This window comes from Anser cygnoides, chromosome 6, assembly GCF_040182565.1.
Source record: "Anser cygnoides isolate HZ-2024a breed goose chromosome 6, Taihu_goose_T2T_genome, whole genome shotgun sequence".
Lineage (NCBI taxonomy): Eukaryota > Metazoa > Chordata > Aves > Anseriformes > Anatidae > Anser > Anser cygnoides.
In genome coordinates, this window is record NC_089878.1 from 39,138,409 (window position 1) to 39,426,766 (window position 288,358).

Below are 288,358 nucleotides of genomic sequence, written 5' to 3' on the forward strand. Positions count from 1 at the left end.
GGATCCAGGTTATAGTGCTACAGTTTCTATAAATATTTGCAGCAGCATTACCAGTCCAAGAATTAATTATTTGTGTTCTTGTGTTAATTTTCATGTTTACTTTTTAGAGCACTGGATTTTCTTGCCCTCTGGTAAAGAGAACTAATTCAGAGGAATGCTTAATGCATACATCATTCTGCAGAAATTTTGTTCGTCACAAAGCAGGAGAAAAATACATTTGTTGTACATATTCAAAATGGTTTTAGATGTTAGGTGAATGAGTACAAGTGAAATCAGATACACAATATAACATTTAAAATGTCACATGGACCACTTCAGAAACTCTCACTAGTAAATCTGAAGTTTCTCACACTTAAATAAGAGAGAGAATGGATGAAGAAACAGACTTCCAATATACCTAAAGATCAGGTTTCATACAATATCTTCACAAATGTCAAAAATGAAAACGAGATCTATCATCTATCTATTTATCTGATAGATGTAAACTCTTTAATTTTCTATATCATTTTTGTATGTTTAAATTATAAATTCCAGATATTTAAGAAATTTGCAGCAGTCATCATTTTTACCATTGTACATGCCCTGGCTGTTCTTCTTCAGCCCCTACCATAATAGCATCTTAACTAGTGGATCTAAGACCATAATATTTTTGTCCACAAATTATAATTAAGTCATTTGTTATGCATCATATGTTCAAAGAGTTGATAATTTCTAAGCTATTGCAGCTGAAAGAAAACACACCTCTAATGGAGCATTTTGCGGTGTTTTCCACACCGTTTTTTTGATGAACTCTTTTTTTTTTTTTACTCAATACTTATATCAGCAAACTTCTATTAACATGAAAATATGTATCATGATTTTAACTTCAGAAGTTATCTAATGGATAGTGAGAAACAAAACCAAATCCCAGCAGACATATTGATTAATTCATCCAATTATTGTAAAACTTGAGTCAAGAATATAACAAAGGTGTTAATTACAAAATAGCCAAGATGTCAAGTCTACACTTTATTTCAACAGTCATGGGTATAGCTTCTGTTCCCATACTACAGCTATAGTGTGATAAGAAAGTAATGCTCCAGAGAGGACATTACTGAAAGTTATGGATGGGCCAGTTTGGCAACTAATAGATCCTTAATGGCTTCCTGAAGTAGCCTACAATCTCTGGTAATACCATCTCTAGAGGGTCTTCATGATGTATTATGTAATAATTGTAGTGCTTCTAAATATAGTTTGTATTACATTGATTACTGCACCATTAAATTTTTGTGTGTGTGTGAAATTATAATGGAATTTTTTGAGTTTCTTCTATCAATAGAGAACTTTTACAGTTATTTTTTCCCTTATTCTGTCATTAACTTTATTTCAAAATACTTTGAGTGTTGATTATTTTGTATAAAGGGTAATATCTTGGAAGGAAACCTTGTCCTTTTTATTCTTACTGCTTTTCAAAAGCTGGTTTGTGCACTTATGGTCTGATAGTGACAAACATTTGACGGAGAATGAAAGCCCCTGTGGGACCTTTCGTTGCTGTGCTACTGGCCCTGTGATGTTAAATACCCTCACCTTTTTTCTTATCCACGCAAACATATCAGACGACTTGCCTGGCTCCTAGGTGATTTTTATGAAAGTTTTGTTCTCAACATATAGGCAACATTGAACCTAGTAGAGAGTTTCCCTTTGATTCATACAGCAACTCAGTTAATAAAGTTTCACTCTTCTCTCCAAGCTGATCTGCTCTGGCAGGGTCTGACACTTTTTTTTTTTTTTCTGTGAGGCTGCGGGAGGGGCTCAGCACAGATCAGGCAGTTGGTAGAGGCATCCAGCCTCTAACAAAATACTCCTAGGGCAGAACAATCCTCCCAGCCTGTTTGCCTCACTCCTCTCAGCCCAACACTCATCAAAGCCCCCCAGACACACACTTCTCAGTCAAGCACCAAATATGCAAATAAATGTAAGTGTGGATCAGGCCATGATCTGGCTGTACCACATCACTATCCTGATTTGCAATGGTGAGGGTGCAGAAGACCTTCTACACTCCCTTATTATTGTGGTTTATTTCACCGTAAATTAATATATTAAATTGTAATTACGCAATTCAGTAAAGCTATTTTGTATATTATAATGATATTGCAGTTTATGTCTGAACAATATTTCCAAAAGACATGAAACATGCTCTGTCCATAGCCACCCTCCCCTCACCAGCCAATTCAAAAAACTAAAGTGTATGTGAAATATTAATTATACTTTCCTTTTGAAGAATCATTCCTTTTCATGTGAAGAAACAGTCTGGCAGCGTGGGTGGACAGGCATCAGTTCGCAGCGATATTCATTTCAGTTACAAACCTATTAAATAAAGGACAGACGATATATACTTAATATAGAGAATATCTCATTTTGTTGAAAAAGCACAATAGGCCTTTCTGTTCCCTGTTTTTTCCCCAAGAACTCCTCTTTTGGCACTTTCTGAACTTCCATGCAATTACATGTTGCCTGCTAATGAATACTGAAATCACTAAAACTGTATCTGAGTGTGCAAAGACATCAAAAAGCAGTAAATACACATGGGCTCTGCCACTGCAGTAACCCCACAAAAAGAGGTTCAGATGCCAGAACATTTTGGTGTGACTTTTCTTGCAGTGTTTGTGAAGGCCCCTGAGATTAGCCCCATCATACTAAGAGCTACACCACAATAATACACTTGAAATATCAGAGTACCACAGCCTCCTACACACTCTAACTCTCCTCTTAAACCAAAGATATGTTCATCCTGAGCAGTGGTGAAGTCAAAATATAGCATAAGGTTTTATGCTTAAATCTAAAGTTTTATTTTTATTTTTTTCCCCTAAGAATGGGAAATATGAAGCAAACATTACTGTAGGAAAAGAATCACACGTTGCTATTACAGTGGGGGGAGTTTAGGATGAGTGCAATTGCATCAATATTATCGTAATTAATGATTACATCATGCTTTAGAAGAGGAGTACAGAAAGGTTGGTATTAACATGCAAGACACAGCAGAGTGATATCAATACTCATTTTACTGTTCAGATTTTTTTTAAAAAGCTAATAGCTGTCAAAAATACCCATTATAGGCTAGTCTATAATTTGTAGAAGTCAAGTAATACATTTTTTCTGAAGGTATAATGGATGCTCCATGGAGCAATTATTTTAGAAAGACAACTTCATCTCAGCTGTCTCATGCCAGCAGAACTATTTAAGAGCCAGAAATGCATAATTCAACATGGAAGAGCTGTCAGATTTGAGAATACCTTTAAATTATAAAAACTTAGCACCACTAGTCAGTTATAATTATAATGGAAATGTAGTTTTCTGTCGTTTTATCATAGCAAACATCTCTTAAGAAGCAATTTCATGTGTTAAAATATTTTGGCAAAGTGACTTTTGATTCTAAAGGGATACAGATTATCTGGTTTTATACCTGAATATTTTTCTTACAAATTGAATATAACAGCTTACATCGTACAAGATGGTAAGAGCAAGAGTATTATTAAAATCCCATTGGAAATTGTTACTATGAAACAATGAGCAGCATAACTCACTAGGACAGGTCAAGTTATGCACAAAAATATTATTTTATTACAAAATATGACAAGACAGTTTTTCATCAGACAGTCAATTATTTTATACAGCACACAGCCAAAATACAGAAGATGGTTCTTCTTTTGACTTTGCCTTCTTTTAGTAACCAGAAAAACAAATTAAGAATAGTCTTAGAGTCACTCAGATGGTTTTAGATCAACGAAGCATACTAAAAGCGTACTCAGAAGATTAAGGTGATATTTTAATTTATTTCATTTTCTTTTCTTTTTTTCCTTTTTTTTTCCCCCTTTTTTTTTTTTCCTATGGTATTGCAATGCTAGTTCTCTTATTTTTGGACAGGACCTCATCAAAAAAAGCTTATGACAACTTAGAAACAAGCCTATTGACTTATAGTAAAGTTATATGGGATGTTCAACACATGCTTTTTGTCAGTCCCCTCCCAGGGCTTGACCTCACGCACACAGAAAGGTCACTGGTCATACTCCAGGTACCAGCACTCAAGTCCACTTTCCTTTCTCACCTTGATTCCTCAGACTAACAGTAGTCCCCAGTACCCTCCACTTCACAGAAGATCACATAGTCTGGAATTGTTCTTTTATTTTATTTGTAATGAATTCTCAAGAATAAATTAAGTTACATTGAAATAATAACAATAATAATAATAAAAAGTGATTTTTTTTTCTGTTCATAAATAGTACATTCTTCTACTAGTTCCACTGTTAAATTCATGAAATTGTGCTTTTGAAACTGTTAATAAAGACCTCCGTGTGGCTGTTTTTCAGACTAATTAGCTTTTTGATGTTGTTGTTGCTGATGACGGTTACACTAGTGAGATTTCTATTGGCTTTTCTGCTCAGCGCACGCATGCAGTGAGCAGAAGAGCATTTCTCCCTCACGGGTGATTAGTTGTGGTCAGTTGGTTTTATTTATGTATTTGCCAACTAAATTCCCTGATACTGTACATGTTCACGTACATGTTTAATTTTAAATAACTTTATCATCTAAGGTGCCCGTGGTTCATTTTAAGCAGGTTTGGGACAAAAAAAAAAAATATGTTGAATTTTGTCATCAAATGTAACAATCTCGAAAATGAGATTTCTATGCATTAAGCTGTTATAACTATTGTAGCCATATAGCCTCATCATCACAATGCAAGCAGGCAGGAATGACAGCCCTCCTTTTTTGTTATTTACTCCTTTTCTCCTCCCACAGCATCCGATGACATTACATTCAAGAGATGGAAAGTTATCTTATCATCATCTCCCTAAAGATACCAGCATATTAACAAATTGCTGAGAAACAGAACATTTGATTCAGGAAATATCAATTTCTTGTTTCTATGGGTGCAACATGATGTAGTATTGCATAACATAATACAAATTAAGGAATTAAATTGGTTTCATTTCATCTGATTTTCTGGCAGACTTTAATGTGTTAAGTATTTACTAAAAAGGCAATTGGAATGCATACAGCATACAGAATTATAATTTATTAACACATCTTCAGTAGTGGCACACATTATCTTGCACAGTCTCACCTGTAAATTTCTGGGTTAAATCAGGTTCTATCCCAATAGCATATTAAGTCTCAAGATAGACAGTAGTTTGCTCAACTAGAACATTTCCAGCATTCTGCAAGATTTACCTTTATTCTGCATCCTTTTCATGTAATACACAGATGTAACTGCGTAAACGAAGCCTTAAAATTAATGCTATAAATACAAATTTGAGGGTTGCAGGACATCACACTGTAGACTCATAACGAGTCAACAAAATTGTAAGTTTGCTACTCTATAGTACTCCACATGCAGGCAATTTACTAATAATGAATAATAAATATATTTTAATAGCTCCTCTGTTTGCTGTGCCACATATTTGATTTAAGTGTAACATGGGACTCCCTCCATCCTCCGAAGACATGGTCGCTAAAGGTTATCAAAGGGGCTGCTGATGATGATCCATTGTTTCAGAGAAACTGCACAGACTTTCTTACAACCAATGTTTTCATCTAATTTTTAAGTCCACACAGAAAGAGCAGTAATAATACAAAGCTGCAGTACCTAATAAATTTTCCACTGCATATCTACTGCTAGCCATGCTGGGACTCCACACGTATGTGTCATAACACTCAGGAAAGGTTAATATTGCAGGATTTAGCACAGGGAAAGAAAAACACCTTTTTACTTCATAGCAACAGAAGCTTTCTAAAACCTAGATTGTGTGGAGATGGAATAGTTTTCCAAAGACAGTTTTGGAAACTGTCTTACTTAGGTAAGACAGTTTAAGTAAGATACTTAGGTCCTGTTGACTTCAATGGCATTTGAAGAGCCCTACAAAAACACTATGGGACCGAAGCTGGGTTTTCTGCATCAAGGCATGTAGGAACCAAATAGCCCATGCAGAGCTTGCCTACAGCCTTGCTGTACTGCAGTCCACTGGGAGATGAAGCTGTGAATCAGTGTACAAAATGAGATATTTTAGAATGTTTTCATTGTAAGAGATACTCTAAATATTTTTTTCTTCATTTCACTTGAGTGTAAACATAAACATGGAGCAACTCAAGGACATACTACCTCCTGGTTTCCTTTGACACAAAGTATATTTACAATAGGGCCTGAAAGTTTTTAGTCCAGTTTCTCAGCCCAACACTCTTGAATTCGATTAATGGAGACATTCTAGCACTTACGTCAAGTTATGCTGCATATAAATGGGGATAAAAGGATTACCAGGTTATAAATCAATTGAGAGATTCAGGGATATAAATCTCAGGGACACTGGGCTTCAGCATTAATGGAAATGCAGAATTCCATTGGCTAATCACAATTTAGATTGCTACCAGATACATCACTGGATTTCACAGGGTGTTTTAATAAAAAATTCCCTAGCACTGGTGGGAGGGGGAGAAAGAAATAAAAAAGCCTTTGAATATGGCCCACAACAAACTGCTTGCATGCTAACCCTGAGCTTATATAGTAAACCATGCAGACAGGGCTGTTTTCTTAGACGGGAAAGAAAATGGTGGTGGTGGGAATCACTGTTCTGTTTTTATATCGTTAATACAAAAAAATAAAAAAATAAAAAAATGAAGCCATTGTGCTTAATTTAGTCTCTTAGAAAATTAGGCTTATTTCAGGCACAAAGCTGAGTATTAAAACTATATATGTAGAAAAAGGAAGATCTTGTGGGACAAACTCATGACATGGCTAAGTTAAAAAGCATTTTTAATCCAATAAGGAATTGCAGAAATATAGGTCTTTATTATTAAATAGAAGGAAAAAGAGGGGAAAAAATATTCCTTTTGACAAAAAGTGCAAGATGGACACGAGATTCCAGTACGCAAAATGTATTATGGAATAGTTGAGGTGCCCTACTTGTTTCTTGTTGAAAAGGAAAGAAGATTGGTACAGACAAGCCAGTTTGAAAGGCAGAAATAAATGGTGAACTTGGTGCTGAAGAAAGTAGAAAGAGAGAGTAACAGCTGGGAAGATATCTCCACTTCAGCACGACTGGGGAGAGGGGAAGAATTTCGTGGGAACATCAATACTCAACTTTCCTCAAGGGTATGATATCTTCTGGCTTTGTTTTACACAGTACATTTCTGATGAATACTACACAAAATAAAAGCCAAGGAGACACTATGGGAAAGGGAATATTCAGCTGGATATGTAAAAATGTGAAGCACAGTTTATACCCAAAGGGTCCTCTGTGACTTTACAAATACAATATGTAATATTTAGAGCAAATCAAATACAAACAAGTTAAAAACAACAGAACTCATTAGTAAAGGGCTTTTGCAGAATATGATATATTTTAAACTTATCTAGCGCCTAATATTATCATGAAAATGACCTAATGTTTGTCTAAGCATTGTCCTATCTTCTAGATAAAAAGGAAAAAAAAAGAAGTATTTTAAAGCTTTTCCTTTGCAAGAAAGATGTCATATTAGAAATCTCTTGACTGTTGTATTATGTACAAAATATACCCAATAGAGCGACTCTTGTATGTTCCTATAAATACTTGCTGAACATCAGGATATTCTATTGGAAGTAATGAGAATGCACTGAGAAGGCATGACCCTGAGCAACTTTAGTGGGGAGGGTGGCATGGAAGATATTAAATCATGCTTTCTTTTGTCATTGCCAATTATATATCCAGGTTCCATGTCAATGATTAATATATCATCATAGCAATGTATTATAGTTACGATGTGTACTGCATAATCACAGTAACATCACTCTGATGTCATATTAGACACTGGCAAAGAGCCATGTTACGAGTGAAAATTGGGGCTTACCAAGAAATGTCTACAATATTTATTAAAAAAAAAAAAAAAAAGATTAATTTTAAGCCAAACCAAAGAAACAACAAATTTGAAGGAGAGGAGGTCATTTCCAACTGTTACTTCATAGTATATTTTGGCTTAAAGCCAAAGAGACAGAAAGGGAGACCCTGTAATAAAATATCATTTACTAAATTATTAATTTTTTTTATAGTCAGGCTGAAGATTTAAAAACACTTTGGCACTTTCTGATGAGGTTGGGAGCTTTCTGAAATTACCACTGTTTTCCTTTTGCTAGGCAGCCAAATTTATACACCACAGTGTGATGCATTTTAAGTTAAATATTCAATCATTATCTAACATATCTGCAATATAACACACATTTCAAAATTAATTGTTCAGGGTGTTTTTATGATTCACAATGCTTTTGTTCTTAATTGGAAGGTTCTCAGAAAACCAAGAATGACAAGATGAGGAGACAGAGTTGTGCACTATACAGATTTGTTCTACTGTAAGGAGACCAACAAATGTGTAAGTGATCAAATTTGGATTTCTGAGATCTGTTCCTTAATTAGTTAATAGCACAATCTTCAAATTTATCTAAGTCACTTAATTACAGTATGCTCTCTCACTTTTCCCATCAATGCATTCCCAGGTTTGCAGAGTTGATGTCTGCCTTCATTCATTACTATTCATAAGACAATTTGATGTCCTCAGATGGAAAGCATTATAGCAGGGCAAAGTATTATTATTTTGCAACGTGTTCTATATAGAAATGGCAAATTCAGGGTACTAGAAGTGTATTGAATTTTTTGTAGCCAGAAGGGATAGAGAAGGGGTGTGTTTTTTTAAAGTAGGGTTTTTTTATAGAGAAGGGTGTTTTTTTATTATTATTTTGCTTTCTTTTAGAGAAAAAATGTATTTTATATGTTTCTTCCATTCACCTAAAATTGGAGCCAATTGGATGCAAAACTAAATAAACACATTACCTTTATTAAGATGAATTTGCTACAAGAAGCAAATTTTTAATCAGAAATGTCTGTCCACCAAAACCCATAATAATGACACAGACAGCACATAAGGTATGTGCAACTTCCACCAAAACCCGTAATAATGACACAGACAGCACATAAGGTATGTGCAACTTCCACCAAAACCTGTAATAATGACACAGACAGCACATAAGGTATGTGCAACTGGGCTATAAGTGCTGTGTCCCGTGAGGTTCAGCCACTGAGGCTTGTCTTCCCGTGGCTTATGATAAATGTGGCAAGAAAAAGTATTCAGAGGGGTTAAGTTGATGTGGGTAAACCTCTTTTTCCCAAACACAAAGAAATCATTAGGAAATTTCAGCTCTATACTTAGCAAAAGCAGGTTTCAAAAATCAATCCACAAAGCAGGCCCCTAGCCAAGACCCCTGGAATGTACAGCTTGAGTTTTTTCTCATTCATGCCTCAGTAAATTCAGCTATTGAGCCCATGAACAACACTAACCCTGGCTATTCAGAGCTTCTTTTTGGGTAGGAAACTATTTTGGTTGAAAGCACGGGCAATATTTTCCAATATTCCTGTAACTTGGTCACTGTGGATATAATTTGCTTTTCAGGCAACTAACCAGGAAACATTTTTTCTCTGATAAAACGTCAATGTTTCTATCAATATGACTACAACAGGAAAGGCTTACCTTGAGTGCACACTTTTACTTTACCCTATTTTCCTGTATTAATGCTATTCTGTTCTTGATATAACCACTTACTATAGGCAAGACTCAAAGACCACTGAAGACATTAGGCACTGTCTATAGCTTTCCTTATCTATGCCAAGCTGTATTTGAACATTTAAATAGCCTACAACAGAACATTAAAAAGTGACTGGTACAACAGTATTAACAACAGAATATAAACAAAAAAGTTGAAGATTTTTGCATCTTGTTGACTAAAACCCCAAATGCTTCCTCTGAAGGAAAAAAGGACAAAAAGAAAAAAAAAAAGGCATTTTTCATGATAGCTTGGTATTATTATTTCAGAGATGCTGTAAAGGATAGCAGTTTGTTTTTTTTTTTTTGGTCATAAATAAGGTTAAAATGAAAGTATCTCTAATTCTAAAATCTGTGAAATATTCAATTTTTAAGTACCTAATTTAGCCCTTTTTTTCTCTTTTATTTATTTATCTATGTTGTTGAATCTATCTGCATGTTTTCAAGAGACATGCACAAAAAATGGCATGCTCAAAAATCCTCCCACTTTCTTTCAAAATACCATTTACAGGTTTGTAGGCAGCTAGGTGGAAGTTTCAAGTAGCATGACCTGTTATCCCAGCACATCCCATGGACACACTGACATTCAAAGGACTATAAAGGTGGTTCAAAGATCATTTCTATCTAAGAATGTTCTTCTACTCATCACTGTTTATTTGCTTGGAGCCACTTTGTGACCTTACAGAAGTGTATGTGTTACGTAAGGTGTGACCTTACATTATGTAAGGTGTGTAGAGCTGGAGAAAGGGTTTATGGGTGTTAATGTAGGAATAACATGCTGCTTATAATTACAGAATTTAATAGTAATTTGTTTTATCATGTGGCCCAAACATGATTACTTGTAGATAGGAGGAGAATAAAAAGTGAAAGCAGATACTCATTAAAAAAATTACAACATAAAAAATATAAACTACTTTAAATATTTCATTGAATTAAAAAATAGAAGACAAAGTTGTTCAAATTCTACTCCTATAATTATGGAGGCATTATTAAGACACATTTTTTGAAAACATGAAGATGAGGGGAAATAGCCTGTGATTTGCTTGACAAATATTTGCAAGGATGCAGCCTTTCACAAAAGTGTTCATTAATGTCCATGTACTTTTGCTCTTCAGGAATACTGCTTTTCATGCTTTCATACTTTTTTGAAGTAATTATTAAAAAGGAAAGTTGAAGAATTTTAGTTATTCTTCTATGTTGTTATAAAATAAAATTGGTAAAATTTGCAAGAAAATGAAAAAAGTCCACTCAGAACTAAAGTCTTATTAGAAGGAAAAAAAAAGTTCTCATTATTTAGACACTTATAAATGCATACATTTCTAATAAAATACAAAGAGTTACCAGCCTTCTAAAAAAATTACAACTGAGCCACACCTGATGAGGAACTGTTAGGATAAGGATTTAATCCTGGGTCCGAACTCTGTGCTTCCTCACCAAGACACTCCATTGTATTTCAGGTTATGAGAAGAAGGAAAGAATCTTCTTGAATTTGCAGACTGAATTTTAAAATGTCAAGACTGGATACAAGGAAAAAAGCAAAGCAGTAAATAAGAAAATAAAGTGGTGACCACAAGCCGTACCCCCCAAAAATAAAAATAATTAAAAAAAAACATTTGAAAATCACGTACATTTGATGTGGGAGGTATTGATATACAATGGACATGAAATCATTAATGCACAGGATTTAAAAGAAAAATTGCAATTAAAGCTGAAGCTGATTCCTAAATGCATACCTGTTAAATGAATACTCCTTTCCCCTTAATCTTTTTCATACAGCTTTAATTGATCCTTGATAGAAATTTGTCAGTAATTTTGCTTGATTTCAGCTCTTTGCCTACTGTGTAGCATGACAAATGCAATGAAATCCAGTGCAGCCAAATACAATTGCAAACATTGAAATAAATGGTTTCTATTAATCTTCCTTTTGTCTTATTGCAGTATCTTATCTTTTTTATGGGAATAAGAGCTGTCTATATTTGTGCACATCTTTGTAGATGTGTGTGTATACCATTAGAAATATCTAGATGAAAAAAAGCAAATTTGTTACATGTTTTATATAAGTATATACAAACATATGGACATATACATACATGTGAAATGAACGTATATTTACATATATATATAAATATATGTTTCTACATCTGTGTGTTCATGTGTCTGTACATACACACACACATAGACATCCCCCTGAGCTCCTTGCCTCCCCATGAACTGCAGTGCTTCTCTCTGAGAAAGTTTCAAAGTGCCTGCACATTTATTTCTGGATAAAAGAACCAGTTTGAGCTCCTGACCACTATTCTCTAACAAATAATTCTTTGTGGCTGTAATTAAGATGGCTCTGAAAGACTGCTGGGATGTCTTAGTGGTCTGGAGAGCACTCCCCCTCCCCTGAAACAAAATCCTTTATCACATTTTTGAATTAATTATAAAAGTTAAAAATTAAATCTTTCTTGTGTCCCCCATAATAATCCTCCCAGATCAGTTTTTGTCCATATTAATGGAGAACACATCCCTAGTAAGATTTAATTTCAAACTTTTATAATTATGGTTAAAATTAAATCTTACTGTGGCTGTATTACACATTAACATGAATGAAAGCCGGCCTAGGAGGATTATCAATGGTACTCCTGCACGATTTATTTTTAACTTTTGCAATTAATTAAAATCTTTGGATAAAGATCTTGTTTTGGGGTGGGGGAGTCCTTATTAAGACGAAGCCCACAAAGCGTTTCCATTCTTGTGCAGGGTATCGGAGCTGTGAAGGAAAAGGCAGTGAACTCAGAGAGATCATCCCACAAATCAATCATCCCTGGTGGAGGGATCCGCAATTCTGAGCTCCCTCTGCTCTGGAGCAAGCAGTGATAATACCCCGGAGCAGCACTTTGCTTCTAAAAATGCTCAGCAATACTCTGCACGAGCGTGGGTATAACCTTGCACAATACTGAAATACATTGAGATGCACGCAGTGGTTTTGTATTAACAATTCCTAGAATTTAATACCCTTTGGGAGCCTTTGGATTATTTAGGCTGACCTCCCAGATAAGCCAGCTCACAGACTTTTCCGTGTGAATCCTTATTGCAGAAAGAATTATTCATCTTTGCTGTGGGACTGGTAGCTGTTGAGGGCAGTCACTTACCAAGCACACCTCTCCAGAGGGTGCCAAGACAAGGACCCCAAACGGTAACAAAGGTATTGTTTCCTATGGGACCAAACTCTCAACATCTGCATTTCACTGAAATCACACTGAAAGTTTCCGAATGCCCTGCTCTGTGGCAGATAAACTGCAGCAACTGTGGGATTCCCTGTCACAGAGCAATTGGGAGCTCGGGGCTTTCCTCTGACCTTAACTGATGACCCATAGCATTTAAAATAAAACTCACAAAAATGTTGCCTTATTCAGAGAAGTTTCTTCAGCCAATGGATTTATTCTTCCTGATAAAACACATCCTACACTACCGAGAGGATATATTAAGCCATAACACGCTTAACATCCCATTAAATTCCCTCTGACGAGCCAGCATGTCAAGTCTGCAATGTGTTCTGCAGCACCTGACTTTTATAAAATAGCCTTTGTTTACAATCAGTTATGCTTTAGCCCCATTGTTTCCACTACTGCATGCATTCTTTTTCAAAATCGATAAGCCTCCTTGAGAGTACTTTTTCAAAAACCGGCCTTCGGATCAGATAGTTTTACGAAGACTTTTATGTACTCAGGTAGCTGAAGCCGTGGCAGCCTCCGCTCCACACACTACCCAGGTCAGTGCCTACGGCCAGGATACACCCAAAGCACAGACAGAAAAAGGGTTTTCTGAAGATTTGTGTGTCTTAGAGGCAAATAAACGAACAGACCAGGGAAAGGAAGAAAAGACCATGCAAACCAAGCAAAAGTCCCGTAGTCTGGCCTTGAATTAAATCTCTGAAAGAGAGATCACTCGGCTGGCTGGAAGCACTGGGCTGGGAACAAAGATGCTGCTCTCCCATACGATTCCTTCGGCAATCAGGAAATGGGAACATGCCCATTCTTTGTAAATATGAAAGAATTTATACTGCATCAAAATTATCTGATTTCAGTATTATGTTTTTCTTCTAAGACAAATCACAGAGCTCAAAACTTTGGCTAACCTTATTTTTTCCCCGTAATTTGCTTTAAGTTATGTGAGGAGAAAATCTCAGTCATTGTGGATATCTGGGGCCCATGACTTTGTGTTTCCCAGACAGTATCTTCTGAAAAACATGAATTTTGTGACAAACCTGTAAGGTGTGGTCTCATTTGAACATGGACGTGGGAGCTGAGAAAACATAATCTGGCACCATATCCAGCTTGGAAATTCCAACAGTGCAAACAAACTATATTAATGGCTTTTGCACAGTGAGAGGGTGAAGCTTCTTCACCATTATCTGTGTTCTGAAGGAAGTTTTACTTCCTTTCCATGATGTAGTTAATTATCTGTAGGCATCCACTCATTAATCAACTAAAGTCCCTTAAAAAGAAAAGGTGGAAACATCTCAACATCTCAATTTCAATTATTGTTAAGCAAGACATTATTGAATGTTTAAGTGAGGGGAAACTTATTCACACTACCAATTAATCCTTAATTATAAGGATGTTGGGGGAGGAGGTGAGAGAATATAATTTGTATTCTTCAAATGTAGAAACTCAGGCACAGTATCCACATTTGATGTTTGCAGGTAAGAATAAAGCACTTAGTCCTTACTCCTTACTTTGCAGTTCTGGTCAGCATGAGTCAACAAGGAAGAAGCAGTTCTATAAAGAAGGAATAAAAAAAATCACCTCAAGAAAGTTTAGACTACTGAATTACATGTATTAAATGAGTGGGTTTTGAGCAGCCTTCTCCTGATTTGCTAATACCTCTGAATTATCAGATGAGTGTTGAGACCCTGTTACTTTCCGTCCTCTCCTAGTCCACAAACAAAGGCCACCCCAAATAGTACCCATAGACCTGGTTACCACTATGCTATATTGGAAATTGTTACCTACATCTAAGTAAAGTAAGTGTGATTTCAAACACAAAAATAAAACAGCTATCAATTCACTTGTAGCTTTTTCTTCCCTACCTTGCATATTGCCCTGTGTACTACTGCATATCTAAGAGCCATCGTTATTTACTTTGGGGAGTCCTGTAAACCATGTCATCATGAATGCCGATGAATTTTCTGGGAATGATTTGAAATGTTTCCCATTAAACTCTAGACTTAACATCTCAAGAAGAAAAAATAATGTTTCTACCACATATTTTATTAAGCCCTTTAGGTCCTTTTACAAGAGAGGAAATACCAATTAACGTATAATTTAGCAGAACAAAATATTATCCCATTTCAACCAGTACCCACTTCCTTGAAGTTTATTCAAGCATTAATAACCATTTAATGCAATTTAACTACACTGAGGTATCCGTTACATTAATATCATATATCCATCAGGAAATTAGAGTTTTGTCTCTATGAATTTTGTATTACAAGAAAGTCTTTATAATTTTATTCTGCACTTTATGGTGGCTAATTTAAGTTTTAAAATGGTTCAGATAGCTTCCCAGTCTCTCTCTTCTACAGAGTAATATGACTAACAAATTGTTACTGATGTTAAAAGATCATGAACATATCATTTATTAAACAGGACTGGAGAGTTAAGTTTGAAGGAACAGTGCATTTCCCATACAATCACTGTGTTTTTAGGATACTACATCCAGCCATGGGAACAACCTCCAGGCATCAGGATGCTCAGGGGCACAGGGCCCTGTGCTCCCCATGAATAGAAACTCGTTCAGAAAAGATGCTCAGCACCATGAAGGAAAGAATCCCTCAACTTAAAATCTCTGCTCTCCAATAACCTTTAACATGGACATTGGGTTGCAAGTGTAGTGAGAAAAGGATTTCCCCCATTCTACCTGGTTTGGAGATCATGAATCAGTAATGCCCATGAGAAAAGCTGAGGTTCTAAAGGGAACTCAAAGCAAAATAGCAAATCTTCCTAAAGTCCTCAAATGTGGGATGAGCACACATAGGTATTGTTCCTCTGAAGTTTGCTCCAAGAGATAGTTTCGGTTATTTCAGCATCAGTTTGTTAATCTTTTTAATTACAAGGTTCTTTCAGGCAAAGCCTTGACATTTTGTCAAAATAACCGAACATACAGCAACTGAAAATGACCACACAAATTCTGAGGTGATGCAATTTATGCATTGATTGAAAAAACTGTCACTCTTAAAGATTGGACTGTTATGTAGTGTTCAATTCACCATGGATTTTCTCTGAAATTTTGCCTTAATAACTTAAATCTTTCCTATCCCAGTTAAAGAGGAATGAGAACAGTGTTTTTGCCTCTCTCAGAATTAAGAATGTAAAGATTTGTGCTGCCAAATAATTTTCTTAATATTCACTACACAATTATATATATGTATAATGAAATATATATATGTATAATGAAATATATGAATTATATATTGAAAAAAAATGTATATGATATATGTACTTGTGCATAGCAAGATGGGCAATAAATCATTCTGGATGATATTGTTATTTATTGAATACAGAATACTTTCTCTCCTACTTTTACAAACTGGTCCCCTCTGAAAGTCGTATAACTATTGCACCCACAATTCTTGCTCACCATACAAATGCTTTTGCATGGAAATTATCTGAAAAGCGATGCATTAGATACAGCACCAGATATTCACCAACACTGCCTACATCTGTCTTTGCACTGCTACACTTGCATCCTGCGAATAAGATTATTGCAATTTACTCCTTTGGTAATTGCACTTTTTACCAGAAAATAACCATGCACTTAATGCACTTGCCAAGCACTGAGGACCAAATTATACAAAGAAGAATGGAGTTATAGTATGCTAGAACCGCACCCAAGAAGTTGGGTTTTCACATGTTGGTTGAAGGGTCAGTTTCTCCAGACTGTCTACACAACAGGTAGTTGAGGTCCAAGCATTAAGGAAGTGGCTGTGATTTGTGGGAATAGTCACAGAAGCGGGGGCTTATAGAGGGACCAGCATGGAGGGAAGGGAGCAACCCACTGAGCAGAAGAATCCAGACATGCAGATATGAAGCTGGAGACTCTCCCCAGTGACAGCAAAGTGGTGCCACCACGAAGGTTTCTAGATAAGTGCAAATTCCCCCAGTGCTGATTATGAACTAGGTGGTTCAAGGGAAGAATCTTCTCTGTAGAGCCTTTAAATAAATGGATGATGCTGGAAAATATCCTGCCTTTTATGTCTCATCCAACAAGATAACTATAAATAAGCTTACAAACCTCCCAGTAGTCACCAAACATGTAACAGCATAACACTGCTACTCCTGTAATTTTCCTGCAGTATTTAGAAATAATATACGCCTGAAAAATACTTTACTGCTCAAGTACTGCTTCTCCTCATCCCTTTTCCCAGCACAATATGTTTTTCTGTGTCAGAAAATTACAGATTCTGAGAAGATGAATTTTCCTGGGGTGCATTACTCAGTCACCTGCACACTTAAATGAGATGGTAGAGAGTGATAAGAGAGTCTATATTAAATTTCTTTTACTGACAGGATCACTATAGAATAAAAAAATCTGTCACATAGTTGATATGAATCTCCTCCTTGTTGTGCCTTTTGGCATCCGTGGATAATTAAAGAAGCCTGAAACTGCTTTTTCTGCAAGTTCTTTCAATTCTTTAGTTCTTTTTATTTGTCCAGCAGGCTTTGGTCTTGTTAAACTTTGCCTATTGGAGGGAAGAAAAAATAGACCCAATATATTTTATAATTCCAGAAGTGTTATTTTGCCAAAGGGAACTGGCAAAATTCTTTGGTGGGAATATTCAGCAGTAGCAGACAGAGCAGCTTCACAGTACAGCTCAGTTTAAGACTTGGAGGAATCACACCATTTAGATTTATAAATGTGTTGTTAATTTTTTGGTGCACTTGAAATTTCTTTCTGTGGTACTAATGACGAAGATGGGCAGAACACTATAAACATTTGGTTGAAAACAGAACAATGATAACATTTGACACAGGAAAGAAGCACAGGGCACTCACAGCAAGCTTGAAGTTGGCATTCCCTTTACCTATATTATGAAATTTTATTACAATGGAAAAATATTCTACTGTGATATGCACAGATGGGGGAAATTTCAAAAACAAAGAGGAAAAAAAAGGACTACCCATTTCTTGTGTGTTGCAATGATTTATGCTAGTATAAATTAAAGAAAAAAAAGTCAAATTAAATACATTCTAGAATAAAACTTTCGTTATACTGGAAGTTCCCACCTAGGTTCTAGTTAACAATCTTCTCAGTACAATTAGCTTGAACCATCTCTACCTATCCACCCTAAAACAGAACGTATACTGTTTACCCAGCCTCAGATTGTAACACAAAACAGACATTAGAAATGTTATTGATGTGAGAGGAAATAAGAATAAGTCTGCAATTGCTGGGATACCTCAGTCTATCTAAAAATCTAAAATCCCCATTTTTCTTTCAAAAATCTCAGCAGAACTTTGATCAATTTATTAGTCTTGTGGAGTACATACATCTGGGGTTTGTACTCTTCATCACATAAGAATCTTTTTTACATATGCTTAACACGGGTAAAGGAGGAAAAAAAATTCCTCATGAAAGGATTCACAATATTTACATACATTAGTAATCCCTTATCATACCACTACTTTAAATTACTGTAACAATAAGAAACTCTTTTTAACATAATCATTAGTTACTGTTTCAAACTGCAGATCACGTCTCTTGGATATGTGGACATTTAATGCAATCTTATAGCTAAAATATAATTCACTATGTCTTTGGGGGAAACAAGATACTTTTAACACCTTATGCAGTATAGCAAAGTATATGGTCAAAGTAATGTAATTCTATGGGGACTTAAAGAAAAAGTCTGGCCTGGAAAAAAACAATACTCAAAAATATTACCGTGCAGATTTATGTCATTTGGGATATGTAATATATTGCGTCGAAGTGCAATATCATTAGTTCATTTAAATATGTTTAAAAATAAAATCAAGACATGCTTTTATTTCCTAGATGTTCTATTGAGAAAAGTAGTTGAGAGAAACATTAGTGTTTTATGACAAAAAGTTTTAGTTTAAGCATAATTTAATATCACAAACTTTGCAGATTTCAATTCTAATAAAACACGCTCATGAACCTCTTCTAATGAAAGCTCTATATGCAAGAAAAAGCAGTCAGTTTACACAGTTTATACTGTTAAAATGGTACACCAATAAAATGCAAGGGAAAAAATCAGGGAAATTTGAAAGATAGAAATCTTGAAGCAATATAAAGAAAAAAAAGAATAATATTGCTCATGCGGCTATTTAAAATGATTTCTTTAAAATATGCCATTTTTCCTCATCAGATCTATCGAACAACAAATGACATGAGGATGAGCTTATGAAATTTCAGTCTAAAGCAATTTTTATTGCTAGCACAAATTATAAGTAATATGTGCTTTTTGTCAACTTCATTCTTCAATAATCTAATTGTATCACACTAATGAGACCTGGGTTGGTAAATGCACCGAGGTTCCCATGCCCCAGGTCAGAGGAGACTGAAAGCATCGTGCAGCAGATGTGCTTCATCTCAAGTGCAGGGCAGCTGCATCACTTGGTCAACCCAAAGAGCTACAGTCATGCACTTGAGGTCTTGATAGAGGTAATGCAACGAGATGGTGGCAATTGAGCAAGGGGGTTAAAGCACTGGGCATATTCATCCACCCCACCCAAGAGTCTTGCTCAGCGTTTTCATGTGATCATAGCACAGTATTACTGTACATATTTCAATACACACCACAGCCATATTACTTCAGCAGGTGGAGAGCGAGGATATAAGTTAACTCGAGATTACCCTTTCTACGGCTGTTGGGACACCAGAGAGTATTAAACACAATGAAAATTCACCTTTAATGTAAACTCCACCTGCACAAACGGAAATATTTTCCTTCTCTGGGAACCAATTGAATTTTCCATTAGATTTCCTCTTTCTGAAGAGGAACCAGGGATAACTTCCAAACCCACCTTTGGAAGGGACGCACACTTTTATCTAGAAGACACATACCTACAACACAGCACACAGCCAAATCTGGAAAGCTTGTATAGCAATCTTCCAGCACCAAATGCAACCACTGGAAGTGAGGGAGGAAACACACAGTTTTCTATTTTTATAATACGTATATTTAACCCAATGTTTGCTTTTTCTGAGCAAACATGACTCTTTCACCTTTTCATTCCCCATTTACTTATACCTTGGCATAAGAGCAGTTTTGCGTGAGTTTGCGTGACTGCTGTCCTACAGCAGTCATTTGAGTAATGTGATCTAATTTTTTAATAAATTAATTTATGTAAAATATAGTTGAAATTTCTCCGTAGAAACCTCTGTATAATCTTTAGCGACACTAAGAGCATTTGCAGCATACAATTGAGAGGACAGAGAAGTGAAAATTCCCATCTATTACAACAGATGAAAAGCCAGAGAGATTAAAAGATAGCTTTCATTAGATGTTTGTTCTTTAGTTTATCCCAGTCATTAGTTACATTTATTAAAATCATAGAGTACAGTAAATACACCTGATATAACCACGAAAGCATATTTTTTCTTGAACCATTTCAAAAAAAATCTGTTCTATTAATGCAGAGTTTTGTGAACCAAGTGAACAAAAGTATGCAACATGGAAACATATGGTTTTGTCACAAATTTCATGAATCCACCATTTGCCGAAAACAATTTGATATAAAGCAATTAATCTCATTGGACCCACAGGTAAAAAACAAAGTAAGTAAATACTGGAAAGAAATGACAGGGAAAAAAATCACAACTGAGAGTTCTTGTTATTGTTTTGGAATCTTTGGTTTCTTTGTTTGTTTAGGTATGCTCAGTGTGAAGGTTGAGATTGCACTTGGGGAGCAGATCATTAAAAAATTCCAACATTTCAAGATAAGAACGACCTTAGAATGATCCATTCTGACCTATGCATAAGCCAGGCCCACAGAAACGCATGCAGTAATTTATTTAAAAACTCTTAACTTTTGTAAGTCGTAGCAGTGAGTGTTGATTAGGAGTAGGAAGAAATCCAAACCTGAGTAGGAGAATTCCCCTAATCAGCCTGCTCCGGGCAACTCAATCCCAGTGGCCAGTTGTGAAGGTTTTTCTAAGGAACCAGATGAAGCTATGAATCCCAAAGCGTTTCTCTTATTTAACTGACTTACACTTCCAGACATATGAGATTCAAAAAATCTTATTTGGAATTTAAGAAAGATTAATCAAATAAGGAGTTTCCTAAATACTTTGTTCAAGGAGAAAATGTTTTGTTCATGAAGTCTGGGGGTCTGCATTTGTTTCTTCCACCTTCACTATTTGATGAATCAGCAAAACACTGATAACACTGATAAGAAATCAAATATTTAGGGTTTTTTTCACACTGCAGAGCACTGTGGGAGAACAGAATGACATGCTCACATCCATAGTTCTGCTGTAGCTCTAACAGGAGTTGCAAGTTATGATTTCCCAAACTTTTCTACAATTGCTTTTATAATCTCTTTCTTTTAATATTTACTTTTTAGGCTATAACTTTAAAATTCTCTCTAAACCTATTGAGAAGCTGGAAAATAAAAAGCAAGAAATCCAGGGATTTTACAGTAAAAGCTATAACTCCACAAGTTCTTTGAGCAGTTCTATTTCTAAAAGGCAGAAGGGAGAGAAAGCTGAAATTTGAAAATGTTGAAGGGAAATAGTCCTTTTATTAATCACACTTAAGAAAAAGCATTGATATGGAACTTCTTAGTGTGTTTTCTAAATTCTTTATACCACAGGGCATGATTCAATGCTTCTGTTTTCTTTCCATGGCTTTGAGAAGTTTCCGCTGGAGACATTGCCTGCAGTTTATTCAGGCACGTGAATATGAATCCCTTTGCTAGGTAGTTCTAGACATTCTCCTCTTAGCAATAACCCTCTATTAAACATCCTCAGGTTCTGAGTAGTTTAAAAAGTTGAGATCTGGGGTATTTGATGCTATTTTAGATGCAGGGGAAGAATTAATCCCTTAGTCACTAGCACTTCATATATGTTTGTTCAGGAATATGGGGGGTGTTTTTGTATACTTTCCAAAGAAAAACAGTTTCTTGGAAATCCAAGAGATTTGTTTCCCGGGTGTTTTATTTAAAACCCTTGCCATATTCTTCCTTATTTGCTACAAGTTCACTTGGCTTCTTTACAAGATTTTTAGCAGCGATGCATGGTCATAATCATCTGGTGTCCAGTAGCTGAATATATTTGATGATATTGGCTGGATATTGTGTTTTTGTTTTGGTTTTGTCACCTCATTGAATTTTTGTTCTTTGTGCTATCTCCACAGGACTGTTTCACACTTAATTTTACCTTTCTGGCTTTTGATCTCTATTTCACCATTAGACTAGATGCTCACCTTTGTGAAGGCTGCCATTGACACACAAAATATTATACTCAAAGAAGTTTAAAAAAGTTTCTTATGGGCCCATTTCCATTTCAAAGCTCTATATGCACAGACATGAATATAGTGGCTAACACTTAGGACTGTAAGAATTCTTTTGAAGCTGCAACCCAGTGTAGGTAATGCCCAAATGAAAAGTGTAGGAAGAACAGGCAAAAGTTTCATAGACAAAACCAAATCAGGCAGATGACAGACACATGTTTTAGTTTATTGAGCAGATGCAGTTTAAATACTCTCTCCCTATCTGCAGCTACTCATTCCCATCAACATCTCAAAACCACAAATGGGATTTTTTTTTTTTTTTTTACATATACTTAGAGTGGAGTAACCAGTTGTTGCCACACACTTCATCTGCTGTTTTCCTTGACAAAGAGCCCGTGTGCATGCACTATGTTGTATGTGGCCAGTAAGCCTAACACTTCCAGGAAGAGTTCGATTTACCGTGCATGCCCCAGCCATGCAGGCGCTACTTGAGCAGCAGGTTGGACACTTCCTGGAAACACAAGACTCAGCGCACTTGTTCTCTGAGGACGACATTTCTAGGATTTCCAGATGTCCAGCAGACCATTTGGACCTACTGCTTTTCCCAGGCTGTCAGATGTCCAGAAATCCTGAACAAATGTTTTTAAGTCACTGAATTTCACGCAGACAAAATTTCTAAGTGAGGAAAAAAAAAATGTTGTATCTGGGGAATCTTAAACATATGCTAACCCTACACTCTTTGGGTTTCTGAAAAAGGAAAGAGCAGTAACTTGTAAATGTTTTTGCAAGACAGTGATTGTCATCCCTGTTAAAACCATGAAAATCTATCATAAACACAGCATTCATCAAGGAGAAACTGAAGTTGAAGGAAGAGAAATGAGATGGAAAGCAGCAAAAAAGAATGAGAAACAGTGTGGAGTACAAACCTCAATGTTATGCTCTTGATTTGGAGGGAAGGTATTGAGGAAGTTCCTTAAATAAGAGTTTAAAACAAGTTATTACTTTTCATTTACAACTTTGCTGTAGAAGGCAGGAGCATGGTGAATTCTATAGGGGATAACAGATAACGGATGCCATCCATACAGAGAAGGGCGGTAATATTTCCTAAAAACTATCATGTGCCTTTGGGGACTAGATTAATATAAATAGAATTAAATATAACACAATTTCAACGTGGCATATTAATCCTAGGTAAAGCAGATGAGGAACGTGACTGTTTAGGATAGCAGATAGGTAAATGAAGAAAAGATGTTAAAAGAGGAAGGTAATTTTAGCACAGACATAAATGGGAATAAAACTGCTGTCAGTGGATTTAGACTGGAAACCAGGAAGAAGTTGTTAAGCATGAGAGAAACATCATTCCTGCACAGCTGCTCAGTGGTCTACACCATAAGCAGGGCAGTGGAAGGAAGCTACTCAACTGATATCAGGATGGAGGCCAATACATTTATGGACAGAATTTTAGGATGTGACTTTAAAACAGCAGCCGAAGATAGAGCTTAAGCTCCAACTTAAATAGAAAAGATCGTATTCTGATAATCTCAACAATTTGTGTTAAAATATTAGGAAAAAAAAATAATAAAGTTTGCGATACTTTCCTAGGAGGTCAAAAAGAAGTTGCTAGGAAGGCTAGGAAACCTCATCAAGGATAAATAGCAAGTCTTCTGTGCATAAAGAGGTTGGGGAAGAATTTTGAAAACAACTCAAACGCTGCTGACTAGACATCTTTGCATGATAAGGACCAGATGGAAAGCTCAGAAGTGCCTAGATGAATTCACTTTCAAATTGTCATTTAGCATTAATTATGCCCAGAAAGCTGCCTCACATTGACGTTTGTATTACAAAATACTACAACATGAATATGTCTACGTAAAAGTTTATAATCAAGTCCATGCAAACTATTTAAATATTGCAATGCTGTAAACAGATTAAAGATATGATTTTACTTAAGTATTTGGGTTTGCAGTGAAACATTTCACCATTATGCCATGTGTGGTTTTTCTGCTTAACTGCAATCTACGAAAACGCTGTAATAACACAGCTTTCTGATTAACCAAACAACTAATAACTGAGAAGACATAGTGACTAGCTATCATCCTTATGTAAATAAGGAAAGCTTATTTTTGCTCACTAATAGCCGCACATAACAATGAAATGCTTTTAATAAGTTTTAAGAGGATAAGACCAAGGAATCAATTTGGTGAATGCCCTTTTCAATGACCGCACACCATGTCTACGGCTGTATCATGACATGTTTGCATTGTTATTTGGCTGTAAACAAAATGAAAAGATCTGTCATTGAAATTTAAACAGAGAGACTGGTTACATAAACTGAAACATTCTCAGCCCCAGTACAGTACAATCAACAGTCTGAAGAGACTGTACAGCTAAACAAAGTTCAGGGATGTTTTTGGATAGGGGAAAAAGATTAATAACCAGAAAATAACTCTTGGCTCCCGTTATAAACTCTTAGGAATATAATTTAAAATTTGTGCAAATCCAAAGATCGATGTTCAAGCTTATGAAATAACCATTTTTCTGCAGTGTTGAAATACACACCCACATGGAAACAAATCTTTTTGCTAGCCAATTTTAACAAAATATACTGCTTTTACCAAAAAAAGCAAATTAAATAAATCTGACCTATCTGTTCTCCCAGATAATTGTAACTGCGGTCAGTGAACAACAAATCTTCTATAAATGGTCATCTTTCCAAATTACGCTGGCTTCAGAACATGCTTGATTAATTGCACAAGCACTGCGTGCCTACAAATGCAATTTGTCTGCGGGGACCAGCACAGGATGCCCAAAATGTTCCCAGCAGTCACGAGGGAGAAGATTTCTCACTCTGTTTGTGTTTGTTGCAGGTAAACAATGTCATGCTTCATCACAAGACCTTGCATCTCCTGCTACTCCCAAACAGAGTGGTTGCCTTGCCCTAAATGGAAATAATTAGGGCAATTAGGATGAGGAGACAACAGCTTGGAGCAGCCTCCCTCTAGGAGAAATGTGATGGCATCCCTCTGATGGCATCTCCTGCTGTTGGCAGGCTGGTGGGAGGTGAGAACCCCCCGGCCTCCAGCCAGCTTTAGGCACTTACTCAAATCCCCGTGCCTGGTGTGGTCAGAGGGCTGGAGCAGGGAGGTTGGGCTTTTCTCACCAGGAGCCAGCATGGTGCTCTTGAATTTGAGTCTGGTCTCCACATCAGATGGACACACAAACCAGGCCACTGCTCACCAACTCCCCACATTAAAATCAACGTCGTTGTCACCACATACAAAACATTCACAATAAAGACCATCCTACTCACTAGCATAACTGAAGTATATCACAGTAAATAACTGCGCTCTGGAAATGGCAATCGTGAATCATGGGCTAAGCAAACTCTTTTGCGGTATCTATCTTCTTTAACTGGAGTAGAACTGCATAAGTTCAGGTTAAATTTTTAGAAGTGGCACATTGTTTATAACTGGTCTTTGTTATGGGTGATTAAAACATCATGCCCACAACTCCATCAAATGTGCGTCAGACATTAGTGACATGTAGCAACTCAGAAACGAGCATTTTTGACTGAGCCCAGCAGAATGGTTAAATGGGTATTTCCACTACAAAGCTACAGTGAAGCACAAACAGTAACCACAGAGGCAGTGGGAGCCCATTTTTCCTTCACCTTCAGGGGGAACAACTGTCCTGTTATAAACACAGAGAGAAAAATATCTGAGAGACAGAGCTGATAAGTAAGGAGCTGCACACAGATAAACAGGCTAAACAACTTTCTGTACAACAACCAACACCTCCACTCCATAAATCCTCTAATCCAGAATGGGCACATGATGAACAACATCGAGCATGGTCGTAAATCTGGAAAGAATCAAAATGCTAGTGCTTCGGGGTATAAGGGCCAGTATTTGAACCACATGGACTGGAGCTGCTTGTTGCTGCCCCATGTGCTCCCAAGCTCACGTGGGGAAACATCGACAGCTCCCACCTCTGTCTGCCCCCCAGTTGCACCCTGGTCCTTAGGCAACAACAAAACAGGACCCGCATTCCCTTCTGTTTTGGCAAAGCCTTAGCAGTTTGTGTGTTCAGCAAACTCACTGGAAATTTAGAACCAGGTCCTGTTTCGTTCCAGTTGTGAACACCCAAAGGAAAGCAGTGTTTTTGATGAATGGTCCAGTTTGTGGCACATCTCTGATTTCCCCTGTTTTCTCTGTAATACTACATCACAGTTCAATTTGATTAATACTGAAAAACATTTCAGGGTAAATATATCTATCCACTCAGTCAACCATATCAGAGGAAATAAAAAGAAAACACATGTTAATAACACAAGATATGTAGCTTAGAAACAGCAATAAGTGTAAGACATCAAAAGAGGTTTCAGGGTTTGTCCTTTTTTTTTTTCCCTCCCTCCAAAAGGGGTTAAAGCTTTCTTCACAATAAGCAGAAGGAGCAAGAAAGCATAACTCTTATATTTTAGAATAAAACACGTATTTACATTTTAATTAAAACAACTTTAAGATATTAGAATCACTGTATTAGTCACCCATGGTATGTGGGAAAAGGGAAACTATCCTAAAACCTAATCCAGGCAGTCATAGCAGAAAGTTAACAAAAAGTTGCTGTTTTGCAGAATTTAACTTTAAAACATTACACATGCACACTGCCCAGATTGACAGCATGAGCTGGAACAGTGCCAAAAGAGCAGCTATGATTTATTATTTCTGCAGCACTTAATCCAAGAAATAAAAAGGACTTACGTGACAGATGATCATAAATGAACTGTTGGGTCAGACATCCATTTCTTAATAAATAAATAAATAAAACAGGACTAAAACAAGGTACTGTAAAGCCTTAGGATACACTAATGTATTATAACTTTCCTGCTATACTTTTAAATTTCTGAGTTTTAACCAACTATGAGGTTATTTTCATTTTAAAACCAGACTAGTTTAAGTAAATATTTACCAAATCCCATCATGTCATACTGACTTTCCTGATAATATCATCACGGATCAGAAAGCACTGACAAAGAATTGGGATGGAGGCTAAAGCCCTGACCCTGTTGAAATGAATGACCAAAACCTCATCAGAGACATGGGGTTTCATGCTAAACTCTCTCCTCTTCCACAGCGTGAAGGGGTGAGGAAAGAGGACTACGTACTTCATCCTGGCAGAGACTAGAATCTGCCCATAGGGCCAGCTGGTCTTTAAAGCTAAGTGTGGTCTGACACCAGGAATAAAAAAAAATATTGGCTTCCTACATGCAATATTCTCTACCACAGTTTTCTTCTGAAACAATAATAATAGAGCTGCAATGCACTTATTTCTGTAAGTCTGGGGAGATTTCAGTGGGAACACCCTTTATTCGCTTTGTGACTCCTTATGGTAAACGCATAAACTACTGTGCTTTGACGTTTAGTCACCTGAAACCAAATCTTTTTTTTTCTCCCCTTAATGTATTGATAAATCATTTTCGGCAGATAAATTTCCTCTTATCACAAAAACCTGATCAGAAAGCAAGAAAAGGTACAATAAATAGCCAACTACATGTTAACCGGTGTGCTTTCATACAGCTGAACAAGCTGCGAAAAGGAATATTGTTCCTTTAATGGAACGACTGAAATGGTGCTTAAAACAGATTGGGCTGACAATTTTTGCAACCTTGGTGTCTCCTCCAAGATTTACAATGGCACAGCTCCCCTTTTTAGCAAATTAAACCTTGTGTCAAGGCTTAAAATTAAATCCAAACTTCTTTTCTTCTCTGTACAGAAGGAACAAATTGGCACCACATGCCGGTAGTCAAGGAGTGCTGATGGGAAACAGAGTGAAGTGAGCGCCCTCCAACCTGGAAGGCGTCACTAGTCAAAATCAACTGGGATAAACAGTCAATTCCACTTAAAGTTTGACATATAAAGGCTTGTAAGATAGAAACATTCAAATATAAGAATTCTTCTGTACCACACAAACCTGTCTTGGTGCCAACACTTAAACTTTCTGTGCTGTGCAAGCACTTTGTGGAAATCTGCCTTTAGTACAGTTTGATGTTATAAGATCCTGTTTTGCCAAAGCCTGTTTAGTTTGTTCCAGAGGAGAAAAAAAAAGAACGCAATAGAGACCAGAGCGTATGAACAGCAGTGACTTAATATCATATTGCCTACTGTTACCAATAGCATTTTTTTTAATTATTCAGGATTCTCTTTAACATTTTACAGCTTACTTGAACAGATCTACCAAATAGTACATAACGGTATTTCTAAGGATGGACATAGAAACTGCTTCTCATGGGGAGAAATAAAATAATGAATAGCTTTTACAAAACTACACAAAGGTCAGACCTCCCTCCAGGTGAGGAAGGTACTTCATATAATTATTTTGATGATTACTGAAGCAGGTCCTATGTCTCATCCATGTTGAAATCCACTCTGTCCACTGTTTGCATGCAAGAGTAACCCACCATTTCCACTCAATCCACTCACTTCAGCACAACTCTCAAATGTTTAGGCAAGGTTTTGCTTTCAGTTCTCTTCTGATTTAGCAACCAGCACAGAAGCTGCTGCAGAAAAGGGTCTCTTTTTGCAATGTTATGTTGAATAAACCTGCATTTAAAAGCCTCTTTATCTTTTTTGATTAACTGTATAGATGAGAGGTAGTTTGAGATGGGACCTGATTCCCTCCTTCAAGTTTCCCATCCCTTGCTACTTATAGCTAAAGTCATTCAGAAACTATCAGCAGGCCCTCCAAACAGCCAAACTAATAGCCCCAAAATTAAAGAATAAAACAGATGAAGCTGGACTGCTAGAGATAGTGAAAGAGCACTGGAACAGTGAGCACAGATTCACTGATTTTTCCCTGCATATGTACATGTACATTAAAAAATAAAATCCAAGATTTTATTGATTTACTTTTTTAAACAAGTCCAACCGCACATTTATTTTTTAAGCTGTCAGATGTGTTTTTCACAGTGACGTCAATAAATGCAAGTAGTGTTTCCCAGTACTGAAATGAGTGCCTACCTGCAAGATTTCTTCATCCTTCCCTAGGACACATTCGCTAAAATATAGGAACCTTACAACATAAGCATCATTTCTAACAAACCTGTAGCAGTTTAAAAAAAAAACTCTTATCAATATAGCAAGCATTGCAGACTATCAGCAGTTCTAATGCTAAACCTGCCTGCACTGGAAGTGAAGACAGATAGCTGTGAAGCTGTGTTATTTCCAAATTACCTATTTCAAGACAGGGAGCATATTTACAAAGATTTTTGTTATGCTGCTACAGGTGGGCTATTCTTGAGTGTTAAAACAAGAAAAAAAAAGAAAAAAGACTCAAAAAGAAATTTTGCTAAAAGGTGAACTTTTCCATACCAGGCAAGCACAAACCCCCAAATACAGTTGCATCGTGATGTTGCACATTAACTGGAAGAAACGATCTGCCAACTAGAAGGAGGAAGGCAAGCCTGACACCCCCAGCACTGGGCCTGGCTCTCAAGAGGTCTCAGGTAAGGACCAGGCTGTCAGGGTCTCTGCCGAGAGAGTAAATCTCTGCTTACCATGCAATCTGATTAAATGCCCAAATTCCACAGCAACCCCCTTACAAACTTATTTTTCACTGGCACATAAATATTTCATTGGGATCTTCTCATTACACCAGGCTAATTTCAGATGGCAGATGAAATATCAAACAAGGTTACATTAAAATGTGCGGCCATGCTGAAGATTTGCACGACTTAGCAGGAACTTTTATTTCATACAGCATTTCTCAGCTAAAGTTTCGTTTCTGTTTTGCAGTTCACCTCTATGTTTAAATAATAATTATGGTTGTGACATACAGTGACAAAAGCCAGAAAATTCAAAATTAGCAGAGACATACTCTGTCCATTGTTTGAATGTGCTCAGCTGGTTTTGCTTTACTAATACCACCAAGACAGAAATTTTCATTTCCCAAAAACACAAACTTCTGGCAAGGGGTTACAGAGTGAAATAAATCTTATTCTTGGAAGAGATTTTTGTTTGACACCTGAATCATTTCTGCTGGTTTCTCTCCTTTTTTCCTTCTTCAAATGGAGTCTTAGAACTCTAAGCCAAAATACAGAGTCTTAGAGCTATCACAACAAAAGCTCAGCATCCAATTTTTCCTTCCAAATACACTCTTTCTAAATGTATCAACAAAACCATAGCCTTATTAGCCTTTACAGAACTGAGGAGAAGGCTTGCCACAGCAAGGAAGACATCTCAAACATTTTGATATGCAATGGCTTTCTGAGTGGGTTTGGAAGCAAAAAATGTATCAAAACACATACCTTTAGAGCTTACCATTTCTGATTAAGAAGGGTACACTTCATTTTCATTTATAATCGACTGTCAAATGCTAAATATATCTGACATCAGCAACAATACTACACATTAAAATTGGGAATAAAGTTTTTCTAGTTTTCTATTTTTACTGACTCAGTTTTTTGTTTAATCTCACAAATATATACCTTTTATTTCCCCTTCTAGGTATAAATGAGAAATACCCTCTCTGCAAATTTAGATATACACATTATACATCCCTGTTTTCTTTTTATGTTGAGCAAACATGAAAATGGGTTACCATCAATATTGTGGTTTCACATTGTTATTTCAATACACTATACGTTCCTTAAGCAAACATTTTTTCTCCTTCTGGAATAAAAGAGCCCTAGGTCTTGTTATTTGCAATCCTAGAGCATTCACAGGATTTTCCAATCTCTTCATTAAGTCCCAATCTCCATGTTTACTGGAATTGACTGGAAATTTGCCATGGACTTCAGTGTGCACAGGTTTACAGTTTTGGTTTAGAGGATTAATTCCAGCATAATACTATTGTATCTGTTGGGTTATATCCCACAGGAATTTGGCCCACAGCTTCACTAATTAGTATATGCTACGATAGGACACTGAATCTGCCAAAGCTTTGAAGTGGATCTGCTGAAACCATCACCTACAGTGTGATCCCTAAAGACCAAAAAGCTTTAAAACGCAAGAAAGCCAGGCTTTGTTTGAATAAAATTAGAAATTTAACTTTCAAATACCAAAAGCTCAAAGTGACTAGGGAAGGCAGGGCTGAAGTAGGAAGCTTTCTGCACAACTTTCTGCCCATGTCCTTGCACATGGATCCTTGCTTGCGGGCTTTAATTTATCTGCTTCGGTCACTTGCTGAAGATTTTGCCTACAAGAAAAGCATCTTCACAGCCTGTTTTGGAACCTGACTGGTGCTTTCTGCTCCTTGCTGCTATATGGGAGCCTTACTGTGTCAATGGCAGGGTTCAACATTTGCACACGTGTCCCACCACCCTTGGCAGACCTGCCCACCTGCGCCTCCAGGCGGGCAGCCCCCAGGAGAGGAGCAATCCCACCTGCACCCAGGGCCGTAGTCACCTCCACCACACTGCTTCACTGACAGCTCCGCAGCATTCGCAGGTCAAACAGCTGTCAAAAAGTGTCTCCACACTGTTTTCCCCTCCAGCCTCCACTGTTTCATTCTACAGGTGTAGGTTTTCACTGGAAAAATAAGTAACACTCAATAGGCTTTTCTGTTTCCTTTCTTATTTCCTTTCCTCTCAGAATTGTCCCCTTCATCCCACTACAATGGCACAGGGAGACAGGGAGCTCTGCAGGTCTCTAGCACCCTGTGCTGGTGGGAGATTAGTATTTGTCTCTAAAAGCTATGGAAACCACTTCATCTCTACAGTCCACCAGAACCAGCCTTCCCCAAAATCTCAAAGCATTTGTTCTTGGTTATCAGCCAGAAGCAAGACCTTCAGAAGCAGGTCATCTTCGGGTTTTATCTTTTCCTTTTGGGAGTGTATGCCCACGTCTCCTTCTGAAAGCCTTAGGACCCCCTTCTCACACCTCTTCTTTGTTGTTGTTACCATTCTTTTTTAATACGGACAATTTAAGCTCACACAATACAGGTATTGAGCTTCATCCCTTATTTCTAACCAGGCTATTCTTAAATCTTGCAAAGTATTCCTATAAATCTCATCTAAGTTACAGTTTTGTGGAACAGGTACAACTCTCCAGGCTGTCAACATTTCATAACTCTGTACCAGGAATATTATTTCCTCTGCACTTGAAAATCTCTCTTTACATTTCAGGTTGCTGCTGCAAAGTTCCATCAGAAGTGACTGCTTTGAGTGCACCAGCCCCTCTTCCTTCCTCCCCTCTTCTCCTTCTGTCACCACAGGCATTCACATGGACTTTAACAACCTCATGTTTCCAAATCACTATTAAAACGCCAGATTCTGCCTCTAGTCTATGACTAAGCCCAACTTCCATCACCTATTTGCTATATTTTCAAAGTCTTATTTTGTTGTGTTTTTTTTTTTTCCTCCCTTACTGCCCCACACTCCTTAGATGTTCTTGCAAACATCTTATTAATAACCAGAGCATCTAGGGGGAAAACAACAAGAAAGCTGACTAGTCTTTGATTGTAGAGTTGTTTGGGTTTTTTTAATACTTCTTCTAGCCTACAGGGATGTCTTTTTACCTTTGTTACATTATTAGCTTTAACAACTGTATTATTTATTTTTGTTGCTTTTCATTCTGTAATTGTTAAAAATCCATTAAACTATAGTAACTGAATAATTTCAGATGATTTCTCTCCCTCTCTTTACACCCAAGAATCAAGAATTAACTAACAGTTTAATTAAAACAAATAAACTGAGAAAGATGTTAGTTCCCCTGAGACGTTTGCATACGTATCTGATATTTTCAGAAGAATAACTGGGGAAAAAAATGATATTTTAATTATATACAATGCCATAATTTTCATTTTTCCTCTTCAGTAGACAAAGTGTTGTCTTTCCACCCAGATCACAGACCTAACCCCCACCCAAGGAGGTCAGCAAGGTTCTGCAGTGGAAAAAGGATCAAGTACTTTCAGAGATGGTTTCAGCTATACTTGGATTCATTTAAGGGAGAGGTTCCCACACTTATAAACTGAGGGCATTACACATTAGGGTCAGACTCCCAGCGTTACATCTCAGAAGCTTTGGGACCACTAACCAAGTAAGGTACCGGTCACCTTGCCACAAGCAATTACTTCTAGATGTGGTCTAGCAGTAATGGCAAGTTCATATTTTCCAGAGCAGGGGTGCTTGCAAAGCCTGCATTTCACGCCAGGAAGCCTGCTGTCAGTAGACATAGAACTCAAACTGTTTGCTCAGTGTTTCCAGAAACTATTAGTGTGCCCACTGTGGGCATAGTATGTTATAGCATGTAATGGCTGTTATTGATATCGATTATAGCCAATATTATCAGAAGCTCTATTTAATGTACGTACTGTGAACAACTGTTCTCGCAACATATGCACAGCAACCTAAGCAATGAAACAGTAAATAAACAGTGCACCAAGGAGGAATACAAAAGCCATCTTTGCTGGCACTGTTTTGCGCAGAGCAGAAGCTGGTGGCTTTGGCTCCTTGATGCAGGGCAGGTTTCCCAGGTGGATGGGGGACACAGCCTGTGCAGGGCGGATCCCCACGCACTTAGGAAAGCGGTGTTTGAGCAGTGGGGCACCACAGTGTGGCAGGCACAGAGAAAAAGAACAATTCCAGACCTAGCAATCACAAGTGGATTGCTTTTTGCATCAACCCACAAGCTGAAAATCTTCATGCCTTCCTCCTCCTAGAGATATCTCAGGTTGGGGAAAAGCAGCTCCACACTGTCTCCAGTTACTTTCCCCCATAGCCATCAGCTGTATCAGCCATGGGATTAAGCTAATTAGCCACATTACATCCTCTATACTTGTCAAACTTGGGAAACTTGTTCCTTTTTTAGCTGAGGTTACTGTGAAAATCTTGAATCCAGGAGATGCTGGACCCACGGCAGCCCCTTCAGGTAGGAAAGCTGCTTTCAGAGACTCATTTCTACAGACACCAACAGCAGTAGACAATGCACTTGCCTTTCAAGTCCATCGGACTTCAAAGTTCCAGTGACACATCCATCCCACTCTGCTCCCACTGCAACAGACAGCTTTTAACTAGAAATTGAAGCTTGGCGCCGGAGAACATTTCAGATCCCCAACAGCTCGCCCTCATAATCCTAGTGTAACGCGGAGGCTGAGAGCACACTCCTGCTATGTACAGCCATAGGTGTAAAGCTCTGTGCTAAATAATATTTAGTATACTTATTTTATTCATTATTTTAATAAAAATGAATATAACAGAATGCACATTTGAAAATTAGAACAATATTTCCTTTAGTCCATTTTTAAGAGATTGGGTAATCATTTGTCATTGTCCAATACGACAGAAATCATAGATTGACAGACATCAATCTATTACTAGATTGATGTGAAGGAGAAATAGCTGAAATCAACAATGAAGGAAAGTTCTTTCACAAAATCTCAAACTGAAGAAGATGTAACTGCTAAAAATAACCTCAGAAATTTTCATGCATTCTTAACAATTTATTAAATTAAAATGGATTAGAAGGGACATATTCTTTGCTATGAATTGCAATGGTATAATGTAGACTGTAGCTGAGAAATTATGGGATCAAGATAATCAAGACAGAAATGCACATGTTAAATGACAAATTGAACTTTCAGGTAAGGATTAGAAGTGGTGACAAACATTTTTATATTTACTTTCTGTACAGCAATTTTCAAAAAGCTACTGGCTCATAATTAGTGTCCTAATCTCTATATCCCAATGCATATTTTCTCTAGAATTCAGGATATATTCTAAGTGAAGTTCCTGTCTATTCAACTACCAAAAATAGACATTAAGTGCTTACAATTTTCAGGCTGGTTTCTGTTTCAGCACCTAAAATAACTGCCACCCCTGTCAGAATTTTGCTCATGTTTTTTCTTTTTTTTTTTTTTAAATGCTGCTACTGAACTGCTCATTCTGAAGTTGCAGAGGCACAAAATAAAGATCCAAAATTGTAGCCCAGTGAAGAAACCCCACTCTTTAAACTACATTCTTTAAAGTATTAGTAAGAAGCACAAGAAGATAGAAACTTCATTCTTATTAGTCGATTTGGTAACCAGGCAGGAGATGATGTTAACTTTAACTTGTTGAAAATGAGAGTATCCTAAGGAAACAAAAAATAATATCTAACAAATATTGTCAGATTGCTTGTCCATTAAAAAATTAATTGGAATCAAATTTTGATACAATTAAGTGCTGAATAAGAAGTTCCGCAAATTTGGCAGGCAGCCCATTTCTGTATGCAATGCATAAAAACTGTAAGAATGGATTCTATACTAACTACGGGGTGCTTACTTTCCTTCAACGATAATTGTCTTAATGCCTGTTTTAATCAGTATTAACTACTAGCAATAACATGCTTTTAATTATGTTTTAAACGAGTCCTTTATTGGGCTGTTTTGGGAAGCAAATTAGTCAAAAGGAGCTGTTAATCAAAAACGTGTTACTGGCACAAAATAAATGTTCATTTAAGGAGCCATTTGAAATAAACCTGGCTCATTGACTCTGACAACCTACAAGGACACTGGGGCCTCCTGAGGATAACTCCTTCAGTACTCTCCTAGATACGCCTTGCTGCTCAGAAGTTATAAGTAGAAACATTAAGCAGTTTAGGTCATTCATCAGCTAACTTTTACTACTGTACTCAAGAAAATGAGCCTCCTAGGAACTTCACAGCAGATCTATTCCTTCATTAGCTAAGTAATATTGAGAGAGATGTTCCTGTCATTATGAATGGAGAAATCTATTGCAGTGAATTTTACTAGTGTCCCCTTTGTCTATGAACTGTCTTTGTAGATTCCAAGGTATTTAGGCTGAAAAACTAGCATAATTATCTTTGAACATTATTCGTATGTGTTCATTTCCTTCTGCTGAGTGATATCCATGCCCGAAAATTCAACCACGCAAGATTATATATTCCGCCTAATACACAGGCACACAACTTGGCACTCAGTACAAGCACATAATATCGCCCTCACAGCACAACTTTAAATAGAATTTTCATTAAATCTGTTCCATCACCAGGTCTGAAAACTTAATTTTGCTGTAGCTGTTTAATTCAAAGCACTTCAGCTTTAAACAAACTGAGGATTGCTAGAGTTACAACAGTAGCTAAGAGTCTGGGTATAAAGTCCACAGATCATGGCTTATTGGTTGATCCCTTGACTTTTAAATCTTAAACTAATTTTGCTTCATGACAAAGCAAAAAAATAAAATAAGAATTAAAAGATACTTTAAAAGTGAGGTGATTCAATTTTACTCACATGGCTTTTCTCAGTTAATTCCTTCAAAGACCTTAATTTTCATCTCCAACACATATGTCTTAAGAAAATGGGTACACAAAACATGTTACTGAGATACCATTCCCCACTTCCTGCCTGCTATGACATGAAACGCACTAAAGCAATATAAAATGAGTGACTGTAATAACAAATCTGGGTTTTCTTACATCAAGAGCCCCTTCAGGATCATATCAGAGTGAGCTCTTATTGGGGAGGCAGGTGGTTAATTAAGCATCAGTTCACAGTATGTCCTTAAGAGACTGAGCCTAGGGGTAGGAATGAACTTGCAGGAGAAGTTATCGCTGGATTAACAACAACAAAAAGAAAAGTGGGGGAAGGGCGCAGAAAATTCATACACACTAAAAACACACAGGGCATGCTATTTATCCATGGTTTGTTTTCCAAAGGCTGCTATCACTTAGCAATATCCACCAGTGATGGTCATTTCTAGCATGATCACAGGAACAATGGCAATATTAGTATTCAGATTCCCATCTTCAAAAGGAGACTGGAGATAGCAGCAAGCCAGATCTCTTGGGTATCCTTGACACACATTTCAAATGGCCTTCTAATAAGAGTTTACAAACATAAAACAAGACCCTTCCTTCCAGCCCAAATCTTTAACCTGACTAATTCTCTTTTTTTTTTTTTTCCATTCTCCTTTCAAACCAATTGTACTCATGACTACGTCAGCCTGCAGAGCCTACACCAGCACTTCAACAGCACATCAGCCTGGGCAAGCAGTGGGAGGTCACAAAGAGAAGGAGGTGCAAAGATGTCCTGGGCAGCAAATTTCCCAGGGATGGAGCTGCCTTCTCCTCACATCCATTTTCTTTAGAGAACAGCGTACCACAAACCTCTTGTGCTATAGCAAGCCCCACCTGGCAAGTATATGACATAAAAAGAAAATATTGCATAAGGTCTGCACCTAGATCCAACCTGCAAACAGACCTACGTGGTCTCCCAAGCACTAGGGAAAAACAAAAAAAAACAAAACAAAAATCTATGCAAGGCCCTCCCCATGACTGTGCTTCAAGACTCAACAACCTGGGGTGGGAGGATTGGGAAAGGTGAGTTTCTTGCATCCCACCGAGCTCGATTTCTTCTTCATTAGCAGCATACCATGTCATGTTTGAAATAGCTTTATGGTCTAATAAACGCATCTTGGTTTTATTGACTTGTCTTTAATTTTTTCAGCATGTATCTAACTGAACAAGATGTCCTTTAAACACTTTAAATTACAGCTTTAACCCAATTAAAGAAAAAAAGATTAAATAATTTTTTTTTACTAAGGGACAATCCAGTAAAACACCTTCTCTAAGACAATTACTCTCAATGAAATATGAACATTACCAATAGCTACTGACTACTTCCATTACAAAAGCCATTACAAATTCTGTCTCAGAAAGAGTTCCTCCTCCCCCACCTTTTTGGAGATTTTAACCAGACCATAATTGCAAACCTGATTTTTATTTTATTGCATTCAAAGCTGATTGCGCTTTCTGATGGACTTCATAATGTTCCAAAAATAGCATAAATGCTTTCTAAGATGTGGGTTTAGGAATGTTATTGGGACTGGCAACTTATTTTTCAAATTATCATTCATGGATCTATTTTCAACACCCTCTTTCTCAGTCCATTAAGTGTATTTCTGCAGCCTTCATCCGCAACCCACAGTAAAAGGTTGTGTCTGACCCTGCTCCAGAGTGGCAATGCTTTCCTGCTTCCAGTTAGCAGTATGACCACAAATGTGGTTTTTATTTCTTCTTTAAATTTCTGGAAATGCAGAAATGTGGTCTTTTCAGTATACTGTAACTGCTGCTCTTTTCTTCATCACACACATTTATTCCAGTCAATACTGCATGTATTTCAGTGGATTTTGGCTTTTGAATTTCTTGATTCACACTGTCCTTTGGGGATCCATTCCCCACTTTTCCACTTTGACATTAAAAACAACAGGGAATAAGAAGATAACTCTCTTGGACCTGCTAAGAACCTCCAAAGATTCATACGTTAAGCAATCACTTCATTTAAATTTAGTAGGGGCAGATAGAGACAAAGATATTACCTGAAGCTAACAAAAATCGAAGGGTAAGAGTTATTAATTGACTGACTTGGCAGCCACAACAGAAAACCTACTATTGCAAGTGGGTTTTGCTACAAACTTGACAGAAGCTGAGAACCAGAGACAGAGGCTGATGGTCTTAAAGAAAAGATATCTGCTCGAGTCCATGGAAGATTCGAGTATTTTACCAATCAGCTTAACTCTTGAAAACACCATCATGAAACACAGCAGACACTGTGCAGTGACATGAGACCCAGCCCTGTCCTTCTCTCACCTTCTTTTAGCAATAAATTCACTAAGAAAAACTCTAAAGCACAAAAGAAAGATAATGCTCAAATACAGGCAGCTAGGACAGGTGGTACAGAAAAATTATGCAAAAAAACATTAGAATATATAAGATTTTAATCTCTTATTTATGATTCTTCCATAAACTTTATTATAAGTCATTATATACATCTTGAAGTATCTCGTCACAAAATGACATTTACAATGTAACCATAGCAAAATAATTCTGCACAGAACAATTTGCAAAATATCACATCAAAGGTAATGTAGGAGTACAACATAATTGTAGCAATTTCACCATATTAATACTATACTGCTCATACTTTGGGCCCCCAAGCAAAATAACTTTACACCCAAAATAGGTAGGCAAAAATACTTATCTCGGTTTATATCATTTTATCTCAGCTGGAACTGCATGGAACAGAGTATGAAATATATAAAGTACATTTGACATGACTGATAGGCCCCACTATTACTCCCAGTGAAATCTAGAGATTTTGCTTATAGAATTACCTAAGTGGTCCTAATCCTTCTTTACACCTAAAAATCACCTAATTTACAGAAAAATAAACATCTAAAAAGAAATACCTCTAAAAACACAACAGGGAAAAATTATTACTAAAATATCTATCATCCTTATTCCCTACTAACAAATCTTTCAACTCCGTAAGAGATTGAAGGCAGTCCTGAAAATAATTCGTTTAATGATGGAACAAAAAGGAGAGTGAGAAGATAAAAATAGCTCAGGACCAAATTTGCACTAAACATAACATGAAAGTTTTCTTCTAGACTTGCAGAGCTTTCTAAGTTGGTCTGTTGCAGGGACATTCATCTAACCAAATATGAGGCCCTATGGGAACTCTGAGGAGATTAAAAAGAAATAATGAAGGCATAATTGTGGGTTAGCTGGGAATAGTTCTTTCTCCTCCTCAGCATATGGAGAAGTGTGTCAGTCAGATGGTGCACACTGGAAGGTATAATACCTAGGGGGTTTGAGCGGCTGATGCTTCTTTATCTCTTCGTTTTGCTTTCAAATTTCTTTTTTCATCTGTTATTTTAAGAGATACCAGGGCTTGAGGTATTCTCTGTGGGTTTGTCTCGCTATTTTTTTCTCAGGGTGGGAAACCGAAGATCTACATTCATTTATACTTTGAAAATTATTTCATATCCAATCCTTACAGGTAAATTATACCTGCTTAGACAAATGGATCAGAAATCATGAATTTACATATGTATTAATAGTTACCATAACCTAATGTATAGTCTTTAGAAAGGAATATAACAAAGCAAAAATAAAACTGCAGACAAGCACTTTTGATAGAATCGTTTCATCTTTCTCCATCTAGTAGCTCTTCTTTATGGCCTTTGCTGGGCATAAATTGTTTCAACTCTGTTTAAACTTCAACTTTCAGATCTATTATTTTCCATCTGACAAACAAAACAGCTACATCAGAGAATGTGGACAGAGAGATTAAAACTAGCAACGTTTTTAATGCCATCTTAATTGAACCTCAGTATTCACACACTTCTATCCACCAGATTTGCATGCAGAAACATTTTTGAGCATATGTAAAGTAACTGAAATCCCAAATCACCTTCAAGAAACAGTATTATATCTGCAGATTCTCCCAAGAAACAGCAGTCCTTTGCAAGAGCAGGTGGCATTGGTAGCAGTTTGCCCCCAGACAAGATGGATTTACAGACCAAACACATGAATTTCTCCAGCCTGGCTATAGGTGGGTTATCAGGTGAAACAGTGAATGATAACAACTAATACAGGTAAAAGTTCTGCCTCCACACAGCAGGGTAAACTCAGACCAATTAGAAATACCACTCTGAAAACTTACAAGGGCCCACATATTTTCTACTCTAATAATAGCAGAGTGAAACACCTTTGTCTCTATAACCATCACTTCATATAACAGTCTAAAATCTGTTGTGAATGCAGAGACTTAAAACAGGGTGACACACCTTAAGGCAAATTGGTCTGGGACAAGTTTGTGTCCCCCTCTGGTTTTCTCTTTAGTCTGCAGAGATCACAGACAGCTGCACATCATCATGTCAGCCAATGTTTCATCCTGCCCTTGCCTCTGTACTCCAGCAACTCCTCAACTCCTCCTGATTATCCTCCAGGAATAATAATCTAGATTTTGGGACCAAATTTTTTTGCTATCTCACTGTACAATGGCATACTTAGTCAAAATTACTCACTCAATTTACCTACCTAATACACTGAAGATGCGTTAGCAGCAAAAAGGCAGACAGCAAAATTACTCTGTCTTCTAGATCTTACAGAAGACATCAGCCACCAAGCTGCAGCCCACCTCCTGCTCAGCGAGTGCCTCATTAGGTAAAGCAGAACAGTTTTGGCAGTAAAAGACAAGAGAAAACCTCACCCCAGAGCACGCAATAGGTACACGTTTCCTTAAGATTTGAGAAGGAGAGGGTAAGATCTGCCTCAAATCATGCAAAACAGAAATGTCAGAAATGGTCACTACCTCCAGGTTAACTTCTCCAAATGCCAGGCTTGGAGAAAAACAGCCATTCAGTAGCACATTAGTACTTGGTTGCCACTTAGATAACTATCAATAAAGGAAAATTACTTGAAAAAAATCAGGTGAATCAAATATAAATGAGTACTAGGTTGAGAATGTCAATGAGACCTCTGACCTAACGCCCTGGTATGAGCACGCCAGCCCCTTGGCAGTGTCTATAGGAGGAAACTCAGGTAACTCCGTGGATTAAGGTGGTAGATAGGAAAGTATATAGAGGCATTCTACATCCACTGACAGATAGGTACCTGACTCATTTTGTGGACACAATCATCAAATAAGGTTACAGACCATATTTCATTCTACCCAGTTTGGAAGAAATAGGTTTTAATCTTGCCCAGGGCTGGTAGGCTTGCGTTTGACCCGACTTTCATGTTGAACGGGCATTTAACCTGAATCATAGCCCAGTCCTTCGTCTGTAGAGCTTCCAAAAATATATTTGAGCCCACTTATGAAAATTAAGCAGGGCAACAAAATTATTAATAATTGCTAGAAAAAAAATAGGATCTATTGGAGATTAAAAGATGATGATGTATTAGACTGGAAAGAGCTAGTCTCCAGAAATTATTCTCTTTTTTTTTTTAAAGTTGAAATGGGTGAAAGTATTTTACAAAAGTTGTTTTTAATGAGACATTTTTTCTACATCATATCAGGACAGAACTGTGAACTTTTTTCTTTTTTTTTTTAATGGAATTACTTGACAAACTGATCAGTGCCATATCACTGCCTCCAGACACAGTTCTTTTAATGATGTCCAAACTACTTAACTATTAAAATGAAATTGTGAGCCAGCACAGTAGGAAGTAGATTGAGCAAGCTGAAGATCAAAGAAGATACCATCACAGTGGCCTTTGTGTGCTCACTGTAGGTTTGCTCTAACTGAAGGGTAAAGTAGTAGTGAATTGAATTATATTGGGTTGGTTCTATACCGGGGCATAGAAAGCAACATAAAAGAAGGGTCAAATAAAACAGTACAAACCTACCTACCCTGCATAAGATTAAAACCTATTCTATAACGCCATGAGCCATTTTATCAATTCATGTAAATACTGCTGGTATGCCTGAGAATACAAACCTCAGCAATTTACTTACAATACCATTTGGCACTTGTACTCTATAGATTACACCCAGGCTGGGTGGGACACCGGGTACATGCTGTACAGCAGACTTGTTACCTGTAGCCCTTATCAGTCTGCTTTCTCTGTACATCGATAAGACTGCCTGAGAATTACGCTAGATCTGAGTGATATTTTGTTTGTTTAAATGAGTCTACAGAAGACAATTACAGCAAACAGCAATATTTTCTCTGCCTTCATATCTTGAATCACTAAAAAATTGGTACAACCTGTTTTCTGGGGGCCCTGGCCCATTTGGTGAGCTGCTGAGAGAGCAGCATGCCTTCACAGACTTCATGACTAACCCCACCCAAAGATCAGCATATCTGCTGGACAGTCCGCATTACTGTATCCATACACAATGGAGTGCAAACTTCCTTTCCTAAAGAACAATTCTGCATTTTACAGCCCCAGACAAATCGTCTCACTGCTGGAGCTGACACACAGGGAGCAGCAGCACTGATCAAGCCCACTGCACTTGGAGAGCACTGCGGTTCTGCCCCTGCCCTGGCTCAGGAATGGATGAAAAAAGGATTATTTTTTTTCTGGATTTTCCTTTTAGGCCACAGTACCATCAGGGTCTGAGTACCCACACTTGAAGAGTTTTAACTTAACTGGTAGCGGATATAAGATTAAATTGTACAAAATACACAGCATAACTACACAGCCTTAGTTTTGAAAAAAAATAAATGCAATATGCAACCTAATGGATAACAACAAAATATTTTCAACTGCTGTCAGACCCTCCTTAAGAGTCCCAAGCAAAGCAGTGGCCAGACTGCAGGAGAGGCTCTCCAAGTTGCAAGATGTGACCATTTATTATTTACCTTTGCATTTTATTCCACAAATCCCCCCTTCTACAAAAGTGGTTCATAGGACACAAACACAGCGCAGATATGCAAACACGCAGAGCTTGTGCTGCAATTTTAAAATTTATTTAAATGAAATGTAAATAAATTTTAAATATTAGGAAGAAGTTACAGGTGCTCAGGGAGAAGTTATTTGTATTTTATGGGATTCATTTTCCGCACAGTATGTGTAGGGAATTAGCTACAAAACTTTCCATTATTACCCAGGGAAGTTGCCTGTTTAATTCTCCATGTGTTGTTAAGAAGATTTACCTCTCTGTGTTGTTTTAATATTTAAAAGATCAGAGTTTGGGTTTTGGTAGGGGAAGAGGGATGGCAGGGGGGTCCTGGACTGTTCCGGCAGAGGGGCACCAAGATGCTTGTAGGCTGAACCCAGGGTTGGTCAGCCATGGCCAAGCTGGCACCCCACGGGGAGTGAACCTAGACAGATCCAACAGGAAACAGGATGAAGTTGTACTCTTGTCATCACATCACACAAGAAAGAGTGCCCAGAAGCCCGATCAGTATTAATAGGAGTGAAGCATCTTTCCTGCACCTCCAGCTCAGGCATACAACAGCCCATATCCCCACGAACAAGAAGCCATCGTTATCTCAATGCATTTCTAGCCCTGCGTTCCAAAAAAGAGAAAATGTAGCCCTCTCTCTTCCTTAAAAGCATCTGTAGTGAAAATCAGAACCAATCAAACCAAAAGTGACTCACCATGAAGAGCCTCCTAACCCATCATTCTGTGGGAGCAAGGTCTGTGGGCCTTATGCGTTTGTAGTGAAATAAAAAAGAAATTTCCAAATGTGTGCAGAGAGCATAATAGCTAAGTTATCAATTGTGCCATAGACAGTTCAGCCAAAAACACAGAGGTTAGGAGCTCCAATCAGGTTTCTAATTGACTCTGCATCCGTATTGCAGGTACACAGTGACAGCTTTAATGGAGTGTGGTATAGCCCCAGTAATACCCCACCTGCTTATAAATCCTTGAAGCAAGCACTATCAGAAGAAGCATGAGTTGGGCCTAACACAGCAGAGGCTCATTATGAGGGCCTGGATAATTTAGTGACCAGGTCCTGGAAGCACTGCATCCCTGATTATGGCCTTCTCTTTGCTTCCTAGTTACAGCACCTAAATTCACCTATGGAGAAATCACAGGTTCATACATCCCAGAAGCATCCCCTGGTGCTAGCAATGAAATGCAACTAACAACTACTGCACAAGTTCAAGAATTTTTTTTGTTTAAAGTTTCTTCACACATTTCATTTGAGCCTAGATACATTTCTGTTATGAGTATTTTTGCTAAATTCCACGCAAAATTCTCATTTTGAATACATTCTTGCTTATGAGACTAACAATCCTTTGTTAGACATTGTTCACCTGCCACAATTTAAGCCACTGCTATAGGAAGAACTCACCACAAGCAGAGATTTAAAAAAGTGTAAGGCGCCAGAGGTAAAGAACAACTAGTAATATGATAGCAAGCATTTTCCCTAAAAGGAAACATCAAAACAGCCCCAGAAACAGAACAGTCAGAGAACAAAACCTGCCCATGAACTCTTTCCTGCGTGCCCTTCTCAATATTTTTTGCATGGGTCATTTTTTCCATACACATTTAATACGAACTTTCTCTGCCTCATTTCATTTTTGCACAGTCTCTGACAAACTGTGGAAATAAACTCATTTGATACCCCTGATGAGTTTGTAGTGAATCACTTGGTTAGATCTCAAGCAACAGCTCTGATCTAAGTTAACACAAACGTGTGTCAAGAAGCTTTTGGATCTTTGGTGATGGAACAGAGCCCTGAGGCACACACACAATTTCTAAAGCTTCTGCATTTTCATCCACATTCTAATTACTAATGAAGATTTTTTAATATACATTTTTGTTGAAGAAAAAAAGGGGAAAAAAAGAACATTTCTTTCCACAAATTTTGCAGACCACGTCAAGTCATGAATTAAATTTGTTTCATTAACGAAGACTAATTGAATAGCAGGTTGCATGACCAAGTGGGCCATTTTCTGAGCATCAGTATCAGAAGAGGAAGTCAGGGAGCATACAGAAATACAATTCACTAAAGGAGAAAAGAAGCCAACAACTTTGAGCAAGGAGAAGAATGATTGAATAGATATATGTTAAACTCCATAAAAACATATAAGGAACATCGATGAAAATTGATTAGCTTATATCTAGTTCTCAACTTCCATGTTATTATACAATTTCCACTTTGACAGAAGTTGTGGAACACAACAACTGGTACTTTGATGCAGAGGTAATCCAGTCCACCCAAAGTTTCACCAGAAAGACTTATCAAAATATTTAATACTTATAAATCTAATAAGGATTCCATGTTTATCTCAAAGTAAAAATGATCATCAGCGATTAACATAAATGAAAAAGTAGAACCCATATAAAGTTGGTAAGGGTAACAAAAGATGGAGAAGAGAACTGCTGGAACTTTAAGTGTTTTTTGTTTATTTGTTTTGTTTTTAAAGCCTCAAGTTATAACGCCAGAAAAGAAGAAGTGCTCAATATTATTCCTAACTTATTTATGGAAAAAGGAAAATGAGAAAGCAACACTAAGTAGACGGTAGAACTGGAGCATAAATGTAACTAGAAGAAAGCTAATTTATTCATTTATTTATTTTTAAAAGGAAAGGTTTTTAATATATCTGCCAGCCTGACCTATATCTGGGACAAAGCAAAGCAACATCTAATACAGGATACAATTTAATAAAGAAATAGGTGTAGTGCAATTAATAACTTTTTTTTGGAAGACTAATTGTGCCACAGAAACCTGATTTTTTAATGAGTTTATGAATTTGGGCAATAAAGGTAAAGCAGTGTTTATGCAATACACTTCAGTGAGACATCTGACTTCCTCACACATGATGTCTTGATTAAGAAGCCACAGTAAAGAACAACCAACCCAGCACATATTATATGGATTAAGGATTGGCTATGATTCAAGACACAGTTTTGAATGGGGCATCCTTACAGAGCAGTTTTAGAGACAGAGTGAGGTCTTGACTCTAAAACATCAACTGAAAATAAGAAAAGGTATAATTGCTATTTCATCAAATTTGAAAGCAATGAGATTGGAGAAAGGGAAACAATGATTTGGAAAGTTGACTAATGCAGAGGTATTTTTCTGGGAAATCAAACGTAAATCTTCTCAGAACAGACAGTGTTAGTGGTAAAAAAAATCCTCAGATGTGAAAATCTGAGTGGAGCGCAAGATACCCACTAAGGTTGTAGTAAGTATGCAGACAGCAACTACTCAAACATTGCATCTAAGCTCTGGTGTCAACTCTTCAGAAGCAGTCATGGGAAAATGGAGAGTCTTAGAAAAGACCCATGGGAATGGTCAACTCATTAAGTTAAAAAAAAAAAAAAACTTTTACTTAGAGGCTGAACTGACCACAGTGAATACACACCTTCCATGGGGGAAAAGCAGATAGAAACTGTTGGCACTTCTTATCAGCCCACCATGATATAATATCCAGCTACTGTTACCCCAGACTAGATCAAGGCTAGAAGTATAAAATACTTAACTAATTTAACTTTTACTGCAGTGTATCGGACTTCCCACCAGTACAACAAAAAACAGCAACAATACAGTTTCATATCTTTCCAAAAATGTGTGCTACGAGTAAACCTTGTTCTTAGATTTGATGCAGAAATTAATTCAGGAAATAGTCTGTGGCCTATAATACGTGAAAAGACAGATACCATCTTAAGAGGTGTGTCTAAGACAGAGGTGAAACATTTATCTCCACTGATTTTAAAGGTAGCCTGTGTAGATAGCTAGGCTAAATGCTTTTTCCAGGTGGCTGAAGTTACATGAAATAAATCCCATCCAAAATTCTTATTTATTTCCCCAAAGGTCTGAGGCAAACCAAAGAAAACAGATGACATGCAACTCCTAAATCTGAAGTTAAATAAAAAGTCTCCACCTTTTTATTGAGTGAGATATTTTTACATCATGGCATATGGTGGCTCCTTTCCTCTATTAATGCAGAAACTGGTGAACGGTCCACCTATAACAAGTTCTTATTGAACCACCTTCAAGCCAACAGACACTTCTGGGCACAGTATCTCCTGACCCACCAACACAGCTCCAAAATGTTTGCCAGGAATTTGCGTACTCTCTAAACCAATAATTTCCATAATGTACAACAGTGCCATTACAATCTTAGCAAAAACACTGGGCAGCACCAACATCACCTCTCTCTCGTTCTCTCCAGGTCTTGTATTTTGATAATATGGGGAAAGTACAATGAAAAGTTTTCATTGCTTTGGATCTGCCAGAGAATTGCTAATAATCTTTTCCTACACAATTTAATGTTTCCTTATTTGTTTGTTTAGTTTAAACTCCATCACCTCACTTAGTCCTTTTAATATTAATTATCAGTCTTGACTGCACATTAAATGAAGGTCTTTTGTGCTGTAGCATGTGTTTCTTCCAGAGCAGGCGCTTTCCCAAATGATAAACCTTCTAATATCCGTTTCCTTAAGCTCAAAACGATACTATTGGACAACAATGCACAGACAGAGCGCTTTCCTTTTCCTCATCTCTTATGGCTTTCAGGGGGATATCTGCCCTGAAGTAGATTCCAGTCTGCTTAACTGTGGAATTCGTATTTTCGGCACCACAATAGTATTTTAATAAGGTTAAAAAACTGTACTGACCTCTGTCTTTGCCCTGTTCCCTGTTTCCACAGCTATTTCACTCACCTGATTGCCTGCTTATAATATATCTTGGCTGAACCACTAACAGGAAAGAGGGATTAAACAAACCCCAACCTCAGGGACAAGAAGGAGGATTTAAAATCCTGCAACTAGCTCAGGAATTCAAAATACAGAGATCGGACTCCCAGTTTCAAATATATTCACTCACAGTAATTTGCTTTATTAACACTGCACCTTATTGTTGCCATACCCTGTTGCAACTAAATCACTATAAACGCTATTACAGCAAAGATAGCAGCACGGACAGACATGTGCAGATGTGTGCTCAAGGCCAGATTCCCTTCTCAACTACCATTGGCTTTCACCCACTATAAACCCAGCAATTCCAGTTTCAGTAACGTTTCCACACTCCTGTGAAGATATACTATCTTTTTTCCCTTAGCTCTGTAAGGACATATGCACACCAAGACCTGTTTTTGAAGAGCTATAGTCTTACTTTTCCCATCATTTTTGATCCAGCATTTTTTATTGTTATGGCAATATAAGGAGAAGAAAGAAAAATAATACCATGGTTGAATTCGACTGGTTTTACATTTGTCTTTTTGGTATTTGTATATATAAATGAACAGTGGCACTTGTCTGGTTCAAATTAATTGTGGTGGCCCAGTCATGTAACACAGATCTGTTCTGTAGTGCAAGATGGAGAAATGAGAAGCAAATAAGTGCTGAGATTAAAGTAGAGAAAAAGGCTTTTTTCCAATCCCTAACCTACTCCCTAGGACTTCTACTTTTCTGCTGTATTTATCCATCATACAAATGATGAACTTTTTGGTGAAATAGTCAGTTTTGTAACTTGCAGAATATTAAAAACATTACCACAGCTCAAGAGAGCTTAATAGGCATCATGGCATTTCCCCAAATGCTTAAGGTCATAAAAGTAGAACTATGGTTTTACTCCAGACTACAGCAACATAAGAGGTATCTTAGTTTTCTCATTTTTTCATATTAACTTCAGAAAATAGATTCCTCTACAGGACTACACATCTTGAATTTGTCTTTACTGCAATATTTTTTTACTCTACAGATGTCTTCTAAGAGTGAAAGCAGACTTCTGAATTATTCAAATAACTTTAAAAAAGTCTTCTATGTAAAGATGCATTGAAAATCACTATGTAAAGATCAAGTGAGAAATGTTTTCCTTTTAGGCATTTTCAAAAGATCCTTAATTCATATGAAAAAAATAATAATAATAATAAAGCAACCACCTTTTCAAATAAAACAAAGTTCCTAAGGAATGAAATACATAACAGAAATAATGAGAGCAATCCTCTTTCTCTCGCAGAGAAAGTCCTGTTTTCTTTTAGATTGAGCAAGCCCAGATTTGCTGTGTTCATCCAAAGCCACCCGTATCACAGCACTCCCAGAGGACACCAGAGTGTCTACCTTCCTGTTTTCCCTACAGAGAAGAGCCACTCACATGTCATGGTAGCCAGGTCTGGAAACCAGCAAGGACACCACATACCTAGAGAAGTGAGCTTTGCAGAAGGGCTGCCTGTGCCTGAGGTTTCAATTACAGACAACACCTGGAGGAATGATGTTAACGAGCCACGTTAAATAAAGCAAGGAGTAGTTAAAGGCTCCCTTGACTTGTGAAACATTTCCATACATCTTTTAGGTAGAAACACACAGAAAAACCGTTTCCTACCTATACATCAGCTGCAATTTAAGTCCCTACAATTCCCTACGTGGCTGAAATACCTCAATGAGCATCACCTAACAGTATTTGACTCTATGCTCCCCAGCTGAGCAATGAATAAAATGCCATGGAGCATTCCTAAACTACAGGGTAGGAGTTTAGTGTCCTCACTCCCTGGCAAACGCTGCATGGGATAGTTATTGCTCAGCATCCTCTGAGGTCTTACAGTCCTGCTCCCTAAAAGCAAAGCTGTAGTCCCATAGCCTTTTTACACAGTTATACCCAACGTGGTCACATTTTATTGTTTCAAGGATAAAGATTGTTCAAGGCAGCTGACACTACACTTAAATTATTCATTCACTGGTATTATTTATTCATTAGCTCTTGAAGTTATCTTGCTTCACTGAAGTACCTGGTTTCTATTACTCATAGAAAAAACATGCCATTTTCTTTGTTTTAATTGAGATTCTGTGACTTGCTAGCAACTGATTGCATAGCACTAATACCCCACTGTGCATATTGCCAAGCATTTGAATATAAATGTCACTTCTGTACTTGGGTATCCCTTTGGAAAGCACCTGCTGCCAGGTCCTGCACTGGACTCTCAGGTCTGGGAAACTCTGGACTGCTGGGGGATTATGGGGGGCTCTGGGGCCCCTTGCCTGGGCCACAGTCCTTATTCAGTGCCATGCAGGGAGGATATTCTCTCTGATGGTTATTTGGATATATGAGAGAGATACTTCTCATGTAAACTGCTCTCTATATATAGAGTAACTATATATACATATATATATATTTTTTTTTTTCCCATTTGAAACAGCTCTTTGATCTGGAATTGTAACATCCAGCAGCCTGAGTTCCTTGCATGTTACAGTATAAGGAATGCTGGATATCCTTTAGAGCTTAGAGCTACAATTTCTTCCTCCAACCACAGCCAACCAGCAGAAGTTGCACTGAAGAAGCAGGGAAGTCGTGTTTGTCAGTGCACAAAGCTGGGAATGGCAAAACTTTACAGGTTTTGTGAGCACCACCCTCCAGAAGAAAAGTATATTTTTGGAGTATACCATGTTATTGCATTTTTTATATTCCATGATTAAATTCTACTTCTGATATTCAACATCTTAGAGAAACAAAATAAAATTCTGGCTCCCCAGCTGTGAATGGAAATATTTCTGATCACAACCGCCATCTTCCACATCTCTGTTTCTCCCTATGAATAAACAATGTAAAACTGGCAATCACATGCTTGTTCATGTTAGAAGGAGAAGCACAAAGGCCAATCACTGTTTCTCCAAAGCTCTTAAATTTTGAGTTTTTCATTACAAACATATCTAGAACTGCAGTGTCATAACTGAGACTTTCTTATTTATGGAAGTAAAAGGTATGACACCTTCCTGCAAAGAAGACCCCAGTATCCCCAGGATACTTTTAAGAGGAAAGTTAAACTACAGTATAGGGGCAATCCTGCTTTCGAGGTTTGCAAAGATGCCACACTGAATAGTCCCTACTTACTACAGTGGTTTTTGCACCATATGACTTAGCCTTAACATTTCCAGCATGAAAAAAGGTCTGCAAATCTTAACTCACCAGTTCAGACATTTCTCTCACAGTTAAAAGTTGGCTTGTGATGAAGGGTTCAGTCTGGGAATAATCTTTACCCACTTGAAGGGGGAAAAAAACAAACATCTTACTACTAGGCACTGTCATTATGGTGATATAAATTGCATTTTATCAGTTTCAGCTGTTTTTTTCCTGGCCTGTACATAAAAATCTCTTTTTAAACAGAAGTCCTTCAAGGTTTACTAGCCAAATTTTGCTATCAGTTACACATGCAGCCCTATTAATGCTAATGAGATGGCTGAATTTAAGCAAGGGTAGAATTTGATCTTTACCCTATTATGTTGTAGGCTGTCTAGATATTTGTCTGTTTTAACTTAAAATCTATTTAGCAATTTTTTCTTTTATAATGAGGAAGTCTTACAAACCCATATCACTAAATGCCGAAGGTATAACAGCAGCAGGTCAGAATCGTATCTTCTCTCTGAAAACGGCCGCTGCTGGGTGTTTCCTAGAAAGAACACAAAGCCTTGAAGTAAGCTATTATAAAATAGTTTGCCTGGAGAAAAATATTCCTGACCTGACTCTCTTCTGGTTTATGCTCTGAAGCATGAGTTTTTTCATTTGTTCCAGACTTTTTTTTTAAAGGCCCTTATAATCAAATCTCTGAATGACAGTCAAATTTTGCAGCCATGAAGAGACATGTGCAGTGTGTGCACAACACTTTCCATTAATACACAATTACTGGATATATTTACAAGCCATTTAGTTTGTTAAGATTGCAATTCATTCTACAGTGGTTCAAAAGCAAACCTTCCTTTTCGGATCATCTCCCATTACAACCCCAGCCACAGTTTTTTAATCATTTCTAATTTAAGAAAAATTAACACTCAATTACAATGAGTTTGAACTCAATGAGAACTGCAGCAATAAGAACCTTTCTCTTTTCTCTTTCTGCCCGTCTCTGCCTTTTTCTCACCCACATGTTGCTGAAAGAATATCCATGCTGAAAAATCAAGTGTTCAGACCTTGGGAACTGTGGATGGTCTTAACTCAGTACCCCACTACTTGCTTTGATACAACATTTATTTGCCTGATTATTTTTTAACAGGCTTTTCCTTATTTAATTCACAGCAGGCTCTGAGGAAGAATCAAGATTAGATTAAAAAAAAAAAATCATCTGTGATAATTCTAGAGCGTAGAGAAGAGGAGGCTCAGGGAGGAACTCATCGGTGTATATAAATTCTTGAGGGGAAGGAGCAATGAGGAGGGAATCAGGCTCTTTTTGGTGGCACTCAGTGCCCAGACAAGAGACAGTGGGCACAAACTGAAAGAGCAGAGGTTTTGTATGAACACCAGGAAGCACTTCTGTGTTGTGTGGGTAATGGAGCCGGCACAGGCTGCCCAAAGAGGTTGTGGGGTCTCCTCCTTGGAGACTGCCTGGATGTGGGCCTGGGTACTCTGCTTCTGGTGGCCCTGCTGGAGCAGGGGTTGGACCTGATGGCCTCCAGAGAGCCCTTCCAACTTCAACTATTCTGGGATTCTGTGGAAATATACAATCTGTATAAGTGTATAATAATAACAGTATATAAATATATATAATATCTGTGGTATCTACCAATCTCAGTTGTTCCCATGCTATGGCTCCTAATCTATTAGCAGAGATATCACTGTCCCCACAAGGGGGTTGTGGCAATTAACTAACATTTCTAAAGCACTCAGATATTTTAGAGATATACACTGCTGAATAACAAATGAAACAAATTAATAATGACGTCTTCAGGGTCAGCTCTGAAAAGCATGCAATGAGTGAGACACTCAGATATACGCTGAGCAATGTGGATAAAATATTGGGGGAAGAGCTCGTATTCTGTGCACTAATCAGAGGAAAAATATTACAGGATTGTGGGATTTCAACCTTTGTCATGTCACACATACAGAAGCAGGAAAAGCAAAGGCTACTTTAGTTATATTATCCCCCAGGTTGGAAGTATCTGATTTTGCAGCTGTAATGTTTTCAATATAATTTTTGGTTTAATAAACTGGATCAGTGGTACACAAGGGGTCCCATGAGCAGAAATATTTATGAAGTATAGCTTCCTCCCTTCTCCAGCATGGATTTCTCACTTTGTTGCAGATGATGCAGTTTTTTTTCCTTACTAATTTAGGCATACCTTATCTATACAACTGCCTGCTTTTATGAAACACATAAGAAATTAATAACATTATGACCCCAACACTCACTAGCTAAAATTGACCAGCAATTTTGAAAGCTATCAGGGAAGGACAGAGGCCTGTACAGACGAAGCAGTTCTGTGTGTCTGGTTTCCTTAGGAATGGATTTACGAATCCCAGTCGTGTGGCATCAGAACTGCTTGGCATATTCTCATCTCTCCCACCATTGCATCAGGTCTTTCCCCCTCTTGCCACAGCCCTTTATACATGTAGTTGCCACTTCTCTCCCCAGTCACTTCACCGAGGCCTTCCCAGGCCTAAATCTTTGTCCTTCCTTCCACACTAACTCCCGTCCTCAGCCCCAGTGCTCACTCCGTCTCCAAAGTCTCTCTAGTCCCCCAGACAACGCTAGCCCAGCTTGTGCCACTTCCTAACTCTTTTGTTCCCAACTAAGATCTGTTCTTTACCTGCGTTTGGCCTCACTATTTTTGCCTGATCGTTACTTTCTGCCCCCAGTCAGGGCCTCCAGGACCTGAGCCTGTGAAGCTGAAACTCAGAGCACAATGCCTAGCAGGCCGCATGTCAGAAATGGACTGCACTGCCTTCTCCTACAAGAATTTGGAAAGCTTGCTCACCTTGGATAGAGAGGATAAGACAGCATATCTCTTTTAAAAGAGTGCTTCACAGACCTGTTCCAAAAAGCCTGATAACAAATGGGGAGGAAGTGCAAAGGGAAGCTAAATTGGGTCAGAGTGAGCTGCCTGCTCCTGCTTAGCATCCTGGAGAAATGGAAAGCAAATTTTAACACCTTGAGCTTTTCAGAAATTGTATTAGAGACTGCGTTTTGAGATACTACAACAGGAAAACTTAAGTTTTATGACAGGAATAACAGGAATATGACAGGAAGGAAGATATGACCAGGTGTAGCACTGGGACAACTCACACAGGGTATGCTGTTGTAACTCTGTGGTCAAAACTGCAGACCCATAACTCTCGCATCTTGAAAATACTAAACCTGAGTTTCTATATGGAGAAAAAAAAAAAAAAAAAAAAGAAGAAAGAAAGAAAAAGAAACTTGGCTTCGGTCTATGGACATAAACAATGTCATGTCTTCATTTCTTGGAAGTAAACATTATAAGCCGTGATACTGCCACTAACAAAAGACGTTTGTCAAACAAGCTCCACAGTAACATTATTTTTTTAGTTTACAAATATGTGAGAGGTGAACCCAACATAAATCTGGGAGAAGGTTGATGATTGCAAGCATACTCTCTAGAGCCTTTGGGACGAGCAAATGAAGTAAAATTCAGAGTAGGATTTTATAATTATCTGTGTATATATATATATATGTCATATTTATAAACACAGACAAAAAGAATTTATTCAATGATTGGTAAAAGAAGCTTAAATTTTACTATATTTTGCCATACAAGTTGCAAAAACTTCCTGGTACTATTTCCCCAGAGCAAATGCCTTCTGTCTATCAATCAGGTGGTGTCAGATCAAACGTTGACAATTATTTCCTGATTTTGCTCACAGCCTAAGAACCTGGAAAAGTTATTAAGGTTTTAGCATGTTGCAGAGGCAAAGCGTGGCCTCCATCCTGCAGCAGAGAGAGGACTTGTGAGCACTCAGGACCGGGTATAACACTGGGACAACTCACACTGGGGCCTGAGCATGAAAACCTGCATGACAGGGCTGGCTTGGCCGTGCTGCAGCCAAAGAAACAGTCTGTGGCTGAATACGAGCATTATATGAGGCGTAAGAAGATCTCCATGACCTCCAGACCAATGCATTGGTAGAAAATAAACATAGCATAAAGCCCTCAAAAGTGAATGTGGTGTTTGGTTCTGATTGATATTTAACCCAAAGCACACGCGTCTCTGTGCTGCTGTGAATTTTCTGTACATGGAAATTCACAACTTGAAAAGGGCAGAAGTTATCATGCCATCAGATGCTCATCACATTTATATTCATTTTAGCAAATCCAGGACTGGGCCACAGACTCCTTACATATTTTATGATTTACCAGAATCTGCTTTAGTCTAAGAGACCTAATTCCTCCATTACACATATCACCCATCTTTCTGGCAGTGTAATTTACATCTCAAACTGGAATAATTTTGCATACTTTTCATTTTAGCATTCTGACATCTTAAAAAAAAAAAAAAAAGAAAAAAAAATGCCTTAATTCTGGGAAGTAAATTATCATCAACCTTGGAAAAAAGTCCTGGAAGTTATTAATGCTCTTTTTATGCATAGTTGTCTGTACAGTTTTGGTGCCTTTCTCCTCTCAGCTTTTTTTAGTGATATATTAGCAAGAGTGTTGTAGAGAATATGAAATTCAAAACAGGACCAACATCACGAGGTTTATACGAACATATAACACATGACATGTAACTTAAGCGCATTCCCAAGGGAATCATGCAACCTTTATTTACTCTTGGAATTTCTTCCAAAGACAAGTTTCCAATCTTTCTCTGTTCAAAGAATGTGTCCTTTATTGTTCAGTTCGTTTGCTGGACTGGCACACATTAGTGCTAAACAACCTCAAAAGCTCAAGGAAAAAAAAAAAAAAAAACACAACATACTGTTAAACAGGGACTTTGGGCCATATCTGTGCTTCTGATTTTCTAACATATTTTCTATATTTCTAATTTCACATAAATAAGGTCTTTATTAAAAATTTATCCTGAACAGTTATCATCATGTAAATACTGGTGGTGTTACTGAGATGTTACTCTAAAACCTCAGCGATGTCTTGTTTATTCCTTGTTAATGCTGTTGGAGATGAATGCACTGGAAGCACTTAATCAACAACAGCAACAAAGTTCTGGTGTGCTCAAGCTGAAATAAAACACAGAGGATGTCAATATACACAAGACAGCAAATTTTCAACATTTTTGAAGGTGTTTGTGTTTTGAAACGTTTAAAAATAAATCCCCTTTTGCTCTTCTACAGGAAAATAGTCCAATAATTTTAAGTCCAAACTTTATGAGAACTTCATATTTGCGTGTTTTCTCAGTATTTCTGAATGAATTAAAAAATATCTATATATTATGTAGAAATTAAATATTTTTTAAAAATCCAGATTATCTATTTTTTTCAGAAAGATATAGTTGCTGTACATACACAGAGGAGGAAAAGTTAAATTAAAATAGAACTGCATTTAGTAGTAGAAATCAAATTCATGCTGTTCTGATCCTTGTTCATATCCTCATATGCCTGAGAGTCCAGTGAAGGAGTTGGCATCAGGAAATTCCTGGAAATGTAACAGAGGAGATCTGACATCTGGCTGGGTCTTGCCACAAATGAGTCTCCCCCATCCCATCAGCAGTGTTCCTTTCCCAGAAGAAAGAACATGTAATGATGGGCTGTGATTTCAGTACTGGCATCCCTATATACTGGGATGCCCTATGTACCCTTGTGCTGGTACAGGGGAAAGGGGATTGAAAAAGTTAGGTAGGCCATCCTTGGCAGGACAATTCCTATATCACCCACATCCCTGCAGTGTGTCGCTTGCAACGAGCTGGAGCCCAGTGATGCCACTGGTGAAATGGGGCCAGAAAGTCACCATCATTTCCCACAGCCTGTTTTCCTCCGCCCTTGCTCTCACAAAGATTGTGTGCATTAAAGAAAAATAAATACAAATAAATAAATAAATAAATAAATAAAAGTCTTTCTCAATGCTAGGATTTCCTTCTTACGTAAATTTTCCCAACTGTGCTAATATTTGGTGCCAGTCACTGTACGACCTTCATGCATGCAGTGATAGGCACTGAAATCTCCGAAAGCCCTGCGAGAGGCTTCAGCGAAGGCTCCCAGACCTTGCAGGGTGTAGGGTAAACACCACATCACTGATGGTTGCATTCCTGGTACAGGCAGATCTGAAATGTCCCCAGTGGCAGCAAACTTTTTAGGGGTAGATTTTATCACGGTAATCAGTGATTTTATGGGAAATAAATTTACCCTGTAGCTCGGTATAAAGCATCCCAAGAAATAAGTCAGGGAGACCGTCAGCACTGAAGAGTGCTACATTTCATGTACTGCCACAGAAATGCTTTCTGGCTGAGGTCTAATATTAATCTATTTTGTCCCTGACATCCAGTAAAACTACAGTGCAGCAAATGCTTTTAAAACATACATATTCAATAGCAGATGCAATAAAGTATTCTGAACTGTTGGGATGAAGAAGGTTCGCACACACACAAATATCTTTGAAACTCCAGTTAATCAAGGTGTCAAAGTAACTAAAGCAGTTTTACAGATTTTATTGAAAATAAATCACTTTATTATATACTGAAATATATATTATTGTTTCCCCATAGAGTTTTACTATCCAGTTGCCTACGTTTATTTTTTAAATAGAGTATCTCCTGCCCTCTTTAGTCCAGTTTTTATAACTACATTTACAAAGGAAATTTAGCATTAAAACAGCTCTTTAGTTTGCCTTCTCCTATTGCCCTATGCAAATAGCCCATTATTAGCCATTTTCTGGCAGAAATAGTTGAGAGGAAACAGAAGAGGAAATGATATAATGGCTCCAGAGCCGTGGATTTCCTCTCTGCCCAGCTGTTTGCGGGATGACCTTACAGTTAACCGGGGAGCTGCGAGGTGGCATTGAACCTCCAAAGATTTACTCATTTGTCTTCTCATTTTTCAGGCTGAAGCCCCCATGCAGGAATACATAAAACTTTGCAGAACTCAGTCTAGGGAAAGTTACAATGACTGAAAGGAAATATTTGATTTGATCTCATGGACATTCTAATAAATATTTATAGACTTCGTGCAGAAACTTTTCCCTGACCATTTTTAACTCCTGCTACTGAGGAGCTGCTTTGTTTTAAGCATGAGATCTGGTTCAGATCTAAAATAGTCAGTTTGTTGTTAGGCAATGCATTTCTTCAAAATTCAAGATTACAGGAAGACTCCTATTAGTTCATTCATTGGATGATTCTTTTTTTCTTTCTTTTTTTTTCCACAGTGCTGAGATTCTAACAGCTTAAGACTATAAATACACAAATAATCACTGTTCTGTAAAGACATTGCATCTACATGAAAATCTTCTTTTTTTATTTTTATTTTTTTCCTAACATTTCTCCTGAAAGTTAAAAGGATATCTAATACAGCCAACGTATATATAAAAGAAATGGTTTCAGCATTTTGGTCTGCTTTCCGTACTGATATATTTCATGCTGATAAATGCAAATTCAACAGCAGTTCTGTTTAGGTTTTCTTTTATTTATTTATTTTTTATTTATTTATTTAATCTTAAAACTAGTTTAAAATTGATGCACAGTATCTAAACTGGACTTTAAATATGAAAAAAATAATAATGCATTTAGTCTCAGCACTTTTATACATTTGGCTAATGGGCAAGCATTAAGAATGCAATATAGTGGTGTAAGTAGTTGTTTTACACATACGCTACTTCTTAGCTACTAAAAATCGCTGTACCTAACTAAGCGTAAAGGTGTTTTTTATTCTCCAGCCATGAAATTGAATGCCATTTTGTGGCCAGCAGAGTGGAGAAGACTCGTTCAGGCTCTCTATCCTGGCTCGTAGCCTGTAGGGTAGTCTGCAATGGAGACCCAGACAATCAGACAGGTTCACCTGCAGCATCTTCCTTTAAGTACTGAATTCAGAGCCTCTGAAACTGGCATTCAGGTCCACACCTGGGCATTTCTAGGTTGTATGTCACATTTCATCACTTACCTTTATAGATCTTTACCTACATAAACCCCACGGATTTTAAATACCAACCCAGTCTGGTACCTATAAGCAAAGAATTTTATCTTCAGCTCTTAACTTTTAAGCCATCTCAAAATTCCTGAGTCTGAAGAATTATTTGATTGGACTCATTATTCGTCACCCAGAAACTTCCAGGTAGCGTCTACCACAGGGAAAAATATACCACGTTTGTAAGTAATGTATACATACTCTCTTTCCAGCTGATCAGCTCTGAAAGCAGGCAGCACATCAGATTTAAAAGATTGTGTCCGGCTTTTACATTGTGTTGTAGTAGCAAAATTTGAGTGCGCCTTCCACACTTTAAAAACTGACTGTAATCAAAATCTAATTAGTATTCTATTTTACTAGTGGGAAAACTGAGAGAAATGCACACAGACATACATGGTGTTAGATATCAAGCCAAAAGATGTCTCCAGAAACCAGCCATTCATCTTTTGCTTTCTTTTTTTATCATCAGCATCTTGTCTCTTGAAATATAGACATCACTAAATCAAAAACACTTACCTTTTCACATCATTATAGAATTGCTCAGATTAAGTAAGAGCTCTGTACAGATTTTCAAATCTCAGCTATGTTTTCAAACCACCAGGGAGGGCTAGTTCTTCCTGCTCAGACAATTATCAAATTGTTGCCAATGTGAGGGTTCCTAGTATCAATCTCATTATTATTAAGTAGTCTAAATCACCTATGGATCTCATTAACATTATTTTGAAAAGAGGTCTTAGAAGTTGGCACCTGCAATTTACTTAAAAATTATAATTATGTGCAACCTTTATTTAAAGATTAAGGCTGTATTAGTTTATTTCTGATATAAAAGAAACAGAACTCTAAAGCCTTAGAAATCTTCTGTATTTGGGGTTTTGTTTTGTTTTGTGTTTTTTTTGTGGGTTTTTTTTTGTTTGTTTGTTTGTTTTTTTGGAGTGGGGAAGGAAGGAGCAGGGGAATGTTTTTTGCTTTTTTGTTTTAGTTTTGTTTTGTTTGTTATTATTTGTTTACTTACTTACTTTGGAAGCAACAGGGACATTGCTGTCAGTCTGTAGTTTTCTGTGTGGAACTCCAGCGGTTATTAGGTGTTTCATATTGTGAAAGACAGCTAGGTCAAATCACTAAAGATGATGTCCTTATTGAAAAGTTAATTACTCACTGAAAATGCATGAACATTTAGGGGGAGAAAAAAAAAAAAAAGCAATTTTAACAAGAGTTTCTTTTTGCAGCCTCCCAATTTTCATTCTCTTCATTCTGTGAATATATCAATTCATTAAATTTTTGGCCATAGCAATTGCCTTAAATAGGTAAGAAACATATTATTTTTTTTCTGGATAAAAAGTATAAAAGAGTGACTGGCAGGCCTTGTTTTCAACTTGCAATAAATACATAAGAAAACAATCTTCAATGTCCATCTCTCACTCATTTTAACTAGATCACTGCAAAATATCTTATAGTTGGTTTGATATTTTTAAATTAAAACATTTTTACTAGTAATACAGAAATAAAATAACTGCTATCACTTCCTTCCTCTGAGAAAATGACACACAAACATTTATGTTTAAATTCCATTTGAGAAAAAAGTGGTATTTTTCACCCAAAGCCTTGTAACTGCATTCTATATTTTTCTGATCTCTACAGCTTTACACTGGATATGAACTTAATAGGAGATGTTGCAAGAAAGTAGAACTTCAAGTAGTGACAGAGAATTAGCAGAGAATATGTCAGAACAGAACATACAAGACGAAAGGAACAACACTTCACAGGCTTGGAACATGATTGCTCCAGATAACTATATACTCTTAGATATTTTCATTCCTGTCTCTCATTAATTCCTCTTCCCACTGAAATGGTATCAAGTGTGATTTCTTTCTAAAATAGGAGATAAAATCATCCAGCTTTTTAGGCACAAATCTGCTGTATTTCAGTTGTGCAAATCAGGAAGTCATAAAAACACAAAAATGATCCCTATCAACATTTTCAATTGTTGCCATTTATCATCATATTTAAACACCACTTTACATTTCTTCACTTGTAGAAAGGAAAGGCACATTTTCTACACATCTCACAGCAAATGATGCAATGCAGCTTTGCATCAGGCTCTTCTACCTGAAGGATTGCAAAGTATCAGTTCAGTTTGTGCATCCTTGTTATGACCCAGGACGTTCTCACCACCAATGAGCAAGTGCCTGAAACGGTTCTGAAGGAAATGCAAAATCTACAACTGCTTCATGAAACAAGGCATTTGTCTGTTTCAGAAATGCAGTCACCTAAAATGTGAAATGCCATTGTATAGACACAAACATTTCATTAACAAACCATTTATATATCTTTTTATTTAGACATAACCGTACAACTCTACATAACAGCTCATAAATGTAGGTCTTGTAATACAAACATCTATAAATATAGAATGCACACGCTGCATGTATGTATATTAATATTTGTAATAGAAATCATATCTTTATATCTTCCAAAAGCACCCTTTGTAGCTTTCCTGCCTTTTAAATTCAGCTATTCTTGAATCCAGTTTGTCTTTGAAATATGTCAGGATAATGCATTATTGAAGTACTGTACTGCTTCCTTTTCGAGCCTGTACATAAAATCAGTCACGTTCAACAAATTTCCATTTTCCTTAGTTCTTTTTCATAATTATTCCTCACTTCTATCCCAGCGCTGTCCTCAAGAGCTCCCTGGTTTCACTGCTAAAATTAACTGCACACTACAGGTTATGCCTCTGAGGGACTTGCCATCAAAAGATACCCAAGGTAAAGAATGAAAGCAAAATAAAATTCTCCACTTTTTCTGAAATAGATATGACTAATACATGAACCAAGTTGCAAAATTAACAACCGGACAGAGGAACTAGATTTGAAAAAAAAAAAAAAAAGTTTCTAATTTCACAAATGTGTCAGAAACATTTAGTTTATTTCTTAACTTACGCATTCTGAAAGCTATTTATGAGAGCATATCAGGGATTTAAAACCTGTCTTAAACTTCAGGTTGAAATCGGTGTCATTTTGTTCAAGAAAGAGTTAAGTCTAACAAGCAGAAAAAAAGAAATTAACTAAAGTAAGGCCCTTGTGATACAATGACACTTGCTCTATGCTCTTACAGAGAAAAACACGATGATAAAACACCACAAAGAGGAGTGTTATGAATTTTATTAATGACTAGAAGACAGTGTGCAAAACATCAAAGGTCTGTGGAAAAGATTAATGACCCCGTGTGAGACTGTTTAATTACCTCCAGCTAATTAGATTCTTGACCAAATTTTTAATATCTGCATTCCTTCTAAAGCCTAATTGAGATTCCACATTATTTATCAATCTTTCAAAAAGCCCTTAGTGTGCTGCTTTTTTTAGTTTTTTTTTTCCCTTTGCACTTTGACTCCATTTATGGTCAATTATTAAATAAATAGCAAAGTAACTGTTCTCTGCAAACTGTATATGTGGAACACTTTATGCCTGTTTATTTTGACTAGGAGACTATCATTGGCATCTTTTATACATAATGAAGCACTCCAACTAATAAACTGACTTACTTCACTGTAAACAGTGTTGATAATATTTTTGTTATCTGGGCAGTGCTCAGGAACTCCTCATGTGGTTTCTGTAAATTAGCCTTTGCTATTGTCAGTTAATCCTTATTTCAGTTTACCTTGGTCCTGTCCCAGGGCCTGAGTGGAGCGTTATCATGCAAACTGGAGAAGACAGCCCTCGCCATGTGATTATCTTCCCCCGTTCATTTAGAAGTACTTTAGTACTATAAACCCCTGTTATTAAATGACTTGCCTTTCTATAAGGAGATTGATGTCAGAAGGCAAGGGACGCATGCAATAACTACTCCTTTTTTACACATCAGATCTCCAACTAGCCCCTTTTATGACACTGACACAAAAAGAGAAACTGATGTATGCAGCACATCTAAGTCCTGAACTTGTGTTTTCCACAGCTGTTTTACTCTTTCAGTTTGCAGTATAGGAAATGGAGAGAGATCAGGCATTGCAAGGTACGTGATGGTGAACCCAATTTTGTGTGAAGTTTGACAAACAAGATACTTCCCAGTTCAGAGGAGGTAGGGGACCCATAATCGCTTTCTTTGTTTTAGCTTAAAAAGTGTGTATGTTTCAAAATCTTGTTGTCATTTTTAATATAAACAAGAAAAATCAAATGTGCACATGTAGTTATATATTTATAATGCATGTATATAAAACAAAACACTTTGAAAAATATTCTTTGTAATTTCATATAGATTTTTTTTTAAAATTATCCACTAGAGCTTAGCCCATAAAATCACACCATATATACAGAAATATATGGGAGAGCAAAAAGATATTCTCTATTAAATTTTAATAGGAACTGTGTCCTTTGTATCAAACACTATTAGCTGCACCTTTACTAAAAATATACAGGATTTTTCTCTGTGAGGTAAACATGAGTGTCTGTATGTACAGATAGAAATTGAAAAAATCTGCTATATGGTAATATATGTAACTGTGAGAAATGTGGAGGGGACAGGGCTTTGAGGGAGGGGTCGCTTTTTTTCATGATTACATTTGCAGCGAGCCTTGTCCAATGGGATAAGAACTTGCATGCAGTATCAGAAAACACATCCTTTAATAATGCAAAAATTGTACAGCAAAATAGCAAACAACGTAAATCAATACAAAAGTATAATGAACCTGGCATTAAGGAGACACACAATACTTTATGCTTAATTTCTTGAGAGTGATGAGTAATTTTGGTGACTTACTAAATAACTCAGAGAAATACCACAGCAATGAATTTATCTGAGATGCTGCAGTCAGAGCTATTTGACATTTCTGATGCAATAAAAAGTATAAGATGCCTAAAATCTATGTATCCAGATACTTATTCTGTCTTTCAGTTGGTGTGGAGTGTTTGAAAACCATTAAAGATTTTATCCTTATGGCTATGGATAATAAGAGTACACTTTGTATTGTATCCAAGCACTGTAATTGTGGGTCACGTTTTTAGGATTTTAGGTGCTACATAAACAAAGAATTAGAAAATACAGGCCCTGTTTAACAGAGCACATATATTTTACAAACCGGAGGTTACTTTCAGTGGTCTCCCCTGGGAATGGAGCTGACATTTCCTCTCACCCGCCAAACTCCCCATGTTTCCACTGCCTACCCCTCAGGTTCAGCTGGGTCACTGGTTTCTCTCTCACTGCACCACCTGTCCGAGGCTTGCTGTGTGCCTTTTACATCTGATCGACGACGCCAGCCCCAGCTGCCTGACGGGTGACTGATGCTCCTTGGTTTCTAGAGGGCCATAGTGGATATTGTTACTTCGGTAACTGATCCGGACAGACAAGTCGGTAAGGGGATGAATTCAGATGGCAATTCAGGCCTGCATGCAGCATGGATGTGATACAGATCGAGCATTTAAGTCTGGGGTTAGAAACCTCCAACAACTGAAGAAAAATGCTCCTTTACCCCCACGGGCATCCCCTGCCCCAGAGACTTCCCTACACAAGCACGGGGTCCCCCAGGGAATGTCACACGCCAGGCTCTGACAAGCTGAGCAATTTTACATTTACTAATACTCCGTTTCTTTCCATTTGTACAGAAGCTGATGGTGATACAAAAAAAATACATATATAAACTAAGAAAAACAAAACAAAACGAAAAGAAAAGCAAAACTTTGGCAGTCATGGCCCAGCAAGAAAAACTCCTGTCTTTGGACAGTGGCATAGCACCCAGAAAATATTGTGCTAGGCTGATGGGAGGGCACAAGGCAGCACAAGCATTTACTTACTTTAGAAGATAATTTATTAGCTCAGTCTCGCCCTGTGCCCTTCGAGAAACTCAATAACGAGCATGTCTCCTTCTGCATCACCCTGCTCCTTCACCTAGGAAAGCCGGGCCGGGGCTGGCAGATACCTCGGCTGCACTGATCAATAGCCTGCTTCCCCTGCGGGAGGGACTGACAGCCCACGGGGGACACACAGACAAGAGCAAAATTTCTGCATATTTAGTGATATTTTTTTCCTGAAGATTCTTCTCTGAGAACCTAAATTCCTTCTCATATTGGATTTTTAAAATAAGGGAATAACGGAAGCCAAATAAATATACTGAAAGCCAAATAAATATCCTGAAAGAATATAATGACAAATTTTGCTCTTTGAATTTTTGTTTTGTTACATTTTTAAATAATTTGTTTTGTCCCAATCAGCTATAGTAGTGTTTGCTTTCACACTGCTGTGTTCTGATATACCTGGAGCTCTTTCATAATTTTACATCTTTCTGCACTGAGTCTGCCCAAAACCAAGATCACTTCTAACTTAAAGTGCTCCTAAAAATTTGAAGTGCTCTAATAATTTTAAATTGCTCTACATCATGTCTGCTTAGAATCCCAACTGCTTTTTCACACAAAAAAATATTAAACTATAAAACACACATCTGCAACATAACAGCTATCCAGCTTTTTTTTTTTTCAAACATCAAATTTGTCTCCTTTTTCTTTATCTTTTAAAGAAAAAAAAAAGTGCTCTCAGAGAAAAATAATGGAACAACTCATCACACATTTTACTGCAAGCCTCTCTCTATTGAAAACCTTTTAGGTATGTCACAGGACCAAATATATTTTATGTGTACCAATTGGTAGCACGTAGCCCAACCCATTAACCTACTGACCTCAATAAATTATCATTTCCTAGCCAGAGCAGCATAGCTGGAAGATTGACATGTCACCAAACATGCGCTGCAGGTTAACAATACTCCCCAGGAGTTTTACAAGAAAACTTCTGATCTGAGACTTCTGTCTTGCCGGCAGCTCCTTTAAAAAAAATAAATTGTTTTTAAGGGCTTGGGTGTTTTTAGAAAACTGACGTGATCCACAGCGACAAGAAAAATGGCATCGCTTCCAGCTGAGCCCCCGTCACATTATCTGCAGAACAAAACCACTGCGCAGGGCCAGCACAGGCTCCCACCCCACGGGGAACCTTTGCCAAGGCGAACCCTCACCGCAGCCCTGCACGCTCATCTCCAACTGGGAGGTCACCCAGGGCCTTCTCCCTGCTTCCCTTTGCTCGCATCCCTATTTCCACAGAGCAATAATCTCACCTGACCCTTTGAGGTCCGTGCAATCTGCTCCTGCCTCGCAATTGCTGGCTATGTGCTACCACCTCCGTCTCCTCTCTGATGTTTTTAAATGGATGTTGTTTAAAGGAACTTGTTGAGTGAAAGACAAAAAACTCTATTTACTGGAAAGATAGGACCAACTCAATATAGCAGTGTACTTTGGCAGCCAGGCTGATTTTGGGGAAAGATTTTTGAACCGAAGGCCTGTCATTTCCTCCACTTGCATAGTAACTCAAGCACTAACAAGTGGACTTGCTGTCAAAGTCATTTTACTTGTGTTACTGTATCTGAAGTACATTAGATTAATCTATCAAAGGGTCAATGCTCCTTTAGTTGGTGACTATAAATATACACAAATAAAGAAAAGCATGCTCTGAATACCCCATGTATCAAGCACTTCCAGATCCATATATATTTGCTACTTTGCCATGCAGATATAAAACCATCTGAGTGATGAGCTGGAGCAATAACCCTTCCTGGCTACCATGCTTTATCATGGGAATAGCTTGGAAGGTGCTGGTTATTTACACTCAGTCTATCACAATAAGCTGCTTTTGGGATATTTTCCAAGTAACAAATTCAAGCAAAGTTTTTTGGCTTTAAATTAGAGCTTGATCTCAACATACACTCTGCCCTGCAGAGCATCTCTCTGTTACCAGCTCCTGCTGAGTCCAGAGGGGCAGGTCACCTGTCATCAAACATTACATGGCACATTCCCAACTAACAAGGGAGTCACTCCTCTGCCTTGACCAAACTCCAGTTTCTTTTCTGATCTGGTTGGATCTCATATTCTTCCCTTTCCCATTTTACACGGATTGGAGCTAAAACCATCCTGATCTCATTTGCATGCTTCTCTGCAGATAGCAGCATCAGTTTGTCACTGATGCAAACAAGGCTTGTACCTTGAAAAAGGACGTGAAATATTTTGTACTTCCTGGAATACTTTCTACCCATTTGAATAATTTACTTGTAACATCACAATGTAAAGTGTAGTATTGAGTTGTGAATACTACACTACTTTGGTCCATATAAATTCACAGTGGTGTTTCTGCTCTTGAAGATGTTTTCAACACACGTTTGCTGTGTGCAAGCACTGTCAAGTAAAACTTTTTTCAGACCCTAGCCAGACGTACTAATCTAACGGTAGTTACATGTTTGTTTGCTCTACTTAAAAGGCAATTTCTATGGCAAAGGCATTTGTTTTTTGTCTCAAATGAGATTAGAGATTCATTATCTATTGGATCAAAACTTCCTACCAAGGTAGAGGCGGCAGCTTTATTTACACAAGAAAACATCTCACAAATAGTAAACATTAGGCCAGCAAAACTGCAACAAGTCAACAGCAACAAAACAAGAGGGTGATAGTGGCTTTCACCCTGGGAATTGCATTCGCCCCAGCTGAGGAGCCACAGCCACCCATGGTGGAGCTGCCTCCAGGGGCGATTATCACCCTTCTGCAACACACACAAATGCTCCTACCTGTAAGGGTGATGTGAAACATTCAGCTATAGTTTATATGTACAATATTGCATATTTCTTCTACCTTACCTCTTATGCAAATTATGAGAAGATTACATTTTTGGAAATCTATGGGAAAGCAGGCCTTGGGATTGCTTCCTCAGTTAGCAGAATCAACGTGATGTTGCCATGAAGTCACCTTTGCATCGCTGTTGCAATTTTGCTGCTGTGCAGCTCTTTATCAGGAAGGCTTGAACCTAAATTTCTCTTTTCCCAACCACAAGGTATTTCAAAAAAAAACTGGCTATGGCTGCCACATCAATCCACCCATCTCTACTCCTCCTGCTAACTTAGCTGTTCTCAGTCAGAGCCTGCATGGTGAAAGTTTCCTGTAACTGCCATCAATTCAGCAAACTATTTGCTGAATGCAAAATATGTGGTTGCATTGGGTTTTGTTAAGTTTCCTAATAAAGGGCAATGCATGCTCAGCCTTCATAGTAACTCAGATGTGACACAAATAATACAGCAAATAATTACAATGACCTTTTGCTCACCTCAAATTTAAACAAAGGTTAAGCTGCCCTTTAGAAAAGTAAATATTTTCTGTAGTCAAATAAGTGTAGACACCTTTAGAAACAAGGACGCATTGCCAAACTAAACTAGACTGAAAATTGTTACAATAGAATAATTTTGAAACAGAAAGGATGTGAATCTCTGCACCCAGCCAGACATCCTGGCATCGCAGCCAGTCCCTTACCTTGCAAAACTCCCAGGCTGATCTCCATATGGTTTCCAAGAACTGTTGCTTGAAATTTCTGTCCAGCCACAGCAGATAGGAGAGAGAAATATTAAAAATAAGAAAGTGCATAATCTCCTTGCCCCCTTAAATCTAGTAAACAATTTATATTTGATTTCATACAACAGAATGAATCCACGGACCTTTAAGTAATTAAGAAACAGACACTGAGGCTTAAAAAATAAACTTAAGGGAAAATCTCACATAGTGTCCAGGAAATGGCTCATAGGTTTTATTTAGTTCTCATAGTCCAAGGTTTAGCTGTTAGCTAGATAAGAGCCAGGTGTGTTTTACACATCTAATTTGTTTAGTCTGAAGCTAATTCAAACAGCGCCTTTTAACTACAAGTCTGCAAGTGAGTTTTCAAATCTAAATCCAGGATCAATTCATGTCACATATATTGAGGGTCTCTGACTGAGAAGGAGCACTTCTGGAGAAGGAAATTCTCACTTTTTTTCTGGTGTGCTTGTTGTGGTTTTGTTGTTGTTTTGGTGTTTTGCGGTTTGGTTGGTTTGTTTTGTTTTTTTGTTTGCTTGTTTTTTTCTGGATTTTTATATAAGTTATACTAACACTACTTACAATAAAATTGTAAAAAGTTCACCATTGCCTAGCACAGTCGATGGGGCTTTAACAACCTACAGAACTACAGGAAGGGGCTCTCTGCTTTTCTCTTTTGGCCCAGACAGCCTAGGAGTTCCTGCCGGAGAGGCAGCTCTGGTGCTGGGCACTGGAGCTCTGCACCAGAAGAGGTGAGAAGGGTTTGGGCACCTCCACACCTGCACGGGGCTGAGGCTCCACGGCTGCCAGCCTGCAGGCAGATGTCACACTGGCAGGGGTAGGTTGTATCTGTGGTAGGTAGAGGCTATATAAAGCATGCAGACACGTTAAAATCTTTGATTTTTAACATTTTGATCTTCAGCCACCACTGACAATAAGGGAATTGCAAAATATTTGGTGGGCAACCACTTTATGCATGGAAAAAAATGAGGTACATTGTAAAAATAATATTCATAATGCTCTCTCTGTCTCAAACAGGACAGATCATAACACAACAGATGTAATATCCATCATTATAGCGTTGACTAACCTGACTTTCAGATTCTGATCAAGCTTTTGAAACCCTATATCTAAGTATAAATAGCATTCAACTTTAACTGTACTTTCATTTTGGCATGTATTAATCATGTGCTTCTCTGTTTGATCTAGTAAAAAAGATAGTCAATGAATTTACACCCTGTTACTTATTCATGAACAAGTTGTGCCCCTGAATTTTAACATGCTATGCCTTAAACTATTAGCTGTATATCTGCTTTATGTGATATTCCTACATAAGCTGGCAGTCCATCAATTTAGTGTCCATACATTTCTTTGAAAGCTATATTATAATTAGAGCTTAGGTTAATACTATTCACTAACCATAAAACAGACATAAAATAATTATAACTCATTTAGTGAAATTAGAAAAAGAGCAATTATTAGACTCCCATTGTGAGGCTTTGCTGTGAGGGACAGATAATCTATCTGCAAGATGTACTTTAAGAACACCATTTTGAAAGAAATAAACGAGATAAATTACTGTTTTGTTTTGGTTTAAGAAAACTTAGACTAATAAATACAAGTTCAACAAACATAAAGGATGTGTGCAAGGGAAGTGAAAGTTCTACCGCAAGAGGAGAGATTAAAATATTTATGTGATGTTTTCCTGACATTACCTCTCAGGATGTTGTGAAGCTAGATTTGTTAATATTTGCAGGGCATAAAATACTACAGCAATGCAGACGCAGGCCTATAAACTTGCAATGAAACTTGCGGATGTGCACGCTTTGGTCAGGAGAGAGTGGAATCGCTGATGATCAGCACACTTGAGTACAGGATTTCTGATAGCTTTAATGAAGTTTTTATATATCAGGAAACCTGCCTTTGAAATCGCCTGTTCGTCATTCTCCGAGATCCTGGTATGCCGAGATATAGAGTTATATGGGAAGAGATGACTTTTTGCTAGGAACACAGCTTCCTGGCAGAAATACAGCTTAGGACTGTATCAAGCTGCCCATTTTTTCCTCCGTTAGCAGGAAACTCCCTGAAGAGTCACCTTTGAAAGTGATGTCTCTTCCTGATGGACTCTTGTCCGGGTACTGTCCAGCTGCTGTTCACGTGGATGCAAGCCCAGCAGCATCATTATTACCAAACCTCAAAAGGATAGAAACCTTCCTGAGCTGAGAGAGATTTTTTTCCTAAAATACAGGATTTTCACCCTTCTGAACTGTTAATTTGCTGGGGGGGTTGTTTGCTTTAGTGATTTTTATTTATTTATTTATTTATTGGGGGTTGTCTTTGGCCTTACTGATCTTTCTATTTTTGGACACTTTCATTAATAGAAATTCACATATTGGCCCATCTATGCCACTCATAAGGAAGTTTGACTCTGCTTGCCTCAGAAGAGCTCTGTGAAAGCCAAATTTGTCTGCAGGAGTTCCCATGAGAGGAGAGGGAGGACCTCAGAGGAAAGGCTCCTCATGGTGCCCAGAGCCCCAGCCCAAGCACCAGTCAAATGGGTGAAAATGGGTGCAAAAGACGACCCCTAAAACACATTGCTATAGCACAGCCACACAAAGCACAACTCAGAAAGGCCGCTATTGCTGACTGCTAATATAAAAATCATAGTGAATTAAACACTATAAATAGCTCTAAAATGGCGATAATTTATTCAAAGCAGTACTGCATTGATATTTTTCATTGCTTTTAGGGTCAGCACATTTAAGATGCATACTTTCAGTTTTATCTCTACAATCAAGAGAGACAAAAAGAAGTCTGCTACCAGACTGATTTCAAAAGCTAAAGGTAAAAACATCAAAAGTCACACAATATGGCAAAAATTTATCAATCTCTATTAAATTCTTTATTTCTTCAGAATGATTTCTCTGGAATGCTTTTGAACTTTCAAAGAATCCTATGAATTTCTCGCTGCTTAATTTATAGTAGTGCTAGAAGTGAACCACTATTCAAATCAAGCCACTTTTCGTTACCAAAAAAAATTAAAAATAAATAAAGTACATATAAAGAACTTTTTTTTTTTTTTTAATATATATCTGATTCTGTTAAGACTTTTCTGTGTTCATGTAAAACCTTATTTATTAGTTTACATTAAGACATAATTTCTCATTAAATAACCCTTGGAAGCAGAAGTCTGGTGAGGGAAATTAATCTCTACCAGCACTGGTAACAGTGGAACAGGTTATGTTATGCTTCCTGTTTAAACAGTGTAAATGTACTGTTGTGACTGTTGAAATGGGGGAATGACCTGACTTCATCACTAATTTTACTTTCCAAGTGACTAGTAAATTCTCCTATGCTTCCTGTTGAACAAAAACAAAAGACAAGCTCAGAGAGCTGGTACGTCTGACAGTTGTGAAAGACAGGAAAAAGATGAATGACATTCTCCGGAGAGTATTTTTCTGTCACTTAAGCAGTTTACATATTTCTCTATTTTTACTGTATTTTCCTTCTCTTGATCACCAGGGATCGCATGTGAGTTTAGGGTCATTAGGGCTATGTCTAGTGCCAGACAGATTCTGCTGCAGTCAGATTTTTATGATGACAGCATGAAATTTTTGGAATGCACTGGTGAGTTGTGTGACTATTGTTAGACTGTCATTAAAGAAATAAAAATAAAAATTATCTTTTCTTTACTGCTGGCAAGGCCCATTATTTTAAATTTTGTGAAATATTGCAGTGTTTCTTAGAAGACTTGACAAAATTAGCTAGAAACTTAATAATTAGTATTCCAAAATAGATTTTTTTTTTCCATTTCCATCAGGAGAGAGTGAGAGAAGATTATTTCAGAATTAAGAGACAAGGAACAATACTTGGGAAAAAGAAAAATAGAAAAGGAAATGAAGAATTTGACCTCCTTTTTATTCTTTATTTCTTTCTGCCTTCCTCTCCTCTCTTTTCAGTCTTCCAATCTGTTCTCCCCATCCTTGGGGAACACTGCTTGAACCTGCATTTGTGAATTATAAGCTCTCTGTACTGTACATAGCAGTTGTTAAGGATCAACTGATTAACCATTTTATAGAAGATTTAGGGGACTCATTCCAATTTTTACAACTCCATGTGGTTTTTAAATATTGTAATGTTTTCAACCAATATGTTTTCTGCCTCCCAGCTGTAAAACAATACCTATTGGCTTGGGGGGAGGGAATTTATTTTTATATAATTTTGTTATAATACAACTTTTTCATGGTACTAACAGCATCTTCTGGGAAAGAATTAAAAAAACAGCAAGATGAAATATTATGTTCTTCATTTTTTGCTCACTCACTTAGGTCAGCGTATTACAATATTGAAAACATAACAACCCAGAATGGGACAGATTATGGGATTTATGAATTTGCCTGGTTTTGTTGGCTTGGTGAGACCCTTACCATTTTGTTACATTCTTTCTTGTATTCAGTGTTCCGTGTATTTTTTAATGGAAGAAAAAAGGGTTCACATAAAATATCTCAAACACAAAGGACTTGTCTATTTGGGCACTTATAACTGAATTATTTTACACCTGGTATTGTATCAAAACACTAGGAACAACTAACATGGGCCAAAGTCATTCCCTTTGTAACTTTTAGCAACAGTATTTTGTTTTCAAATGACTTTGAATGCTTTTACCAAGTTATAGACCAAAAGCTGGTGACTGACATAAACAAAACAATAAGTAATTTTTGTACTAGTGCACTGATTTGAGGAGATGTTGTGAGCACTTTATAATGGTCCTTATTAGAAATCCTTTCCTTCATGAAATTTGGAGATCTTTTCTCCTGCATTTTATGATTCTAAAATTGTAATGTGTGATTTTTTGTAGCTTTTCTACTGGTTGGAGAATACCCTGAATTTATGGAAATAATCTCTATTTTTTTTTTTCTTCTGTCTAGTCACCACAGAAGTGTACTTAAAATGACCAGAGATTTGGCTTAACCTTATCAAAAGGTGAGAACCCAAGCTTGGAGCCAGCTCTGAGAGGACACAAGTGTGCCATGTAACAAGGAGATCTTTACTCCTTCTGCTGAACTCACAGTTGCTAAATTATTTCATCCCATGGTGTTCTTATCATTGCTTCAATTGCACAAAAAATTTACCTATTTACAGAAATGGATGTATATCACTGCCACCATCACTGATAATATTAGAATATGATTATATCATAACAATAGAATATTTAATAAAATATGAATTAAAATGATTTTAATTTTAGTTAATATTATTTAATGCAATATAATGTTATAAAAAGTATACAACGAAACAATAAAATGAAATAAAATAAAATACTAAGGACAGAGAAGGAGCAAGCATGCTGCTGTGGCTAATGTAAAAAGCACACTTATTTATTGATTTCGTAATAAAACCTAAGTAGTGTCAAAGAGTACCAATTTACCTCACAAGAGCTAACCAGGCAGGACAAATTTAAATTAGTTTATCCTTCTTTCTTCATGTGCTAAACAAAATTACTTCACATTTGCCACAGAGCATATACGTGGGCATTCACTGCAGAGCCATTGATGCTCAGGTAACCCGTGTCTAAGCTCTAAATCAGGAAAGCATTTCTATGTGGCTTAGTAGGCTTTTCTTAATTAGCACTGGAGCATCTTAATTTCATATAACACACTCTGTGAAATAAACGATAATCACTATAAACAGCAGAATGGCTAATTAAGGCATGAACAAATAGATGATCATATCTGGGATACTGGTTTCTGCATGACGCCACCCTTCTTACTGAATAACACTTGGAGTTACGAGCCACCAACTGAATTTGCCTCTTGCTCTGATCTAGTGAAGAGAATGTCCCAAGAAACAGCTTGAAAACAAAGGCATTCGGTTAGAATGCAGAAGACCCCCATTCAGATTCAAACCTCCACCACAGCAGGTCTCCTTCAGTCTGCTTTTAGATGAGGAAGACCCTCCAGCCTCTTTGCACCACATACTTCATCTGGTAACCTGACAGCTTGTGCAGTTGAAAATTTTTGAAACTGGTAAGTGCTAATAATCTTCCAGACAAAGACTAGTTTTTCCACAAGTAATGCCCAATAAGCTTTACAGATAAGTCCTCAGGAAGACAATGGAAGTTGTACAAGCATTGTGCATGTATGGGAAGAACTTGGATCCAAAGTACACAGACTTCCATGCTGATAACTTACAGATTTTTTTTTTCTCTTTCTATAATAAACAATGACATTTTCTTCCTAATGTAGTTCTCTAAGTGGGATTTGGAGGTTTCTTCAGGTACCAATCCAGGCAGAACCACAAAAGAGGGGAAGAAGAATAGATCATACACAGCTATAAACAGAACCAACAAGAGAATCTACAAATATTGTTCCAATAATGCCTGTGTCTTGATAAAACATGTTGCAGGCCAAGATTTCTTCATTCATTTAGAGATACATCTTTACATCTAGAACATTACTTCTAGCACCACTTATTAACTTCAATTTCCCATTACAAAAAAAAAAAAGATTGCACAGTCAATACCGTCTTAATTTTTCGTTGATGCCATTGCAAGCACCTGCTGTATCTTTCAGACAAATCATCAAAAGCTGTTTTCTCATAAAACAAATCTTATACTATTTTTTGTGCAATATATTTAGTATGTGTGCAACATTACAAAAATTTTTGTCACACTTTTTATTTTTCCAAATATTTATACGATTAGTAGGAATTCAGTGAGATTTAAACTTTCTGAGTCTTGCATTTGCATTGGTTAAATTACAAAAAAAAAATAAAAAAAAATAACTGAAAGAAAAACACTTGAAAACTTCAAGATACAGTTTCCTGAACTTTTGATTCAAATCATCACCCACTCTGCTACAAAGATTTTCACAATAGTTTTGGTGGGTCTGAGCCTTCAGCTCCCTTTAGGTGCATAAAAGAAAACATCGTCTAAGGTTTTCATCAATTTCACACAAGCCCATTACTTCCAGGAAAAGCTCTGTGCTGAGAGCTGCTTTGAGTTTGGATTCAGTGTACTCACAATCCAAGTCATCTGCTTGATTGCTCTATTACTGCTTATTTATAAAGTATTTGCAGAATATTTACAAAGGAGTTACATGATTATAGGGATCTTGAAATAGGAAGCATTGCCAAATTATATAGCTATAAAAGTGAAATGAGAATCCAAATGAAGGTCGGTATGTCTGCATCTAAATACAACAAATACTGCACAAGATTGGATGATACTAGTGATGTTTTCACAAAGGTATTGCCTGTCCTGTTTGTATCAGATAAATCACTCCTGCATTTCACCTCTTCAAAACTAATCTATTGTGGCTTACGTACAACTGAGCTCAATGTTGTGTCTTGCAGTTGCTACATATCCAATGTCAAACATATATTAATCAGCTTGTTAGCTGTGGCTTAGGTTGTACTTCAACTTCAAATTTATTCACGATTTTCCTTGACTATATCTCAAAGTCTTGGTCCAATCCATATTATGCCTTACCTTTTGGCTGTTAACATTGATAGCATCTCTTTTTATTGGACTCTTGATGCCCACTGATGTTTTATGCATAATGATGCTCAAATTTAATTGAGCTGTAAGCTTCAGTTTAATTATGAGCCTTCACGATACCTTCAGCACTTTTTCTTCTCTGATTACAGTAACTGTTTCCCTATAACCCCTTTAAAATCCTTCATCTATTAAACCACTAGTAGACAAGTCATTTTTAGGAGAAAGTCTAATTAGACTATTGCAATTATCTTAATGCATCCTCAGTATTTAGAAGAAAAAAAAAAAAAAAGAAAAAAGAAAACATTACTGAAACGCACCTTGTGAAATATTCCAAACATTCACATTTAGTAATCTGATTCACACTACGTAACTGCATATATCTTGTGCTTGAAATGACTTTATGTGAAGAAAGAGAAGTGACACTCCAATAAGTCATCTCTTTTGGTGCATTTCTCTTCATTAATTTCCCTTTACGTTTTATAGTTGTAAGTTTCAGAGCTATTGCATAATTCTGTTCCTTTCAGTGCATGAACTAGTTTTAGAGTCAATTGAAGAAGTAATAAATAAATAAATAAACATAACAGAAAAAATTGTAAGCATACATAAATTGCATTTCTTTCGCATAATTCATTTGCATGTGTCTTTAATGTAAATTCTTAAAAATATAATATTAGGTATTCAATAAGACCAGCTTAGCCAAAAGTCTGGTGTTTTTCACATAGATGGGATGATCAAAACTCCTATGATACATATTTCAATACAGATAATGAAGGAAATTAATTCTGGACTCATATTTGCTGCTTTTGTAAAAACAGATGTGTCTCCAAAAACAGCACTTTTGATCCAGTCCGTTTTCAAGTATAAATTATCTTAGTACTTTTTATGCTTATAAAGTTGCATATTATATGGATAGCCCATTCCTACTCAATATGAGTAATTAGTATACACATACAGTATTTTTCCTCACAGTTTTGAGCACAATCCTGGGTGTCATTTGACAATTATCCACTTTGAACTACTAAACGTTGCTTGCATTGGGGATCCAACAAATGTTTTCTGAGATCAAGTGGCTGCATACACAATAAACGCCATCCAAAAAGGAATGTGAAGAACTGGAGACATACTTTTCCTGAGATGTCTCCAGACCAACTGAAGGCTGCAACTTATTTATCTCAGAGTACATTGCTCAGTGAAAAAAATTCTTTAACTCTTGCTAAGTATACAGGCAATATTTTATTAACATTGAATTGGCTATAACAATTAACAGTTTACAATAAATTTCTTAAAAATAATAAAATAAAAATAAAAAATAATTAAGCAGAAAGACTTATCTCCTAAATCATTTTGGATCCAAAATCATATAAGTGTCAATAAAACTGAGTTTTCTAGTTAGTTAACGTGCCTTATTTTTTTTTCCTGAAAATTTGAATGTAAGTATCAAAATGAGCCAATTACATTTTATTCAAAACCCAAAGAATAGATATCTGACCTTGAAATTCTTTTGATGATTCTTTTTCATTTTTCTTGTAGAAATACCTAAGGGATTCCGTAAATTTTCTAACTATGAGGCCAGTATTTAAATACTAAATAAAGAGAATTTCACCCTAAAAAAAAATACAACCTACCAAATATATGTGACTGTATTTGGGCAGGGAGCTGTATATTGTCTTGTTTTCTTCAGTCAGACTTGAAAATCAAATAAAGACTAAGCTATTTTTCTACATCTAATAATTTTGCATTAGTAGAGCACAGTGGCATATGCATTGTGAACGTAGAAAATAAAAATAAAAACATTTCAAAAATTAGAAGGGCAAGGGTCAGCATTAATGCCAAATTTTCTCTCTTTAGTTCCAATTTCCTTATTTCTCATTGTATAATCATAACCTTGATGTTACATGTGTTACATGCCTGGAATAGTATTTTATTTAGTATATTGCTTTCCTCTTCAGGATTAGTCACTTGTTCCCTAACTTATATATTTGTTTTCTGCAACAGGGATCTTGATGTGTTTTTGTTTTTGTTTTCATTTCTTCACTTGATGGCCATGTAATTATCTTACTGTTTGGTTAAATTCCTGAATTTGGGATCAAATAAATTTGTTGCATATAAATTAACATACCAAGTACAAGGAACATATCAATTCCAATTCGGTGATTTGTCTTCTTGCATTATAGGCTACTTTCTCTAAAGGCATCACTTTACATTATGTATTTCACCAATGCAAGACTGAACTTGCAATTCCTGAGATTGCTAAAATATTCTGCTATGCCTATTCAAACAGCATGATTTGCTAAAGTAAGTAAATAAATAAATAAATAGATAAATTCCTTAGGGAGGGCAACTGTACGTGCCTAAGGAAATGCAGTAGACAAAAGTTTAAAGTTTTTAAACAAAAGTTTCTGCAACTAACTTACATGACTTTTATTTTCTTTTTGTTTATTACAGAAAAGAGCTGATACATTTTCTTATCTTTCTGCTCTTGCTTCCTTTTTTCATTTAAACTTTCTACAATATCTGTACTGTAAATCAAAGTACTGGCCAAATATGTCCAGATTATATTAACATTTTCATAAGGAATATATCTAAAATAATTAAAATTATGTGAAATTTCTAAACCATCAACATAATTTTATATAAATATATAATTAAAGCAGTATATAAGACTTTTCATAATATATTTATATTTTTGTATCATAACACAATTTTTTAGGTAGGATGTTCTTTTTCACTTTTTCCAGGTCCGCGACACAGAACACTAAGTCTTATAACAGAGCTACTCAGAGTGAGTTTCAGCAACACTCAAACCGAGCTCAGCCGAAGAGAACAAACAATGGCCGGTTGATAGTTCTCAAATGCAGAACCACTTTTCTGCCAAAAACATTCACAGCTGCCTTCCAATTTCCTGGGAAAGTCAAGGTGTTCCCCTGGACCTACTTTACAGATTTGTGATTATGCAAGTATTCTGGTCTTCCTTTGTAATATATGCAGATCAATTCAGTCTTGTTAGTATTACCCCAACCTCATTCCTGCGGTCTTGTGCCAGCCTCATCTGTGAGGGTCGGCAGCTCTTAGCAGCTAAATATGCCAACATTCACAGCTGCTCTCACTTTGCACGTCTCTCTCTGCAGCGGGGTAGTCCTTGTTTAGTGCTGTCTGCTGCTCGCTGGATGCCTGCGCCCTTGCATACCAAATGCGGGCAAAGAGGGACACCAGTGGTTGCCTTTCCTATGTGTTCACCGCTCTCTAGGAATTCACCTTACACACTTTGGAAGAAAACGGCATCACTGCTAATCCTGACAAAACCTAGCTAACAAGCTTCCTCCACTGTGCTGATAATGCCGTTGCAATCTCCATAACTGCTGGTCACCAAAGTTCACACCTTTACCGCTTTGGCATTGACCGCAGTCCTACATCCAGCCCTGAAGTAGCCAATGTGATTGCCATTCTGCAGCCATTCTGGGTTTTAGTACCTATAGCAGCAGCTCAGACAGTGCATAAAGAAGAGCTCCGTGTCTGAATATTGCAACTTCCAGCATACGAAAAAACACTAATCACGCATTGCAATGTTATCACTGCTCAAATTAACACCTTGCAGGCTGCCAAATGATTTCCATGCCTCTTTATCCAGCCCAGGTCTTACCTTGCTGAACAGACAGTTCCCTTCCATCTTTGGAGGACATGGGCAGGAGTGCTCCTCTCTATTTACTGCTTTGATGTCACAAATCTGGGAGGGGGTTCAAAAAGTCTTTCTGAAATTACTTGAAAAAATATCCTCTTGGGAAGAGATTTACTAAGCTAAATCCTTCTTAGTTATCCTTATTTAGGCTTAAACTGTGGCTTTAGCAGAAGGAAAATAGAAAACTAAGTCACTTTTAGAGAAAATAGCATAAAAAAATCCAAAGTTTGGAAAATGCAGAAACACATACTGAAATTCACAGTATAAACACAACACTCTTCTCTAATAATTAGTCACAGGAATAATTCATAAGGATCTCCTTCACTCAAAGTCTTTAGATCAATTCACAGTATATTTCTAAGAGGTTATGCTCTAGTTCAGCAGAAGTTACTTATGTATACAGACGTATAAGTGGCTGAGACCTACAACATGTACGCTACAGAAAATAAGCCTAGATATTGCAAAAGTTTATTTTATTATTAGAGGTATGATATTTGATGCATAATGAAGTACCTTACTCTCCTAAACTATACTGAGTAAAAATGAAAGCTATGTATAGTGCACAGTGGAGAAAAGATTAAAAAAAAAAAAAAAAAAAACACTATGTCTGCAGTTGAATGTAGTTTTTCAAAGAAATGTGTTGGAAGGGATCTGTCCACAACACCAATGCAAGTAATATTTGCTACCTGGAAAGGGTGCATTTTCCTAGTCATTCTTATATCTCCATCAATATTTTACCAAAAAGTGTGATTTCATCTAGGAACATGAATCTGTATGAATGAAAAACTACAAGTAATTCATAATTTTAATGGAATATGAGTTATTATTTCTAAAGCCAGGAGTAAAACAAGATCAGTAACAGGTTCACTATGTGTTTAGCTGGCTTACTAATGGAGCCAAGATTTATCAGAAATTATTTTTGTCTGGACCATGACTGGACCTAATGTGTTTACTCTTCACACTTCACACTTCCAACATATTAGGAACTGGAACACAGTCCTCATTTGGCCAACATCAGAAAATGTGATTCAGCTACAAAAACCAGGCTTCTTCTCCTTGCTTGATTCAATGTATTTGAAAACTACTCTTCTACACTTCAGTCAACAGTCCTGTTTGATGACGTGTTTGAGCTGCTGCATTTTACATCAGAAAGGCAATGCCAACAGTACCAAAGACTAAGAGGACAAATGATTTAAACCCTAACAGCTGAAGCAGTAAATATTTATTGGTCATACACAATAGCAGCGAGTCAATAGGAGAGACAGAAGAGTCTTCCTACAGCAGCTCTGCATGATGCTCTGTATCTCTTCATCTGCATCTATACAGATGGTAGAGACACTGCTCACACCAGCAGAGAACAGAACTAAATTCAACCATCCTATATTTTGGCTGACAGCTTGACCACTACCTTTTCTTCTCAGCTGGAAGATTTTTGCGTACTCACACCATTTGGGGGATGATTGTAACCACCTTTCTCTACCTCCAGCTCTGGTGTACCCTCCTGGAATCTTCTTCATACTTGCTGGGCCCTGAAGCAGCACTTCCTGTGTGAATTTTTCATGTGGTATGTATGAAGCATGGACTTCTAAGTTTAATAGATGCAAGTGTTGTATCCAATCAAAGTAAAATTGAATAATATGTATGTGCTTCAATATCAAAACGAAAATAGGTAAGCTGGCAAAAACCAATGGGTCTATATATTTTAGGGTCAATAGGGACTATTACTCTGCCCCTTCTAACATGTTAATGGTGCACCTAAATGCATTTTATTCAAGACTAGACTTTCCTAAGCAATATGCACTTCATAATTTCCCAAGAAAATATTTACTTAAAAACTCATAGGGAAAATATATTTCATGGGGAAAAGGCTGTTGAATTTAAGTAGCATGGCAAAATACCATGTTTTGACTGGCATTCTACAGTTATTAAGACACTATTTTTCATAACTTTTAATAATGTGTTTCACTTATGGTTTATACAATAAACCCTTCAATCACTTGATACTGTAGTCACTCTCAAAATTTATTTCCTTCCATCAAGCATATGAACCAGTCTTTTATTTATAGGATAAATGTTATTATTGTAGATTTTCTCATGGGTGCTGACTGCCCACTACTGGTTTATTGACTGACTTTCAGAAAACAAGACAACTATAACTTATTTTAAGAACAAATATGAAGAAATTCATAGTCTTTATAAAGAAAAGTAAGCAAGCAAATCTGAATATGTAGGATTTCACTTTAGACCCCATTGTATTCAATTTGGTCTTGTTTCTCTTTTTAAAGGGGTCAGCAGTATTAAAAAAAAAAAAAAAAAAGGCCAAGTTTGCTATTTCTTTCTGCATATGTATTTGAACAACCTCTGACAGACGTTGTCTAGAGATCTTCAATTTCTAATCCTGCATCCCATGATCTTGTTGCATGCCCAAGTCCTTCTTGATCCACCAGTCAGTGGAAAACACTTTCACTTCTCTTACTGCCTTACTGTCCTCAGTTCATTTTCAGAATCCTGCATGGAAAAATTCACTCACCTGTTAAAGTGAGCTTTAAAAAGCTCACATAATATTACAGCTCCAAAACCTCATTTCAGCTGCATTAATCAAGTAGAAAAGAAGCAGAAGTTTTTCCCAGGGAACATCGGGATGTGCTTCTGACACAATGTAAGATCTTGGGATATATGTCTGACCTCCTAGAGGAGCCTAGAAAGTATGTCATGATCTCACTCAGAGTAACTGCTCTGGCTTTGCATAACTCCTCTTATACTGGGGGGTGAGATGCTATTTCAGACACATACTTTTATTTTTGGGACATGTTAAATTATATAGGTCATGTATCCATAATGACCATAACTATGTATATACTCACAATAAATTCTTGCCAAAGAATGGATGCAATAAGGAAAACTGTGATCCCTCAGAGCCAGAGGAAAGAGGAAAAATATATATATATATATTTAAACATTACTGTTAGAGGGGAAAAAATAGGAAAAGTACAAGAGCAATGTAGAATTATATATTTTTTCTTTTTCTTCTGGAAATACATCTCTTGTTAGGGGTAAGGCTGCATTTACTTTTTTATAAAAGCTTTGTAGTAGTACAACCATTTTATAATACCTTCATGAAATCAACTCCTTTTTTTCCTCTGTTGTTCTTTGTTGGGAACTTCCTGTTCATAGAAAAATGCTTTGACAAGTAGCTAAATTTCAATAATGTTAGATTTCATCTCATATAAACTTCTTCATTATTCAATGTGGTCTAGTTCTTCTCATGTATCTCAGATAAGTTTTGAACAGATGTTCCCAGAATTTTTACTAGAAGAATATTCCTTTTTTATTATTATTACAAAGATTGTTAATGAAAATATTAAACAAAATAAGTTTCAAAATTTATCTTAGATAATTTCTACTCTACTTTCCTTCCAGTATGTCTATTCACATTCACTGCTCCCTAACATGTAATTTCTATAGTTTGTCCTATAGCTGTATTTTATGAACTGCTATCCAAGTGGTACCACCTGAAATTGTCCACTGAAATGGTTCAAGTTAGACATGTTAGGTTTGGCCTTACAGGTCCTAATATTTTATATTTGACTGTGTACCTCATACACAATACGTTAGATATTAGACCTTCCACCTCCTTCTGGCCATTTAGTATTTTGGCTATTGAAAAGATGGTCTTAAACAGGTCATTAAAGCTGAACCTGTATTTCTCTTTTACTTTCTCAGACTGAAGTCCCTAAGTTGAGGGACTCAAAGTACCACAGCTGGAAAAGTTTAGGGAATGAGTCCTAAGAAACATATCCATTACACTACAAAGTTTAGACCAGGTTATACACGTTATAACTAAACTGAATGTCTTTTGGTCTCAGGCCCTTATCTAATGGAAATTTCCACATGTACACCAACAGGTAGAGCGGAAGTCAGCTGGTGCCATGAGAGCAAATGCACATTTGATTCCATCAATGGGATGGGATGGAATTAATAATTATCGGATGAATGTCATTAATAATTCTTAAGATCACTCAGGTTCTTCTTCAAACTGTTCACCACCTGTTTACTCTTCAAAATAATTCTATAATGTTAAAAATGTATATAAATAGATCATATATCGGGGCTTTTTGTTGTGGTTGTTGCAATTCCATTCTGCAGATCACTATTGCAGAAACAGACTGCCGACTAATGAAGTTGTTGCCTCAGCAGCAGACTTCCAGATAAATAAGGATTCTCTATTTGGAAACTGAAAGCTTTAGTCTCTAAAGTTATATAGACTCCCCAACACTTGCCAAATTCTTTTCTAAATCGATTTACAGCAGCATAAAGCAGATGGCTAATAATATTGAGTAGTAAGTCATTACTATCATTCATTTCACCTTACAAAAGCTATTACTTTTCTTCATGGTAAAAGAATATCTGAAAATAGCAGAATTTCATAAAATGTGCCATAAAGCTATAAAGTTTACAAATTTCCCACTTATTCACTGCTTTCCCTACTTCTTTACTTTACTTTAGCTGCCCCATTTTAAACAGACAAAGTCTATTTCTACTTTATCTTTCACTTTTCAGTAAGAAAATGATGAAGCCTCTTTCCATTTGGACCATTACAGTAGCTGGTGCTTAGTACCTATTGACTTTACAAGATGAGCTTTCTAAACTAGAAAACTGATTTATTTATTTTTTCCAACATGAAAAAAAAAAATTAAATGATTCTCTGTTTTGGAAAATAAAAATAAAAATAACTTCTGCCACCATGGTTAGTGGCAGAAATCTAAACAGCAAAGGCATCCTGAAAAAAAAAAAAAAAAGAAAAGAAAAGAAAAAAAAAGAAAAAAAAGAAAAAAAAAGAAAAAAAAGAAAAAAAAAGAAAAAAAAGAAAAAAAAAGAAAAAAAAAAAGAGGGAAAGAAAAAGACACATTTGGGCAAGTTTGCCTTGTTAGCTCCCATGGCACAGAGAAGCATGATGCCTAATCTTTGGCTATGCATGAGCTTCATAAACTGCCTAAGGGACTGGCAGAAAGGGACAGAAAAAAACAACAACTACTACCATTTTCACACAAGAACACAGCTGGAGGGAGAGATAATAATGATGCTCTTCTTATGCATAGCATTCCTTGTGCTTGGAGCACTTAGGAAAGAATTTACTGTTTCTCTGGAGGCTACCCTCAAAGTCAAGCTAGAGATTAAGTTGGGAAGGGGTTTTCTACTCATTTAGATGAACTCTGGACCTCTTTCTTTTGCAGATGAACAAACATGGAGAATGAAAAGGGAGACTCACAGGACAAGATACTCAAGAGGAAGTCAAGCTCTGTGTCCTGGTAATGAGGGCACTCAACCCTCATGGGGGTTGGAGAACAGGCAAATTTGTACTCCAAGGCAGATCCTTGGTGCTCTGGCACAATATGCATCCAGCACTGCAAACAGATTGAAAATGTTTCTCTTGAAGAAATCTTTATCAATAGCAATGCTCTACTCCCTTCTTTATTTCCAGAAATTAAAAGTGCAGCCAGGCTGTCAGGTTCATCTGAGTTCTCTTTTACACACGAGTCCACTTTAAAGTGCTATTTTTTAAAAAATTGTAACAGAAGAAAAAATTCAAGATAATTATGGAGATAGAAAAATTCAGAGATCATTCTCTTGTTCTAGTCATCACCTAGGCAGTTCTTGTAGGCCACAGCAAACACTGCTAAATCCACACCCTGAATGATCCATTTCAGGAAGCTCTGGATCCTGGAACCAGAAAGGCAACAGAAATCACATTCATTCTGGACACGTCCACACCAGTGGGACAATGTGGCACAGTGTAGTACTTAGCAGCTGGTTTGTCCCCCAGAAGTTCCAATCCCACCTCATTGTGCCACTTGTTTATACCCCAATGAATAGACCAAGATGAGAGAGCTGGGGGCTACCGTGCCCCCAGCATCATTGTGGCATTAGTTTGCTGAAAATACTTTTTTTTTTTTTCCAAAAGTTCTTGCAGGTGAAGAGATATGGTTAAAAAGCACTCACAAGAAATACAGAGGTCCCCATAAAATTGCACTTTAAAGATCGGATGGGAGCTATCTCTCAGTCACTAATTACACAACTTGGATAGCTGGTTCTATTTCAAATCTCCCAGTGGATATTCCTGTGGTACCTCAGGCTACAATTTTACTTTTATTTTTTTCCTGTGAGTCTAACATTCTCCATTAATCATTTGGATGCATTTGGCATCAATGCAATAGAAAGACTATGTTGACCAAAATGTAAGCCATTTATGCCTATGAATAGTTCTTCCTGGTTTTTCTTTGCTCATTCTTTGATTGTTGGTTGTTTGTGTCTTCTCATGTAACTATTATTGGTTTTCAGAGCAAAGCTGGCCACTGCATTTTGCGTTGAGTAAACACAAGACTATCTGCTGTTTCAAAATGTTAAAGATTTCTTTAAAAAAAAAAAAGTATAACTTATTTTTTATTAAAAAACAGTTTCTTCTGATCTTCTTATGATAATAAACTTTCCTAATATTTTCCATTGAAGATTAATACACTTCTCTAGAAAGTTATATCTAATTTATGTGACTTTAAGGGTCATGCTTTAATAACAATGATGAAACACGATTATTACTTCCTAATGCTGAAATTACAGTTTTTACATTGTAAATTTTTCCTGCTATGCGCCCTGTGGCACTAACATTTTTATCACTCCATGTGTTTCTAGTTTTAAAACCTTTACCCCTGCTGTTTGAAAAATATTTCTCATTTTCGTCCCCTATGGAGTACAGAAATCCCTAAAGGCAAACCATTAGTGATCTTTCTGCCTTTTCCCAAACACTTATTATGATCACCAGTGTTGCTTCCACTGCCTCATTGGCTTTTGGTAAAGTATGCAAATGAGATGTTCAAAATACACACTTTTTGCAACTGTGCAAGTTCATACTGATTTATAAAATGGGAAGGCTATTAAAGTGACTGAAAATGTCAGCAAGATTTATGCATGGGTGACAAATTGTATTGGAAATGCTCATTTTTAACATGCTGGCCTGGATTCTTTCTCTTTTTTAAAAAAAAGTATTGTGTGTGATGCATTTGCTTTAAGGCCATTTGCCCCTCCCATCTCCCCATTTGCTTTAAATATACTCTGACAGTGACTTTTTGACCAGGAAAATAAACAAAACTATTCACACTGATTGTTTTTGCCATGCAAAGCAGAAATTATTTTTCTTCTGACTTGTGTTTTTCCGTGAAGTATAAAGCTATTTAAAAACAAAGACTTTTGCCTTTACTTTGTGGTAAAGCACTTGTGGACCAGAAAGCTACCTTCCTGGAAAAAATCCAGATGCTGTCTGACAAAGCAAGAGTTTTCAAATACTGACACAGCTAGGTCCTGTCTGTGGATACACACACACAAGTAGCACTCCACTTGACAGCACAAGGCTTACATTTCAAGATAGGATCTTCACTGTAACACATATGACCCGGTCTCTGATGGCAACGTTCATTCTCAAGCAACAATTTCATATTCAAACCTCATAAAGACCATTAAAAAAATCAATGTGTGCCACATAAAAATATTATAGCTGTTAGATTTGCCAAACATAGATAAAGCAGATATGGTATCATGTGATAGCTTGTCAAGAAAACTTATTTTGTAATTGTATGATAAAGAAACATTATGAATCAATGATGAAAACCATATAGTACATTTCATAATAGCAAGAAAATGATGGGGAAATTTATGAGGGTTCATTTCAATTTAGGCACCAAAGTCAAAAGGAGTCTTGTCATTGATGTTGAAGAGAAAAGGTTTAGGCCCATAATCACACATCATGTTATCAACATATGTAAAGGCAGAAATGTTGTAAAGAAAGAAAATCAACAAACTATTGAATGTCTTGAAATGCTCATACATAATATCTGAAACATAATGAGAATGCTGGTCTGATAGCAATATATTCACAATTTCTGTCAGCATGTACAGTATTACTAGAGTTTTTTAAAGCATTTTAAAATATAGCTTGTTCTATGATACTAATATTAAGGAAGAGAAGCTGTGCTTTTGTGGTTTCTACTCCTGCGTGTTCAGCTTGGTGCAAACCCCATTCCTACAAAAGCTTAAACCAGTGTTTGGTTTTATGCAGCAATCCCACTGTGCAAGGTTACACATCATCAGACTTTGCAGCCACCTAAGCCATATCCTCAAGGCCTTTAAACACCTACTGACCACAAATGTCAGGATTTCAACAGCATTTAGGGGCACAGAAATGCAAATGAAACTTTTAAGGATCTAGCCAGGTTGGATGGGGCTTTGGGCAACCTGATCTAGTGGGAGGTGTCCTTGCCCATGGCAGGGGGTTGGAATCAGGTGGGCTTTAGAGTCCCTTCCACTTCAAACCATTCTATGATTCTGTGATTCCATGATTCTGTGGTCCTTAGTTGTTTAGTTGTTTGTTTGTTTGTTTGTTTAAATCAGTACACATGATCATACTGATAGTTTAGTACAAGAGACAGCAGATCATTCTGATACCCACAGCAACTAGAGATGTAATCCCCCTTCTTCTCCCCAAGTTCAAAATGCTTTTAAAAGTTATTATATCATTCTTTGTATTGAAAAATTCAATACTAAGAACTTAATTCTACTTTTTATATTCAGATCAGTCAGTACCAGTACCATTATTGCTCTGATTTTCCTAATTAGTTCATTAAGTTGCATAATAATTGGTTTACTGCCACCCACTTTTTATGATGCTAGAACTGTGAAAATAAAATTGATTTAGGGTCTTATTCTGATCTATTATGCTTACTCACTCACATATCCTGGTGTTTGCTGCAGGATTTTTTTTTCTCTTCTTCTCTCAAAGTCTGCATATTTTTCCCTGGTTTCACTTAAAATGCAGCCTGTATTCCAGTTTTATATAGGTGGGTTTCAGATGTGCATTTTACAAAAATAAATAAATAACCAAAGCATAGACAATGGAAAACATCTGTCTCTCACCTTAGGAGGTCAGGATAAATCTCAGTCTGTGAAATACAACGTGTGAGATTGAATTTATTTGCATTGTGTTAATGACATATATCAATGTCTTGACACCGGTATCTGGCATATTATAATAATGGGCTACTGTGCCAGAAGAGGTGTCTTATCAATGAAACAAGCAAGCAGAAACGTTAGGCTCTATGTGGAAAAGAGTGGGGCCATTATTCTGTTTGAATGGCACGGTGTATGGTAGCAGTAAAATAGAGAAGGCAGCATGTGAAATCCTGCCTTTCTCACTGGAGGACAAAACTAGCTATGCAGTTATACAGAGTGCCCATTCCATGCAGGTGCCTGGTGCAATAAGAAATATAGAAAAAATCAGGACAGGAAGCTCGTTTGGATTAGGAACCAATTTAACATGAACACAGAGTTAATCAACACTGAGTTTATATGGACAACTGGAAGAGCACTTTTTCCTTTCCAGAGCGCAACAAAGCCGTAGCCTCCTTGTTCTGGGTAGTCACAGCCAGGACAAGGCGTCAGCAAGACACCAAGGGATGCTGGAAATGTGCTCTGATACAACATCCAGTCAGCTGTGGGCATCAATATTTCAGATCTGAAGCTAAGCAATTCCCTTCAGAATCTATATAGAATTGCAGGATAACATAAGGACTTTGCACACAGACGTGGGAAAGGAGCACAACATGCTTTTGTCCGACGCAGAATCCCTAATGCGGCTCAGGAATCTGCCTGAGTGCTCTCCCACATAAGGGCATAAACATTTTTGCCACATGTAGTCATGCTCATATGAGCAAAGAGCGGGGCGTTAAGACAAATAGAAGTGCAGTTCAAAACAGAGCCAAGTCTGTACCAGACATGTAAGCAGAAGCATATATGAACATGAAATAACACAGAGCAGAGATAGAGGCTTAGATTCAACTACAAAAAAAAAAAAAAAAAAAAAAAAAAAAACAAAAAAAAACATAAAAAAAAAAAAAAAAAAAAAAACTCTGCAGCTTCCTGAGCAGGTGAACTGAATTGCTCTTCTGCCATTTCTGCTTTCCCACTAACTACCCTGCCAAAAGAGAGCAGGAAATGCTTCATCTCTTTATCAGCCACCGTGCTAAGAATGCGTAGTAAGAGGGGAAAAAGAGAGAGAGGGAGAGAGAGGAAAAAAAAATATGAAAAGTTATAGATTTGTTTATGAAGTGAGGCAGTTATTAGCTGGGGACACTTCTGCATATGCCTAATACCAAAGTTTCAGAAAGAACTCCTGCCATCTCCTCTTATATTAAAAAAACAAGTGGGGTCCACACCTTGCAGCTCCCAGTGGCCCAATCCAGAAGCCCAGCCCCAAGCTGTAGTGATAAAATGAATAAAATGGAATTGAAAAGCAGTGAACAGAGGTTTCCAGGAGTTTTGTTGCTGCTCTTGGCCTGCTTTTATTTTTGGCTGTGGACTTTGCAGCTTTTGGAAATGTCAGTATCCGGACACTATGTAAATCTGATATTCCCTCCAACAGAAGCAAGGAACTGTCCTCTGTGCACGTTTCAAAAGTGTTAAAAGTTTATTGAGATTGCAAACAGCTTAAACTGTTATTGGAAATGCAATATGGTGCACTATATTCTCATGGTTACCAGATGGCTGCCTGAGACAAACGCTGTCGGTTGTGCCGCTAACGCTTCCAAATGCAGAAGGGTTCAGAGGTAGCTAGGACCTTTCCGTCCTCCCTGCCAGAAACACCTTTTTCCTCCCAGGTTCCAAAAAGACAATCATTGCATTAATTGCTTTGGACTAGCAAGCCCCAAAGTTTTCTGCCAACTGACTGCTGTCCACCCTCAAAATTTCTCTCAGACAACACAGCACTCGCCTCATCAGAAACTGAGTTAAAAACACTTCTGAAGACACAGCTGACTGATTCTGACCATAACCATTTGTTAAAGCATGTAGATAGCAGTGTCTTCAGACTACAGTTTGAGAGCCACCATCAATGCCATTTGACACCATCACAACAATCCTGAAGTACAACTTTAAAAAGAGCCTCGTTTACTGATACTGTGCAGCAGAACAAGCTCTGGAACTTTTCCCTGTGCAAAGATACATTCATCTTACTGTATTAATGCTACCATTTTCCAGAAAAGGGCTATCAAGTCAAGGGCCAGTTCTCCCCCATGTAATGTTTCACTTACATTACTCCATTTTCCCTGTTCTCCCAGAATATGGCCTCATTTGATGAACATTTTTTTCTTGCTGATGTAAATATTTTCAAACGCTGCAATAAAAATTTCATTACAGAAGTGATTGAGATGTTTTGGGTAGTTTTGCTAAAAAGAGATGATTTGCGCATTTTTTTTTCAAATGTACACTTGAAGGGAACTGATGTGAAGTTAGTGCTATAATAAAAATGTAAATAAAATTCATTATAGTTCATAGATTTCCTGATATCATCTTTATTGACTCAATATTATTGAAATAAGTAAAAATAAATATAAAATTATTTTGAGAATACATCAGTACACCTTATTTTATCATCATAAAATATTAATGGAAAATTCCTTCAGGAAAAAAAAAAGAAAGGATGACATTTACAATACATGAATTTTTTTATGTTTTCCGCAAGTGTGATGTTACATAAAATTAAATGTATATAATTAATGTTCCTCTGTTTATGAGCAGCATTGCTTTATTCTTACTGCGTACAATGTCTCAATGCCAAGACATAATATAGACCCATCGGAGCCTATTTCCCTGCAGTATCACAACATTTTTACGGTTTCTTGTAACCATCTAAATCGTACTACTTGAATGATGTTTGTCAATGAATCTTTTAGTTTAATTGCAAGATGTCATATGTGCTTCATGACCTGTTTTCAGGGTCAAGTAACATTTATATCTCACTGGAGCAAATATAAGTGTTAACATTGAAATGCTGTATTCGGAGGGTTATACATTGTAGCTGACAGACGTCAGAGAAGATTTTAGATTCTCATTACATATTGTAATTTACTCTTAGCATATAACTCAGAGCTGACAAAGTGTGGCTCAGATTTACAGATTTGGAATTTTTGAATATGTCCTCACATCCACAGGATCACAGAGCAATTTGGGAGGTAAGGGAGGTCTCCACCCTGACTTCCTGCCCCAGCAGGATCAGCCCTGAGGTCCATTTGTGTCCTTCAGGCCCTCATGGATGGAGATGGCAAACCACTTGTTCCCCTGTTTGATGACCCTCATGGGGACAAGTTCCTCCTTTTGTGCTGCCTGGATCTCTCCCCTTTCAATTTATATCTGTTGTCCCCTTCCTCCTGCACCTAATGATGAGTAAAGGAGGGTAATTCCTTAGCTTCCTGGCCACATCATTGCTTCTACAGCCCAGGATGCTGCTGGATCCTTCATGGCTTGCTGCCCGTCAGCACCTTGGTCATTTTCCTAGACCTGTTCACAAAGAAGATGGTCTCCAACAGAACTGTTTCCAGGAATTATTCCTTCCCAAGGCACGATTTTGCATATCTCCTTGTTGATTTTCCTGCAGTTCTCCTTGCCCATTCCCTCATGTTGTCTAGGTCACTCTGAAAGGCAGCTCTGCTCTTGAGAGTATGGCCTGGATGACCAGTCTGGTGTCATCTGCAAATGTGGTGTGAGTGCAGCTCATCACCTCCTTCAGGTCATTGACGAAGATGCTAGCACAAAATAGGTCCCAGAAAGACCCTTGTAGGGTCACAGGCTGCCAGGGATTGTGTGTGACCCATTAACCCCTGCCCTCTCTGAGCCTGCTCATCCAAACAGATTTTTTTGTTTGCTTTTGTTTGTTTCCACCTTCAAATAAAAACCCCATCTGTCCTTCTTAGTCCATATACCTCAAATATTGCCCCACAATAGCTCTCTTGAGAGTTACCAAATTTATGAAATTTCAATTAAACGTAAAGCTGAATGTTGAAGATCTCTACATATTGAATAGGAAGCCTCTACTGCCTGGATACATTTTAGAGATTGACTAGGAGGACTGTAAAGTCCTACAGTGTCTTAAGCCTGTGGTTTAAGTCATATGGGAGAGGTGTGGTCTTGTGAGCACAAACTGAGAATAAGTTTAGAAGCTAGGGAGTAGAATTCCAGTACTATTTTAATCAGTAATTAGTCATATGCAAGATCAAGCAAGAAACTAATCTCTGACCAGGGTTCAACATATATACATAGGCTTTAGGAGTTGTAGTGCCAGATGAAAAATGCCATGACAGTACAGCACAAAGCCCTGACCTAGTAAAACCATGCTGTGCTGCCTGAAAACTGTTCATTACATGGCCATGCGACAACATCACTTACTGAGCTTTGAGCTGGAGCAGGTACAACAGCTCCCCTCTAACCTGTATTAAACCAGCATTAATCTCTCTGAACAATCTACTTCACCAGAAGTCAATAAAGTGTACATGTTCGTTGAGCACAAATTAACATTTCTGAGCAACCTGGCCATAACCAGAGCAGTATTCATGGTCCCACCAGTGCACCACAGCCTCTGCTTCCCCAGCCATAGCAAAATGAGTCACCAAAAAAAAAAGCCACCACTTCGAGATTGACAGTGAAGTATCAGAATGCTTCTCTTCTCAAGAATTATTGTAAATAAGTTCTGAATACCAAGAATGACACTCTTTCCATTGCTAAACACTCTTTACAGCTGTAACATTTAACCCAGCTCTTGTGATCAGCTCTGGGTAGAACTGAAGAAGTATGACACACAATCCAGGGATAAACATTTTGTTTTCTATAGTGGATAAACAGGCATCCTTCTCTGTGCATTCCTCATTGGGTTTTCAAGACTTTGCCAACTTGATTACACAATTCTTAACTAAATATTTGCCAACTGCAGCTGCAGTACTAAGTGGTGATGCTTGAAAATTTCTTTAGTAAAAAGAAGGAAAACATTATTGCAGCACATTTATTTTTAGCATCTTTTTTGTTTTATGAAAATAAAAAAAGCTGTTTAAGAGTATTAGATGGCATGTGGATATTAACAAGAACTTAAAAGATAAATATATATCTACTAATAATTTTATATTTATTGCACTTAATTTAACAAATTATTGCAAGAACTACATAGACAGCATTTTCCCTGTGAAATTATTATACTTAAATGAACTTTTGACAATGTATTAATTACAAGGACATGACCACATTTATTCTGCTGATCCGGTAATTACATGCATTAAAGAAATATTTATTCAGAAACCATGTAGTGCACTTCAAAACAGGCTTTCATTGCCAAGTTACATTTCCCGTATGCAACTGCCTTTTTGCCATTTATGAGTCTTTTTCAAACTTTTACTGAGGGCAAAAAAGAGAGCAGAAATGCTTCATAAACTTTGGGCTGACAACTTTCTCTCTCGGTCAGATGTAGAGCTTGGGATGGAAAGTGGCATAGGCTGGGTGGAGAGATTGGGGTGGCCCTGTACAGACAGGTCCTACCTGGAAGAAATTGGTTCAATAGTTTGCCTTCTAGATGGCACAATATTCATTTTAGTTCTCTAGGTATGAAATCTATGTGATCCAGCATACCCGTTATTTTGATACTAAATATAAATGATAGCACATTTATCCTACTAGATATACAGATTGCCCTGATAGCAAAATCTTCTGCCATCATAACACACCTGACCTCTCAGTAGGCACAGGTGGTTAAAGACTTCAGTCTGTGCCCCATCCTAGAGAAAGATATGGACTGATGCTGTATTGATCAGCAGATTTATTTTGTAGAGTTTATGGAGCAGTCTTTGAGTTTCACTCAAAGTGAAGCTTTGTGAGTGACTAAAATAAGAAAGCCAAAGACTGAAATCTGTAACTTTCATCGCCAAAACTGAATCTAATTTTTAGTTTTAGTCAGTGTGCATAAGCACTCGTATTTCCAGTTACGTGCTTATTTCCCATCAGAAAGTCATCTAGTTCTGCAGTGATAGCCAATGTGAAAGCTAAAATATTCTCAGTTGCATAACAATCTTTCCATTAAGCATTTCACAAAAGCAGAATGTTTTGCTACATAAAAAATAACGCATTTCTAGCATTTTCTGTTAATAATAATAATAAAAATAAATTTAAAAAAAAAAAAAAAAGGTTTCATAATGCCAGTTTCATAATGCCAGGAAATACATTTATGGAGTCCTCTAGTAATGAGCTTCTCTTGACTACAAGAAACAGCCAGAAGTTAGAGCCACCTGAGAAAACCACTGCATGTTGAAACAACCTAATTCTGCTATATGATTTTTCTTAAGTGTTACAATATAGACCTGGCTTTGGATTTTTTTAGCATATCATTTTTTTCATTTTAGGGAAAACTTATAATACAAGTGAGGAAAGAGTAAAACTTGGAATTCTGAAGGAACAGCCTTAACTATCATAACCATAGCAGCCAAAAGAAACAATTTGTTATAAAAGGAGGGACGTCACCTACTAGAAGTGGTCTCCCACTAAGAAAATACAAAGGAAAGCACTAAGGGAAACAGGCATGGTGGTCCAAATATTCTGAATGGAAAAGAGTGAATTTATGTTCATTCATGGTTTAACTCTTTAAATTAATACACGGGGACTTTTCTTTCCCATGTGAAAAGATTTACTCACGCAACTTTGTGTGCAGAATGCTATTTTAAGGTAATTAGGACTGTTCCATTGTGTTTCTTCCTTAACTATTTCAATGAATATATTTTGCTTTGACTGACTGAGAAATCCTTGGAATTGAAGTGTAATGGATCAAACAGATAGGTGGAGTTACTGTACTAAAAGCAAATGAATATTGACATAAATATTCTTCACTTATTTTCAAATACTACATTTTGATAAACTGCCACCTTAGCCCGGTTACTTCATAATCTCTATAAACCAGTTTAGAGGAAAAATACAGGCACTTTTGTTTTAAAATGTAGGCTTATTTAATCATTTATTTTACTCAGTACTAGCTTATAAATACATATGTATGTTCCACAAAAATAAAATCACTAAAATATTGGGTTATTTGCTAGAGCTGACATCGAAAGAACTCTCTGGTGGAAAATACATCAAGCTGATCTTAACATTACAAGTTCTTTTTCAAGCCAAATTTTAATTTTTATGTTTTTTATGATTTCTGGCAATTGATTTTCATAGCTAGCTAAATCTTATTGCTGTTATTTTTAAATAATCTTAATTTTCTGGATAGCATTTAAAATGGTGACATAAATGCCAAACTACTACTTCTCCATGCCTATTCAACAGGTTCTGAAATATATATATATAATTATGCAAAACAGGACCAGAAGAAAACTAAGGAAACCTCTGACCAAGGACTTGACTGGCTGATTCACATCTCCTTTGTGATATGTAGTGAACCTCCAATCCTCTCCAGCAAAAGCACTACCTAGACCACGTGTGCTATGTCATTACCAAGGAAGGAACCATTTTCTACCCATTGCCATTGCCAAACACAAGCGTTTTATTTGGAAATAATTACCTCTTCTAGACATCTGTCCTGAAGACTTTCCTTTTAGAGGCATTGACAATGAAGTAGAGTAAGCAGAAGACAACAAAAGGCAGTAGGAGAGACAGTAGAATATTCTTTATCATTGAGCTTTTGCTTTCATCAACTTTTACTTTCATTAGATTTTTTTTTTTCCCAACTCCAAAGCACTAGCACTATTCCCTATTTTCTCCTTGATTTCATAGCCACACTGCAGATAGCATTCTTAAGCCATTTCACCAGGTGTCCAGGGACTACTCTGGCCAAATAAAAACCAGGAAATATTCAAAGAGTGCTCTCAGAAATAGGTATGTTGATGGCAACCGTCCAGGGTATGGTGCTCATAACAAAGAGCTCTACCTCTCACAAACACCTGCTTTAGGTTCCCTCTAGCCTTGAAGCAATATCATCCTGACACTCTGCTTAAACTAATCGCCTTTTCTGCACACAAGTTGAGACTATCTGCCCAAGACCACACACTGCCAGGAAGGCATAGCTGAGACAGTGAAGGGATGGTACAAAAGGTCGTTCAGATGAGAGTGGAAGGAGGCTACCAAGAAGAGAAAAGGAATAAGGTGCAGTTGTTGGGGAGGTCTTGGTAGGAAGGTTTACAGGCAAACATGTTTCTAAAGAACTGTGGAGCAACAGAAAAAGCTCAGTGAGCAAAAAGTGGATGGATATGAGACAAGAAATATAAACAAATAAATAAATAAATAAGAGAAAAAATAGAAAAAAAATATCTAAGAGAGAGAGTTTAAAAGTAAATTACTGTAATGTAGTCAAAGCAAGGATTTGGGGCAGTCATGTGTTGACTCCTAGGTTATAATGGGAATTGAGGGTGAGAATACAAGGGAGGAAAGAGGAGCAATGTGCCAGTAGGGATGGATAATGAGGTATTTCAGTAGCTGAACTTTGGAAAGACTAAAGAAGGGGAATGAAAAGCTTAAAGGGAAAAGATTACAGTAATCAAGGGAGGTAACACATGATGGACATAGTGGAGGAAGAGGAGATATAGCAGGGGAGCTGTGAGAAGACTAAGCTGGGAAATGAATATGTAGGAAAGAGAAAAGGATTAAAATTTACTTGGAAGCTGTGATCCTGGCATGGGGAACAGAAGAGCAGAGCAGCCTGCCATGATAGCTACAGGATGGGAAAGGAAAGCATTTGAGCATTTGGGAAAAAAAAATATCTGAAATCTGTTTATTTGAGTTTATCCTCATTCAAAGCATGGTCCTTGGCATCCTGCTGGCTGTCAGCACATCAGTCACCTTGTGACTTTCCTCCTTTGCTGTATCAATTAAAAGTGGGCTGGCTGAGATCCATGAGACTACCTGCACCCAGCACCACCCTATCCTACGTTGCCTCCAGCATGGGAGGCACCATGGGAACCACCTCGACTTCAGAATGTGAGATAAATATATGTTATTTAAATGAAAAGTGAATCAGATTTTCTTTTCTTCTGGTTACTGCTAACAATATGAAAAGGCTAATAGAAACTAAAAAGAGCATTATTTCTCCAAATATTTGCTACAATAGGTGACAGGAATGCTAGACTTTCAGTCAAAGGATTTTTACCATAACAGCTGAAATAGGCAAAGTAGTGATCACTCTTATCATTCTTAATCTTTCAAATTGCCACAGGGAGGCACCAATCATGACACATTGTAGTACCTACATAAGTTAGCTTTGAGTTTCACATGCAGGATTAAAGGAGAAATTCTGATTTAGTTAAAAGAACTGCTGGCACTTACTGCACAGTGGCCACAATTTGGGTCTCACAAATTTACCTCGAGTTGCACTGAAAGACAGACAGAGAAACTCACTCCAAGTGTCTAAATTCATGGTCTTCTGATCAAAAAAATAGGCAAAACTCCACAAGTGAATAAAGTTGGACTGGTCTTTTTCCCCATGGGCATTATCTACTGCTGGTCCCTGGTGTTAGCAATGGCCCTTGTCCTGGCACACAGGAAGATGCCAGGAGAGCTGGAGTCACCAACGTGCAGCAGCAACCACTTCACAAACCTCTTGGAATGAAAAAAAACATGTTTTTCATCTTTGGAGAAGTCCCCACTGTTCACATTTATTTGCCAACTGTGTTATACCTACTCTGATTGCAATCTTCAATTTGTCATAGGCTTTTCTCAAGAATCTACATACTGAATACTTAGACACTAAAATAAATTAATGGATTTGAATATGTTAAATGACTTGTTCATCCTTGCACTAACCCTAACTCCTTTTGTGACCTAGAGGAAGGGAGTATTGGAAAAGATGGCCCTCTCTAGTTCACACACAGTTTCTTTGGGCTTGACAGAGAGATTACTGATTTATGAATGATGGTCTGCATTATACAGCTGGCCAGAGCATGAGACCAGAATGGTCCCTTTGGGTCTCAGATGTCATACAATGTTGCTTTTGCTTATTTTTTATTTCTTTCTGGAGTAAAATGGCTGCAATGTATCTGACGATCACAGGAACGGTACCTATGGATGAGGTTAGTCTTTGCTTTCCATCTCTTTGCAAGAACAATAAACATCAGTGTCAGACTGGGCAGATTTTGTTTCTCCTTTTTAAGAACCAACAAAGTCCAACAGACATATATTTGGCTTAAGGAAAACAACAGGTTCATTGACAGAAAAACAATGTCATTCTGTGATTTTAGACCCTTTTACTACTATAACAAACATCAGTTTTGAATACAGAATAACTACTGCAAGGTGGTTCTAAAGTGGATGCTGCTAAAGGTTATGCAAATGTAGGAAATTATAATTCTATCTCAATGTCATTACATGTGTCTACTTAGATGCACATTTTCTGCTATGTTTAAGTTAAACAAAACACTAAATGACTGTGTAGTATGACATCTCATTAATATGTTTCCATTCACATCTGTGCCTTTAGTATAAAAAAATAGGCTGTTCTACTGATAAGAGATTAAGTCCTTTAATTAGAAACAAATGACAAATCACTGTTAACCCCATGTGATGCTTTCTAAAACTTCCATCAAATATTCCCTTTAAAACATTATTAAGCACAAGTTCAGCAGATCTACTTCCTAGAAAGTGCCATTTAACAAAACCCAGGCAGGATGTTAATACTGAGGCCGAATTACAGGTTGCCAATGCATTTCCTGCAAGGGGATTGACAGGGGATCATTTTGTTATGGGGCCACCTCCAGCGTGTTGTGACAACCAGTCATTACACCTCTGAGCACAGCACTCAGCTGTAGGTTTCTACAGGATGCAAATAGCTCCAAATGGGTTCAATTTAGAGATAGCAGATAATGTATCATTCACTTCTTTAAGGTAGAAGCTTTTAATTTTCAAGGAAAAGAAAGAGGAGTACATTTCAGTTTCTGGAAATAAAGATCTAGTTAACAACGCGCAGCAGAAAAAAAATGAGAGTAGAAATAACTATTATAAAAATAAAAACCTTAACTTGTGTTTTTTTTTCACTTGTCTCAGAGACATACAGTCTGTGTTATCCAGCGTCCTTGTTTATTGAGGATGCAATGCAATTGTTCATTTAAAATTTGTGCATTGCAACAAATACTAGAGGATAAGATTTCATATTTGCACAGCCACCCTTTCATCTTGAGTAATCCCAACAGATTTTGCAAAGATCAAGACGGAGAACAGTAAGCACTAAGGACAATTATGTCATGGCATAGGTACAGTAATGGTTACAAAAATAGTTTTATCAAGAAAAATAAAATAGTTAAAATAAAATATAAAATAAATAAAATAAAATAAAATAAAATAAAATAAAATAAAATAAAATAAAATAAAATAAAATAAAATAAAATAAAAATCAGGGACAAAAAATGTTTGACATGTTTAAAAACAACCATGTTCATGAATGGAAGAAATTGCTGGTTCAAAACACAAGAACAATTCCCAGGTATTGCATACTTACATATCTTTAATGGTGCTGAATATGTAGAAAACAAACACAAAACTCCAGGTGTGCAACTGGCAACAGGTTCGTGAAGTTTGGTTTTAACTTTTGTAATTCTGTCACCTTGTTCCTGCCAGTAAACTCCAAACACATACTTTAAACAGTGCTATAATTTATCAAAGTCCACTACTTTCAGGAAATATTCCACAGCTGGTAAATCAAGAGGCCTAAAGTGCCTGTGATTAACAGGTCTCCTACCGTCTCTTTCTTTTCCACTTCCCTTTTCTCTTTTATGTATATACTTGCACACATACATACTTACATATATCTACATAACTATGTCTATGTGCATATGATAAACTTTTAATTATCTCATATATAATAACAGGCTGTTTGTGGGTTTTTTGTTTGTTTGTTTGTTTGTTTTTTGTGTGTGTGTTCTTCGTTCTTTTTTAAAATGAACTCTGGGTGCCCACAGAAACACACTTCAGGAGCTAATGAAAACTGTTTTCCACAGCTACCTGCCCATCAGAATTTTTAACAGGCACTATATGCAACTTTAACAGGTTGGTTGGTTGTTCATTTGGTTTTGGTTTGGTTTGAGTTTTTTTGGTTTGGTTTGGTTTGGTTGTTTTCTAATCACCCACTACACTGTGATTTAACAACAAAAAAAAAGTTAGCATCTGACAAAAACAGACGAAAACGTTCGTCTACTGAAAAACACTGTCCAAAGATGTAAATGTGGGTGCCATTTTTCAATCTAACTGTAAATATTGTCCAAATGGAAGGTACTTGTCTTTTAAGTGACATATGAAATAGTCTGAGAATTGATATTGAGTGTATTTCTCTTTGTCTTCAAAGCGAAGGAAGAGAAATGCAAAATCCAAAGCAAATTAAAGGTACTTTGTAAGTGACATTTTAATTATCTTGTTTGGATATTATTCATTTTATTTATTCTTCTAAATGCAAACAATACTGGACCACTGTATAAATATTATCTCCATTGGAAGCCTACAGTACCTCTAATAAAAAAGTACAATTGCTTGGCTACCAAATCCAATGAAACTTATTCTAAACATACTGTATTCATTATAACAGCGTATTTCTGCATAACACACAAAAGACTTTGGAAAGAGGGGACAGTTTAAAAGAGGCCAGTGAAAAGATGTAATTAGAACTGTGTGGGCTTGGCAAAACCCTCTCGACAAACAAGCTTGAGGTTACGTTTGCCAAAGCACTCCAGGCTTACTGAGGTTTCATTACAGTGAGGAGAGCTTAATTCTCATAAGTATCAGACACAATGGGATGTAATCAAATATTAAAAATAAAATAAAATATCCAAATGAGAAAGAAGAAACTGAGCCCCACTTGATGAGGGAGTTAGGACAAGGGTAACTGGCTGTGGTACAAGGGATTGCAGTTGGAGGTTTCTTTGCAAAGAGGAAAACCTGCAGATGAATTAGTAGGATCACTGTGAGCAATTTGTATTCTGAAATTTATATTCTGAAAACATTGTCAGAGCCCTCGTTTGTACTTGCACTTTACTCACAAATATGCAGCGTCTTCTGTTCACCACGTGGATGTGTTTGACCAACAAGGTGCACTCACAAACACCTGTGGCTGGTTCAAGGCACAGCCATTCGTTACACAGGGTTGGTTCACCTGCACGGTGAATGACCCTTTCTGAGGAGAAGGAGCACAAAAACCACTCATCCAGCTTTGATAGTCCTTGGATGAGGGAAGGAACAGAGTGACACTGTGCCCGGGCACACCCATAAACACACCTGATGGTGACCTGACTGTGGATAAATTCGCTGCTTAATGAGTCTGAATTTCATTTTTCAGCGAAACCTCAAGAACACCTATCAGCAAGAAATGGCCAAAATGTTCCAACTCTGTCTGCTAAACTCAGACTTAAAGCCCTGGGAAAGAGAAGAGAAGAAGGGAAAAGGGAGAAGGAAAGGAAAGGGAAAGGGAAAGGGAAAGGGAAAGGGAAAGGGAAAGGGAAAGGGGAAGGGGAAGGGGAAGGGGAAGGGGAAGGGGAAACAGGAAGGGAAAGGGGAAGACCAGTGATTTCCATCCTCCCAAACACCTCCAGGGAAAGCAGGGCCCCTGCACCACAGATCAACTTACCCAAAACTGTGTCCTATACACATTTTCCTGTGGGGCAGAGGAATTGCTTTCAGCCCTTCACAGGCCAGGAGATATTTTGTCATTAGGGACATGTCAGGAAGGTGCTGTCTAATCACAGTAATCACTGTGAACAGCAATAATAATAATAGCAATAAGAATATTTAGATATTTTCATCTTCAAAGCACTTTAAAAACATCTGCTAACAGATCTCCCCAGCCACTCTTTAAAAAAAGACAATAATTATAACCCTGCCAACATTCAGGGATGGCAGGGACTTCTGTGGGGATTAACGATGCTGTTCTCATCACAGCAAGACTATGTTGCTGCCATTTTGCAGATATGAAAACTGAGGCTCAGAGGAAACAGGTGGATCTTCCCATCACACCATGAAACTATATTTTGGTGCTCTCGGACCTCCCCCATCCTCCAGCCTGCTATGAAATATTACACTTGGTAGAGAGTCAGAATAATTTGGGGAAATAATAAATTTCAGGAATATGTGTTTTGGGATATATATATAATCTGAATGGGGATTTGCAATAACCCAGGATTTTATTTCCTGTCCGCTCTCACCTAGGAGCTGTATGAGAAAGACAGTGGAGGCAAAAAGAAAGAAAAGACAAAACACTACTGCTACTCATGACTTCTTTACTTATGGTCCAGGTTTGCTGTTTCCAGTGGGAAACTTGGAAATTGGACCCAAAAGTAGAGTTGTGACCTGCTTTTGAATGTTCTTTCAAGTTTATCACAACAGCTTCAAACAACTCTACACTTCCCTTTAAAACTAATTAATAGTGTAGATTCTGCAAGCTTCTATATTTGCCTGCCCAAAAGAACAGCCATTTATTTTTAGGAAAACTTTTGTAAGTATTAAGTTTTGGACAATCCAGTTATGTGCAAGGATGTCTCCAAAGTGCTCTGTGCTAATGTTAGGTCAACAAAATGGCTGTGGGTGTGTGCAGCTACATACCAAGTTCTGTTGTGCTTATATTGGTTGACTTTAGTTCTATTCATTCATTGTCTGGACCTGACTCTTAAACCACTTAAATCCAGATTAATGCCTCCCTGGAAGCAGGATCTCAGACAGGTGTCTTGCTATCAGCTCTCACCTTCCCTAGGTGACATGTCTCCACCACCTCTCCAATAGATAATGTCCCACTCAGACAGGGGAAATAACCTGAATTTAAATATGTATATATATACATATATATATCTATGTTTACTAAATGTTAATAAATAACTTTGTTCAATTAGCTCAGGTTCTGGACAGGTTTACTTTTGTTGTAGAAGGTTGTAGTCCAAAGCCACAGCCCAATAAGAACCTGAAATCCCAGGGGAAAAACACTATTTAACCCCTAGTTCAACTCCTAATGAAAGGAAACATAGAAATGTAGCTATAATTCAAGATATTGTATGGAAGTCTGTTCAAAGTTTTTTCAAAAATATAAATTACAAGAGATTATTGATTTTTAAAAAGCTTACTTCAACAATCAGCTTTCTATCTCATTCTATTTCACTCTCTCTCGTTTATTCATTTCCTTATGTAAAAGAATTTAACCAAAGGAAACTAGCATTTTAATTCAATTTCTCCTATAAAATATATAATTTTATTTTGTCATAATGGCTGCTTTTATTTCCAGAGTCAGATTTTATTTAAATTTCAGTCCATTAGGAACAAAACTTGCCATTTTCTGATAAACAAAATCAGCAGGGAAGCCTCTTCAAACTAGGAATGTATTTTCTATCAACCTTTGTTCTAGCTGGTCTAAATGACAGGTATATTCCACTTTTCCTGTGTTTAGTTTTAAAGATTCTATGGGGAGGAGGGCGAATAAAGAGAGTGACATTTTTAACAACAAAACCAGCAATCAGAAAAGCAGCCCCATGACAGGAATATGGAAGAAATGGGGGAAAAAAAATAAAAAAATATATAATCCATCGCTTTGGACCACCAAAGAGGACTAATATGAGTCATTAACAGAAAACCGTTAATTTTCCTCCCTGCGACTGTTGTTTGTAGAAGTACTGAAACCTTTGAGATTGAGTCATTTAACTGTTTCTTGGTAGGCTGGAAATCAGACACCAAGGAATCCATTTAAAATAAAATTAAATTTAAAAAAATGAATAGATATTAATGCATAGTTTGTTAAAAATATGAAGTTGATTGTTTAAAGCAGCATTTAGCTCAGTCAAAAACTGAATGGTAAGCTGACAGCTCTCCCAAGCGACAATGACATCTGCGGTGTCACGTCCTTGTTTTGGTTGTACCAGCACCACCAAAGTCAGCACTTGACCTCTTGGGCTGTATCAACAGAAGTGTGGCCAGCTTTGTGAAGAGTTAGGCTGAGGATTGGGGATATTGAGCCTAAAGAAAAAAAAAGATTTCAAGGAGGCCTTATAGCAAGCAGTCTTTAAAGGGGGCTTATAAAAGAGGTGGGGAGAAACTCTTTATCAGGGCGTGAAGTGACAGAACAAGGGGTATTGGCTTTAAATTGAGAGATGGTAGGTTTGGTTTAGATATAAGGAACAAATTTTTCGCTACAGGAGTGGTGAGGCACTGGAGCAGGTTGCCCAGAGAAGCTGTGGATGCCCCATCCCTGGCATTATTCAAGGCCAGGTTGGATGGGGCTTTGGGCAACTCATTGTCATGGGAAGTGTCTCTGCCCATGGCGGGGGTGGAACTAGATAGTCTTTAAGATCCCTTCCAACCTAAGTCATTCTAGGATTCCCCCTGTCACTTGGTGACTGCAGTTTCAAAAATCCTTAATTCACATGACAGGGAACTGAATAAATTAGAAGTGCTTTGAGCAAATCTAAGAAACTGGATTTCTCCAAATCTCACCAAACCTGAGCAGTTTACAGCAGCAGCTACCAGGTGCTTCTGATGATGTGGAAATAGGAAACTGCCACAGGAGCTAAGGAGAGCAGCAGGAGTGGGGTTTTAAGTGCATCTGCCTCTAAAATGTTTCCTGACCTCTGAGCAGCACTCCTCCAGGGCAATAGTAATGATCAAAATTATAGATTGAGCCTGTAGGCCATAAACCAGTTTCTTTCTTTTGTTTTGTTTTGTTTTGTATTGTTGTTTTTGTTTTTGCAACCAACAGCTCCTCAGCAGGTCATTACACCATGTTTTCAATATAATAAGGAAAAAGGCATTTGGCTATACCTAGACTGTACTCATCATTCTGAGTATGATCCACCAAAATCCCCAGCAGTTCAGTGTCTGACAACACAGGCTTTGTTTCAGTCAATACCTTTTCTAGCACAGATTTTCTCATTTAAATCGTCCAGATTCTTCTGATCTTTGTTTTGTTTTTTACTCACTGTGACATAAGAATTCATGGGGTATTCCAAGAGGAAGGGGGAAAGGCGAAAAACCAAGGAGCTATTTCAGTCCTAAGAGACTTAAAGGATTATTTCCTTGTAAAATACAAATGACAGTTTTCCTGTAATGTTTCTCCTACATAATGCACGTGTTAATCCTTAATTTCCTCCACCAGATGCAGTGTAATCCTCCTCCTGCAGACACCCCAGCAAAACTGCTGCTGAGAAAACAGGAGCAAGAGATGTTCCTCCATCCAGACATGGCAAAAGGCAACTTCCCCGTCCAACTTTCTGGGTTATCCTTGAAGGCAATCATGCAGCCCTATCAGAGAGTTGCAACTCTGCATTCTGAGTTCCTTCCTCTTTAGAAAACACCTAGGTTGCTTTTGGTACCTAGTTTCAAATAGTTTCCTACTTTAAAGTGTGAGACGAGTTAGCCAGAGCTGTTATTACTTGAACCTTTGCAACAAGCTGCAAGGAAATATATGTTAACATATAGAAGAGATTTCGATGAGTGTGTCACAATCCACTTGTTTAACAGTTGCTTTTTATCACTTTTTAATGATTTGTCATGCAAAGAGACTGTGCTATTAATCTTATGCAGGTAAATTAGCTTGTAAATAACATCTTTAATATCTTTAAATAGAAAAGAAAATCCAAGGCATTTAGAAACAAATCTTTCACAGTGCATTACAAAAAAATAATAATAATATGCACAAAATGAAAAAAACACCACGCAGTAGAACCTAGGTTGAATGAAAAAATTGAAAGCAATGCTTGGTCTTCAAAATCCAAGAATGTGAGTGCCATGACTGAAAAAGAAGAGGAAGAAAGCCAGGTGGGGAGACATAAAGGCTGTGAATGGACTTGCAGAAAGGACAGAGAATCTCCTGGTAAACCACACAAAAGTCCATTTTCAAATTATTGTTGTCCGTTATCATTAAGCCTCTGTATATCGCTGGGTATTAGTTCCTCAAAATAATTATTCCTCAGCCACTCCTGTGCATCAAGTTATTCTCCCAGCTATAACGGAAAGAATAATTACCTTCCTAATTAGTTCTACCTACGGTATGAGTGCCCATTAAACTGGTAACGATATTAAAAGTGGAACAGGTTTGGGGAATTTGGGCTATTTGGGGAATTTGGGCTATAACAGCAAGTGAAAATCCCAAGCTTCTCAGTGCGCCTCGGCCCTGTTTTTGTGGCACTGTAGGGACAGCAAGACCAGAACCAGCTCCTTGGCCAGGCGGTGGGACACACTTAGAGGGGAAGCCTGGCTCCAGCGTGGTCCAGCCACATCTGTCTCAGCGAGAAAAGCTCCTGAGCATCTTAGCAAACCCTGCTAAAACTTCCTCAGGCTGGGGCCCAAGTGCTGCTCCCCTATCCCAAGCCTGTGAGTGATCTCTAAGCAAGGAGTTAAATCCTCTCTCAATTCACCCAACACCAGCCTGTTGGCAAAGATTTTTGGAGGAGAAACACCTGCTTCACAGTTACACGTGGGAAAAAGAAACATGTTCACCTACATATTTCCCACAAAGATCAAAATATCCTGTACGCACAAGGAAGTACCTTGTATATTTCATACATATAAATGTATCCTTTGTTTTTCTAAATATACCTGACAGAAAAAAAAAAAAAAATCTCAACCCATCTGCATTCTTCCTTTGTGCATACAGTGGATATTTTTCTAATCTATTTTATATTTCTTAGGGAATTTCCTACGTGTCCTTGTTTTTTTTTTTTTTTTTCTATTTGATCACTGTAGAGAGAAAAACCTACAGATCCTTATAATATTCAGCCCACCCAGCTACTTCATTTATCATCTGCTGAAGTGACAGTAACGAGATGTGGAGCAATTTGCTTGTTGCTTCTTTGGTCTGTCCTTGGGACAGATCCAGCACCTGCAGAGAGCTGCAGCCCCTGCCCCACCGTCAGGGCACGATCCCAGAGGCTGGCACAGCTCTCTCCTCCTGTGGTGGTTGTTGTGCCCATAGCAATTGGCCTGGGTTTCACTCTGTTCTCACTGAATAAGTCTTTTAGTGGTAATTCATCCTTTCCAGGCATGGTGTGAAGAACTTGAATCCCATCTACGTTTCCTAAACATTTTCAAGGAGGCTCAAGAGTGAAGCTTCAAAGACCTGCTTTCTCCTGCTCCATTTTCTCCAGCTTCATATTCATATGTACTCAGGAAGCCTGCAGAAAAGAAGCCCCAGAAGTTTGGTTTCATCCAGGTCTTTGCATATGGTTCTTGATGGAGCCTTTAAAGGCCTCACCATCTCCCTCTCCCCACAACAAGATCCTGGCCCTCCCGTGTGCTCCCCACACACACCCCAAGACCAAGGGCTTGGCTGGGTTGTAACAGCAAAGCAAGGAAGATCTATACGGACACTTGTTAGACCTTGTGCATTCCACAGCTGAAGGTTGCAGGCAGCAAATAATTTAGTTTTGTACGTAGAGGCATTTTACACGGTTATCCAAGAGATCCTGGTGGTAGCTGTATTCCCTCTTCATCTTTATAAAATATACTCAAGCAATACATATTGCAAACTACTTGTCTCGAGTAATTAAAGTGTAAACAGTAATGCTAAGACACTGCATTGTCTAAAGCATGGAATTCAACATTTCTCTAAGATTAATGTCCTGTTCCTGTAACTTGGTTGTTCTTGGTTTAAGTATTCAACATAATGCTACTCATTACAGAGAGCAGTGACATCTATATCCAAGGGGGAAATATGGTTCAAGTCAGCTTTCGTGTTTAAATATTAGTAGTAAATTCAAATTCAATTTCACATGATCAGTGTATGTGACACTAACTACATCAAGGTAGACTTGGGGATTTCTCAACTCTATATTGAAGAGAATTACATGACTGAAAACTAATTAGGGAAGCGCATAAAGTGAATTTATTTAGTATTCTCTTGTATGTAGTTAACTTAAAGTAATGTATCAAATTTCCTACAGAAAAAATGTGGCTACATAAAACTGAACAAAATGCATCAGAAATCAGATCAAGCAAATTATCTTTTTCTTTTAAAACTGAAAATGTTTAAGCTGTAATGAAAAAATTATAATAGGAGGAATTTTTCCTCTGGAGAAGAGAGTTCTGGTACCACGTCTCACACAGGGATAAAGAAACTGCTGCAATGCTGAAAAAAGCCGTCAGATATTTGTCTCCTTTGACCAAACAGCACCTGAATTTTGCTTCCTGGAGCACCCAGGTGCATTCCTGCAGTGGTAGTGCCCTGCGCTGCTGGAGCAAACCCAGTGGCTGCAGTGCAAGCTGAAGCGCAGCACCGTCATCCTGCACGGAGCAGGATTGTTTCACAGCAGAGTAGAGTGTCCACAATGAACAAGAACATCGTGTTAAAAAACAGTCCTCAACCTCTGATCTCACTCCCCACATAGACCTTTTCTCCTGTCTACATCATGTTGTATTTTAGCCAGAACCAGCTCCCCTTTCGTCTCCTTCTCGCCTCTACAACACGTGCCCCATGATGCAGCTGGGCTTTCTGCTGTCTCATTCTTCCCAGTTAGCTTTTTTTGCCAATTTTACCTTTTTTTTTTTTTTTTACCTGCCAGGGAGTCGAAGACCAATACTGTATTCTGAACGCATGGCATGAGCAACAAAATGCTACCTACAAATGCATAATAAATGTTTTATAATGCTTTTGCTGCGTGTTATAAATGATAAATAGATGACAATAGATGTATTATAAAGTATTCATATGCCATTGTAGTTATTGTTGTGCTACAGCTTTGAACAAAGCATTAAAGCAAACGTGAGTCTAAGTGCTGGTGATGATACATGTTAACGAAGTCATTTATGATAAATGGACAAACCTGTGAGGGTCACGGACACATTGACAAGCATTACATAGGTATTTTTGCCTGAAATGCTTTTACTCTATTTTTAACATTGAAGTGATCACTCTTTAAGAGCAACAACAACAAAAATGTTATGAACTGGAAATAAACAAAGAAACCTGCTTGTCCTGAAGGAAATGAACCCAAAATAGGAAGGTGATTTGCCTGACTGTCCTGAGGAGCAGAACAAAAGACCAAATCACATCCAAAAAAGTTTTGGCACTGCAAGAGGGTAATTAACTTAGCTTCAGCCTGGGTTTCCAATGGTCTTCCTAAGGTGAAGCACTTTTTTCCAGTCTATCAGAAATTGTATCTACAATAGGTATTTTGTTAAGCTTCTGTTATTGAAGCATTCCAGTTGCATCTGTGGTTAAAAGCTACTTGTTACATACAAATACATGGATATGGGAGTATTGAACTCATTTTTTTGTGGGAAAACCCCAACATGCAACAGCTGGCCCCTGGAACAAGATAATGTTGCTCCAAATACTGCCTATACATCCAATAAAACCACTCAGGTTCAGACATTGATCAAGTCAGAGGAATCAGACCAGTTCAGAACCTGTCTGCAAACTTTCTTTCAAACAAATAAGCAAAAACCCAAATTTATCTCTGCGTATTGCAGACTTGTCCTTGGGAGGACAAGAGGAAACCTCAGCAGAAGCTGCTGGGAAGCACCACGCTCTGGGAGTACTCATTTCTTGCCCTGACATGAAGGGCCACAGGGTGATTAGCTCCACTGTAGAAGTCTGTTGTAGACACCAAAAGTTAAATAAGGCAAATCCTACCCTGGGGGATAAACTATTTTTTTTACTTATGCATGCTCAAGGAGGACTAAAGTGATGAGTAAACAGATTTTGAGGACACAGTTTTAAGCTGTGTTGACTGTGGAGCATGGAGAACATCCTCTTGCATCAGGACGTGAAGTTGCCCATGGGTGGGTAGTCAAATTCTGTTCTCTGCCTGCCTAGGAGCATGCTGCAGGGCCTTCGTGTCCCAGAAGCTGGGTTTCCTTACTCATGTATCATGTTACTTGAGAGACAGAAGACTACAAGACTTGCAGTGATACAACTATTAGATTCATTAAGAATAGTAAAAAATAAATTTAAATAGAAAATCAGTGGCCTAAAATAGGTAGTGAATGGAACAGGGAACTTTGAAAAGAACACAAACAAACAAAACAAATAGCTGTTTTTAGTGCAACCACTTAGCAGATGTCTCATAGGTCATCTCAACATCTAAGTACTTCTCTGGTAACTTCAGTGTGTGTTATACAAACATAAGAACGAATGGGCTTTATCTTCTCTCTAGCACTGGAAATGTACACACAAGGTATTTTTTCTCTCCCTCACAAATTAATTTTCCTGGGATTTTTTATTTCAGATCATACTGCACCACTGAGATTAATATCTGTAAAATAACATTCAACCTTTATTTTTTGTGAAGTATGGGAAACTATGGCAGCTTTTTTTTTTTTTTTTAGTTCATACTCCATGTTATTTATATGTCATTTATATGCCATAAATTTTCACCATGATTTTCCCTAATTTTTATTTATTTATTTATTTTTAATAAAAGTGTCAGATGCCAAAAATTATGGGTCTTCATAGCCTTTAGCACATGGGTCTCAGCCACTACTGATAGTTTCCATAAAAAGTGGTAGGAAAGGGGAAAGCAAGTATCCTGCACCCTGCTCTACCAGCTGTGCTGTGAAGTCCCTTCTGTCTACTGAAAAACTTAAGTTTCCATTAAAAAGAATTGTTTCAAAATGGTTTCAGGGAGATGCTTTGAATACAACCTGATTCAACATTGAATTTGTGGATAGAATCAACAGGTATAAGGATAAAAGACTGTCCTTAATTTCAAAATACCCCATCCTAATCCCACATAACCACAAAGCAATGCCAAAGGATGGAATGGGGTATAATTTTGGACCCTATCTAGCTGGGGAAAGTGGTGATAAATAAATAAATGTAAAACACATCCACAGAAATAAGCCCCAAATATCAGCATTCATTCCTATGTATCTCATTGCACGTGGTTTAAACATTTACCTAGCTCAAGCACTGAACATTTTTATCTAATTTTTCATCCAGTAGTTTTTCACTGGATGATGTAGCTCTTGGGATAAGAAACAAGAGGCTGGTCAACCCAGAAAATGTGATCTATATAAAAATGATAATTCCAATAATTGAGATGGTTTAACCTAAAGGAAAGAATAAGCAGTAATAAGTCTGTATGGAGGTGGTTGGTAGCAGCAAAGAAATTGCTGTGTGTGTCCACTTCAAAAAGAATAACTAGTAACAGGCTTGAACTGCTGAGAAGGGGATTTTGATTAGACATTAGGAAAAAAAAGCCTATAGAGATTGCAGAAACTCCATCAACGGAGATTTAAGGAACAAGTTAGACAAGTATATGTCATAAACAATTTAGGTACAGTTGATCCTGCCCCCCAGCTCTATTTTCTATAATATGCTCTTTGCTCTCTACTTGTACTGTTAATTCATACTTTATTTTTACCATGCCTACAGTGAGAATATATTTGTTTTGTGAATATTTTGTATTATGAAATATATTCAATATTCTTATTTTTCATACTGCTTTATTTTCTAAAACTTCAGTCAACTAAGAATTCACTCAGTATTTCACAACAAATACAGTCTTCAGGAAAGCAAAATGGTGTATTTATTTTATGAACATATTTCATTTAATTAATAATAAATGCATTTTTTAAAAAATCTTTCAATGTGAAAAAAAAAACCTGAACACAATATGAATGGAATGGGTTAATGACATACTAAAAGCACTAAGATAAAAAATCAAACTGGTATCAGATATCTCAATGCCTGAAGAGTAGACTTTCCCTCCTCTGATTTTTTAAATGATGCTGAAAATAAATAAATAAATAAATAAAATAAAAAAAAAATCCTGCTAAGGAGCAGTCCCCCTGTCCTAATTTAAACCAAAGAGGTAAATGAAGACGCAAAGATGCAGATGAAATAGTTTTGATCAAAGGACAAACAATTATTAATTTCCATAGATTACACATAAATTTATCTACATGATCTATTACTTTTCCTCAGTGATGGCTGAACAAATCTTGGAAGTAAGAGACAAGTGAAATTGCAATGCAAAGTGAAAACTACCCAGAATTTTTTTCTGAGTTTTGAAATAATTTGGATGACCTTCTTGGGGCATTTCCAGAAATAGAAATGTCCAAAACTCAAGCACAGTGAAGAAAGCAAATATTCATGCGGCAGCAAAATCAAAAATAGACATGGAGCTTTCAAAATCTCCTGTCATCATTTCTTTAACCTTGTCCCTCTTGCCTGTGCAAATTCTTATTCTGCGATCCTCCAATCCACCCCAAATGTTGGCATCAAGCAAAATTAATGGCACTTTAATGATGCGCTCCTAGCCATACAGACCTCCTTCAGCTGGAACTACTTCAAATCAAGCTCTCCACCCTTCCTTTCTAGGCTTTTCAAAGTCTGTCTCACTTTCCGATTTTTTCTGCTTGCCTAACACATTCCATTTTGGAGTCAGTACTGAACATTGTTTCCTCCTCAGTTTTTTCTTGCTGTCTGTTTAAAAACAATGATTATAAAATCATCTTTTGTCTATAGAGGCCATTATACTTAGATTTCCTCTGTTATTTCTGTATACCACACAACTTGTCTCCTTCCTACCTACCCCATCCTCAAAGCTAGCTTACTGTTGCAAACTCTCCAACCTACTGGAACATAAGTAATGAATTTAAGCAACGTATTTCTCTTATTCTTTGTACTGTGGTCTACAACAGAAGTTACACATAAGAAATGCCTATATAAAAAAAAAAAAAAGGATAAATTAGAATGTCTTTTTTTTTAATCCTCTCTTTTGATACTCTCAATTCCAGCATTTGCTTTACAAACTACTTCTTGCATCCTACTATTTAAAATTATATTGATTTAGCTGAAGTTTAGAAAAAGTTAAACTGATAATTTGATCTCTAATGTTCTAATATAATAATCCCAGTGTTTTTTAATGACGTCACACATAACCATAAGGCAAAATGGAGTGTCACGTGTCTGTTTTGCACCATTTCCCTTTGTCCTATTAATCAGAACATATTTCTGTATCTCATTTTTTCTGCTCTGCATAGATAATTCAATACATACAGCCCCTTTCACATTTCATGATTTATCTCAACTCTAGACTTTCACCATTCTGTCAGCTCATCAATAAAATCAGCATAAAATCGGTCTTCCTTATTTATTATACTATTTTAGATGTGTGATTGGATCATAATTAATTCCAAGAACCCACAAGAAACTTCAGTTACAGTGCAATGATACTTCAACCAAAACGAGTATTTTTTTATCATCTCATTTTGCTCAAAATTTTTACGGATCACAATGTTTCTTGTGAGCAAAGTTACTTCATATGTATGAACAAAACTGCTATTACCTTGCTAGCTGTCAGCATTGCTCTACTTCAACCTCACGTGTAATGGCTTCTTCAGCCAGATCAAACGGGCATATTATTTGTCCTGAACATTTCCGGGAAATAAAACACCCTGCTTTCAGTCCAGCCTAGACAATGTTTAGGAGATCTGAGTTGGCCATCCAGACTTTTTCTTACAGCTCCCGTCCTGTTTATGCCCAGATCTCTCACAGCATCTGCGGAGACTCACATCCTTTCTAGTAGATGGGGGCTGACTGTTAGCATGTAAGAATATCCAGTATGAGGTTTCTAAACCAATCTGCTGTTCCATTCTGAAAAATAAACTTCTTTTTCATAAGTACATTTTTGTTGACTGTATACCCACCTCACCCCCAACCACAAACAGGAATATAGCTCCCAGCATAAACGCTTTGGGGTACAAACTGTGCTTGCATCTATATTTGAAATTACCTAGCACATTGCAGCATTCCCCAAAACAAAATAATAATATGCAGGCTACAGAATGTGCTTCTCCAGCATAAAGCATCTGGTTTCACAGTTCATTAGAAGTTTCTTTTTCTCTTATGGCTTTGTGGATAACTTTACACACACTATTTAGAGCCAACAGTAAATTGGCATTTCCAGAGTCACAATCTGAACACATTTCAAAGCTAGGGCAGACACACTTGGTGCTGGATATATCATCTTATGCCCCACTCTCTTGTTCTCCTGACAACGTTTCCTACACACAAGAAACTGATGCTCTCCGTACTCTTTAATGGCAGCTTTTCAGTCTACCTTTTTAACCATTTCCTCTCCCTTTTATATCCTCCATTGCAGGCTATTCAGCTCTCTGTGCTGGGCAGCACTGTTCACGCAGATGGAATTGAGCTACGCATTTCTGGAGCTTCATGAGTTCAGGTCTCCCTTCCCTCTTGTATTTGGGTATAAATGATGTAGGGAGCCCCCAAACTTGGGGTAGACCTGATTTATCTGTTAGCTCTTAGGTATACTTTATTTCCTCCAATCTTGATGCTTTCAATGGAAGATCTCTCTTCCTGCTGGTCAGCTTTTACAAATCTCCTATTAGCAGCTCTCCTTCTGCACTCTGCGAACAAAGAATCACCAGAGAATCCTAGAAAGATTTGGGCTGGAAGGGACCTTAAAGCCCACCTGGTTCCAACCCCCTGCCTTGGGCAGGGACCTCCGCCAGCCCAGGCTGCCCAAAGCCCATCCAGCCTGGCCTTGGGCACCGCCAGGGATGGGGCAGCCTCAGCTCCTCAGGACAGCCGGAGCAGGGCCTCACCGCCCTCATAGTACAGAATTGCTTCCTTATATCTAATCTAAGTCTACCCTCTTTTAGTTTAAAGACGTTACCACTTGCCCTGTCACTACACTCCCTGATAAAGGATCCCTCGCCATGACGTGAACACCACCTTGAATGCTGCAGGCCACAGGGCTCGATGGTGTTTCCATGCTGTGCTCTGTCTGATAACAAGACTCTGTCTTGCAAAATAACCTGGATTATTACACAGATTATCATTCCCTTTCTTTATTTATCACTCCTCTAATTCTTGTGTGATCTTAAAAGAAAGATTTTTTTTTTCGGATCATTATTCAAGTTGTGGCAATGCATTAGGCCATGACTAGATCTCTATGAGGCATTGCTAAAAACATCCCAATTTCTTTTTGCAATCAGTTTACCGGTTTTAAATCTGTTTAATATAGGCTACACTAATTTTATGTCCTAATTTTTCGCATTGAAATGTCATGCAGTACTAAGTCAAGTATAGGATTTTAAGTATGTTATGACAGCTCAGCAAGCTTTATCAGTCCCTTTAGCTCAGATCTTTGCTCCCAAAGCCTGAAATCTTGGAGCTAGCTGGCTGTCAAACTTTTCCTTATAGCTGTAATTTTTATCACAACCAGTGCCAAGACTTGCCCTTACTTGAAAGCAGCTGAACCTGTGTCTTATATACAAATCAAATAAGGGATGCTTAAATAAAATTCAATTACAATTCAAGGCTATTTGTTTGTTGGTTGGTTTTAGTACACTATATCCTGGCAGAAACTGTTCCCTTATGGGAAAAGACCATTTCTCCCAGAAGATAATTTAAACTCTTTTTACAGGAAAATTACTTTCAGTTTCAAAGTAGTCCACCTTTGAAAATGGGTGGCATCAAGCGAGAACCTCCTTCTAACTCAGTCAAAGAGTATGAAGGGCTCTTCTAGACAGATTTCTAAATGCAATCAAGCATCTAAAGATCAGATTTTCTGTGTATTTAAGTGGTTTTGTTTGAATTAATGACTTCCAGTTTCAGTGTTTGAGGGACACACATTAGTTGTGGTAGTGGTATGATTGTAGGGCTGCCAATGCACAGGAATTTTACAGGAACACCCAGATCCTTTAATTCTATTTATTCATATATTTATAGATATTAAAAAGATTTTACATGTGCATGAAAATGAGTTTCTATACCTGTTCCCATTATTGCTCTCCATTTCCCTGTTTTTCTATGAGTGTAGCTTTCTACGAGTGTAGCTTGCTCAATGAAAATAAATAAATAAATAAATTCATGTGATTTAACAGCGAAAGTTAGATATTTGGGGCAACCTTATTCTCCTCTCCTCCTTCCTTTTGACAAACAGACTTCACATACGGTCTGCACATCTGGGGGTTCTGCAAGAACTCAAATATTTCCAGCAGGCAGTAAGTGTCCCTGTTCGTTCCAGGTTCAGTTCTTCCGTGGTTTTGTCCATTGTGAATAATACCTGTGCATGGATGTGCTATGGTGTCAGTTCTGGCGTCACTACATGTTCAGCCAAGAATATATTGTTATACTTGTAGCCATTAGATTTGACCTTTAATCAGCAAAAAGGAGATTTTTCCCAATCCCATTTAGAATATTCTTGCAGAAAATAGATGTGTCTTCCAATCACAGCCTCCCTTACGCTCCATTATTATCCAAAATGGGCACCAAAAGCTACACATAACTAGAAGATGATTATGATTTATCTGGGTATTTTGTTCCTTTTATATATTATGCCAATTGTCCTAATTTAACTAAGTAATTTTGTTAATTTAACTTTGGGGTTAATCTTGCTTTAAAAACAGTTTTTGCTGAACTGTAAGTTCAACTGCTACACTAAGTTGATACTTTTCCTTTTCTTAGACCTGAATGTAACTTTTTTTAAGAAAAAAAAAAAAAAGCCAACAACAACAGTTTCTAGTATATCATGTGATCAATAGATACAAGTACCTTCATTTTTTAAATTAGTCTAAGGCTATTTTCCTTTTACTGTTGTATAAACAGGGAATTGAAGGGTAAAATAGTTAAAACTTAATGCTATAGTGCTAATGTGGCTTTTAAATCACGTCAGCAGCAATCACTGCATTATAATTAACAATTTATTGAACCAGCAATAAAATGAACATCACATTACTTCTTAAAGCAGCAGAATAAAATGGCTAATAAATAGCATAAGCCAGACAAATTGCAGAGTAATAGAAATTTTCTTAAGATTTATAGTGTGCAGAAAGATGGATGTGCTATTAGTAGGAGCTCCAATACTTGACAAAATTCTTTTGCAAAGACATAGTTACCATGCATGTCAGAGTTCACAAGTCTAAGTGGTTTATCCAAATTTCAACTCACTGCTATTACAGTGGAAAATACTCATTACAAGGTTTTGTAACTGCAAGCAATGTGTACATTTGCCAACATTCAAACTGCTACTGCCAAAAAGATACTAAAATATTTTATAAACTGTCAAATAACAAGTCTGCTAGCTTAATCTGAGTCTATTTTATACTTCACAGACGGTAAAAACTCCTGGGCCTGATCCTGAGGTCTTCACTCAGGCAAAACTTCCCTTGGCTTCCATGTTTAAAAGTTACCGGGAGTTTCTGTGCTCGAGAATGGAAGGATTGGGCCTCGGTTTAGAAGGAAAATTCATTAGGGAAAAAAATCACAGATTCTGTGAAGCTGGAAGCTCAGCTAAATACCTCGTCTCTATCAGGGCTGAGGTTACTGACAACGAAACCATGTTGTGTTTTAAATGTTCCTGCTGCTGAGTTGTGTTGTGATTCGTCATGTCAAAGTGTCTCTCTTATGTTCTTATTTCAACGTAACAGATGCAGTTTTACATGACATGTCACAACATGGAGCATCAACTGGAAAGAGTCTAAAAGAGCTCTTTTCTTTTTTTCCAAAGGGGGAAAAAAGAAAAAGAAAAAAAAAAAAAAACACCACTCTGTGTTTCACTGAAATGTGCTGCAAGGGAACCTGATATGCAAATGTAGTAAGCAGATAGCACGTTTGGTCACTGGAAGGAAGGAAGGAATAGGGCTTAAATCTTCAATTTTAAATTGAAATATATCCATCATTAAAGTTTAATTTTACATACAAATTTTAACATGAAATCCAGAAATAATTTCTGCTAAATTAAACTACTAAAACAATAGCAACTGGTAAGAACATATACATCTTTAACACAGCATTTCTCTCCGAACCCCAAAGACGAACTAAAATTAACTTACAGGTTAATCATGTTGTCAATTGCTTGACAAGATTACTAGTCTACTGTTTTCTAAAAAAAGTATGTCTGCTACTTATGGTGTATTTCCAAGAGTGTTGTACTGAGGAGCATCACAAGTGCATGGTAAGCATGGTGCCTGTGTATACTGGGTACCCTAAAACAATAATATAAAAGCTGGACCAACACAGCTGTCTGACTAATGGGTAAGCACCAGTCTAGCTGTACTGAAGTCATTATTTACACTAACAGACTTGGGAGTTTGGTCTCTGGAGACCAAGGAATTTTACTAAGCCTCCATTCTACAAAGCTGTGCATAGAAAGAGGTAGTTCTGCCTTTATTAATTAATTCCTCTAACAAGGAGCCCCCTAAGAAACGGCAGCAATTGCCTCCTTGAGACCCGTAAATTTTTCTCTGCCCTCCATCCCTGCTGAGTATGCTCATTTCCAGCTCACCCCACACCCAGACCTTTGGGGCACCAGCTTTGTTGGTACGTTGGTTGAAGCACATCATTTGAACAGCAGCAACCGTGGCTCTCACACAAAGACCCAGAGAAACCCAAATTAATCTGAAAATGCCAAAGAAGTAGATGGAGCCTCAGGTAGTAACAGTACTAATGTTCATTAAACCGGTATCAAACATGCCATGGTTTGGTTCATTTGATAAAACACTCCAATACATAATTCAGTATGTCATGTCAATATTTGCAATTTCTACAGGGTACTGGAGTACAGTTCTTTCTTAAAGAGGGCAGTGTGTGCTGTCAGACCCAAAGGAAAGTTCACATACTGCAGAGTGCTTCATTCACCCTGAAAATCAGGCAAGGTACAGCAAGGCATAGCCCCCTCTGGCACTAGACAGGAATAAATCAAAGCCGTGGGGTTGTTTTTTTCCCTAACATTAGTTCAGCTGTAATTCATTACTGGCAGCAGCAATTTTCATTTGCACAACAATGCAAACTTCTTCTGTATCAGCTACAATTTCTACAAAAGCATTTGATAATCTATTGAACATTAACGAATATAAGTGTAATTCAAAAGGTATTTAAGTTGTATGCCCTTCCCTTGTTTTCCCTTGTTTGTGTTAACAGAACAAGGTACGTTTCATGAAACAATGCCAACAAATTGCAGTTATTACTAACTTCCTCACCCAAGCAGGGAGCAGGCCTGTGTGTCTATTTTGCACTGTTGAAAAAAAGAAAACAGATACTTCATTTAACATGAAGGACAGGGGAGTTACGCAAAGGATATTAAGTGGAACCTGTTGAACTAATAATGAGATTTTTTCAAGGAGATTGTCAGTTGAATTAAGATTTTTATTTTTCCTAAGGAAGAGAGATTAATTAAGGCTGACTTGCAGCAATTTGGCACCAGTGTTCCTGTCTGAACGCTGCCATAAAGGGCATCGCTGTTAAAGTCCATTCAAAAGGGACAGCCCCTTGCACCTTCAACGCAGACCTGCACAAGTCAAGCAAGATAAAAGGGAATAGGTGCAGGTTTGCTGAAGTTGGTGTGAGGGCCCTTAGGTCAGTCAAGTTACTGCAAAGTCCTGCACATGTAAAAAGATCTCTGAAATTCAGGTGCTGCCTATCTTCAGCTGCTCAAAACAGCTAAACACGGAGGTATCTCAACTGATCCTGAAGCAGGAAAATGTAGGTCAGCACCAAAATGAATTAATTCTTTACATTAGCTGAACTACACCACATTCGACACCATAACCAGTCTGGACTAGGCTCAAACACCTGATTGCAGTGACTTGGTCTGTTATATTAGCTAGGTGGGTGTAAATCTTCCACATGAACTATGCATGCACCTAGGTCATCATATTGCAATGTTTGTCTGTAGATCGTAATGTATGCATACTGTTCAAATTAAACCATTCTTTTAATCAAAGACTGTTTTAAATCAGTGTGTTCATCTGCGCCTACGTGCGCTGGTTCCTCAGAAGGAATGTGGATGTCTGACTGCAGCCAGAGCTTAGCAGGCTGTGTCCGCACACAGGGTTGAAGTTGTAGGGAGTTCCTCAGTGAGGTTTGCTTTAGGTTTCTAGGTTCCCTTCCCCACTCCTCATGCCCCCCGAAAAGAAAGAAAGAAAAAAAAAAATATAGAGGCAGTAGACTGGGCTCAAGGGTAAGAAAGTTTGGTATCCATAAATTAGACCCTCTTTCTTCATTCTGAGCCTTAAAAATGCATTTAAGTCACATTTCTAGATTTTGCCTGGAAGCTTGCTCTTTTACATTAGTGAGAATGAACATATATGTGCATTGGATAGCTGTAAAACTAAGAGGCACCAAACATGAGAAAACTTGTAGTATAATCAGGAGAGATCAGGACAATAATAATGTTTTCCCAAACCTATTTCCTAACCAGAAAAAGCAGAATGCTTTGAGTTAAAGAAACGCAAGAAACAAAACCCCAGTTTAGCATCAAAACACTAACACAATCCTCCTATGCCTATGTGGACAATTGCAAATATGTGAAATTACCTAGAATTTCATAGCAAAGTATGTATATAACTGGCTCTGACTTCCCTCCAAGCACTCCGCTACCATATGAAGAATTTCTTTAATATAATCTTGTTGGTAATCCAGAAGACAACAAGTAATGTATGCCCAAAAATATACCAACACAGTTTTATCAATGGGACAGATTCCATCATCAGAAGATGGTATTAGAACTACTTAGTTACTTGTATAAAAAAATGCAAACTTCAATCACTTATTATTATTATTATTGTTATCATTATTATCACTACAATATATTTATGTGGAACAAATTACAGCCTCCAAAGCTGGCAGCCAGATATTAGAGCTATAACAAAGTACTATACCTTATATCGTAGCTGGGAATCCAAGAGAAATGAAGCAGAACAGGAACTTTCAGCGAGCTTATACTGAAGAGTTTTGTTATCCTGCAACAGGTTCTGTAAAACTCTAACAAACTCTATAAACTCATAGCGACACTCACAAGTCACAAGCGGCTTATGATAATATTTAAGTCTTTACAGCTGTAGCCCTTAGCAGTTGATATGCTTGCACTGAGCTTTGACCATCACTGTACTTTATTTTTTGAGCCATTGTAGATGGTCATGGGCTGAGTGTGTAGTAAAGCCAAAAGAAGCAAAGAACTTTTATGTCAGGCTCTTAGCCTGACATAGCTCATTGTTGCCGCAACCATGTGGAGAGCATCCCGAACCTGAGAAACAGCAGATTTTCCAAAGACCCCAGACCCCCTTATGATCAGTGGGACTTTTGGTTAGCTCTAGAAGGCAGATCTGATGCAAAGTCATTTCCATAAGCACAGAACACCTTGTAATTTCATTTGCAGATAGCACCTCCCTTACCATGTCAGCATACCCCAAAGGACATCTTTGAATACTCTCAAGCTAAATGACTGTACAGAGCAACATTTCTCCAAAGCAAAAAATAACAGAACACCAAAGGTATCATGAAATAATCTTACGTAGTATGCAAATCATAAAGACATGCCAAAGGAGTACATGGGGGAGATGAAGTTACAAACCACAGCTGAAGGTTTTCTACTATCCACTGTGGTAGCCCAAGCAGCTTGTAAAAGCCACGCTGAACCTTCCTTATTTTTGGTTCTAAAGGGCTACAACCACTTGCAAAATATAGTCCAAGGCTCTGTTGAAGGTACAATTTCTAGTGAAACAAAGTCAGAGACTAGGACCTCCAAATTAAGCATACAAGTACTTAATTTGCTCTAACTTAGTTTTCTCTTTGAAACTTCTCGCTGTGCCCTGACAAGTACCTGCTAAAGGGGTGTGCGACTCAGAGGACATTTTATGACAAAAACAAGGCATTGAGTACGTGCCTTATAGTCTAAGTCTCCTGATTCTTCATCTTACTCCAGATGAAAATTAAGCAAGTGGAGGGGGGGTGGGAGAGATTTGGGAAGGGAGGGCGGGAGACACCAAAATATTTATTAAAAATAGGTTTTGGTTAAGAAAGAAAAATTTTAATAAGATGTTATAAGACTTCAAAGCTGAGGTTTTGAACGGGGGAGGGGATTTTTTAAGATGATCGAGTGATAGATTGTCTTAATAAGAAGTTTTATTTAATCTTATTAAATCGACTAAAATCATCTTAAAAACTTAACCAGGACTCTCACATTTTTGCAGTTTACACAAGTCAGCTACTTCTAATGTTAGCAAGTTTTCCTTATGCTGCCATCTTGTGCCCCAGAATCTAAGCTTACTTAAAAACAAACAAGCAAACAAAACAACAACAACAACAACACGCCCACTATATCGATCTCTGGCTCTCACAGCTCTAAACATACCCTTCAAATATATAGGGTAGGAAAAATAACATTTGCCAGTGCCTAACAATAGCTTGAAATAAAAGCTGAGATACTTGTGAATCAAGCCAATGTTATGGGGAAGGGGAGTTTAATCTAAAATAGCATCCCACTTTCATTGTCATCTTGCAATATTTTCATTTTTAAATGCTTTTATTGCTGGTAATATTTGGTCTGACAGATCCATAGAAAAGAGCAGTGACCACAGGGAGTCAGCAGGAGAGCTGTGCCCACTCGATGCCCCATCTCAAGCCAGCAAAGTTCAGTTCACAAATAAAGTTCAGCAAAGCTCTGCTGCTGTTATTTAACTGCTTTACTTTCCATTTCAGTGTTTACCTATGGCCAACGAGATTCAAAAGCTGTTTCAGTGTGTGTTTCCCTTGACACTTACCTTGGCTCCTAACCTGTTAATTACACTGACGTTCCTATTGTATCATAAAATGATTCCCCCATCACCATATTCTCAGAAGTAGTATCAGCTATTTTACTACTGCCTTATCCTTCTCTCAGAAAGAAAACTGCTCAGCCTCAGCTATTGAAAACAGAACTGTATCACCGAATCCACCTAATGCATTTATATGGCAGCTATAGTCATATGTAATAGAACTATTTGGTTACTTCTGAATACCTTTAATATTTCTTGGATAATAACTTGTCTGATCAAGGTCCCCGTGCTTTGCACAAGGACTGCTGCTCCATTACACCAGGTGCCATAGAAATACAACATACTAGATGAGAGCCAGTAAACAATACTGAGCCATCAGCAGTACGTATGTGACTGACTTAACCATTAGTAAAGGTTTTTAACCATTTAAACCACTATTAACCATTTTTAACCATCGAAACCATTATTAAGCATTTTTAACCATTTTAACCATTATTAAATTTGTTGTGGGCTCTCCTTCCTTGGAGATCTTCAAAAGCCCCCGGACATGGTCCTGGGCAACCTGCTCAGGGTATCCCTGCCTGCGCAGGGGCTTGGACCAAATGACATCCAGAGGTCCCTGCCAACCTCAACCATTCTGTGATTCTGTGATTAAATTTCCCTAAAAAGTTTAGGAAAGTAGGAAGAGGACTGTTTTAAGGAAAGATTTGAATTTTAAGACAACTTTATAAAAGTTAGGGGACGCTCCTCCCAGGCATGAGAGGACATGCACAGTGCTCAGTCTGACTCTGTAGTAGTGCAAGTAGTAGGGCAGATGGCTCCACAGCATTACGGTGTCCTCTTCCAGCCTGTCTCCTATGATATTACTCATTTTTTTCCCTGTTCTGGCCGAAAGGTTGCAAAATCCTTATGAGAGAAAGCTTTCTCCAGCTAAACTACAGGAATTTAATATTTTCCTCTACATTGCATCAGTGTGCCAAAAATGCAAGAGGATTCCCAGATATCTTCCTTTTTCCTGCTTAAGTTGCCCCATATATATTAAAAAAAAAAAAAAAAAAAAGCACATGCACACTCCTTCTTGCTGTCCATTTTGCATAACTCCCCTGCTCCAAAAAATTTAAAATCCTGAAAAGCCTCATGCTCAGGCCCTAGACCAGATGATGTCTTAAAGCCCACTAGGGCCCTCTGAGAAGAGCCTTTGTGCACCTCATGCCACCAGCCAGGTGGTGACAAGTGCTCCAGCAGCACTGGAGGAGCACCACTACGTCCTTGGGTGATGGTTACAACCTGAACACGTGGCTGCTGGAATTTTTGCTCAGCAGTTCAGCCAGCTTCTCACCTACCTGGCAGAGCATCCACCAAGGGAAATAAAGACATTTTTTCTAGCAAGGCATATATTCAGATATCATGGTTAATGTATATTAGTAGACTCTCTTTAATAAAACAATAATAATAATAATAATAATAATAATAATAATTAATAATAATAATAAGTAAAGCAAAAGAAGCTTCCAGATTCTCCCATGTCCAAATGATATTTGGAAAAAAAATGCACAAAGTGGACACAGAGCTACAAAGTACTCCCAGACCCGTTGATACTGCAAAGAACCTGAAAGGGATGACATTCTTCCCCCTACCCTTTCTGCCTATAATCTCTGACCTTCATTGTACAGAAGTATGGTACAGAATAAAGTTAAACCAAAGGAGTTAAGAAATAACCTATTTTGTAGATGGGAAAGATGCCTTGAGCAGTACCTTTTCTGAAACAGATTTTACTCCACTGTAAAACCACATCTTCTGTGTTTGCTTGACAACCCAGAAAGCTGACAGAAATAGCTTGATATTTACTAACATAAAGCAGTTTATTAGGAATATAAAGAATTCGTATTGGTTCTGGGCCCCAGTTATTGTACAATAATATCAGACTGCTAAATCTAATCCATAGTTCACATCCGAGAAGTGTAAAGCAAGATGTCTTGTTCTAGCCAAGCATGAATAAAGTCACCGGGGAAACATACCCAAACCAACAGAACTTCAAATCATTTTCCCGATTGCCTATACACACATATGACATGAAAAGAAAAAATTGCCTTGTATTGGTGATATTATTACTTATATTAATTTAAACTATTGAACAACACACAGTGTCAAAGTCATGAAATGTGTTGTTTACTCCCCGTAGGATTTCACAGGAGGTTATACTGGAAAAGTGACTTGCAAAGTATGGTAAGTATTCATTTAGGCAACTTCAGTTCAGATAACTACATCAAGAAAGTATTATGTGCAGTGAAATGGACTACAAGCCATATGAATAAAAAAATGGGCAAACATTCACAGCATGTAAGCATAACTCAGGTTTCATAAGTGGCAAAAAGAATAGCAAACACCCCTTCAGTGCTGCAGGTGCAAAACAGCCTTGAATTTCCAGAGGTAAAATAAACACATGCAATGCTTTCCTCATTTATAGCCCTGATTATACCTATCTCTGTGGGTGTATGAAAGAGGACCTGTCATTAAATCTGACCCAATCAGCTTAGTAATCCCATACCTTAACGCAGACAAAACTCTATGGGTTAAGTGTCTATCTTAAAAGCAATAGCTTAAATATGTCCTTGGCATGGACAATTTAGCTCAGCAGGTAAAACCAGTACAGCTTCCATGTGGTAGTGGTGGTAGTTCCTTCTCAGTGTCCAAATAAAGGACTGCAGGAAAAAGAAACTGTCATAAAGAGATGAAGGATCAGAGAGCCATTGTGTTTCAGAAATTGTCTTTAATGATATTTCAGAAGAAGGCCAGATGTTGCTCGTATTTATCAGAGGCCAGACCAGTTGCTACATCCTGGATTCAGAATTTTTATTTATGTGTTTATATTAGTATTTGCTTATTTATATTATATCTTTGGTCAAGCATGGGAACAGGCCACCCAAGGAAGTGGTGAAGTCCCCATCCCTGGGGGTATTTAAGAGATGTGTGGCCGTGGCACTACAGGGGCATCATTTAGTGACGGGACTCACTAGATCAGGTTGATGGTTGGACTTGATGATCTTGAAGGCCTTTTCCACTAAATGATTCTGTGATTCTATTATTTTAACTAACTGCCTGCATTACTTTCTGGTTACTGTGTACAACACATTGAGAGGTGACTTTTTAACGAGAGGATGCATCAACTCCTGGAGAGGGAGAACTCCTGCAATGACTTGCTGGAGTTGTTTTAACGTATTTCTAGGCAATATAAAGGTCAGTAGTATGGCAACCAGTATGTAAACCATGTGCGTTCCCATGTTAGGGACAGATTTATGGAAGCAGATGTGTTATGTGTGTTCCTCAAAGGCAGAAATGGGTAATTCCTTTCCTATGAGACCATACTGAAGGTAGAGTTTTATCTTGTTCTTAGAGAAAAAAAGCAAGGAAGAAGTCATTCAGAAATGACCCAGAGAGTGTAGGGGGCTTCTGGCCGAACTGCCTAAAGCCACCAGAAGGTTTACACCACACTAAAAAGTCACTGTTAACACACAGAGCTGTGGAACAGGAGCAGCAGGGCAATTTGAGATTAATTATGGGACCTTCTGGACCCCAACTGAGCCCCCACACCTCGGAGGTTGGCAGGTATGCTCACATGCACTGGGAAGGAGGGCAGGAAGCTGTGCAAGGACGGGCCTTGAGCTATGAGGATAAATATCCTGAGACTGAATAGAGGTGGGACTCCACTGATTTCAGTGGGGGCTGGACAATATGACACTTTGCACCCCGACGTGGCTTTGGGACAGTCCAGAAGGACTGCAGGGTCTGTACTACGGGTACCTCCTCCAGCTCCGCTTGCAGAGCTGCGGCATTCAATGAGACCATCCATCCTGCAATGCATTCGGGAGCAAACATATTTTGGGAAAGTATCTGCGAGCTTTTTAATTCTGTTAAGACCAAAATAATGATAAACAAGGATAATAGTTACAAAAAATTCCCCCTCCCAAAAGAGTCCTAGAAATCCTAATTTACTCACTGGTAGCTGGTTTCACTAAATAGAAATACAGTAATTTAATAATCTTAGCGTAGCAGTTTTCAGTAAGGAAAATTAACTAATTCATTATTGCTTATAATTTGCTGAGGCATAGCTGCCATATTTGTAAAATCAGCATGTTCAGAAAAAAGCAACTTTTTAAATGAATGTTCTTTTTTTTCTTCCTAGATACATAAATGATACAATTACTTAGCTCCCTCTAGTGCCAATTTCTGAAATAAATTTCCCACTAATGACTGTATTCACCAATGTAATCATAGGAGCAAATTAAAAATTCACTTGGCAATAATTAACTAGTGAACTCTCAAAGGATTTAGTAAATTGCCACGAACTAAGGCAGAATGCAACTAGTGTCACAGTTACAAAGAAAGGTCAAATGTAGGCTTTTGCAATAACAAAAATATGACATCAATGTTCAGACATTGTGTAGTTTGAACAATCGAGGCACACATGCCAATAAAGAATAGCAGTCAGGGAGCAGTGATAGTAAATGCAGTAGCTCTATCATTCCTACAGCATTTGCAATACCATTATTAAAGTTGTATTCATTCTTTTCCATTTGCAGACTTCATTTCTAAGGCTTGATAATGCAGCTTTCGAAAGATACTCCAGGCTGAAATAGGACACAAACCTAAATATATTTTCTTGTATTTGTTTGGATCATTGTTTTTAATATTAGCTAGTTTGAAAAAAAAAAATCCTTCTTTTTTTTTGTTTTCTCTTTTAAAATAGACAGTTTATACTTTGCCTTAGGAAATGTCCAAGGCACAAATGGGTACAAAACAATGTCACATATGGTCACTCTGTTCTAAGGTTCTTCCCTTAGCATCTTCTTTTGGCCCTAGAGGACACTGAGGTAGATCAAACTATGGTATAACCTTGCATGAGTATTCTAAAATAATAATGATAATAATAATTAATAACAGTGGTAATGAAAACCATGCAGATATGCAGTATATCCTGAGGAATGACTGCACTCATTCAGATGTTGGAGGAAAGAAGCACCACCAGGGCAGGAAGGGTCCTCAATCTGTACTAATGGTATGGCTCCTAGGAGTTACCTTTTAACTAAAAATCACCATAAGAAACAGTTCTTTTGTAAGAACATTGGGATTTTACTCACAATTTTGTCTTGGTTTTTTTTTTCTAGGCTTGATTCCTAGATTTCTCTCTTTTTGTAACTTCATACCACACACTTCAAGATGAAGTAAATATTCTCTGTATAGAACATATGCTGCAATCATTTTTTATTTGGAGTTTTAATATAGTAGCCATTCTGTAAATACAGGTCTGTGCTTAATCCTGAAGAAATGTCACAGCCTACCAGAAAACACGTGTGCGTGCTACAGTAAAAATTCGGATTCAAAATTCAATGAGATAAAACTGAGGACTGAGTTGGGTTGAGCTCCTGTCAGCATAAGAGTTTACCCAGCCTCATCTCTTAGAGTTCCCAGATTATTTAAACATTGGACTGGGTCATGCAATTGCCCGATGGTATGGAATTATCTCTAAAGCAATCACTTCCAAGAAAATTCATCTGTTTTGAGCTACACAGAATATAAATCCATCAGCTTTTTACAAGGTCTCCTGGACCTTGCAGTGCACTGAAAATAATAATAATAATAATAATAATAATAATAATAATAATAATAATAATAATAATAATAATAATAATAAAGCTTTTCCTATACAATACCAACAACAACAAAAAATATTCCGTCTTCTTATTTTCTCCTTGGATTTGCATATTAAACACCTGTCCCACATATCAAAGCAACGACAGTAGCCAACCAACAGAGCTGTAGTAGCCCACAAAAATGAGCCAGAGCATTGAGCTTCCTTGGGAGAAGTGTGTTCAGGGCACACAAGAGGGCAGCTGGACATCCCCAGGAAGGGCAGCCTCATCTCTGCAACACACAGCCCATCAAAATGGTCATCCTCAGGGAAAACCATCTTACTTAGACCTTTCCCATCTATGCAGTCTCTGTACCTTTTTCCCAGCTGTTCCAGGTGCATTTCTCTGCTGCCGGGGGGCAGAGCAGCCCAAGTGCAAGTAGCTGCGGCTGCTTACAAAAGGCCAACTACTTTTCTGCAAGTGTCAGCCTCAGGGTGTTCTGTAAAAACTGAACTAAACATATATATTTCAAAAAATAACTAAGACGTGAAGTAAGGCTGGTTCACAACCTCCCAGTGAATTGATCCAGACTTCAGTCACCTTTCCTGCAGGAAAGCCAAGTCTCAATTCCAGGCTGAGGAGGCCTAACTTCAACTTCCAAATATTACTGTCTGCTGAGTTAAAATAAGTAAATAAATAAATAAATAGATAGATAAATAAATAAATAAATAAATAAATAAAACCTCAAAAAAGCAGCCAGTATCTTTCCATTCCAAAGCAACTCAGAAGGCTCTCGGGTCACCTCTGAACCACCAACGACATGAAGGCTGACCTCCTTAAACCTCACATCGCTAGGCTCATTTTCAAAAAAAAAGCTGTTCATATTTGTAGTCATCCTGTGAACTCTTGTCAGCAAGTTCATGTTCTTCCTTGAAGTGCAGACACTGGAAATAAAAGAGCAGCCCGGAAGCCCCCTTACCAGCGCTCGGTGTCTCTGGTTGATAGTCCCCTTTTGTAATGTGGGGATTGCATTAAGCTCCTCGGGAGGGCTCATGTGAAACTGGGCTGGTCCCCAGGAGGCCAGCAGGTCTCTGGGTCGCTCAGCCAGGGCAATGCCCAAGCCTGCTTTCATTGCTCTCAGATTTATTGCTTTCTCATACCTGGCTTTTCTGAAAAATATTTAAAACATAATTTCCAAGATATCTTAAAAATAACCATTGCATCTCGTAGGGTTCCTCACCTGCTTCCTTTTATGCTCTTGAGCAGAAGTCAACTGGTAATATTCCAGTGTTGTTTAATAGAAAATAAGCTTTCATCTTTTATCCCTCCCTGTCTTTTTATTTTATTTTCCTAATCTCTTTAATGAAACAGGTAATAGTAATTGATTTTAATATTCCAGTCATATAACCACCTCCATAAAATGTCCATGCTCCTATCGATACTATGCAAGTGTCTCCGCCTCCTATGTATTCACCTCTTTGTTTAGAAGAGGCCTAAATAAGAAAAGATCTAAATTGACATTAATTATAGTCTACAGTTTTTCCAGCTCAGCCACAAGCATCCTGTATTTTTAACTCCAACTCCCCCCCCCAATAAATAAATAAATAAATAAATATTACTGCAGTTGAAGAATAAGACATTACAAAGTGGTCACTATCTACGGTCATTAAAAAATATATTCAATACTTGGAAAATGTTCTTATCAATAGTGAAGTCCATAATTTATAACTCATGGGACTCTTCTGTCTCTCTCATTTTTATTTTTATTTTTATTTTTATTTTTATTTTTATTTTTATTTTTATTTTTATTTTTATTTTTATTTGGCACTGCCAAATAAAGTTTTATAATAAAAATAAAGTTTTATAGTATATACTTTATATAAAGTTATTCCCTACACTTCTGTTCATAGCAGAAAAAACATATCTGAAAACCAAAATTATGACTTCTCCCTCACTTTAAAGAATGTGTCTTTCTCTCATTTAGAGACAGACATTAAAAGCCACACGTAACAAGTGGTGGGATAAGCTCCCTCCCTCCAAACAAACAAACAAACAAACAAAATACACTGCTTGCTCCTGGGGGAAAACCAAAATAAATAGATAGATAGATAGATAGATAGATAGATAGATAGATAGATAGATAGATAGATAGATAGATTAAATATATATATATATATTACTCCTTAACTTAAACTTATTTGAAACTTAAACTTATTAAAATTACTCAGACTTATTAGTTTCCTGCAAAGACGCACAACAAAGGTATTTTAAAAGCAATATGGTCCTCTGGAAAGTTTGTTAAACTTGTTAAATTAGAAAAAGGTAAAATCCATAATGTATGGCAAAACAAGAAATTTCAAAGCATGATAAAATTTTAGATAGTCTCCATACAAATGTTTCACACAAAACTGATTTCAGTTGAACTACAGAATGTATTTTCAGTTTCAGAGTCAAACCTCTTATGTATATTTTTGAGGTCCAAATTATTCAGTTGGTGATTTTTCAGAAGTGCCAAGAACCCTACCTGGAACTGATATCAACTAACAGCATCTCAAAAATCAAGTTATATCTATATGTACCCAACTACCAACACTGGTCACAATTTTCTATTACATTTTTTTTCCATGGAAAACTATATTTTATTAAAGTTTAAGGTTGGTCACACAATATATCTTTACTGTACTGTTTTACTTTCATTCAAAAAAAAAATCCACTTAAAAAAAATATATTTATCTACTTTTGTTTTACAGTTTTTCAATGCTGTAAACAGCATTTTAAGTAAAATTGAGTTTTTATATTCAGAATGATTAAAACCAAACAATTTTCCCTGAGATTTTCTACTCTTTTCAGTTTATTTGACAACATCTTCTTCATATAACTGCATTTGTCCAACTTACAGCATTTTAAGTGGAACTGTTTAACTCCAGGTACTCAGTTTTGAAGGCTGCATGTTTTCTTGTATAAGGGTGCAAGATGACTAAATAATTGTTTTAATGAGAGTTACTAAAATATTTAGCTGATAACTTCTTTAAATCAACTTCAAACATGTAGTACATGTATTAGTTTTGCATTCTTTCTTTTTAAAAACTTTATTGATCTTTCCTTCTTTTTACTGTGCCTTTTCTTATTGTGCATTCTCCTTCCTTCTTCATGTCTTGCTAATATCCTGTTATCCATTAGTCAAAATCTTTGTGCATTTTATTTTCACTATTACTTCGATTTTGCTTTATATTTCCATTTTCTAGTTTCCTTAAGGTTTTTGTCTAGAGCTTTGAATTAGCTCACCAAACTTTCTTTTATTCTTTCATATTTTTGTTTTGTCATATATGCTAAGGTTAAGTTTAATTTGTCTTTTACTTTTTTCTTGGGGAGAAACTGAGGATGAATTGAAGGCAACATGTGTGTTAGGAGGGAAGGCATTAGTCACAGTTTAAGCAACAACAGAAGTTCCAGTTGTTTGATACTGGTTCAAGATTTTTTTTCCCAATATGGTTATTGCAAACAACAATAAGAATATGTTAAAAAATATCACATATAACCTCTGTGGCTTCATAAAAGCTCTCCACTGGCTTTTGGAGAGATGGCCTACAATCCCTCTCATCTTTTCTTTTCTAAATTCCTCCCAGCAACAGCAGTTGAACAATCAGGATCCTTTCCCTATAAGCCCATATTCACCTCCTCTTTTTTTTCTAAGCAAACCATTTTGACTTTAAATGAGAAACTTATGTCCCACGTATACACTCAGAGTGGTCTGAAAACATTTAATTTATATTTTCTTTCTATTTTCTTTAAAATGCAGAACAGCCTTTAAGTGCTAACTGACTGTGTTCACATATTTCAATGGCTCCTTTCTGTGGTCCATGATTCTATTTAAAAAAAAAAAAAAAGAAGAAGAAGAATGAAAAAAATCAGTGGCATTTGGTAATAAAATAGTGATAAAGCCTATACACCAATATCACAGGAGTGTTCTCCATGGGCTGAATTGATGAACTGTTGAACATAATTTTATTAAAAAGAAAGGTGCATTATAGATAAATTATACAGCAATAATTTCTAAAATGCATGATACTTTTTCCAGTGCTGCCACAGCACCTGCTGCTAAGTATAAAGATGATTAGCCACAAACTAACCCACTACAGAATTATTATCAGTATATATTTGTGCGATGAAGAACTAATGGGAATTATGCAGATTGCATTTCCCTTCCTGCTGAAGGCAACCAACCTTCACCATCAACAGCAAAATGAAAACAGAACTCAGCTGTGGAAGAACAACACAGGAATAGATTTTATTTTATTTCCAAATATGTATTGTTGATTATTTTGAGACTTTAAGACACATGTTTCTTTTTCACATAATTATATGACAAGCCGTCCAGTATAATTTTTAAAGGCGTACAAAATTTCCCGTGCATTTTAATGGCTTTAAAGACATAATAACTCTACTGCTGCATGTATCAACCAGTAAACACACATCAAAGCAGCTTTTAAGAATTATAACGTAATCAGAAGGTGGTGCAAATCAGTAGCGATTGGCTTCCTTAATCTGATTAGAAGTGCTGCTTTAAATGCTCTGCCTGCAGTCAGAGGGGGAAAGCCGGCTGCTGGTTGACTCCTCTGGGTGATGCCCTGCCTTGGGATGGGTGTCCTGGGGTGGTGCTGGCTCCCTGCAGAGGGGGGGGGAGGATTTGGAGGCCAGGCAGGGCCTCCCGATGGCTTCGTGGCACAAAGGGGCTGCTGAGGCTGCCCCATCTCGGGGGCCTCTGCCCTTCACCGAAATAAGGGCCGTTCATTTATCAGAGCTCCGTCTGTACTTTGTTCAACTTCATCCCCTTCAAAATGAATTGTTGCGAGCGTTATAAAATTAGTAGGAAGTAATGTATGGGCAGAAACAAAAGCAGGACTACCTAGAGTCATGTTTGTATTTTCTTAGGCAGCTTCTTCAGGCACAGGGGAAGTGGCTGCAGGATGTAATTTGCTCTGCTTTGATTTCTTGTTTCTTTAAACTTTTGCCAAAGGTGATAGGAATGCCAGATGCACATTTTTTGGTACGCTTTAAAATCCAAATAAATACAAATAACATATAGTTGGGTTTGGTGTTTCCTTTTTTATTTTTTTTTCCCCCTCTGGAAAAAGCACACAGAAGAAAGAAGGTATTGCCAGTCTGTCATGAGAGCAGCCACAATGAGGATTCAGTAAATCTTTCTTAAAGAATCACTTACAGAGGGATTGCAAGATGAAGAAACATTTTTATGCACATGAAGAGATGCGTAATCAGTGGTTTTCTTTTGTACTGTAATTGATGCTTCACAAAATACATTTACTTGAGTACCGGTATTTAATGTTTCAGACTGGAAAAACAAATAGGAATGAGCAAAAACAAACAGAGTGAAATTCTCAGATGATCGGCTTCATTGCATAGGTCCTCTATGGTTCACTTGAATCAACTAAATACTCTGAATAACTTCGTTCAACCTAAAACACTTCATGCCAGTAGTCTGAACTTTTACAGTCCTTGTACAGAGCGAGTAAGATTATTTATGTAGTGTTTTAATGAAAGCTGACCAGGATATCTTCAAATGCCTTTTTATAAAGCAGAATATTTAAAAATACCAGAGGATAATTTACTGTATTATAGTCAGTGCGTCGGTTCATTATATCTACATGTGCAATTTAAATTCCTTATATCCATGGAATATTCTTCAGTAATAGCCTGAAGTATTCAAGGCTTGAAATGACTAGAAATTTTTTTGCACATGCTGAAAATATGGACTGCTTACTGGAAAGGAAATCAAATGTGTATTTGATTAATTGATGTAGTCACATATTAAAAACTTTTGCTTCTTATCCCATTAAAAGTAACACTAATGAGCAATGGCTGTGACCTTCAAGTGGAAAGCCACATGTGCTTCAACCCCTCAATATTTACCACCCAAATTTAATCTTTATAATGGACACCTTAAAAGGAATCTGATAGAAAATACTAAGAGCTGCTCCAAAAGTAAAACACTTAAGGAAGATTTTGATTAATGCCTCGTGATTAATCAATTGATTAATATAGTTTTCAATACAGATGTTAGGACACTGTCTACTTTAATCAACCATCCTGAAAACAGTGAAGACAAATGATCTATTTTTCTGTCGATTGAAAAAAGAAAGCCTATTTTAGCAGTTATGTAAATTATAAGAGAAACCTTCCTTACAATGCCCAGATTTTCCTTTTTACAAAAGCCTTAAACACTAGAACTGTTAATTAGGGAAGTGTCATCCTTTTGGGCAGGAACTTGGTATAAACCTAAAAGAAGTCACACATTCAGCCAAATGAGTGCACTTTTTTAAAGAAATTGTTTTAGAATTGCACTATAATCCATATTTAAAGTCCCTCTCCATGATATTTTTTTATTCGGAGACTGTTTCTAATTTGTGATTATGCTTTCTACCATACTAAAACTGAAATCTTTATTCCAGTCAAAAATAATCACCCTGTAATTACTGTGACAAACTGCCCAAGCTGTATCATTGTGGCCATTTCGACTAATGATATTGTATTAGAATGCCTAGCAATAGACTTCAAATGGAAAATATAATTATGTGCATTAGTTTGTCTAAGCATTTATAAGATCACATATCCATCAGTTATCAGGTCTCATAAAAAAAGCCATATATCACTGTCACTGCTAGTTTTGTTATTGGAAATGTGGGCCGTTATGAACTCAGCTTAAGATGTGTGTCTTAAATTTCACTTATTCTGTTGTCCAGTAAATTCATGTAAGCTGAACTCCTATAAAATGAGCTGAATTTTCAGCTGATGGCACAGCAACAAATTATTTGACAGTCTCACCAAACACGAACTAAATGTTTATGGTACTATTTAAAGCTAACAGCCTTAATCTCGAAGATGCGGAGGCTCATGTTTAACTTCACACACTGGACTGCTCACTGGGCATACAGTTAAGTGGTTGCATACATCTTCGCTGAGCTGAGTCTTTTCTCTTGTTTTGCAAACCAAAGCAACGTCTGAGCAACCTCTTTGCTTCCTGTAAAAACCAACCGCCTGACCCAGCTCCAGCTGGTCAAATTGCAGCTCTGCAATAGCAACTGCCTCAACTTCTGTCATGCTCTTTCTACACATGCTTTTCTTTGAAAATAAATAAATAAATAAATAAACAGACAATATTTTGCATTTTGAAAGTAAATGGGATATGTCACTTCAGTTTACAATCCCCAACATCCAAAAGCCAAAATGGAAGGAGGCCAACATTTTCAGCTACCAAAACCCCAAATAGAAATAAGGAAAGCCAAAACAGAAGAAAAAAGGTATGGCTATCTATTGAAATTCTGGCACTTGTTTTATCCTTTAAACAAGATGCAAAGCAACCCTTTTGCTGTTAAGAGGCATCACAATGGCTCTCGTGGATGCCTGGCTGGAGCGTATGTCAAGGCAGTATACATCCCCCATCATCTGATGTCATATTGTTGCACAACTAGGATAAGTTATTACATCATCTGTTATTACATAATAACAATGACTTACCCTCAGAAAATATAACTAACATTTTTCTTCCACTTTTTGGGTCATCTGAGATGCATATCTGTGGTTTCAACACCACGCTTAAATAATATTGCTTGCTGTATTTTGGTGCCAGCATAAATTTAAGCCATCCAAACAAGATTGTATATTTGAACTGACAAAGAATAAATTATTTGCATCTGGCATAACTGATGGTTGTGTCAAAGCCCTGGCATATAATTCTTAATCTTATAGATGCCTGTTTACTTGTGCACAAGATAGCTGTGCTGAGCCTCTTCCCAGAACAATTACCAAGTTATTGCTATGGGTTAGCCTGGAACTTCCAGGGGAAGCAGTGTATAAATGCAGCAATCCTGGAGCAGTCTGGAAGGCATGTTGTGAATTAGAGATCACCACTCTGCTTTGTCCTCTGTGCTCCAAGTAAAATGGGAATGGGAACAAGTCAGGCGGGTGCAGAGCTACAGGTACGTCTTTTGCTTCCACATGCTTCCCAGCACAAGTACCCCCCCAAAACTATGTAATTGGAGGAGAAATGTTACTTCCTCCATGGCTGAAAAGGTGCAGTGATAATCTACCCTGTGTAATACAATATATTTTTTTAATGAAAACTGTCTTTCAGTGGGCTAGGGTATTTTATGGTTGGTTTTAATTAATATTGATTTTACATGTTTAGAAAGAAAATCCAACAATTCAGACCCGGGAAATGCTTAAGATATGTTGTTTTTCTAGGAGAATTTTCATTGATTTTCATTAATCCTGTAGTTTGCGATGGCTGGGTTTTATCTGCTGTTGTGTATTTTATATTAGGATGCTAAAATAATCTATTGTATTTGATATTCAAATATGTAATAGAAGATATGTGAACTACAAATCCTCAGAGGGACCTTTCTAGGATCTACCTGTTTTGCCCCAATAAAGGGCTGGGGCCTTATTTTGAAAGATCAATAGGCTACGAAATTTTAGCCTCCTTATTAGCAGAATTAATTTTAAAGTGGCAATATACATCCTAGAAATTTGTTTCATATTAAGAAGTCCAGATGTTTTTGGTCTCTCTGTCTGACATTCCCACCATCAGAATAAATTGTATTTCCAGACTAATGTAATAGATAAGAGATATGAATAAATCTCATACAGTTCAGATGATAAAATTAACATGCTGATGATATTTTAATGTTTCCATATAATCAAGGGGGCATGGATCATGCCTCCACCAGTTCCAATGTAATTCTGTTCTTTAATCTTTTCTCAAGGAAAAAAAAATAAAGAAAAAAAAAAAAGAGCATTAGAGAGGATTATACAGTAAACAGTATGTGCTCCAGTCTTAAAGCAAGTTGTTTGTGATACGGTTGAACGGCTTTGCCCAAAGGTATTGCGGCAAAGCAACAAATACACTAGAGACTTGGGGTCAGAAGCAGCATTCCTGCAGTGCAAGTGTGTCACTTACACATTGTAGCTTCTGGTGGAGAAGATCCACTGATCTGGAGAATAGTATTAACATATCAGAATCACTCATCATCCATATGACCTTATGCAAAGGACACAGAATCATGCTCGTCTTACACACAGGAAATTTAACTGACTTTAAACCTAAGGCAGTCAGAACCTGGCCCAAAATGCATCTTTGGGCTTGCTGGAGCAGGGCATAAGGGAACTTGAAATAAAATGGCATTTGGTGACCAAAGACAAACTAGAAACAAAGACATCAAAGACAATGGGTTAAAATAAAAAAGAGTGAGGGGGAGAACCAAGCATGTCGACTAACTCTTGAACATAAGACGTATTTGTATTTTGCCAAAATTATTGCCATGTTTTGGCATTCATCAGGCAGAAATCTCAAAAGGAGCTGAAGGGATTTGAAGACACAATTCCCACTACATTTTGATGCTGCTTGGGTATCTAACTGACTCACATGGCTTTAGACTCCAAGTTTTATTCTTTAATGTAAGAAGCATCAGGATGTGTCTGTCCCCTTTATATATTTCAATGGAAACATTAATCAGTTCCAGGACTAAATGGCACACTTTGAAATTGATAGTGCATTACTTATCTCGCTCTCTCTATGTTTTTTTAAGGTAGAGACAAAAATATTTTTTTTCTGAGCTTAAAAAAATGGATGTAATTAAGTGTGAATATTTTTACATTACATTGACAGAAAAGAAGCAGATGATCATATACTACAGTGAAGATCAACACCATGAATGTAACATTCAGAAGTGAACAACCTTAAATTTGTATGTTGAATCCTCGTCTTGTCTCCTAAAGGCATTTAAACTCCAAGTCCTAATACATGTTTGAATTTTCACATGAAAAGAATTTGCCACCCTGTTTACCATCATTTTTATGAAGAATCCTAATATTCCTTTAAAACTGACAATTATCTGGTGACATTCTGAGGCCTAAAATTTCACATACAAATAATCTAAAGAACTGTAATGAAGGTGAAGCTAATGGAGATCAGCTGCCAGCTATGTGTACAAGCCCTCTCTCAGGCAATGCTGAAGGGAGAAAGAAGCAGGCACAAATAGCCAGAGGTTCCTCTGGAAACTAATCTCCAAGTCTTATCCAGAATCAATACATTCCCCAGGGAACCTTCAGAGTATTAATATGCAATATGCAAAAGCATACATGCAATGAGAAAGTACATAAACACTGTGTTAGGAGAAAAGGAGCCCATCAGACGCATATCTCAGTAAACGAAACCAAAGCTTTCTCTGTGGTAATTTAGCCCTTTTCCCAACGTACCCTCACAGTCCCTTATAGGAATTCCTCCTTACCGTGCCGGTTTCTCCACAGCAGGGTATTGAATATCAGTGAAGGGTAGCTTTGGGCCCCTGACATGCTGTCCCTAGTCTCTCAAGACCTGTAACTGCATTTCTGGTTCCTGCCTTGGTCATGAGGATTTTACCTTTATTTTGAGATAAGGGGCAGCTAACACAACTCATCTGCTGTCTGCTCAGACTCACCAGACAGGTCTTTCTATCCCCTACTGCATTAGGAAAACAGCTCTGTAGCAGCTACCCTCAAGTACCTCCCAGCATTTCTCATCCAAAATCCTCAGTGCATGGCCCTCTACCATAACACATACAAAACGGGAACTTTCTGCAGCAGCATGTCTCCTTGAGCCAAAATATTGCTGCAGGATGGTCTCACCTAACTCGATCGCAGGCAAGCAGCCAACATTGACATGGGATTGAGTTATAAACTGGCAACTGCACTGACCTGGGGTTATCACGGGCAGAAAGCTCACAGGGGTCGGTTCTTGCAGCTGTTGCGAGCTCCTTCCCCACCAGACGGCACCGCCGAAGGACACTGCAGAACACTGGCCTTCCCTGGGCAAGGAACACGAAAGTCACAGACTTTATTTGATGAAAAACGGATGTCTTTTCCTTATTAAATCAAATAGTCTTTGAAGAATAGGCAATATTGCCTTCACCTAAAACACATATACAAGCAAACATATACAAAAAATAATAAGTATCACGTGCTGGGAATGAAAGTACCTGGAGATCTTTCACCATCACTGGGAAAGCAATTGGCATCACAGTTTAAAACCTCCCATGGAAAAAGTATATATCAGCATGTAATGTTAAATAAAACATATATATATAATATATATAAAATAATGAATTTTTCATAGCACTGTGCACTAACAAGAATCATTAGTAGATTCCTCTTGGAGGGGAACTTAAAATAAATTCAGTGCTTTGCTGTATGAAAGGGGATAAGCTCTGAGTGAACTACCTTTTCCTATTACCCTGAAAAGACCAACAGCATATGCTAGAAACACAAAGGAATAGGAGACATACAAGCTTTTATGGAACATGTCCTGCTACTTTTTTAATTCACCAGCACATGAAGATGTGAAATCATAACATATTAATGCCATCTCACTACTTTCAGCACCCGTACATTTCCTTTGTTGTAAGTAAAATAAGTGATATTATACAAGAAAGTTATTGTAATTAAAAGCACAGATAGAAACTATTTTAGCAAAACAACAGCAGCAAATAATAATAATAACAATAACAACAATAATAATAATAATAAATTAATTAATAATAATTAATAATCCAACTGAAAAATTGGGAACCTTTTCATGCTAAAGAAATCCCTGTAGCTCTACAGGTGCTCTGTAAGTTTAGCAAAAACCAGCACAGGAGGGAAATAAAGGCCAATACGAGACTCAGAGACAATCCACACAACAATTGTTTTACACCATTTAAAATTGTTGTTTCCACATCAGAAAAAAGAGAATGCTGGAGTTGTTCTTGGGGGTGTACAGAGATCAGAAAGAGGATGCACAGGTTTGAAACTAGCTTTACATTCAACAAATGCTTTAGAATTATTTCAGTTTTTCTACTGGTGACCAGCATACTTGCACTTTCATTTTCCCATTTAGCTTTGCCTGACCTTTGAGAGCTTAACCAGAATCGTGCAATTTCCACTGGAGCCCAGGTCTCTGGTGCACGGCACGTCGGAGTATAAGCAGTGCTACCGAGTGCACATGTAAGGTGCTGCAGAAACAGAAAGCTCAACCTTTTGCCTCATAAGTCATCTCTTTCAAAGTGATCTAAGAACACTAAACTCTTCGAGCAGCACAGCACATTTTAGACACTACAGAACCACTCTGAGCTGTCAGCATATTTCCAACAGATTGATGACTTTGAAGACCTCCAGTGTAGAGGGTAATGTTAAGGATCTGCAGTTACTCAGCTAAAGTTGAGATGAGGGATGCCTTCCTTCCAATCTTGGTTATTGAATTTGAAAACCCTCATAGGTTTTGCTGTCAGAGTTGTTGCTTAAAACTCATTATAGGAATGAGTTAAAAAGGAATGATTGGAAAAAGTTTAAAGGAAAGCAAAGATATATCTTTATCTTTTCCAGGTTAACACAGTGAGAAGAAATAGAGTTTAACAGAAAAGTAAAAAATAATTGTTGTGTTAAATTCTTATCCTTAGAATAGTATTCTTTACAGCCAAATACTCCTTAATGTAGAAGTAAACGGGAGGCAACACATTTTATTATACAAAATTTTAACATAAGAGGCTCAGCGTAACCTCAAATGCAACTTACACATTGTATTTCACTGATTTTCCTGTATTTCACAATGAATAGCCTTCAACACCAGCCAAAAATAGGCAACATAAACTGTACATAAATGCCAAGTCAAAGCAGCATTAGAAAGCGTAGCAATAAAAACATTTAAAGATTTCATAACTTGTTACATTTGAAAGAAAAAAAAACAACACTATAACTCTATCACTATAATTCCTTCTCATTTTCTGCATAAACCCATCTATGGTACAGAAGTAAGATGTTATACTAACCATCTGCTTCCCCATTTCCTCATCTTCCTTCCTTTACTCACCTATAACTCCTCAAACTAATTGCCCTTTCAATTTGGCCTTCGTCATTCAAGGGATCACCACATAATCAGCACTGTGTGCAAGGACTGCTTGCATTTAATGAGTAAAAAATAGCAAAAACGTGAATTGGAACATATGAGAAATGTTGGAATAGCTGACAAATGTAAAGCATACACCGTGAACCTGGCTGTATGTCTGGAATTTGGGGAGAAATGTAGTTCCAAGAAATAATACAATAGTGAATAAATACATCTCTCTAGAGAGTTGTTTTATTGTACTAGAAAACTGCATATTTGTAAAAGACGAATAACAAGTATGTTTTTTATTAAGTGTAAGGAAGGTAGACTGAATAGTCTAGCATATCTGGAGTGGAAAGCTTCACACTAAAAGGGATAGTTTGAATGCTGCTTCTTCTATTGAACTTTCATCTGTGACCTAAAACTGAGGGTTGTCATATCATTCTGACACTGCCAACTGTGAGGTCCATGGGAAAAGCAGGACTTCACAAATCTTCTTGAGAATGAACTGCTTAAATATCTCCTCCAGTGGCATTTACTTTTGCTAATGAAGGCTGCCCTTCTTTTCTTCCAACTTCCTAGAGATACTTATTTCCTCACCCCCTAATCAAGCTTCCAGTACCTTTTATGAAATCTCCAGCAAGATTTTGGATAGTTCCAGCAGGACCATTAATTATCTGCAAAATGGGCTCATAAATTCAAGCAGTGATGTATTGCTCTCACACCTTTTTCTCCCTGCAGTCTTGCCTGGAGGACGGCCCATCTCTGCCTACAGCCAGCGGTCCCGGCAGAGGGCTGACCTGGGGAGATCCCACCGCTTACCCCCAACACCCTCTAGAGCTTTTACTTCTTTGGTGAAACACGGATGTAAAATATCATGTACAAAACAAAAAGCAAAGCTGCTCACGAGGTCTTTTTCACTAATCTTCGTATGACAATGCAATCTTTAATGAATCAATCAATGTAAAGTCTCTAGGCAGGAAGGTTCTAAACTTGCTGTCATAAGTAGGCATTTAATTTTGATTTACTGAGGTAGTTATTGCTTATTAATCGGCTAACATTATGAAAGCTGTGTGCGTGTATGTCAGTTATACGTTAATTAGTTAGTATAGTAAGAGATACTAAATAGCACTAGAAGCTGCCTACACGTCCCTTGAATAAATTTAATTACAAGGCAAGAAGTTCAGGAGTACATTCTTCTATAACGAAGTTAACATTTGTATGGGAAACAAATTGTCCTGGTAAGGTCTTCAGACAAAACATGGTTACTGGAACTCAGGTAAATAGTAGTTATATGATGAAACTGCATGTAGGGAAAAACAAAAAAAATCAAGCAAATATTTTACGTCAGTAAGCTCATCAGGAATGTGCAGGAGAATCAGAAGTTAGCTCATTTCAGAATTATCCATACGTTATGACTGTGATTTAATTAATTTTAATTATAAAGCTGGACATGCCATATAAAGACAGGATCACATCATGAATTTCTAATTCCCAATAACTTTTACTGGCCTGCTGTATCTCTCTATGTATTAATTTTCTCTTTAAATGTTTCTCTAGAATATTCATCAGATGCAGTTCAGGGATGAAAAACCAAACATTTCCAGTGCTTAACCTACCTTTTACTCTAGCAAACCATCCTGTCTATTATTTTTATCACACTGACCATAATTTATCACACTGACCATACTGCTTCTGCAGCAGGAAAATAGCCCAAGACTCACAAAATTATTCCCACCGGTAAGAACTGCACTTGGTCCAAGTAGCCACCTTTGCTTGCCTTACTTTGCCCACCACTCTGTGTTTACATTCCCTCTCCAGCATGGACTAAAAATCAACTTTCTTACTTTTGATAATTGTTTTACAAAGACACTTTTGGGTATTTATGTAAGAATATGATTTCTTTGAAGGTAATCAGATATTTTCACTTAAGCAGCATGCTTAAACCATTTGTTGCAGCTAAATGCAGACCCCAAGGACTAATTTCACTGATTTTCCTGGTGCTCCCTTAATGCAACCAGGTGACAACCCTGTGAAAGGGTGGCCCTCCTGCCTGGTGAGCTCTTGTTCTTTTTCGACTTCTCCTCGCCAGCTAGCCCGTTACTTGGTGAGCCAGTCAGCGCCTCTCAATGCACACACATCCTGGAGAGTGTAAAAACAAGTAATAGTCTGTGTCATATGGTGACAAATACAGTTCAAAGTACCATTATCACTTGTTCTCATGGTGATAATTAATCCCATCATCATTATCATAATGAGAAACCATGCTCAGAAAATGCTGATTGAAAAACTCCCATATAAAAAATACAAGTCATTCATTGCCCCATCACCCTAACTGATTCTCACATTTGCTGTTGATTAGCACACAGTCTTCCAAATAATTTTTATACCCCAATCCAAACTTTTCTAGTGTTCTTATGTTTCACTTCATGATTTTTTAAAATGTTCCACTCTAGCATGAAGTGCTAGGATTGCACTTTTGTTCATTAATTTATGATGGATCTTTAATCAGAATCTTTTCCTGATTTTGCTCCACTCCCAGTGATGTGGTGACAGAGAAAGAGAGAGAAATAAATGGGGAGGAAGAGAATGAGAGAGAGAAAGGAGATAGTGAGACAGAAAGAAAGGAGAAGAAGGAGGGAAAAGGTGGAGAGAAGGAAGGAAGGAAGGAAGGAAGGAAGGAAGGAAGGAAGGAAGGAAGGAAGGAAGGAAGGAAGGAAGGAAGGAAGGAAGGAAGGAAGGAAGGAAGGAAGGAAGGAAGGAAGGAAGGAAGGAAGGAAGGAAGGAAGGAAGGAAGGAAGGAAGGAAGGAAGGAAGGAAGGAAGGAAGGAAGGAAGGAAGGAAGGAAGGAAGGAAGGAAGGAAGGAAGGAAGGAAGGAAGGAAGGAAGGAAGGAAGGAAGGAAGGAAGGAAGGAAGGAAGGAAGGAAGGAAGGAAGGAAGGAAGGAAGGAAGGAAGGAAGGAAGGAAGGAAGGAAGGAAGGAAGGAAGGAAGGAAGGAAGGAAGGAAGGAAGGAAGGAAGGAAGGAAGGATACAAAAAAGGGAAAAGAGGAAAAATGTAAAAAAGTAAAAAAAGGAAATAAGAAGAAAAGAAAGGGGAAGGGAAGGGAAGAAGGGAAGTGGAAGGGAAGTGGAAGGGAAGTGGAAGGGAAGTGGAAGGGAAGTGGAAGGGAAGGGAAGGGAAGGGAAGGGAAGGGAAGGGAAGGGAAGGGAAGGGAAGGGAAGGGAAGGGAAGGGAAGGGAAGGGAAGGGAAGGGAAGGGAAGGGAAGGGAAGGGAAGGGAAGGGAACTGATCACTTCTTGCACAGGAGCAGCCAGGCCCCTGACAGCCTCTCCATGCCCACGTGGAGTTGGACATGACTTGAGGACACACCTGGGTGGGACTTGGGCTGGAGGCATCAAGACAGAGCTGCCAAGCACGTCAGTGCTCAGAGGCCTCCATAATCTCCATGGGTGCTCTGGGCTCAGGCATACAGAGGGCTGCAAAGCCAAGTAAACTCTTCAGATCTTGATTGCACTTTTGAAATGCAACACAGACTCTCAGTTCAACTTTTTATACTTCTTTCCGTATTAACGGTCTGAACATAATAAATAATCCATGCCTATCATGGATAGACTACTCTTCAGCAAGGCTGATGAGGTAAATCCAGACTATATTAGGTAAGCTTTACGTGTTTATAGGCCTCAAATTCTTCTCTAGTGTAAGCTCACAATTAGACATTGGTAAACATAAAATGAGGTTGTTAGGATGTCATATGCCACTGGGAATAGGGCCTTATTTGTATTAGGCCATACGCATACACAAAAACCAGTGCAATGCTATACGATGCTACTCTTCAAAATCCTTTAAATCAAGAACATTTCTGAAATATTTGCTGCATATAGAATACATCTACATTCTCTACCATATATTGACATGGAATGACCTGGTACTAGTTGAAATTATAGGATTGCACTGCAAAAGAAAAAAAAAAAGATCAGCTGATCAGAGTGGCTTCTTCGAGCATTGTATCTGTTCTGAATATATTAATTCACTCTCAGCATAGTTATATACATACACACAATCATTATGTGATAAATTAAAGAGGGGCACATAATAAGCTTAAGTCATCATAAATCATATAATAAACATCTGAATGAGAAAATTTAATAAATGATATGTTTCCACAACAACTTCATCCCCTTCCATTAAATCCATATCCCCCTAGGACTTGTTCTAATATTCTCAATCCCTAAGTACACATCATTTATTAGAGGATGAAAAAAAAAAAAATAAAAAAAAGGAAAAGGAAAAAGCACAATTTACCCTGCCAGGACATGTTTCTTCCCCTGACTTTTCACTCTGGCATTTTCTCTCATGTGTCCAGAATTCAGCTTCTAGCCTATGGCTTTTCTGGATGGAAAATAGTTTCCTGCTCTGTGAAAACTTTCTTAGTTTTAAAAATATCTCGAATCTGCATCCCCAATACAAAGTGAATGGGTGAACAGGATAGTCACAGGGAAAGACCATCTTGTGGCTTGTTACTTCTTGAGGCCAGCAACTTTGACTTCTGTTGCCTACATCCTGAATTTCCAGCCAGCAAGAATTGGCTCAGAGCTTTCTTTAGCATGGGCAGAAACTCCAGGTTTTCATATAGCATCTGACACATATATTACAAGAATAATTTTTTTCTGCTAATAGGTTTGTTGCAATAAGATCTATCTTTGCTAGAAATAAACCTTTTTCTAGCTTACAGCTTTCTAGTTCATGTTTAGCTTCAGAAAGAAAATGAATGTTTCTGTAATATAGAGAGCACAATGGGATTTAGACCATCTTCTTCATGGCACTCCAATGTGACTTTGGACAAATCACTTTTAATCCCGTGTTGCCTAGGTGTCAGAACTGATCTTATTTAACAATTTTGATAATTATTTTGACAGAGAATGCTAGTATTCCAATTACATTGTTTTCATGACCTGAATTTGGAAGGCATTGCCAACCCAAAGGAATACTGGACCCCAGGTAAATTAAATGAGACTGGAGACTGCAATGACAGAAGTAGGATAAAATTTAGTAATACAAAATTGCAAGTTCATGAATTTAAAGGCAAATAATCAATATTTCTACTGACAGCCTGAATTTATTGCTTGGAAGAAAGCAAAAAAAAATCAAAATATTCTGACTATAAGCCACTGATGTAATGCATCCATGAACACAACAGAAAATTGTACATCTTATGACAGGGAAGGAAGAATGTTCTCATTAGCAATAGGAAAATTTTCATACTGTTGTACAAACCCGTGTTAACACTATGTCAGGATTACCTGGTGCTTCAGATTTTTCACACACAGGAAAAAAATGGATCAAATTATCAAGGGATTCTTGGGTAAAAGTCCAGCCTTCCTTAAGTGATGAGAATGAAACAAAGGGCTCTATTTAGCCCAGTAAAATGAATGAAGGCTGGGGCTAAAACTATTTTAAATCTCTAGACAATGTTGGTGCAAATATGAACAGGCATTCACTGGCTACAGATAAATTCAGCCTATTAGAAGAATATGTCTAGATGACATCTTCAGGAAGGAGAGAAGTTCTCCTATAGCAGTAGCAGAGGCAAACAAATGATCTGACTTTAAATTAGTTTGGTCACTTCATGAACCCAATTCCATCGAATGATGGTCTGGAAAAGCTGGGGACAGAATTTGATAGCCCATGCTGTCACTTCAAAAATGTTGAGCATTTTAGCATTTCGGCTGTACAAGTTGAGTGTATTGTTTGAGTGTTGAGTATTAGCTTTTTTGGCACTTGTTTGAATTTGGGGTGTCACATAGGAAAGACATCTACATTCCATATGTATTCTCATAAAACTAGTATAGTACCTAATGCATGTATAAATATAGATACTTTACAGATACTACCCACATGCACCCCTATACATTATACATTTGGAAGAAATTCTTTACTCAGAGGCTGGTGAGGCACTGGAACAGGTTGCCCAGAGAAGCTGTGGATGCCCCATCCCTGGAGGTGTTCAAGGCCAGGCTGGATGGGGCTTTGGGTTCGGTGGGTGGTTCGGTGAGAGGTGTCCCTGCCCACGGCAGGGGGTTGGAACTAAACGGTATTTAAGGTCCCTTCCAACCTAAACCATTCAATGATTCTATCATTACACCTAGGCACATGCTTACTAAGAATGGACTTCCAAATGGAATGTAAATACAAGTTTGAATTTCCTAATGTAACTATCACATCATCTGATAAACACGTGTAAAAGAGCATTTCGCTATTTCCACTAGTTCTAAATACAACTAACAGTGTTCATCCATTTTGCTATCCAGCCAAACTGCATAGAAAAAAATGGGATGTTATACTGATTTTTTCTTACACTAAAACCTTCCATCTTTTGTAACTAACTCATCTGATTTCCACGATCATAAAGAACTGTATAATATTAAATTATAACAACAGCAATCAAAGGCATGGGGAGCAAGAGGATTCTCAATTGCAGCCCATGCATCACTCAATATCGCCACAGAAGAAGAGATTGAAAAGCACATCAATTCACATAACTTCCTCCCAGTGCCCATTGTCTTTTTCAGTTTCTAATGATGCTGAAGTGTCTCCATGATTAAAATTTAAAGGCTTCCCAGTAACCAAGTAATTTGCCCAAAACTCCTTATCTAGCACTCACCATGAAGACTCTGATTTTAATATACCATTAATCAAGCTCCAGCCAAGTTTACTACTGATACTTTCAATTACAGAGGAACTAACTTCATTCTTCTCTGTGTGTCAGTGAGACCACTTCCTTGATTAGCCATAGACCCTAACGACAGACGGGTAACGGAGTCGGGTTTGATGCACTTACCGAAGGAACTATTTGTTGTGAATTACCAAACAGTAAACAGAATTGGATCTCTCTGCTGCAGGATATACTTCAGCCAAATTTTGAGCTGTACTTATCCTATTATAATAAAAAACACTAACTGATTTCAAGTTTTAGAGTGTAATAATAATATGTGATTTGATTAAATGTAAGTTAATGCAATGGTGAGTTTAACAGGCAAGTTCTAAATATCAGCATATTTTACAACACAAACATTTACACAAATGTGCATGATGCGTGCTTAATTTAAGCATATGAATAGATCCACACTCTTCAATAGGACATCTCATGCTCTAAGTGATGCACGTGCACAAGTGATTGCAGGATCAGTTATCAGAAAATGATCCCCGGTACAATTTATAAGAATTCCAACAGATTGCAAATAGCTATGATTTGTCACACAACATCTGGTCTCTTCTCTCCGCAATCAAATGGACAAATGGAAATAACAATACAGACTGTGAAATCGCAGCTTGTAAAAAACAATTAGAGGGAAAGGGACCCGTACCTTACCCTGCCAGTGATGGAATTTGCACAGGACTGGCTGGCTCAGCTAACAAAGAGTCAGCATTTGTTTGAGCTGGAATGCGATTTCCACAAAACAAGGATTTCATTCCAAAGTTATACACACAGCTACAGCAAACACTTCAGGAAAACCTCAGGCTAAACAGGATCACAAGTCCCCTTAGCGCCCCATGAAGCACCAAAAGCTTCTGCAAGACAGAGCTGCTGTAGACTGCCTGATGGACCGTCAGAGCACCACGCACCTCCATCAAAAAACTAAAGTCATCTGAGAGGTTACATTTACAAATATCCAGCACAGAGCTCAGTTTATGCAAAAAAATAAAATTAATAAAAATTATATATATAAGTTTTGAGAAAAGAGGTTAAGAGAGTATATAGTCTATGTTAACAGCAAAGGAGATAGATTCTCATTCCTAACTTATTCCAAGTCTCTGGATGGCACCGATTGCCAGTGATCTTGATTATTTGGCTTATCTGACTAAAAATAAGTTTGATATTTAAGAAAAGAGCAATGATTCTATTCCTTGAAACATCTGAGTTTATTTTCCCAAATCTAGCTTTCACATACGAGCAATCATTCTCAACAAAATCTACCTAAGTTTTCACTCATAAGCATGCTTTGTGGTACGTGAAGGCAAAACCCAGCATCTCTTGAGGTGGAGGCTGCAGGTACATGTGGGAGCCTGTTTTATGAAGAGGAGAGAGATTTTGGTAGGGTAGCAGACTTCCTCGAGAATTGTGACTACAGAAACTAAAGATATGAGTCTTTTTCAGACCATGAGCAAATCTGCTCCTTTGGAAGGCCCAACCTTGCCACCGAACCCCTGCGAAAGAAACCCAGCACGGCTTCGCAAGCAATGAGGACAAGACAATGTTTAGGCAAGAAACTCAACTTTTTTGGTATTAATCCAAAACAAAGTCCCCAAATTTCTACTGCTTACTATTCTTTCAGATTTTTTTTTCTCCAGCAGTAATTAGAAGTATAAAGTGGAATAGATGAGGCACAAAAAAAGCACTATGATTTTTCCTGAAATTTTACTTCATCCCAAATGTAGTAATACCTTTTTGTGAGATTTACAATGTTAACCAATTCTTTTCTGTCAACCAGCAATTTTTTGGCAGATCCCTTTTGCATGATTCATGAAGGACCAGTAAAAGGCTAATTGTTCAAATTAATTTGCGTAAATGACTAAGCAAGAGATAACAAAATTACATCTGCACTTGTTTGGCAAAGATTCAATAGCAGCGGCCCTGTACTGCCAGCTGCTTCCAGACAACACTCTCGCAGAAATTAAAAGCTACAAATATTAATTAATACACTTTTTTGGTACGTTAATTTGCACTGAAAGGTTCCGGAGTACAAAACTGCTGAGAAGATGAACCATGATAATTAGAATTAATGGGATGGATGCATGTTTTTTGCAGCTGAAGTTTTAAAAACCCATGAATGGAACTGGGAACTTGGAACTGACATTCTCATAAATCTCTATGATAATGCCGCTATTAGTATTAGAAGGATTAAGTACTGTGGCTCCGGCGTTATCCATCACATGACACGTTGTATCCCATCTGTCACTGCAGCAGCTAAGACATGATAGCTGTCCTTGAGGAAGCTGTATGAAAAGCTTTGGGAATTCAAGGAATTGTGGTGCTGAGTGTCGGGCGACAAAATGAATCGCTCAAACCTCTGACTCTCAAACAGAAATAATGGCCGGTGCTCTGTACTTGTCAGCTTAGTGCTGTAACAAATACTCCGGCTGTGGTATCTGTATTTAAGTTAAGTTAAGCAGTCTGAATTATAGATAAATCAGGCAGAAAAAAAGAACAGTCATAGATTTTTATCTCATTCTTTTATTCTCATTTTTATCTCATTTCTGTCTTTGCAGGTTGGGATGTCTCTGGAACCGTCTCTACTAATATGCACCTTATTAATTTTGCATATTTTAGGGCAGCGAACACAACTGGAGCACTGTTCAGTACGTTGGACTAAAGCTGAAGTTTTACATGAAGTCACTAATGAGACCATTTACCTGCTTCACAATGTTATCTGCACACTACCATGATGCAAATCCCCTTCTACATGGAAACGCTGTCATAAAAAAATTAAATTTTAGATACGTTCTATCTTGAAATTTTGTCCGTCAAACTAACTTTTAATTTTTGTAATAGAGCTTTCCAGATGTTTGAAAAACTGTTGCATTTCTACATTATTATACAAATACTTTACAGGCACACATATGCAATGAGACTGTGCTACCCATCTTACAAACCTTTCAAAGCTAAACACAAGTCATAGAAAAGGAACTCTTGAGCTTTCAAAGTAAGAAATTCTTAAATAGTACATTTACTTCTATTTTTAATGATACCTATGTACATATGCAATATACTTGGTGTGAAGGGATGAACTTGAAGGCATGTCTAAGAAAGCCAAGAGTGCAGAGGGGCAGTGGGACTGTCTCAGGACAGGGCAGCTTCCTCACCTTGTTTGTGTTGAGGTGACCAAAGCAGGCAGAGCCTCTCTAAAAACAACCCTGTGTGGATACATACTAGAGAGTGGGCTGCTTCCCTCCACCCAGCATATATTGCCCCTGGGCAGTTTGGCAGAATAAGATCATGCTTTCACAATTCCTTGGACCCATGGAGGCTTACCATGACATCCTCTGTCTTCTTACAGGACAGTCACACCTGAATTCAATCCCTTCGGCTAAAGACTTTGCAGAAAAACAATCTTTTTTCCTTTTTTTTTTTTTTTCCCTAGTAAAGTTTGTAAAGTAATGCCCGCAAAGGCAGGTGACCAGCAACATAATTTTATCCCCTATTTTCTAGTATGCCATTTTAGCAAGCTCCCATTGTTATTATTCCTTTACTCTCAACCGTTGGATCATTCTCCTACATTGAGGTAAGCGTGTTTCTACTCGTCTTTGATCTGCATAAGGTAAAAAATAAAAATAAAAAAAAAAATCTGTATCTGGACACCAGCTCAAACTGGGAACACAGCGGAGGTTGGTGGTGCTGTGAGCTCCACTCTCACTCCCCAAACAGCAGAAAAAAATGAGAATCTTTAGTTATATTCAGTTATATTGGTTAGTTATATTTATATTCATTAGTTCCTTCACCTCAGGAAGTTAAGTATAATAGAAAATGCAGAAAAATAATGTAAAATCAAGAATGTTTTGTATTTCTGTAGCAACTTCCACCCAGAAATTCCAAAGCACTTCCTAGACACTTCACAGGTGTCTGTAGGTTACAACCTCCAAAACCCCAGTGAGTTTACCATTGCCACTGCAGTTTTGCAGATTGGGAAAAGAAGCATGAAGGGGACAGAAGGCCTTGTCTAGAGCACACGACACCCCACCACAGGCAGGCAGTGCCTCGGTGCTACCCAGGAACCTGGCCCAGAAGGCTCCCGGGTGGCACCCCCAGGGCAGGAAGGACCTGGGCATGGGTTTTCTCCTTGCATTGAAGCAGACGCAACTGGGGAGGCTGCCAAAGATCATCCTGAGCAATAAGTAGTTTGTTTTTGTCTGAAATATATTTATCCACTAAATGCTGTCTCATTAAAGTTGAGGATAGTTGTGGTGGCTATTTGATACCAGTCCTTCCAAAGTGGATTTTTCTCTCTTTTTCTCTGGTTTTAATTAGCATCCTGCACCTGAAGAAGCTTTACAAAATATACATGTGTTTCTGGCAAGTTTTAGTGGTTTTGATGATTCTGACTTTTCTGACAGGCAGCTACTTCATAATATAAATTCCTGGCCATTTCTAACTGTAAAATTCATACAAGGAGCAACTTGAAGATGAGGACCTTAATTATTAATTAAATGAATTTCCTTTAGGCTCTGATAATAGACCAGTATTACTAAAAAGTACTTAGATTTGCATTTATGGGCCTTTACTGAAACTACTTTCTTCCCTTGAGAGAGTCCTTTCTTTTTCCATCTCATCAGTCTTATATCACAATAGCGGGCATCCAACTTGCCACAGTTAAGTCTTAGTTGATGCAGAAACTGGAAGTTTGCTAAAACATCACAGAATGGTACTTAGGTGTACATTTGCTACAGCAAGAAGAAAAGCAATGTAGATTTTAATTACAAGGGATGGTGCTAATTTTATATTTCTAGAGCTTCTCCACAGCAGGCACCTCTGCAGAGTGTTCTCCCCTGTTACATTTGAGGGCTTTCCTAATGCTGTTGGGTTCAGATATGGAGAATGTGAAGCATCTCCCAGTAGCCCATTTACTTTTCCAATGGAAAGCCTTAGTTGCTCTTTCCCCTTGGCTGAACTGGTTAGCACACGAGTGCTAATGGAGCACATGAATGTTCACCGGAGGACAATTTCCCCATGGACATTGCAAGAAACCCTCCCAGGGTTGGTTTTCTTTACTCAATTTATATTTTTACCTTAGCAGCCAACTGAATTGCAATATAACCTGCAAACATATAACGTAGTCACGTTTCCCTCCTATTCCTGTTACACAGTAGTGCCCATTTTCTGCTGTTTTACCAGGATTTTATGGAGACCCACAGTTACTTGTTAATAATATGCCCTGTTCATTATTGCCACCCCTGAGCCACAGGCTGTAAACAGGAGCAGGTGGTACCTGCAGTGTATAGCAAACTACCATGCAAAGCATTTGCAAACTCACACAAGGTCTGGACTTCGCATCCAAACAAAGATTTAAAGATAAGATTTTCAAAGTGGTAAGAGAGAGCCAAGCATTCATCACATTTTAGTAAAAACATCTCTCTAATACACTACTCGTACTCTCCTCACCAGTTACTCAAAGGCCAGCCCTACAACATCACCTAGCAATAAATGAATGCCTTAATCAGCACTGTGCCCATCAGTACTTGCATCCCTTTCAGAGTCATCATTTGCACACGCATTTCTTTATTTTCTTTTCCACCTTTCCCTCTACATGTCCCTGCCACACTTTGTATATTTTGGTTGCACCTATAATGGAAAGACGAGCAAAAGAGAACCAGACCAGCAGCTGTAGAAAATGAAGTTTTCTGCTTCTATGCAGAACAGATGCAATGTGTGCATCAGCAGGGCTGCATTTATCCAAGCAGCTTACACCACATCAGCCTTGTTCTGCAGGACCATGCCAGAGGGTGGCGAGAAAGAAATGATTTATATTTGTGCATTAGACATCCTAATTCCCTCATGCACAGTTTCAATAGAAAGAGACACCAAGAGCTTTAGAAATGTGTTCCTAATTATACATCTCATCAAATGCTCAACACTTATACTCACGATGAGCACAAAGCACTTGTCTACTCCACCACCTATCCCCTTCCTGAGTTGTCCTTTTTAATGGTCTCTTATGTAAAGAGAGTTGGCCGCTTAAATATTTGAAGTCTGCCAGTTTAAAAGATTTAAAGTATTTTAAAAATGCAGAATAGATTTTTTTTGTGTGTTCTTATCATTCAAAAAACCTTCACCAACACTTTTTTTTAATTAAAAAAAAAAATCCCTTTGGGCTATGAATGCCAAGTTTTAGCCCAGAGGGAATTTTTATTGCAGATATAAACCCCTGGAAATCAGAGTATGTATACATATATACAGAGCCTGATAAACCCTTGACTGTGACACTGCTACTGAGGGCTGCTATAATATCTGATGACAAAACTGACAGATTACTTCTGATGAGAATGTGGAACCCTTTTTGTTTTTAACTTGACCCTGAAGACATGTCATAACATTTGTAATATCTGCAATAAAGTGTCAACTATACTGCTGTAAGACTGCTGGAGCTTGGAGTTAAGCATTCTGTTTAGTGCTCCTACAGCTTTCAATTTAAAATAAAAAAAGACTCCTAATTTCCTTTTGGACAGTCCAGACCTAGTATAACTGCACTAATTTGTCTTGGCAAACATGAAGCAGTTGTGGAGAACATGACTACTGGAAAAGAAATCCAGAGCAATAGACAAAACAGAATAGAATAAACTTATCAATCATTTCTACATAAATTCGAGATTTACAGTTCAGTAGAAACAGTCTTTGGAAGGGACTGCAATAAAGCGAGCGTCAACGACCACCTCAGTAGTAGGGCTAACTTGATTTCGGACTGCATTGAATTAAAATTTTACTCTAACCTCCAAGCTACGCAAGGTTCATGAAGCATTTTAAGACCAGTTCAAGAGGGATAAAAATGGCAATAGTGTCTCATTCCCTGTAGTCAGACGTCATGTTTTGGAGTCCAGTCATTCAGTTAGGGAAATCGACCCTAATGGGCTGGTCTCACCAACCCCGTATCTCCCAAGCACAGTGTTTTCTTTTATTGATCCACATTAGTCATGATGACCATAAGAAAACTCATCTTGCCATTGGCATAACATCTACTCTTTGGCTCAGAGATGGTATTTTTAAAGAAGCTCATTGTAGACTAGAGCAGAAGAGACCCTCTTCTCTGATAAGTTGTCCCAAAATTAATAGCTTGATCTAAAAGTGAGCACCAGGCACAGTTCCATGAAAGACAATATTTTGCTGCCACTAACAAGGTCTGATTTCTTTGTCTAAGTGTACAATATAGTAAAACTAAGCTTTATTTCCCAAGAGATGAAATACTTCATTTATTTGTGTAACTTCCTCAGACTTTATATTCTTGTGTGTTTCAGGACTTCGGTAGTTGCCTTCTTGTAATATTTCAGCTTTTAAGCTGTTTTCTTGCCTCACTGAACTCACATAAGATACATCTGAAAGCTTTAGTACAAATTTACTTCGAATAAAGTCTTCAATTCATTTTCATGGCACCAAAAAGACAGCTTTAATAACTGCAATGACAAATAAACTGGAAATCATTCCAGGCCTTTTCACTTAACTGACAAGTAGAACGCTCTCATAATGAGCCGCAGGTTTTACGTTTTCTCTTTGACCATAATAGCTTCATTTAAGAGCGTCAGACCCTGACACTTCATCATTTATCTACATTATTTCTCATCTTCTTTCAAATAAATTATGGAATACTAGACTGAGCACATAAAAACAAAGTGACTTGTTATCTGTAAACAGCAAGATAAATTGTCCAGAAGTTCCTCATTTAGTTCCTTTTAAATGTAAGGGCAAGTTATTGGTTATACCTTCTTTTTTTTTCTTCTTTTTTTTTTTTTTTTGCTATCCCAATTTTTTGCATTTTTTTACAGCCATCTTATTCTGTTGCCAGTGGCCTTTGTGCAGCCATCCAAAGCCTGATGATAGTGCAGTAGGCATAAAATAATTCCATTATCTCAAGGTTGTCCAGGGTAGTACAGAGAGGAAAAAATATTGAAAAAATCAAATAAACAACATACATGGGTATTTCTCTCCATCTCTAAAATTCCTCGTCTAAAATACATCTTGTCATACTAGCAAATGTGACACATCCAAAGTAATGAACAGTGGGCTCTGTAACCGTTCTTGCCTTTAGAAAGATAGGTCTGATGCTTACCATCAGCGTAAGTTCCCCTACCCTGGTGAAATACGTTAATTCTTGTCTTAGAGCTGTGTCAAACACTTGGAGTTTGCATTTATTTTATTTTAAAATTATATCATCTGAAACACAATTAGCAACACTGCATTCATATTTTAATTATTAGTGATGGATGAAATTAAGAGAGGTTTGGTCTAATAATACTGCACATTTCCAGTGCACCTCCTCCTGTGAAAAACCACCGAGCATGTCTACCGGATGGCCCGGGGTTTAGAGACACCCCACTCCCCCGAGCCAAGTCCTGTACTGAAGGCTGTAAGGCCACATCCACAGCCATCAGCGTGTTTAACCCTGCCAAGTTAAAGGACATATTAGCATTGGAGCCATCTCACAATGTGCCCTGCAGGATCGGTTTCAAGGCACTTCCCACACATTACAGTCCTTCTCTTCTTCGGGAGACTGCTCAGATTATTCCGGTTTTAGAGATGGGAAATTCAAGACATGGGTATGTCTGTAGTAGGATTTCAATAACTAAACCCAACACCACTACAGATTTTAAGCCATAACTTTCAAGACAAAGTAAAACCCATAAAAGTAAAAAGTAGGTTGGAAACCTTTTCAGAATTGTCCTTCATTTTATTTTGAAGGATTTCTTTAAAAAATGCAGCAAAACTAGAAAGGGACTCATTCAAGAGTCCCTCATCCCAAGAGAGACTCTGTCTCTTACCAGCCTCCTTGAGAAGACGAGGAGCTGTAAAGAGCCTGAAAAACTCAAATCACTGGGCAGGACACTTTGCCCAAGTAAATTGGCTTGGCTCGAAGTTTGAATTTTGGTGGCAATCTTAGACAGTCTGCATTGACCAGTGCACAGCACCACCACCACTCAGGCTAAGGCTTTACAGAAGAAAATGGCATGGTTGGAGAAGGACTTCTTACAGGATTCCTTAGCAGATATAAAGCCAGACCTTGACCTGTTTGATTTTCCAGGTAATTTTCCTTTCAAGCTCTTTCTTTCCCTCTCAGCTCTGAGCTCCTGGTGCTGGCACCATGGGCACACAGCCATCTAGCAATTCAATCATGTTATCTGAGCAATGCAGGCAACAATCAAATAAAGACAAAAATAAGAGTTTAAGCTGAGGTTCCCATCAGTTGCAATTCCACATACATAACATTTTAATTATATCTCATCTCCAGTGTAATAGTTAGAGATGCCATTTGATACAGTTTTTTTTTTTTATTTGAAAAATTAAATCTAACTAAATTAGCAAAAATAAAGTAGTAAAAGTTAATTGGGAATTATCTACTACAAAATAACTCTTACTGGTAAATGCTTTGTGTGGTTATAAAAGGCTGATAAATATAATTGTATTTATGTAATGAGTATCATGTTTAATTTACTGTACTTGGTTGTTTTATACACCATTTTATGCAGGCCTCATAAGTGAGCTTCTTATTATTGCTTGTATTGCTTTTTAAAAAAATTAAAATAAAAAAATTACCCTTGGATGCAGCACATAGGAAACATCCAATAGATTTTGAACAAGGTAGCGATTAGCAGTTTGTCCAGAGAAATATTCAGGACGATCTGCATCTGTGTGACCTAAAAATAAGAGCGTTTAGTAACACTCTGCACACTGACGGTTCATGCCTAAGTGGCTTGACACAACACGCAGCGGTCTGGCATATGTAGTCCATGGCTCAAGAACTGTGATGTTAATCTCCGAGCTCGCCGTCATATGGGCAATTACAGCCGAGTGCATGCCGATGGAGTAATGCTCGCTCCTGGCAGGGCTGCTCTCTGCAAAAGGGTGAAATTTCATTTTTGCACTTCATCTTCAGTTAATACAATTTTGGTCAGATGTTTTCACATTCCAGAAAGCACAAGTCAACCAAGCTTCTGACTTTGTGGCTTTCCTGGTTAGCTCTGTTTTAGGAATGGACTTGAGACTATGCCACTTTTCTGTTACTGTTATTAAAATTTCTACAGAAAAACCTTTGGCGTGTCTCCCCTGGTAAAGATCTTCAAAACTGAAATATGTCCAACACTGGAGATCTGTACATACTCCATAGATGTTGATATCATTTACAATGCCAAAAATGCCCAAGAGGAAGGTAAGGTTTCTCTTGCCTGCATTTTTTTCAGGGATATTTTTGAATTTACATTCATCAGATCCAGTACAAACTATTTGCATGATCCCAAGCAATCAGTAGAAAAATAACACTCTAAACTGAGAAAAAAATACACATAGTACTGTGGCATGTGAAATTGCTGTTCAGACACAGAGCAGAACAAATTCTACCTTACATGTCTATGTTCAGCTGCCTCTGAAGTTCTTGGTAGGAATGTCTTTGATTTACAGCTTTGTGCAAAGGCATTACCCTTCAGTCACTGTCAGGGGACTGAATCAGATACGTGTATTTATCTGCCCAATCATAGAGATTGCCACATAATTTAAAATTTCAATATATATAAATATTTATTAATCTAAGCCATGAGGTCCCCCCCCCCCTTTTTTTTTTTGGAGCAGTAACTACATTCATCGGTCCTATAAATTTTCTACTTTTACATCACTTTGGTGTTGGCCTTTAATTTTTAATTCTATTTAACACACAAAGTTTTGGAAACCCTGTGTGTGAACAGGATATTTGTTCTTCACTTAACACACAAAAGACTTTAAAGGGATACGCAGTTTGCTTAAAGTTCTTCCCTAAAATGAAGAGTTTTGCTCAAATTTGGGCTATTGTGTTAGGTTCTTGATGGAGCTGTCATCATTTTGAACTCACCCACCTTGTAGGAAAAAAAGGTTTTTTTTTTCTGAAGGAAAAAGAAATAACTAGATCTCCATCAGACCTATATTTTCCCGTCCAAATCCTTCTAGGATGACAATGGCCAGTAAAGAAAGACAAAATGTGCTACAGATTTAGCAGTGGTCCTCATTGCTGTTGTTGGTAAACCAAGAAGGTAATTCTTTCTTACATTACCAAGATTTAAAAAACAAGGTTATCAAAGATGTTAGTATATCTGAAAAAAAAAAAAAAGTAAATCTGAAAATCTATTGAGAAAATCAAGTCTCAACCTCAAGACTCTTAGGAGTATACTTAAGGTAGACAAATAAAGAGGACAATGCATGCTTATTTTCGTCAAAAATTTAAGATAGTTCTATGATATCTTTTTCATATTTAGCTAAAGATCTTTGACTATAGGGTGTTGGCAGTACTATGAAGCTATCGAAATCCCTAGCTCCTGTTCATGGTTTGCGATGTATATAGTAGATGGAGTTTCTTCACCCACTAGCACATGGTTAAGGACCTGTTCGCATCTTGTCCTGCAACCAACAGGTGGCAAAGAAGACCGCCACTCACACTCTCCTCTCTGTCACCATTTGCATTGCAGAAACTCACAACATCCTCTATCTGGACAAATTTTTGACAATAGCCTTGCTTCTGTTCAAAAACCAGCTTAAAAAAATCATTAAATTATAAAAACAATTTGATATTGTACCTTCAGATTTCCTTTTAACCTGCTGCAGTTCACAAGGCAGCTGGAAATCTGAGCTCCACACGTAGTTACAGCACTGGGGTCTGACGACTAGCCCTCCAAACGAACACTGAAAATTCCAAACACTCAGATTTTGAAACTCTAGCAACGCTGCATCACTTTTAGGCAGAGTCCAACCAACAGCCCTATTTCAGAATGAGCTGATTGGCAGCGAGTTGGCAGCAATGGCTTGTTGGTTTTGGAATACCAGAAAATCACCAGACACTTTCAATTAAAGAAAGGGCATGTTTCTCTCCGACTCCCCCGTACCTACTCCAGCTTGGCCTGCTTTCTGTTATTTCTGTTGTGGATACAGAGCTGCAAGATTTATTGTATCAGATTAAAAGCAAAGGCTATTAATGTCAGATTCCATAGGGATTTTTTGTTAAGGCTTCTTAGTTTTAGTTTATTTATAAATGATCATCCTGAGGCTTGTAAAAAGGGTTTTTCCCCCCTCTTTTATTCTAGTGACATTGTAATTTATATTGTTGGTATTTCCATAGGAGAAATCAATTCAGAATTACAATTTCTTTCATTATAACAGCAGCTATAGTGGGTCCGTGCCTCTATATGCAAGTTATTAACAGATTTTACACTATTAGAGTGCCACGAATTAATATACCTGCCTCAAAACATAATAATAATAATAAAGTAAGTCATGTAGCGTCCATTGACCGCAAACCCCCAGAGAAGAGCGGTGTCTCATACAGCCACTGATGGCTGGGAGGCAAATGGAGAAGGAACCTGCTGGAGACAGCAGTGAAATTGGGAAGGTGAGCAAACAAGTCTCAAATGTCCCCCAGCTGGCATTGTGCTCTCTCTCACAGTTGGGTCTGTTCCATAAAGACTGAAAAGAAAAAAGAAAAAAAAAAAAAAAAAAAAAAAACATAGAAGAGGAAAGCGTTGAGGAAACCATATAAAACCATATAATGGACCAACAACCAACTACATAGAGATATGCTCAGAACAGTCTTTTTCTAATACCATAGTTTGTATTAGGATAGGTGCCATCTTTAAGAAGCTCAGGACGGTGTTTCAGCAGTAGGACCAGATGTGGGTCTGTGTGGTTACACCCACAAAGGAACAGCAATTGCTGCAGAGCCAAAGTGCTTAGTTCAAGACAAGCGTGGGGCTGGAGTGGCCAGCAGACCTGGAGCCACTGGGAGCACCTTGTAGCACACAGCATCTGCAGTTTGAAGGATGTTTTCCTGCCCACCCTAGGCTAAGGGGAAAAAGTCCGGGCTTTGACAAGCACGTGCTTCCAAAGGGTGGCTATTGCAGAGAGCAAGACACCTGGCTTTACTTCGGTCCCACCAAGAAATGGAAGAGGTTTCAAATGATTCTTATGGAAACGAGGGAAAGAGGGACTTGGTCGTTGGGTATCACCTTCTTTAGCCACCCGGTTAATGTTTCAAAATAACACTTTTTTCATAAATCCAAATTGTGAGTGAGGTACTGCGTTTCACTAAGCATCCACATGGCTTAATTTTCTTCTGCCAAGTTTCTGCTTGACATTTGGACTGATATTGAGCAGGGACTAGAAGCCTGGCTCTTGTCACTGCCAACCATGGGCCAACAGAGGGGTTATGCTGAGATTTCTAACAGCACAAGATGAAAGATATGTAAAGCACTCTTGAGCTAAACTTCCTCTGCTTTCATTTGAGGTGACTGACTCAGATCTCTTAAGTCTTCCATACATTTTTACCTTCAAGAACAAGATTCTTTAAATACAAAGGTACAAAGTCATGTACTCCTTCAGAGATCACAGCATATACAACCATACTAAACCCTGCACGATGTTCCTTATAATCTCATTTGCACCAAATACTACTTTTCCTTTCTGAACATGGGTTCATCAAATAGTGTGCTTGTTAATGTTTGCTTGACTTTCTGCATCAGCAGACTTGAGATATTTCATGGCATAAAGTAACTATTTGATACAAACAGGGAAGATAATAATTAACCAAGAGGAGAAATTCAATGGACAGAAAGTACTGAGGAAAACAGAGAGGACAGGTCTTGCCCCAAAAAGAATCTCCTCTCTTCCAGTTCAGTGCACCAGCACAAGCTCGTAATATTACCCAGCTTCGAGGGGTACCAACGAAGGCCGTTGAACACAGCATAATCATCGAGTGTGTCATAATTACAGAAACATCTGCTCCAGATGTTTTTGATACATTGTACATCACCATTTTTCACAATAGCCCGCAAAACTTTACATTTCCTATCTACAGCAGATTGATTATTATTATTATTTCAATTAAAATTAATTCCCATTAAAGGTATTATATGACAGCTGTAAAAACTCAGAGCCTTCATTTATTATCAACTAAATAATATTATAATGGTATCAGCAGTGCGAGCTTTTCTCTGTGTGGCACCAATGTACAGACTTGCAACATTTTTGAAGCCTCCCTGTGGGAAATATTATATGCCCAGTATTGGACCACCCAGAAGAGCCCAAAATGGGCACATCAATACGCAGTTTCCCTCAAAATAAGTAAAATCATGGTGTGGGTTCTTTCATATGCTAACTAACGTGGGAGACACAGAAGTGAACGTACTGATTGCCCAAGTTCTGAAGCAAAACCGATGGTCTAACAGAAAATGATGTCCTTATAAGGTCTTTAGAGTCATTTGGAAACACATTATTTGAAATAAAATACAGTAAATCTATTCTCACACACACAAAAAATACTGATCTTTTTCTTTTTGACACAGCATTAGGTGCCTTAGACGTCGGAATAAGGCAGTGAAAAATAAACCAATTAAGTCATGATGAGCTTGAGAAGGTATGCATGCATTAGTTTCTTTTTCCCTTTTAAAGCTGTCACATTTCTCTTGCTTCTTGTGTTTTTAAACTGTAAAGGATTCCTGTGTTTTACCGAGACAAAGGATGGGCTCGAAAACTCTGTCTTCTGAAGTGATGAGGTAAAGAACACTGCGGGAGTACTTGCCAAATCATACCACCATTATTAATTCAGGCATGATGAAAGTGTTCATTTTAGCTATAATCATGTAATTCATCAAAATACTAGTAGAGCATATCATTCTGAACTATTACACTGATATAGCACCTTATTGCACCTTCACCGAAAGCAGGAAATGTATTTTTTGATGCTTATCTACTGAAAAGCAATTCAGTTTGGGATTTTGGAAGCGCTATCTTATGTTACAATAAAAAGGAAATTTCAGACATATTTTCCCGTGCTTGTATGATGTTGTTGTTATGTATTTGGGTGATTATCTCCAACGATGAAGTTTAAAAATTGTAGAGCACTGAAACAGTGTATTTATCCAGCGCTGGAGGAAGGAAAAATTGGGTTATGCATATACAATATCGTATGAAGAAGTTTAAATGTAGATTTTGGTCTCTCTCTCTACCCACCTTGAAAATAGCTCGAGGCCAAAATCTGTTTGCAGTGCAAACCTTTCAAAAAAAAAAAAAAAAAAGGATTCTCTGGAGTTCTTTCAATGACAAACAATACTTGTAAAAAAACGAATCCTTTGATAAATGTCAGGATGTTAAAAGGAATAAGAGCAGCCCAGGCTCCGGCAGAGCCACAGATCCCCATCTCACTGTCTCGAGCCATGATTGCCCTCTCACTCTGCCTATCTGTCTCTTGCTCGGCACACACTTTTGTGAGCAAGTTGAAATTGCAAGGGGAAAGAAAAAAAATAAGACGGAGAAGAAGAAAGAAATGTGAAATTAAATAAAGCCACGCTAAGTACAGGCCTAGCTGATTCTTTTCACGAATTAGCCAGCGCGCCGTTGGCACGGAGCTGGCTGGCGCTGCAGCTGTGCAGACTGCTGAGTGACGCACCTAGATAATTTCCAAAGAACAAAAAGTCGCTAATTGTCCACATCAGGAACGCTTCGTTATTACAAATAGAAAAGCAAAAAGTTAGCCATTCTCACTCCCAGGCAAAATCAAAGAAAACGAGATGAATGCATGCTGAACGCATGCAGGGCTACATTTAGAAGAGCTGGCAATAAGCTCCGGTGCCCCGTTTTCTCTCTTCCCTTTTCCATCCTCCTCAGCCCCAGGGTGGGCATCCTCCTACATGAATAAAAAGTGAAATCTGGGGACTGGCGGTGGGTAACTGAGCAGGCAGCGTGTATGTGCACCTGAGCTTGCCAGACAAAGACCTGGCGCGCCCCTTTTCCCCTCTGCAATGAGGTGCCAACCTCACAAAGTTCGCTGCTCAAAGGGCAATGAGGATTTCTAAAAGCACCTTCTAATCCGGAGCAAGATATCCCCAGCGAAGGAATAAAATGTAAACCCAGTACTAACAGGAAGGCCATAAGCCAAGGCGTATACTTCCACTACAAGAGGTGAAGGACCAGGGCTTGGGTGACAGCTGAGGAGGAGAAAGAAATCATATCAGCATTGCCCCTGCCTATTCTGCTAATCCAATAAAGCTACAGCTCTCCATCCTCCTTCATCGCTTCCACGCCACGTTGGTACAAAGGATACATCAAAATAGACCCAATGCTTTTAGTTCAAAGGGACAACAGAAAATACAGAGAAAAGGCTGTTGCTGTAAAGACTGAGAAATATAACCAAGCTATACGCACAGAGATTTCAGCAATGTATTAGACATTCAGCTTCTAGAGGCAGATGGTAGACTGAGAACGGCACTAGGTTTGGAAATGTCATGTCAGTGGAAATCTCAATATTTGAAGAGAAATTTAAAGCCCAGAAATGAGCAGAACTGAAGTGTACAGAAGTAGAAATTTAAGAATTTAATCAACAAAACAGAGATAATTAAAAAGCTTGTAAAGGTGAGAACCATAAGAAGAGATGCAGCAAATATTTACCATTATTTGGTGTTCCTTTATTTGATGGCTATGGCACCCGAGGATCAGCTATTCAGTGGTTCTGACGCAAAAATAAAGAAAAAGAATATTGCAACTGGACATTTGATGGAAAATATATATTTGTTGCAAATAGAGTCCTCCTTCACTCAATCTGGGGACTTTGAAGGTTTCCAAATTTTTCAGGATATTACATGATGCTCTGAAGTTATATAAGGCTTTTATTCTTGGTACATCAAAACCCAGACCCATTTCCTTTAGGAAAAAAATGAGGTCTCAAGTCAGTTGCAGGGGGCAGAGACTTACACAAACTCTCCAAAGAAGATGATGCAATATAAATTAAGCAACTAAGCCAGGACAAAGTAATCTGCTCCTTCTGATAATATATATTATTGCCTGCCACTAAGGCAGAGTCACCAACAGAGATGCTTGCATGTGAAATCACAGCTCTGCAGACAACGGGTACAGCACACGAGAGATAATGGTGCTCCCAAATTTTGGAAATCTGAACCTTACTTGCACATCTAACTTCTGTTCTCCACTTGTCGTTTTGTTTGTTTGCTTGTTTCCTTTTTTTTTTTTTTTCCCCCTTTTTCAGTATTTATATTTGCTTTTAGAAGAAATGGACCAGTAGTTTCACGGAAATGCAAGCACAGTATGGGCACACACTGCCACACTGCATAGGTCTCCTCTACAAAATCCTGACAAAAATTGGATTTATTAAGGATGTTTATGAAGTAGTTCAGTTTTACATGTGTATAGATTATAGCTGAAGAAACAGTAAATTATCATTGGAGGCAATTTTTTTTTGCTGAATATTAAAGTAAGCTAATAACACTTACTATTCTATTCAGTAATTATTTAAGAGTAATTAGAACCTAATAGCTACCAGTTTATAGCTATTAAGTCTCTTTAGCGCTACCACTTGGCTTTTATACGACCTTTTTGTTCAGTTTGACTATAATCATCACTGCAGCCTGTGTTCTTGCAAGCACACACCCCTTCTTTTTTTGACTTCTCAAAGTGCCCAAAAAGTAGGGAAATGAGTAAACCAGCTTGCTTTCCCCTTCAGGGAAGCTCTTTCCATTCTCCAGCTAGAAAAGCGACTAAAGTTAAGCAAGTGAGTAATTATATTAACAGATTTCCTGGGTTTCTTCAAGTGATCCCCTTTGAACAAGTTTCTGAATGCTTCCCTGGATCCTGGACTTTCCATACTTCAAGCAGTTGCCCTGGCAGTCCATCTAGAGGTGTCAGCACTGCTGGCACACCACACCTGAGCCGGGTACAGAGCAGCTTGGCAGCCCACGCTGAGCTGCAGCATGCTGCATGTACACAGGTATTTCTGTATTTTTACCCAACTTACCAGCTAAAAGTTACTTTCGTAATATATAAACTTTATGTGTACAGTGTAAAAGTTCCTACACGGGAAGATACGAAACCACGCCTAAGTTTACATATTTCATCAAGTTGATCAGGCTGACAAAGAGGAATGTCACATACTGCCCCTTTCCTATTAGCAAGCCCTTAAATGCGAAAATCCGGTGCTGGCTATCTTGCAGACATTTTTAGGTAAGCAAGTTTCATGCCATTCAAGGACACTGAAAAAAAAAAATAATAATAACAATTTGTACAGTAGGAAAAGCTGTAACACCTAGATTTTTTGAAAACAAAGGCTGGTATGCCAATATTCATCTACTACCATCTGTTTTATTGAACTAAGCCTGCTGACGGGATGCAGCAAAGCCCTGCTGCCTTCTCCCAGCTTCTCGATATGCAAACCTCCAGCAGGAGCTCGGGGAAGCAAGGCTGCACCTTCCACTGTCAGAAAGTGCTCTGGAAGAAAGCACAATGAGCCAGAAATGGCCAAGGAAGGTGTGCCAACAGGAATCCCAGGGCATCTCTTCAACAGGGCAGGCAGAGCAGGCTGCAGAGCACTCCTCGTCGTGCCAAAGCAAGAAGTCATCAACAAGGTGACAGGCACTGCCGAGATATTTAGCTGCTCCTGAACTTTTTCACTGAACTACATTTTGCTATAATATCAGCTCAATTCTTATTTTAAATTGTCTTAGCTCATAAGTAATATTTCTGAAAGGAGAGAATGTTAGATATAACAGAATAATGATGAAAATCTCATTTACTTAATAAAATTCCTTTGATTTTAAATCAAAACTGATCTCCATCCATTTGAACTTTAACTACCTAATTTTGTCTCGCATTTCAGATAACACATGGTAAATGTAATTTGTCATCATAAATGTATTATTATTTAATCATATGAAAGTTTTGGTTTATCTGGAGAAAATATTTATAGTAGTTTTAATACACGGGATCCATTCTTGACAGAAATGATGAAACAGATTTATCACTCCTGACAAATTATATTGCAAAACGTCCTCTCCTGCCTGCTTACAATAGAAATATTAAAAACATACACAACTGGAACACCACCTGTGATTCCCTTTTCTTTAGACTTATATCATGGTACCCTCAAATCCCTTTCCACGGTGACTATCCAGCACTTCACGTGCGAGTTACTTGTAAGAGTAATTCTATGAATGACTGAAACCTGTAGCCCTTTAAATCAAACCAAGTAGTGTTTTATTAAAGTGCCCAGCAAATCAATCTAAATCCAAGGATAATAAAGCCCTAATCAGGTGGTAGAAAAAATAATAGGTTGTCATGCATGAGGAAAAATAGGCAATCATGGAATGTTTTCTTTAATTAGGTTGTGTAAAGTGGAAGGACTGAGCAGGAACTGGCAAGACATTCATCATGAGCAAGGTGGGAAATTATTGAGATTACTGAGGAAGGAAAATTGAGTGTGATATACTAAGATTTGACTGGACAGAAAATTAAAACTCTTTCACTGTTCGTGTCACTTAATTTTGGCAACTTACTGGCAGGTATGAATGTTTGCAGTAGCATGAATCCAGATATTTCTGTAGCTTAAAGACCCCACATAACTTACTCAAACTTAGGGGCACTAGCATATGCAGATTCTGACTATGCATCCCAGAGGGGCAGAGTGGGCACTCTTCCCCATAGAGTTTTGGCTGGAAAAAGCACGTGGATTCAATCGTTATTTTAAAATAAAGCAGTTACTCCTATTATCCCAGGTCATTAGTACATTGGCAGGTATTGAAGCTCCTTTACAAATTGCAAACACCACCAGACAGATTATTTAGACAGTCAATGAATTTTCCAAAGTTAGGGAAACCAGCTCAGTACATTAGTTTGTTAGTAGTATCGGTAGTTTAGAATTATTTCTGAGCCACCTATTGCTAAATTCAGCTCTGTTATATCTAAAAATATTGACAGTACTAAGACAAAGCTATAAATGGGATCAAAAATCAATCAATAAAAATCCTAGAGCCAATTAGAGACATTCTTATTACGGAAATTATAATGCTCTTTAATTTGGTCAGCATTTTTATACCTGTGCTAAAGCCTTAGGTAGCACACCATATGCACACAGAGGACTTGGGTTCTGCCAAGCAATGATATTTCAGTATTGGACCAAGAAAGCTTTTTTGTCTTCTTTCTCATTTCATTGAGAGGTTACAATGGTTTATTAATGACTGTTTTGGAATTATGTCACTATAAATATTATCAAAACAGCTGTTGCTTTTCATTATTGGCCAATGAGAAAGAGAGATCTTAACTTTTAGCGGCCCTTCTCTCCCCGTTATGCTCAACAGCGGCTTTTGTGCTATGAACGCTGAGAAAGTTCTTAAACATCTTTAACACTAATCCCAACCACAATGCCTCCTCATAAAATCGGTATAATAGCATAAATCGTTTGAAACTTAATCTGACTTCTAAAATATCTTCAGTTTCACAAAAATCACATCAAAATCCAAGAAATTTACAAGGCTTCCTTGTCTGAAACCTCACTATCTCCTTGTAAAAACCGCAGTTGAGGGGCAATTGGGATGGATGAAGCTACGGATGCTGGAAGCCCTCAGGTCTGCGGACAGAGGCAACCAATGTGTCTGCCCACACTGGAGCCAGTGACTCTGGGGAGGCAGACGGGGTAGCAGTGCTACCTGCAAAGCAGTGCTTTGTGCACGAAGTTTCGGTGGAGAGAGTCTTCAGAGAAAAACTAAGTTTGAGTCCAAGAGCTGGTGGTATCAGCCCGTGCCAAAGTCCCGTGCTCTGTGCTTTCTGACAGAAGTCCTACCCCCACCTTTGAAAAATGGTACTGTTTTCCCTCCTGTGTTGTTTTAAGAGTAAATAAAAATGCATCACGAAAGAATTTTCACATCAAAAAAAGTTTTGCCGTAATTTTCTCCTTATTAACCGCCCTGACCCTCAGGAATGGCACTCGACGTTTTCTCCTGAGGCTGCTTGGTCAAGCAAGGATGCGGGGAGCCGCCCGATGTAGCGGTTCAGAGCGCCGAGCAGAAGCGTTGCCACCTCCAGCCCACCTCTCCCGCAGAACAAACCTACAAATCACTTGTCACCAACTTTGATCTACCTTGTTTCAGGTGGTTTCCTCTCTGTCTATTATTTCTGCCAAGAGACCCGTGAAAATTAAATACAGACCCCATCAATGCTTGAGTGACCTAGTGCTCTATCGTACCAGCAGTGTAATAGCAATAAATCATTTCAACTTTAATCTATTGTTATTGATGAATGTACAATTATTTGTCATCTAATATGCTGAAAATGATGACCAAAGAAATAGATCAACTTTTTTTCTTCTCCCAAGTACGGCATTGATGGATTGTATCCCTAAGCTGTTATTACACTTATAATGTACTCTTCTGCTATGACAGCACAGCTAGTTTTTTAATCATTCCATAGTAATCAACTTAAGACAACACAGCAAGACTCATAACTCATGTTCTTTTCATTTTTGGCAGTGATGGGAAATGAAAATGTTTTTATTCTTTTGAAATAATTCTTACCTGACTAGGCTGAAGATTGCTTTAAAATTGTAAATAAATGGTTGTTTATTGAGCTGGAACTGAAAAGTGACATATTAAAATGCCCATTTCTGAAGAAAAAAAAAATAATAATAGTTTAGGCCTGAGTGAAGCTAGAATTGGTTAAAAAAAAAACAACTTGGTTTTCCCTTTAACTGGTTCGCTGCTAACTAAAATCTGTACTTGCTGGTTAAGTTATACCAGCAATGCTCCTACCACCGTGTTTAAGAGCACAGCAAGTCTGTAAAGACAGACTGCCTTAGTAAAGTAATCTCAGGGTACATTTCCAGAAACCCCTTTTTGGCAGTCTGTGAACTCAGGAGCCCTGTTTACACTTTCCGTAGCTACTCAGAAGTGAGACATGTTCCGCAAATTGTGATTAACTTGAATTTGGTAGATTAACAGGAATGATTTTTGGTAGATTTCTGTTAACTGGAACAGAAAAGTCTGTTGGAAGGGGAAAAGAAAAATTTAATTCATTTCTCGTGGCATTTTAGGGATCAGAAGAACAGACATTGCTTTCTAGGAGTTACCATGCTTCTGAAATGCATATGCAATATAAGAAAAATTTCTTGCACAGAGATACTTCAAGAAACTGTTTCTTGATCATACGTCTAGAAAAATGTAGCATTTCAACACTACCAAAGCCACACTAATAAAAACAAATTTTGCAAATGCTGACTCTGATCTGATGGTTTTCATTAAAAATAAATAAAAATACAGCATTTGCCCCATTAAATGTGATTTCATTTTTAATGCAGCCTCTTTGTATTTCACTTTTAAACGCTTATGCTAAAAAATAAAAAATAAAAATAAAAAACAAATCCACAGAGAACTTTTTGTCTACAGCACCTACAGGACCAACAATAGTTCTTTAGCATTTCTTTATTATCCAGCAACCTCAGACAGCCTTTGCACCACTTGACAGTCTGTGCACAGCCATTTTCTCTCCCCTCTGTCATCTCACCTTTATCTTCATATATTTCTAGCTATTTTCTGCTCACTTTTTTTTTTAACACTTTTGCGGTGTCGTACCCTTTGCTGGGTGAAAAAATGACCTTCTGCCTTGCTGCTGCTGCAGCCGCAGCTCTGCTCTCATCCCACTGACTCCCGCGGGTGGCTGCCACGCCGGGATCCGCCACTCCTCTTCTGCCCCCTGACTCCATCCTCCTGCTCCAGCTTGTGATGAAAGCCCCTGTCCTCGTCTTCGGGGTTTATTTTGCCTCTGAGAATTCTTAATTGTGACCCTTCCGTCTTATTTCTCTCTTGTTTGTAAATAATAAACTCAGACACTTGCTCTCCTGTCTTTCATCTGTTTTCCCATCATTCCGACAGTTTTGGCTTCTGGGAAGTGATTTTCATTTCTGAACAATGTTGCAGACCGAAGTCCAATATCAGGCTGCAGAAAACATCTTTCAGAGTTGTGGGTACCATACCCAAACTGGAGGTTTCCCTGGACTTTTGTGCTACTTTAATGCAGGTAATAAGTCTCGCTTTTCCTGCAAGCCATTAAACTGCTCCTCCCTGGTCTTGGGGGGGGACCCACGTGTCTGCAGCGCGGAAGAGCCGAATCCTCCAAAGAAAGAACTTGACAATGAAACTTGATGTTACTTTTGTTCCGAAATCCCTTTACTGTTATGGCTTGTTCCCTGTTGCCATTTAGCAGCAAACGAAACAATATCAGAATTTTCCTGACAATCATTATGGCCAACCATTTCCTCATTTACCAAGTTGTTGTTTTTTTTTTTTTTTTTTTTTCCCATTGCCATTAACACAACTTCACTAAATGAAACAGAAACAACAGATAAGCCTAAACTTTCCAAAAGGACACTATTTTTATGGAGAAGCAGCATATTTTCAAACATTCCTAAGGAACCAGAGAAGCCAAAGTTTAGGTTCCTCGCCAGGGACCCAATGCGGTGCAGATGGGACGGTTTGGGGGAACCTCCCACCCCTTCGCAGGTGCCTCCAGCTCCCACGGCTGCTGATCACAGCTCAGGCAGACAGATCCAAGAGCAAAAGTAATTTCTAAAGAAACCAAGTGCACACTGGCCACCTCGGATCTAGGAAAACCACCTGCTGGAGACCCTCATCTCTAACCCAACTCCAAAACTGCAGCTACGCATGCTTTTCCTGAAGCCCATGTTCCTAGAGATGAATATAACTTTTTGCTGATCCTATAATGATCCTATGCCCCTTAATGGCCTCCTCTGCACCGAGGTATCTGCCAGCCTGCTCCCACCTGCAAGTGAAGGAACTCGTGGCTTGAGCCAGGTGAGAACCCACCTCTCAGCTCAGACTCATGCAGCCCACCAGCAACTGGACATTTTTCTCAAATCTAGAAAAATCCTCTTCCAAGACTTCAGTTTGAGCCCAGCAGACATTTGACTAAAAATAATTAAAAAAAATAAAAATAAAAAAAAACTTCAGTTGGCAACAAAATTTCCCATGAGGAATTTGTAGGGAAGCTCAAAGCAGTCAGCCTGCCCCTGCGAGAGGCGATGCTGAGATGCAGCCACATCTGCATCCACAAGGAGCAATCCTCCAAAGAGACCAGGATACCGTTGCTGCTTTCAAACAAGATTGCTCCTTCACAACCTTTTAAAAATGTTAATTTTCCTAACTGCTCAGCTTGGATACTGGAACTGGTCAGCACGCAACCTTCCCCAGGAGAAAAAAAAAAAAAAATAGAAAGAAAGAAAGAAAAAAAAAGTGAAAATGCTGCTGTAAGCAATGAGAAATGTAGATTACCAAATTTAACCAGCCTCCACAAATCACCAACTTCTTAGGTTGCAAAGGTCAGCCCTGGTATGGTTACTGATATATCCCGCTTCGTGATGTCTGTGCTCTTGTAAGGCTGAAATGGGCCCTATATGTCACACAGATTGGGTTTGGACTGCTGCGGATGGAGCACCGAGGAAGCAAAGCCATCACTCTACAGACGCACAACTCCCGGGTATCTCGTTACATAGGAAACTTGGGAGTCGAGTGTTTGTCTTCCACCCTGCAAGAGCAATAAATACCAAAAGTCGTCATCTCCCCCCCCCCCCCAAATCCATTTGATGTTTGTAGTTTAAAAAGTGAAAATCAAATTTTTTTGTTCCTCTCATAGGTATATAATAGATGATAGATCTGTAATACGCAACGTAATTTTAAAAAATGGGGAAAGTGATTTAAAACAACCAGGGGACTGCTCCCCTTAATGCACCGCCTCCATTAGAAAGCCCGTGCACGCGGGTCTGAAAGCGCCCATTAATCACTCCCCGAGCTGGCCGAGCGATGGAGGAAGCACCGGGCTGGCAGGGCTTTGCTGGTTCTGCAAAAGGTCAGGACCTTTTACAATTATTTTACGGGGAAAGTACAGCCACACGCCACATGCATACACAGAGATGCAAGCAGTACTGCGCTGAGGCACGCGGTAACAGTTCTCCTCCCATAGTGCCACAGGATCTGACGTGAGATAAATCCATACCTGCTAAACATCTGTTCAAAACTCCTTTATACAGTCGAATTTCAAGATAGTCCCACAGCATAAAATACATGTTTCTAGAATAAAGAATGTGGGATTTTGTTGTCTGTTTTTTTTTCCCCCTAAAGGGTCTTTAGTTCCCTACTCGTTTTGTGTGCATTTCTCATCCTCACTTGTTGCAAATACCTGTAGCAACCCTTACTGCATCACCTCTGCTGATCATATTAAAGCATTTTTTATCAATATATAGTACCTGAGCATCAGAGAGACAGCCCTATTAACTCGTTACCAGCAAGAATAATTGATTCAGCAAGATAACATCTTCACCAAGAGCACAAAATATTCAGCTCCAAAAATCTGCCTGTTATTAAATGCTTGAACATCATCAGTGTTTGGCCATCATCAATCATGCCCTTTTGCATGAGAAATGACTAACAAAAAATTAACATGGAACGCTTTTCTTCAAACAACAACAAAAAGACCCAACAAACAATACCTAAAGTGCAGCCTGTTCAACCAGCAGACAGACTAAGCTGTATTTGCTTTTCCACAGTATTTGTTTAGGGAATTATGAATGTTGCTAAGTTGCTCGGTGCTCCTAGCCTTTAGCCATCATTATCAGTTATCTTTACGGGTAATAATTTTTCTTAAAATCATGACCCATTTGATATCTTAAAAACAGCAACATTAATTTTCATTTGTCACATAGTAGAGTATAAATTGACTAAATGTTAATAGCATTCTTCTTGAGTAATCAGTTCTACATGATTAACCTAAAAATTGCCAAAATGTTGTTTACTATTCGTTTGTTTCTGAAGAAAAAGAGATCCACGATCCATGAGTAAGAACAGGATTAATTTAGTTTCTGATCTGTATTAAAACTTGCCACAATGATTCATAATCATTTTACCCAATATTTATCCTAACAGAACAATTTAATTCAGAGAGCTCCTTATAGTATAATAACGCTGCCCAAAAGCACCACTGCTTTCTCATGTTTGTGATTAGTTTAAAAATATAAAATACAGAGGTACATATGTTTATTTAGTTGAATTTTTTAATGCAGTATTGTAGTCTTAACTTTTCCTCTCTTTTTTTTTTTTGATACAGGAAGATATAGGCAATGGTCTTTACCACCATCTAGTGGATCTTATTCCTTACAGCAAGCCACAGTTCAAAAATATTTAAGAAAAATAAATATTTAACTCATTATATATATGGAATTTATCTGCCTTATGGAAAATACATCGTTAGATAACATATTATGGCTATAGCTGCATATTGGAGGCCATCATCCAACACCACCACTACATTACAAAGGGAGAAAACAGACTCCAAGGAGAAAAGGGCTTAAATTTTATAAAAAGAAATTTAATAATAATAATAGTGAGATGGCATATAGGACATTCTTGAGCTCACAGTTACCTTTATCACATTTAAAGAGCTCTGGGATCAGAATACTATCACAGATTTTGAACCACGGTAGCGATTAACCAGCGATTCTCACAGATAGAAGAGCCTGCAAGATAAATCATTCCTCCCCTGAAGCTCTGGTGGGGTTTTCAGAAGCCCATGGCCACCTTACCAGCTATTTAAGCAGCGCAGGAGCTGTTACCCCCCAACAGGGGCTTTTCAAACCCAGCTGCAGGTGGCCCAGGTTTGTGCCTGCTCCCACCCGTCCTCATCGCATCTTTCTGCAGCCCACCCCCAGATCCCTCAGTGCCACCACGCCAGCAGGGCACGATGCGCCTACAGAGCCTCTCTCTGGTCTGGGGAGCATTTGGGGTTTCCTCCTGACAAAGGTATTCCTTCAAGGTGTCTGCAGAAAGAGAGGGAGCATTAAATCCCCATGCTGTCAAAGCAGAGGATGTAAAATGCGCAATGATAATATTCTCCCTTTAAAAATGACTGCGGTGTTTCGTCCTTGAAGCACCAAAGCGATGTGCAACTAGAACGTGTCTTCAGGGATTTATTATTTTCTGATGAAGGGGGAATAAGAACACTGATGAATGACATTTTTCCCCCCCATCACATCCAAACCACACCTAACCTCACCCACCTGGAGGTAAGCATGTACTCATCTCTGTATGGACCAGGTGGTCTGCATCCACAGCTGCTGCATGGACATATGGCTAGGCAAGGTCACTCTATGGGAATATATAGCTCCGAAAGGATGTTTAGCATTGCTCCATGTCTATAAAATTTGATTTTCCTCTCCCATATTGCAAACCGGGCATTTTTAGGTGGTGAGCAAGAGTGTCACCATGCCCATAGCCCTCCAGAAACTCTGACCTCCCGGTGTACAGAGCACATGCAAAAATTAGCTCTTTTAGGATCAAGAGATACTTGTTGAGCTCCCCGCACCCATCCAGCCCCAACCTCCCCAGCACATGATGCTGAATTACCAGCGCTCTCCTTCCCAGCTGGTTTTTATTTTAAACTCCGGCCTTTAAAAAAAATAAAAGGAAAAAAAAAGGCAGAAGAAGAGCCCTGAGCAGGTTCTCTCAGTGATAGCCAGTAGCAGGGCCATGTCCTTCCTGCAGGGACTTCTGATTTTGCACCTGATTAACCAGCAGCTCAGGGTCAGAGCCGTGCTCCTGGTGACTCAGTGATCTGGTTGACTGGCTGACAAGCTCCACAGGCGAGAGTGCAATTTACTTGTGTGCCCCAATTAGCAGTGCTAATTAGGGCACAAAATCTGTGTAAATTTCTTTTTTTTTTTTTTTTTTTTTTTTTTGGTAAGTCAACCTCCACTCTGGGAATGGCAAGTGGGCACTGCAGGAGAGGAGGGGGCTGATCTGCCCTACTCTTCAAATGCATGAACAGAGACAAAAAAAATACCCTTAGAAGGTATCTCCACGAAGGCAGAGGTTTGGTTGTGTTTTCTTAGCTGCTTCACGTGCCTGGATTCCAAATTTTACAGCACTCAGGAGCAGCAGTCACCAGTGATGGGCCAAGTGCTCGAGGTGGGTGCTCAGGGCTTGGTGCCCCAGGACAGGCTTCGCTCTCCAGATCTGCTCTGCAAACTTAGCTCTGCACCGAGCCCGGTGGTTTAGCTCCTGTTTCATTGAAAAATGCTAAAGTCTATGAAAGAAAGAACAGCAACACAGGGTCGTAGAATAATCTGGAATATTTCTGATAACATCAACTTCTGTAAGTTTTTCTTAAAACCACGCAGCAGATTAACTGCCATTAGCATGCATTAATATTTGTTTGGCATCCAGAGTTGTAAGTTAACTGTTTGCGTAAATATAGGCACAAAATGATTTGCGCACTTTTGCACATGCAAAAGTTATTTCTTTTAGGATCACGAGATACTTGTTGGGTCATTTTGGAGGCCGCTGCTCCAAAGGGGATCCCAGATTTGAATAGAAATACTTATCATTTCAAAGAGGATGTGTAAAATAAACAGCCTAGAAAATGAGGCGCTTTTTGCTTTTTTATCATGCCATTTGATAACACTGTAAAAGAAATACTGTACACTTCTCCAACTCAAAAAAAAATAATAAAATCCATTTCAGAAGTGCAAGCTGATTTCATTTTGATCTATTATAATAATAAAAGAACAATTATCTCCTTCCTAGAAGCCTCGAGCCTAAATCGCCTCAAGTCCTCACCTCAACTCCAGGCAGGGTTTTGTGGTGCACCAGTGCACGGGGCTGTGCAGGGCTGGCCTGCAGGCGCTGATGTGCCACCTAACGAACCCTGTGCCCCCTGTTCCCCAGTGCAGTACCCAGGGTTGATACAAGCACACGGCATGCTGATGCTAAAGAAGCCAGACAATTTGAAAACCTCCATTATTTCGCTATGCGTGGCATTTTTTTACTTTGTAAGAAAGAGAAAAGATAATCTACCTTCAGGGCCGTATCATAAATCACAACCAAAAAGTTTGCTCCTGGTTTATTGAGATTTTACTTGATGTGTACACTTAAACAGGTCCTTACTTTGCAGACCAGTCAAGCTCACACATGTGCTAAGTCATGTCTTTACGACGGATTTAGAAATAAGAGACATGTTATACATATTCTCTCTGAGCCAAAACAACGGTCTGTATATATCAGGAGCTAAGCAGGAACATGGATCAGGCCCTTTTTAATCACTCATACAGGTACAGCCACATTTTGAAGCTGCTAAACAACAACTTTTAGAACAAATACAGACACAAGCAAAAATAAATGGAAACATTTCCGTTTGTGTAACTGCTTTGGTCCCAGCAGATATTTATAGCCTACTCTGAATCACTTACACCCTAAGATATGGAGACTCGTTACACCGACCCCAGCACCCCTCCTCACCCCCACATTTAACATTCACACTTGCGTAGGAGTTGATATTCAGCCCAGGTGAAGTATTCCCATATTCTTGCCCATAAAATATTTTGTTGTTGTTGTTCAGCCAATGTTTACTTGATAAAACTACACAAAAGCTTAAATTTCAGCACAGACCCTGCTAGACCGAGACCTAACATGCTGTCCTTAAGGGCAATTCATGGAGCGAAAGCCCATATAGTCCCAACATGTCCTAAAACAGGGTGGTGGAGATTATTTTATATATGCAGGTATATTTTGAAATAGATATATGTTAAGAACAATAATTTCAGTAAAACAAATTCTGAACTGTTCTCTTTTTTTCCAAGGTAAGAGGAATAAGCTCAAAGGGAAGGAGTCTGATAAAAAGGAAAGCCCAGCGAGGAAGGAACAGACGGGAACTGCACATAGCTGGGAAAGAAAAATACTTGGCAACAGTAATTAATATGGAAATAATCTTCACCCACTCTGAAGAAAGCATGACATATGTTGAGGTCATTCCAACTCCGAAAATCTTTTCTAAGCCGAGTCCTTAAAGGAGAACGATTTCAATCAATAAGTACAAATACGCCCGGCTCCGCGGGCTATGCCAAGTGACCGCAGTTACCAGCACGGCCGAAGGAGAAGGGCTCAGATTTCCCAAAGAATGACCCAAAGGCATCCTACCCCAGCTGCCTTGCCCAAGTCAGTCTGTCCTCCTGGTGCTTCAGCCCCAGGCACAGTTTTCCTGCTGGCAATGACAAGCTCTGTCTGCCTGCATCGCCGGGGTGACACCGGGATTTCCCATGCAAGTCACACCTGCAAAAATATACTCGACATGACAGAGCTAATCAATGACAACACGGCGGGGACAGATGAACATCCCATCCACAGAGATCAGCCCGCTTCGTGTGAAACTCTGGGCCACAAATAATTCATCGCCCCTTTATTAAATAATTAGATATTAACAGAGAACCGCTGATTAGACTGCGCTGATATCATAGTGTGTATTTCCTCTCTTGACTTTGTCACCGAGGTCACCACACAACCCAAAGCTGAGGAGGAGAGAGGGAGACAGTGTATGGGCACGGCTGGATGAGGAAGCCTTTCATTAGCCCTGCTGACCCCCCATAATTTCATATGTCAGCAGCTAATCAAGGACTCACTGACATCATCAAGGGATAGGGAGAAAAGATCTCCCAAGGGACCGATCACTTCTCACAGGAGAAAGTCTCTACCCACACCAGGAGGTTACGTGTGTTTTGCAAATAAATAAAGTGTTCTTGCATTGTTTTTAATTAGCGTTGAAATATGTTTTTCTACCGTTGGCGACAATGATTTATTTTCAGCACAATGGAGGTTGCAGTTAAAGAAGTCAGCCCTTGGTAGTCCACTTGCTTCAGACTTTGTCCTCCCGTTGTACTTCACTTAAGAAACATAATCAAAATTATCTCCTTATGGCTTCTAGTCTACAGTGTGTCTAACCTCATTGGGTTCCCGGCCAGAAGAGGAAATAAAGGGACACAGCACTTTTGGTACAGAGTTGGATTTTAATCATTTTGTATTTACTTAATACTTTTATCCCAAAAGATTTTGCAAATCTAATCAGCAGAGCAGTTAATTCATCTGTGGCCGACACGAAGCCACCCCCCCAAGCAGGACGCAGATGCTCTTTTAGCTCCAAAAGGTCAGCGTGACGGGGGGGCTTCACCCACATCAGCGTGGGGGCTGCCAGCAGAGCTAAGGACACTGACATGGGGCTGCCGGATTAGAAACCTCAATTTCAGCAGGATATTATGGGATCTGCAGGGATGAGAGATGGCCAAACCTAGCCCCCGTAATCCAAAGCACTTGATAAAGCAATGTGTTTTCCCACGCCCTGCCCGAGGGAGAAGCAATGCCCTGCATCAGTGCTGCTGGCCTCGCCTGGGTTTGGAAGGGGCTGGCTGTCCGTCTGTCCATCCGTCCTGCCCGGCTCCTGCTGTCTGTGAGCTACTGACACCACAGCCCAGGTACCTAGGGCTGCAGGGGTATTTCTAGCATATGGCATGGAGGGGTAGCATCAGTTTCAGGGGACATGTATTTTGTATTTGAGACTAGGCGGCTGATCTGTGTAGTCTTTCTAAGATACGGGTAGAAATGTAACAAAAAACCTACCCATTCCGAAAGATAAATGACATTCAGCCTCCCACTGTGCTGACAACAAACCTCAATCACCCCTTGTGACAAAATAGACCTCCCGCAGTCACCTGTTACAGCACCCTCAAGACTGGCTCCATATCACATCACATGGCCATCAGGCAAGAACCCCAACCAAAAATAATTATAAAAATGCATTCCCTGCTCACCATTACTCTATGGACCGAGGGACTCTTTGCAGCTGGACCTGATTTTGCAGGGTGCTGATTCCCTAAATTCCTAATGACTATGTGAGCTACATGCACAGTGTATTTCTATCTGTATCTGCCTACATAGCCACCTGACATCATGATGGACATGCCATATCTGCATTGTTATCCATATGGAAAAACTTGCCCTACCCCAATAAGACATTAGATATGTATAAATAATACATCACCATCAACAATCTAAATAAAGGCTTTCTGAATAAACAGGTTAGCTTGAGTGTATAAGGATTCCTTGTATCCAGAAAGGGTATGCAGATAATATGTATTCCCAAAACTCTATTTCTGAATGGCATCTTTTCTCATCTTTTAACCGACAGATTCTGCACCTGTAAACCTCAGTGGATCTCAGCGTTCAGTACTAATCTGTAACTGAAAATGTTGGAATTCCAGAATTAGTTAGTTCATCTTATCTTCATTCTGCTTCTTCTGTTTTGTTGAGTACAAATATTTCAATCACAAGGGAGTTGGGTGTAATAAGCTACGTTTTAGTTCAAATCATGACCATCTGTATTATAACACAAAGCAATTAATAGCAGCATAACCTGGAAAATGCCACTTATGATCAGTCACCTGTCGATACATTATAAACACATCAAAATCAAAGGTGAAATCATATTCACCTCGTAACGAGAATATTTCCTGTTTAAGTTGGTATGGAGGTTATTCCTTCCACAGTTCTTATGTAGAGGAAAATCACTTATTTTTGCCTCTCTCCCAGGTAGGACTTTTGCTAATGTGTCCACTTAAAACATTTCGCTTGGTCTATGGAGTATAAGAGCTCGATCCAAATGCCGAAGCACAGGCATCGCGTGCCATTTTTGCAGGGTATCCAAGAGATGCCCCCAGGACTAGCAGATACAGCACTGGATCTGCTTGCTCCTGGCACGGCAGCCGGAGACCAGGCAGACCATCCATGCGCGACTGGAATGGCAATGGAATCGAGCTCTAAGTGCAATGAGTCTTGATGGATACTTTTCTACTCAAAAACTAGAATAATTGCTGAAACAAACAAACAAAACCACTATCTAGGGCCAATCGTGAAAAAATAAAAAATAAATAAAAAATAAAAAAAAATCAGTGTTATACAGGTGGGATAATATTTTAAGAATAATGGCTTACTAACTTTCTTCAAGGATGATTTGGCTGCTTAGACAAGTAAGAGTTGCAGAAAGTTATGGTACTTCAGGTGTCTTCACTTCTAGTTCCCCCTACATTTCAAAATCAGAATTCAGAATAAAAAATAAAATAAAATACAAAAATAAAAAATGTTGTATTGTTTTAAAATTGAATTCTGATTTCTTTTTGCAGCATATTACTTATCACTATAGTGAGACCTAATTCCTGACTTTTTTCTTGTACTCACACCAAGTTCTACAAGCTCCATTTATAAATATAAATATGAATTTAGACCAGTTTTTACTTTCCTTAAATAGATACATAATTAAGAATAAGAATTTTTAAACCATGACCAAATAACCCCATTTGCTCCCTGTGACCTGGGTATAATCTTTACGCATACTGCCTAAATAACCTTAAATGATCAAATCCTTAAAACAAAACCTACCCAAAAAGGGGTATAGGCAGTAAAGAGAAGATCCAAACTCAAGGCAAAAATACTATTTACTGAGAGTCATCATTTTAACGGGTTCATGAGACTTATAAAACAGGATAATTTGCCATATGCAAACCAGCTTTCCAGTTTCTTGGGGTTACCATGGTGTAGGAAATTCAGTAAATCTATATATAATCAAGCAATTTTTAGCATATGTAGAAGACACATCCGATAACCCCATCGTGGTCCACAGCCTTGTTATACAGTTTGTTCTACTTGGGATATAACATAATTTCACACCTAAAAATAGGTACTTTAAGGTACTGGGGGTTAAATATCTGTTCTCCATTCCTACTAACCCAGTAGTTGCAAAAAGAATCCTTTTTTTTTTTGCTGTTATTGCTATCTTAGTGCCGTGAAGAGGATTCAGTCAACCTTCTAATTTTAATTTTCTTCAAGGATCCCTGGAAAGAAATGTAAATTGTTTCTTTCAAGATACCGTGTGCTTTGTTTTCCTTTAAAATACATCACTAGAAGCAAAGTCTCAGCTTCAATAACTTCTGAATGTCAGCACATCTCCGATTTCTACAATGTGTGTTTTAGGCAGGGATATTGCGAGCGAGGAGCCTGTTCCAACTCCACAATAATGCCAGCATTAATTTTCACTTATAATTGTTTCCTCCTTAAACAGCCCCATAGAGAGAGACTTGCATCCCTTCATTACACATAACTTATCGTGGCATTAAATTTGCCTAAATTGTACTCTAGTGCTGCCATACTGCTGACCCTTAAGTCTGTAAACAAATACATTTGTTCTCTATATATTTATGTTTTGTCTTCTAAATTGTGAGAAAATGAGCCTGGAATCTTCATATTGTAATTGTATCATCAAAGCCTGTTGAGAATACGATAAAGTAATCAGAAGTTAAATTATCAATAAGAGTCATTTATTTTGCATTTTTATTTTAAAGAATACTTATGAGAATTGTGATAAATTAGCAGTGACAAACTACTTCTTGCAGGCTGATTTTGTGTGGAGAGTTTAATTAAACATTGCAGCTGTTTATCTCTATGGTGATTAAATTTTCATATGTAAATTACATGTATTAAGATCAAGATACTTATGTAAATGTCACTTGCCTTAATGTTTTGTGTTACTGTTATTAACATCTAACCATCAGCTTGTAATCTTCTTGTATTGCATTACGCTGGCATGCACTACATGACTAAAATAAGTAGATTTATATCTTAATAACAAACAAGTTTTTAAAAAGAACATCTTACTATGTAATTGAGATGTAGATAAAATAAAAATAATAAAAAATAAACTGCCAAGTGTGAACTGCTGCAAATTTCAGAAGCTCAAGGGTTCGAGCCACGATCCTTCAGCGCCTCCCATCCCCAGCACAGACCATGTCGGTAGGAGTTGGCTGGGTAGTGGTGACTGTAGGCACAAGGGCCAAACACAGGGCTCCAAGGCAATCATGAAGCTTGGGCTGCTCGAGAGAAAATCGTCATTTCAGTGTGAGCATCCTGAGACCCAACCAAACCTGGCCTTCAGACATCCGTATGTCCGCTTAGAATAATGCTCCCCTCTGCCATACGGCAATTGAGGGGATAATGTTCTTTGGTGCTGTTGTCACTGGCAAGTTAAAAACGAGAGCACTATTATCGTTCTGCTATAAACACTTCCTAAACAAAGAACAAATAATCATGTTCCCATTTCAAGCAGATAAAAAAAAAAAAAAAAGCTCAGGAACTACCTACATCTATTTTCAACAACCAAAAGAAAACCCTTATAGATTACAAATGTTTCTTCAGCAACAGCACTTTGAAGGTCTGGATCTTACACAGTCTATCAGAAAAAAAAAAAAATGGGATTTGCCGCTAGATTTTGCATATATTTTTTCTATTTTTGCTGTACCCTTATAAGAATTATTCTTATTCATTTTGATGACGAAGATTAGCAACAACTTGGAGTGAAGAAATAGGAAGATCTGCCACCTAATCTTAATTATCAGAGAGAGGGAAGTTCTTAATACAAAACTATGCGAGCCCAATAAAAGAAAGACTTTTCATTATGCCAGTCATGCTTGGAGCCAACTGAAAGGCAGACGCTCATTGATAGCAAGAAATCAAATACATCACTTGCAAAAACAAATTAAGAAACCAACGTGCAGTAGGCAATACACAGAAAATGAGATAAAAGCAGTTAGGATTCATTTCTTTTGGGGAATCTATAGGTTATACAGGATCTCAGAGTTTGTATTTGTTTGTGTGACGGTTAGGAGAAAAGGAAAAGATCACTGGGAGGTGGAGACTTCATTTTCTTACATTGTCATCCAGGAGGCATGCCACTATCAAAAGCAAGAACATTATCTCAATGATCTACTCAAAAGCAATGGAACACTTTGAAGATGCCCCAAATAATTGTATGGATGGTCTGATGGGCAAATTAAAGACGAGCATTATCTAGGGGCTTAGGATAAGTTCAATAACTCTCTCAGCAACACGATGAGCTTTGAAGAAAGAGCAGTCAGATAGCCTGACAGCGTAAGAAATTAGCCATTATTTTAATGGATACCATCCCTCAGTGCTAATAACTCCATCAGCTGACAGCCTTACTTTGTACTCAGAGGGTGCCATACATACATTCACTCCAAGTTTCCTTTTTATTTTAGGGTCTTAAATTACTTCCCAACGACTCTTTGGGGATTAATTCAATTTACTTACTAAACTCTCTATTTCCAAATTAAAAATATACAACGAAGATCCTTTCCATGTAGTCACACATTTAACTGCTGGAAAAGTGCTTATTCCCTTTCCCAGCACCATATTTCAGGTCTTAACAGAGGATGTTTGCAAACATCCATTGCAAATTTACCCTTACATTTTTTTATTTTTTTTTTTTCAAAATGCAATAACTCAAGTAGCAGTAGTTACTTTTCTTCAATGAAATAGAGTCAGACTACAGAAACATCTGGGTTTGCAACTGCTTTTTCCCATGGAAAAGCTGTTCTGGAAGAAAAGTAAACTTTCCAACTTTTATAGATAGCCCCGTCTCCAATCAATTGGAAAGAGACCCAGCTATCTATTATTATTATTATTATTATCTATTATTATTATTATTATTCAATTTGCTGTTTTGAAAACAGCTTCTGAGCAATGCAATCCTATTGACAGCTACCCTGTACTGAGCACACATCGTTGATGAGACACTTCTACCCGTGACACTTCATCAGCTGAAATGCAATGACATTTTTGGAGCTGTTGGAAAGACCTCACCGAGACAGGCAAACCTGCTAACCCAATCCCAAGTGCCACCTCCAGTGTGGGAGCAGAAATATTGCCAGTTATCGGGGAGGTGAAGACGACATGTCCATTTCTCAGAGCCGTCTTCACCTGCAGCTTCAGGAGATTTCTTGGGCAATGAAGTGACATTCAGCTACGTGAAGAATTTGGCCTTGCGTGCATAAATGGATTAGTTTTATATTGCCAAGATGTTTGTAGCATCTCTTTCTGGAACGTGTGGATTTATCACTGCTACAAACCACCATGGCTTACAAAATGAAGTGGGGCACAGTAAAAAGACAGAGGACAGGGAGAAATCTTGTACTGCATGCAAATCTCACAAATGAATAATCAAGGAGAAAGAGTGAAACACTAAATGTTTGTAGGGTTTTTGTAAATTACTACATTATCATGAAGACTGTTTGAATCTCTCAGCAGCTCTTAAACATGGACAGATCATGAGGAAGGTCACCAAGAGGATTTTTTCTTCAACTAGAAAACCTTCCTGTGCTGTTGAAGTTTAACTTGTCATGAAACTTCCTTTATTCACTGGCTGGGTGTCTACTGAAAATAAAAACCCTAAATAACGATTCTAGCTGGGATGGTTGGCAGCAGATCCACTACAATTACCAGAAGTTAATTAGAATTATTAAAATAACAAACACAATGCCACCAATATCATGCATCTACATGTAATAATGGAATCCAACAGTGCATCTGATTCATGAACTACATTATATTATTTTGAAGCCTTTTCTTGCTTACCAAATTAAATGTTGATGGATTATCATCTCTGAATAAATTGGTGGATTGAATTCTATTTATATAGGACCTAAAAATTAAGCTGTAGAGCAGAACTATAAGCAGCTCGTTGTCTCCCCGAACAGCAAAATAACTCGCAGCTCATTTCTGCCTGTTGTTTCTCTGTTCACAGAACTACATTTGGAAAGTGCAAATTCCGAACTTCAAAGCAATTGGTCAGGCAATTTCGCCAAACATGGTTTCATCTCCTATCTCTGATTTAATATAAATTTATTTAAGGCCCTCCTTAAATAAATTTCAAGTTGTCATCATCTTTGCACCTGCACTAAGATTATTTTAATCAGAGAGCTCGGACCAGATTTAACCCACGTTTGCCTCACTTCTGCACATCCACAGTATGGTAAAGAACCTCGCTTCCTTTTCTGATGCTAAACTGCATTACGCAGCACGCGGTATTGGAAACTAATCTTTTAGCTTTTATATTGGCAGATTTAAAGAGTAGTTAGCTGACACATGCAGGGAAATATATTTTTTACACAGACAAGTGTTGTGCAGGCCACATGTAGTCATGTTTTTTTCAGTTTTTTAACCACTTCAGGTGACCATTTCCAGTCACTGGCAAAATGCAACCACCACTTTAACTGCCTTAACTTTAAAGATACAGAGCAACTTGAGCTACTCAAAGGGTGTCCCCTCGAGTCACAAGGAAAAGTGTAGTTCTCTTTCTATCCCATACCAGATATCACAGCCATCAGCCCATTCTTCCACCCTGTACATGAAACAAACAAACAAACAACATCTCAAAAAATATTATAAATACTATAAATAGTCCTCTTCGTATTTTAAAGCAAAATACTCCTAAGGGCAATAACCTGTTGGGATGAAACATAAGCAAGAAACCAAAAATTGCCTATTAGGATAAAAATAATTAGAAGCTGGGTAATGGATTTGCACCTGTTCTTCCCTCTGCTAAGAAAGATTCAACAGAACCATTAGAAAAAAATGTACAAGGGTCTTCAGGCTGTAAGTTGCTTTTCTGAACTCCACATACATGGCAGGACCGAGTGTGGAAGAGGTACAAGACACAGCTCCTCTACAACCACTTAAAAATAAAGATTTCCACTTCCTTTGTGGGTGCCTTCTTTCCAAATTACTTTCAGATCTTTAATTCTAAACAGTTGCAAAGCTCTCTGCCCAAATGTCCCCTGTGATGCTGAGTACTGTATTGAACATTAAAAAAAATGGTAAAGATGAGTGTTTTGAAAAATCCTTTTAACAATACCCGGAAAGTTAAGTTACAGATAAACTGTCCTGCAGCAACTGTAGTTTAGGAAGAAGCACTGAAATATAACCCAGTCATGGCCAGGTTTTCACTGTAAAGTGTAACAAACCTGTTAAGTGCCTTTACAATATGAGCAGATCTTATAATATATTAGATGGAACATAATCGAATGTCTCTACCACTGTATTTAATATAGGTACAAAAAATAAGCTGTGTATTTTAAGTGACTTAATGTAGATTAATTAAATGCTAACCCATAAGCACAGAATACAATTTTAATGTATTGTGACTACATCTCCTTTTTCATTTGCTACTGCAACCCAGATAATAAGGGAAATAAAAGTGGTTACCTGGCAAAAAAAAAAAGACAATTTAAATATCTGATTTATCAAGTACTAAGTCATATAATTGACTAACTCAAGTTGTCTAATCACTTTTTCTTCTTCACAGTGCAGCCCATGAAACACTGAAATAATAATGTAATGTCACCTAGTTAAAGTCACAAAATATAGACAAGAAGAGTAAGAGGGAACAACTTTCCCTGGTGCTGGAACTTGACCCGAATTTTAATGCCCAGTGTTGCCTAACCCATCCAGGTGGCTGGTAGAGCAAACCACAATGATCAGCTGAGCACCCAAAAAGCTTACACATATATTCTGAGAGCAAATACATACAAACCCAAGCATCAGGTTGCTCTGCATGTCAGAAACTCTTAACTTTAAAAATAATAATAATAATAACAGAGAGTTCCACTACAACTCACCATGACTTTATCTGTAAACACATTCATAAAGGCCAGCCTCTACACAACAGTTCTCCAAAACAAGTAACACCTCAGTTACGATAAAATTGCAAATAACACCCCTAATGCACAGAAATACTGTAGAAATAGCATGAGGTGATGGGGAAAGGCATGTGTCAGGACGGGCTGATGTCCTTATCCAGCACCGCAGATGTGGCCACCGCGTGCACGGACACCCAGCTACGTAGCCAAGCTCTTACACGTGCGTGCCAATTCCTCACTGAGCACGTACAGCACAGCTAACATGGCTACAACTCAACAAAGAACTAAATTTGACCTTTGTCTCACTCCTCTAGAAACAATATGAAGCCATGAAGACTCCGTCACTCATCTCCTTGACCATTCTCTCGATACCGCTTCTCTTCCAATCTGCTCCTTTTCGTTTCCCAGAATATCTAGGGATTTTTACTAATTAAATAATTTCACACCATATTATCTATGGTTAACATGAAACCAGGCTTTACTAATTTGATCTCCATATGTCTAGCACCATTTATTCATGCTGTATCACCATCTCTGAACACAGATTATATTTGACCTCTTGGTCTCTGTTCTAAAGCTTTCACAACGCTCACAGCTATTGAAAGTCAAAAGAGTTGAGCACAACCCAGCACAGACAATATCTGGAGTTAGCTAAATATCTAACTGAATTGCAGATTGACTAGCTAGAAGTATTTTCTTGTTTAATAATTTTGCATAAATTTTCAAGGAAGTTTTACTTAAATTTTCAAGGAAGTGGAGCACTAGAAAAGTAGAGATTTGGCAACCTTTCTGCTGCCGTTTGCCCTCCCTCTCACTTCCATCCTCTTGATTCCTCTCTCGATGTCTCCAAAACTCATCCATTCATGGGTGCTCATTTCCCTTGGTTTTTATTATTGAGAAAATACCCTTTTGATTTCCAGGCCATCATGAATTTTCCACTTTCCCCCACTGCATGTGTAATGCCCCATCCCCTGTAAGGCATGAAGGTGTGCACACCCAGCGCGGGCTCCCCTGCGCACAGGAAACAACCCCATTTGTTTAGCGTTTGCCATGAGTGGATGTGGATTCTCTTGCTTTTAAAATCTTCCTCTGTAAATTTTCAAGCCATGGTGATAGTTTTGGTGTCTTCATTCCCCGCGGGTGATAAACTTAATTAGAGATGAGTGAAAACAATATAATTAAGATAGCCGCTCTGCATTTCCAAGAGAGCTGTTCTCTCTTGGAAAACAATTAAATCGAACACTCAAACACTTGAAACTTGTCCAAACTGTGTGTGGGGCATCACAGTTAACTAAACAGTTGAGAAGTTTTAAATATTGGATCCCTCATTAATTCCCGCACAATGAGTTTTCTGAAGACCTACAATAACAAGGTGCAGTTTGAAAAACACAAACTTCCTAGATATCATCCTCAAAGGCCTCAAAGCTGCAGAGGACACACAGCCTCTGTCCCTGCAGGTTTTCAGGCCCTCAGCAGTAGGCCTGAAACTGCCTGGGGCAGAAGGTTGGGGGAAATGGACCTGGAGGTCCCTTCCCACCCAAATTCTCCCCACCAGCACATTGCCTCACTGTGCACATTATAACTCATACTGAGAGACAACAAGAGTTCATATTTTTTGATCACCAGGCAGGCAACCAGAGCAGCCTGTCGTGCTGACACCTGAGGGGGAATGTCATTTTTAACATTGATTTCCATCGCTACGACTGAGTCAAAAGAAGTTTTATCACTGACTCAGAAGCTTTCATGAAACCAGGCCTTCGTGTACCAGTTACCAAATCAAAATTCCACCCAGCAGAAGTGCGAAAATATTTTCAGCATATTTATCAGCACCTCCTCTTGCTCAGAACGAAAACAAAATGGCTAGATTATATGGGAGTGAACGGTAGAGCATGAGTCCTGTGTGGTGCCAGTGCCCCCAGACTTCTGCCAATTCATGTCACTCCCAGCCCGAGTGACCTCGTGCGATTTTATTTAATCAGCCCACTTCCAAATCCTTTAAAAAACAAGTGAAGTTAAATAACAAATAGCATAAATATTTTAATAGGCCTTCACATTACCAACTGCCAGACCAGCTGTCTAGACTGCAAGAGTATTTGTGGTTGCTTTTTTTTTAATTTTTAATATATTTCTTCTTATAAATCAGAAACAAATCTACACCACGGAAAGCATCTGTCTCGGCCGTGATCCCTGGGCATGGCACAGACGTGTCCGTGTGGACGCTGGTCCCCTGAGCAGTGCAGGGTCCTGGCTCCACAGCCGTACCCACAGTGCTTCCCCATCCTCCCCCTGCTCTCCTGCCAAAGAGGGAAGAGGACAAAGAGAGTCCTGGCCTCAGCATATCAGGCTCAGCTTCCTTCACAAATAATTTTTGACACTACACAGAAAAGAAAATGGGAAAAAAAAAATCATTATAATACTATGTATTTACCAGCAAACCACAAGGCAACAACTCCCAAAGAGTGGGCTGCGCTTCATCCGGCAAGCATTATGAGAATGCAATGGCTTTTATGACAGATACCCCTTTATTCTGAGTGTTTTATACCACAGGCTGTTTGAAAACACACGGAAGATAATGCTCGGAATACCATACCCCAAAGAGACCAGACTAGAACAAGGTGATATAAGTATCTACAGCTGCATATTTAACTGTGTGTTCACAGAGAGAAGGAAAGATGCTTTGAATCTGTAAAATACCTCTGAAATTGTACACCACCACCCCCTCCCCCCCCCCCAAAAAAAAATAATAATAATAAAATGCTCCTATTCCAAACTTTTTTATAAGGTAAATGTACTTTGAAATATTTATGAAACTATGAGACAGTAATTTCCTGAAAGCAGAAAGACTTTTCATGAAAGAAAGATAATACAAGCGTTGACCATGAAACATGAAAAACAAAACAAAACATTATGACATGAAAACAGTGAGCTGATGATGACAGTTCTCCCATCTCTTCATGTCCAGTGCACTCTAGCCTCCAAGTTCAGTTTTTAAAGACAGTCATAATACCCAATGGAAGCAAAGGAGAGCTGAGCTCACTAGCTGAATTTTAAGGAAAACAGCAGAAATATTTTTTCCTCTACAGAAGATGGAAATCCCACAGAGGCAATGCAAGAGCAGCAATGTACGACGACTAGATCCAGCCTTCATAGCATGAAGGTGTACATGCATGCCCACAGCCACAGTTTTCATTCTGAACATTTACCAGATTAAACAATAAATAGACCAAAGGTATATACTTATTTCATTTAATTAACATTCAGTGAGCTATAGTAGTTAATTTTAAAATTTTGTACGGTGCTGAGGACGCTGTTTTTTATGAGGAATACTTATGTTCCTGTAACATTGTACTAATAACGTGCTCTCTGTTTTCGCCAACTTGAAGTTAAAAAGTTATGTGGAGCTTCGGCAATAGGTTGCATTCAACTAAAAAGATTTTGTTCAAACACTTGCTATTGCTCACCCTTGGTGGTCCCTAGACTTCTGTAGGATACCACCAATATTTTATTGACATTTCTCCTGCCCAGCTAAATTCCTGCCCTGCCTTCAGTAGAGCCAGCCCTGTTCATTACTGACCACTGGGTTCCCAGGAGCGAGCTCTGCCAGCAGCTCAGTGCAGTGCAATCGCTCTCTGTGCTTTGACACAGACTTTATGGCCAGGTTTGTGCCTTTCTGAAACAAAAAGTACAGATGCCACCATGGCTCTGAGCCCAACAGAGGAATAAACTTTAGCGATATTTCTCTCCTTTTTTTCAGCCTCTTGAGCAGTGGAGAAGGTCATTGTACGGTTGTGTTAAAACTATTATTAAGATTAATTATTTTTTTTTAAGGTAATTTCCGTGTTTTCTCGTGGCTGGGGGAGCAGGAGGCGAGGTTTGCGCGCTGCCCCCACACGAGGGCGCCGTCCCCTCAGAAATGCGCGGGAACCGGGGTCCGGCTCCAGGCCCGGATGGCCCCGTGCAGACCTTCGGGGACACCAAAGTCATTTTCCGACCTATTCCTTTATAATTCGAGTGGGAGGCGAAGGATAAGACAAATCTGTTCCTCAGCTGTGACATGAGGGGGATAAAACTTTTATATTTTGCCCCATAAATCGTGCCTTTGCCGGCCTTCCCCTCACCTTCGCCTCCCACTACTGCCTGGGCCCTGGCAGCTCTGTCAGCCAGGCTCAAGCAGCTTCATTGCTGCCATCTCTGCAATTTTTACCCTATTTTTGAAGTATTTACACGTAAAAGCTTTACTTATATAACCTGAATCTCCCCAGACACCCTATTACTGACATAATTCATCATCAGGTACATGCTAGAGTGGTTGAAGTGATTTTTCAACTCTGAATCACACAAAACATGTATGCAGAGATAAAACAGTTAAAATATTTAAATCACAAATGTTAATTATGCAAATTGAGCTCACTTTGGTATCTTAATCCTCCCTCGCTGCTGCTCTGTCGTGCACTCAGTGTGACTGGGTTCCTGCGGAGAGGGTGTAGTCACAGCCATGTCCTAATACACACCCAGGAGGGAATGGGATGAAGCTTGCACAGTCCTAAATCTGCTCCTTCCTAATGTCGAATGCTTGACTCGAAAACTAAATAACGGAGCTTTCCTCGGCAAGCCCTGATCGCCTCAACATGGCATAAAGAGGCGGCAACTCCCCAGTTTGGGGGCATCCCCCCTAGATGTTCCAAGCCTGAACCCAGATGAGGCGAGGCCCAGAAGTCAGCCTGAGCCCCTGTGATGGAAGTCACTGTCATGGTCCGTCCTGGTTCCCCTTGCAAGAATTACAGCAGGTTATAAGGACTTTGGAAAGGAAGATTACCTTCAAGTGAATGTGTAATTTGTCAAGAGTCGTCTTGGGATATTAAGATATAAGGACATTTCTCCCACCTTACATTACAGGAGCTTCATGTAACTTTCCATGTTTTGCAAACTTAAACAATTACCTTGAAGTAGGTGTCTTCCCGTGGTAAGCCAAAATATTAGGGAACATGATTATATATCTGTCCTCAGCTTCTCACTGCTTATAACCCCACATGATCCAAAAGCTTGAAGACAAAATTTCTGAGACACAACTTACACCTACACCAGAGCCAGCTGCTCACATATTTAAAGCCATGTATACAAACATGTATCGAGTAACAAGAGGGTGGCAGAACGGGGAAGCACCACACGTTTCTACCTACTAATTACCATCAAATGGGAAAAGATTTGATAATATGCTGTACACTTCTCAGAAGAGGTCTCATCTTCTTTCTTTACGTTTATTAACTAACTTGGTCTATAATTAAAATAACAGCTTGAATCCTGGTGATAAAGCGACACGAATACTTTACTCTTCACTTTTTCGCTGATGTGCAGCATGTTTTGTACCATGAATGATCATTTTGTCACATTGCCTAATTAATAAAGAATAAAAGAGCATTTCAGTTGGGTTCAGCCTTATCTAAAACCCTTGTTCCATGGTCTTCTCCCACTACTCACAAACAAGCAGGCATGGCAGCGGGACTTTTGTCCTCCGGGCAGAGCTCAGGCAAGCCAAGGATGCCTCCCCAGGGGCAGTGCTACAGGTCTCCAGACATTTAGGTGTTTATGTGAATTAAACATCTGGTGAAGTCAGCACTACATAGACATGAAACAATGGAAAGTAAAGCTTTTTTGAGATCAGCTAGGCTTCTTTCCTACACACACACGCATTTAATTACAGCAGTTGGATCAAGCTGCCAGTGCCTTATGCTCTTTTTCTCCCCATATATAATATGGAAAAGTAAAGACTTGACAAAGAATTATCCTCTTGGTTTCTTAAAAGATATATATTTCACATTTCCAAGTTAGCCATTAAATACATTGTACTCTGCTCATCAATCTTTACCTCTCATCTTAGACCCTCAGGATGCAACATGAGCTTTACAGGAAGCTTTCATAATGCTGCCCATCCTTGACCACATTGTTTGGGAGAGGCTGCTGCTCACACCATCACATTAAATTCCTGTGGTTTTATCCTGAGTAAGTGTTATTTGGAAACTTTTCTTTGAATGCAAACAGGCAACCGAGCAGATTTATGTATGCCTGTAGGTATGCATATGCACACAAATCACATGCTGTATTTTATCTTCCTTTAATCTTCTTCTCCTTCTATTAATTCAACATGTGCTCTCAGGATGGGACTACCAGAGGGATGATGGGCACGCTCAAATCCTGGCCACGCAACTGGCCTCACCACACTCCCATTAAAGGCAACAAATCATGAAGCAAAATTTCATGTACCAGCAACGAACTGCCATTGCTACCTGGAACTGCCTTCCAAAAGCAAGAATGTAATGAATGAGCAAAGGAGCCTTCTCTAATTCATGCATTTATATAATGTCAAAAATTATGTCGCTGATGCTTCCATTCATCTAAATTTGCCTGGCAATAAGTCAGGCTGCCCACAGAATTTTCTGTTAACAATTACAGATGCACGGCTGCAATTATGGCTTTGCCCACACTGTTCACCTAGTGCTGGATAGTGCCAAAATGACTCTGTCTGTATACATACAAACACGCGTTTTCAAGCATAGCTTTAAATTTCATCACTTTATCCTGAAATCACTACTAAAAATAGTTTTTAGGGTCTTCTAATCTGCTTTTCTATTTCATGTCTTTTGGTAGTTCTTTTTGCTTCAGGAAAAAATGAAAATATATCTAACAGATTTCATGGACAGGAATCCTCCCTTAATTTCATCCTATGACACTTGCAGTCTCTCTACCCTCCTACACAGACTACCCAAATCAGTATTTTTCTAAATGTTTGTTTAGCATAAGGCCTATTATTTCATATATAAAGCCAGGAATAGAAAGGCAAGGTTAGAGAGCTGTCAGATAATTGATAAATATCAGTGAAATCAATATTCACTGTCTTTTAGGGCAAGGCCAGTGATGTAGATACTTGACTACCGATGAAAAGTTTCCTGAAATTTAATTTACACATTTGTCCAGGAGCTAAAAATAAATGGATTTGTTGATCTTCACAGATAATGACTACTTGGGTAAACAGAGCTTCCGATCTGAAACACCCTAATTTTACAGAGATGGTCCCACTCTGCCTTCATTCCCAGTACCATGACCACACACCATCTATATAGACTTACCATGTAACTGCCAGGAATAAAAAAAAAAAAAATCCTTTTAGAAAAATAAGTAAAAAGGGAAACAAAACTACAGTCCAGCCTAAAGGAAAAGTAATTACAGAAGCATTTCATTGTTCAATTATTTATTAAAAAAAAAAAAAAAGATTGAGATTGCAGCAGATTTTGCACAGTATCCTAAGTATCATTTACCTTTAGGTCCTGTCATTTTGATTTTTTTTTTACATCTCTGATTTTTTTTTTTTTTTGCATCTTTACACCATACCAAGACAAAAATATATGTATATATATATATAGCAATTACCACCATTTATGTACAAGAATATAGATTTCTAGAAACCTAAAGTGTTATTTTAAATCATTTCTTCTTCATCTACTACTGCAGCTACCAGACCTTCCTTCTCTTCGTGAAACATTGCTTTCTACATTAGCAATTAATTTGGCCTTCTCTTCATCTACTGAAAAAAAAAAAAAAAACTAACACAACTAACAAACAGCAATAAAAATACTTCTTGGTCCAAAATTAATGCCTTTACCACAAAAAGAAATACTGGTTTGCACTAGGAAGCCACTGCAGGTTGGGCATGGTCAAGCCTTGTCTGACCGGAAGAGACTCAGTGCCCCGTTTGCAAAGTAGGGACTTGCACAATGACAAATGTCATGCAGATAAACAGTAATTATGGACGTGTTGGACTTCAAGAGAAAGTGATCAGTTCAATCACTGCACTGCTGTGGTTCATACTAAAAGTTGCTTCTCTAAATCAACCACCTCTACTAATTCCAAAGATGACCTTTCTAGAGAATATTTTTATTATATTTTTTTTTTATTAATTGCTGTTCAAATAGCTTGCTTAGAAAATAAAAGACAAACAACTCTCTCTCTCCCTGTAACAATTAGGAGAGATGATAAAGCTCGCATTTCTAACTTAGTTAATTTAGCATGTCAAAAACCAATCTTTCCCTGGTAATTTCAATACACTGAATGTCACGGAAAGGCCAAGTGACAGATTGCTGCATTTCAGTCAGAACACTCATCCTACTAAAAATGTAATCACTGATGTTCAGATTTCATTTGACTATGCACTGTACAATACTTGGATTGCGGGTAGCCTTTGGCATCTTCCTTTCCCCCTTCTCATATAATCAAAAACGAATTAATGCTACATACTGAGCTCCAGCACAAGTTTTGAAAACTATATGGAAAGTAAACCATAACACGTTTATTTAATTCTTACTTCAGAGTTAAGACTGATTAAAATTGAGTTTGTCGCTATCACTGAATAATACTGAGTTCAGATTTAATAAAGTTGTTGAGAACTGGAAATGTGTTTCCAATTCCTACCCAAGAGACTACAAAGTCCATCAAAAACAAATTAAGATCCTTTACTAATCATTATCATGCCCTGTGTTTAATCACGTTCCTAGACAACTGCCTGAACTTCATTAGAGCAGTAGGCTCCAGTTATAAGCTGAATTTCAGGGCTCTGTCATCTTTATTGCGCCCGATCTTTCAGCAAACTTTTCGTGCATCTATTTGTTATAAATGATTTTGATGTACAGGAAATGTACATTCTTTTCCAAGAATGGTTTCATAACCTCCCTATGTTCCAGAGCTAAATAACACATATGGTTCGTGTTTAACAACCTCCATTTGGTGCTTCATATGTGTACTTTTTCTTTTTGCTTCCAAGCCTGTGGCTGCAGAGCAGCGCTAGCACTGAGGATCAGGCACCAGCGTGGGAGAACGCTCTCTGAATAGGCTTGCTTTTCAATTGTCAGACAGCAATTGACTGAAATCAGAGAAAAAAATGATTATTCTGACAGCCTTTGATATGTCATTGGCTCCAAAACTCTTTCTGTTCAAAGTCTCCTATGTCTATCAGACACTCGGTGAGGCATATGGCAACTTCTTGATGCGATACCCATTATTGGTATGAAATGGTAACCTCTGTGGTCTTTCACAAGTCTCCTGTAGTTCTGCCCATGCGTCACTTTCTGTAACAAACAGCCTCCTCTACCAGCACATGCAAACAGGCCTGAGGTTGCCCTGTCTGCTCTGCACACCAACATTTATCATTTTAAAGTGTGCAGAAATCTTGACAAATAATTGACTTTTGCCCAAACTGAAGCTGCTCCAGCTGAAGCTACTGTCAACACGCAAGTGCCAGAGGCAGACAAAGTAGCTACGCTGGAGGACGAAGAGTTACAGCAGTGCGAAGATAAGGCACGGTCTTTTATATAACACCTTGTCATAACTGTTTTTAATATTTACATTAATATGTAGGTCAGATGATATGATGGGCAGGAGATCAATCCCTTGATGAAGCTCTAACTGCATGTCAGAACTTGTACACAGGAGACTAGCAAGGCCAAATTTAGCCTCTTTAGGCTCTGCTTTGCACGTGTCTTATCTTTCCCAGTTTCCTTACATGACCTGGCATACCCGTGCAACCTCACCAGAAAGCTAATTAAGCAGTAAGATGAATCCTGGATGGCGCAGCATTAGACAAGACCGCTTTCAGCCTCTAGACACCGATGTATGAAATAGTATCGGAAACATGCGTTTTTCATTACAGCCCTTGTTAATAGCCTAAGGAAGTGCCTCCTGCGAAGTATCAGATCATAAGTTGTAATGAGCATTTTAATTAATACTATCCCACTGCCAGGGAAAAAAATATTATATGCAAATTCAGTAAATTATTTGCACTGGGGAATCGTAGCTGTTTGTTCACAGGCAGCGTCAAAGCAACTTGAAGACCAAAACTGCTGTTATATCCCAAACGTGTAAGCTCCTCACTGGGTAAATGCCTATCTGCACCAAAATTTCAAGATACCTTCACGACTGGCTTCTGAAACCAGATCTCCTCATGAATAGTCATTTTTATTCATATGCTCAAAGTAAACGAGCTCAAGGTTCGAAGGGAAATAGTAAGAAATAAGAAAAGAATGGAGGAATTGCCATAATCCCAATGATTCATGGGGAAGGCTCCTGAGCAGGTTATTTTACAAGAGAGGCAGCAGATGTAAATGTATATTAAGTTTTGTATCCTTTCTGGATGGGTAGAAAGAACAGCACCTCTAAGTAATATGAAAAACCTTACTTCATTAAACAAACCTTAAGGGGAAGCGCAAATGAGAAGTGCTTTATATTCAGTGTCATCAATTCAGCTGAAAACATGTTTGTACCACTCCATGAAATGAATGCTTTTTATAGTGCCTTTCCTGCCAACATTGCCTCATGAACATAATAAAATTAAACATGTAAAACCAACTCTGGAGCTAGCAGTTAGCAAGTAAATTCCAGAGAAACAGTAACACGCGCTTCTAAACAAACAGCTCTTCAGATACGAGGGGAAAAATAGGTAAACTGAGGAAAGCACGATGAAGAGGAGCACTGGATATAAGTAGCTCAGAGGAAAGGACAAGAGACCTTTGCAGGAGAAACTTGCTGCCCAGATAACCTCCTTGGTCCCTGGGGTCAGTCCTTCCACGTGCGTTACCAAAGCCTGCTGCGTTAAAGCGTTGGCAGCAGCGCCGTAGGCCCCAAAAATGATTAACGTACAGATGTTCCTGCACTGGATCCACCGACAGAAAGTAGTTACCATGGAAGCAAGCTCAGCTCCAGCCCCTGAAATTTGGCTTCGTGCCATGCTAATACTTGTGCTGGAGAAGTGACCCTGATGGCCAGGCCCCACCTTGTCCCGAGAGGGGCCCAGTGCAGGAGGCCCAAAGCCACGGCCAAGGAGAGGGCTCAGCTCCCGGCACCGATGCCCACGGACCTCCTGCCCACCGTGTGGGTGAGGACCCTGGGATTCCTTCTCCGTGCTGAGCAGCCACCCTTGATGCCTCACAGAAATATGGGCATATTCTCCTTGTGCTGATTTCTGTTCCTTAGCAAAACAAAAAGGTCGAGGTTGAAAGGAGGAGGGAGGTTGGGTTACTTTTGGGGGGTTTCTGTGGGTATTTTTTGGCATAGAAAAAGTCCGCGCTTCTTCCCTCTCCACTTCTGACACGAACCTTGAAGGACTTTCTCCCCGACTGCCACCCTTGTACATCAATTGACCTCAAAGCAGCTGAAGGAGGAATATAAAGAACACAAAGATTTCCAAAGTTATGCCACAGTCATCAAATACCAGAAGCATTTTGAAACCACTCTTGTGGCCCTGAGTAGGAGCAAACCTCTCCAAATAAGGAAGCATTTCTCCTCCAACGTGCAGAAATTGGCAGCTCCCCTCCCGGAGTTTATGTAAGATTTCTCAGACAGATTAGCCAACAAACAAATGTCAAATAGCCTCCTCTCTGGCTTCAGAGGGAAATCAGCAGGCTTTCATCCGCAGAAACGGATTCTGATAAGAATTCAGGCTGGGACACAAATCTCCATGTTGCCATGATGAAGTCTGAGAAAATTTCCAAATAGGCAATAATGAGCAAACGATGACAAAGTAAGGCAACGGGGTCCCCAGGCCTTAAGTCAGTACGTATGGACATTTGAATTTGGGTTGCTATTGTCAGAATTGATGGGAAATTGCCACGCTGCTGTTTGGGAGCCCCCCTCTTGCGTTCCCAGAAACATAATGTGCATTTATAGAAAAATGTGGGTTCGAGATCAAATTACAGCAACTCTGCATGAAATAGCAATACGATCAAAAGTAACATGGCCCACAGATAAGAAATACTGATGAAAAAAAAAGGTAATATGAAGACAAAATGCTCCAGAGGGCATTTGGGGGGGTCAAATAATACTGCATTTTTAATGCTTAGCTATACCCATTTCTCTCAGAACACTGACAAAGTAAATTCAGCATCACTTTCCAGTAAAAGGCTACAGGACAGCTGCTGAAAACTTTTTGGAGAGAAGATCTTAAAACCCGGCTATCCTGGGTGCTGGTTAACCAGGAGATGCTGTGGCAAGCGCTTAGCAACGATCTTTCCCAGGTTTTTTTAACCTCCACCAGCCTCCCACAGAGAATGACAAGGAGTTATTACCAGTGACAATGAGCTCTTTCTTCTGCTTCTTGTCCCATTAGGCCCTGATCTTTGAAGCTTCTGCACAGAAGTTACTTTGAATATCTAAATACCTAAAAGGCTTTGGCATGACTGCGTGCACAAAAGGCTCTTCATAGCTGTGAGAATTTGTAAGATTGGGGCTGCAGAGTACGGGGTGAGGGTTCTGCTTGATTTCACAGAATTGTAGGGGTTGGAAAGGACCTTGAGGGATCATCGGGTCCAACTCCCTTTTATTTGTCCATACAGTGCTCAGCACTTCAAAACTGAGAATGATAGTGAAAAATGGTGCTGAGTGGCACTGAAAAATACACTTTCAGTTCTTCATTAAACTGTCTAGCAGAACTAATGATGCTTATATATGCCCCTACTTACGTATCTCCACTTTTGAATAAAAAATAAAAATAAGCAACAAATCACTATGTAAAGAAATTCGTTCCGTTGAGGCAAAATTCAGTTTTGCAGGCTTTGAAACCTCATGGCACAACTATTGCTTTTTCTTTCAATATACAGAGCAAGCAACACAGAGGTCAGGCCAGCATCCGTTTTACCAAGAAATCACAATCCTAACAAGATATTCCCACACAGACAGTGGAGGGAAAAGTACCAAAAATAATCAGCTGTTTGGAGACACTGAATAAAACAACTATAAATTGACTTTGATCCACATTCACAGAAGATAGGTAAGGTGGTCATTTACTAGTGTTCAGCTGAACTAAACAGAGGAGGAAAACATGGAGGGTAGGTTCAACTCTGCTTTTCCATTTCATTTTTTTTTTCCTACACCATACATAAAGACAAAAGTACAGCTGAAGGTGAAAGGGCAGGGCAAAATACATCCCAGAAGATGTGAGAAAGTGGTTTTTCTGATTATGGTGCATATGCTGTTCCCTGCAAACTCCACTCGGCTCTGATCATCCCTTCCACCCGCGTGATGTTAGTCCCAAGTTCTTTTATGTGGGTAATTAATAACTCTTATCCAGCGCTTGATTTATCTTTCTTCAACATGTGTAGATCACATGGAGATGAACTGTGTGAATTATTACCCTGTGGAGCCAAGTAAAGAACTTTGTTTTTACTGTTCTGAGGTTCTTATTTCATAACTTGAATGAATAAAAAATACCATACATATATTTCAAGATGGACACAAGAAACTTCCTTGCCTAAACACATGCTTTTTCTCTTGATTTATTATTTGGATTTATAAATGTACTCTCTTCAGTGTTTGAGTTATACATTTTTTCTCTGTTAAAAAACAAGGATTAAATCTTAACCACAATGTCTTGATTTAAGCCGAATTTTCTGAGCACCATTTTCTTCCCCGCTTTTCTGCCTCCTGCAATTCAGAGGTTACATGACTAAGTTCTTGCTGCCACAATCTGATTTTTCAAACACAAGATTTCTCTTGTTTTGCTCATGTATTGAATGCCATAAAATCCAATGATAGTGTCTGTATTGACTAAAGCTTTGTTTAAAACTAGCTAAGGGGGCTCAGCATGTTTTTTTTCCTCCATAGCACACTGAAGACAGCATCGAGGGAGGCCAAAAACGACCAGTTTCCCCCAAGGACATTTCTGTGAAATGGCTCCAGAAAAGGGGCACTGAGAAAACAGGAACTTTTTAGAACAGTTCTGAATTTAGCCTTTTACTTATAATTTACGAAAAATAAATTCTCAGCCCAACATAGCACAATCAACCATTACATTGCATGGAGGAATCCTCAGGTCAAAGGTGCCTTTCTTGTACTACTGGCAAAGATAAGTATGAGAAACAATCTCTGATACCTTTTCACCTCCATGACCCTCAATCTTTGCCTTGGAGCCCAGGACAGCTGATTACAGAGGCACAGTGCCAAGGAGGGCTGAGCAGCAGACGTCCCTGCATGGCTGTGGCAAGTACATCTGACTCTAGTTTAATAATTAAAAGCCATTAATGAATATGAACTACCAGACTGTGAAGGTTCCTCTAGCTCTCATTCCAAAACATAGTTAGGCATCAGAATTTCAAACAGAAATGCAAGAGTAGAAGTTCTACACCAAACTTATCAATTTTATGCTCCATCTAGACTTCAGAAGCCATAGCCAGCAGCAGTTTCATCCAGATGTGTATTCAGAATGTATTACTCTTCTGGGACCACTCTGACATTTCAGAAATTTTCATTGTCATTTACAGAGATAAAACTGTGAATATCACAATAGCATGCAAGCATCAAGCCCCAGGGCCCTCCAAGTTTTATTTTATTTTTTTAAGTTGAAGGAGTGGCAAAGTCTGTCTGTTCATGAGGATCAGTGTTAACAACATCGTATTAAAATGATCTTCCACATCTGCACAAAGCCCAAGCCATCCTTGCCAGAAACTCATTATTCTAGACCAAGTCCTCTCTCCTTGTACATGGACCGTCAAGTTTAAAAGCCCAAAGCATTGAAGGTATTATTTAGTATCATTTGCATAAATTTAAGCAGGGTATCAAATCAAAACTCACAGCTGAGGGATCCCATGGTTCTTCAAAGAATTGCACTCAAGTTATTGATTGTACCAAGTTAAACAACCCTCCTTTTCTCACCAAAGATGATCTGTTAGAGGGCAGAAGACAACAGCCTTTGGTTGGAGAGAGGGGCCTCTGTTCCATTAGATATAGAAATATGTAAAGACTAGCACTGCAACATGCTAATTAACAAAATATATATTTTTTTTTTAAAGGAGAAACTATGCTAACCAAAGGTACAGCACATGTAAAGCTCTCCTGTGCTACAATAATCTTGTGGCTGTATGAGCCAGTGGATAGGGTAAGCAGAATAACCCTGATAAACTGCAGAACAAGACAGATTAATTACATCAGAAACAATAAAGACATTAAAAAGATTTCTAGAAAGGATAAATCGAATCACAAATACATTATTATGGAACCTGGGGTCAGCAATATTACTGGAGAGGATCTTTGTGTTTGTCTCTTCTTGCTCATTATCTAGGCACTCATAGTGTCCACAATGGTGAAGTATCTGAGAAGCTTCCAGCTGCAAGTAGATTCCTCCTTCCCGACATCCTTGTGCAGTGGGGAAAATGGTATTTGTACTTTACAGGTAGAAAACGATCAAATTAAGTTAAATCACTTATCCAAAACTATGCAGGACCCAAAGAGAGAAGGAAATTCAGGGAAAGAAGAGCTGTCCTGCATCCTGTTTAGGCAGTGCTTCCCAATGGAAGTCCCATCAAATGAGCATTGTTGCTTCCCCATGCTTGGGTTACTCACGATTGTAACAACCTTCTCACACAACTTTAAGGCAGAGAGAGAAAAAAAGGCCTAAAAGCCTTCCCCTTCATACCAGGAGTAATGTCCTGACTAATCTGTTTTGGTACCTTCTCTTTGAAACTTAAGTGATGTGTTTTATCATAATCATTTTTATGACTAAAACCACCTCACCTTCTCAGTGTATTAAAAATAAAAATTTAAAAAAAAGCAATGACTGAAAGAACATAACATCTTATAAAGAGGCCAAAATCTTCTAAAAATTCCTCAGCAAGAGTTAACCCTAGCTCAATGCCGAAGACAGGTGGGTATTATCAGAGCATCTTAGCTTGAAGTGTTAATTTTGTTTCCAAGTGAGACTTTGACATTCATAGTGAAAAGATCCCTCGTCAAGACTTTTCTCAGCAGTTTCATTCAGCCTGTTTTGTTGTATCAGTTATTTGTTCAGCATTTGTTCCCAGGTTTGTTTTCATGTCACCTCCATACCCACTCTTATGCCCTTGTTTATCAGGTGGGTTTCTACATACTCATAATTCTTTGAGCTTCCTTTCAAGTTGCTTGAAAAAAATATTCACAGTATGAATTCATGAAACAATGCATGAATAAGTCATTTCCTGCTTTAAATACACCTCTGAGTAAATGATCCAGAGGCTTTTCAAGAACCATTTACATAACAGTCGCTGATACAGTCTTCAAATTTTCATGTCAATCTCAAAATGGCATTTTAAATCACCCCATTTTCCTAAATGAGGTGAGAGAATTTTAAGAGCAGATTTTCCAACTTCTAGAGCTCTTCTTTTAATTATAAATTTTTATACATTGAATTCCCCTCTTCTTCCTTCATTAGGGGTAGCACAGAAATGTCAGAAACACTTTGTATGTATAACCTATAATCCAAATGCAGTAGGGGTACTACTTCCAATAGTACATTTTCTTTTACAACCACAAATGCCATAAATTTCAACAACTGTCAATCCTACTTCACAGTCTGCAGTTTGAAAATAAAATTTGGAGGCTTTGCTAAATGTGAATAACTACCTACTGCGGTACTACTGGGAAGAAACTGATGAATCACAAGATGCTCAACTAGTTACAAATAAATTTAGGTAATTTCCAGTCAAAAATCATAGGCAAGTAAACAAAAAGAGAGATTTGGCTTTCACTTGCATTTCTTAAGTAGTGCAAAAATATCTATGGTTCTAGGGCTCGGCAGCCAAGAATGGGCTCAGAGGCCAATCTCTCCCCCAAATCTTGTTGGAGTGGGAATGGCAGGGAGAACCAAGATGCATCCAGAAAGTGTCTGGGTATGGTTCCTTCAACAGCATGATTCCTCCAAAGACACCAAGGGATGCATTCTAATTCATAAAGTGGATCATTAAGGGGTCACAAGCTCCACACAGGCTGCCACAGGGCAGAACTGCAGAGTTTTTCATTGCCTTGGGGTAAGAGAAGGCTGTGCAGGAGAGCAGCTCCTTCCCTTTGATCTCACGGATGGACTCAAGGACTTCTGCTGCCAGCCTGAGAACAAGCAGCCAGCGTTGAGACAGCCTCCTCTTGAACTCTCTGCATTCAAAGGTCTTAGAGAACAAAAGAAAGAGCAGAGACAGAGATTGTGATCTCTGGTGCTGCAAGAATCTCTTTGGAGAACAGTCTCTACATCCGCAGCAGTCCTGATCATTACTTTTTGCTGAGCCAGGAGTTCAGGAGGCAGAAAGGAGCACATCCACAGCACTTGCCAATTTTGTTCGATTGACCTAATAGCGCTCGTGGATTGGGAGGCATAAATTCCCAGAGGCAGAGCCACATTTCTTTTTTGGCTTCAAGTCTGATTGCCACAGAATTGGACAGTTGACTCCGACGTGCCCTACGCCCAGAGAGCTGGGGTAGCAGTTGTGATCCTCACAGACTAAAACCCACAGGCAGGCCCATTCTTCAAGTTCACTGAAGGGGTCACAGCCCTGTAGGTGCTGAATCCAGAAATACAATGCGATGTGAAACAGCTGAAGGAGAAGACAAAGCAGCTGGGGGAAGGGAAGTTGCCAGCAGGCTAACTCCAGGCTGAGGTACAAAAAGAACAAGAAAAAGGCAATGCAAGTTCACAAGAATACCCAAGGGGAATCTGCAAAGGGTCAGAGGGTGTGGACCTGTCACCCTGTCCTAACAAAGCTGAGCATGAGCACTGGGTCACCTAAGCATTGAAATGACCTGAGACAGAGAGGTGCAATCCATCATTTTCATTGCCAGCTACCCCACACGCAGGGAAGGGGGAAGGAGTCGTCATCCCCGTGCTGGGGGATGTGGTGAGGGTTTCTCACTCAACCTTTAAGGTTGAGTTGAGGCTTAAAAGAGAGCACTGCCAGAGGAGAGAAAGGTATTAAGATTATGTTAAAATTAAAAAAAAAAAGGAAAAAAAAGGAGGGGAGTGGAAAATCCAAATGAAACCAGAAGGAAAACTGCTTCTTGTTTTGTTAAAGTAATCTCAGAAGTGCTTCTTTCTGGTAGAAGTCATGATTTGATCGAATTTTAGCAGCTAGTGGTGCCAACTCTGTTGCACAATAAACACTGGAGAAAAGAGTTTAGAGAACATATCAGTCATAACTACATGACATGTTAGTGATGCATGTTTCTTAGAGTGAGAGCAAACAGTATAATTCAACTTCTAATGAAGTCAAACAACCCAAAAAGTAAAAGAGCAAAAGGAAACTCTCTCTCTCCCCCCCATCACAAAGCACATTAGCAAAATGGAGTGTTCATGATTAATTCACATTCCTTTCCGATCGTCTATCTTGCTAAAGCAGCATAAAATTCAACTCTTTGTTTCTTCCCTCTGAAGATATAGGAGACATGACATCATGGCATCTCATGTAACAGTCAAACCAGAAAGCACAGCTGAGAGGTTTTGAGGTTTCCTTGCAAATATCGGGACGTCTGCAGCAGTTTTACCTATTTGGTGAGAACTTCAAACTGTCTCCACAAGGAAAGGATTTATTAGCTACTTTGCAACGAGCACTGCACTTGCTGCCCCTGCTGTGTGTTGATGGACAGAAAATTCTACAACATCACATTATTTCAGGACTCAAGGCTCTTAAATTAGGCCATAAAAATGCAGAGAGTGGAGATCTTTACAACTATAGAGAGACTCAGGGATACACTGAGATGGAGTCCTTCACTGGATACAGAGATAATTAGAAGTCAGTGACAATTTGTACAATTTATAAGGAGAGGAAAGGCTTTTCTTTTATAAAAAAAGAAAGCTAAAATACTTCAAATATACTACACTTCTTCACGAGAGCCAGCTTTTTGAAGCAATTTCAATTAAGCCCAGCAAACTTTTCAAAATCTTTCAGATTGTTCCAGATCTCACCTGACTCTGTTCTACATTTTCATGCAAGAAAAAGTTATTTTACTTTGAAAATCTGCATAATTAAAAACTGTACTGTCTTCTGATTGATAAAGTTTCAAGTGACAGCTTTGCAGCAAGCTGCCTCCCACACAGAAGCAATTTGTAAAAGCCTTTCAGAGTTTTATGTAACTGAAAAATCCAAGTTGCTTTCATCCAGGTCTTTCTTCCCAGTACCAGTTTAAATGTGACTGCTAGGAACTGCAACCAGTACATGCTTGAATATAAGATTAATTTAAATACCAATATTTTTGCCTATTTTTGAGGTACCCGTCGACAGAAAAGGCTTTTTTTTGTTCCCATTTTGGCAAATTGAAACAATTTTATATTTAAAGCCCAACCTAAGCCTGATTTTTCAAACATATTTGGACACACAATACACCTTTGCTATCAGCTCAAATGGACTTGTTAGTCCCACAAGAGCAAAACCTAACAGAATCTACAGAAGAAAAAAGAAATTACTACATTTCTTTCACTGGGTTTGGGTGAATACAAATCTGTATTTGTTTTCCATCTTCAGTCATATGGTATATTAAACACTAGAGGGAGTACAGAAGAAAGCTGAATATTTCTTTCAGACAAAAAGGCAATATGATCAAAATTTGAGTTGTAAAGGTTTCATCTGAAGCCACGGATCTCCAAGCGTCCCAGAGGTCTTGAAAGTTGTTATAGTATGATTATCCAGGCTACATTTAATCTTACGTGATGTCTTACAAGAATTTTAATTCTTTAAAAAGTACCTAAAACCGCAAATAGTATCCTGCTCTGGATGGAGATATCTGCCTTCCCAAGCACATCTTTAGCTTTTAATCTGAAGTACAAGTAAAGTAATGCAAGTTGCACAACAAAAAAAAAGCTGACAGCAATGTGAAGTTTGTCCAATATAACTCAGTTAAACATACTTTTACTAAAACCAAACAACATTAGTGGATTTTTCTTTTGTTTGTTCTAAATAAAGTGATCTAGTTCTTATAACCAAATAGTTGTGATATTTATGGATCAAACACTGTGACATTGCAGTAGAAGTTGAGTCAAAACATTGACTTGGGTTTCTGTGTTGAAAGACAATAATTATTAAAAAGAATAAAGTTCTAAAAAATTTTAAATAAATTTCTATTTTAGTAACGTTCGATATGGCTAGTGCATTGTTTTAATGCTTCAAAGTTATAGTCAGCTGTTTCCTAAGCTTCAGAATAAGTATATCTCCAATCGTGAGCAAGACTTTTCATTTACATTGTATTTTGATTGTTCAATAGGCACACAAATACAGAAAATATAACAGTCAAACGTTAGGTGAGATTATTAGGAATAAAAATCAAGTCAGAAAAGGAGCTGCCTATGTTTTATATTTTGCTGTGTACTTTTCCTTTCCTTTGTGATGAAGAAACAAAACCAAACTCAGCCTGATTTCCAAAAAGGTCATAGTCAGATAATGACACAAAGAAAGTGGTAGGAGAAGACAGCTCTACAAATCAGCGAATACTGAAGCAAATCCCCAGGACAAAGATTCTGACCTCATAAAACAAAACTCTATTCATTTCCCCTTTTGTTACAGAACCGAGAAATCAGAAACTTATAGAATAACCCCATCTGTAAGAGCTCCAGAGGTCTCTGGTCCAAACACCTGCTCAAAGCAGAGCCAAATTCAGACAGATCACACAGGGCCTCGGCCCCTTCTCCACTCCCCACGGGGTCTTAAATATTGTTGGCCAAGGTCCCTGCAGCCAGGGCCGCCATCAGTCCACACATCCCCAGCCAGCTCCTCATTAGCAGATAGAGACGAGCATCTCCCCTACACAACCCAACCAAGACATATCAAGAAACCTCCAACTCCGCTTGCACCCGAAGCAGTTGCTCTTGCAGCAGATGGTTAAACAGTGGTTAGAGTCCCCTGTAGGCATTACCAAGCGCCCTCCAGCTCTTTGAAGAAACCTTGGTCCACCTACTCCTTATGACTTCCATGCTGTGCCCTCCATTGGCTTCTCTGCCGACCCTGTCCCAGAACATCTCAGCCAGCTCAGCACCTGCTCCACAGCACAGCTCTGAGCATCTGAGCTGCTCCTTTGAGCATAAACCCCCTGTCCTTTTCTCAAAATTCATTCCAAAACATTCAAAATACAAATTACATTATACAAATCATATACAAATTAATACAAAAATTCACGACCAAAGTGAAAGAACATAACTTTGTTCCATATAGGCTGAGTGCCGTGATGCAGAGAAGACACCAGACAATTAGCTGTATACCCTGCTTGCAAGCCTGAAGACTTATTTCCTACAGAAAATGACAGCAGCCTGAATGAGGAGGTAAAAATGCTCAAGACAGCCACCCCAGAATACCCTTTGTAGGCACATTTGAATGACTTGCCTTTTTTTTTTTTTTTTTTACAGTCAGTAGACTTAGCTCTTTTGTTCCAGCTCTGTTGTGATCTTTCAACATCCAAGTATTACTTAATTCAGGAGTTTGCCGGATTACAGATTTTTTAGGGAAGGTTTTCATTTATGAGTGAGTTGTTCTTGTTGGGAGTGTTCCTAATAGCAAATGTATATGACTTGTATTCTGCAAACCAGAGTGCTACATACTTATTTCAAGCATAATTTTTCTAGTTACTTGCAAGTGGAATTTGCTTTTTTAAGCTGAGAGGTAAAACAAGAAGTAACTCCATACCCTCTGTACCTTTAGACTATAACAAGAGTCCAAAATCCCTTATATGAGAAAAAGGAGGAATTTTGACTCGTCCAGTACAATTTTGCTGCAAACTTTGTTGTGTGTGATTTCTTCAAAGAGTGAATGTGGGAAAAGAAAATATTTGTGTCATAGTAATGGTCTCATCTGTCTGTAGCACTTGACACCGCAGCTGCCAGCTGTACGGATAAATATCATGTTGCAGATAGATTGTGTCTGCGAAGCAGCGAAAATGGAATGTTAATTTGGGCTCAGCCGTGCTAAAACCTGGGAGGGCTCCGAGCATGCTCGGGGTAAGTGAGATCTCCACGAAAGCCTGTGTCTCGCTCTGAGCTGGAAGCTGCCTTAAAGTACTTTAAATTACTAATTTCTCTAACTAGCTTGTCTACTGAGACTAATAGCTATTAGAGAGACATCAATACATATAGATCAAGAAACTATCTCTTCGAAAATCCTTTTCACTATTTGTCCATGTTGCTAGTTTCCTTTTGGCATTCTTTTACTTGCTGGCTTGTCCTTTATAGTTTCCCAGAAAGCGTTCCCTGTTCTCATCCGTCCTTTTTATCCCCTTGGAGATGAGGGTCTGCGATGGACACATTCAGACACTGCACAATACATGTGGTTCTGTTCTCAGCAGCCTCAGTGCTCTGTTTCACTGCAGACAGGGACAGACCGGGATTCAGCTTGCAGCAAACCCATGGCAGTGCTCAGACTGCCATATCACGGCAGTGAGGTCTGCTCTGGGGCCGTAAGTAGGTGCTCACCACACACCCACAGAGAGATCATCATCCGAGAGCTCGGTGTTCCCTGTACCTGCCCGTGACAGCACCCTCGTGTACATTTTCAGTCTTGCTTCTATCACGAGCTTGCCCGCTGTAGCCCACCACTGACTGACTGTTCTTCCATTTGCTGTTACAACTTTCAAAACCAATGCTATGGTTGATGCCTTTTCTTCCAACCCGGGTGAAGGTATTTTCTTTTTATTCAGCTGCCTGCACATACATCTGTGTGATTTGGGGGATAGACCAAAGATAGTATCTACCACATCCAGCAACTGGAGCTCCATCACTGTCTTCAAAGTGTGTTACATCCAGCCCAGTGCTGTTTTTCTTGGACTCATCCACGTAAGCAATTTTCTGTGGCTGTGTGAACCAACATATATCACCTGAACCAAAGTAAGTTCATGGGTTCATGGGGTAAGAACGTGGGTTCTTGGCCAAACAGAAGGTTAAGTCGTAATTGGTGAAGCTACAGTAACATAATTAGGTATCTAAGCCCTCAGAAGTCATAACAATTACTCCAAATTAAGCCAAGAATAAGAGGGTAAGATGCTTGCTCAACAGGTAGGAAAAGAAACCTACTGTCATAAGGAACCACTGATGTCATTCTGACACCAGCATCTAGGGGAAAAGAAATCAAAGTCATCTCAGCCTCGATACTTCAATTTCTCATGCTTGCCAACAGCTCTGTGCTTTCCACTCTTCAAGTGGCCAGACTTTGTTCTCCCCAAGTTGCACCTCCTGCTGCACTTTCAGAGACTGAACCCTGGACGAAGATGGACATCGGCCTGTTCCAGTATGTCATTTCCAATGTTCTTATCTGCTTTCATAGATAAAACTAAAGCAACTATTACCTGCACACTAGAATACGCAGCCTCAGAAAAGCACTCATATCAGGACAGGTTCCAGTACATTACTGAAATAATTAGAGGAAGAAAAAAAATAGAAAGAAAATTGGACTTCCCTCACTCTCCTCCAGGCTCTGCCACCAATCTGCTGCAGTTGCTTATGCAAACCTTCTCTTCTATCTGTGTTTTCATCAGGACATACGAAATTGCCTCTGACCTTCGGTGAGAAGCTCCCAGATGTTTGCTAAAACCCTGCCTTCATCAAACAAGCTTGCAAACTTGTTGACTCAGGGCCTTTATTCACCTGAGGTCAGGCACTTAACTGAGATGTCTGTGTTGAAAGGGTACTTGTTCTAGGCTAAATGAGCTCATTTAAATTTTTGGTAAGTTCTTCAAGCATAAGGACTAAATTAGGCTATACAGACCTCAGGAATTATTCATTTGCCTTCACAGGAGTCAGGAGAAAAACCACTGTGAACTTATGTTCCTTGTAAGTGCTCCGGGCTAGATGAGATAAATCTGGTAAGGCTGCATATAGCACTTGGGTGAGCTGGGCTCTGAACAGCACCAGGGTACCTGGACACTGCAAAACCGTGAGTCCTTAGAATAAATATCCTACCCACAAAAAAATAGAGCAGTACGTGGTGAAGGAGGGTAAGAAATAGCATGGAAATTTTACACCGTGGATATGAGCAAGTCCTTCACGAAGTGTTGTGGTACAGTCCTTTCTATTGTCTGTGCTGCTCTTAAATCACTTCTGTCAAGCCAAGTAGAGAGACTTTGCTCTCAGGTTACAGACAGCGAATATCCCTGTTGTCAGTCAGCTGTTACAGAACTCCAAGTAAGCAGTGTTAATTACCTAATATCAAGGCACTTTTTTTTACTTCTTAGTAATTTTCCATCCTATTAGTTTTTATATCAGAAGCCATGCAGAACTGAGGCTGTAGGCTCTATTTATCTTTTGCACACTGGTACAGTTCGAGTTTCTCAAAATGCAGACCTGAATAAAATCTTAATATCCCTGTTAATTTGTCACTGATCTGAAAACTGAACTCGAAATAGTTTGCAGAGTCTCTTCCACACAGGTCTTTTGTTTTAATTGAACTTTTCTTTTTCCCATAGGAAAGCTAATTTAGTATGACTTGCCAGTAGTAAAATTGAAATTCTTTGGCTAATTAATTTTTGTACCTGAAACTGAATATAACTGACTTTTTTTTTTTAAACCAGATTTTAATACCTCCCTCTCAAAAATTCAATCCTTGGCATATGGAACCAGGGAAAAGTTGGAAAAGTTACAAAAGTTTTCAGGAATTAGGAGGTTTCTCAGGGATTACTTTGCAGGGTCATGAAAGGTTTTCATCTCTACAGAGATGGTAGCTAAAATACATGCAAAGTCTGGAGCCAGCGTGAGCTTCTCTTACAGGAACATTGCGGAGTAAGACACGAACCCGTGAACTTTTCAACCTCACTTCCACCAGGAAAAGCCTGTAGACATGTTGAAACCAACTTTCACAGCAGAGATGAGATGCACTTGTAGTTTGATTAGATGAACCCATGAGAGCTAAAAGAAACAACTTTTTTGTACTTACAACACAAAGGGGTAAATTTCACCCCAGGAGTACCACTAAAGATGAATGTGATTTCAAGCATCAGGACTGGTGCTGGATTTGGGCTTTTTAACTAAAGTGTTTGCATTGTATCAGAATAGTCCTCAGACATTTCTCCTGCTATTTTCCTCACTCTACAACTTTCTATTTAAGTGCTACCACTTCTTTAGCACTACAAAATCACCCAAACTTTTACACTAATGGCTATAAATATTTCTAACAATTCTATGTCTTTTAGCAAGTGTTTATCACTTTGTATTTTTGCCTAGTTGATGGAATAATATCTTACTGAGCCATATTTGCCAATGGCAGAGTTAGGATCAACTCCAGTAATTGCAGCAAGACCTGTAATAAATTTAACCCACTTACATTATGCATACAAATGCTTCTGTGCAATGCACAAAATACATAAGAGGTCACATTTCATGCCCAGGTTGGACACTTTGTTCTGCAACAGAACAAAGAGTTGGGGCTGAAGGTTGCCTCAACCACATGGGACTCTCCAGCGTGCATTCAGCAGCCTCTGACTGCCTGCCCATTTTGCTTTTCCTTCACACACCACGCAGGAGCCAACAAGGACAATATAGGGAAACACCATATCCTGAGGCAAAAGGTATGGTTTGTCCTACACAATTCTGGAAGCTGAAAGATAGCTGTTGTTTCTGTTCCCTTTCCCTTCATGTTTGTACATCTTTCTATACCTCTGGAGATCTGGCTGGAAGCTTCAAAGAATTAATTCAAAACTCCCAAAGACACAAAGAAGTAGCCCCAGAACTCACAACAGGGATGCTGTACTGCACGTTAGCTCATTTCCCTGTTTCTGGTTACTTACCACTTTCTGACCCCTCACACCTTCATCCCACACGTTTTGAATATGGTCATGGAAACTCCAACATCACAACGTGTGCACATTAACTGCTCTGGCCAGACACCGAAGTCATTTGTGTGCAACACCTCACAGATTAATACGAAAAAAAAGTTTCAGATGTAGGTTTTAAGAATCACTAATACATACTTGAGCCTTCTGATCATTCAGAGCTGAGGGCGAGCCCCCGGGACACAGGTGGGCTAGGCGGGCTTTGCAGGGCTTGGCAATTCCTCCCGCAGACACTCGTCCCGTTGGAGCAGCCCCTCTGGAGCCTGTGTGCTTTGAGCCGTCCCCGCACCAGACTCAGCCGCCTGGAAGGTGATGCAAACAAGACACGACAGCAAAAGGCTTAGTTTTCTTGAAATGCGAAATTAAAGAAAGAGCAGGTGTCTGTTATGTCTAGGCTTGCAGATGCCTCAGATATGTGGGGAAGTGTCAGCAGCACGCTCGCATTGATCTGGGTTTGGCTAGCAACGCGCTCCCGACGTTCGGAAGGAGGGAGCAGTCCTCTGTACATGCCCGAACATCCATTGCCCTCACAGCACTGCTCTCTCCTTCATCTCACCTTCCTTTGAAGGCTTGTTTTCTCCATCACACAGCCTCGGTAGAGACCCCAACCCAGCCCAAGCATTGCCACAAACAAGTTCTGATCACCAGCAAGCCAAAGCACTCACTGGGCCCATTTTTTAAACTCGTTTCCCCGATTTGGAAGCTCTATTTACGCATTTGAATGTGGATATGGCAAACATACAAAGAACGATATTTATGCAACTCAGGATGTTTGAAGCAGCAACAGATAAATATGACTTCTTCAACTCTGGTCTTCACTTTTTTAAATGATCTTTTCACATGCACATATCTGAGCAAAAGAAATGCCACATTTTATAAGGGTGCCCTATGTAGGAAACTGCATGCAGAGTGCCTCGTTGGTTGTGCCTGCAAACGTGCACTGCAACCAATAAAGCACTGCATCTGTTGTAGTTTCATATGAAACATTCACCCATAAATTATCATGTTTCTCAATCATTATGCTGAAGTAAAGACGCCTTTCCGAATCTAAGTGGTATCACACGGACAGTACTGCGTGAAATAATTACATTTACATTTATTAAAGTAATCTTGCATTCACAATGCATCAATGTCCTGGCCAAAAGACGTCTTTCAAGACGTATCATCTTATGATACAAAATACAAATATTTAATGAAAGTGGGAAGGAGATTTTAGGGGTTATTTTTTCTTCTAATTAATGACCGATCAAACAGCCCAAGTGCCTCACAGGAACTGTGAACCACATCCAAACCTCACTCGGGTGCAGATACATTACGATAACTTTGGAAGCTCTGCTGGATTCTGTTTTGAAAAGAGTCTTTTGGGCAAAACATTAATATTTTGTGAATTCTGCATAACTGAACAAAGCATCTCATGTTGCACAGGATGTGTAAAGGGAAAAGAAGATGGACTGAATAATGGAGAGACAGAAATATTGAGAAAAGAGGGATTAACATCTATGGGAAAGATGTTTATTCCCTTCCTCTATTCGTATCCTCTTCAAGCTTTCCTCCACCACTAGGAGGGCTACACATTTTCTCTATTTAAACATGACACTTCAAATGTTTCCATCCTAGCACAGGTCTGGAGCTCCTGCCGTGCACCAACCATTGGCCAAGTCACCAGCTTTGAGGAAGGCTGCGCACCAAGGGAAAGGGGTTGGGGCTAAGCTGTGCTTTGTATGTATGAGGGCACACTTGAAATTTGGATTGATGGTGGAGAGGTCATGAAGGCAAGGATCCTTTTCATGTGACAGCACAGAACAGCTACTGAGCATAGCAAAAAGCAGAAACCGAACAGTGCTGCAAACCACCAGCATTATGCCCATACGGATAGTCTAATAGTGGAAAAAATGAGGTCTCTCTGCTCAACTCTAACCAAAAACGAGGTGGCCTTGTTTTCGAGGTTTAGTTTTCAAGAAACATTCATCAAGTGGTGTGTCATGTGTGAACCATAAATCAACTAGGCTCTGCTGAGTAATTTTCTTTTAATTACTTGAAAAGCAAAACCTTTAGAGGTGTATGGGTGACTTTTTTTTTTTAATAAGACACTATTTTTCTATTTATGTTTTTATCTTGGTCAGAAGCCTAGTGGTTTTTACATGCGTTTTTGGACCTTATAAATAACCAGTAATAAATAGTTGGACGCCTATAATTCAACAGTAGCACAGAATCCTGTCACTGCTCTGCCTGAGTAATATTTTAACATGCAGCAGAGCGATGCTTCTGCTATTTCCTGACCTGCGAGGGGAAGAAGTGACACCTAAGGCTATGTCTACATTATTTATACCACTTTGATAGATTAAATCTTAACCACAAGGATGAGCTTTTAAAACATGCCCGAAAATGTTTAAAGATTCCACAGGTGCTCTTCCTGAGTGCAAACAAAGGCTTCTCTTTGTAGTATGAAAACAAAATTAAAATGCAACAAAGTCCTGGGAGCTATACTTTCTGCTTAAAACAAATCCTTGACTGGACATGTTGGATTTATTTATTTTTAACTGACGTATTCTTGGAGCTCACAAGAGTGATATGTGTATATATATACACACATGTGTGCGGGCATGTGTGTCTACATGTATATACATATGCATGTATATCTTTATGTATCTATACAGGTACATATGTTTGAAAATGATTTCAGTGATCCAGTCAAACTATTTGCTCTGATATCCTTTTTTCTCTCCACGTGAGAGTGTCCTTGAAGACACTGGATTCTAATATGAGAAATTATTTTCTTTTTTAGCAACATTCTCTGCAGTTAATAATAGCCACTATAGAAAATGATAATAAAAGATGGAGATTGATAAAGGCCTTCACTAATAATGAATTAAGCCTGGTGCATTTGCTTTAATTATTAAGTAGTAAAACTGTGAAAACAAGCAGCACTTTCCACAGAACCTCTCGTCTAGAAAAGAATAGATGGTACTTCCATTTGAGACCTCTCATGACAAATATCTCTGCAAATTTCAGTCTCAGAACCAAACACGGTATCAGCAAAGACTCAACAGCGTTACTATATGAACAAAATACTCTTAAAATAGTATAAAATATAACTCACAGGTGAATATACAGCACAGAGCTACCCAGACAGTATTTTTTTTGTATTCATTTCTGTATGTCTACAAAATATGTGCTTCCCCCGCATCCCTCATTTCAGAAGGGATTCAGTCCTGGAGGAAAGGCTCCAATGAAGGTATTCCTCCATCATAAAACTCTTCATCTAAACCATCAGTGATGTCCCTTGTCGCTAGAGATCATGACAACACAGCATAATGCGTATTGATTTAATAGCTTTTAAATTTTTGTCAAAATATTAATGGATTGCATTTCTCTGACTACATTAGTTTACAGAGTAAAACCATCTACAGACTCAAAGTTTCTGAAATATAGCTGGAAACAAAGTAAATCAGCCCATTTGAAATTTTAGGACATTTCATACACTGTCAAAAATATGTAAAATAAGAAATGAGATGTTGTAAGGTCCTCGTGTAAGACTGTGAAGCTAACAGATTGATGAACATGAACGTCCAAGTTCTGATTTATTCAAATATATTTCTTAACTATTGCTGACATTATTTTTACGTGTGGGGTTTTCAGTCATCATGGCAAAAATGGTTGTGATTATTTCATATTTAGAGTAGGCGCACAACTTCTGCCATTTATGGCCACTGACTACAGCAGCAATGGAGAACGCAACTATACAGTAAAAATTTTCTGTATTGTGAACTTCCACTGGTTCTTGAGAACAGTGGATTTCCTAATTACCACAACCATATCAAACAACCATGTCATGGCTCTCACAGCAGCGTAAGCAATTAGGTAACAAGAAGATGAGGCTGATGGAACAACTTCTGCAACACAAGTTCCATCACTACAAATGGCTCTGGAATGCCCCTGCCAAATTTCAGGCCCAGTTTTAATAGAAAAATACCCAGAATATATTAAGCTTTTTATTAAGTATAGCTATAATACCATTGACATTGATTTTGTTTCTTACTCTTAGACTATTTAATAACTTCCAAATCTGGAGGCAAGCAAGAATTAAAAGATTAAAAACTTATAAACCATATCTGAATTTGCCATTAGAGCTAAAACAGTCTGAAAAAAATTATCTGGTAACTAGCTCCACAAATAACAATGGTTTTAGAGAAGCAGAATTTGGTCCTTGAGTTTTCAGCTGAAGACAGATGCTGAGTTCCATTAAAGGCAGTAAAAGCTCAAGTAGAATGAAGATCAGAAAATGTTCTTCATTCCGATCACTGTAACCTAAGGATGATCACTAGCTTTTCTTTCCTTATGCCTCCATGACAAAGAACAAAAGGCCAGAATTTTAGGACTCATTTCAGCATAAAATTGCTTTAAAATGTCCTTTCTGAAATAGGTTCCTTCCTTCTAATTCCCAAGGAGTTCATGGCTGTATTTTTAGAAAGGCAATTTGGAATTTAACAAATACAGATACTTGGAAATGTCTTTGTGCTTTCTTACTTTCACAAAAAGACATTAAGGTCATATTTTTTTCAAAAGTGGAGATTGCTTTTGAGTAGTTGTAATCATGGACACCAAATTTGGAACCAAATAAAACTGCTGAAACCGGAACCTGGGAAGCCATATATAACGCACATGATTCGACCCACAAAAACTGGGACTCAGAATTATGGAGAATCTTCCCAGATACGCTCCCAAAGTGCTCCCAATGACAGGAGACCTGTGCTGTCTCCAACATGTTCATTGACAGACCTGTTAGCCCATTTTGCAGCATCCATTCCAATGTCACCATCATTTCTTTCGCTCGACATGAGGCTTCGCTGACCATTCCTGCGGCCTGTCTTTGGTTTGCTCTCAGCTTGTTCACCCCTCAGCAGAGGGACTGTGAGCTTCAGGAAGCAGGAATCTGGTTCACTCACTTCAAACTAAGTAATGTGAAATGAGAAAATCTGATTTCATCTGATTTATGTAGCCAAAAAGGCACAATGTCCTTTCACACACATTGTTCAATGGGCTTGCCTCTTATTTCCAAAAGATTTTTCTGTTACAGAATTCAAGACTCCTCAAAGTTTGAGGAAGACCAAGACTGAAAGGACTGATGGGGGTGAGTTGACAGGTATATTCATTCTCTAAGAGTGATGGCACTGCTTTAAATATTTAATGCACTGAAAAATATATGGAAAGGAAAATAACGTGAAGCTGGCTTTAGTGTGATGGCATAACACTATTTTCTGCATCCATCTATGTTGCAGCCACATTATACAGAACTGTAAAAAAGAAAATGGCAAATTTCAGATCAGTTATCATGGTGCTATCAGCTTAAAAAATTAATCATTTTTTCCCTTTTTTTTTTCATTTTTCCAATGCAATCAATAAGCAAGCCCTGGCTATCAATCTCCATGTTATGTAGCAATATTTTATTTTCAAGCTGATAGCTTCACATGATGAATTATGGTCATTAGAAAGCATGATAATGTGTTACGGTAGCTTCAGACCAGTTGTAAGTGTTGCTGACAGAATAAAGTGAGAGAGTTTGCTTATTCTTATTGTTTGCATTTGAGATGTAAGTATTACCCCGAGTATGCCCCATTCTTGGCCGTTCATCAGAGCCAAATTTAATTTTTTTTCCCCAAACGTTTGAAGTGACATTTCAAGGTTATTTCCCCAATAAGTATCTTGCACTCCCAACATTTGAATGCAGCTTTGTGTTCAAATGTTTGGCTAGATAACTATTTACGTTAGCAAAATGTGGGGAAAAAAATCATACGAAGCATTTATCTGCTACCCAGGTACATTAAAATGTCCACAAAGGCAGCGTCGTGACTGCAGAACGGATTGTAACAAGGCACCTCTGACTTAGAAAGTGAGCCAAACGATACTTTCGGTAAATAATTATGCACACAGTGTAATAGAAGTCATCTCAGCAACACCAAGCTCCTGCGCTACACGGCTTAACAAGCTGCCAAAAGTCTGAGCTGAACTAGTAGAAGTGACTCCGTGTGCCAGTAAAACTGAACAGCTTTACTGTCTCTGAGACCTTTCTTCTAAATCTTTTCTGAGTAAAAGCTTTTTCGCTCCTGCCCTTGTAACAGCCAACATAAAAGCAAGGCATCTTCAGACAGATCGAAGGGCTAGAAATTAAAATAGGTCTTTCCTGTGCCTTTAATGTCACCCCAAAATGCCCTGGTAGGAAGCACACTTGAAGGAGAGACGCTGGAAATGGGTTTTGATGCTGGTGAATTCAGTCTTTGGAGGCGCTGGCTCGGCAGGGGGGGCAGCCCGTGCCGGGGAGCTGGATAAAAGCCCCAGTATGAAGCCTCGAAAGAACAGAGCGAAGGCACCAGAAGTGGAGAAAAATGAGGGAAGGGAAAGAAAACGGCCCGACCTCCCTTTCAGATGTGAGTGGTCCAGAGTTGAGACTAGAACTGCATTAGGGGAAGAAGCTTCCACTGCCCGACTTAATGGGCTTCGGAGCCGGGATGTATCCGGACAGTGCTTTGTGCTCCTGGGTCTGCTAATACAGAACATGTCCACAGATGCCAGAGGTGATAGCTGCAGCCTGAGCACACGCTGCTTAGTTAATTTATATTTACCATATACCTAGAAGACAGATCAGTAGCCCCAGATCTTGTAAAACCATGCAACAAACATGAGCTTTGAAACCGTCCCCTAAATTTATGCTGTTGTTAGCTAAACTCTGCTCTGGTCCAGACCCTGCCTGGTGATGGCCCCGGAGTGAAGGGGGCAAAGATGGTCAGACTGGGGTGCAGCCTTTCTGCGGAAGGCCTTGTGCAAGCAGGGGTCGTGCTCAAAGGGACCCCCACCTGGGAGCCCAAATAGGCCGTATCCTGCTAGTCCACAGGGCAGTATCTGCAGGGGCTAGCTTTGGGACACACTTCCCAATGGCAAAAGCGAACAAGCAGCACTCGCAGATGAACAGACAGCAAAAAAAGTTACTTCTCATCTCCAGGTATGCCTCTGTGGCATCACAAACCTTTTAGCAGAATACAGTATTTATCCGAAGCACTAGCAGAATACAGTATTTATCCGAAGCACTAGTGGAGTGTCATAAATGAACATGAAGAGTGTCATGTATCAGCATCGTAGCTGAGATAACTTTTTCAACATGAATAATAAAAAAAGAAACTTCATAGATTTGATTTTAATTGACTGATTGTAGTTCTTACAAAAGTGACTCTCAGATTTCTATCTGCTAGTCAAAGGAAAGACGATAAATCCTATCTGCTTCAATTATTTGCAATACATAAGCGAAGATCTAAATATTTTTCAAATTCAAGTGTATTCTCAGCTGAAGAGTAAATATCTGCCATATTGAATTCCTACATGATCATTTTGGCTTTTCATCTTTTTATGGTAGGCTACATTATAACCTACATAATTTATATTTTATCAGCAAGTTATATTATAACCTACCAGGTTGGGATAAATAATATACCTGTAAATTTAAAACAAAAAAACCGTAATATTTACAAATATTGTTTTCACATTTTACATAATGGATAGCTAATATCTACAATAACCCCTACATGCCCAAAATTCCTAGTGAACCTACAAAACCAAGTAACCTTGCCCCATCCATGTCTAAAAGCGTTTAACACCTCCAGCACATTTGCATTCCCTGACTCCGGTAAGAGCCAGGCTAGAACAGGCTGCAGATCTCAGCACACAACCCCAGTACTTCGTGCTTTTCCATCTAGCTCAATATGCAACTAGTTAGGAAGATAGAAATAACACAGCACCTGTCAGTCACTGCAATAATCTCATCTCCTTTTTCCCTTTACATCTTCCAGCTCCATGCCGCGACCCACCTGTCTGTCCCTGGTCCACAACTCTGCTCTTGGCACTTCAAAACCTGCTGCACCCAACACTGAGGATTTCTACAAGAGCAGTAGAATTGCACGCAGCTCTAATATAGGCCAACATTAAGATCACCCCTGCTAAAGATCCTTGCTGCATTTACGCAGCAACTGATCTAAGCCTATGGCACATTTTTTTCATTACATGCAAGCTGCCATCTTGTAAGAAAGGAAGAATAAACATATGGATATGAAATATGTTGGAATAATCCCTTTCTGCACTGATACATCGCTGTCTGTATAGACATCAGAGAACACATAATATCTAGCTTTGTACATGTTGTGATATTTCACACCGCCTCCCATTTCACATGGAAAAGGCATTTGACTTTGTCTAATACAAGCTCAATTTCTCCTACATTTACCACCAAGAAGAATCTAACTACATAAAAAAGTCTCACTTATTTCAGAAAAAATATATAAATTTAAGATATGAGTTGTTAAAAGAGCATCAACGTTACAAACTAATAAAAATAAAGACCCCATGACCAGCTTAAGTGCACAGTTCACCATTTTTTCAAGGGAACAAGAAAAAAATCTATTGTGCAGCAGCTAAAAAGCTGTTGAATATTTACTCGTTTAAGACTTAAACAGATCAGAATTAAATTTATTTTTAATAAAAGTCACCAAAACCTAAAATAAATAAGCAGAACATTAAGGAAAACTTTGCCTTGTAAAGAACCTACAGAGCCAAATAAATATGAAACAACAACATACAAATTTTTATCCTAAGTGATTCAGATAGCCAGACAGGAAGAATTTGGGGAGAGGGAGAAAAGAAGTAAGTGAGGAGCAAAGACATTTGTTCTCTTCTATGATTAATAAGCAAATGATATATCATCACTCTTCCAATTCAGAAGCATATCTGGTCTTTTGGGGAATCTATCTTAGTAAGCCAAGTAGCTGCCAAGACTGCCATACTCTCCATGCAGATGATTAAACTGGTCAAAATATTGTTATGTGAAAAATGATTAAGTCAGAGGATAATGAATCTCTGGACTTTGACTAGTCTGAAAAACCTTAAAGTCAGCAGTGTGGACCATGCTCGGGATGAGGCTGGGAGGAGCAAAGATGACAGGGACAAGGTCTCATAAAAACAGTCCTGCCCTGTAGAGCTCTGCCCCTTTGTAGCTGGAAACTATTCTGCTTTCTTCCTATTTATTCTGTTTTTGCTGAGTTAACATGGATATGAATCAAAAAAAATTAAAATAAAAATCTTGTGTGAAAACCTACCCCAGCATCTGGGTGAGCTGAGTGCTTTCGCAACACCTAGTTACCACCAAGAATTTGCATTTGCACTCACTGTGCCCCATGCCTGGAAGGAGAAAGTCATGAATTTTAGTCACTGTTCTCCCCACACCACACAGTATGAGCGTGGCACATCCAACCTCACTGCTTACCTCACCTTTTCACACATGAAAAATGGATAAGATCTGCTGGCATCACAAAGGCCTTACTTTAATTAATTACATCTTCTCACAATGCTAACACTATTATTGAAGTACAGATCTTCCACAGTAATGAGTGTCCTGGAAACATATGCAATTAAATGGTTAGATATTGGAGATTCTTAATGTCGTCAGATGTCTTAATGAAAAATATAGAAGTTTTGAGCCATACTTTGACCTGGGTGTGATTTCATTAATTATAGCAAACTATTGTGAGAGCCATGGAGAAGTGCAGCAGGAGCTCAGCTCTCAGTCTGATAATCCTCCTAGCCAAGGGATGGCCAGAGCCAGCTTCTGAAGCAATGCTGATCAAGAAGCAAAGTTATGCCCATGCATAATATTCTCAATATGTGTGGGGCAATACTTCAACTGGATTTCAACAAGAAAGTAAAGCAAAACTTTGTCATTTATAGGTAAATTGGAAATAGATGCAAATATGTCACCTGTTTCCCTTTTATATTTGAAAGGGTGTTCCCCAGGACTGCTCTGTCTTTACGGGGATTTCAAAGCAAGAAAACTTCCAGAGTTACCAGAAACACATTTTGATCTTTAAATACTATCCTTAAAAACAAAATCCTCCAAACCTACATTTATAGGCTTATTTTCATGATGACAGTTTCGCTACATTTGTTGAATTGTAAACCATGTAAAGCTCAGCAATAAAACGTCTGCAATCTGTAGCGGTAATGGGAGGCATGTCTCATAAACAAGATAAGTTGTTTCTTGCCAATATTGTTACACTTCATAAATACGAACTCAAGTCTGTTTTGCATTTCCTAGATCAGTAGCAGACTTTTATTTTAATTAAACACAACATATAAAATATTCATTTAAAAAACAAACATCATTGTTTTAAAGACATTATACTAAATTAAATTATAGTGCTTTTGCCATAAAGTTCTTGCACAAAAGAATAATTCTGAATTCTGAGTGGATTGAGACAGCACAAGTGTCCATCAAAAACCTGTAGTTGGAAGATGGTAGCTGTCCTATGAATAAATAAACTATTTATATTTCCTGATAATGTAAGTGCTTATATAAACTCGCTCCAATTCCCAAAGACTACTCATTTCAGCTGTGGTTGTAATTAAGAAACAATATCACATGCCCGCAAAGAAGATGGTGCCAGTCCCATTTTGTGCAGCAGAACTACTAAGTGTTTCACTTCACACTGACATAATTTATAGCCTCATTTCATTAGACTAATGTTGGGTATCTTTGATAGAGTCATCTTTGACAGTCTCTATCCCAAAAGTACATTAGTTTTGGAAATCTACATTCTGAGTACAGATTGATCAAGATCCCTGAACACGTTCACAAAATACATCAGACTGAACCCCATTCAATAAAAATACTATTTCTAGTTAAGTAACAAATCCACAGAAACTCAGAACGTTTGAGGTTGGAAGGGACCTCTGGTCCTGGTCCAATCCCGCTGTCAAGCAAGGACATCTAGAGCATATTGCTTGGCTTCTGGATTTGCCACGGAACCTGAACACAGAACAGAGGAGCCTCAGAAATGGTATTAATCACAGAAATGAAGGGTTTTTAAAGTTGTCAGTGAAGAGGAAGTTCAGGAATTGAGAAGAAACTATGAAGACCTGAATACTTATTTTATAGCACCTGTAACCTCTGACCACAGCCTTGTAGCCAGTGTCTACCTATAAAAAAATCTCCTGGCCACCATGGAAAAATGTGTCACTCAGTTGTAAATCTATCAAAACAGTCAGCACCAGGAATTCAGTGTGCCCCAGGAACAGGCAGGCATTTACTTCAGAAGCTCCTTAGCTGATAGCAGTAGTGTGGTTGCATCACATCACCTGTGTCTTAAAACAATAGTTTTAAAACAACTTAAATCACTCATTTATGGTTTAGGTGTTACACATTACTACATTGCCTTGTTTATTACTAAAACCATTTAAACAGGTTTCAGAAAGTATACTTGAGCTTTTGACAGCTGTGCTGAATTCATAATTTGCTCAGGTTGCTGCCTGAACCGAGTCTGAAAAACAGACCAGTAGCCAGAAGTTGTTCCAGACTGGTCAAACTAATGCTACCAATACTTTGGAAAGGAAGTCCTCAACTGGCCCCAGATTCAAGAAGATGAAGCAAAGATTTAACAAAATCCCTGCAAAGCTATACAACCCGGCACCTTGTGTAGTCCTGGACTCCTCCAGCTTGCGTGCAAGACCTGTGAACTATTTAATTTTTGATAGTAAAACAAACTCAAGCCTCAGTGAACTGAATGGGAAGCACATTCCCAACTGGATCTTCGGAGACTTTCTTTCTGAGGACACCCTTCTGCAGGATTTGCCACGTTTCAAGCCCTAACCCCATCTTTTTCATAAGAAGATTAATAAGGAAATGCATAAACCCCAACTGTCCCCTTTACATCTGATGGCTGATAACACTGTTACATTCATATCACACAACCATATGTGCTACAGGAGCATGAGACATTCTTTCTTTCGTATGCTCATCCACCACGATTCATCTCAGCTCATTTTTTCATTGTGTAGTTTCAGAAGTCTTAATAACTGTTTCTAGTGAACAAGGTCATGGTTTTCCAATTCTTTTCAAAACCCCTTTCCTTTCAGATTTCCTACTACTTTCTGTGTACGAACTGCTTTCATTAAAAAGTGGACCGGACAATTGCAGTTTGGCAGCAGGTTTGATGCCTTTAGTTCATATATACTTTCCCCGACCCCTTAGTTTGGCATGGCATATGCTTTCATTCCAAATTGCCGTTTGTACTCGTATTGATTCATTACGCACAGATATGCTGTAAGAGTGAAGTCATTTTAGAGGGTTTCAGGTTTTATAATATTGTAGCATTCCTAAATTAAATATTTGGTTATAAAAGACAAACCGCACTGAGAATATTTATATTCTTAGTAGATTTACATTAAAATAAACATGAGAACTTACATAAATTAAGTTACATTAATAAATAGCTGGCACTAACCAGACCAAAATCCAACTATTGCACAAGACAATGTTGGAGAGAAGGGGTTAAGTACAATTCCAGATTGAGAAGCAATCTGTGAAGCAGGAGTCCTTCCTGTCACCTATATTTAAGCTTATCAAAAAGCAACTTCAATCCTGGCACAAATGCTTTGAACTCCCCAAGAAAGGCTGGAATAAGTTGGGTAAGTATTTACTGACCTCGTTTGGTCAGTGCTTCCTGTTAGGAAGGAGTTATCAATGTTGATGTTTTAACCACGCAGCCATTTTTTTTTTTTTTAATAAAAGTGCAAAAGTTAGAATTAAATAATTAAGAGTTAGAATTAAATGAGACTCATGCTCAATATATCAATGAACTGGTCAGCTACTGCCCTTCGTATGGATTCCCAGTGTAGGCCTGTCCCCTGATCAGCATTTTCCTCTAATGAAAAACTTTCAGTGTTTCCAGATTTTGAGATAAGAATGGTAAAATTCTTCAAAATAGCTCACAAGCCTTGGAGGCCCTGGAAGGACCCAGGCATGCCAGCTCACTTTGCCCTTCCCCAGGTGAGAGGTGAATCCTGTTTTCTCTCCCCTCCTTTGCAATGTGCCTGGTGTTGATGGAGGTTGATCTGTACTTCTCACATGACCGCACGTCCATCAGCAAGACAGCATCAACTTGGCTTTGGCTGAGAAACACAGAATTTCAGGCCTGGCGGCTCCAAAGAGGCACTGAGATGTCGCAACGCGAAGCCGCTGAATCCAGACGCCTAATACATCTGCACATTTTTTTCATCTCACAGAGCTTTACAAAGTCACCACCTTCTCTAATAAAAGTCCGAACAAAAGCTGGGATTCTTAAAGCAAGGATTTGGGTTGGTTTTGGAAGACATTAAGACATTTTGTACCATTGAAGTTCCCCTTTCCCTTAAGCAAAAACAATCTCCCCAGTTTCTCAGCCTCAGATGCCGAGCCTTTTCCACGCTAACCAGAAAAGTCTGTTCCTTGATTGGATATCATGTTCTTTGCAAGCCGTAAATATTTGCATCATGTGAAAGAAGTGACTCACCAAAGGGATGTAATTACAGCGTAAGCTGAGAGGACTATTGTTTATATAGCCAAATATAGCTTAGATGCAATGCCTCCTCTGCTGCGCAGACCGTGGCCACCACCTCCTTGACTCAGGTCCCCAGCAAAGCGAGCGTTTGGACAGGTTCAGGTCCCTTACTGCCCTTGCTGCACAGTTTGATGTTTGTTTTGTTGTTTGCTGCAGCCTAAAATAAAACCTGTGCTGAAGCTACCAAGAAGATATGTGCAAGGACCAGACGTGTGGCTTGACGAGACCTAACAGAAGCCTGTCTGAAAGCACCTCTCTCGTACACAGACCATTACAATTTTCACTTCATTTTACAATACAAAAGGTGCAAAAGTCACACCACGTTGAAGATAAGGCAGTTCTGCCAATCCCAGTGTTAACAAAGTGGAGCAACGTGTCAGCGGAAGGACTACGCCGACTGCGGGGCGGCTGTCCCACACAAGCTGACACAGCCCAGGGTGAGGTTAACACCTTCGCTAAAGGAGTTTTGGCAGACATCTGCCACTGAAATGCTGCAGAGCCTTCAATTTTCCCTGTTCAGTCCAGCAGCATTGTGTTTATGCTGATACAATCCAATTGGAATAAATTGCTTTTTTTTTTTAGTGACTATTATTTGTATTGAGTGGCTGCGAACTATGTTTTTGCCGATCTGAATGAATTGCTATTCTAAATAACAACTAAATTAACTTTGGTATTTTGATTAGCATGGCAAGAGCCTTGAGCTGCTTATTTGAATGTTTATAAAATAACATTTTTGTTCAAAGGCTTTATCATAACATTTTCATAAGCTAGATTTTGCATAGCATTTAGAAAATTCAGAATATCGTACCAATATTGACACCAATACTAGAACACAATCAGCAGCTAAAAACACAGCGTTACCCCATTTTACAGATGGGAATGCCAGCAATACATTGAACGACTTCTACTTAACCACACAGAGTTATTAGCAGAATGTATATAACAATTATTTCTGTAAAAGTTAAGGATATAATAGGGAATATATAAAGCATTTACATGAACTCAAGCGTGTTCATAATTACTGTGATGACTCAAGGAGTGTTTCAGCAGGTGTGGAACCAGAGTCACACCTACTGAATAGGAAAGGGAATATGAAAATGACTTTTTATTATCATGCTAGTTAGGCAAACAGCCATTTAGAAAAATATACACTAAAATTTTCTGCCAAGATAAATACTTTCTAACATATTAACTATTATTAAAATGCCTAAGCAAATCCCCAGGTATCTTCATTTTTTCCTAAACAGGTATGATATGCCTCAAACGTACTGTACAATCCTAATAAATGGTTACATACCTTCTGTTACACATATATTAAAGCAAAGAGCCTACAACGGGAGGTATCCGGGTGTAGGATTCTGTGTACATACCTGGGAAGCGAATGAGTGTGCCTCACGAAGGCTTCACTGTAGTTAGGAACGATGAAAAAACTCTCACAGGGTTCAGAGGGGGTCCCTGGAGCCAGTAATTCTCTGCACCGTAGAGGTAGGATCAAGGAGCACCGCTGATATTTTTCAGCTGGACCGAAGTCTCCATTCAGCAACATTTTCCAAAGTTAAAAAATTTACTTCCATCAATTCTAAATATATGTAGAGCTAAATATAGTAAACCTCAACTTGAAAAATCACGGCTAAAGCTAACATACACTCAGTCTCGGTCTGCACACCAGCTGTGGATAAAAATGTGCTGAAAAGTAGAACATTTTGTCTCTTTTCATTTATCAAACATTCAGTTGCAAACACACAGTCATCTGTTTAAGAAGAGCTGAGAATCTGTTAAAATTATCCATTTGATGGTTTTGTGAATTTAGATCACAATTTTCTCTAGAATTTAAATTCTCAGGTAACTTTTTGTGGGTAACACTTTCAATCAAAAACTTTGGTTACTGGAGGTTGTTTTTTTTTAATGTAGTATACATTTTGGCAATTTATTTATTTGTTCAAATAAGCAATTAATAAGCAAGGTCATCTTGCAAGATATTTGTAAAATGTATCTGCATCATGCCTGCAAGTTAAATAATCAACCTAACTGCTAGTGTAAATTCAAATATAATTTATTTAATACATTATCATCACATGTGACTGGCCAAAATCATAGGTAGCATGGATTGCAGTGTGTTGTCAGTCCATCAAGGCTCTGACATTTTTGGCATTCACAGGGAAGAATATTAGTTTGTGTGACTAATTAAATCCCAAAGTGATGAGGGATAAGGTGACAGAACCCAGGTAGACTCCAGATTAAAGGTTTAAGTAGACCTATGACTTTATTTCTTTTTCAAGCCTGTAAGAACAATAAAGGGTGATTCGGGGGTCCATTGACTCAGTGGTTCTTTATAAACCAAATAAAATTTTCACTGTCTGGAACACAGATATCTACTTCTGAGGTAATTCTTTCTAGTATCTTTAAGGCCAACAGAAAGAAGTTGGTTTTCTTTTCCTCCTCAAATGCTCCTATTTCCTCGCTGGCTCACTCCTGTTCCAGCCTCAGTCCCAGTTCTGCTCCTGATCACTCTCTCTCTTCCTTGCACAATCTCTAAACATTTTGCTCTCCTCTTATTTCACCTCCTGATACAAACATATATATAGCCTTTGTCATCTTAAAAAGACCTGATACTACCTGTGCTCCTCCTCCCATTGCCCTTTTCCTTTTTTCTCCTTTAGTTCTGAGTTCTCTGGAGCTGTCGTACCTCTCTGCCTGGCATCCCTTTCCCCTTACTCCCTTCTAGGTTGCCTCCCTCTACTTGGACTTCTTCATCTCTACCAAAAAAAAAAAAACACCTGCCAAGGTTAGGAACATTGCAAATCTCTTATTTTGTCTTAAAAAAAAAAGCATTTTATTTTATTTAGCCCATCAATTGCCTCATTTCCTCGCCAGCATTTTTTTTTTCCCCTGACCTTAACTTCCAAGCCTCCATCGCCTTTTTTTCTCCTTTCCACTCTCTACATAGGAGGCTGGGTCTCCAACGTACCCGTACACCACATTTGCAGTCAGCAGCTTTGACTTATTTTTACATTTGAGGACACCATCCCACTCAACTACCTCCTCATCCTCGCTCAAACACTTCCTGAAAACTCATGGCTTTCCTGGTGACAGGAAAAGAGTTCATCAAAGTGCTGGCACCGAACTGCTCTGTGAGCGAACCTCCCACGCCCCGGGATAAAAATAAACAAAAACACTCAGAAATATTGCTAAGAAACCGTATGCTCCTGATTTTTGGCTATCACCAAAAGAAATGGGAATTTGGGACTCCAGATCCCCTAGAATCAAACCACGCTTGAAGGAAAAATAAGAATAATAAATCCTTCAGATAGGTTTGAAGTATAGGCAATCTGATGAAGTCCGTTGGCTCTATTTTTTTCTTCTTCGCAAGCTATCTTAAATAGCGAAGGGGTCCGTTATGTTATTTTTCCTCCCATCTCTTAGCCCCGGACAGCTGGAGGTGTTTAAAGAAAAAGTAATCTGCATTTTTTCCACAATATGTAGAATTCCTATTCTTATATTAGTTTTTATTCTTAGAAGCTCGAGCTGAAATTTGAGTTCCACTGCAGTGCTCCCACTAATTGCCTTGAATAATTCAAATTTTACCACTCTCAGGGGCACAACTGGAGCCAGACTGTTATAAGCCATGTTTGCTACTCTGGAGCCAACAAAATAAGTATGCTTTATGCTGTAGAGCACGCTGAGTTTAAGTTACATTATTCTGTTTGTTTCGAATTTAGACAAGTGAGGAAATCACAGTGGATTGGCTTGTCAAAGGAGCCTACCAATAAACACAGAACAAGCCAGATTTTACTTTTAAAGCAGCAGGAATATGTCAAAAATCACAGTGTAACCCTGAAACTTGTATTTTGCTGAACAAAATTAGAAAAGGCCTAAACTGTGGGATCTCTCTATTTTTGGCTCAAGAGAGAAATTCTGAAGCTGCTGATGATTTGAAATGGGTCCTGAAGAGAAGGAAGGAAGGAAATTAGAATTTTTTTTAACTTACAAAATTGTCTTGCCTGTGTAATAACACTGAGCATGACTGTCACTCTGAAGACATATTAGCTCATTTAGGTAATTAGTGTGAGCAGCATGTTTCCCTGCTTATTCCATTCAATTATAGGGTGCTCACTTTGTCATTACTGGAGTATCTTAATGTGACTTGTAATTAGTGTAATTACAATCCAATGTTAATTATATCTGCCACTTAGACATAATTTTATATAGTAATGGTCTTATTCTCAATAACCTTATTATGTTGTTTATTCAAACAGGAATTTAGCCTTCTTTCATGCGTCAAATATGGAGATTACAAAAAGTACTGCCTGTCATTTCTGTAGTTATGACTAGGGGATCTTTGCATTGCAAAATCATATTTGGGACAATCAATGAATGGAGAAAACCAAATTACGGAGACTGATTATTAGAGACATGCTGAACTAACAAAAATAATTTGCACAGGAGGCACATTAAGGCATATACCGGTCCACGAGTGCTGCGGAGAGAGGTCAGTGTCCAGAAATTAACAAGGGAACAGAACAGGAGACTGCAACATATAGGGTGTACGTGGTGCTGGATACTCCTACTGGTGACATTACTATTTCTCTTATTTGCAGTGCAATAAGATAGCAGGGCTAGGTTTGCCAATTAATATCCCATGCTGTATTTCTCAGTGGCAACGACACCTTTTAGCACTGGGTTCAAGCATCTGATAAGGGTTTTTCTTTTTCCACAGGCTTCATTTCTCTGATCAACTGCATTGGGGCGGGCACGGCCATACTGTGGTAGTAGTTCAGACAAGGAGTGGGATATTGCACAGAGTTCCTTGATTCCTGAGCTTTGCTTTCTTCTGGATGAAAGACCTGCACCAGGAGAACCCCTCACGCCCAGCCGAAGGGTGCTGTCCCACAGCACCAGAGCACAACACGAACCTGCCAAACGTGGCCAGCGGGTCCTCAGCACCACCTTGCTCCACAGACCTGCTCCCGCTGGGCTCTGCCGTTTGCTGCCGCAGCCACAGGCTCATTAGAAAGCAAAGACCGAGGCGTACTGCATGGTAAGGTTTCCTTGGGTTTAGCCCAAGAGGGAAATAAACTCTCTAGAAGCAAAGCATGCTGCAGACCCAAAACACGCTCTACCCCATGCATTCTTACCTACCATCTCTAACACACGCATAGTTATATTTAGATTTAAAAAAAACTAAGACACCCAGTCAAAACAATGCGTGTTTCTTCCCCCCCATAAAGACTCAAAAGGACAAGTAACACATGACAAATATTAGTCATGTTATTTAATGCATGATGTTGAAGAGAGGCATAAGAACCGGAGGAGCAGGGAAGGGAATTTGGCAGCTCTCTGGGAGATGGAAACCGAGATCCCCCCTAATCCGTGTCTTTTACTGAGAGTCTGAAAAGGGTTTCAGGCTTTGAGCTCACTCTTCGGAGGCTAATGAATCATTCAGATTTCCATGGCTCAGGGTGATGTCCCAAGACAGCTGGCAGCTTTCTTTGAGCTTAAGAAAATCAAGAAGTTTCGAAACAAAAGCAGAGAGGCAGTGACAATAAAAGTAAATCAGGAGCATGTACACTGAAGAATGGCGTTATCGCTAACCCAGCTGGATAACCACGACACATTTTCCAGTATTGAGGAGAGGCTTAGGGAACAAAATCTTATGTTGTGAGTTAAGCCCTCTCCTTTGCTTTCTGCTGCTGAGAAGCCTTTCTCCCAGGTCCGTGCAGCAATTCATGCTGCTAGCAGACACGTGATGCTCAGCTCCCCCATGCCGGTGCCGAAACCCCACTCTGGGCACACATTGCACATTGAACCAGCACAGGATTACCAGGTAGCTCCTCGCTTCAACCAGGACAACAAGTATCTGTGAAACTGCAAAAGAAAAACGCGTGTGCACATGCACAGCCCCGCAGGAGCTGCTTGAAGCAAATATTGGCCTCAGGCTCCCTCGAATGGCAGCGAAGCTCTGTTTTTCTCAAGACCATTCATAGCTTCGATGTCTTTTAGCAGTCTCACATGCAAGGCATCATCCTAGCCCCTTTATGTTTCTTCCACAAAAAAGTAGGATTATTTTTACTACTAAATCTGGTGCACTGAATGGGTATGAAATCTGTTTAGATTTACTTTAAAACTGCCAGACGTCCTAGCATTACTCTATGGAAAGAGAGAATCAAATTTAAGGTATTTATTGACATTTTAAAAATGGCCCAAAGGAAATGAAATACTAATTATTGGCTGCTTCAGTGGCTGCACGGAACACACCTGGATTATCCCAATCCTATCATCATCAGATTATTTTAACCAGACAGTTCCTATTAGCTGAAACTTCATGTACAAAAGTATCTCAAACACAACAAATGATTTAGCACGCAACATTGCTTAGGTAGATATCTTGACATTAAGTAATCAAAGTTATAAATATATCACCTGGTTATACAATAGCTATAATCTATCCTTCATACAATATAAATCTTGCAGGTACTTCTGCATAAACAGAGATTTCTCAATGGCTGCCAATTAAGTCATCTTCCTGCCAAAAAGGCCCAGCGAATTGACAGACCTACCTGCTTTACTTCCTTTTTTTTAAATATATATGTAACTCAAAGTTCATCTCCTAATAGCAGGCAGTGAATTTACAGCTCTCCAGTGATTAAAGTCACTTAGCCTTCACTCCTGTGCACTGTAACACCACGCAAGGACGGCTGTAATTGCCTCGAAAAACGCTGCCTGCTGCATTTTATTGTTTAAATACAGGCAGCAGGGGCATCTCCAGGATGTGCATTCAAACCCAGCCCGTTCATTAACTATTAACCAGCAGCTATCCTAACTCGTGTTGCTCCACTTTCTTTGGGACTGATTGGTCTTCACCTGAAAGGACAAAGCAGGCAGAACAACAGGTCCACCCTCTAACAAGCACTGGCCTTCCTGTCCTACTAAAACAGCACAAAGTATGTGTGGTGAGAGACTAGCTCCCTTTTAGTAGCTCTGTTAAATGAAGCATTGTTCCTGGCTCCTACATCTACAATTAAACCATCTTGGAAATGAATTGCTAAAAGAGAAGTCTGTAGGAGCCCTTCATGTGTTCTTAGCCTGAGGAGAAACCAGGAGCTGGTTCTGCCACCGGGAATCACTTCCTACCTGGATTTGGCTCCTTCCCTTGGAGAGATCAGGAGTGACCACGTCTGAGCCCCCAGCACTGGTGCCATCAGCAGTTAAGGAAGGGATTTCCACAGGCCATCTCCAGGACAGGTCACTGTCTTCCACAAAGTTCCTCGGATAGCAGGACTTTTGTGCACCCTGGAGCCACAGGAATCAGGCCAGAGGAGATGCCCAAAGATGACAGCCTCTGTTCACCTCTTCCAAGGAGGGATCAGGCTCCACCATGCTGCTCCTCAGAAAGGCTTCCCCACGTCCTGTAAGGACTTCCCACAGTCTCTGTGGGGAATTTAGTCTGCTACTTAACTACCTTAATATTGGAAATTGCTCCCTCCTGTTAACCCAGCTCTTCCCAGCTGTGATCTTTTGAGATCGTTACTCTTCTAACACAAGGGGCATGCGAATGGGTTGTTTCTTTTCTCTTCACAGCTGTCTTCTACTCATTTGAAGACTATTACTGTCATTGGGCATCCTGAAGCTAGAGGAGAAAAGAGTGCAAGGCCAAGATCTGGGAAATAAGCTCAGCCTCTTCATTCTTAGGCACTTCCCATGGTTCCTGCAGGCTTCCCTCTTAGTCACCATCCACGCCCAGAGCAGTGCCACAGGCACAAGGCACAGCGCCGTGGTCGTAGCTGCAGCAAAGATTGCCTTGCTTGGTCCCTGAGGCACCACAGCAGCCCCTGAGCCACTCGAACCCCAGATCCCACAGCAAAGCATGAGAAACTAGAGCTGGAGTATCACCAGCAGGACGTCTAGGAAGGCACCCAGCAAGCACTTTGAGAGCTACCAGGGGGCTCAGAGGTGATCAGTGCTTTACACAGTGCACAACCACAGCTCCGAAGCGAGGCTGCGATGAAGACAAATGAGCTCTGCTCCATCAGCGGGCAGACAACCTGTCAAACAGTCTATATCAGTGCTGAATTCCTGTCTTCTTGTACAGCTTCACACTAGCCATAACGTCAAGTCAGAAACCAGTGATGAATTGAGCCAATTACTGTACTGCAGACATGCAAGTCACATTAATGCATAGCAAATACAACACTGTTTTAATTACAGTAACAGACATGTACATTTGTTTTTCTTAGTAATTAAAATGTTCTATTGTACTTAATACCGTTATCTGTATTCTTTGGTTAAGTGCAATTTAATTTGCTTCCCCAAGAAAGCTGGGTGTAATTTAAAATGAACGATGCATCTCCTTTGCAGATATTCTTGTTCAAATTCCATGGCTACAGATCTAGAACGTAGAAACTCCCAAGTTTGTTCCCAAAGTTTCTAGAAGCCTGACGCTGTTCTAAAGCCCAAGGAAACATTTATTTGTGATCTGTTCAGGAAAATTTCCTGGTTGCTAAGCCACGTACTGTGATAAATGAGGTACCTGAGGCATTTGCAAGGCAAAGGAGCTTTCACAAGGCAAGCAGAGGTTGCACTGTGGTACTCCCTTGAGTGCACTGTTCAGAGCTGATGTGCTGTAATTAATTCAAGAGCAGCTGAAGTAACCCTCTAGGATGAAAGTTCCCCTACAAAAGGGAAACATTTTAGGAAGTTCCACAGCTGACTAAAAAAGAAAATTGAAGCGGTGATGGAAGGAGCTCGGTCCCACTTCCACCTGCACAGGGAACCTGAGACCCTTCATTATTTCTCTAATGCAGCTCACAGCAGCACAGGAGAAGGTCTGCAAATCTAAACTCGGTCTGTCACTGATGTCGTTATTACTCGACTTGTCACGGCACAGAAAGGATTTCTTCCCTGCAGGAAATTATTATATTCAGTGCACACTGTCCCCTCTTCCGCTGCAACCCCTTCCTAATCAGCTCCCTGAGAATGATCAAGGGTGGAAAAAGTTACAGGAAGGAAACGGATTGCAGCACGCGCTCGGGGATGAAACGCTGCAGATTGTGGCACTGACTCCCATCCGTCCCACACAACGCAGGAAGATAGGCAGACCGTGAGCTTTAAGACACAGCCTGGCTGATTGGCGTTCTTAGAGAAAAGAGACTTTTTGTACACAGCACGAGCAAGCAGCGTGCTCTTACAGACTCCGAGGATGTCCTCGTTTGTGTTTTCCGTACGGCGAACGACTCGTTACGAAAGGCGCTCTCCCCTGACAGCTTGCCAGCAGCAGACTTTCTCCATCTTACAGTGTCACAGAAACGGGGATATTGTGAAAGTGTTTGCAAGAGATGACCTGCTTTAATCTCAGCTGTCACTTCCAATGCTGTGTAAGTTTACGCAGTCTCTCTAGGAAGGATGGAGCAATATTTAAACATTATTCACTCTCTTCCTGTAAATTCTAATACTGTTTTTATTCCATAGCTCAGGCTGGAGAATCTCAAACTGGATCTGAGGTCCTGCTGTCCATGTATGACTCATTAGGAGACTACAGGAATAATAATGCCAATATTCACTTAAAAGTGGTTATGGTCTGCTCCATATTCACAAACTTTCATGCTTTCTTTATTGAAGAACTGTCACCTTGCCAGCCCACCTTCCATGCACGGGCTCAATTTTGCCAGACTATGCAAACACTCTTCCAAAGCAGATTTTTGCTTGATATGAAACCAAGTGCTATTCAACCCCCAAATGATCTCATAGCTAACAACACACTCACACACCGCGCTAGAAACCAGCTAGCCTGCAAGCTTCCCACCTCACGAGCAGGGAAAGAGTCACTGCAGGCACTGAAGGAAGGGCAGCAGCAGTTAGGGACAAGTTGCTCCTGGCCGTACGAGCTGGCGAGCCCTGGCTCTGCCCAGGCTGTGTGGGAGGAGGTCGAGCCCCACACGCTTCTCATCTGCCCCTCGCCAGCCGTGCTCGTCCCCGGGTGCACAGATCCTGCCCCTCTGGAGGCTCCTCTGCAGGTTCCTCTCAGATTCCAGGAAACCTCAGCCTTGCAAAATAACAATAATAAATGTCACAACGCAAAATGGTATCGGAATAGAGAACTGATGGAGAGAGGGAGGGAGGTGCCTCCCTTAATTCAGAATAAGCCCTTTTCCTTTCAAAAAAACGTGGTTAACGAATTAAGCCTGCATTTATAATCAGGTTAAATCAGGTGAGTTTGGGTTGCTATTAAGAACATTACACGCTATTCTAATGACAAAAAAAGACAAACTTGCCAGTGGAAAATTTGCAAACAGCATTAGGATATGTAACTCCCATTAACTATCAGAGTCAGCTAACTAAAACTCGTTGAAAATCTTCTACAACATCCACTTTTAGCCTCACAGCTGGAAAGGGAAGTAACTTCATCACAAGCTCCTTCACCGTGGGGCCTTCATCATGTAAAGCCACGAAAGAGGGACACCAGCATCCCACAGTGCTAAGTGTCAGCCAAGGGTAATGTGGAGAGCCGAGGCGCTGTGCTGTCCTTTACACCAGCCGTTCCCCTCGCTATGTGCCAGCTGGCCTGGCAGGGCTTTTTATTTCGTTACAGCCCTACGGTGTCCCCGGGGGGCTGCAGCCCAAATGCACAGCCTGCACCAGCGGCCTCAACGCCCCGTGTGGGATGCGTGGTTCACAGGGACGGAGCCCTTCTGAACACGCCACCTTGCACTTTCAGTTTTGTTTTAGACGGAGATTTTCCTTCTCTTGTGTGCTAAAGCTCTGGTAGCAGCGAAATCATTGATGAAGCCCCACGTGCGGTTATTAAAATCTACCCCAGGAAGGCATAGGCACAGAATTTGTTTAATTTTTGTCACTTTTTTTCTCCTGGCAAACAAAACACTGCCATTACACTACAGTACTCACTCGAACCTAGGGTTTAACCCAGCCGGCAGACACGCACACAAATTACAGCCTGTAATCTCAGCACCAGCATTTTGACACGTGCTAGTTAACCTCTGTTAAAAATTCTCCCGTTTTCCCTCGTGGCTGCAGGGACACACGTTTTCCAACAATGTGCAGCTGTGTTGTAAAAGCTGGGGAGTCCTCCTGACCTGCAGGCCATCCACCTGAACCACCTGCATGAATCCCTCTCTCTTTCCTTAGAGGAAGGGATAATATATTTGATATATATATAGTTATGCATAATTAATAACATAACAAAAGCTTTCTCCTCTGAAAAGGACCAGTCAGATATCCAAGCTCCCAGTCAGGCCACATAATATACTTTGTAAAGCACTTGTAAGTATGTACAATTTCAATTTTCCAGCAGAGACCAAAACAAATTAGCAGCTTGTATTCCTCTGTGCTTTCATAATAACTTGCTTCCAGTTCTGTCGGTGATCAGGGTTAGTGTAATGAGGGGCAGGAAATAGTAACATCCTAATTAAACTGGGGCGTATAGGAAATAAACCATAAATCAGCTAGTTAGCTGGAGCTCAGTGGGCACTATTTCCCCCATGTGCTGAAAAGAAATGAATTTAAAAAATAATAATAATGAATAAAAACCAAAGTAGAGAGGGAAAGAGAACTGCTTTGACCTCCATCATATTTGCCCAAGTTCTTTATCAAAGTCTTTTTCAAGACTATGCTGTCATTTAGTGCATAAATGACATAAATGGGCTCCTTGGTGTGTATTCAGTTTATTCATCCCCCACTTTCTTGGTTGGGGACCACAGAACAGAACAGAAGTGACATACAAGTTGCATTCCCCTTTATGAAATAAAGCAACTTTGAGTTTACAATAACTCACGTACATTTATGGATTAAGAAATAACTGGTCTCAGCAGCAACACAGGAGGTACAAACAACTACAACCAAGAACAGCAGCATCAGCAAAACTATGCATTTTTCTAAGTTCACCTGCAGCACTTATAGAAAAACATACTTGCTATATAAATTATGCCGCCCCTGCACAAGGAAGTTTCTGTACACCCCTATAGCTATACATACAGAGCCCCCAGAGTAAAAGCGGCATGTGCTTATGGAAGGACTTTTTCTGCTGGCTTAGTAACATCAGCTTTTAGCAACATAAGTGAAGCTGACAAGAGTTCCTTGGTCAGGGTAGCTGCATCCACATCCTGAGCCTTTGCATCGTGGTGTCAGCTAGAGGCATGAATTTTTCACAATGGGAGTAAACACAGCTATGCCAGCAAAACTCTGCAATGAGGCCAGATTTCAGTCTTCTTGCACCACAAGGGAAATCTCTGCACTGCCTATCACAATGGGAGGAAGAGAGGAACAAACCCAAAGTACCAAACTATTTCTGGAGAATCAACCCCTTATATTTTGGGAGTTCCGGATGCCTGCCCAGAAAAAATTTTGATTTTGCGAAGACCATTTACACAGGAAAGTTATCGTACAAGCTCCAGATACAAAACTGTAAATTTGTTCAAACTTCTGTGCACCTTCAGGATCAGGAGTTCATCATTGCCACGTTCAAGCTTTTTTTCCATATCACCTCCAGCTATTACAGCTGTTTTATTTGGATATAAGCTTAATTTGCTTAGGTGGCCCACACCAAAAATTGTGCTGAAATACCTGTCAACAATATCACTAGAAATAACAACAAATACCAATAGGAAAATCATATATCTTCAGGATGATTAAAAAAAGAAGAAAAATAAAAAGATATGTTAAGATATATGTTTAAAGCCCAATTGAAAATATTATCTCCTACCACTATGGAAAAGCATCCTGGAGCCTACACGACATTTGTGTTTCTTTCCGTTTCAACCCAATAAACCCTATTTGACTCTGAGACCAACATTTGAGGACTGTTTTGCCCATGTCATTTCACAGCCATAACTCGTTTCTCTTCATCCTTACCTACGCTTTCGGCCTTATCAATTAACAAAATCAGCTGATGTTATCAAGGTTACTTGAAAATGAAAAAGAGCTAAGTATATTTGAGAAAACACATGAAGAGCTGAAATATCTCAAAGTCCAGAAGATCTGCAATGAGATTCCAGAAGTCCAATGTATTACTGCTCTACATGACGGAGATTGGGGATGATATCCTAAAAATCCCCAGCTGCGCTGTATTAACATTAAATCTCCAGCAAAGCTTTTGCCTTGATCTATCAGGGAGCCAGTCTGAACTTCACCTTCATCCATCATTTATCTGATATTAAGATCTATTTATTTCAAATCTGATTTTGTAGCTTCAAGTAATACATGGGTTTTCTTCAAAATAAATAGCATATCTGGTGCTAATAAATCCCCTGGGTTACAGTCATTGGCATTGGCAGAGGAGGTCTAATATCTGCTGTAAATAATACATACAAGATGTTCTCTTAAATCAAGTGTTAGATGATGATATTAAGACTGCTGCCCAAGGGCTCTAAACCCCCATGTAATATTCATCCTAATTACTTCATTAAGGCTGCTTCTCCAGTACTTCTACACCAAAGCAATATCACTGAAGGAATTTTAAGGAATCGCCTGATAATACTATGGTAAGCCAGGGAAGGCTCAGACCCCTGTTTCCGAAGCATCCCAGGAGCATCCTTTAGAATCAATAAAAGAAGCGCCCTTTCGAATCAATAAAAGACAGATCCTAGTCCCAAACAGCTGAAAACTTTGGGTTTCAAACCCAGCCCATTCCATGACAGGTTCACTGTCTCTTGTATTAAACTTGCAATGAAGTTTTATGACATTAACAAAGAGTGAATAACTATAAAAGTTGAGAAAGGGGGCCATTATCGTGGCCTATGTCACGCTGCCGTGCACCACGAGTAAGGATACCACCCAGCTGCTCTCTTGGCTTCAGACATCTGGGGTAAATTGCCTGCATCAAAGCCACGAGCGTATAAAGCAGAGTGTTTTAATACAGATAGCATTAACAGTGCATATTATTTATCTGTTTTGTTCCAAAAATGTCTATTTGTAAGCAAACATCTTCTTAAATCTGTGGTGAAGCTGACTCCAACTGTCAAAATATTATGTCACTTTTAAGGTGGCAGATCCAAAAGGATTAGCTAATTCATTATCTCCTGGGGAATTGCTAAAATGTCTGCTGTCCAGCACACTGTGGGATTCCCAGAAGTGGGGCAGTCATGCCTAAAAGGTAGAGGCCTAACATCAGGCAGTAACATAGGCTTGCCCCGAGCCTCTTGGCAACCTGGCAGGCCGAGACCTGGAAGCCAACATACTGCAAGTTTTGTGCTTGGCTGGTTAAAAAAACCAAGAATGCCATTTCATGGAGTCCTGTGGAGTTCGTGGAGTTCATGACAATTTTCCTTCATTCCACATCAGTTCAGTCCTGTGTCACAGAAGAGAGATGCTCCACAACTGTGGGGAACACCCTGATGATCTGGCTAGAAGTTATTTGCTTCCTACTACCACATATGTACCAAGACATAGAAAGAAAAATACAGCTCTTCTACTTTCTCTACCCCAAATATTAAGCCAGAGAGAAAAAAAGTGTTGGTTGGGAGAATTTGTACTACTAAACCTATGTTTACATTCAAAATCTACCTGGGAACGCTGGTAGGCAGAGGGTATTGTTAGTATCTCAAATACATTAAACAGCAGTGATGGGTCTAAACAGCAGTTAGCCTTCAGCTAATGCAGATAAGTGTGTGATGTAAAATGTGTCTTTCCATAACAAGTCAACAGGAGTTACCTACTGAATCCTCTTAAGCTCTCCATAGGAGTCCTTCCTTGCATACACACAGGCTTTCTGAAAACAGAGTCCTCACTCTGCCATGGCCTCAGTCAGGATTTGCACCCCATTGACCTGTGCTTCATTCATTTCACAAGCATTTCCTGTGTTCATACCCCAAATAGCAAGTTACAGATGACAAACATAGGAGAAAAATATATTGTTAAGTAGGATGTTACATGCATAGTTTTATTTTTTCATTTCAGTCTTTTATTTTCTGTAACTGGGTTTCAAAATATCATCACAGTGGCATGGGGACCTAAAAGAAGGAGCATTTTTAATGCCATTTGTAATGATCAAGAACAAAGGGACCTCCTGAAACACCACAAAATGGATCACAAAGAAGCCACCAGGTAAAGCCCAAAGAAAAAGGAGATCTGGTAAGGTCCAACAGCCACCACAAAGAAGCCAGATCTTGTCTAGAGTGCTCTGTTCAAGCAGAACATAAACTTTAACAGAAATACATTAATTTCCTTTCAACATCACGATCTTCTTCACATCTCTTTCTTTGTGGTATTTCTTGAGTTATCACACATGTATCAAGAGCTGCACCTTGTCAGGACTGGCAGGTATTCCAGCATATTCCAGCATTGACTTCCTATCTGGAAACTTTTCATACTTATCTATACATGCAAAATCCATGCATGTACATATACATAGATAAATATAATTATGGCACTGTTATGATAGATAAGCTTCTTTGTAATACATTACAAAGTCTTATGAGTGTCTTATCAGACGATGTTTTGAAAAAAATTTAAATATTCATCTCTCAACCAAGCTGTGTCAAACTTATTGCCATCTATAACAAAGGACTACTGTGAAACATAACTCTTTTATGGAATATACTATAATTGTACTTTTTGAAAGCAATGTCAAATCATTGACATTGACTTGGTATTCTACAGTATGAGAAACGCAGAAAACTTAAAATATATATAAGCTGTAAATTAGAACCTAATCTAAACTTATCAGCTTGATAGTTGCTAGATAGACTATTTGAGTGCAGATTTAGCCCTGTGATTTTTCATTTTTCAAAATGCCTTTTTCACAGATTTTCAAAATCAGATTTTTCAATAATTTTACAATAAATTATATTAGTTACAATAATATGCAGTTAAAATAAAGTTAAAGATAAACTCAAGCCCAAACACGAACACAAACGTACCAAAGATTTATAAAAGAAAAACCCAGAATCTGGCAGATGAAATCCAGAATGTAATATTTTGGACAAATGTTTATTAGATGACAAGGATACTGCTGTGGGTCAACATCTGAAAAACAAAAATCTCCTAAGACCAGAAGTGAGCAGTTTTCCCAGTTAATGTATCCACTGATCATTTTGAAGTTCATCTTGTCTAACTGGTGTTTTGTCATTTGTAATTCATGGCACAAGGAACAGCCAACGCTATGGCTGCATTAGCAAGCACCGACAGCCAACAGGAATATCTCGGTAGAGAAGAAGAGCTGGTGTTGAGGGCCTCCAGGTACAAAAACTAAGCAAAGAAATGCGGACAAACACACTCCCAGCCCCATCTAAAGCACTAATGTAAGCTCTCCTTTGAAAGCAGGAGAAATCCTGGAAGCATTCAGACTGAGCAGACATTGGCATGTAATGGATTTACATAAGCAAATTCATCCATTTTACACCCATGTGATAAAGCAAGATCTTAAAACTATCTTGTTAATCATCAGAAGAAGTTTAATGTCTTCATTATCACCTACTTTGATGCTATTTCATAAAGCTACAACATAAAGATTTCAGATGAAGATTGTACCTTCCAGATGGAAATGAAAACATAACAACACTTATGTGCAAATATTGGAGGAAAAAAAAAAAAAAAAAAAGCAGACTTTCCAGAGAAAACAAGTTCTTGTTCTCTTGAGGATCCTCCCTCAACTGCCAAAACTATGACAACAAAAACCACGCTGGAGATAGATTTAAGTGAGATTTTAAAAAATATGTTTTGGTGGCTTTCTTCTTATTCTGCCATTCCTCCCAAAGCCATGTAGCTTAATTATCACAGGCCAAACGCAAACAAAAGTACAAATCCCACCTGTATTTCCTATATTTCCTGTGCTTCCTGATATCCCGGAACTTCTCAAGCTGAGGATACATTTACATGGCATATCTAGGGCAGGGGCCAGTTTCTCCTGCCATGCAAACTACCCAGAGCCTACATGACGTGTTAAAAGTGCCATGCCTGCTGATGTCCTACTGGACTTAGTTAAGGATAATTGGACTCATTACAGGACAATTTCCAACTAGAAACTGGAGGTGTCCTTCTGTTCTTTGGGAAACATTGTCCTACCTTCTGGAATGAGTCCTCTCAGGTGTCTCAGCATTTCCGCACCATGTTTTATGGTGTGTTTTCTCAGATCATCATAGTTTTAAGTGGAGAAACTGGAAATAATTCAATACCTTGATTATATTCTTAATACTTGAAGTTTTGAACTTGGTGAGTGGAATGTGAAGTTGCTTCATGCATTAAACACTAAAGCAGACGGAAATAGAACAGCGGACCGAGAACATGTAAGATGAGTAAAGAAGCCCAACAAACTCATTTATCACAGTTTTGCAAATTGTCACATGAATCCCTCCTTAAATGACCATGGTGTTTGTGCAACACGTCTTTCCCACAGCTTTACAATACATTATGCACCTTTAACTGCTTTCCTTGCCTCCACCCACTATTCGATCTCTGTCTTGACTACTTCTAACATTTCGAACATCTGAAGAACTGCCAAATTTCTGAAGCAACCTATTTCCAGAAATGTTTCTTTACCTCAAGATATGCAGTTTCTCCCAAAACACTCCTCTGGAGCAAAGCCCAGGCCTGGCAATATGTTACCCAGGATCAGTGAAAGGTTTACATTTCAATACCTATTGCACCTGTCATGATAATACCAGGCATTTTCCACCCACGATGCAGGAGAGAATCCAAACTTCCTGTGGGATGTGCAAAACTAGCATTCAGCCTTGGGAGCCATCCAGGCATGGTTATCAGGAAGAGAAAAGCTATTTCTGCTGGCTTGCAGGAATTGATGGCATCATTTAATGTCTTGTCTCTATATGCAAGTGTGTATAACCCAGTTTTTCCACAGCTGCTGTGACGTAAATAAATTCAGTATTATCTTCATTTTACATTGTAGGATGTAGTATAAATAGTACTGATATGCTGGGCATAATTCAATATTTTAAGATATTTACCATTTTCAAGTGCAAGACACCCATAGAGCTGCCTAACACTTAGACAAACTATTTGACCTGCTTAAGGGTTGGAAGAACAGAACGTTATATATATATATATATTCTCTAGATACATCTCCCTAAGTAGGATAGTATTTCTGGAAATAACGTCACTGTGTTAGCGTAGCAACCACATAACCACCAAGTGATTATATGAAGGTGCTTTATTCAGCGCTGGAAGCCGGGGCAGGTGCCCAAATCTGGCTTCAAGTCCCGTTACTTCCCAGCCATTATTTATACATACAATATTGCGTCAGGTATACATATTCATTACAGGTTGCAACATCAGCCTCGCTTTTCATTCTAATTAGCTCCCCTCCCCTTTGCACATGCGTGGCGCACTCTGGTGGTCGTCCAGGTGGTCGTCCAGATGAAGTAAGGAGTCTTCCTCTCCGCTGAACTCTTTCACCTTTCTCACTCGACGCATGCTCCCTTCGCTCCTTGATTCTGCTTCAACTCATTTCATCATCTCCAGGCCCTTATCCAAGGTCAGGTTGCACCTATTCCCTCCCAGGGTTCCCCTTCAACGATTCCTTTAAATGTTCAGTGTACTCCCTAGGTTTCCAGTATACATAGATTACTTGATAATGTAAGTACATTTAATAATATTTAATTATACCGTATGATCCATCACCTGAGAAACATTAATAGAACATCCATTCGATTCTCCCCAACACTAACATTTCCCCCCTTTGAAAATACTTCACTCATACCAAGAGCAAGTATTTTCATTACTATTAGGTTGAATCAGGTTAGTAGAAGTTAGTGAGTATAACTTGATATAGAGATTAGTAAGTATAATCTTAACGCATCTTCGTTAGTCTACTATCTTATTGATTCCTCTATGCCTGCTTGTTAACGCTAGTACTATAGGATGGGGGTGGAGTAAGTGGGATAGGGTGTTCTGGGTGATTCCCAGTAACCTACTAACCTCCTTAACCACATTGGCAATGAAATGTGGTCCCCTGTCTGAAGAAATACCCAATGGTACACCAAATCTAGGGATTATTTCCTGTAGTAACCATTTTACCGTTTCCTTTGCTTGGTTGGTGCGACAGGGAAGGGCCTCCGGCCATCCTGAAAAAGTATCAACCCCTACCAATAGGTATTTATAACCTCTTGCTTTAGGCAGTTCTACGAAGTCTATTTGCCAGTAATCTCCAGGCTCTATCCCAGCTCTAGTTCTTCCCATCTCAGCATGTTTCCTTGCTACCAGGTTATTCTTTAAGCAAAGCTCACATTTTGACATTACTGACTTTGCCATTGTTAACATGTGTACCGAGATGACACCTCGTTTCAAATAGGTCACCATTGCTCCTGCACCCCAGTGACATTCATTATGTTTTATTTGTAAGATTTCTCGCATTACTATAGGAGGCACTATAAGTTGTCCTGTCGCAGTCGCATACCAGCCGTCAGGATTCTTCTGGGCCTTCATCAAATTTGCAAGTCTCTCATCTTCTGCTGAATACTTTGGGTCTTTAGGTAATTTAAAACAAGAGAGGCCTACCTTCGATGGAATTAGAGCCATTACTTTCCGTACTTCACGCGCGACCTTCCGGGCCGTCAAATCTGCCAATCTGTTACCTTCTGCAATCTCTGACATCCCTCCTTGATGAGCTTTACAATGCATTATGGCCACCTGTTGGGGTTTCTGTACAGCTGTTATTAATTTCAATATTTCTTCCTGATATTTTATATTAGTCCCTTATGAGGATAGCATTCCCCTTTCTTTCCATAATGCCCCATGTACGTGGACTACCCCGAATGCATATTTTGAATCTGTCCAAATATTCACATTCTTACCCTCGCTTAGTTCCAGGGCCCGCGTCAGGGCGACTATTTCTGCTCGTTGGGCTGAAGTCCCCGGAGGTAGGGAATTTGCCTCAATCACTACCTTTGATGTAGTTACCGTGTATCCTGCATAACGAGTCCCATTTTCCACAAAGCTGCTTCCATCCGTGAAAAGTTCCCAATCCGGTCTCCCCAGAGGCTGATCCTTTAAGTCTGTTCTGCTGGCATAGGTATATTCGATGATCTCCACGCAATCGTGACTGAGGTCTCCTTCCTCCGTAGTTGTTCCTAGAAACACTGCTGGGTTCAATAGGTTAGTAGTTCTTAAGATTCATTCGGCTGGGCGATAGCCAATGGCCCCCCTTTTGCCTGTATTAAAAGGACTGTGGCTGCCACGGCCCTTAAACACGAGGGCCATCCGGCGCTTACCGCATCCAATTGTTTAGAAAAATACCCCACAGGTCTTTTCCAGCTCCCAAGTCGCTGGGTCAGTACTCCTAATGCCAATCGTTGTCTCTCATGCACAAACAGCTGAAAGTCCTTTGATAAGTCCGGCAAGCCCAAGGCAGGCGCCTTTATCAGGGCTTCTTTTAATTTCTTAAAGGCCTCTTGTTGTGGCTTTCCCCAGGTAAATGTACAGGCCTTTTGGGTTTCATAGAGGGGCTTTGCTATGAGTCCATAGTCTATTACCCACAGTCTACACCACCCGGCCATACCTAGGAAAGCCCGTAGTTCGTGCAGATTTCGCGGCTCGGGGATTTCACAAATAGCTTGTATTCGGTTAACTCCCAATTTTCTTTGTCCTTGAGAAATTTCACATCCCAAATAAATTACTGTTGTGCACGCGATTTGTGCCTTTTGTTTAGAAACCTTGTACCCATTTAGTCCCAATTGATTCAAAATATCAACAGTTACCTGAATACATTCTGACTCTCCTTCGGTAGCTATTAATATATCGTCCACATATTGTAACAGCAGGTATCGATCCTTTGGTACCTGAATTTGTCCTTGGTTAATCCAGTCTTCTATTTCTTTAGCTAGTTGACTGCCGAAGAGGGTCGGGCTATTCTTGAATCCTTGAGGCAACCTTGTCCAGGTTAGTTGCATCTTTCGTCCGTTCCGTGGATTTTCCCATTCAAAAGCAAAAAGTTTTCTACTATCCTTGTCAATGGGTATGCAGAAGAAGGCATCTTTTAAATCAATTACAGTAAACCACTTATATTTTTCTTTTACAGATGTTAACAATGTATAAGGATTAGCCACCACTGGGTGAATATCTTTTGTTATTTCGTTTATTGCCCTAAGGTCCTGCATTAGCCTGTATTCCCCATTAGGTTTCTTTACCGGGAAAATTGGGGTATTATATTCAGATTTGCATTCCTCCAGAATGTGGTAGCTAAGAAATTTATCTATAATCTTTACTATCCCTAGCCTAGCTTCTAGCTTCAACGGGTACTGTTTAATCCGTACCGGTCGGGCCCCTTCCTTAAGTTCAATTTTTACTGGCTGGGCTAGTTTTGATTTTCCAGGCTATTTCCAACAGCCTATCCAAATTTCTCAAATCTGCACCTTCTAACTTTTGCAATTTCTTCCTAATATCCTCTTGGGCTTGTCCCAAGAAAATGAGTGCTAATTGAGCTTTAGCTTGCTCAGTCTCTACGTCTAAATCTGTATATTTCTTAGCAGTTTCTTTCAATCTCTCTAAAAAGGCGGAAGGTGATTCCGCTTTTTCTTGCCTGACATTATACAATTTTGATCAATTTATGGTCCGGGGCATGGCATTCTGTACCCCGATTTGTACCCAATCTTGATATCTCTTCAGCCTCCTTATTCCATCCCCTGTGTTATAATCCCATTGGGGATCCTCGGTGGGGAAGTTTTGATCCAGGTTTCCAAGCACTAATCCATTACGTATATCTTCTCGGGCTCTCTCTCTGGCTGCCCGTAATACCATGTCCTTTTCTGTTGAATCCATCAAAGTATCCAGGATCACCTGGAGATCATCCCAATCGGGATTTTGGGTTTTAATTATCATTTTCATTATCCTAGCTACTTTATCTGGGTTTTCCCTGTAGGTGCCGGCTGCTTGCTTCCATATCATTAAATCCCCAGCTGAAAAAGGCACCTTGACATATACCGGTCCTTCTGTCCCCACTCCTTGCCTGAGGGGAGCGATTATTTTCCCTCCCTCTTCATTTATAGTTTCTCCTGCCCTTCGCTGTTGCCGGGTCCTATGTGACACGGGGAGACTAAAATCGGGGATTCTCCATCACTACTGCTATCTTCCTTTTCTCTTTTCCCTCCCTGTCCTGGCTCTTCCGGCGGAGCCGACGGCGCAACTTCCAGATCAATATTTCCATTATTATATTATTATATTATATTATTATATTATTATATACATTATTATATTATTGTATTATATTATTTCCCATAATACTTATTATTCTCTATTGCCTGATGCTGTATACAGCGTCCCTCCTTAGTACATGCACAACAACGTTCCTCAGTTTAAACTTCAAGCACCATTATTCCACAAGCATGCTGCCATTCAGGCTTTCGGCGCAAATAAAAGAATAATTCCACATACGGCAGTTCATCATATTTTCCTTCCCACTTACAAAATAGCATCAATTGTAAAATTGTATTATATTGCAATGTCCCATTCTCAGGCCAAGTTTCTTGGTCCTCTAGTTTATACTGTGGCCACCAAATGTTACAATAATCAATCAGCTTTCCTTTCCGCATTTCTTGACCAAAACCTCCCTCTTTCCAGTGTGCTAGCAAACACCCCAGCGGGGATGTCCGCGGGATAGGTACATCTTTTCCCAGAATTTCTTTAATCTTTTTCATTTTGAACTTATAATACGGACCCAAAAGCTGCCGGAGCAGCAACACACTCTCCCGGAAGCTGCCGGAGCAGCAACACACTCTCCCGAAAGCTGCCGGAGCAACAACACACTCTCCCGAAAGCTGCTGGAGCAACAACACACTCTCCCGAAAGCTGCCGGAGCAACAACACACTCTCCCGAAAGCTGCAGCAACACACTCTCCCGAAAGCTGCCGGAGCAACAACACACTCTCCCGAAAGCTGCAGCAACACACTCTCCCGAAAGCTGCAGCAACACACTCTCCCGAAAGCTGCCGGAGCAGCAACAGCACACTTTCCAGAAGCTGCCGGAGCAGCAGTGTGCTTTCCCAAAAGCTGCCGGAGCAGCAGCGTGCTTTTCGCAAAAAGCTGCCGGAGCAGCAGCAGCACGCTTCCTACATACCAATAATACCTGGTGCTGACCCTTCAGCACAAACCAATACAGTTACCAATGCCGAACCTGCAGAGCTTTCGCTCTGTCTAACGGACGGCGCCTAGGCTTACCCCGGGAGCTCCCTGCCCAACCGAGCGTGGCTTTCGCCGCGTCTGACCGGCAGGCTTTCCCAACCAAATCGGTACCGAATACCCAAAGTTGAAAGCACCTTTGCTTACCACTCCAGTGGTACGTCGTGAGCAGCGGAGGTCGGTCGTGGTCGACTGCTCCCCGAGAATCCCTCGGTGCCGGCTGGAGCGAAACCGAGACACGATCCGCCTCAGCAGTGCCCACGCTGTCCCATCTGGGTCGCCAAAATGTTAGCGTAGCAACCACATAACCACCAAGTGATTATATGAAGGTGCTTTATTCAGCGCTGGAAGCCGGGGCAGGTGCCCAAATCTGGCTTCAAGTCCCGTTACTTCCCAGCCATTATTTATACATACAATATTGCGTCAGGTATACATATTCATTACAGGTTGCAACATCAGCCTCGCTTTTCATTCTAATTAGCTCCCCTCCCCTTTGCACATGCGTGGCGCACTCTGGTGGTCGTCCAGGTGGTCGTCCAGATGAAGTAAGGAGTCTTCCTCTCCGCTGAACTCTTTCACCTTTCTCACTCGACGCATGCTCCCTTCGCTCCTTGATTCTGCTTCAACTCATTTCATCATCTCCAGGCCCTTATCCAAGGTCAGGTTGCACCTATTCCCTCCCAGGGTTCCCCTTCAACGATTCCTTTAAATGTTCAGTGTACTCCCTAGGTTTCCAGTATACATAGATTACTTGATAATGTAAGTACATTTAATAATATTTAATTATACCGTATGATCCATCACCTGAGAAACATTAATAGAACATCCATTCGATTCTCCCCAACACTAACAACTGCGTCGATCATTTTTCATCACTGCAAACTGAGACTTCACTTCAAGTGCTCTTTTTGAGCAGCACATCTATACAATATTGATCAATAAAATAAATATTAGTATGTGATACAGGAAGAATCCCTAAAATATCTACAGTTAAATACTCACTTTACAATATTAACCACACTTGACTAGTCTCTATGTGTAAAGTCCTGAATTTTTTCACATCCTATTACTGAATCAGACAAAATCACTTGCTTCATTTAAATTTACTAGAGGGGAAAAAAAAAAAAAAAAAAAGGTATCTCCTGGTATCTATAATTTCAGTTCAGGCATTTCTTCTTAAGGTAGCACTTCTGCTGCAGACTGTAGCAAAACCCCATCATTCCCAGAAAAAAAAAAAAAAAATCTAATCCACCCTTAGAAATACCTAACACACAGAAATAGACACAAACTGATAGTTTTCTTCACCATAAATACAGCTATGGGCAGCAGAGTGCCTTCTGTTTTGTTTCAGTCATAAATCACTTCCCTGACGTGAGTTAGTAATGAGATTTTTAATCATGTGGATTGAACATATCCTCAAGTTAATAAAAAAGTATGGCTTCCTCTTTATCTTTAATAAAAGATTTGTACACTGCTCAAATGATTAGTATTACATTTTTAAAGAACCTGAGATTGATGCTTTTCAATTCTCCTTCCCATTTTTCTATGCTTTTATAATTCAAAGGTAATATAGGGAATAGTTAATAATTCATAAGGTAATTTTAAGGCTTTTATTCAGAAACCTTTTGCCTATTGACTTAAGGATGTGCCATAAAAATATTCAGGTATTAATATCTTAGCAATTTGCAGATCTATACAGATGAAAACTCTGAATTTATGCAAGTCAGGATTTGTGCTTAGGAATCAGAGCATATCATTACCGTCTTTGAGAGGGTACAGGAGGAGGAAATAGCTTTACAGAACTATTTAAACCAATATATTTCATTTCTTCACACAGTTCTGCTCTTTTTGCCCTTGTTTGCAGGTTTATTCTTGATGGAGTTATTTTTGCAGTTGCCTAAGAGACAAAGGAGCTAGCTGCACTTTTTTAGAAGGAAAACTGCAGAAGACACAAACCAAAACCACCGCTCTGGGAAAGCGCAGCCGGACAAAAAACAGATTTGCATGTTCTCGTAAAACAAAAAAATGGACTCGCTGGAGATGAAAACATCAAAACCAGCTACCAGTCGATGCAGCCCAAGCATGTCTCATTTCAGTCGCTAGCGGACACGAGGTTGAGGCTGGCACCGGCAGGGCCCTCCCTGCCTTTAGGAAGGGAGAGCAGCCTGCACACAGCCCTCGACCTGCCCCGGGCGCTCACCATCTCACGGGCATGGAGCAGCCTCCCCCTGGCAGCTACCAAGTGAGCTGACAAAAGAGCTTCCATCCCGATACTTTTTCAGAAAAGTGGCATTTTTGACTGAGCCCACTTCTAGGTCACACCAAAAAATGGAAGAATCAGATTCGGGGGTGTCAGCATTTGATTCTTGACTAGGCAGTTCTTAGATTTATTTTAACAAAACCTCACTTTAATTTGTTACTTCCTCCAAGCAAGAATTTAATCTTCTTCTCTCAGAGTTGCTCATCAGACTGCATTTTGCTACCTTCACAAAATACTGAATTAATAGCAGTCAATCTTCAATATATTCGGGTAGAACTTTTTAAAGTTTTCTTTTTCTAAAGAAACAAAGCATTATTATCAGTGTGTGTCATACTTTCATGTATGTGTGCAATAGCCTCCACAAAGGAATCACCCATCTCGTGCAAACTTTCAGGTACTCCTAAGTAACAACTGTACAGAGCAATGAAAATTGATAGTAGCTATTAATTCCCCATCATGAAGAAAATTGAGTTGAGCTGTGCACATAGCCATCATTTATTGCCATGACAAATTTAATAGCACTACCTTTATTAGCATTTCCCTACACATAAAAACTATGAGAACCTGCTGACAGTTCCTCCAAGTTTGCCAAATGTCAGTACTTAAGGTGAGGGATTTTGCTGTCATCTGAGGGGTACAGTTTTTACCATCCCATTGAAAATGATGTCTTTATGATGTAACAGTAACAATAACTATATTATATTTAATTTCAGGCCAGCTCTGAGCACACCCTATGTGCCCCATATAATTAGCATCTCTGCTACAGCAGCTCTGAACGCCTCCCCTTGCTTTGACCTCTGAGTCCCAAAAACTCCTGACTCAAGCTTGCTGCCTCTGTTCTCAGCCCTCCCTGCCACCCAGCTCCAGAAACGCAAACTGCTGTCAGGTTCTTCAATTCCCTCTGTAAGACGTGCAGCATATGTCATGTGCATTATTCACAGCTTTATGTAGCTTCTTTTCCATGGAGGTTCAAAAATGAATAGGAAAATGTGTATAAAAATCAAACTCTTTGAAACAATAAAATGTTTCAAATGAAGTGAAATGAAGAAAAGTCAAAAGAAGATGGTTTTGTTTTTTTCTAAACCACCAGGACAACAGCACAATATACTACTTTTTAAACTGGTGGGTCTGAAGGTATACTTCGTGCAGCCCCAGTGAGCTGAGGTCTTTTGCAGATGAAAACTTTGATTTAAGAATTAGCCCAAGAGGAACCAAAAGGAAAATACATTTTGTGTTATCCTGAATAGCAGGAAAAATGCGACAGTAAAACACAATAGAAGGACTTTCCTCTGTAGTCAATTAAAGCAACAACTACTTGTATCCTGTTGGGCACCCACACACGTCTCCACTCTCCTTACAGAAATACCCCAGGGGGACCCAGAATTGCAGAAACACCCAAGGACCAACCAAGCAGGGACCCTCACTGGAGTTTCTGCCTTCTGAATTCCTGTCCTGCTTTTCCATAAGAGAGAGAAATAAACTTCTAAGGCATTATGCAAAACCATGCTAATGACAGTTCGGTATGCAACAGCAGCTAAGCAAGCACCATATAAGCAGTGTAAGTATTAATGATATGATGCTTGTTTATGTTCACAGAGATACAGACTCTGTGCAAGTGTTGAATGTTATCAGAAGCAGCCCAGCCAAATGCGCAAGCCCCAAATCCTGCCCCACCTAACATTTAAAAAAAAAAAAAAAAAAAAAAAAAGCCCCAAACTTTGAATGATTCCTAGCACTCAATCTCAGAGTGCCTGCCAGGAAAAAAAGGAATTTTGGAGATGGCATACCATCAATTTTCTTCATTTGTGTCAGAAGTTGAGCAGCTGTCTTCTTACCAGACTGAAGTGGAGCCAAAAACCTTGTCAGGCAGCCGAAGAAAAAGCACTTCAGAGGAACTAATTTCAAAGACCCAAAAGTATGTATCACATTTTTGAACAGGCATGTGTTAATATTACTACTACATTATCAATTGGCAATGTCTGCAGAAGCCCAGAAGTAGTGGAAGGAAGGCTGCTACATTTGTTTACACTGCTCTCGAAGGAAAAGCAAGATGCCACACATACTTGAACTTCAGAGTCTGTTTATTTACTCATGGCCTGCAAAAGATTTTTTGCACCCTCTTCCCCTAAGCTGGTGAGGAAAGTGAAATAAGGCTCCCAGGTGGGATTTATTACCGTAAGGCACAGTTTGGTCAGACTGACTGATCTTAACCGAGCCCAGAGGGCAAGCCAGAGAAGGGGTGGCCTCCTCCCTGTGGTACATCGCCATCCCAAGCACCAGGATCCCAACCGTCCTCTAAGCATAGCTCAAACTCATGTCTGACCTCTCACAGGACATGCATTTTGGGGTCACCTTCTCCTTAAAAGTCACAAATCCCCCCTCTGTGTGTGACATCTCCACTCAGGAAGCGGGCTTCAGGCGGCACGGGATGGGGAAGGCCGGCATGGTAGTTTGGAGAAGGCCGTGGGCCTTCCTGCTCTCTCTTGGCGCTTTGGGTGCTTCCTCAGCCCAAATTTTGGCTACAGCAGGGTGTTGTTTAATTATATTTTTGTTCTGTGAGTGAGCCTGACGTTTCCTGACCACATAAATATGTAGCTGTCATATGCAAGGACAGAATTAAAATGAATGAATAAATAAATAAATAAGCAGACGCTCACGATCCTGCTTGGCTAGCCATCTTCTTTCAGCCAGCTTTTCCCTGCAATGTTTATTTACTACACAACTAGGCTTTTGGCAGCGTTCCCACTGCAAAGTGTGCTGCCCAGATATTACAAAGTGAACTCCGCTAAACAAAAAAGACTTTTTTCTTCGGGCTACCCTTCTTCCACACAGATACCCCTTTACTCCAGTACTGTGCCTCTAAGGCACAATTTTTTTCCAAAATTTCCAGAATGCTCATTTTAAGAGAGTTGTGTTTATAGGCCATTACTAAGAATGTGATTTTCTACATGGTCTTCAGCAAATCCCTTTAAACAGACATTTTTGTTTCCTCCATTTACCAAAAAAAAAAAAAAAAAAAATGCTTCCTTGCATTCTACAAATGCAAACAAGTCTATGTGCAGGAAAATTCGTCACTGCTGTATTTTTAACGTCTTTAAATTAAAAAAAAAATAGGGTAAAAAAATTGTGTAACAGCCCAAGATCCTGGCATTCTGGTATTGCATGCTGGGGGATGAGGTTTCCTTTGAGCTAAACGCAAAAAAGCAAAGAATGGAACATAATGATAATGTGAGTGGATGACATTCTCCTATTTCAGTATACATACGTTCAACTACTTTTCACGAGGAGGTTTCAGCCATGATTAAGAGCTCTGGAAACCCAAGAAATATAAATGCAAAACAGTAAGAAAACAGTGTATCTTAGACACTTTTCCTACGGTCCAGCAGAGCTCCTCTGATTAGCATTTGCAGACTGTGCTAAGCATATCTAATAGAAAGGCAGTGCATACTGCACAGCTCTCCACAAATATTATCAAGATGGAAATGCCTACTGACAAATTCACAAGCTGCAAATGTACAGTCATGAAATTCAATAGCCTCACAGCTGCACACTTGTAACTTGTGAATGCAGAAAAATGTATGAATTGGCAGCAGGCTTTCTGGCAGATGATATCATTTTACAGATGACACTGTAGAGTCTGCCAGTTTGACGTTGAACTCTCCTCTTGCTTTTTTTATGTTGTTGTTTCATAGCTCTTTCTCTGAGAACTACTAGGATCACCGTGGCTGTTCTCATAGGAGTCTGCTATTTACTTTTCTGACTCTGCAAAGTGTTGTAATTGCTCAGCTCTGTTCCCTCAGCTCTGCTTATGTATAGCTGACGTTTAACAGTGTTTATTCTGCAAAAACTTTGCCTTTCTCTACTGTATTTTAGATGCACGAAGTGCCCTATTCCATAGATGTGTCCTAGTTTTTTCCCTCTACTTGGAGTAACTTGAATTTTGCTGCAAGTGACCACCCTTCATAAATAGTTGAGATGACTGTGCGGTGATACTTGCAATCTGCATAGTTTCAGACCACTTAGAGAGAAGGAAACATTCCTTAGAAAAGAAAAAAGGCCTCTACAAGAGGCTGTTTTAATGTCCTGCCAGGGCACTAAGTGCCAAGCTGGCTTGACTCCATCCAAAGCTCAATAGCATAGGAGGCCTGCCCAAAAAATCTGAGAAATAAACTTTAGCTTATTCCTTATTCTTCATTGCCCTCTGACCTCTGTGCAATCATCACAGAGATGTTTGACTGGGGTCTGTGAACAGATTCAAGCAAGCCAAAAAAGCAGGGCACCCCTATTATGAAGTAGTTCTCTGTAACTTGAAGTCACACCTACACGGCGAAGAAATTCCTAAGGAGCCAGTAAGATGACATCATGATGGGCTGTCTGATTTTTATTTTTTTTTTTAATGCAGTTCAACTCTTAAGTTCTCCCTGCTTGCTTAATTTATTGCCATCTCCATCCTGCTGGAAGGGAAAATCTCTGCATGGTCTGCTTGGCATTTCTTTTGCCATCCTGAATAATGGAGATGCGTACACTTCTTTGAAAGGCCAGCTCTCAATATAACTCGATGTCTTCAATTATCACAAAGTACCACTGTAAGTACTTTAGTAGAATGGCATCAAACTTGTTTTACAAAAGGAGATTTTAAAATGTTTTACCAAAGGTTCAACATGCATGGTTCCACTACTGAACAGAGAGGCCCTCCTTTCTGTAAACTTGTGCACTTGAAAAAAGTAAAGCACAGGGACTGGAAAAAAAAAACAACAAGCAAACAAACACAAACATATATGTATGAATAATCTCCAAATAACATGAGAGAAACCTTAGCTTTTTTCTTAGAGTTGGTTTCCTGATGCTGCTCCAAAAAAGTGTCTGGAATTCCAGACCAGGCTCTGCACCGCAGTTACTAGGGCTGGCCAAACTCTGCGTCTGGTTTACCAGATTTTTGTTCACATAGTCTGAACCTTAAAAACCTGCGAGCTACAGCAACCTTTTTCTTCAACACAGCTCTGAGAGCAGTTTCCTTGGTTTACACCTTTGCTTGTCTCCTCTGAATTTAGTAAAACAGAAGTAATTCTCCAGGAATCTCCAGCCTGTAGTGATGTATATGCCTAGCCGGTATTTATTGTGTCAGAAAAATATTATTGATGTTTTAGCAAAGGTTAGATGTGATACTAACTGGTCTCTGTTCAGGCTTTCAATGTGAGAAATATCTCCTACATTTAAAGCTCTCTTCAATCACTAGACCTCGGAGCCACACTTCTTAAAGCACTCAGAACCCAGTAGCTTCCACAGTTCTGCTAAGAAAAAAGCAGATTTTTTCCTTGAAAAACTCAGACTCCTTATATGAAGAATGAAATATTAGTTGCCACACTCTTTGAAAAACAGACTCCAGCTACTTGGAAAAAAAAAAAAAAGAAGTTCAAATTCTGGAAGCATCTATAATATCCTTAATAATTGGAACCATCCACAAAAATACTTTCAGGAGAAACCTTCAGGTTATTGCTAACAGTAAGAAATGGAGAGGGGTGAAAACTGGAGAAAAGAAATGAAGAAGCATGAAAATTATCTGGACTTCCAAAATAACAAGTCTTGGTGTCCGAGTTTGAGAAAGCAAATTGTTCGGCAATATTTTAGTATGAATTACATCACCAAATTCACATTGGGAGCCCTGATTAGGGGTGATTTCCTGCACACCCCTGCAGCTGCAAGGAAGAAAAGTGAATTGGCTCTGCAGAGCCTCTCAGTGAGAGGTGCATGGGAAAAGTTTCCCCCTGTGCCCTGCACTCTGTATCGGAAGAAAGAACAGGACAGAAACTAGGTAGAAATTGAAAAAGCTGATAATTAACCTAAACTATTTTCAATTTTCCCCTATTATTTACAGTGGACAAAAACCACCCTTTGCAGTACTTTCCTCATCCTTCTTTTGGGTTTTGATGCTCTGGGACAGGACGGAAAATTTTTCCTTGAAAGTTGGCTGAAAATACACACAATAAGCATTTGCTTAACAAGAGATTACACACCCAGCTGGAGAACAGTTCATTCCTAAACTCTTTCTTAAGACAGCAAATATACAGAAGCATTACTTATCCCCCTCCCTTTTTATCTTCTTTCGAGAACTGTTGCACAATCTGCTGTTTCACAGGATTTCGGCAAGTATTCATCACTTTTAAGGCTTGTTTTTTATTCTCCCTGAAAGGTTTAACTTTCCCTTCAAACTTTGTACGTCATTCTCATCAAATCATACACAGAAAAGTGCATTAAGTGTTTTGTTTACTCATAACTTGGCAGAGCCACAACAAAGAACAGAATGTAAAGAATGAACTCCCTTTGCAGCAGTCATTCATAGCAAAACAAAAGCCTTTACCTTCCTCACACAGATTTTCTGAGTGGGCCTCATATATTTCTGAATTGCCCGGCATTACAGTGACCTCTCAGATAACTAAGAACCACTTGAAAGGCAATCTGAAAACAGAAGGAATGAGAAAGTTCTCGTAGATCTGATTTTTCATTAAAAGAGCATTAAGAAAATAGGGGCTGTTCAACGCTGTGAGCTGAACAAGCAACCACTTTCCACGTAACATGTACAAACCTGCTGGATTCAGGCTACTTCCAACTTCCCCTCGGCTGCAGCAGCTGGATAGATCTGTTTCCACCTGCTTTTACCATTTGTCATTACTGAGGTATGCTTCAGAGAGCCAATCTAGCTCCGAACTGTCAGTTTTGCTGAAATCAAAACAACTAATTTTTATTATTTGATCAGATCTTTGGCGTGTCTCACGCTCCCGTAACTCCCAGCTCCCTGCACCTTTGCACCCAAAGCGAATAGAGGTGGTTTGTTTCTTTTTGAGCCAGAATGCCCTTTCGTAAAGCACCAGAGGCAAAGCCGCAGGCAGCTGACCTCCCGCACGTGCTCCCTCCCCACCGCTTGCTCTAGGACTTGCCAGTTCCTGTGGGCATGAAAGGAGGGAGTATCCAAATGAGGTTCCAGATAGCAAACAGCTTCTGAAGAGCTTACGAAAAAATTTTAAAAAAACACCTTCTCCCCCCAAATCCTATGGCTGCCTCTTTCTCCTGTGCCAGTACTGGAAATTAGGCTGTCTGATGTCTCTCTACCATTTTTCAGGGGGATAGGAGAGAGTGGGTGTGGGGAGGGAAGGTATCTCAAGTACAAGAAAGGATGATTATCAAGTCTAAAGGGAGCACGTCATAAAATGAAGAAATATAAGACTATTTTTAAAGCAATTATTTTGTTTTCAAGATTAAAACGTGCTGCAGTATTCCCCTCTGCTTGGCATTCCAGAGGAGGTGTTGCATTTATCCAGCAAAATTAATTCACTTGAATAAAAGAAAATTGGAACACTGGAAGCAAAATAGAAAAGCATAAGATGAGAATTTTGTTTCCTATATTTCAAAAAGGAAAGAAATTATGTTTTCAGAACTTGATTAACTCCAAGGCCCAGTTCTGCAATAACAACCGCAATGATTCACGGAGTCTGCTCGTGCGCGCAAACTCCCCCCGGTACGATTGCAGGAGTAGGACATAAATGTGTGAGTTCAGATGAATCTCTTAACCATACTATCTGCATAACTTATCTGTAGTTATTCTGAAAGTTTACAGAACTCTCCGCTAAGTTATAAAGATTTAGGAACTTCTGCAAAGTGTGACCCGTTACGTAAACCTGTATTTTAAGAAGTGAACTAAGAGACAGGAGGGAGGATCGCAGGGGTCGGACACATAACCAGCTGTCCCGATTTGGCTGAGCTGTTTTAGCTGTCAGTGTGTGAATTCGTAACGCGTGATGATTACAAAGTGCTGGGAGAGAGCTCAGTGCTCTCATCTGAATTATTTTGCCACAGAGTAACAGCATATATTCGGGCAGCTACCCCAGAGCTGATGCTGGTAACTCCAGCGTCTCAGACCCTCACACCTAAACCACTTTCAAAGATTTAAAATGATAAGAACGTGCTTATCGCAGGCTCAAATTTTCCTAACACCTTGACTACTTACACAATGTAATGAAATCCCAGAAGTGCTGAAACAATCATTCCAGCAGGAACTCAGCCAGTGAAACACCTATGGAAGTTTCTCTCTGTTCATTCATCACTATGGGAAGCAATCTCACGATCCGCTCCAAAAATCCCCTGAAACAAATGTCTTGCAGCATATCAAGAAATTATCAAATTCAGACTCGGAGGAAGCATGTTCCAAATTCTAAACGCCCTCCAAGGGAATGTTTTTCCAGACACACCTTACCATCAATAGGAAAGAAAGCAGGATCTGGAGCGGGCACCTTTGGTGAGACAGGAAGGCACGGGGAAGAGCAGCTATTTTGTCTGTCCCAGGCCAGCTATGACCAAATAACACCTATAACACCTTAAACCTATGTAATACCATAAATAAACTCCATTTAGAGATAAATTATCAGGCACGATTCAGCTCAGAGAGAGCTGCAGAGTGACTTTTGTATGATCTCCAAGCTGAGATGATGGATGCTACACGTCGCTATTCATATCTGGTGGCCTGCGTTGGTTTCTCAAAGTGCCCCAGCTGAGAGCATCCAGGAGAGATGACCAAATCCTGCAGCAGCTGCCTGCAGAAGTGCACAACTGTTCGCAGCACTCACTGACCAGCACCCAGGTCCCCAGCAGCCCTGCTGAGCACACGGCAGTCATCACGGGGCCACCTCGTGCAGCCCTGTGCACCTTGCTCCTACCAAATGGGTGCCCTTATCCATCTCCAGGCAATAGGGAGAGACATTCTCAGCTTTCCCAGGAAAAATATTACCAACTGGGATTGATTTTTAGTGTTTTAAAACTAACATTAGCGAATGTGATTGCATGGTGCACAGATCTGTCAAATTTGTTCTCAGCCGCAGTCCCGAAACATATCATTATCGTGTGCTGTGTGAGCAAAGCTGGGCTTGGCTTTCATGTGACTGAGCTCTAAATTAGTTTATGGGTAATGTTCCTTTACAATGTGTTCAATCTTTTGCTCCATCTTATCTTAATGAGTACTTAACCTCTTAAAAATAGGTTGCAGCCAGAGAGACTGAAAACAGAGTATTAAAGGCTCCAAGAAAACCACAGGAATGAACGTCCTTGCTCAGGTAGCTCTGTCCTCCCTGAACACAACTTCTTTAGAGGGCAGTTTACAAAGTTTTCAGCTGCACAGGAAAAAAGTAATGCCTGTTGCATTCATTTAAAAACTCATTTGTAATTAGATGTTAACAGTGATTTGTTTCTACTTTTTATAAATATGTAGGGAAAATCATGGACCGACAAAGGTACTCTTCTTCTGGAAAGCTCCATGGTTCCTGTATTTTAACCTCAACAGTTTGGTTTTGGATACCTTTTAAAGAATGTGTACGCTCAGAAACTTTTCAAACTGGAAATGGTGCTTTATAAAAAGTAACTAAGATCCGAACCCAAAGTTGGCAGTTTCCTGGCCATCAGCTGGTCTGCGTGCGCTGCAGCCCACGGCAGGGTTTTAGCATCTGACCACGCTTTAGGCGCGGGATCAGGGCTGAATTCTGGCTACACCCCAGAGCAACCGCTCTCACCACCCACTTCTGCTGGAAGGCTGGAAACCTCAGGAAACATCGTATGTTTTGGCCTGACCCCGGGTGGGTGCTGGTGTCCTCCAGGCACCCGCACGCCAGAGGTGCTGCAGGGCTCCTGCTGCAGCCGGGGCAGCCGGTGCCGTTCGTGCCTCGCAACAGGAGCAGCCACTCTCGGACCCGGAACTCAGACAGCCTCCATTTTACAGTACAGACAGAGCTGCTGCACATGTTAAATAAAATAATCGTCTTATTTAATCCCCTTACATCCCTGGAGAAGCCCAGGAGCAGGGTCCGGAGCAGCGCAGCCACTGGATTTGTGCCACCGCAGCAGCACCTTGTAAAACTTTCCAGCAAACAGCAAACAAGAAGGTGTGCAATGCTGGGCTTCCTTCGTGAGGGTAACAAAACAGGTTCCGCTCCCTGCTCTTTGTGCATTTAATGTGAGTGTGATTTGGGAGAGAGATTATAATTTCCTTTTAAAAGGCCTACTTTCTTGTACTTCTCAGCTGGCCCATAACTCACGCTGGGAACTGCACAAAGAAGTGGGGGATGAACAAGCTGTCCCCACACCCTGTCTCCTCAGGAAACTCGCTGTCATCTGGAATTAATTACTTACCTTTTTTTTTTTTTTTTTTAAATACATATAATTTCAAGTTCATGGTCCAGCATCTCTGATTCATAGTACTAAAGGTTGCACAATAGCAGAATTATGGAGAACAAAGGTTAATCTGAGGCTACGATACCCCTCCTAATGAGATATAACTGGAAACACATGCAGATTTCAGAGACAGCAAATACCTGCAGCACCATTGATCTTTAATTTCTGAAGAGATGATAAGATTAGAAATCGAGTCCGTTTCAACACGTATAAGGGGAGGCAGAGAGAAAAAGCAAAGAAATATTCAAACCCAGCAGTTTCTGCTCTGCGATTCTCTTGAGACGTACCAGAGCAGCCCTTACGTGTCACGTAAACGTTTTACGCCACCTACACCTTCTCCATTTAAACATCAGAGTTTTTAGGCAATATCAAAACCAACAAAGATCAGAGCACCGGTCTCCGTGCCAGCCTCAGACACTTAAAATCCACAGCTAGCTCTTTCTCTAACTCCAAAAGTGTGAGATAGTTTAAAACAATACTTTGTAAAGTCTAGTTTTGATATTTTCGGATTCACTCTCGAGCTGATGAGGACTGGACATGTCTTTTTTCGTTCCAGAGAGCCTGACGCATCCAGGGGCTGCGGCTTTGGGAAGAATCCCATATATGCTGAGGCTCTGACCAACATGATGAGATCTGGCAGCAGCAAGACCGTGCTCTAAAGCATAAACGAAGCAAGCAAAAAGCACCAGAGAGGCAGAGGGAAGGATGGAAAAGTGACAGGAGAGTAAAGAAATGCCATTTTGGAACCGTGAAGAGCTATTAGCGAGGTCAGAACTAAGGCTGTTCCAGGAGTTTCTGATGAAATGCTCTTTTGTTCAAAAATGCTGATGTGCTGAAATCAAAATGATTTGGGAGAACGTATCAATCTGATAGGACTCGTTCCTGCCGGGTCATTTGCCTACTTGTTTTACTAGAAGCCTTGGCTGCTAGACAGCCGCTCTGATGGGCTATTGGGAAAGCAAGGTTCCCAGGCTCCCCAGAATCTCAGTATTAAAAAAAATTAATTATTGATACAAGCCTGAGTTATGCATGTTCGCCTTATCAAATTATCTGTAGCTGTGCCTGTAGCATGGGAGTAGCACATCTGATATGCTTTAATGATGCAAAAAGCTCATTCAAGAAGCAGCGAAGCCAAGCGGAGTAATGCTCCTGCTCTGCGCTCCCTCTCGCTAAAAATGTAAAAAAAAAAAAAACAACAAGAGGAGAAATAAAAAGTGCAGTGCTTCCCTTCAAATGCTATGTAGAAGTTTTAAACAGTTAAGGCTTCCCCGTTTCTATTAGGCAGACCATTCGAGCCAAGCCCCGAGTCTGCTGCTATGAATGGTGACTTTGTAGTATAATGCATTTCCACGGTGAAATCATAATATCCTGGGCATTTGGGGCTGTATTATACTATAAAAACGAAGGCCAGCTCCCTCCGGCTATTACATTTTTGGACTGGTATTTGATCTATTAAGTTCTGCAGCTTTCTTCTGGCCGCAGCAGCACAACTGGCAGCTGCTCTGCATTTTGCAGCGATGCCGTTAGGTGGTGCCTGAAACAGGAGATTGCAGGGAGGAGAAGCGAGGTCTCCTGCGCTGCCCAGGCAGCCTGCCACGGCTGGAGCTGCTCGATAAATATTTTATTCTAGCAATTAAAGAAAAAAAAAAAATAGAGAGGAAAAAAAAAATGGAAAAAAAAAAAAAAAAAGCTTGTTTTGGGATTCGGTTTAACAATCTAGCTGATTTCTAGGCTTGGCAAAGGTGAGTAATTAAATAAATAAATAGTCAGCTCTTCCTCCTGCCTCAAGCACCTCCGCTGACACACACGCTCCTTTAAGTAAGCCTCTGCTTCTCCAGGGCTCAGCCAAATTTCTGCTCATCATGTCCTAGATCTCTATCTCTCTTCAAGGTTGATAACTGGATTTCCAGTAAGTTTTGAGTCAGAGATGGAAATACTATTTAATGTACCAGCTCCAACAGGGGTTTCCAGGAAAAACTCTTCAAGTGCAGAGCAGTGTAAATACTTTGTACATAAGGAAGATCTTGCTAGCAACCAGGAAAAAATCCCAATTTTGCATGGAAAAACAATAGTTTATTTCTTCCCCCCTTCAAACACCTACAGAAAGTCCCTTTCCACAAAATAATCTCTCCGGATACATTTATAAATGTTCATAGTTTCTCTTTAACGTTACATTCATGGAAGCTGCCCTGTGATCACCACTAAGGGAGGTCATTAATTAAATAATTGCGTCCTACTTGGGATAGCCTGCAACCCTTCTGTCTAACCTGGGGCTCCCATTTTGTTATTCTTTTTTTCTCCCTTAACCAACCCGTCACTGGCATTCCCCCATCTTGCAATGAGCTGTAAATATGTCATGGCATTTCGACTCCATCTTCCAAAGAAGAATTTCCAACACTTTTGTTGCAAATGTTGGGAGACCCCAAAGCAGCTGTACGTGATGACAGGTTCAACCCATTCGCACCTTACCCATGAGTGCAAGAGCACGGCAATCCCCTCCTCGTGTGTCGGGCCAGCCGTGGGCAGCAGCCAGTGCAGGGACTTCCCCAGCAAGCTCTCATACCTAAATCATCACATTCAGAGCCACAAATAAATTCCTCACTCAAATTTTGTCTAACCCTTTGGACAACCCCTGACTCCCAAGGCCACCCTGTCACCTTGGGAGCCACAGTTCAATCCCACCTTGTTAGTAAGTGCTCCTTTTACTTCTTTTTAACTTGCTACCTTATGATTTCAATTCTTGCATTACTCAATTATCATAAAATAATGAATAATCAGTCCTTATTCAAGTTCTGTATGCCACCTCTGATTTTACAGCAACTGTATTTCACCAGCCTTCACAGCAGAAGACAAAATGTCTGAAGGCAAAACCAAAAATTCCTCCGCTAACTGTTAAGAAGCTGTTTAGAAACCTCTGATTTGCTTACGTACTGCATGGAAGGAATAAAAAATGAATATGTCGAAACACGAAGTTGAATATTGGGATTACCAAAGGAAGAGATGTTCCTAGCACTTATATGAACACTCGCTGTTCATAAATCCCTCCAAGTGGACCAAGCAGCTTCCTCACCTCTTCAGAAGTTATCCTAAATACCAGAAGGTGGAGGGCAGCTGGACAAAAGATATAAAGGGAGGCAGCTGATCTGTTTTAAAGCCTCTCTCATTCCTTTCAGGCTTTAGATTTCACATAAATATTTCTTTAAATGCATACATCCATGTACCAAAACTAACATTTGAGAGGCTTCCAAAACTTTGCTTTTAATTAAACCCATGAAAGTATAATGCTCACACTGAATAAGTATCAAAAATAGAGACAAAACTGAGAAAATATGCAGGCATTTTTCTTGGTTTTTGTCAGGCTCTGCAAAGACAATTAAGTTTCTTTTCTTCACTGTACATATAATACTCAGAAGTGAAAGCTTAATTAACTTGTCAGAAACTCTGGCATCTCTTTTCTTGAGCTGCTGAACCCACCTTCCCAAAAGAGTTGAAGGGAAAATAAAAAAAAAAACCACTAAATGCTCTAGCTGAAATACCTGATCATGCATGACATTCCTGTCCTGTAATACAGTTTGTCTGTCATTACCAGAGGCCTTTTTATCCATCTGGGTGAGCACGCTCTTTTTCCATTTGTCTGCGAACGTCTCAGCACAGAATTTCAATCGCGGCAACGCGATGGACGTTTCGTGATGTGCTGAGGGGGTAGGACAGAGCGCCACTAATTGCATCGTACAGCACGCGCGTTTACCCTGCAAAACCTGAAAGTTTCAGCAAAATACCCTTGATCAAGTGGCTTTTTGTGTTTGGGTCTCAGATGGACGGAGAAGCAGAGCCCCAAAAGCAAGGAGACCTATTCTCGCTGCGGCGGCCAGCACAAGGGGCCCGGGCCCGTCCTGTTTTCTGCAGTTTTTTGTAGATATTTTGCATTTCTGCTGGCTGAGTCCCGTGGCAGCTGCGGCCAGTAAGTCCCTGTCAGCCAGCGCTGCCTGGAATTGTGCTTGAGCAGCTGGAGGAGCCGCCGAAGCCCCAGAGCGACTCCTGACCCTGCTTCCAAGAAGCGGGAGGCTCCCGGCGAGCCGCGGATTTCAGCAAGAAGCGTGGGCTTGGCCCGGGAGGCTGCAAAGTGTGCAATGCCTCGCAGCTAACACCCTTCCCCTTGCATACTGGTGCCCTTCGATAACACAGAAAAGACCTTTGGTTTAACAAAGGTTAACAAACCGAGCATCGCCACTTAAATTCGGCAAGTGGAGTAAGTGGCTTTTCCATTTTTTTATTTTTTTAATGCAGTTTTTTCAACCTGAGCTCACTTAAGTCTGAAAAATATTGTACTTTATCCTCCTGTAATCTCCTCTCCAAGATATGCATGTTTAAACAAAGTGCAAAGGTCCAGGTGCTTTACTGCATTAGTAATGACCCAACATCTCCTCTTTAATAATGCAACACAGAACAGGGCACAGCAGGTTTTTTTTTGCTTTCTCATTTTAAAAATGTATTAAAACATTTCTCTGTGGGGCCAGGTGACAGTCGGAGGGAGCAGAAATTGTTTTTTGTTTTTTGTTTTTTTCCTAAGCCAGAAAATATTGCTGAGGCATCCAAAGGGCAATTTTCCACTTCCCATATAAATTACTATCTTTGCTTCTCTGCTAACACTGTTTCTGTCTTTCCAGCACTATCTCATGTTTTAGTGAGCTCTGGGATTTGGTTCGTGTAACTGTCTGCCCAACAGACCTGAAGACTGTGTGAGTAATTCCAAGCCCATGCAATCCCACGTAACACATGGTATTGAGAAATCCTCGTCGCTGCTGATGGATACTAAAAGCAAACACACAAAATTGTGAACCACCCAACATAAATTCATGCTTCGGGACTTTCCTTTTTTTCTTACAAATAAAAGTAAATTAAGATTTTGAGTCTTCTATGTGACAGAGAGCGTCAGAGACTCACTGACCAGCCGTGTGAGTTTTCAGAGCAACCTTCCTTAAGTGTTTCACTTGATACCAAAGTAAACTTTTTCTGCAATGCATCGCTACGTTACCAGGCATCTTGGGGTGCTCCTGGTGACAAAAGGTACTTTGACTTATAGGAATGTACGTATTATAAGCCCCTGTCTCTATTATTTCATATCTATAACACATTCTGGTTCTTCGGTTAGATGCGTAGCAGCTCACAGTTCTGGCTTTGGAGATACCCGATGCAGTTACTCCTGCCTGAATGGCACACACGTGGTGACAGTCACAGCACTGGAGGAAGAAAGCAGGGAGGTGAAGGGATCCCCCCTTCCTTCAGGGCCCCCTGGGAAGGGGGCAGCTCTGAATGGCACCGGCCACAGCAAACCTCCTTCAGCTTCAGCTGGAGAAGCTGCATCTGCGATGTGCATCGTCATTGTATCGATTATCTGCCGCATCCGTACGGAGGAATGAATCAGTTTCCCAGATGAGGATAAATGCTGGATGAGGATAAAAGCCCTGGATGCTAGCAGGGAATTTACCCCTGCTCGTGCACGCTAGCATAGGGCAATAATCCACCTCCCCATAACAGATTTAGATTAGCAATGCCAGCAGTATTAAAAGGGGCCCTTTGAGCAGCGAAACATGTGCCGGGAGTCTGGGAAGGGTGTTTACAACATGTGTTGTGCAGGTATTAGCGCTGGGGATGCAGGGCGGTTTGTAAGGGCGGAATGCATCCCGCCGCTTCCCCGGGGCCACCACACTCCTCCCCGCCTCTGTCACTTCCCTCTCTCCGGGGGCACAATTGAATTCTTAATTGTTTTGCTACAGGTATAGGCAAAGCCATAAAACGCGCCAGTTGGGACACAATTAGCGCTCTAAAAGACGGGAAAACCACATCTGGCAAACAAGTGTGAGAGCCCAGGGAGAGCTTTCTTCCAAGCTGCGTCCTCCGAGGGGGAGAAATATGTTCCTGAACTCGTCTGAGTTTTCCAGCCTTGTTTTTGGGCTCTCCCCCTCCCTCCCAGGCTGTGTTCTGACACAACAAACGAACCCCTCAGCACCGATACCCTGCGCAAATCCTGCTCACATCTGGCCCCACACGGACAGACGCCGGTAGGGGGAAGGTCACTGCGGTCACCCCCAAGGCCTTTCCAAACAGGCCCCGAGGCGTTTGCTCATCAGAGCTGAAACCCCTCGCGAGGCCCCGCCGCAGCGCTGGAAGCACAGGTTTCCTAACAGGTAGCGCGCCCAAAACGTTGAAACCGAACCAAAGTAAACTTTGAAGTGAAAAGGGAAAACGTTCAAGGCTGGATACTGAAGTGAACTGGCCGCCAGTTGCCACATCGCGTTGTACCGAGATGTAGGTTACTCGGCGTGTTGACGCTGCAGTAATGCCACTGGCAGTTATTTATATCACCAAACTTCCCTGTTTCTATCTGGACCTTCCAGCAGTTGCACAACTGAACTCCCTGGATATATTTGGCCTAGAAAAACCTGTACATTGGGAACAGAAGGTAGTCAAATGGCTGAGAACTGAAGCAAACTGACACGCTCCGCAAACCCTCCCATTAATCTTGCTCTGGTTTGGGCACCAACCTCCAGAAATCCCATCTCCAAAATTACCATTTAGGCTTCCTGCACTTCTGATCTGCCATGGTATTGACAATGAAAAATACGCGCAAAATCACAGCTTATTTGGGCCCAGAGACACAAAGTCTCTAAAAAGATCTGCTGCTGGAAATAATCGGTACCTTTGTGCACAGGTTCTGGAGAGAAGGGATTTTTGTTGATTTTCATGATTCGGGGGAGGAACAGAAAGTTATTTATAAGCAGGATACAAAACATCAGGAATTTAACCACTTCACCTTCCCAGTTTCTGTGTAGTTACTGATCTGATTATACGTATGCACCACCAATAAGCAGATCCAGGACTGCGAGCTGTAACTCAGTTGCAAACGAGCTGGATCTCACTTACAGCTATTCCCTTGTACTGCCACGAGCAGACACAGTGCCTATCATGTGGCCCTATAAAGAATAAAAACTCTCTCCTAGCATCTCACTAAGGAAATAGCAAGTCTATGTTACCACCACACATGAAACTTGCTTATTCAAATATTAAAACCATATAGCCTACTCTTGCCACACTACACTGGATTAAAAAATAAATGAAAACTTTAAACATCACAAGCATGTCAAAGAATGCGCTTTTCCATAAACAAATAAACTAGAATTTCGAATCATATTACCCATTTCAGTTAATCTGAACTATGGTTATTTATTGACGTGAATAGCACACTGGTCTCATGGATGTGGTTAAGGATCATAAAAAAACTGTGACATGATTTATAGCTTTCATTGTCGGTACTGACATCAGAAGAAAAGCCCAAGAAGAGCCAAAAGTCTAGAAATGTCTTTTGTCTTCTTTCTACCATTCTTGAACAGATACGTCACTGAGATCCTTCCCTATGGCTCAAGCAGTTACACTTTGCTTTTCTGTGGTTAATTAAAACAACAGAAACCTTGCAAAATGTGCTAGCAAATATCTAAAAATCGCAGTGACTCATAATGAATGTAAAGTTTGACCAGTTCCCTTCGTTTACTGATTCATTAAACATAACAGTAAAGAGTGGACTTGAATAGTTTTGGGCAGCAAAAATAGTTCAAATATGACTTTGATTAAGTTGCTAGAAGTGATGACTGCACCTAAGTGCTTTGAAATAGTAGTGATAAGACGTTTGACATTGCCTCCCACAGAACTTGTTACAAAACCCACGTACCAGCCAGATATACCCTGAGTTAGTGCCAGTGGAGATTTATGATAAACAATTAATCCGCAGAGTTAAGGGAGCGAAAGGACTCTCTCTGTCACTGCTTTGGCTGGTAACAAACAAGTCTTTAGTGGCAGCAGTTCAACAGCTTCCCTACCTGCAGCGGCAGGAATCAGGGTGAGGATTAAATCCTGTCCTGTCCTGCAAGAATAATAAATATTTGGACTCTCTTTTTCAGCTTTGGGTATGTAGCAGAAAGAAAAGTTTCAGTTTCCCTCTCACAATTTTTAGGCATTACTAATGAAGTCCCCACCAAATTCATTTAGGGCACAGTTCATATTCTTGTTAGGCAGCACAGAGGAATCTGTTGGATTTCCTCTTTCACACAAAATTCAGAACAAATTTTGTTTCCTTTTCTTTTTTCCCCCCTATAAAATTCCTCTGAACTTCATCCAAGTATACCGAGTCTGAACTGCCCAGCCTGGGCTCCCCTCCTCCTGCAAGAGCAAGAGCTCAGCTTTGGAGCTGCTGTTAAATGTCAGCTTCTTCCAGCAGCATCTTACCCGTTCCTTGCTCCTTATCACTGTTACACACCCTTATAACAACCCAAAATGTAATATTTGTTTCTCACAATCAGTCTTGCACAGTAGCTGCCCAATGTTACTCAATAGCGTTGAGGTCCACCAGCCGCAATGTTCACATCTACTTTCCAGATTATTTTTCTAGCTTAGAAATGAAGATATCTGAATAGAATTGTGCAACAGAAAAACTCCACTTCTTTTGTACAGAAATGTATCTATTTTGCTTCAGTGTCTATTGCTGATAAAGTGTTCTGTTTTTCCAAGGATTTTTTTTCTTTTTTCTTTTTTCTTTTTTCTTTTTTCTTTTTTCTTTTTTCTTTTTTCTTTTTTCTTTTTTCTTTTTTCTTTTTTTTTTTCTCTTTTCTCTTTTCTCTTTTCTCTTTTCTCTTTTCTCTTTTCTTTTTTTTCTTTTTTCTCTTTTCTTTTTTCTTTTTTCCTTTTTCTTTTTTCTTTTTTCTTTTTTTCTTTTTTCTTCTTTTTCTTTTTAGCAAGAGGAAGCTATTATTCCCTGAAAATGTTTGATTCCTGTCTCTATCGCCAAGTTATTAGTCTGCATTTATAGAGTGCTACTGGATGAGCTGTGCTGTGCAAGAGGGAAGGGAGATAAACTTGCAGAAATATCTCACAGCAAAGGTATACTGGTGGAAGCAGGCATATTTTCTCAAAAATAAAAGTATTTTGACCAAGCTGGTAGGAATAATTCCAACGGCATACACTAGATAAATAAGAGCGTTTTTCACATTTGTTTACATAAACATGATGCAATGTGCATTTAAAATGCAATCGTTGTCTTGAAGGAACCCCAGCAGTCTGCGTTTGTTATTTCAGAAAATTCTCAATGAGACTGTCAGTTCCAGAAGGAGGCTGAAGAAATCTGCTTCAGACTCACAAAAATGACTGAACCGACAGTTTTTAATTGAAACTCAAATGACTGTAACTGCGTTTCACTCAGTAGTCAGCACCCCATTCCATGTAGATACAGTTGGTTGTAGGTAATAAGATTACTTCTGGGTTACTGCCTGTAGCCTCTCAAATACTGCCAAGAGTGAATATGCAACATGTTCTAGGGTTAAGGAAGCCTAACGCAGTGCCAACATCATACTGTGACATTGCCTGCAGAGTGTGAAAGGATTATATCCTGTCTTAACATACCATTTCACCCATGCCAGAAAATGGAAAAGAGTCTAATCACCAAGTAAGTATGCAAGTCACTAAATATAAATCTAAACCAGTTTCTACTGCTAGAATATCAAGTTTCCCTTAAGAGCAGCTCTCCTCTGAAAAGTGGCTCTGAAAAGTTGGTGCTGCAGGTTCTCATATTTATGGTATCTTGGTAATTTCCAGATGAAATCAAATCACGCTGTAAGTAAAGAAGTAGTTTTTTGTTGATTTTTTTTTATATATATATACGAGCTGTGCAAACTTAACTCCAGTTCTGGATTCCTTCCAAGTCACGCATTACTAAACAACAAAGATTTGGCAGCCAGTTTTTACAGCTAATTTTTACTTCTGGCTGCCTGAGTCAGAACTGAATCTTAACTCCGCTCTCCTTCATACATACTGGGTCTACACAGTAAAAAGTAGGTCATGATAGATAAAAACAAGTAAAACCAGGACAAGACTACGGCCCTGGCAAAGTAAATGGCAAAACATGAACTCTACTGGGCCAAGGCATTCGCTTGTAATACGCACAGACTACATGACACATAAACAGACCAAGCGAGTTACAATAAGGCCATTATTATCCGTTCAGCATAGCGTTGTACTTAATATTAAAATAAATAAATAAATTTGGCATCATAGGTCATGCGGAGCTGCCTTTTCCCACTTCTCAAAGGGATGATTCGTGGCACCAGGGAGACCTCATGACAAACCATTCCTAATCTTGCCATGACCCAGAATGACTCCAGCGGATCCTGAAAGCTGTCCTAAGGAGCCAGCCGGCCGTGTGCCCCAGGCTAAGGAGATAACGCAGGATCACTTAGGATCTTCTCATGAATGTTTAGGGTACGGGACCCTGGGTTCACCATGCCCAAAGACAGAGGAATGGCAGTGCATCACATGGGAAAGCAAAATGTCAGGGAAATACCGCAGCAACTGGCTTAGGGCTATGGTCATGCCTTGCTCCGAGAGAATCGACAGAAGAAAATAACAGTGCTTTGGAGGACTGCTGAGGTTCCCCCCTACCTTGCATCAATAAAAACCAAACTATTATTAAAATAAGAGAGAAAAGAGTAAAGTTCATATGCTTTTTTATGCTGGTAAAAATGTTTAGGTAGAGTACGTCATTCTTACATAAAGTGTAAATGTGGAGAATTTTAAAGAGGAAAAAATAGAGAAGTTTTATTATTTTTTCATAAAATGATCAAAAATACAATTGGGAAGAAGAAATGGGACACCTTATTTCCTAAGTAACTATTTGTGCTCAAGACCTTTAATCCTAGTATAATTCTCAGTCTTAATTTTCTCCTTAAACCCATCTAATCAATGCTACACTTTATTCTGTGTTTGATGTTTTCAAAAATTAAGCAAGGTAATGCACCTCAAAAAAGGTGTAGATATGTGTCAGTTATACTGCAGTTGCTTCTGATAACGTTTTTTCACTTTCATCTGATTGCTGATCAGGGAAGCAACTTTAAACAAGGCCAAGGAAAATATATTACAGCACAAAAAAGAGGAATCCTAATTACAATCTAAAGATTTAAGACCTTTGAAATTACATTGGACATTTTTCCACTTAACAGTAAATCAAAATAGTGTTTCCCAATCAAATTTTAGACTCAGGTTGAAATATCCTCAATAATTTGCACTTCTTCCCAGAAAGATTTATTACCCACAAAAGAACGAAAAAACACAGTTGCAGCAGGACACTATGCCTGAAAAAGAAACCACAAGATCATCTCTGGATGGAAAGGGAAAAGGCAAAGTAATGCTATCAGAATAAAGACAAAGACAATTGGTAACCTGAAAGGCAAATGTACTAGAAGATATCTAGTGATAGATTAAACTTGCAGACTTCTAGTAAATACAGAAATCTGAATAAAGGTGTTTTCAGTCTTTGTGAGATTTTTCAGGGATGCTATAGCTTTTTCTCATATGGAAATTCCACATTTTCCCCACATAACATTTGTAATCTGAATTCTGTTCTCGAGATAATCATAGTGAGGTACTTACACATATGAAGAAAAATTTGCAGTGTTTAAGAATTTCTGTGAGGTGGCAATCTATGGACTAGATCCCAAAGGGGTATTGCATCTGTTGAGACTAAGCCTTTTGGCTTATTTTCTTGCTTCACAAGTGGTTTTCTAGACATCTTAGCTGATCTATGAGCACCACCAGAAAGGGACGGTTGTGTTCCTCTCCTCTTATTCCAGCTGCTCGTCCCCACTGCTTCTACTGCAGCAGCTCTGATGCTTACCTGCCACCCGCCAGGAGCTGCTCCACACAGGGAACACCAGGCTGGCATTTTAATTAACAGCCAAGTTCAGCCTCCAGATACAAATCTGACCAACCTCAGCTGGACGTCCAAATCTGAAAAGTTAGATAGCTGATGTGCTTGCTCCTTATTGCCTGCACTCATTTAGCAAAGTGACTAAAGGAAAAAAACTTAAAACTAAATCTTGAATGTACAGGGAAGAGCTATGATGTCTGCAGCAGGACAGCACAGGCCTGATCCTGTAAGTGGGCATATCTTCATGCACTGGTTTCAGTATGACTCTGGTGCAGGCTGACATTCAAACACAAAGGTGCAACGATTAAAGGAGGATTTCACATGATAAGTTCTGAGCAAGAGGTGTTTTACCCTTGTGTTGCAGCAAATCTGCTTGCTATTTGGCAGTTTTTTACCTCTGTTTAAAAAAAAAAAAAAAAAAGAAACACAAACCAGTGTTGCTGAATCAGATCTCATCACCCAAGTGAAACTTCAGCTCTGAAGCCACCCCTGAGATGAGCCATTTCTCTCTTCAGAGGTAGCTTTGCTTTGATTTCAGTGAAACCAATGACTCAGGCACTGAGATAAAGTCCAATATGTATAATAAATTCGGTATTAACTAAAGTGAAAGTAGTAATAGTCACTTGCAGAAATATTTCTCACTTCATGGTATTTTACATCTGAAGTTTTGCTGTTCATTACAATAACTCTTAAAGACTCTGAGGAACAGCAGGATCCTTGTGCAAACTCCGGGAGGTCACAAACACACAGACTGCCACAAAGTCTTACAATCGAATTTCAGATATGAGTTGCAAGCAACTTCAGAACCAGTGAGAGACACGAGAAATGACAGGGTTTGCCTCCCAAAGCGCATGGAAGTTACGCCAGTAAGAGCAATAAGAACTACAAATTCCGTAAGCGGTTTTCCTTCATGTCCACCATTACCATTTGCAGGCCGCGCTTATATTTTGATTTTTTTTTTTTTTCCTAGGTGAATGTCCTGGGAGAAAAAGGATAGTACAGAAAAATAGCAGCAGCCAGGGATCCGGGAAGGGGCAGGTGTGTGACGGGAGCAGGGGGATGCGGGGAAGAAGTCACGGAGGAGCAGGTGGTCCCCGGGGCCTGTCAAGTGACTGGATGGATGTGGTGGTGATTGACAGCTTCTGTGCTGGCTGTCAGGGGGGCTCGCTTCAGCTGAAGGAAGTTGCCAGGGACATATGGCAGGAAAGGGATAGCCAAATTTTAGGAGCACATTGACAACGTAGTCTATAAAAATCCCTTCTCTGGAGCTTCTGGTGCCTGCTGGAGCCGCAGGAGGGGAGTGGAGGGCAGCAGGCCTCCCACCCCTTCCCGTCCCATCCTGTCCCGTCCCATCCTGTCCCCGATAACACAGCGAACCCCAGGTGAGCCCCAAGAGAGGAAGAAGAAGCTGTCAGTTCCCAGAGCCGATGACTCTGGGATCGGTGACTCCCTGATCTCGGGGAGGCCCACACACAGCTCTGCTCCCCACCGCGGCTGCACTTGAGCTCTGTGAAAGATCCTCATCTCACGATTAAAAGCTGCGGCGATAAGCCCGCTGCTATCTGTTGTTGATAGGAAGACAGACACAGCAGAGGGTTTCCTGCTCTTGGGGAGTCTTGAGAAACCAGCGTCAGGGCTGAAAATCTCCATCTCAAAGGGCAGGCGACTCTGGGAGGGTGGCAGCACCTCTGAGGGCACCAAGCACCTGCGCGGGGCACGGCCTCGCACTCCCCCAAAACCACGCAGGAAAGTGGGAAGGCAAAATGTAAACCGGAGCCGAGGCTGTGCCATGGCTGCAAACCGATGTGGGGAAATCAAAGGAGTCCTGGCCTGTGGCCAACCCCAAAACCAGGCCTGCAAACAGCACAACGTGCACGCACGGCACGCTAAACCCTCTACCCCACACACATTGAAACTCCCATGGAAGTAGAGACCCACAGAGCTTCCTATTTCTTTTAATTAATAGAATTTGCCTGCAGGCGGTTTGAAAGTATTCAGACAACATTGCTGCTGGTGTTCCCACACTTTCCCTTCCACTGCTGTTGTTGCAAAACTCAGAGGCAGTGACAGAAAATAATATAAGTCTAAAAAATGTAAGGAATGTCTTAGTTTGTCCTAGAAGCTGGCTCTGTCCTCTCTCAGACTCTGCACAGATGATACCTCAAAGTTTACAAAACTTGCAAATATCTACACGCAGGCTAGCACTTGACTGACTGCTGACAGATTAAAAGGCTTGTTATTGTATTATATATTCTGCATAGACTTTGAATGCTTTATCAATCCTGCAGAAGATAACATCCAAACAAACAAGAAACAGGTTTAATGATAAGCCCAATCAGAAGATATAAGCTTTCAGATGTTAGGTAAATGTCTCAGTGTTTGGCAAAAGCAAATGGAGACAAAGCTGAGATGCACATTTTGAAATGAAAAGAAATACTTACATTATCTTGATTGTAGTGATTTCAGTGGATAAACTTGCATATGACTATGATAATCATGTGAATAAAGAGATTATCTTGTGGGGATGGATTATATATGATTACTGTCCATTAGGTTCAGCTTCTAAGTCTCAGCATTTTAATGGGACATTTAACATCAAGCAAACACCAGGGAAAATACCAGTTTTCCCATTCCTTTTTCATTTCATTTCATTTCTGCAGCCTAAATTTATCCAAGGCCAGTCTCTGAAAAATTGTATTTACAGTAAATGAGACTCTACAATTCATTCCACTGGTGCTAAGAAAGCTATCGCATGTTTCCACCAACAAAACCTCTGGGTTTACTGGGATATTTCACTACCCAAGTACAAAAGCTGACAGAGGAGCAGTGGCTCGGCCTGATAGATTTGTTACAATGCTGCTGCTGAAGAACTGAAGGGTCTTCCCACCCATAAATACTGGTGAAAATACTAACTGCAAATAAAGGGAGAGAAGAGCCTCTGTAGGGCCGAGCACCACAGCAAAGAACCCTGCTGCCTTCCAAAGCTGCTGGAAGACAATGGGGTAGCAAGCTACCAAGTTTCTCCCTGCGGGGTGTTGTAAAAATATTTCCTCCAGTTTCGCTCCATGAGAAAGTTGGTTGAAGTCCCCAAGTCTCTTTTGGTTTCTTGCCAAAGCTGTGTGAAAACACAATTGTTGCCCGATTTCAACATAGAACATGACACAGACTTGATAAATACCGGGCTCAAGTTCATAGGCTTTAGAAAGCCATTTCATTGCATGTTTAAAGGGCTTGATCCCGTTCCAGCTGAAGTCAATGGACATTCTCTCATTTACTGCGACACAAGGTCCTGAAGCCTTGAAGGAATCCAGCCCTGCAGTAATAAAACACTGTCTCTCGTGGGCAGAAATGTTACAGGCTCATGACAAAGCTTGACTGACTGACAAAATGAACATCAGTTACTTGGTGCAAAACCAATTTAAGTACAGTGCAAAATATCTAATTTCATTTTTATTTGGTTTGGTTTTGTCTGGTTTCTGTCTTGGATTAAGCAATCTTGCCATTTTCACTGTACTGTTTTTAATGTCCTGCAGCTGGATCTGCTGGAAAGGACCATCAAGTCCTTGCACACACACACCTACGGTAACATAAGTCACTTCTGAAGAGAATTTTTTTATTATTTCATTTAATATCAGGCTAATATTTGGCACGGAATTCCTTACGAAGGTTTCTCCTAGTGGAATGGAAACCTAATAAAACTTTTCCTGAGCATGAACATTTATGACACCAATGCCAAATCAGCACAAATTCATCAAAGGTTACGGAGCTGCGATCCCACAATTAGGAAACGGAATCTCTAAAATCAGGATTACTGCTGATGTGAGGTTCAAATGATGACTTTTGCCACTTCAAAAGTACAAAAAAGTTCTTCAGAGAGCTGAGGCGAATTGGCTTCTGAGTAGAGTACAGCACTTTGATTCAGGGGCACATTGCTTCCTGAAGGTGACAACATAAAAATAGGAAGTTGGTTTTCTAGACCACTGAGTACCTGAGTCATGGACTACAAATGCAGTTCTCCAAATCCAATGAAAGAAACAGCAGCCTTTGCTAATGCAGAAGAAGGGATCAACACCTTTATATAACCAGAGGTGTATGATGTGGATCTACTATAAACAAGTGTTTTTGTTTCAAACACTGACATCTTAATACTCCCTTATCTTGTAAGTCACCTCACAGATACGAAGAACTGCTGCCCAGTGAGTGACAGAGGCATAATCTTGTCCTCAAGGAGAAAAAGTGCGGCATACAGATGTTGGAAGGTCAGCACGTTGCCACCTGGAAGTTACTCAGCAGTTATCCCAATTTCTGTTTCTTCTTTGAACAGAAGTCCAACAAACCCTGATCTTCCAATAACAAATGTCATCCTCTGGGAGAAATGTCTTCCTACTGCCACTGTACAATCCATAAATTTGACAGGAAATCAATCACTACCACTGCAAGAGCATTTTAAAGAAAATCCCTATTGGATTCTCTAAGAAACTAGTGAGAATACCAAAAGAATCAAAAATCCCTAGGCTGAATTTCTTTTAAATGTACATCCCTTCCAATGCTTTCCAAATCAGAACCTAAATTTGATAATTAATCAGATCTTTCTCCCCATTAGCAACCTCCCCCCAGAGATGTTGATGCCCTCCAAGGCCAGAGGGAGCTCGCAGCACCCTTCACAAGGAGGTGCCCTCAGCACTGTACCGCAGGCCTGGCGGTGCGAGGACTTTCTCTGCTTTCCCCTGTCCAATGGAGGAGTCATGGGACCAAAAGTAGAAAGATTAGAAAGCAAAGCGACTCTGCGACTTCACATCTTCAAGAGAACGTCCTGGAGTCCATGTTGATGCATTTAACACCACAGCTTTAACATCAGAAAGTTCTTGTTCTTAGAAAAAAGTAGAGTCCAGCCTGCAGGACTTTCTGGTTCAGGACACATGGTTCAGATGAAGCCGCAGTCACAGTCCTTTTCTTTTTTAACCCCTAGTGCAATACATCTTGCACCAATTCCCACACAGTGGTACAACCCCAACAAAAGCTTTAGGGAATCGGCCTCCCCAGGCTGGTCCACAACCCGCTGCTCTGACTGCTCCTCCCAGAGCTGGGCAACGCGGCAGTGGCCTCCAGGAAGATAAGAACAAGCTGGGTTACCTGCTTCTTGGCTCGACTTCTCCAAAGGCCTGGCTACAGGTTACAGAGAAGACAGAGCCACGACCATCTCTTCCATCAGCAACATTTAGAAAGAAAAAAAAAAAAAGGGAAAAAAAAGAGTTTCTGCAATCGGATCCTGTGGGGACCAGGGCCTGCCAGCGCGTGGGAGGATGTGCTCCGAGGATCGACGTGCCGTTCCTCTTCCTTTCTGGCTCCCAGCGAGAGCCAGACATCTCGCAGTCGGGCTGAGGCAGCTGGGCACAGAGAGAAGCTGAAAAACAGTGAGATTTCTGAGCAAAGAGGGGACGGCCGGTACATTTTCATTACTTCCACACAGTTGAGCTGACGGTATTTTGGTAGTGCAGTTTTGGACTTAGGCACTGAAGTCTGCCTCACTGCTAAATCCTTTTTTTGGATTTGGCCTTAAAACCGTATGTTCAGCAGCATTTGTTTTATCTTCAAGACTTAGAACACAAGGAGAATTTGGCTTGACTATTTTCTTTCTTCATTCACACTAGGAATCCTGTGAATTCGTGTGGATGGAGATACGATAATAATCTTTCCTTCAAATTCGCCCCCCGTATAGGGCACCGAAGCTGTACAGTGACACGGAGCAGAGAGCGAGCGATTAGCAGTTAAGAATGTGCCTCCAGATTTCTCCATTTTCCCTGTCATATTTAACTAGACTTTTGGTATCAGAATGTAAGCTCTTTTAAAAATAGTTTAGACAAGCCATTTTGTAGAAAGTTTTAAAGCATATTAGTGAATAAAAACTAGAACAGAATAATGTATTTTCTAAGCTACATAGTTACCGAAGTCAGGTCTGTTAGACCTGTAAATCGGTCTCAAAAGACTTAAACAAATTATATCTAATGGGCCAGCAAATTCTATATAATAGGGACATTTCTGTTCTGTTTTATACTTCCCTTTTTAATTCATTCCCTAAATGTAACAGAGCAGAAGTTAATGTTATGTGCTTCTTTTATTTAAGTGCTCATTAAAGAGTAAGAAAAATTCAGACTAAAAATACATTTCTAAAAGTAACTTGATAGTAAATATTTATTGGCAGAGCTTTATCCCATGGCTGCTGAAATAGCAGACATTAAATTAGGACCACCTTGTTGATTAGAACACTTTTTCTTACAGCTTTGGATCTTTTCCTTAAAGCTAAACTAAGTAATTATAAATGTTTAAATATTTGTATTTAGACACTGAACAGAAAGACACACAATTTTCTACCGCATGGATCTGCAATTGGAGCATGCATCCAGTTCTGACTGTTATTCTGCAGGAATCTTTACATTTTACAAGGACAGGCAGAATATACATGTTAAGCAAATTTAAATTATTTTCATTTTTAGAAAATCTGTCATAGATTTTCACCAAAGTGCAAGTATGACAAAATAAATGTGGTATGTTCAGCACTTTCATAAAATATTGTAGGTCAGTGTCCTCAAGAGTCCAGCAGAAGAAAATTAAGGGATGAGTGGACAAATCCTGTAGGAGACGGGTGAGGATGAAACAAGTTTCTGAAGTGCGATGGAAAGTCTCTTCAGTAAAGTGATGTCGTACAAGAAGAGAGTACCAGATGGCAAACTGGCAGTGTGTGCTCCTCTGCCAAAACGAGTGTGTCAGTAGAAGGAGAAAAGTAGAATTAGACGAACGGAAGGAGATAAGAAGTGATTTGATTTGGAACCACTAGAGCTGTCAGAAGATGAGGAGGAGTTTGGCTGAACTTTGTGAAAGTGAGAAGCATCCTGCAAAGCAGGGCAACGAGGATATGCTCCTTTGGTAAAATCTAGTGCTGTCTGTGCTCCCAAGGTAGTCTGAATGTGTTTATCTACCAGAGGAACGATGTTTGTGTTATGGGGGTATAAAAGAGTAAGTCCTGCTTTATAGCACAGCTAATTAACTTCTGTTTGCTCTGAATGACCACGGCTTGGTGCAGGTACCGTCAGCTTGGTGCCGGTACCGTCACCCAACACTTTCCTCTGCTATGCAAGTTAAGAAAGCCACATTGAAAGGAAACATTTCAGTGAGTGTAGCAGGAGATGGGGATGTGAAAGAAAATGTCAGTGAGGTCAAGGCGACAGAGTGACGGACAATTCTGTGAGAAGTCACCCGTGTCACCTCAATTATGAGCTGAGATCCTCGCACCAACAAATTAAATATAACTAGCTCTAAATATAAAGCAGATCTTTCATTGCCCTCATTGTTGATCTAAATACATTGGTTAAGGCTGCTATAGATGCCAGATAGGAGACATAATTGTTAAGTTCAACAGAGAGGAGAGTATTTTTAGTGTTCTGCATCAATTCAATTCAACAAATGTGATGCCATCCGCTCGGGTTCGTACAGGAGCCATGTAAGAGTCATACTCCAACATGCACTATCTTCCTTTTTACTTAGTATCAAAACCTTATGAAATACGTGGGCATTCCCCCACCCACTTTATCTCACTTAATAATCTCTTTCCAATATTAGATAGCATTGGGAATTCAATATACATATTCTATGCACATATGAAGCTTATGAATTGAAACCAAACAAAAAGCCTTCATGAATTTTACTGGAAGAAAGCAGAAAAAGGATAGCAAATGATAAAAAATAATTAAATGACTGTCCAGTCCTAAATTTCAAATGCTTGAAATAATGCACAGCCAACATTTCAAAATCAATTGCATGTTTATATTTGAATTTTCTTGTTCTTCTAAATGGTGATTATTTATTCTAAGTAGAAGGTAGCTCAAAAGATTTTTTTAGAAGAAATGGAAAATTGCCATTTGAGATGTCATTTGATGAGCAAACTGTCTGATAATAGAAATTTGCCAAAAAGGTCTATGTAGAGAGGGAATAAGAACAGCAGTAAAAGCATAATATGTAAGAATCAAAATGATTTTTAACAGACATTAATAGAAATTGTTTGAAATGTAATTAAATCTCCTTTCTGTTCTGTAGTGCTAGAGATGCCTGCTCCTACTAAAGCTATGGCCCTTACTAAAAATTCCAAGTTACTTGTCTCTTATCACATTGTTTATTTTGGTTCAGGTTGGTTTACATTCTGGGTTCTCTCAAGTCCCTCTTTACATTGGCCTTGTGGCTTTGCAGCGAGCCTTTATTTTTACAGCAGCCCTTTTGCTAGAGCAACACATCTCAAGAACCTCTTCAGAGCTGTTTCTGCAAGCGGCTGCTTGCTACCTCCCTGGCTGCAAAATGGCAAAGGGTTGAAGGGAAGCTGTGCATCTGGCTATTCTGCACACTTGAAGGAGGCACTTTTCCATGTGAATAAACAGAGAGAAAGGGCAGTAAGAAGAATGAAGTGAAACGTCGCTCAGCAGAATCTCTCTGCTGTGACCAGACAGCAAGGGAAGTCTCGGTCCTGCCACTACAAACGAAAGAAAACATCTACTCACCATTTGTATCTGCGGCTAACAGTCAGCTCAGGGGCAGGCAACAAGCTTGGATTTTTAAGGTTTATTCCAACGATCCAATTTATGCAATCCTGCACTGAAACTGATCATTACAACTGGTTTAGAACAGCAGGATCAAATGCTCACTTGAAAATGTACCAGTTTTCATATTTCAAGAAATAATAAACTCTCTAGTATATAAATCATAGAGAAACGCCTCACTATTAGTTGGTACAAAAGTAATATACGTGCATACTCTATTACCTACTGATTTACAACCCAACAGTCTTTGGTTCTCTTAATATATATTCCTAATGTCATAACGCTCCAAATTTCATTTCCCCTGAAAAAACACCACTGTGAGGCAACAGGGAACGAGCAAAGTAACTCTATGGGACAACCACCAGTTTGGTCCTTGGTGTGGCTCCTGCTTCATTCACTGCAGCCATTACAGATGCCAAGTCTGAATGAGATTCTTAGCTTAGAGCGTTTTCAGTAAGGTGAAAAAATCCCTTCTTTCCCCTTAAAAAAACTCAAGTCTTCTCCTGAGCTCTGCTTCAGACCATGCAAGTTCATACACAGTGTGTATCTGAAAGATCTAGAAGGGAAAACCTTTAATCAGTTTTATTGTAGATGACAGAGCAAAGATTTCTTTAATTAACGGTCCTTCCTGGCAACCTGTGCCACTGTAAAATTAGCTCCAAATTTGTTCTGCCATGTTTATGGGCTCCAGTTCAAAAATCTATGAAGTGTGGAGTATTTTACAAGCTCCTGCAGCAACACAGAAAAGCAGGTGGTTGGACACAGTGTGAGAGGAAAATAAATGCAACCATTTATCTAGAACAATTTGCAACTCTCTGGGAGAGCTCAAATACCAAAGGAGTGACAACTTCAGGATATCCATCTAGCAGCACAGCTATAGATCGACTGGATTTCCACAAGAAATCTGCAAAACAATTACCCTGCCAAGGAGAAAAATGCGCATTGTGCACGCACTCTGCTGCACCCATTACACCCAGGTCTGTATCTATGTGGATTTACAAACCCCATAAACTTAAGGTTTTTTACCAGGTTTTCATCAAGCTCTGTGCTTATGATGTTACCTCTAAACAATTTCCTATCCGCAGAAGCCTGTTCAAAACCCAGAGTGGTTGAACTACTGGGTCACTGCTTTGTCAGGACAGTAAGGACAGAGATCCCCAGGGGTACCAAGGCTCTGGGGCAAGATGGGACTTTCTTGGCTGTCCCTGTTCCCCAGCTCCTAGACCAGATGCTGCCAATCTTCCCCCTGCACACTGAAGTTTTGCGGATTTAGGTTTTTCTGTTTCAACAATGTAGCTGCTTGGAGTTAGTCCTGATGCTTTTCTCCAATATTACATTTCTCCCCGGAAAATAAAGCATTTCATCTGCCTCGAGCAGATCTTTGAAAAGCTAAATTTAGGCCGCCCCCACTACACGTTCGCACATCAGTATTGTTCTTCTGCGTGCTGTGCAGGTGTCTTCACGAGGATACTAGCCAAGAAGATGGGCCCTCAAAGGGGCTGTTTGAAATCCGTGACGCTGCTCTCCAGAAATCACTAGGTACAGATGCAGGTGCAGATGCAAGTCCATCAGGCACAACTGAAAAGTCCTCAAGGCTTATAAAGCATGCAGTACATCTGTTCCTAACGTGGCTTCGTGGCTTTGTCTCTGCATCTGTGTAAAACCACAAGACATCCAGGCACACATCTATTTCATTTCTCTAGGCACACATCTATTTCAGGGCTGGGTTGGAAGGTTTTTTTTTAAGTAGTTCTGAGTACAAAATCAACTTCACGCTAATCCATTGTCTGGCCTTGTAAGCAAGCTGGCTTGACAGTTCAGCACTGCCCCCGTGTAACTTTTAACTTCTAAAGGGCAGATTCTCAAACCATTTAAAATTCATTACGTGAAGCAGGGGGCCAAGTCACACTTTGCTCCCATGAGAAATGTCGCATGGAAGCTGTGCTATTCGACATCTGTATTTGCTTCTGTTACCAGAACATTGTCGGTGAGGTTGGGGCAGAAGCCCCTTGGTAGGATCTGCCATCCCTGCTTTGCTCTCTTTTTCTACCTTAGTAGGCTCCTACCATTATAAGCTGTCACCCTTACGCTCTACTATTTTTTGGTTTTAATGCAAAGCAGCTTGCTTCTGGGCAAAGAACTACATTAGGAAGACAAGACACCGAGGTTTGACCTCACCACTTAAAAAAACGTTCACCTTGGACATGTCAGTCACCTCTCTGTTCCTCATTTTCTGCACTTATAATAACGCAACTAATGACGCTCACCTTTCTTTGCATACGCACCAAAGAAGCAGTTCACGGGACATAAAATTTATTTCTATGAATTTCAGGCATAATTGGAGAACGATACTTCTCGGTCACTAGAAAGTCCCTCCCCAAGCCTGTTCTCAGCAACAGGGACAGCAAATTTCTTGTGTTGTGGGCCATGTTCCCTGAAGGACATTATGAAAAGTTCAGTGAACATAAACTTCCCTAGGTTCATTAATAATTAGTTAATGTCCTTAACATACTAAATGAACAATTAGGTCATTGATACAGCCTCAAGTGACTTACTTGGCATAAGCAAACAACATTCATTTCAGCACAATGAAATTTAGGGTGTACTTCTAGGAACAAAGAATGCAGTCCATATTTATAGGGTGGGGGATTCCTAGGAAACAGAGACTCAGAAAAGTCTGCCAGATACTGTGGGCATACAGCTGAATAGGAGCTCCGAGTTCAGTGCTCCCTGTGAAAAGACCATCCCTCTGTTTCGGAATGCGTAAGAAGAGAGCATCCTTTGTAAGCCAGGACTCTTTCCCACCATCAGGTCTGACCTGGCCATGGCTCCTGGAGAAATCACACAGTGACACAATTAGCAGAATAAATGTGTCACGAGCGTGACTTGGGGATGTGGCGTGTAGGGTTTTTTTTTTCTTAAACGGTCTCCCAGAGGATATTCTTAACACAGAGAAAAAAACACTTTCCTAATATAAAAACAGCTTATAAAAGTGAGACTGACATATAAAAAGTCACGGAAAGGACGTACTGATATAATCTATCTACGATTTGAAAGACTTGAGCTATCGCTTTTTCTATATATCTTGTAGAATAACAGATTGTAATCAACAACCTGGTTGAAATGAACATAGCCTTCTGCTGTCTAGTATTTTTTCATCCTCTATGAGATTAGCTTTACTTATCCCTATTCAAAACTTTGCTACACGCCTGAAGTATTTTCTTCTGACCCTTTATGCTTCCACAAAACCAGTTCTTTTCCTACTCAGATTCCCATATAACTCTTGCCTTTTTCTGCTACGTATCAGGGGATGAAAAAAAAAACAAACATCCAGATCATGCTTTGTGATTACTAACATCTAGAAATCTAAATATACATCCCTTGAGTTGATGAACTAGTTCTTTCTGCATTGGGAAATAGACCAAGACCTCAGTTATTAAAGTGTAACGAACCAGGGATTAAATACGTTCCTATACACACATCTATCTACCCAGCTATCTACATACATATGCACACACACATCCAATATATTTCAGACTTGCATGCTAGTGCTAACAAGTTTTGTAGCCAAGCCACATTCCATTTAAAAGGGTTAGTTTTATAGATCCCCATTCAGTGTCCCCACTTAGGAATTTAGTTTTCAGTTAAATCTAAGTACTTTGAAACTCCTCGGCTTGTTTCAAAAAGAAGAGAAAACTTTCCTCAAAGTCTTCTAGCAAGCTTTTTTGCATTACTTATATGAAATGGCACATTTGGGACTTTTGTCATGGTGCTCTGAAACACAATACGCTGTTCTTTAAGGCCTTGGGTGGGGAAAGAAGGGCTTGAGAGCCAAGATAATATACTCAAGGAATTTGGCAGTATACAAAGATATAGGGAAAATGAAGCAGATGCAGAGGGATGCGGGATAATGCCGGACATGGGGTCCCGTTGTTTAAACTTGATACTGTTTTCACACAAAATTTACCATCAGCGTTAAAGGGCCCAGGATGTGAGCAGACGACTTATTCTGAACATAAAATGGCAGAGAAAAAAAAAAAAGAAGAAAAAAAAAAGAGGAAAAGAAAAGCCTAATATCTAGTACAGGTTGTTTACAGAAGGTTATAGATTACTTCAGTTATTAATGGTGTTTTGCATTTAAACAGGAAAGGCACTTGGATCATTCTCTTAATTTGGATAAGGCTCTAGTTCATTGTATTCATATGTATTTATTTTTCATTCCAAGAGTAAAAAATTGTTATAATAATAAAGAAATGACTTCAAAGGCTTCCAAGCATTGCTAACTTGGACTCGTATGACAGCACATCATTTTTCAAGTCACTTATTAAAAATATCTTTAAAACAAAAAGATAATTCCCTTAAGAAAATGCATTGTTCAACATTCAGGAAAAAAATAAAATAAAATAAAGTATCTCTGGCATTAAAAAGCCAACATCTTTATTTGATGAAACCCCACTTGTGCTCTCCATTCCTCATAACAAACTAACACAGTAACTGCGCCCGATTGAGAGCATAAATATTAGATATGTTTTTATTCATTTTCAACTTCCCGAGCTTTTATTTTCCCCTGGGTCTAAAGGAAATTTCTCCTTGCTTATTCTTTGAAAGAAAAATTGCCCAGGTAGCGTCTCCTCCTCTCTCCCTGGAAATGCTGCCCGCTCTTAGAAAGTTCTCGAATTAAATATTTGTCACAGCTGTTGCACAGACACAGTATGTCTGCTGTCTACCCTGGAGTGAAAACAAATCGCAGCCAGTTTGCTGGTCACACGTTCCAACTGGGATTTTGCCATCTGTCATTGTGTTTGCAGAGCTATTTAGATTTCCAGTTCATACCAAACAAATTCCACCTCCAGGACGAGGGGAACTTCAAACGGCGGTCAGAGAGATCATGTAGATGGGGAAACGTGCCCGGGAGTCGGGGGGCCTGCATCTGTTCACGGCTTTAAATATTTTTCGGCATAATTGCATTAAAGGCTCCTAGACCGGGGTCGGATCCACGTTCCCAGATACAATGGTGCAAGGAGAGTAGGATCGCCCTCGCCGTACTATTTCGTGGGCTATCAGCAGTCTCCGCTCTGTTTAGGTACGCCAAACTGTGTGAGACAGATCGCAGCTTTACACACAGTACAAAGTTCTAATAAAAACATCCTGATCTTAAATGCCATCGCTTAAATGTATTTTTAGTTAATTACACCTAAAAATGGAGAAGCTCAAAACATTTTACAGACATTTAAATCCTCTAAGGGTTTTAGCATGGAAGAGATTACAAAGTGGGTTTTTCCTCTTTCTTAGGGCTCTCCCAACAGTACTTCATTTCCTAGACAGGGCCTGGGCAGAGGAGAACTCAGCTTTTTGCCCCAGAGCAAGCAGAGGCTGCTTCGATGCCCACATAATCCCCCCAGTCCTTGCTGCACAGGGACCTTCAGCCGTCAGTTGTTCCTCCTCCTCCCCAAAAAGCGAAGCCTGTGCGAAGCTGCCAACCCTCATTCTTCTGGAATGAGACACTCTCATTTATTGTCTCAATTTCAATCTGCCTGAGGCTCAAAATAAAGGCAGTCACCATTGATTTCAGGCGGATATTTAGAAACACATTGAGATTCTTTCTAAGTCAATTAGATTATCATAAATTGGCAACTCCATAAATTTCCTGTGGGGGTTAGGTTGTTACACCAGGACCTCCTTCCTCCACCCGTGCTTTCAGAGCCTGTGACAAAATGGCATGTCGAAGGAGGTGGTGCTGAGAGGTACGTGGAATAAGGGAAGCTCCCTGCCTTGACAGCAAACTCTCCGAAACATCCCACCAGGCAACGCGAGTGCCTCCTGTGAGCCCCAAAATGTAAAATGTTCCTAATTATGGTTTGGACCTACTTCCTCAAAAAGAGCCTGGCCTTGAAATTCATCAGGAAGTAAAATGCAGAACAAAACAATAAATTCGGATACACCAGAGACAGAACTTCTGACCGTTTAAATACTTTGAAGTGTACGCAAACAAGTGGCATGCAGATGCTTGGCTTTCCCACTTGCCAGCTAGCTCAGAGCAGATGGGCTTCAAGGAGGATTCCAAAACTGCTGCACATAAGGACAGAGATCCCCAGAGGTGCTAGTAATACTCATTTCCTTCCATAAGATGCTGTGTTTCAGCCACGGTTACTGCTCTCAAGGCTGTTTGATCAATA

The 288,358-nt window shown here is 39.0% G+C and overlaps 2 long non-coding RNA genes across 3 annotated transcripts; both read right to left on the reverse strand.

Moving 5' to 3' along the window:
- Positions 1-49,827: 49,827 nt before the first annotated feature.
- LOC106041014 (uncharacterized) lies at positions 49,828-54,324 on the reverse strand. Its single transcript, XR_001210244.3, has 3 exons — positions 53,759-54,324; positions 51,545-51,627; positions 49,828-51,220 (listed from the first exon to the last, which is right to left on the reverse strand). It is a non-coding gene; the product is annotated as an uncharacterized lncRNA (long non-coding RNA).
- Positions 54,325-68,120: 13,796 nt separating this feature from the next.
- On the reverse strand, positions 68,121-233,905 carry LOC125182672 (uncharacterized). Of its 2 annotated transcripts, none has more exons than XR_010832375.1 (4): positions 233,435-233,905; positions 213,030-213,193; positions 139,245-139,354; positions 68,121-68,411 (listed from the first exon to the last, which is right to left on the reverse strand). It is a non-coding gene; the product is annotated as an uncharacterized lncRNA (long non-coding RNA). The 2 variants fall into 2 exon arrangements; XR_010832374.1 differs by lacking the exon at positions 68,121-68,411 and adding an exon at positions 106,352-107,528.
- Positions 233,906-288,358: the final 54,453 nt, after the last annotated feature.